This window comes from Gasterosteus aculeatus, chromosome 3 (assembly GCF_964276395.1).
Source record: "Gasterosteus aculeatus chromosome 3, fGasAcu3.hap1.1, whole genome shotgun sequence".
Taxonomy (NCBI): Eukaryota; Metazoa; Chordata; class Actinopteri; order Perciformes; family Gasterosteidae; genus Gasterosteus; species Gasterosteus aculeatus.
The window spans coordinates 6,070,118-6,355,422 of NC_135690.1; the positions used below are offsets into that span (position 1 = coordinate 6,070,118).

Sequence of the window (285,305 nt, forward strand, 5' to 3'; positions counted from 1 at the left end):
AGGTTCAGGTACATTTTCAATTTAATTTATAGTGATGTTTGTGCATTTAACTGTAGGAGGACTACCAGACTGATTATCGGCCTCTTGATGTTTAAGTAACAAAGACAAAAGCTAGATGTGTGTGGAATGTGTTACTATCCAGTAAAATATGAACTGTTTAATTGTTGTTACTGTATCTAACCTCCTCTTACTGCATAAGATCTATAATATTTCATAAATGTCATGTAATACAACAACCCTGAATTAAATATTCACCTCAGTAATGTTTTGTGTTTCTTCCATTCAATATGAATACAAATGAGATATACACCTGTCAGTATAATCCAGTAAAGTTCAGCAGCACCACAAACCACAGCTGCTCCTCTTCGACGGCTTTAAAAAGATGTCCGACTGTATAGCAACTCTGATCTGACACATTATGTCTGACTGTATATATATTATATTGTGTATATATACACACACACACACTACCGTTCAAATGTTTGGGGTCACATAGTAATGTCCTTTTTTTAAAGAAAAGCACTGTTTTTTCAATGAAGATAATATCAGAAATACACTCTATACATTGTTAATGTGGTAAATGATAATACTAGGTCAACGTCTGGTTTTTAATGAAATGTCTACATAGGTGAATTTAAGCCAGCAACTCTGCTCACTCACAAAGTAGTAGTACATTTTATTTATATAGTGCTTTACATGGTAGGCTACTCAAAAACACAGCAGTAAAACCAGCACATGTAACACATGAAACACCGATACAGCATTAAACCAACACATAGAACAATCATATTAAAAGCATTTAAAACAGTCTACAACTTTCCTAGTAAGATATTTTAAAATCTTTACGCATTCAGTCGGTCCGCGATTGTCTGCCAGGCTTTTTTTCTCTGTTTAATTACAGCTGCCATTTAAAAACATTTTTTTGCATATTATATGCATTACCTCCCCATTAGTTTTCATAATTAGTTTCTGCTCAGCGGGTGAAAAATATACCGCACACATCTTCTTCATTTCTGCATCAGTAAATCTGTGATTGATACCGTGGTCTATTTAAGAAAGCCGTGAACGTGCACTTATCCCAGCTGTGCACACCTGGATTGACTTGGCTCCTCCTTCTCATCCCGGCTCGGCAAACATGCAACCGATTACGCCGCGATGACCCGATCAAGTCAAGCTGCGCTTATTCAGTTATCCTGGGTTTTTTAATCTACTTTTGTGCAATAGCCCCCTGGTAGCAATGCAACAAGTTACACCGTCGTATTATGACCACATAGAGTTGTGCCGAATTTGTTTGGAAATTATCATTGAAAAAATATGAATGCAAATTAACAATAATGTTGCTTCATTTTGTATCAAACATTGACATTTTTAGGCAGTTTTAAGGCCACTACATCTCATTTTTTTTACATAGCAATATCTGTCATTTGACATTTGGATCCTGAAGTAACCCAGCCAGAATAGCCTGTTGCAATCTGCTGCTAACATTGTCCAGCTTGTTTTTAGCATGAAAGCTAGCTAATCAACTGTATTACCGTTGTTTTTACGCTATCTCTACCTATTTGCTTCTGCAATGACACTGCAATGCAATGCTACTTGTTTTTCCCATTAAATTATATTCAATTTAGGGAGATTAGAGAAAAAAGGGTAGGAACCTGAGTGAAAACGACAGAGGAGGATCCCTCTCCTGGGTTGGACAGACAGCAACTGATGTCATGTGTACAGAATGAACAACATAAAAGATGTACGGTATGTTCAATGCATGTGACAGAACTGATTTAAATATTGAGAGTAGTTAGCCAGGTGCAAGGTAGGACCACTGCAGGGACAACCACCAGCAGTGTAATTTTATTATGACGTAATAATAATTGCAGCAGGTTTCAGCAGAGCCATAGCAGGAGGCAGGACAAGGTTCCAGATAGAACCACGTTCTACGAAAACCTGTGAGCAGAGAATACCAGGCTAAACACATACATGATAGCCCAGTGTGTGCACAGTAAACATGTAAAGTTTCACATTGATGAGGTACTGAAAACTGCTCTAGAAGAGGCTTTTGTGCAGGCGTCACGGCAGAGAAAGACAGGAGTAGTTTGTCTGCCGTGAGGCCTGCAGGTGAATGCACTTTTGTGACAGATATTTTCAACTCATAGGAGATGGCAGTTGATGTTAGCTCATTAGCTATCGCCAGTAAAACCGAGAATAACATTAATAATACAAATCTTCATACAGTTTTTAATGTTTCGAGTGAGTTTTGTGAATAACTAACAGACTAACTTAATATAGACACCTGACAACATGTACATATTAATTATCAAGTTTTGAAAGTTTTGTATTTTTTATATTGCTTATAATTTATTTCCAACTTTGTAATCTCATATAGTGGTTACAATAAGTGGACGCGCACTAAAACATCATTTCAATAGACAAAGAATGAAATAAAACAAATACATCTTTATTTATCCTCATATTCACTGACTTATTCAAACAGTATTTTAAACACAGAAATTGGTTTTTATGTGAAAGGTTAATCAATAAGGTGGTCGAATTCAATATATCTGAGCAGAAAAGAGAACCAATATTGTCTCGACAATTTGTCAAAGAAAACTGAAAATAAATTGTGTTGTCCTAGCCGTAGCCATACACTATTTAAACATTAAAAGCCACTGGATTAAAATAGAGCCTGGTAAAGCCTGGTAACCCAATGCCCAATGCAAGTATTAGTGATACATTTATATTTTTCAGTTTTTAATTCAATTTATATAATTTTGTATGAATGAAATAAGATGTGTTACCATTTTGAGATAACACATTTTTTGTTATACAATCGTAATAGAAACATTTTTTTACAGAACAAGTTAAACCAGGTTTTTGCAAATGACAATGTGATTTTACACATCTCATAAATGTCTTCACCTGAAGAAAATAATGTGAATTTAATTTCTCAAAATTTGAGTTCACATCAATCCCCCAAATTACATGACCTATAACTTAAATTAATGACATTGGTTTATTTTTTAGTTTCTATCAATCCCATCTGAAATAGTCCAATGAGTGGTAGTTGTCATTTCAGTTTTAGCACGGTGACGGTCGCCCAAAGAGCGGAAACACCACAAATGATCGGTTTTAGGCGATGCAAGCTTTTGCAACCGGTTTTTCTGAAATGGTGTCTACAACTATTTTGTGCTGAAAGGCAGATATTTACTTACTATGTATAACATCGCTGGTAACCGTGTGATAAAAGCAATAAGGAACTTTAGGCAGTACTTTATCTTCAATAATGTAACAGTTCGAGGGCGTTAGCCCGACGCGCAGTATAGCCTCCCATACCTTATTGCTTCATAATTGCGGGGGCAGGTTCCGAAAGAACCTCTAAACAACCTCAAAACATATCATATCAATATCATATCAAGGGTGCTGAAGGTTGTTAAACGTCATGTACTGGTAGAAGCTTTTGAAAGAGAGTCTATAAATAGTGACGATAATAAAATAACATAAATACAACTCACTCAAAGGAATTCTTCTTAGGTTGACTGAGCAGATTGATCAGCTACACTGTGTGAGCAAATACATTAGTAGCAGAGCTAAAACATAATGTGCCACTTACAGAAGTTAGGAAACACATAAACTGTAGAGTACATATAACATTACTGACTGGATCTACTGTAACACTAGTCTTTGTTTGGTATTTCTTATTTTTTAACTCCATTCACCGTATCATACATACAACTCCCCACCTGTGCTACACCAGCCTGTTCTCCTAAAATGTGACAGCCCCATACAACACTACATGTCTTTTCATTCATTTCAGTCACACCTACATAAATTCTGAATTTATTTCTGCGTTTGTATGTATTTCTGTGTGGATTTTTCTATTTGCCTATAGTGTAACATTATTTGCCCCCCCCTCCAGCCTCCTACCCTTAATGTAAGCTGCTACACACATATATACAGTGGAGAACTGTGCAGAGGAATTCCTCCACATGTCAAACAGAAGGAGTAAGTGGCAAATGGACCACTGGATGCACTGCTGGGCTAAGCTAACTGCTAGGCTAAGCTAACTGCTAGGCTACTTCCAAAACATCTACCCTGCAGAGGATCACCACTGTGTCCCTAAAAGACCATGGTTCGGAAATCGTCCTGGCTAAATGTCGGGAGATGTTGGCATTTCAAACACAGCCATCAAATGATGGAGAGTTGAGAGCAAAGTGCACGAGGAAAGCAGGAAGAGTCGCTAGTTCAACATGTTCCACCAGGTGGAATTCTGCCTCCATGGTGATCACATGTGTGTAGTTTTGTGTTTAAATTACACAGCATCTAAAAAATACACTTTCTAAAGTGATTACTCGTTCATTCATAAGATTTAGTCTTTGAAGAAAAACAAACTTTTAATCTGAATTAATTCATTTGTTAATTTTCTTGATTGAAATGGGATTGGTTGAAAATGAGGGCATCTGATTGGCTACAGATAGATCCATATTAAAAAACACACACCTTTGCGAATCGAGCCACATCAGAGGAGTCTCAAAAAAACACACACACACAAATGTGGAGAAATCCACAAACAAATAGACAAATCCACACACAAATACAGAAAGATATTCATAATTTACTTATTGGTGCATTGGAGTGTATTTGCTAATCGTTCTGCAAGTATTTGAGTCAAATTTATTTGTAAATGTGCATTAGTAAATCAAACGTATTTGTGAAATGTTCTGTGCAACGTTTTGAATCTTTCTGTTTGCATTTGTGAGTTTTTGTGTGTATTTGCAGGCTGTGGTTATACGAGCTGTGAATGTGTGGGCAGAACCTTCCAGATACACACAGAAAAGCTCTTTATCAAACATTTCAGATTACAATAGGCCTACTCAAAAAAGGTCAGGGAGAGCATTCAGCTTTGAATAATAGTTTTAGCCAGAGAAAAATAGAAATATTTACAAAACAAACCTCAATAAGGAATCAAAAGAAATGTTCACCTGCAATGCTGAACAGTTTTATTAGCCGACCAAACAACAGCTAAAAAGAGGACACAATTAACAACTCCTGAACTCTACACACACAGGTCTAAACAAAGAGCACGTGGGTTTGAGGTTTGTAAACTACCACATTATTTATAGATAATCTTACATGTACACAAAGTTCAGCTGGCTCTCACCAAACCTCTTCATCACTAACCGTTGACCTGCTGGGTTTGAACTGTGGTGCTGAGTAAGCCACATGCTGTCCAGTGAACCCGGGACCGACATGCACCGCTGGCCATTCTGTATTGTGTTGAGCAGATGAAAGCCGTGGACCCTCCCCCTCATTGGTTGATTCCACTTTTGGGCAGAAGCTCTGACTGAAGGATGGGGGGAGGACAGGGTTTTTCCTCCGTCGGAAGTAGCGGTTGTCTGTCATCAGATGGGCGTCTGGAGGACTGGACCTCATATTCCGAGTTCAGATGCTGCTATGGACAGATATACAGTTGGTTACGGAGTTCTGTGACTTTGTTAGGAACTATGAACTTTTCTTTACAATAGACCAAGCTATACAAAACCAAGCTATACAAAGAAGAAACTGATGGGTGTCTATGTGGCATCTTTCTTTACATCATGATGATATACTAGTCACTAAAATCAGAAACAAATAATAAAATGATGGTAGCTTTGATGACAAATTAGACAGTGATTCCCTCATTAGTCCCTCACTATTTAGTGTGATCTGCCAGATAGTCTTCTATGTCACTGAAAAGCTCTCCAGCGTAGCCTGAGGCTGTTCCTGATCTGTTTGCCCGAATATTCGACCAAGGATTTTTGTGTGACGCCTTTTTGGATTTGTTGGCCTGTTGGACTGATATCCCGGTTTTGACCCTGACTGGGTCACACAAGTAAAGAACTTTGATTGCGTTTCTGTTTCCGAGTTGTGCTTTTGGGTTCTAGTACCTGTAATCCTTACAGAGAGCATGACACCTGATTAACGTGTTGGGTGGGTGTACAGTACAATGGGACCCATTGACGTCAGGGGTGTGTGGAAGCACATTCTATCGTTATCAGCCTCATAGATTTAGCCACTTTCACCAAGGAGACCACTGTTATTGTCCCATCTAAGTGTTTCTCATTCTCCTCTGTGAGTTAAGAGACTGTGCTCCTGAAAGATGAACTGTACCTGTGAGACTGAGTCTGAGCTCTGGGTCCGAACAGGAAGCAGTGGTTGATCGAGCCTCTCTGGCGACTGAGGGTTCGGGGGGCTCAGCGGTGAAGGCCGGGAGTATGAATGAAACACACATTGACTTCCAGTCTTAGGAAGCACAGAGGCGCAAGCCATGAGGGAAGTTTGAGGAAGGGATGAGGATGAAAAGGCATCCTGGGGGACGTTGGGGGAAGAAAACAGTGAGTGATATGAGGTGTGAATGACTGAGGTGTGCGTAAGCGGGGAGGGGGCAGCCACATGGGAGACCGAGGGACCAAAATCCAGAGCGGTAGATTCTGGTTCATGTGGTTGATCTGTGTTTTCATTCGACAGTCGCTGCCCAGAGTTGGTGGTTGGTGACTTGTATGTGGGTGAGGCGAGGCTCGGGGTGCCAGTTGGGGAGGCAGCATTGGTGGTGGGGGGGGCGTTTGATGTTGGTGTCAGGGTGCTGTAGGAAGGTGGGATCATTGGCATTTGCCTCTGCAGCAGCTGCATGATGGTCCCGATGTCTGCTGACACATGAGACTCCAACCTGGGAGACACACACATGTGCACGCAAACAGAAGAGCTACAGTACATGTGTTGATTAACCATTGAGACCGGACTGCAACTATGCCAGCTGCTACAGTCAGTTCTACAACCTGCTGCATGTTGTCAATTGAAAACGTTCATTTAATAAAAAAGAGTTCAATAATGAAAGTTATAAACACACCTACATACTCATAATGATATGAAATGATCATAACACACTATAAAGCATATTTATCAAAAGAACAATGCACTTTAAAAGTAATTTGTTATTTATCATTATAAAACCATTCTAAAATATTACAACTTTGATTCTGATTTCTTACAAACAAAATATCACCTGAAAACAATCAAGTATTGTGATCACTTGAGAATGTATTAGATATTTTTATCTAACTATTCTGAACAGTGTGAGTGCTTAAACCAGGGGACTCAGGGCAGGGGCCCGCCGGGGAGTACCGACTATGGGGGGGGATAACAAATTCTGGGGGGGATGGGTGGATTAAGAAATTCTGTTCTGCAGGTCATCAGGGACGACGGGGAGCATTTCAACGCCAATAGGCTATCGCGCTGCAGTGTCACATGATTTTGTCACCAAAGTATATATATTTTAACTTTCAACGCTGCTTGCAGCTTTAATTTATTCATTAAATTTGCAATCTGACGTATATGTAACATTGCCGCCAATACTGACCAAGCCGTGTTGTGACCCACCTGGTTATCTGTGTCTGCAGTGCTTCCAGCCTCTTCTCCAACTCCACTTTCTTTCTCCAAGGGATGGACAAAGGAGGAGCCGTGCTGGATGGACAGTGGGAGCAGAAGGGCATGTCTAAAAGCTCCAGGGAGGGGGGCTGAGGAGGAGGTGAGGGAAGGCTGTGGGAGCAGGGCACCTCCTGGTATCTCGGCTCCTCTCGACTTTCTGATCCCCAGAAGGAGAAGATGTTGGACACTCCTGACAAGGCGTCTGGTCCAAACACGCAAACACACACAGTGTGACACACAGAGACATTTGTTTGTATCTCATTGGCCTTTAATCCATCTCTGCACTGACCTGTTAAAGGGTTACAGGTCCTCTCCCTCATGTCCTTTGTGGCAGCAGCAGGATTGGAAGTCTGAGCGGGGATGCTATCCTCTGAATCCTCCCCTTCATTGTCACTGAAAACACAGGGTCGTGTCGACACAGGAAATCAGTTCACGTTCCTTTTTAATGAAGGATGGTGTGCTTCACAGGAGGGAAACAAGAAAGCAGGTCTTACCTTGTTGGTTGATGATCATCTCTGTTGCTGCCTGCCCGCTGCTGTCTGGAACATCCAACTCGCTCTCTCCCTGCTGGCATGGCGTCACCTGACGGACACACCAACACTCGCTGTGAGTTTCTGTGATTTCCACCAATGTGTTTGTATTGTAACCAGTGGTTTGGTTTTATTCTGCTGCATTTTCTTTATTGGTACCACTATTTGAAGTTAGAGCACTGGCAGTTTTACTTTTCCAACAGTAGGTTATTAGCAGGGCTGTAAAATTGAACGTATTAATCTATGAGAGAATTGTGGCCGTGATTAACGTGACTAAATATTTTAACAAAGTTAACAGAGCTTCGTTTTCTTCCGGTGTGCTTTGACCCCTGACAGGAAACCGCCGCGTGCTGCTGTCAGTTAGATTGGAGAGACTGAGCCGGTTGTTGAAGATGGAGAGAGCTTTTTACAATGGAAGTAAAACAAACAGAGGAACTCCGCACAGTTCAGTCCATTTAACTCTCAGTCCGTTTAACGTGTCAAACAGAAGGGGGGTGAGTGACAAACGGCTAAACACTCTTGTTTTACTCGTTTTGTTTTGTCTTCCTATACTAGATCGTATATGTGTGCATTTATGAAATTAAAATGCAAATATTGTCAACATGTAAAAGGAGCGTTAAATGTGAGATGCAGCTAAAAATTATGTTTGTTTATTATATTATAAATCTGTTTTACAAAATGTGTCTAAAAAGAGACAGAATGCTTAAATATTCCCTCTTGTTGACTCCTGGTGAACATGTGAAACTTGTTTATGTGCTGCATCCTGGACCTGGACACATTTACAACCTGGAGAAATGAACAAATTGAAATGATGGTGCAAGCAGCAGAAAACAGACTAAACTGCGTGTGGGTCCTCAACGAATATGCTGCTCCAAAACCCGATTGAATGTATGGTTAAATTTGAGCTGCAAAGACGTTCTCAGCCGATACCAATAATACTAACATCTATATGTAGTGGGGGTGGAACGTTTCACCTTTGTGAATGGAAGACATTTTGTGTTTCCTCAGAGACGTGCTGGAGCCCTCACAGTCCGAGTCTTCATCCTTCAGCTGCAGACAGAGCGAGATGAAGATACACGTCATTCAACATTTGGTTTAAAAAGAAGACTTTATGATGTACTGTGGTAAGAGTTCACTCATTAATCAAAATTTGACATAGTACACCCACACTATTCGTATATTTATGGATAAAATGTACACGTTATATGTGTAATTATATTTAACATAATGTTTTCATATAATACATCTTTAATTGCAATGTGTTAATAAGTTGAAGTCATCCTTTTAAGTAGTTTTGAGCCTTAAGTAAAAATATGACGTGAATTTCAGACATCTACATTTTCACTGAAATTCAACATGTCGCACCAGTTTAATCCAGTCATATTTTCTACCTGTGTTCCGCAAATACAGGAACTCTAATAAGAGTAACGTACATCTCTGAGATTGAAGGTGATCTCCAAATTGGACCAGAAATATTCACAAAATTCTGGATACATGCCCAGAACCTGCATACGCAAAAATAACAGTTAATCAGCAAAACACATTCAAAACGTTTAAAAAAAAATACAACATATAAATATACAGCACAAATAAAAAAAAGAAGCATACTGAATGTTTTCAATAATTTGGGTTCTACAGTATTTATCACATTGACCAACACCCCCTGACTTGTCTTCCATTCACTGATGTCCCGAGAACCTGGATGGTTATACATAAAAACACGAAGACATGTGGTACCTCCAGCATATCCTCCCTTTGTATTGTGTGCAGATCACAGTAAGTCAAAGCTCTGACATCTGCGCTGGATTTTCCAGGGAGAGCAAACAGATTAATGGGCTCTCCAAAGACATCATTCTTCCCTGCAGAATAAGAACACAAAGTCGGGACATGTATGAAGGTATCTTGGTGTGTCCATTTATTCATGTTAGAGACATTGCTGAGTTCACTTGATAGAGCCACTAACATGTACTGCACCTGAGGCTCATACATTCACCTACCCAGGATAGCTATCACCACGTCTCCTTTGAGGATCTCTATGGATCCTCTAGAGATGAAGTACAGAGCTGATATCAGGTCTCCAGTGTGGACCAGAGTGTCACCAGGAGGAGCATGGGTGGTCTTAAACCTCATGGCCAGGGCCCTTACACAGCCCTTAGTAGATCCTAGACAGAAAACCATGTGTTGGTGTCATTTAAGAACCACTTGATATTTTTTTAAACCAGGTTGCTAAGTTGACAGTTGAACTGCTACTTCAGCCGCCGGCATGAAGACCGTGAAGACTTCTTAGTCTTAGCACGGTCCCTTGACAGCTGGAACCAGGTACCAGTATTCTTATCTGTAACATAATAAATCCAAAGTGCTGTTCGCCATTGGTATAAAGGTGCCTGTAAAAACTATTGAGAAGAAGCTCGCACTGCTTCCCATGTGTAGCTGCTGCAAACTTTGATCCCTTTGCAAAGAAATCAATGGAAAAAATACAACTTTGACTTCTGGGACTTTATTGTCGATGTCTGATTACTTTGAGAACCGTGTTGTGTCAGAAACTGTGAAGGTAGGCTGTATTTTCCAGCTCAATGGAATTATTGGAAGCTGAAGATCAAATTCAAATATTTCCGTTTCTCCAAATAGTTCACTTCTAACTGGTTTACATGTTTAACTTTGAACGGTGTTTCAATTTACTATGCACCGTTATAAGAAGTGAGTAATACTAACAAATGAGTCACTGGGTTCCATTCTTAAACCACAAGGGAGTTTGATGAGTGAGGCATATCTGGTGGAGTTGACTTTACTTCAAGTCAATGAATTAAAAGTATAAGAATCTCAAGATGTACGTTTGTGTTGTACTTTTCATGTGTAATGTAAAGTAGTATTACCTTTAAAAGCCTTAAAGTTGATGAGCAGGGATCTGTTGAGGTGCAGACAAATGTCGGCCTGGAGACACTCAGGGAAACCTTTTAAAACCTGGACAAGGCAACAAAAAGTGTATTAACTTAGCTGCAAGTAGCATGCAGGCAGGAACCCTATTCCATTACCTCACCCCATACACATTCGTATATATACACTTTTGCAACTACAAAATAGTCTCTTCATCGGCTGCTTGTTAATAAACAATGTTTTGTGTTAAAGTCGATCCGATCCTTCAGGGCGATATAGAGTCGTTGATGCACATGTGTGGCACTCTTAATACCCAAACAGATGTTGTTTTGTTCCATCTGAAGAGTTTCTACTTCTGGTACTATTTTTTTCGGAAAAGGTTAAGTAGTGTTTTTGTAAATGTAAAATTATTACTTGAATTACAGCAATTGCTTCTTTTGAAAGCAAAAGCATGTTTGGCACGCTGGGCCTGTTGGGGACTTCAATTATTTGCATAATTATTGTTGTATTCATTTGTGATATTGTTGTTGAAATTCTCTTTGCCAAGTAGTGGGTTTTGGTGCGAGTGGCGCTGCAGTTTTTGTGCAGGAAAAGTAAATGATTTGTGCCATTACGGACGGCAAGAGAAGCATCCATTCACATGTAAACAGTGCTGTTACCGTTTTGTTCACTGAATGGAGAAATTTGGGATTGTGACAAAAAGTGATCTTTCAAATGTGTGTTCAAAAAGTAATCGGCATGCTGCATCTACAATACTTATAAAATGGAAATATTGTGTATTTTGCATTTTGTATGGATCCTTTGGACTATTTCCACAAAATTTAACATTATAATTTCAGTAGCTTTGGAAACTTTCATATTTTAAGCAGAATGTGTTTGAGAGCTGAGGACTTGTCCGTACTCACAGCATTCATGTCTATTCCATTAGTGTATGACCAAGCGTGTTGGAAGTACTCCTCCAGCCGCTGCCTCAAAGGGTTGGGGATCTGGTGGAAGCGGATGAACTCTCGAACTCTCATCATCTGAGCATGGTAGCGTGCCGTGCCAGAGTACAGCCGCTGGATAATGGCTGACACGTTACCGAATATACTGGCATACATCAGAGCTGGAGAGGAGACCGAACCAGAGCGCTGCATCATTGACCTCTTCATTTAGACACCAGGTTAATAGAATAATTAGTCTAGATCATAAGTGCCCTGAGAAAAGAGATCAACCAAAACAATGATGAAAATAATCAAATGAAAGGGAAAAGCTAGAACTACTTCTCTTATAGCTTGCCTGTTCACATTAAACATTCTAGAAAGAGCTATTTTTTTTAAACAAAACTGTAACTTTATCTTCACTAGTTTTGCAGGCGTCGACCTGACCTCCTATGAGCATGACGCAGATGGAGAAGATCTTCTCAGAGTTGGTGTTTGGGGAGACGTTCCCGAAGCCAACGCTGGTCAGACTGCTGAAGGTGAAGTACAGAGCCGTAACATATTTATCTCTGATGGAAGGACCTGACCCGATGATGGACTCGTTGTACGGCCTCCCGAGCTGCTCGCCCAGATTGTCCAACCAGCCAATCCCAGCCGAGGAAGACCGCTCCACATTCCCTATGGCGTACCTGGGGGAGGAAAACATGTCAAGTGCACCTCCCATACACGAGATACAGCATTTTACAGAGGCTCCTATGCCTGAATTGGAAGCTTCAAATGATTGTTTTCAACATCTTATCTCTTAAAATATTCAACATCTAACACATTCATTCAAAGGCGCTTACTTATGGTTTTGAGAGAAATGTTAGAATGTAGACGTGTCTTTTATACACAAAAGTAAAAACTAAGTTGGTCAAAGCTATGGCATTATTCATTACAGACTTGGTACAGTCTGTTAAAACTAACTATCATTGTTAGGAAATGTGTGCATCCACTTATTCTGCTTCAGCAATAAGTTACAGCATTGCTTTGTATATTATGCTATTTATGGGTTTAACTTCATTAAGCCCATAAATAGCACTTCTCTACTGTACTATCCTAATGATCGTGACATGTTTTGTTATAATGATTTATTCTTTGTCATTTAAATTCATTTTCTTTGTGTAAACAATATTTCCTAATTGAGGTCTATATGAGGAAATGGATGTCTGGTCTTTAAATGCTAGTCACACTATAAATCTGATTCATGCCAAGAGACTTCTTTAAAGGCCATCCATCCGTTTGTGCTACGATGCTTCTCTGCTCGAGTGTTTGGACGTCGGACGACATAAATACTGCAGCATAGAACAAAGTACCAGATGCAGGCCAGCCAGTGGGCGATGAGGGCAAAGGTGCACATGAGGAGGAAGAGGACAGCTGCACCATACTCTGAGTAACGGTCCAACTTCCTGGCTACACGAACCAACCGCAGTAAGCGAGCTGTCTTCAGCAGGCCGATCAGCGTGGTGGTCTGTTGGGAGGGCGAGACAGAGAGCACCAATGTGACTGTGTCACTGGAGCAAAGTCTTAGGTCAGTGAACATGTGGTGAATAACAACATCAAAGTGCTTGTGCTTGTTTTTCTTAAATCCTGAAAGTTGTTTCCACAACTCCGTTTAACCAAACCTCCATTTCTCCCCTTTATTTGATCAATATTCTTCTTTGCCTCCCTCCTCCCTACCTCTCCCTCTCCACCTCCCCTAACCACCTCCTCTCCTGAGCGGTAGATGAGGAGGTCAAAGGGAATGGCGGCCACCATGTCAATTAGGAACCAGCCTTTGAAGTAGTGGACAGCAATGCGAGAGGACTGGCTCACCACCTGAGGAGACAAAACCCAACGGATATGACAGCTCATGATGACAAATAACAAATGAAGATATGGATGTAGTAAAAGGTATTTGTCCTCACCACCAACCGCTGTAACTGGATGCATTATGTTATGTTACTGGTTAGAATTCAGCTTTCATGGGTCAAGGTCAATGTTGGCCCAATTCTTGTGGTATCTCAGGAATTTGTTCAAGCTAAGTTCTTCAAATTTGGAACCAACGTCCACTGGGCCTCGGCCAACAAGTGAATACATTTTGGTGGTCAGAGGTCTAGGTCACGTTGACCTTTTAATGAATGAATTATTGGATGCAAAGCCTTGAGTATCCGTACTTCAAAATTTGTCCCAAACGCCCCCCCTCAACTGATTTCACGTTTTAGTCCTGTAGCTCATGAATTGAAATGGCAATTAGGACATGTTGAGACAGCACACACCGAGCACTCATTTGTGTGACCCTGACACTACTAGTAGAGCAAGTGGGTCAAATAATTGATTTAATTTAGTTAGTTCACAAAAAAAGCAAAGTTACTAAATGAGTCAGTTTATCAGTAAACGGGTCTCCAGAATGAAGTGAGGTGTAGGGTTCTGCATACCACCCAACGTCTGAGTCCGAGGCCGCACAGATCACATGTCAGTTTGAAATGTTTCCAGTCGGGATGCTTAGTATTGCAACAATCAACTAGATGCAGAAGTTGGTAGCTCGAACTTTGCATCTTTGCACTTTTTTGTGCAGTTGGGCCCTCGTTAATGCTTCGTTTGGGTCCTTACCCATTCTTTCCTGGAGACAAAGGAAAGGTCAGAAACAGGCTGGAAGACCTTTGTGACCACGGGAGGCTGTAAACACATTACGCTGAGCAAAGTTCAGTCATAACTTTGCTGGACGAACAAAGACCAAAGACTTTATTCTTCTTTATTTTGCTCCTGTTTTATTTCTCTCTTACTTCATTTTGTTGGGATCCAGGATGAGGGAACTGGTCCTTCCGCTGCTCTTATTTTTAGCCATATTATTTTGTTAACCAATGACCTGTAACCATGCATATTGATTATAGACATTTTACACACTTCCCTATTTGAGATTACACTGGTGGCCGCTGCTGTTTACCAGCACTACGGACCCCCTTTCTCAGCTTTCACAGCTCGTACTGATAGCGTTGACGCAGCGTTAGCTGCGCCAATTACGTCTCCCCTGTGGTTGAATTAACAGTCGTACTACTGCCGCCCTTGCTCTCTCTCGTCACCGCTGGTAATACACACACACACGTTTTTGATTGATTGTTTAGCTGTCATGGCGATTGTTGTGTTATACTGTTATACTTTAATGAACGTCTTTCCTGTGTTTATTTGTATGGTGGACTATAAATAGTCCAGTGCTCAAACTTAAACATTCAAAACTGTTTACTCTTAAGAAGTGAACATGACTTGTTTATAGCATTGGTCATTAGTCCCTGTTTGCTCAGGGTGATCCCGGTTTAGTTTCACACTTCAACCAAACACAATCCTGCCGTTCCCAAAAGTATGAACTTCTTTTCTTTTCCCGTTCATTACTGGACGTATGCCATGAAAGAACAGAGAAGGAAGCACAGTGAACACATCACAGCCCACGGCATCTTTAGACACCGAAGCCACCGGAAGCAGAGTCAATTGCTCCAAGATGGAAGCTACGCTAACTTAGCTTGGCCCAAAGGCTATTGAGCTACCCAGCCTACTCGTGTCTTTTCCTGTGCATAGCAAATGGGCTACAGTTGAATTGTGTTATGCTATTTGATAATAAATAACGGAGCTGAACGTTTGACAGGCCTTCTGTGTCTAACAACAGTTGCTAACGATGAAATGGACAGTGGCCGTTCACTGGTCTCCTCGGTTGAAGTTCTGTGGTAGACTCCAACTCAACCTCCTCCATAGGTCACATAGACATGGGGGTCATACTGCCGACCCCTTTAATTGGACGGGAATTGGAATTGGAATAGACGGCCCCGCACGCCACGTAGCCATAGTCGGTAATAAGCCAATCAGATCAGCTCACCTCATCATTGGAATTAACATACGTGGTCCTGAAGTTGATGATGATGTCAACGAGGAACATGATGTCCACTATAAGATCCACCACGTTGAGGGGGGAACAGGAGTAACCACAGGTTTGTATCGCTGCCTCCTCCTGGTCACTAAGGAGAAATGTAACAATAAACAAATGAATGGGTTTTACTACAAGAGAGAATAACACGTCCAATGAAAACAACAGCAAAGGACAGTCTACTATCAATAATAACTGTCCTTGTGTGGCCTTCCTTAACTAACGTATTCAATGGTGCCTAGTACATGTAGTAATAAATAAAAAATATCTGAAAAAGAAACCAATTTAGATCATGAAAATTCCTTTAAAATATTAAAATATCTAAAGTACAGTGTCATAGTCATTCTTATTTCTGCTGAGAGAATGTCCTTCCTTTTCTTGGTTAAAAGCATCATCTTCCCCAGCAGAGTTAGAATTAGTAGTAGAGGACTGCACAGCAGGGGAAAATCTTTAATCTTAATAATCAAGTCATGCAGGTAAGGTGAACTGTGTGGTGTCAATTTTAACCAACCTTAGTAGAAATGTAGCAGAGTACGGAGTAAATATGGCCGTATAAATGACTAGGAGCAAAATGACCCAGTCCCACACAGCTTTGAAAGGACTGTAGTGAAGTATGGTCCACTTCTGGATCCTGGGAGTCTGCAGTTTGTACTCAGGTAACACATCATCACCCAGAGACAGCACCTAGAGGAAAGTGGGGCCGATCCGTTAGTTTCTAATCATTATGTTTTCCTGATCTGGAATCTTTTATCGTCACCGGTAAACCCTTTTACTTCCCCCGTGAGTTCGCTTTGTTCATCCTGGTCGATGTTTAAATGCCGCCGACCAGATACGGCGTGTGGAGCGGTGCTCGTGCTGCGCTGGGACACTCTGACCACATCATGGTCCACTTGAGTCCTGCATACAGGCAGAAACTAAAGCTCTGCAAACATGTGGTGTGGGAATTCTAGAAGTGGACCAGTGAGGCAATGGTCCACTTACGTAGAGATCTTCAGGCCTGCTTGGACTGCACAGACTGGGATTGTTTCAGCACTGCTACTAACAATCTGGATGAGTTCACAGAGGCTGCAACTTCCTACATCGGCTTTTGTGAGGACGGCTGCGTACCATCATGCACCAGGGTGAGTTACAACAATGACAAACCCTGGTTCACAGCAGAACTCAGAGAGCTTCGACTGCAGAAGGATCAGGCATTCAGGAGTGGGGACAAAGACAAAATACAGTCGGTGAGCGATGCAACGACTGTGCTCTCAGAAACTGCAACAACAGCTCTCAGCCAGTGATTTTACTTACTAAAAAAGGCCTTCAACACCTTAAAAACTACAAGCAAAAGAAACCCCGACTCCATGAGTGACCTCCGTCTAGCAGACAAGCTGAAAGAGTTCTACTGCAGATTTGATAGACAATTGGACAGTCTTGACTCCATCTCCCACAGCTCCACCAACCTTCCTCAGACCCTCATTCCTCCCTCCTCCAGCCAATCAGGGCATAGCTCTGTATCAACCTTCCCTTCTCTACCCCCCCGACCAGCAACAACCCTCTCTATTCTGGAGAGAGACATTAACAGGCTCTTTAGAACGCACCCTATACCACCCAGTACTTCAATTCTTTTTCTTTTGTCCCATGACATGACAACTTGGCAATAGCCAAGGTGACCTTTAACCATCACTATCGCCCGAAAACCTCACTGGGATGCTTCCTTTTTACACCTGCATCTCATTAGACAAGGAACCGTGTACCTATTCACAGCAGCTTGTCAACTCAGTTTGATGAAGAAGGACATTTCTAGAGATCCTATCCAGCCTAATAATATATAGGAATACAATGACAGTATCATGCATGCGTTCAAACATTTGTAACAATATTTAGCTTTAGGTTTCTGATATTTCTGTGAGAACAATGGTACAAAATAAATAATAAGATGGGGCCGGTAACTAGTGTAGTAACTGGTGTGAAGTGTCGACACAACAGAAATAGGCACAGATTCTTTGCACCTGTGCCAATGGACCAACATTAAATTAGGTCTTATTGAACACACACACACACACACACACACACACACACACACGTGCACTCCACGGAGGGACCTGTGAACAGGGTAATTAATCAGCAGCATCTGAACTCCTCTGGGAACTACAATGAGCCTGGGCTAGGTGAAGCAGTCAAGGACTGAGTGTCCTCCACAGACAAGGACTGAGAGGTGGATATGACTCTAAGTCTCTTGAGAGACCTGCTTCATGCTTAAGTCATTATTCTCATATTATCACAGTGCCAGCTTGTTTTCTCTCTTGACTGCTTCACTGATTTTGTAACACTTTTTTGTAGCTTTGCATGGTAAAGCATCCAGAGATGTACATTCCCTCCGTTTCTCTTTACTCTAGAAAGGTAAGTTTTCTTATTGGGTAAGTGAGTGACGGTAGTCTGGTCCCAACCCGTTGGTTCATGTTAACGAACACTCGCGGTCCTAGAAAGTGAGAAACTTCAGCCATCGTTATTGAGGCTGTTCAGAGAATTATTCTGCCTCCACCAATGCATCATCATCTTTGTGAGCAGAAAAGGGTCGTGTTCTAACATTAATATTGTATCTCAGTTTGAGGCTACTTGTAGTTGCCTACAGTGAAGGATTCAGTTGGATGTAACTTTGGTTTTGTCTTTATAGTGGTCATGCATACTCAAAGTAGATTTAATGGCAATGTATTCATCTTTAGTCAATTGCTTGAGGATGATCTAGAACGTAGCTACACAGAGATACAGTAAGTATAAAATATTTTTGTATTTTCCTCTTTTAATATCAGATGAATAAATGTGTAAAATAAGTATCTGATTAAAAACTTTTTCATAGGCCAAATGTGTACTCTGACAATCTTTATAAAACATTGAATTTAATTCTGATGCCTCTATGTGACGCAGTAGGCAGATTAGAGGCCAGTAACAAGAAGATTAGTTGTTTCTTTAAAATTGTTCTTTATTCGTGCTTCCAAATCCCCCTGAATGCCCCCTGTCCTCCGTCCACCACCAGAGACGCCTTTAATATCCATGACTATATCTGTCCCTGACTATGGCTATTTGGGAACCTAAGGAGATTATATTGTTCATAAAATACCAATCCTGAATAGCAGTAATTATGGTGATTCTCCTCCTATAACATACTAGGTACAATTCATAAAATGATATGCTGAACATGGAATCAACTAGACTGCACACGCACACACACACACACACACACACACACACTGTTGTACTTACCTCATGAGCTATTGAGGAGATGCGTACAGCTCGCTGCACTCTGCTGTTTCTGCGTTCACACTTCAAAACTGACAGGCCGTCCTGGGACCCACTACTCACTGAAGACATGGTCCACACCTAACGCGACTGCATTCAGTCTTCTATCCTCCGCCTGTCCCAATTCTATATTGCCTGCTTCTTCCTTCCTCCCGTATCAGATGTTTTACAGTTCACTTGCTCTGCTTCTTTCTTCGCCACCTCGCTTTTCCTGAGAGTTTGTTAGTCTATTCAACCAATTATTGTCTGCCTTCGGGGAAGTCATTGTCTCCTCCACATCATTCCATTCTTGGATGACAGTTAAGTTTAGTTCAAGTTCAGAAAGATCAGTGCTACTATTTGAGAAGAGATGTTTGAATTTACGTCATTATAAAAGGTTCTGTTTTCACAGAAAATCTTCTACTGTCAAGAAATTGGAAGACACTTTTGGTATAGTTACAGGTCTTGTAGAAATGCTTTCTCATTTCATGATGCAAAGATCACCAGAATAGTATTCTCATATAGTTCCCAGCGACACATTAAGAGAGATTTACCTTCAGCACGCCAGTACATCCGCAACACGTCACTCAACCATTTCAACAAACGCATGTGGTCTTCAAAGACGGGAGTCCTAAATGACACGAGGTAGACCGAGAAGGGCTCAACAAGTCCTGCAGTCTTCAGACGTTGGTTGAGTTAGTAAGGTAAGTAAAGTCTCCCAGCAGCAGTTCAAAGGCTTCTCTTGCTTATTGCACTAGTTTCTCTCGCTCTCTTTATCTCCGACAGACTTCTATCTCTTCTTTTCCTCCAGCTCTCGTTCCTTTATGGTCACACAGTTATCTGGGCTTTAGTCGCACTCCTCCTGCTCGTGATCCACGCTGCCCCCCTCCACCCTCCACTCTCTCGTTCCCTCCTTTGTCTCACTCGGAGTTCTTCTCTCCTCCTCTCTCCAGCCACGCAGCAGCAACATTACTACATTGTAGTAAAGAAAATGATAGATAGGCTTTCTGCAAGAAAAAAGGTTTCCCTTTTCAGGAGGGAAGGTGTCACCTCTGAAACAAGACGATACTTTACATCGTACACCATTTGTCATGCAAGTGGAGGCAGCTAAAAGCTGCTTGTCTGTGGTTGCTAGTTGAAAGAAATAGTTCATCAATCGGTCCAAACTTGGGTTACTGGGTTTGTTAAAGAACAAAAATGATTTCTATGACATTGGTGCGGGCAGCTTGTTCACGTGTAGCAGTGGTATTTTCATCATGACTGGGCAATATTACCTCTCTTCAGGAAGTAAGCAAGGACGAAGCAGCGTTACCGAGTCACGTTGAGTCCTGAAGGACCCCAAAGTGACCCTGCTGGAGCACTTTCAAAGGTATTTTTGGAGAAGTCAACTATAGACCCTCAAGCCTCCATTTGTGCCCTCCTAAGCTAACAATAACCTATGCAATCAGCCCTCCTCACCCTCCCATACTCACACACTCTCAACCCCCCCCCACACACGCACACACACACACAGTGTTATGGGCAGTCGGCTCCATTGTTCCACAATGATAGCAGCAGTATCTCTGACCTTCACTGTCCCTTCACTCTCTACTGGAGAAAGAAAGTGAGACACTTGGTACAAGGACAAACAATCATCACATTCCTAATTGTTCAGCAGTTATTCACGCCTTTAAAACTCATACAGTTCTACGTGCTTTCTGAAATCCTTGTTTTATTATTGGTTACAAATATACAAGACAAAGGTCATCAGTGGGACATATAAATGCTACAAATAGCCAGACTGCCTAATGCTGCCTTCAACACGATTATTAGAAGAAAAACAGAAGAACATGCCTCATAGCCAGAGGTCAATATATCCACTTAAACAAGCTGTGGTTAACACTTTAATGTAGGTACACATTGAAAATGATAAACCAGGTACAGTAAAAGTTCCTCTATTCACTAAAGTGTTTCTGTAAGACATTAAATGTGCCGGGACAGTGTGGAGGCTGGAGGCAGTGTGGAGTTCAAATGCATTCTGTTGGTTATAACATCACAACATTTGCACGAGTACATGAGTGACCTCACACAACATCAGGTCATATCACAAAAGCAATGTATCGATCCAACTCCAGGACTAAAGGACTACTTTAGGAATGTTTATACACCGAAAGTCGAGCGAAGCCCTATTGTTTCTTATTATTCTTTCACCGCTTCAATCACACTTTTGAGGCCTTTATCATATTCAAAAACGTTTGGCATTTGGCATGCGCATCAGGGTGAAGAATTTCGATATTCTAGGGGTCGCAAAAAATGTCTCAAACACATTTTTGCAAACTCCTCCCAGACGCTGGGTCCGATTCTCATTTTCAGAGCATCTCTATTGGCTCAATGCCATCTAAGCTATTAGAAGCTCGTTGATACCTCGTTGGGTGATGAAGTTGCGGACCAATGAATTTTTATGGCGTGTGGCCTAAAAGTTAAAAGTTAAATAACTATTTGGCCTGTCCTCACCAAATCTCTAGGATATATTGGCATTGAGTCCTTGAACATACTATATTTCTTTCAGAATATTTGAACATTAGGCGGCGCTGCAGTCAATTGCTGAATATTTGCTTGTTTTTCCATCGTATTTTGGATTTACAAACGAACAAACTCCTCCGAGAGAATAAACCTGATCAATTAAAAATTTGGGCAGAATGATCCTGACACCTGTGTGGCCAAAAGTTAGTTTTCGTGAAGCTACCTGGGCATGGCCTGGCACCCATTTTGGTCGATTTTGGTAAGTTTTCTTGAAAATGTAAAATGTGATAACTCCAGAGAACATTGTCATTTCCTCCCAAAAAGTGTCATTCAGGATGCAAGTGTAGGCCTTAGTATTCACATGCAGTGAGTTTCCAAAAATGATGCGTCCCTATTGGCATAGGGAAATGCAAAAGTTTCACACTTTCATGTGCTTCTCCTAGTCATTTAATCTGATCAACCTCAAATTTGTCAACTAAAGCCTGAAGACTTTGATGATAGTTCACCGTAAATATTGGGAGTTTTTGAAAAACTGTGTTGCCGTGATAACACGGTATTTCTCTTTCGGTGGGTGATGACGATACAGAGCTGATGTGGAGATTTGGCTCAAAAATAGTAAATTCATTCCATAGCGCCCCATTGCAGTTTTCAACAATGTAGCCCCAGTGCCCTGTTTGATCTACATGTATGAAAAATCCTTATGTATTTGTATAACAGGAAGACTGTTAAAAAAGCATCTTGGGACCATGCTCTAAAATGAACAGGAAATCAGTCATGATTTATTTTGTGTGATATTCCCTTTATTTTCACTTTCTAGAAGTCATACTTTGACGAATCCCTCGGACTTTGTCACAGGTGATTAAAAGTTATTAAAAACCTTTTGTCACGGTTTGGGTTTATTTCCTGTTTTGTTCAGTAGTTTCCTGCCTCCTGTGTCCCTGGTTTAGCTTCACTTCCTGCCTTGTCCTGTCATCCCCTGTGATTGTCTGCCGTGTCCCTGATTGTTTCACCTGTGTCCAATCACCTGCACCCTCCCAGTGTATTTAAGTGTGCGTCTCTTGTCGCGTCATTGAACGTCTTCCTGAATTTCTTTCCTGAAGAAACCGTTCCCGGTCCTTCTTTCCACAGTTGCCACCCAAAAAAAACTCTTCCTCCCAATCACTGTGGAAATAGGTTTTTTTTCTCGCTTTCCTGCCATGTTGTTGGTCCGCACAAGATTGAACTTCGAGTTTCGACGAGGTCAGAGTTCATCTAGATAAAACATTTTAGTTTTCAACATTTATATTAAATATTGTCATTTTAATAGACATTAATACAAGTTTACCCACAACATCAATTTCAGATGGCACTTCATGGTGACCAGGGATATTGTCCCACTTGTCCCACTGTGACTGACATGACATCCTCACTGGGGGTTTTTTTCCACAGCTGACGCTTTTATCCAAAGCGCCTTACATTACACTTTGAACCTAGGGTGTCTTGCTCAGGGACACTTCAACTTGAGACATGGGGCAGCCAGGACTCGAACCACCAACCTTGCAGTTCCCAGCACACCACTCTACCCTCTGCGCCACAACGCCCCCTGTCTTCATGAAGCCAACCAGTTGTGCTACATGTTCAAATGCTGGTGTCTTGCAGAGTCATATTCAGTGTGTTAAGGTTGCAGAATATATCTGCCAAACCTCTACTCAATCAGAATTATATGTACTTTACATGCTAGTTCCTGAAAGCCAGTTGAGAATTCTCCCTAGAAGAGCAGCGCACTTCTCTCTGCAGCACAATTTTACTCTGACCGCGTGTCCGTCCATCGGGCAGCCCCCCGAACATGGATAAGAGGACGCTCTACCCTCTGAGCTAATGTGGTAATGTTGAAAGTTTTGGTTCACAGTTCTCATCGACTGTGTTGAATGCACACAGTTGTTTTCAGTGAAAAGGCTCTGATGAACCTACTGTTGACCCTTTGTCTACCGGCCCAGAGCAGGTAGACAAAGGGTCTACTTGCCTCTGAATATGGTGGAGAATTTAGCAGATTGCTAGTGCATGAAATACAAGGGGGGCATCAAGGGTCCGACACTTCAAGACCAAACGTTTGATGAACATCCGAAAACCTTTTACCGTTACCTCAACCCTTACCATGCGCACACAACACACACACACACACACACACACACATACGCTCTAAGAGGGAGGGACGGAAAACGCGACGTTGGTTTATCGTCTCGCAGACAGAAAGACAGACAGACTCACAAAGCCTGAATTCAGACACCTACATCATAACGTATGTTTCAGCATCCTGCTTTTGCATTTAGCTAAGCTCCCTTGTACATCATGGACCTGCTAATGCACATTCAAGACAGAGATGTTTTGCGCTGCTTTACACTCTCAGCCTCTATTTACTGTTTTCACACCCTGAATGTCATTTCATACATTTAATCCATTTTTTAAAGCCCCCCCTCAATCTGGCACAGTTAACAGTCCATCGGCTCGCGGGATCAACTAATCAGAGGCCACCACAAAAAATCAGAACTGATCAATCACACACTGGTCCCATATGGTGAGTGTGAGACCTTCTTAATTAGTCAGCAGACTGTTTAGAAGAGAAAGTCAGAGAGCGGGATGATCTCCACTCACCTGGGTGACTTTCTCTGTGACGTGGTGTGTTCGGTCAATCAGTTTGCAGGGGGGTCTCATTTCCCCTGGAGGCAACGCCACGTAGGCCTCCGTCTTTGTGTCCTGCAGGCTCCGGGTCATCTGCTGCACGTGCAGAAATCACACACAAGCCACAGAGGTTAGCATGGCGCATGGAAGAAGCTATTACAGTGCCTGTACTAACATTTCCGTACAGCTGAATGTTGTGTGTTTCTGTGCGTTACCTGGCTGTTGGTCCGCCGGCGCGAGTAACTGTCTGACGTTCCAGTTGGCACGCTGCTCTTTCTGGTGGTTACCATCCCAGCTGAAGCAGAGGAGGAGGGGGATCAAAGGTCACCGTGAGTCAAAGCCACGTGAGATTACAACAAAAAACATTAACATTGTACATTTAACCATTTAGAAACAGTTCATACCTCAGCGGGTCATAAAAACTACTTCGGTCTCCTTCAAATTTGTTGAAAGTGTGGATTCAATGTCTTGAATATAAAATACTTTAGTGCTACAGTTTTGTGTAAATAAGCAAAAAATGTCACACTAAATGTATATTATACAGGCAAACTACAAGTGACAATAGACGAAAGGGACATGGATGAGACTTCCTAGTTCCATCTATAGTTTATTTTGGTGTAGAGTAAGTAGTACAAGCAGCCAGGGGCAAACTAGTACTGCTGGGATTAAGACAAATGTATGTGCATGAGTACAACTATTATTTAGATGTGCAGGTTTACAGCAACGTTGGTAAACTGGTGAAAATGGTAAGCACATTCCATTATTATGCACTTAAGGGGCGTCTTCTAGGACATCTACATGGTCAGCTGTGACCTAAGGAGCTGAAATCTTTCATCTCTGTGAATGATTAGTCCTTCCTCATTCACAATAGGTTACTCTGTGTCTCTGTGGTGTCTTTAGGTTTGGTCAATTAGTGAGAAATGAAAAACACCCCTTATCTTTACGGCATACCTAGTAACATTTTTTTAAAGTAAAACACACGTTTAGCATTACTTCTTCAGAGGAAGACTGCGATGGCTCAGATCAGACTGCAGCTTGTCTCTGTCGGGTCACTGGGTTGAGGAACGAGGTATTCTCACCAGTACAGCTGTGTCTCAGCTGCAGCCTCTTCTCCCAGTAACTCTGTCCGCTCTTGATGGCGTCCTCTGAGGAGGAATGTCTTAATGTCCTACAGCTGCCATCCAACATGCTGGAAGGATGGTTCCTGTGGAGAGGACAGTTCTCTTCATCTGCGCCTTCTCCTCTTTCCTCTCCCCTCGACAGGATGGACATCTACAAGCTTGCCTTTGGACCTCAGTCCTCAAACAACACAGAGCGCCGGATGTGACGGACATCTTGTGTGATTTTAGATGGAGTTTAGTTGGCTGCTGTTGGTGATAGATTAGCATTCATTGTCGCCCCTCTCTCACTCGCTTAAGGGTTGTGAGTGTGGTTCTATGTAATAAATCATGGTATCTATGTAATGTTGGGATGGTCCCATCAGACTCGAGAATCTTATTTCTCATAGTCTGGGAGTCATCCATGTGTTTTTTGGCTTTCATATGTCTTGCCCTGAGGAGAGGCTTCCGTCGGGCCACTCTGCCTTAAAGCCGACTGGTGGAGGACTTTGTGGAACTTTCTCCCGTCTCCCTACTGCATCTCTGGAGCTCAGCCACAGTGATCTTCTTTACCTCTCTCACCAAGGCTCAGTTTGACTGGACGGCCAGGTCTAGGAAGGGTTCTAGTCTTGTGCCTTTCCTGAAGTCCAATCAGTTTAAATAAGAAATGGACAGCATGTGAGTTGAATATGAGTGTCACAGCAAAGGGTCTGAATACTTATGACCATGTGATATTTCAGTTTTTCTTTTTTAATAAATTTGCTAAAATTCTTTCATTTCTGTTTTTTTCTGGTAAGATGGGGTGCTGAGTGTACATTAATGAGAAATAAAATGAACTTTTTAGATTTTAGCAAATGGCTGCAATGAAACAAAGAGTGAAACATTTAAAGGGGTCTGAATACTTCCCGTACCCACTGTACCATCAAAAGTTGGTATAACTGCATTAACAACAATAACAAATAAAAAGAAAATACAAAGATTGACATACCTCTGTGGCGCGGATGGATGGCCCAATGTTGGAGGTGCTGAAGCTGGAACTTGAGACGGACCTGTGAGGAGCTCCTTCCCTCTCATCCGCCCTACTCCTCCTCCACTTAAATCCAGCAGCAACCCACCAACATCAGCTCCATCCTTTTTCCTTCTGTCGCCCTCGCTCCTTCGCCTCCTCGCCACCAAAGAGCCCCTCTCTCCTCCTCTTTGGCCTCCTCTCACTCGCTCTTCTTCTTCCTCCTCCCGTTCTGGGTCCCACAGCAACACCTCCTCAAGCTGCTGTCTCTCAGGAAGGGGCAGCAGCTTGTCCAGGGCCACAGACTGGTGTCCCAGGGGAGGGAGGTCGGCTTGGGGAGCCCCCAGCTCTGAATCCTGGGAGAGGACATTGGTGCTGGAGCTGAGGGATTGCAGGAGGCCGCGCAGACGCTGCCGCCGGGCTGGATGTGCAATATGTATATATATATATATATATACCAGTTATACCAGTTATATATATATATATATATATATATATATATATATATATATATATATATATATATATATATATATATATATATATATATATATATAAGAACAATACAGTATTGCGTGTTGCTGCTAAATGCCCACTAAAATGTCCTTTTATTCCTTCATTTACAATAATTTCATAATTAATTATTTAAAAGCCCAAAAAAGAAATATGAACTGATGACAAACAGGTAGCTGCAGCTTGTTTTACATTGATGCACATTCTGAGCTAATACTTAGAATGCATTTATTTCCTTTACCTATCAGATAATGAGATAGGAACAGTGTTAGTGTGGTGAGGAACCAGTGTGTATGCTGAATGTGTTTCCTCCCTCCTCGTCAGTGCATGTGATGAACTGAGGGTCCATGAAACATACCCAGGGTCAGCCAGGGGATCTGCAGCACTCTGTTGAGCTCCTTGGCGGGTGAGCTGTTGGCGGGTCTGGGATCAGTGGGGAGCTCGAAGTTGAGAATGAACATGATGACTAGGCCATCCTCGTTCTTCACGGGAACCACGTCGATGGCGCAGTGGAAACACTCTCCTGCAGCCACAGGACACACTTTCATTCCCGTCTCTCATGACGGGACACGAAGTAAACCAGGAGAGTCTGAATTATTCCTCTAGGTGGAGCTACTACACCAGAAATACATCTAACCATTTAGAAACAGTTCATACCTCAGCGGGTCCTAAAAACTCTACTTCGGCCTCCTTCTAATTTATTGAATTTCCGGTGGGTCCAGTGACACTAAGAAGTTTACATGATTTCCAGGCAAAAATCTGCTTCAGCTACAACTGATTGAATTAAGTTCTTACTCTCTTTGTGGTGTTGGTAATGTAGTTTCACATATATTGTGTACTGAACCCTTTTTTAAGAGGTCCAAGAGAAAAAAGATGAAGTCATGTCCCTTGATTGTGGTCCTCCCCTTGAGGTAGAACAACGATTCCTCGGGGGCCTTCTTAGAGACCCCCTGGGGGCTTTCGCCCAATCCCGGTCCCACCTTCACCCACTCACAGACTTTGAGGCGCGCGCCGCTGAGTCCGTGAGGGTTCGCTTCTGTCTTGTGTCTCAAATGTTGAGTGTTTGTTGAGTGTGCCCTTTATGAACGCTTTCCGTAAGTCTGCATTGTATGCTGATTTAGCCTAAGGGAATTACCCACAAGTCATTGCAATGTGACCTCAAAAACAGGATGACCAGTGAACAAAAAAAAAACGTATACAAAGAGAGACTGATAATAAAATGTATACATTTAAAACATCAATAACTGAAGAAAAAAAAAACCTAAAATCCGACAATATTTATTAATCTATTTCTAATCTAGAATTTATCTATCTGAAATACAAAAGGTTGTCATCGAAACAATTTTGCCAAAAGATGTAAAACAGTAAATATATATTTTCTGTACAGGAGTAGTCAGAGAGGTCCTTAACACATGTACGTTAGTCATTGGTATTAAAACGCCAAATTGAAGATTTTCTCAGGAGGTGAAGAGCAAAGAGAACAAGCGTAGAGGATTAAAGAAATAGGGCACAAACAGTGTCCAAAGTAAGGGAGTGATTTGGGTGCTGACGGTTCAGTCACGATGGAGGAAATTAAAACAAACCTTAAAGGAAGAGATTTGAAAGGAGCTCGAAGGCTGCAGTTACTTACTGTAAGAGGGGATGAGAAGAGACAGCAATTATGTTGTTCTGGATTTTAAAGAGGAAAAGCTACCAAAGAAAGTCTCATCAGGTTCCCTGAGTTACACTGTGAGGGAGTTCATTCCAAAGCCTGTGAGGTGTTATAACTGTCAAGGGTTCGGACACACAGCTACAGCATGTAAAGGCAGAAGGCCGTGCCGGCATGGGCAGTGTTTTAACTGAGGGGCGACACACACACAGTGTCAAGTGAATGACAATTTTTCATCTTTGCATTTATTATTTTAAACATTCCTATTCTATTGCATCCTCATTATCTACTGTATTGCCTTAAATAAACATATTTAGGAGAAATGCTGTGAATAGGTCACTGGGAATAAATGATTGTCTGGCACTGAAACCATTTATATATATATATATATATATCGTTTAACATTTCAACACAGCAGAAAGCTTTGTTACTTCTTACTCCTGACAATGAAGGACTTCAAATGGGACATGTACTGTACGCAGTCTGTCCTTGGTAAATGGAGTGCTCTGAGCTTTGTTTGTGTGTGTGTGTGTGTGTGTGTGTGTGTGTGTGTGTGTGTGGTAAATGGAGTGCTCTGAGCTTTGTTTGTGTGTGTGTGTGTGTGTGTGTGTGTGTGTGTGTGTGTGTGTGTGTGTGTGTGTGTGTGTGTGTGTGTGTGTGTGTGAAGGACAGTGGAAGAAAAGGTTAAGAGGTAGTGTAAGGGCTAAATTAACAGCCAGGATGGATTAAAAAAGCTACATGCTGACGTATTGATGATATCACAGTGACCATCTGCTGCAGACCACGTGCACACAAACACACTTCATTGCAATGCTGATTCTAAAGATATAATCCATTGAGACTAAATCCTCAAACGCACCAACCTTTTTGAAGACACAAGTGACTTCTATCAGTAGAGACAATTGATAAAACAGACTTGGATTAAGCACATTAGCCAAAGGAAACCAGATGTGTGCTCAACTGGTGAGGGATGATTGGAGAACACACCAGCCATACAGAAGACCACCATTAGTGCAGCCCCCTTTTGGTCACCTTGAGCCTGAGAACGTTGTTGATCCTGACTGGTACCATGACATTGGTTATATATCGTTTACTCTGGGTTACAAATGCTCGGTAATACACAGGGAATATTGTAGGAAACCTGGCAAAAACTGTACATAAAATGACTGAGCAACGTGAGGCATAACTGCACTGACTGTAGTAGTTGTGGTATTGCCTGTCAACAATCCAGGTTAATACATTTCCATTTCAAACACATTGAGTTATTACTTCTATGCGTTCCTACAGCTGTGTGTGAAAAGGGCGACTGTGTGTGTATGTGTGTGTGGAGTGGATAATCTTATGGCTCTTTCCATTAATCTCTAATCCGTTGTTTATCATTTCTATTGGCTGATTTGGTATTTATGGTCTAATGAAAACTATAATCCCTTTTCTCTCATTGTCCCTAAAGACTAGCCCCGACTTTCGCTATGACCTCAACGCACACATTCATCCTTTCATTCTTTCCTCCCAGTTTTCTTTATTTCTAGAGAGCATATGTCAAGACAGCTTGTTATATGATACTAATTTTAAGATACTTATATATGTATGCAAAAACAACTTCTCTGTAACGTCGGATTATTTTCTACTTTTCCAGTACGCTACATAAAAAATAAATTCATATTTTAGAGTATCATACCGTATCATTAGTCAGCCCTTTGTGTGACAGTAATTTATATTTAATATCTGTCCAGTATGTGATCCAAAAGCTTAGAACAGCACCAAGGAGTGAACTGTAAATCTGTAGCGCGCTTTATATTTAATATGCAGAGCAGCCCTTTTCTCTTGGATCATGGAGTGACACACTGGGTCATAATAAAGGATTATTCTATTGATAACAAAGAATATTTATAGCTTAAGTATTTTCCTTTCATTCTGTTCTTTTCTTTTGAAAGGTGAAATTAATGCAAGGGCTCATTCATTGCTCAGATTTCCTTCCGTTTTGGATTAAAATATATATATATATATATATATATATATATATATATATATATATATATATATATATATATAACTGAATTCTTTCAAATGTAAGCATTTATTGCAATAGGAAATATTTAAAAAAAGAAACTAACGTCAGCATAAATCCTTATTTGCAGTTAAGCTGCTGTGTCATACTGTCTAAGTTATTTACAATCTTGGCCTGCTCGTCTCCAGGCAAAAGCAATACATCTGGCAATTGTTGAAATATAATAAAAACAGGTCAGGTGAATGTCAGGAGCTGCTAAAATGACCGATTAAATATTCATGAGGACCCAATATTGTGTGAGTCTGAGGTAACTGAATTATTCAAAGACTCTTCTCTCTGTAAATGTTATTGTTTGTTTAATGTTTAAGATATTCAGAGCTTTAAAACATTGTTTCTTTAAAGGTATAGTGTAGTTATATTTTTGTATACACTGAATGTCCACCTGAGTAGTGGATCAAATCTTGGTTAAATACATTACATTTGTGCAGCTGACACTTTAAACCCAGGCCCATACAGTAAGTACTTCCCTTCCCGGGTATTTCATAGTGTCAGTATTCTGTTCTGAATCTGGGATTCAGTACACACAAAATAGTTGTGCCTTATTGTGCTTTATACCTACTTATCAAATATCTCATGATGGGCATCTGACATACTGCGTCAGATACTGTCCCTACGTTGGACGTTGTGTCAGTTCCCAATCTCGGGCGTGTAGGAACCCTTTCAATCTGCCCAATGGGAAGAGTCATCCAAATGTTGTTGACGAAGTTAAGACCGATACCACATTAGCTTGTGGCGTGATCGCCGTGTTTATGATAGAGAAATGGTGCAATCCTGGCCACGTGTGCATGAAAGAACACCTTTGTAGCCCGAACACTCTTTGCCGTGGGAGGCGCCTGTGTTGTTTGCAGAGGGAGTTTTTGTGATTGTAGAACACAGCGCCCTACCAGCCAAGACTATTCCCTAACAACAAGCCATGGATCACCAGGGACCTGAAGGTTCTTCTTAACAAGATGAAAGCAGCCTGGGGAAGGCAAGTTTATTTGTATAGCACGTGTAGTATCGAGCCAAGAGGGGGTGTCAGCCCCAAAACACACACCAACCCTTTTCACCTCTCCAGAGAGCGGCGACCTTGACATGTCAAACAGATAGAACCCAATAAACGGGTGTCGGGCCACTTACATTTCTTTGTGACAACAGTGACAACAATAATAACACTTGGAAACGCTGGGGTGCAGCTCCTGGGTTTTTGAAGTACTATTGCATGTAATGTAAAGCATTCAGTGTCTCCACAGGAAGCTGTGAGAAGTCCATGCAAGTATTAAACAGGCGAGACTGTGAGAGTCAGAGTACACAGGACCTTACCTTCTTTAGTGTAGAGGGAAATCTCCACCTTCCTCTCCTCTGCTCCAAGCAGCGCTTTAGCCATCTGGGCCACGGCGGGTCTCTTGGTGTGAGGTCCGTAAAGGAAGCTGCAGGTGCAGGGTTTCTGCATGACCTCCGCACGCGTGTAACCACACATCTTACAGAAGGCGTCATTACAGAAGATGATTGCACAATTCTCCACCTGTGCGTTGGCAATGATAAACCTTCGATCTTTGGATGGAGGGAAAGAGAATACAGGAGGCATTAGGAGGACAACAAACTGACAGCATGCACACAAAGATGGTGATACCAGGACTAACATGGTGGTGGTTGGCACTATCGGCCTTCTGTGGGAAGGTTGCATGCGTGCGTTCGCTCCAGGTATTCCAGACATTGAGTTACCCCCCTTACACCTCCTCCAGTCGGCCAAACCATTCGCCCGACTATTACCCCCCTTGATTTATGCAGTAGATAGGCCATAATAAAACTCCTCAGTTGAACATACTACAAGTACCTACAAAGACAACCATGAAAGCATCTCCGTGCACTGAAACACATACACCAAATATTGAAGTTGTTTCCAGTTTCCACCCGTGATTCTGACTCGTGGAGACGGTGCTTTCAGGGTCCGATCGATACTGCGAGGTGCGTCCGCTCCCGCCGCCCCCCTCGCCATCTACGACTTAAATCTTCGGCTGCTCTCCAGCCACGCCGCCTACGAAGGGCTCCTTTTAGAATAACTTATTTCCCCGTTAAGATGGTTCAGCTACTGTAAAGAAAAGGGCACCGTCTCTCGCTCTTTAATCTCATGAAGTCCTCGGCAAGAACGACAGCTTTGTTTCTCCGACGCGCCCTGAAACAAGCTCCATATCTCACGCGCTTGAGCGCCGCTCAGCATCTCGCCGTCGTAGACCGAGCTTTGGCATGTTTGGCAGAGTGTACAACCAGTATGGATCAACCGATTAACCAATCTGTTCGTTTAAATTGTTTGTGCTTCATCAATTAATGTTTCACATAACTAATGTGCCGCATTATACATATTTTGATATTAATTTAAAACTTTTCAAAATTGAAAATTAAAAACTTTTAATTTATTTATTGTAAATGACCTCTCGCGGCCCACCTGCAATACCTTCGCGGCCCACCAGGGGGCCGCAGCCCACACTTTGGGAATCACTGACCTAAACCATTCGGGATGCACTGTTGTGATAAAAAGAGAGCTGAGGCGAAGCTCTCGATCTACCGGTCAATCTTCGTTCCTACCCTCACCTTGGGTCATGAACGATGGGTCATGACCGAAAGAACTCGGTCACGAGTACAAGTGGCCGAAATGGGTTTCCTCAGGAGAGTGGCTGGCGTCTCCCTTAGGGATAGGGTGAGAAGCTCAGCTATTTGTGAGGAGCTCGTAGTAGAGCCGCTGCTACTTTGCGTTGAAAGGAGCCAGTTGAGGTGATATGGGGTCTGGTGATGATGCCCCCTGGGGAAGAGGGAGGCCCCGGGGAAGACCCAGGACTAGGTGGAGAGATGATATCTCTGCACTGGCCTGGGAACGCCTTGGGATCCCCCATTCAGAGCTGGTAGATGTGTCGGGAGGGAAGTTTGGGGTCCCCTGCTGGAGCTTTTGCCCTCGCGACCCGACCCCGGATAAGCAGCTGAAGATGGATGGACTTTGTTTCCCCATCAAGCAACTGTAACGTTTTGACTTCTCATGCTCCAGTTGCAGCTGACAGAAGAAGCCAGAACCAAGCGATGAAGTACACAGAACATGGAATCAAAACAACAGGTTCGCTTTAGTGATTCCCATGACGAATGTGTTCGTAGGGCACACTGCTAAACTGCTCGTCCCTCCCTCACTGAGCGCAAAACACTTGACTAGATCACGACTCTTTCATATCCTTGCTCCTAAATGGTGGAACGAGCTCTCTGAAGACACCGGGACCACAGAGAGACTTCACATATTCAGACTAAACACACACCTCTTCAGACTCTACCTCGACTAAAGACTAACAAACTGTAGCACTTAAATTGTACTCATCATGGCTCTTATCTATAGCAAATTGTAATTGTCTTATTTAATGAAATTGCACTTTATTGTTTCTTGCTCTTCTGAGTTTGTATCCTTATGGTTGAATAAATGACATGTAATGTAATGTTAAAAACATTTCTTTTTGAATATTCAATAATAATAATAACATTTTGCTAGTAATTATTAATTGAATATATACCTATTTATGATTTATTTAAGCAACAAATTGACTACTCGATGAATGTTCTAACAGTTATATAAGAAAACAAACAAGGGTTTTAGTTTTAGTTTATCCCAGCAAATGTTTAACATAAAAGATTTAACATAAAAGATTCCATTCACATTGAGATTTGTAAACTGTCTACTTACTCTGTCCCTCAAATTTGCGGATGATGGTGTCCAGGAAAGTGTTCTGAGGCGCCACGTGGCCCCGTCTCACCGGCATGGTTCGGACCCAGTACCGGAGCCCCCTGCTGCTCTGATTGGCTGACGCCGAAGCTGTCCCGAGCTCTGGGCTCCCGTCCAGTCACACGTTCACCTTCCTCTCTTTCCCTCTTCCTCCCTCTCTTTGCTTCTCTGGCGTTTTCTCCATCCTCTCCCTGCCCATAATCCTTCTTCTTGCCTCTGATTGGTCCGGGCAGTAGCTAGGCTAATGAGGATGTACTATCTCTTAACTTAAATATGTGTGTTACCACTACTCTTCTTTAATACATTCAATATCTTCTTGCACAGATACATAGTTTCCTCCCACAAAGCAATCGGTGACTTTAGTTTAACATCTCCGTGCCAGAGGAGATGATTCACAGATAGGAAGTTGTCCACTGTACCACGGGATCAGATCAAACGTGTGTGGCAGTTTCACAGCAGGATTAGAACATTGTTGAAGTGGTGTGTTCCCATCACCACTGGGAGGAGAATATATCATCTCATCGCTGTGCTGTTGTTTTCCTTCTTACACCAGGGGACATCTACTGGATGGACGTGGTATCAACAGCATGTGTGCTGGAAGCGCTGCAACCGTCGCTTTAGTTTGGGTCCGTAATAAGTACAAAGGAAAGAAAACCCAAGGGAACAAAGTATTTAATATGAATGGAATGTTCCCACATTTAGAACTAAGAAGAGCATAATATGTGTGTTGTACCCAGCTGACTAACGCGTTAGTTGTTTTTGGTCGTGGTCGTTTCTTTACATCTAGTTCACTGTTTCTCTTCACGCAACACAGGACAACACACAACAGTTCAGACTTCTGAAGCACAAAATGTATTTGATATTAATTCTGACATCCAAAAACACATTAAAGGACAATTTTGGAGTTACATGTTTGCCTTCAGACCTTTCTGGTGTGGATTAGTAGGTGGTTCCCAATGATGTCGTGGTACCCACTTTGTTCCCTATTTAATATTTGTCATGGAAGGTAATGACAGCAAAAGTAGATATTTTCATGCTTTTATATTTGTTAAAACTACTCCTACCTGTCAGCGAAACAATGCATACTCCACTTACCAGGACAAAGGTAAGTGGACGTTTACCAGGAGAAGTCGGGTTTACTTTTGGGTGACAAATAGACTGTTGACATTATAATACATTATACAAGGCGTATTATACTGACAGGATTTGGCTGGTCCTCGCTACTCCGCATGTTGGGGGGACTGGCCGGACGGCTCAAAACGCAGCCAAGAACTCCTGTGGCCGAGTCAGTCGCCGTTAACCATAAGGAGTGACACCAGGAAGGCAGCGTTGCAAACTTCATCTTTAACTTTATTAAGGTCTTAGGCCACTCATCAGAGACCTTCTGGTCAATTTCAGATTATATTTAACAGGAAACAATCAATAGTTACACGGTAATTTGACTTCAGGCAGAGAGTAAACATCCCCACGGTGTCACGCACAGTTCTCTGGATTTCACATTTGTTGACCTGTCAGGAAGGACATCCTTCCTTATATTTTGATTGCTTGTGTTCATAATAGATGAGACATTTCTATTGCAGTAATATTAGAGGCAAAATGGCGTACTGTGCCTTGCTACCTGTGCAGAGTTCTAACTGGATGTGCACAGTAGAGACTGTGGACAATAAGCGCACCAGATCTGTGAAAACACTGATCTCTGCTCTAAAGACTTCTAAAGACAGTAGAAAGAGCAGGCAGGAGAGGACAGAGACAGAGACGACAATTAGAGAGGACAGGACTGACAGGCATGGAAGAAAGGCAAGAAACACATCCGTACATATACTACATATTTCATATGAAGTCATATCCCAGGAACAGAAATGTTATTGACTAAAAACTGGACTTTGAAGCAAACTTTGTACCCGTGTGTAAAAAGGGACACCAGCGTTTGTTATGTTTGAGGAAACGGTCCTTTCCACATTGACCTTATTTTATTGTGCTTTTATTGCATTGATCTTATCTGCTGGTCTGATATCATAGTTTGGTAACCTATCAAAAGAACAGAAACTACAGGGCTCACCAGAGGCTCTATATTTTGTCACAAATGCCAAATGTCACTGATATGATGGCTGATAAGACGCCTTGCCACCCAAGAAGCGCTTTAGTGGTTTGGGCCAATTGGTCACGAAACCATTAGACACATATTGTTACACTTTGGTTAACAGGTATCAGTTAATAAGCTGATACCTGACACCATTGCATAATCTGTATAAAGTAGAAATGTGGAATGTCGATGACCCAGCTAGAAGATGTTTGATAAAAGAGGTTTCAACAAATGGTTTTGTTAACTAGAACTACACATAACCAGACAGTTTTGCTATCTTCTCCTTTTCCTCACTACTTCTCTCTAAGCTGCAACTAGCTGATGACTTCTTTCACTTTTTCAGGTGGAGGATCTGCCCAGACACGTTCCCCAGCAGCCGAGATTACCGAGAATCAGCGTCATGCCATCGGCAGGGAGAGCGGGGCGCTCCCATTGTAACTTCTCCCTCAAATAAGTCCGACTGTAGTAAAAGTTTATGTACCGGCCCGTCGGGTTACCCTCTGTGCATGGAACACTTTGAGCGCCTCGTCCTGTTCCACCTCAAAATATTTACTTTACAACACACTGCAGCACACTTCTATCCAGGTTACGGTTCTAGGCTGTGCGTGGAGGAAAGCCCCACCAGATCTAACCTCCCGCACAAGCTCTACTAACCAACTACTAATCATTCACTTGCTTTCAGGATGTGAGAAGGGAACAGACACCAGTGCTGGACAGCTGATCGTAGCCACGATGTAGAAAATATCTATTATGATCCAATTTATTACCAACGTTTGATTCAATAATTAAATTCCTTTTGCATCGTGGCTATGATTGTTTCACTCATCATGCCATGTACTTTATTATTATATGGTTTTGTAGTTTGCATTTGAATTCTGAACGGAACGACAAAGAGTAAATATGGTTTTATATGGGAACATATGTTTATTTGTTCATATTTATAAAACGTCAAAATACAAATTTGTGCTAACTGCATTAAACAAAGTGTTTCCCGCCATGCATTTTAGCCCCTCTAGTCTCATCTTAGATGTAAATATCTCCGTATAAAAAACAACATTGTTAGTTTTTATGAAAATATCCCTTTTGTTGTGACATTAGTAGTGCCATGTGACACATTATTAGTGACATGTGACACATTATTAGTGCCATGTGACACATTATTAGTGACATGTGACACATTATTAGTGACATGTGACACATTAGTAGCGCCATGTGACACATTAGTAGTGCCATGTGACACATTAGTTGTGCCATGTGACCAGGGCTCTCACTCATTTCGGTTGATTGGTTACTCCGGCCGTATCGTCCGCACCCCCCCCCCCCCCCCCTTGTCGGCTGTAGTGTCCAAAAATGTCCCTCCCAGGTATCTTAAAAACTTGAGAGCCCTGATGTGACGGCTGTAAACCTGCCCGAGGGAACTGACTGACTAAAGATGGGTGCTGCGGACGGCCGCTGACAAACTGTCGGCTTCACCTTCACAGGTGGGACCGTCTGTGCTGGGAACCTGGTTTAGGCCCGTCGGCAGCTCAGAGGAGGACTGCAGTCGGTTCCTGGTCAGGTATCGGCTGCAGGAGCAGAACGTGTGGTAGAAAGAGGAAGAGAGGCCGGCGATATCTGTGGAGATGTAGGGAAGGACCTCTGGAGACGCCTGGTTATAGTAACTGATCTGAAAGTAATAATGGGGGAGTTTGTTTTGATTGTAGTAATACACACTTTGATCGGCTATAGTGACTATTGGTCTCACCAGTGACATGTTATTGCTGGTCTCCACGATGGTGAAGCCAGCACACAGAACCTCTCCTCTGTTGTAGCCTTCAGAGGGCGGGTACGTGGGCAGGGACACGGAGCGCAGCGCGATGACATACGGATCTCTGAGGAAGGAAAACATAACAATCCACAGGTGATCCTGGAGGAATAGCGGTGTATGACCTTTGACCTGTCATTCTACTGACCCGCTGCCACACGGCTTTCTCTTTGAAGCCAACAAGATGAAGTCCTGCAGAATCCCTTCTCCCTGATGGGCTGAGGTTGGGGCACCTCCTGCTCCCCGACTCACCGATGGGGTCACCACTCGATACAGGAAGTCATCATCGTCCACCCGGTGAATCAGCTCACATTTTCTGATTGCAGAAACACAGAGATACTGCTGACAGGGCTGCAGAGAGACGGGAGATGAAGGAAACTTCTAGCCAGGCTGCATCCAAAGCGAACACGGTCCTACCAGCTCTTCTAAAGCTCTAATTAACACGTTATGTCTAGTGGCTTAAATCTGGACAAAAGCTAAATGTCAAAACTACAGTTATGGTTTTACAGGGGCTTTTGTCACAAATGAGGACGTGGCCACTCAACCACTTTACCCCATTTAAAATGAATATAAGAAAACATAATGCGAGCTACCTGAGCTCTATGTAGAGAATACTTTCCCCCTGCTTGATGACCTTACACTTCAAAGGTTTTCTGACATGTCTCACTGGGCTATGAACACCCTGACCTGTATCTCCAGTTGGCAACACTGGAATACCCTGCCAGAAACCAAAGTCCAGACTAAATCAAACAAATTCAGCGATTTGGGCATTCAACATTCATCCCTTCTGCACAGATTATGAACCAAATCCAAAAAAACACTATCTGGATTCTCAGCATCTTTCGGGTATTTTTCTGCAACTGTGTGTGTGTGTGTGTAGAAGAATTACTGATAATGTGTGTCCCAGCTCGGCCTGTTGCTCAGCTCAGCCAGCAGACAAAAGGCTCTGTGAGCAGGAACATCCACCTCCGACTCCACCCTGAAGCTCAACGTGGACTTCTGCTCCATGGTGTAAAGACGGACCTGGGAACAAACAATCCCCATAAACATCCAACATTTGCATTTGCATCCATGCATTTGCCTTTTCTAGTCCTCTGACCACTCAAAGCTCTTTAACGCCACATGTCATCATTCCATACGCAGTAACGTTCAAGCCAGTGCAGGCTAACCAATAGAAGGAAATGGGGCGCCGCAACAAATATATTATTAAATTATAAAAATTGTCAATATTTATGTTTTTGAAAAATGGAATGTACTCAGTAATAGTTGTATATATATGATATCAGTGCAAAAGTCATTGTTTTCCTGCACATCCTGTCTTCATGGGGGTTCTAGCTGCGCCTCATGATTGCCGCGGGTCTGAGAAGCATTTTAACCAATTGGTGACTAAATGGAAGAATGTGTGACATATAATTTAGCCAATCAGCGTCCTTAAACAGACTCGGCCTGGGGCAACATTGGTCTTTCCCTGAGCTTGCGCGTTCTTGTCCAGGCTGGTATCAACACATCCTGGGCGAAGTAAAGAGACCATATTTTATCACCTTCAAGCAGACGAAACGACTGACATGTATAGAGTGCAGTTTATATCCTACTGATTACCATTAAATATATACTGTATATTATGTTGAATTGTCTGTGAGGGTGACAAAAATAAGAGCGTCAAAGTATTATTTACTGGGGTTTTTCATGTTGGCATGAATACTAAATATTTAACTGCAAAGTCGTAATGTGTTTTTGATACAATAAATCAACCTGGGATGTTTGCTGAAATGGATTTGATTTTCCACCAGCCCCACTGATTCAAACCCAATAATACACCACAAGCAGGGACCAGTTTAGTGTGTTACCCAAAGACACATCGACATGGACCAACGCAGCCGGGGATTGAACTGTCGCACCTGTGGTCACATGAAAAAATAGATCACAAAACCCCCGTTGGATACCTCGTCTTTCTCAGAGCTGAGTCGCCAGTGGGTTCTAGCAGCCAGCATCTTCACAGCAGAAACATTGTTGTAGCTCAGATACACCTGAAAACACACACACGCACAATGTATAAGCAAACAGACACAGCAGCATGCGCTATGCACGACTTTAACACTGGGCTCATGCTGCTCCTCTGCGCCGAGGACACACACAGTGACACAAGGACAAAACAATCAACAATGATAACAATCACAGCAAGAATAGCCCGGTTCTTCATGTAGCCCGGTAGTAGGAACTAAACAGTTGGTTGAATGTTGACATTCAAATACTTTAAAGTTGGTTTGTTTGGACAGTGGCAGAAAAATATCCAGTTACACAAATGTTATTATCGTACTATTAGTCTAATTAGTTTCCACTAATTGTTATGAGACCAAAGAATTATAAGAAAGCAGATGTCATAATAATAATAAACATGTTTTTGTCAATGAAAATACTAAAATTCATTTAAGAAATTAATAAAATAAAAAATTAGAGTAATTTTAAAAGGATTTCGGGAAATTCGGGAAGGTTAGGTTTTTAGACTTGACTTAAACTAACTTAAACAAAGTCAGACATGAATTAAAAACTATCGCATGCTTTGGAAAAACTAGCGTCAGAACTGGTGGTGATTAATGGTCTCATCACTCCTGCTCTCGGAAATGTTCCAATGACTTTGGACCGCGGAGGCATGATTACCTGCACCGTGTTATTAACCAGGTCTAATCTGAACGTTGATGAAGCTTTTAGTGGAACAGTTTCACCAAACTGTTTAAACTCAGATATCAAATCAAACGCCCCTCAGAAAGTTTGGCTCATGTAAAATCTAAAAATAAAAACCAACATCTTTATACAGAGTGAAGCTAATGAAACATCTTGGTTAGTGTGTGTCTTTATCTATCGCTGACCACTGTAACTGCTCATCTCATCAAAAAGAAAACTCAAATAAGATTAGTGTATGGACGCTGCAGTTATATGGAAGATCTGACATGTAATGTGGACATCGGACACACAGCACGCACTACTGGATTAATTCCATCCCTGATGTGTTATGATGCACAAATGTCAGGCACGGTGCCAGATGAATAAACAGCTGAGTGGGATTCTGCTCTCTTTGTTTGGAGGATAGAGGGAGACACAGCTGCTGCACATCGACACTTTTCTACTGTTCTCCACCGAGACGACACCACCATGGTGTCCACCACACCATCTGAACTGCGGTCTCCCCCCATACTGCATGTCCCTCCGTTGGCTCTAGTTTGGACGCACTCAGAGCTGAGACGCTCAAAGCGTTCAGTCTACAAGGTTTTATGAGCATGTCTTCATGGTTTATGATCACCCGTATTCCTGCAGACGTAGAAGGCATCCAGTTGTTAATAAACAACTCAAAGAAACGTTTCCCCCGTTGGTCCTGGTTTTAGTGATCCCTGTGTCTCCGTGGACCAGTTGAGGGGGGAGGGGGCTCTGTCTTTTGAATCCATCACCAGGAAAGTATTCCTAAACCTAACAAAGTCATGTTGTTACCTGGTTTCTGGGGTCCCAGGGGACAGACAGGGGGACCTCTCCCTGCGTACGTGAGATGATGTACTTTCTGAAACAACAAAGGGAAAGCTTAGTGTCAGAACTGGCTGATATCTACTCAGGTATCCCCTCATCGTGTGACCACTAGCTGCACAGTACATGTTTCCCTTCCTGCCTTTAGCGCGGCGGCCGGTGTGATGCATGTTCCCACTCTGTGCTGCATATTGACATTTCTGTGGATTTTGCGCTTTCCTGAAAAGTCAAGTTAAAAAGCTGAGAAAGTACTTCCTCTTCACAGTCACGGGCAGATAGTTTACCTGTCCAGTCGTATCTTCTTCCTGGCTGTGGCCTCTTGAAACCTCCTCCCCCCTTCCTGTGATGAAAGACATTGAGGGACAGACAGACTCAGACAGAGAAAAGTCCAGGTTCATTAAATACATCCCTCCTTAACGTGGAGTATAAACATGTCCACAAAATACATTCAGGTTCAGAAACAGCTATAGCTGCTTTATTTGACTGTGAAACAAAACAAATGCTTAAAGGAAACAATTGATGGACGTGTGTCACAATCTGGTAAAACTGATCTCTCGCTGTGTGCCTTTTAGTTTCTATCAGTGTCAGTGAGCGGGACTCACTGATTGGCTCACAGCTTCCTCTCTGCTCTAACCAGGCGGCTACAGCTGATATGCCGCCCCCCCTTCAGCGTGGTCACCATTCATTCACCCATTCATAGGCTGACGACCAGAGAACATACGCGAGATGCCACCTGCACATCAGCAACCATTGGACTAATTGTAAGTCGCTTTGGATGAAAGCGTCAGCTAAATGACATGTAATGTGACCAACATTCATTCATAAGTTGTCTTTAAATTGGGTTGTAACAAAGTACATGTTTCAACAGTTCTCTCGTTGTATTTTATGGTTTCATCTCCATGAAAAAAGGGTCAAATAGGATTTTGTGCTCCTGCGGTCATTTAAATGCAATTCCTGGTGCTGTCAGGTTGCTGCTGGACCTCCTGTTGGAACCAGTGGGATTGTGGTTTGGACGGGAATCCCTGCTTGAACAAATATGCTTAAAGAAGCACCGTCTTTCCAGAGGTGAAAGACCTGCTTGAGGCTTTAAGAGGTTAGACTCACCAAGGGTTCAGGTCGTATCCGCGGTAACGTGCATGGCCTCCCGTGGTCGTCCAGCACCTCAAAGGTCATGAAGGCCGAGTTAATGTGCCGGTTAGGCCCTTCCTCGTGGTAGGCCTCGGCTCGCACCCCCACCTCCATGCTGCAGCACACACACAGTCAGCCTTTTTGCATATCGTTTGCTTATTTTACTTTGTTGGGACACACGGTACCTGTTTTTGAATGCGTTATTGACTATAGCCCTGAGCAGCAGTCTGTCTCCAACGTGAGAAGGTCCCCTGAAGGTGAACATGTCGATGGTGCGCAGAGTCGGGTGAGCCTGACAGAGTCGACTGCAACGAGGAAGACGTATATACCATAAGTAGAGTAATGAAGGAGACCGTTATGTCTCTAGACCGGCTCCAAATAACGCATTCCAAACGCGCGTGGGACCGTACCTGGCAGCAATTGTAGCTACATTCACCATCCACGCCATGATCTGCCCCCCAAACGTGTTCACCTGGTATTCAGATAGAGGGAAGTGATGACACACCCTGAATACACACTGATTGCACGAGATGGATCATGTATCGTTGACAAATAGAATACATCAGTATCGACCTGGTGGTTAGCATGTGTGGGTAAGACCAGCTCCACACTCTCCACCTGGGTCTTCTCTGCTGCCACCGCATTGCCCGCTGCACAGTTGTCAGCTGAAACACACACACACACAGGTGATAGAGAGTCACTGGAGGGTCCACACCACTCACACTGTTGTCCCAGCTTGTCCAAGGCTGGATTGCAATGCATTTTTTCCAAAAGTTGATCTCAGCCAACAAAGTTCCCGTTCACTCCCGGATGTACAAACGTTGGAACAAAACTCTTCACCGCCGCGGAGTCACACAGTAGGGGGCGCTGCTCGAGAAAACTCCTTCAACAACTCCAAACTCAGTGCAGTAACGGCTTCATCAGGGGCAAACGGCTACGGCGGCGTGCCTCACACCCACCCTGCAGGACGGAGGCGTGGGAGAGGAGATCTTTGATGATGTCATCGTGCAGCATCCTGACCCTGCGTCGCTCAGCCGCCACGCTGTACTCCACCTGCTCTTTCTCAGTGTGAGGTACAATGACCTTCAAGATCACCTGTGATAGATGTTAGTACATATGTCAGAAACAATAGCACACACACACACACACAAACACACACACGGCCCAAATCGATCACACAGGCTGTTGCAACTCAGCAGGCGGGTTGAACATCCGTTCCAGAGCACACTGTACCTTTTTCCCGGTGTTTGTGCGCTGGGTAACAAAGGTGGCGTAGGCGTCACAAACCCTCCAGTGCCGATCCAAGAACAGGTCCTCGCAGCTCACCTGGACCCCCACCTGGGTTGGAACACACCGGGGAAGAGCTACAGTGAAGCATTCGTTAGCTTGTAGCTAGCACGTGCCAAGGTGTCTCTATGTCCCGGTCTAAGGACGGACTGCGTTCACAAGTGAGGAACAAAAGAGAAGCAAGTGTCATGGTGTCCAGGAATGCTAGAATATAGAGCAGGAACACAATGCAAGGTGATCTCACCTCCATGCTGGTGTTAAAGGCTCTGTTGACCTTTGCCTTGATGTTCACCACCTGACCCACACTGAACAGAGAGAGAGAGGAAGAGAGACAGTTACCTGTACTCACACACACACACACACACACACACACACACGTGTCTCTGTAGACGCACTCCCTGTTACCTGATTGTATGTTCGAAGTGGATGTCATCCATGGAGGCGGTGACACAGGGACATCCAGCATGCCGCTCGGCTGCGCATGTGAAAGAGACACGTCATCATGTCCCGCCTCCTGGTTATTCACGGGTTAATATTGATGGAGTCACACACACACACACACACACACACACACACACAGAGCCCTCACCGGAGAGGCAGGCGCAGGAGTCTATCCACTTGAGCAGCTGACCCACACTCAGCTCCTGTCTGTGGTTGCTGTGACACGGCATCACGATCTGACTCATTTTGACCTCTGTCGGGTTGACACTCTTTTCTTCTTCTTCTTCTTCTTCTTCAGCCTCCTCATCTGTGTTCTCCACATCACCGGACACTCTGGAACTCATCTTCAAAGCTGAGGGGAGAACGGTTTCTTAGCATGAGCTGGGTTTACATTTTGTTAGACGTTTATCTCGTTCAGCTTGAAGACGAATAATGAATGACTCTTTAACGTGCACGGTTTGAGGGCTTCGCCCTTGTGGGATAAGATTGATAACAATAGTTTGGGCTCATTTGATGATTCATGATTAACAAACAGTGTATACAAAGTGCTCAGCATGTGCAGGTTAGGTGGTATATGACAATGGTTGGTCCATTAGACACCCCTACTACATCATTAACATATTTAAGTCATGGCATGGAATCCAGGTGCTGATGGGTCAGTTGGGCTCCTGTAGTCCATCCCGGACGTCCTTTTGGTCAAAGCAGCACTTTGACTGTTACCAGCAGGGAGCGCTCCCTCCTACTGAACCGACTGATCTAAATCAGTTCTGCTTCTGCCTCCGGCGATGACACATCGGGTCAATGATGGCCACATACATGCACACACGCACACACATACATGCCTGCAACAGCTTCCTGTGCAATGACTCATCTTCTCCAGAACAAGTCTCACACGGCGCTTAGTTTTAACGTTCCACGTGTAAATGTGCACGCTGGGTGCTGATGTCCCAGAACGCAGCTGTGCATCCGTGTTAGCTGTGGAGGCTAAACATCTGGAGTGAGACGAGCGTAGAAGCTGGTTTCTAGTTCCGCCACATGAGCGTCACACACCTCGGGACCCACAGACGTCGCTTCGGACAACGTAACTTCTACTCCGTAAAACATTTTATTTTATATTCATTCGGAAGCTGCAAACGCCGCAGCTTATTTGAGTAAACGTGGACTTAAAGGAAAGTTTAACGCTTCAACTTGGACGTTTAATCTTCCTCCACAGCGCAGCTCACTTACCTGCCAGCGACCTGAAGAAGGATCGAGCCAGATGCCGGAAACAAGAGAGTTCCGGTAGAACCTTTCAAAATAAAAAAACTCCTTAATGAATACTAAACATTCACAAAGCATAACCGCGTTCTCTACTCGGATTTGTTTTAATATAAAAGTGAAATAATTACAGGTGGGATATATTTAGTCCACTATTTAAAATGTTACAGGGCATCACATGACGGGTAGATAGACACAAACCAGCAACACAAGCATTTTTTGAATTTTAATACAGTATTGGCTTATTGTTTTTGAGGGGTCAGGATGTGAGTTTTCTAAATAATAGCCATTAATCCCAAGTATAGGTGATTGGGGCGGACGGACCTGGATGGAGTCCTTTGGGGCCTGCTGGTCTTTGGGAGGTTATTCCATGAGAAGGAGCCGGCTTTGGAAAAGTTCCACTCAAAGGTTGCTGTGCTGATGGAAGCCGGATGGTTTATATACCTGCTCCCCAAACAAAAGACTTATTGCTTCAGTGTTGTTTTGTGACTTTGGAATCCCTAAGGATTTTCATTCTTTACTTGTCTCAAATGTCTCCATTTGAGTTCATCTTGGTTCACGCGATGTGCTGTTTGAATGGTCATTTCCAGTTGAAGTGGTCCTTTAATGTTACGGACAGAACACTTAAATGTCATAATCACACAGTGATCTATTATAGAAATAAGAAGTCTCTAGTGCACCGAGTGAAGTAAAAAAATGGAATTTAAACTTGAAAAAATAAGATTTTAATCAGAGAATCTAAAATCTGTGACTAACCTTAACCCAATTAAAAACAAAGAATGAAAATATATATTTTAATTGAAGATTCGAGAACTAAATTAGTTATGATTCAACCCCAAAATACTTTATTTGTATTTTAAATACATTGTTTTATATACATATTTTTTAATGGTAAAGAACAAAACTCAAACTTGTAGGTTCCATTTTCTTTTTCAAATGATCCAAACTTTCAGCGAAATAAAAGTTCAATATTTTGAACAGAACATTTTTTATTCCTCAAAGCGGCTGAACGTATTGACATTAAAATAGTTACTGCTGCATCTTCACATGATACACTACTAGTGTGTCATCGTCAGCTCTGAGGATGAACATCTCTCAGAACAGGGATGAAGGTGTTGTGTTAATAATATCATTTTATGTTAAAAATAAATGTTTTGTCTTAGTCACAGTAGTTCAAGAAATATTACTATATTATTACTATAATATAGTAATATTTACTATATTACTATATAATATTAACATTAATATATGTAATATTACCATATAATATTACAGACTATTGCCAGAGTCTGACGTGTAACTTAGATCTTCGACCTTGAAGCTTCTGAATTATATAATTTGGAGGCAGAGAAGCAGTTCTCTGAGCAGCAGCTTGACACTTGATGATTTTATTTTTCTAACAGAACAAAAGAACTGATGTTCAATGTGTACAGTCAGGCATGGAAACAAAAAAAGCGACTCATTCAGAATAAGAGTTAGTTTATTGAGTGAGTTTGCACAGTTGCAACCACAGATGGAGGGATGGAGTCAAGTGTGTAAAAAAGAGTTTTCTATTTTCAGTCTGACGAATTATCCTGTTTGGATTTGTGACCCAAACCAACACGCATACTTGACGGACGACTCACTGCCCAGACACACACGGTGCTGTGTGTAGTCCTACACAGCCCCATGCAGGTACAGTGCCAGGAACTTGCTGAAGACTTCAGGCTTGTATCCTGTCAGACCAGCTGGTACCTGCAGGGAGACACACAACCGCCAATCAGAACCCGTTTCCAGGAAAAAACAAACGGTAAATCCATATTTATTTTGACAAGTAAGAATGACAAGTGGATCATGTGTTCTAGACACCTAAAGACAGCGCATGCTGTATTAAGGTTACTTTCCCCCCTTAAGCGTTCTCACACACAACTTCATTTCAGCTCGATGACCAAACAACTATGAAGGAACGCAACGTATAGCGGAATATGTAGTAAACAAAGATATGCTCAATAAACCAGCATGTTCATTATTTCAGATTCTTCAAAGTAGCCACCTTGTGCTTCGATGCAGCTCTGCACACTCTGCATTCTTTCAGTGAGCTTCACAGTCACCTGGATGCTTCTCCATTAACAGCGGTGCTCATTTGAGTTTCTTTCCTTCTTGATGTGTTTGAGATCATCAGTTGTGTTGAGCAGAGTAGCTGCACAGTTCCATACAGGGATCAGGCCTGTTCCACTACAGTTCTACTCCACATTATGACAAGAAGCACTCAACTAAGTAAAGACAAACAAGAGTCTATCATTACGGAGACAGGGAGGTCAGTCCATCCGGGACATTTCAACAACTTTAAATGAGTCCTCACATGCAGTCAAACGCTCTGATGAAAGTAACTTTCACGATGAGAGAAGTTCATCAGTTACCACCCAAAGAAGGGACGTGGAACCAGTGGAGATCTGACGAGGAGGTGACGGAGGTGGTGTGAGGTCTGCAGCGACAGGCCTTTCCTCTGGTCTGCTCTTGGTGGACCAGCATTTGTATTTCAACAAGACGATGACCTCAAACACACCTGCAGGCTCTGTGAGGGTTATTTGACCAAGAAGGAGAGTGTTGGAGTGCTGCGTCACATGACACGGCCTCCACCGTCACCCACCTAACCCCATTGAGAGGGTCGGGGGGGAGTTGGACCGCACAGTGGAGGCCAAGCAGCCAAGTGCTCAGCACCTCTGGAACTCCTTCAAGACCGGTGGAGAACCTTTCCCCCCTCCCAAGAGAGTCTTCAGTTTGTTTTTTCACATTTACAGACCACGCCCCCACCAGCAGACAGAGGCCGCACGTCGGATGTTTATGTCCGTCGCCCCCCCCCCCCTCCCGATGAAACATCAATACTATCATTTCAATACATAGGAGACCGCCCTGGGAAGCCGCAGGATGACATACAGACCCAGAAAACTAAATAAAGGTTAAACTAGATAAAGGTTTTATATATAGTGATCTGTTTAGGAGGGTTCACTGTAGCAGTGACACAGTACCAACAGGCACACGGGGGTCTCGTCATACCTTCACCTGCTTCTTCTTGATGAGTGGTCGCACTTTTGCAAAGTCATAGAGCTCAACATCTTCCTCCAGCCACACCTGCATGAGGAAGACAGCGTTTCAACCACCCCGTCACATCGGGTAGCACACACTGTATACACACAGTGTTTGATTCATATGGAGAACAGTGGCTTCTATGAAAACTATTTCATCAAGTTTATTTATTTAAACACACGCATGGCACATTATCCAGTCCTAGTTAAGATTATTAATTAGACAAGTGAAGAAATAAAGAGCTAGTAGCCTAGTAGTTCTTAAATCAGGAGAGACAGCATTTGATGTTGAAGCTTTAGACCACTTAAAATCTGTGATTGGTCGGCCATGTGGACCAGAACCGGATACAGATACAGGATCAAATGTGGGGTGAGTACCATGCACCTGTGGTCAAACACTCTCCTGCACCCTGTAGTTCATTGACAGTGCTTCATTAAGTGTATTTTGTTGTTATTGGTCTCACCGGAGTGTGTGGAGGCCTTCGCTGGAACACCAAACCAAACATGAGCGTTCTGTGCCAATCTACGCTGTAGCGTTTACTGGGTGAACCCGCGCAGAAGAAATAGTCCTCTAGCTAACAGATGTTCTGCTGCAGCGCAACAAATATCACTACAAGGATTCCTCTCAAAACCCCTCATGCAGTTATTGATTTATAAAAGGAGGCGAAGGAAGCACCTGGTTCTTGATGCCGTCGTCTCCTGAGAGATCTGTGGTGTTGAGCTGAAGAACCATAAACTGGAAAATTCGGCCGTTGGTCCCCACTGCCTGTACCGTTATGGGCCGATCTAGTACGTGCCGGGGCTGGGTCTGACACACACACACACACACACACACACACACACACACACACACGCGCACAGTATAAGAGGTAGGAAGAGAGCGAGAGAGGAGGATCATTAACAGGTTGAACACTGTATGTACACAGACTATATAGGCGGATCCCCGGTGTTTAACGCTCACCCCATAGGCTTTGTGTGCACGGACCAGAGCGTTTCCAAAGGTGAACATGAGCATCTTGGCTCTGAACTGCTCAGGCCGGAGCTTACAGCGGGCATCGGCTCCCTCCAGGAAGTACAGCGTGTGGGCGTGGGGATAAGGGTAGTCACCCCTGAAACCTGATTGGATCAGACGTCATTAGCAAAAGGAGCACTGAGACGCAGCCTCAGGGTGACGGGCGCAGACAGACTGACCGGTGCAGTTCGGCTCATCTTTGTACACGTGGACTTTCTGCAGGTCAATGGTCGGGGAGACAGGGTACAAAGCTTCCAGGACATGATCTGCCGTGTCGGCAACTTCCTGTTTCCCAGAAACCTCTGGAAGAGGATCCATGCAGTTATGCAGCAAACCATTCTGACCCCTGATCTGGAACACGTCCTCACCTGGTGTTCAAACATGGAATGAAAATGGTCTGTTAGTGTTATGGAGGCCTCGAGAGAGAAACAATATTCTGACCCAAGTACTGTTCTCTCCCGTTTGCTTAATACTAAACAACGAATGAAATTCTTTCGAAGTGACAACCACTTGTTTGTTGTTGTAATTCTCATTGTGGCCACAAGAGGCCAAACTGCCCCACATTCTACATGGAAAAGATTTACGTTTTAATTCTCCATCCACCTCAAACAAAAGGTTCATATTTTGTGTGTAAGCAGGTCATGTCAGTAAAAACCCAGCTGGAAAAACCCGAGGTAGCAGCACACTTCAGCCACTTGAGGCCAAAAGATGTAGAACACAAACTCATCTTTGTGCTCCCCAGAGAATACGTCCCAACGACTTAACGACTAAAAAGTGATTGTGAAATGTGCACAGGGGATTTGACGTTGTGGGAATAAAGGTTAGCTGAGCTACATTCTGTTCAGTGAGTTACCAATGCGCTACCACGGCCCTAAACACAACATGTGTCCATCGTCATTGTAAACAATGTTTTTTGCAGAGATTAACATTAGTTAAAGTGTCGCCAAAATGACCATCGATCAACCCATTTGGCACCTTAGTTCTGCTCTTCACAATAAGATATCCTACTTTAATTCCTCCAAATAGTGCAAAGAAGCTCCTTCATCATCGCCCGGAGGTTCTTACTACTTTTCTCTCAGTAACTTTCCTGTAGTAATCAGACATACACAACATTTGACACCGAGACTCGTTGACATGTATGAATTAACTTTACTTAGGTTTCATGGCAATTGCCAAAAAAGAAACAGCGTCACGCCGCAACCGGGTCAGAGCAATGCGGGTCAGGTGATCTAGGACGCCGTATTACCTCTTTTCCATGTGGCTGCCAAAGAGTATTTCTCGGAAAAGATCCTCCTTCCGATCGCTGGGTGGCTGGACTGTAGAGTTGCACACAGGTGGAGTAGGTTGAGGAGAAGAGTGTTGCTGAGATGGGAACACACACACACACACACACACACACACACACACACACACACACACACACACACACACACACACACACACACACACACACACACGGCGGTGAGCCAAAGAAAGAAATGGAGCCACCACCCCCACCATGAGTCAGACCTGTGCTTTCCTCCAACAGAAGACAGCTCACACTGACCGTACGTAGTGTTGTACTGAAATGCATCCCTGATAAACAGTATTTGAGGCTAGTTGCTTTGTATTTCAAACATGCTACATGTGCCCCAGCTTGTAGGGGGCAAAAGTCATTCTGCAGATCATGTTCACAGAGCCAAACCATTACCTGCATTCATCAAGACTATCCCCAAAAATTCCCAGTGAGTGATCTACCTGAGCAGAGAATGGAGTATCTCCCCCTCTGACGTTATCAGAGCTTCTCCGTGCTTTGTTCACATTGCTGGCCGTGGATGTCTGCTTTTAAGACCATGTTAGTGTATGATAATGTGCCCCCCCCGTATCCCGGTTTTAAAAACGGGAACTGGTTCTATAGAAGCAAAACCCAGAGAATTGATGTGTTATTATTTTACAGAGAGACACATACAAGGGAGATGATATCAGATATCCACCGCAACACTGCAGCCGCCATCGCAGCGAGATAAAAATAACTTTTTATATTGCTGCTTAAGACTGTTTACATACAAGGTGTATCCAATAATAAAGGACATCTTTCTCTTAATTAAGCGTAAAAAGTAGCGTTATGAATATCGATATGGGAGCGAACCGCTAAGCAGAACCAAGTACTGTCACTAAGTATTAATCCAACTAGCCAGGTAAATGCTGCATCTGTTGGCACTGCTAGCGCTGTTGCCACTGTTATCTTCTAGTTGCCGTAAGGAAAGACTTGTGGAGGCAGTATTCATTCTGTGACTGTGAATGATTTCACTAATTCAGTATCCACGCAAACACAAATGTGAAGCACTAATTGTTAATCTCCACAACACAACCCTGTGAACGTGTGTGAGTGTGTGTGTGACTCTACCTGTACTTCTCTTTGCCCGGTCGCTCCTGCGTTGTGTCCCAGAAGCGGGCGTGTTTGATGGCGTTCTGCACGCGTTCATCCTGATCTGGTATTTGATTGGCAGGATTCTCTGTCAACGAGAGGAGCTGAGGCGGCAGATGGGGAATCAGTTTCGTCTTGGTCAACCACAGAGCCTGACGCACGCCTGACAAGGAGAGAGATAAAGATTTGAAAGACATGAGGCGTGACAAATAATAGCTCGGGTCCACATGGAGAGCTCTGTTGAGCATGGAGCCGTTCCAATCGAATGAACCGCACTGCCTCTGCCACGGAACTCACATTGTGAAGGTTATCATCTTACTCATTTATAACGTTCACTTCAGTCAAATTATCGACAGACGATCCGTTCAAGGTGACGCCTTTAATTCGGAACTCTAGGTGGTTAAAAGAATCATAATCATTATATATCTTGAAAGTAAACTCTGAATGTGAAACGTCTCTGACAGATTCAGAGTACAATGAGATGAAATAGTATTAATTCATAATGTTCACGTCATAACAGAATAACGACGGATGCTTTTAGCCGGGGGACGCAGGCAGCAGGCCCATTGCCTTACATTACAAAAGGGGTCACGGGGGTCGGGGACGTAATGTGGAGGAGTGCATTGCTGAGGCACAGGCCGAGCGGATTCAGAAACAAGCACAGTCAGGAGAGATTTTAATAATCAAACATATACATTAAGACAGTGGTTGCTATTCCTGAACATTCATTCACAGGCATCGATCAAGGCTCATCTGCCAAAGAGTAGAAGCGCTTCAAAATGAAACTAAACTTACTTACTTAAAATGAGTTTAATGGATTCTTGCTCGTCTGCATAGGTGCACCCCTCTGAGGTCAGTGGGATGTTCATGAATGTAACAGGAATACGCATAAAATATATCGATGCATATCGAATATCCTCCGTGCAGCGCTTTAACTACTTCAGACCCCCACTGATGCTCCTTTGAGATGTCGTGCCCGTGACGTCACATTGGCGTGCTACAGGTGGGGTGACGTTACCTTCCAGGGCGCTGGTCCTCTGGTTGAACACGTAGCACGGGGTCTCTTTGAAGAGCGGCATCTCGTGGGCCGGAGGAGACTCGTAGTACCGCGGGTCCTTGTAGTCCCTCTCCCAACGGGGGCCGACGGGCTTCGTCAGGCCCGGCACGAAGTGCATCCTGTCCGCGTAGGTGACCATCTCCAGCCCGGGGATGTCCACCCTCTCCCGGGGCTTGCGCGGTGGGGGGACCTTCGCCGCCAGCGGGCGGCTGATGCCGAAGTGTCTCCTGGCTCCTCCATGCGAGGACAACCGGCTCAACTCCTTCAACAAAACCGTCTGAGAGGAGAGCTGAGCCGCCGCTTTCAAACACCGAGTCTTTTCTAGCAGCATGTCCCCTCCTGCTGTTGTTCTTGATGAGTTGTTCTGGGTTTTAGGCGCTAATTGTGACCTCAGTCAGAGAGTGAAGCGGGCGCCGCCATGTTGGATCTTCTGCTTCTTCTTCTTGTTTTCTGACTGCGGTTTGAATCGAGCTCTACCGCCGCCCCGCGCTCCGGAGGCCGCATCGTCGCCTCTTGGGGGTCTTTGTCTCATACTTTTTACCCTCGGATTTGAACGTCTGCCACGCTTTGTCACGAGACAATGTCATTTTCAAATGCATTTACTGTTTTACGTCAAATAGCTCAAATGAGAAAATGTAGTATTTAATGTAATAAAACATACGTGTGCCGTCCTCCTTGTTTATGTTTTTTTTTTACATTTCCATGCTTTCACTGGTTATCCCGTTTTAAGGTCATATTGCAATGTCTTGTGCGTAATCCCCTTGGTCAGCATCCGTGGCTGACTTACGGAAAGGGTTCATGAAGGGCACAAAATGTCGGCCTAAGAGCCTGAAACACTTGGCGGGACAGAACCACATCTACGGAGTCGGGCGGAATGCGCCTCAAACTGCTTTGGTCCGTAAATATGGAGGTTGGGATTGGGCCATTAATTCCGCTTCTCTAAGCAAAACCAAAAGAAGATCAAGTCTGGTCTGCATGACAGCTGCATTCAAGTTTCCATGTTAAACGTATGAAAATACTTAAGCAGGTGGGCAAAACACAGCATTGAACCCCCTTAAAAGACCCCTCAGATCACCAGGTAGCATTAATATATGACTTGTTGGATTTATGAATCATTATTACCTAGTATAAAATGGGTAGATCAGTCACAGTTTAAACTAGGTGAGCTCTGTTGATGAGCGCTACCTACTAGTAAGTAATATTAGACTATAGGCTTGGATGTTTTTGTCTCGTTATTTGTACATACATCTTTGGAATGTTGACTGTCGGGTTTTTGTGACTGGTCTCTTTAAACTCCAAAACACTTTATTAAAAGAAAACACAAGTTGAGGCAAGTAGGCCCAAGCGCAGGGAAAACGTCTGTGCACCGGAGGGCAGTCTGACGCCAGCCGACTGGCAGAACATGATAGTTGGTTCCTGTGAATGTAGTTATGTCACTAAATATTGCAGCTGCAAGGAATTGTGGGACTGAATTATCTTCTTTCGTAAAGGATAGTCCAGTATTAATAAAGTAAAAAAGTACGTCCACAGCCCCATCGCCATGTGTGACTCCACTTACATGTGGAGTCCTTCCACTTCCAAGGCTCTAATCACCAACCAGAACCTGAAACCATGGAATAAAATGTGTCATTACGACAAGTACATGTTGGTGTGTCCTCGGGCAAGACACTAAACAACATTGCTTGTGTAGCTGTGACAATGGTGTGTGAATGTTGGTTGCTTATGACCTGGTGTCAACATGTATGGTAGTTCCTGTCATCAGTGTATGAACGGGTGTGAATGGGCGAATGTTGACATGTAGCGCTATAGAGCTTTTAGTTGTTAGAAGACTAAAAAAGACGTAGAAGTACGGTCCATTTACCATTATAAAAAGTGCTATGATGTCATTAGGAATATAACTTATTTTTAATAACAAAAAATGTTTCATATTAATGAGTTCCATATTTTTTTCAATCACAAATTGCTGCCTCATTTATATATTTTACAGAATGTATTCACCAAACATCATGTCCAGTTAGTCCTAGGTTTTTGTTACTGTCACGGGATGAGGGTGGAAGGCAGGACTCAGACGCAGACTTGCGGGAAACAAAAGACTTTAATAGGAACCGGGAGGAAAACCAGCAGGCAACATGTGAGACGAAAGACAATGACGCGACAAGTCACACAGGAGACACACTGCTTAAATACACAAGGGAGGTGCAGGTGATTGGACACAGGTGGAAACTATTAGAGGAACACAGGGGATGACGAGACAAGGCAGGAAGTGAAGTTACCCAGGGACACGAGTGGCAGAAAACTACAAAATAAGACAGGAAGTGAACCACACCGTGACAGTACCCCCCCCTCAAGGGCCGACTTCCAGGCGGCTCACACTAGAGCGAAACAAGGGGAGGGGGGGAGGGAACCCCGAGACGTTGGTCGGACCACCCGGGAAACTCTGGCGGGCGGCCCGGCGGGCGGCCAGACGAGCGGGGAGCCTCTGGGGGTCGGCCCGGCGGGCGGCCAGACGAGCAAGGAGCCTCTGGGGGTCGGCCCGGCGGGCGGTCCTTTCGCCGGTTCCGGAGCGGTGACCACAGGGCACGGAACGTCTCAGGAATGGCAGGCTCTGAGAAACGGGAAACGTCCGGGGTAGTTGTCGTCGTCGGCAGCTCGGGGACACGGGAAACCTCCGTAGCGAGGTCCAGCTCGGGGACACGGGAAACCTCTGTAGCGAGGTCCAGCTCGGGGACACGGGAAACCTCCGTAGCGAGGTCCAGCTCGGGGACACGGGAAACCTCCGTAGCGAGGTCCAGCTCGGGGACACGGGAAACCTCCGTAGCGAGGTCCAGCTCGGGGACACGGGAAACCTCCGTAGCGAGGTCCAGCTCGGGGACACGGAACACCTCCGTAGCGAGGTCCAGCTCGGGGACACGGAACACCTCCGTAGCGAGGTCCAGCTCGGGGACACGGAACACCTCCGTAGCGAGGTCCAGCTCGGGGACACGGAACACCTCCGCAGTCTGCTCCAGCTCGGGGACACGGAACACCTCCGCAGTCTGCTCCAGCTCGGGGACACGGAACACCTCCGCAGTCTGCTCCAGCTCGGGGACACGGAACACCTCCGCAGTCTGCTCCAGCTCGGGGACACGGAACACCTCCGCAGTCTGCTCCAGCTCGGGGACACGGAACACCTCCGCAGTCTGCTCCAGCTCGGGGACACGGAACACCTCCGCAGTCTGCTCCAGCTCGGGGACACGGAACAACTCCCCAGTCTGCTCCAGCTCGGGGACACGGAACAACTCCCCAGTCTGCTCCAGCTCGGGGACATGGAACAACTCCGTAGTCTGCGGCGGCTCAGCCCCCCCCATAACCCACCCCGTAGCCCCCCCCTCAAGGGCCGGATCCCAGACGGCCCTCAAATCACCAACGGGAGGGTGGGAGAGGACCATGGGATGGGAGGGAGGGAGCCTGAGTCTCGGAGCGGGGACTGGGGGCGTCGGGGGCATGGAGCGTGGGGCCGGTACTGGTCGGGTCGGGGGCATGGAGCGTGGGGCCGGTACTGGTCGGGTCGGGGGCATGGAGCGTGGGGCCGGTACTGGTCGGGTCGGGGGCATGGAGCGTGGGGCCGGTACTGGTCGGGGGCATGGAGCGTGGGGCCGGTACTGGTCGGGTCGGGGGCATGGAGCGTGGGCCCGGTACTGGTCGGGTCGGGGGCATGGAGCGTGGGGCCGGTACTGGTCGGGTCGGGGGCATGGAGCGTGGGGCCGGTACTGGTCGGGTCGGGGGCATGGAGCGTGGGGCCGGAACTGGTCGGGTCGGGGGCATGGAGCGTGGGGCCGGAACTGGTCGGGTCGGGGGCATGGAGCGTGGGGCCGGAACTGGTCGGGTCGGGGGCATGGGTGAGAGTCGGGGCGGCCCAGCGGGAACGGGAGATCGCTGCGGCGGCCCAGCGGGAACGGGAGATCGCTGCGGCGGCCCAGCGGGAACGGGAGATCGCTGCGGCGGCCCAGCGGGAACGGGAGATCGCTGCGGCGGCCCAGCGGGAACGGGAGATCGCTGCGGCCGCCCAGCGGGAACGGGAGATCGTTGCGGCGGCCCAGCGGGAACGGGAGATCGCTTCTTCCGCTTGCTCCTCCTAGGGTTAAGGAGGTCCCTGAGCTCGAGGCAGGCGAGCTGATAGCTCCTGGGACCAAAAACACAGTTTGTTTTCCGCTGCCAGAAGGGACTCCTTACGTCCAGGTAGTCCGGACCGTAGTCTGGCAGTGGGTCTGCTGAGCCCTTCTTTGGTCGCGTCATTCTGTCACGGGATGAGGGTGGAAGGCAGGACTCAGACGCAGACTTGCGGGAAACAAAAGACTTTAATAGGAACCGGGAGGAAAACCAGCAGGCAACATGTGAGACGAAAGACAATGACGCGACAAGTCACACAGGAGACACACTGCTTAAATACACAAGGGAGGTGCAGGTGATTGGACACAGGTGGAAACTATTAGAGGAACACAGGGGATGACGAGACAAGGCAGGAAGTGAAGTTACCCAGGGACACGAGTGGCAGAAAACTACAAAATAAGACAGGAAGTGAACCACACCGTGACAGTTACTATGTATAATCATTTATGAAATTATTTTAAATGCCATTCTTGCTGTGAATTATACAATTAAAATCATTGGTCAAGCTGTTACCGTTCAGGGGCATCTAACGTTCTACTGGCCCTGAGTCCAGAGCTCGGGTGGGTAGCATCAGCCACCTGGGTCATGCAGCTGCAGTGTCTGCCTTTGTGGCAGGGTCGGTATAGGATTAAGATCACATTGGGGAGGATGGAGGTGATTGACAGGCGACACTGTCTCAGGAGAAATCCATTCATTCAATACCATTTTTTACCATTTTTTCCTGTGCCACTGTGTAAGTTGCCAGGACAGAGTGTACGCGTTGTAAAGCCCTGTGAGGCAAATTTCAAAAGTTTTGATTTAGGCAATACAAAATGAATTGAATGGCTGAAGGCACTTGCTTTGGATATTACTGTATATTATAATTCATATGGCCATGTCATCATGTCGATTACTAAATCCAAAACAAATTGGAACCCCAAAAAATAAAGTCATACTACCATCGGTCAATACACTGCTGTGTTTTCACTTCCAATGAGTATAGCGCTTTCCTTTAGTCTGACTCCAGTACAGCAAGCTCAACAGTGGAAACACGATCTTATCCAGTGTGTGTCTGTCTGACTGGTCTCTGTGTCAGGTTTACCTCACATGGACATGGAAGTACTGACAGAAGCTGACACATATTGCAGGAAACGGTAAGAAACCCCCACATGTTTCCCAGAACTGAAGCAAAACATGCAACAACACTGTGACGACTCAAAGAGATGAAGAATAACTTCCTGTTTCATTCTTTTAACCACAACACTTTCTGGGCTGCATCTGGCCCGCACCTGATTCGAGTTTGAGACCCCTGTTTTAAAGGAAAGGGACAGATGTGGTAAGACTATTAGAGAGGAGGTCTTCTGGTAACAAGTACATAAGTACTTAATGGTCCTCTCTGATTATCTCTGATTTTAAAGCCAGAAAGGTTGTTCATTGCCTTTCACAGGTGTTCTCCAGGTGAGGAATACCGAAAAGAGGTTCTCACAGTCTGTGGGACAAATTGTCTTGGTTGCTACAACAGTAAAGGTAATAAAGGCCTGCCCTTATCACCCCCAAACGGACAGGCTGGTTGAAAGATGCAACCGGACACATGCTGCTGTGGGGGGGGCAACTGGGACAGATTGTCACTTTATCTACTTTTTAAATACCGAGAGGTGCCACAGGCTTCCACCGGCTTCACCCCATTTGACCTACTCTATGGACGGCAGGTGAGAGGACCATTGAAGCTCCTGAAGGACTACTTGTCCAAATCCAACATAAAGTTGACAGCCGGTCGTTGCATACTTGGTCCAGATGTGATCCCTCTTCTGGAGCTAAAGCTCTTTAGAGAGACGCTTGTCCAGCACACGATTCAGCTAAATAAGGATGCCCCCAGGAAGCAGAGGAGCTACAGCGTTCCTGAGCAGTTGGTAGTTGGTAGTGAGTGAAGATGAGTTGATGTTGGCGTCGGGTATGATTGAGGTGTCCAGCAGTGAGTGGTGCAGCCCTGTTGTTTTGGTATCCAAACAAGATGGCTCACTAAGATTTTGCGTTGACTTCCAGTACCTGAACTCTGTGTCACTTTGATCTCATGCCCAGAATTGATGACCTGGTGGAAGGAGTTGGAGAGCAAAGTACATATACCCCAGACCTAGTAAAGTAAAGGCTATTGGCAAGTTGCATAAGCACCAGAAGCTCGTAAGTTTAAAGCCTTTAGGACCCCATTTTTTATGTGTCACTTTAAGGGGATGGCAATTAGCCTCTTTTGGGCACCAGATACTTTTCAGAGACCAATATCTCATTTATTGAGAGATATGTCAGAGTTTTCAGCTGTATACTTGGACGAAGTCGTCATTTCAGGACTTCCCATTTCCTACAACAAAGAAGAAAGTGAAGAGTTTCATGGGCTTAGTGGGCTGGTACAGGAAGGCCATTCCCCACTTTGCGCAGCGTTTGTTAGTGTTTACAAACCTGACCAGAGCATCAGAACCTAATGAGGTTCTCTGGTTTAAAGAGCATGACAAAGTTTTCACAAAACTAAAAAGCTCAGTCTGCTCACATTCAGTATTTCATAGTGCAGACTTTGACAAACTATTCACCCTGCAGGCGGAAGCCTCAGGAGTGGGACTTGGTACGGTGCGTTTTCAGGAAGTAGGTCGAGATGTGAAGTTGTGTTCCTCAGTCCTAAGCTAAAGGACAGAGAGACAAGGTATTTGACAAAGAAAAGGAGCGTCTGGCAATGAAGTGGGGCATAGGACACTACCTTCTAGGACGACACTTCTATCAGAGCATCACGCTCTCCAGTGGTTTCATCCGATGAAAGACGCCAACATGTGCATTGCTGGATGGTATCTGGCTCTGCAACCATACAACTATACGGTCCACTACAGATTAGGAAAGACAAACACGGTGGCTCTGTACATTACATTACATGCCATTTAGCTGATGCTTTAGAGAGTCTGAAGAGTCTGAAGAGGTGTGTCTTTAGTGATGAATATGTGAAGGCTCTCTGGGGTCCTGGTGTCTTCAGAGAGCTCGTTCCACCATTTCGGAGCAGGACAGCAAAGAGTCGTGATCCAGTCGAGTGTTCTGCTCTCAGTGAGGGAGGGACCAGCAGTTTGACAGATGCAGAGCGGAGTGCGCGGGTCGGGATGTAGGGTGTCACCATGACCTGGATGTAGATTGGACCCGATTCATTCACATGTTTGTAGCGAGTACACAAAGCTTGAGGAGGAAATGTAATGAAGACCCCATCCATTACAAGACTGTGGACTGTTACAAAGAACACACGATCAGTGGATGTGATGTTTTATTGAATTGATGATCAGCATCATCATTAATGGTATTGATATTATATTATATGATGTCCTTTTGGTATTTCTAATGAATTGTTCAACAAAGAAACAATTACATTGCTATATACATTTAAAAGAAAACAACACACACAAAGTATGAAAAAAGCAAGAGCTTGAAATTAAAGCAACTTCTTTTTCACAAATCAAAGTGTGCGTGCCCCCTCTCACGCACACGCACACAGACGCACATCCGCTCACAGCTTTTCTGTGGGTATTCTTCAAAGCACTTTACGCTCGTCCTTTCCGTTTCCTGCGCGCAAACGTCTCCAGCTACGCTAATTGCGCTAAAGTCCCTGGCGAGGCTCTTCAGCTGGTTAGCCAAACATCCACAGAAAAAGAGATGAGCAGGAAAACGAGACGAAGAAAATAAGAACAGTTTATTCCCAGCGAGACCAATAGACGGACATATAATCTGTTTAGGTACGTAATCTCATGTTTCAACTTTGCGCCAGTGTGTTTGTTATAATAGTTTACGAGTTCTACGTGTATGAATGACTATATGTATGGGCAGAAATTCAGCGTTAGCCAATGTTAGCTGGCTGGCTAAAATGTTAGCCAGCGCGTGTGTCTATTATCGGACTACGTCTAGTTCCGAGCACAGAGGCTAGTGAACGCTAGCAGGTTAGCGTGTTGTTGCTGTGCTTCACTCTCCCGCGTACACCGCTGCTCGCTATGGTTTTCCTCGTCGTATTCCCTGACATCACCTGGATTAATTTGCCGTTGCGTCCTCTCCTCTCCGGGAGCTATTTCAGATTAGTTTCAATGGAGCTAAGGCTGTCAAGCTACACCGAGGCCGAACGCTCACCAACTACTGTGGCCTCGTCCTAACTTCCTGCGCTACCCGCCGCGGTCGATCATTTGTCGTGCAAGAACACAATTCTCCTAAATACGGCACCAGCCAACGTCGGGTAACGATTGCAGACGCGTAGTTCGCCGATCGAAGAGCCTCTGCAGCTCTGACGTTAAAATAAGCCTGCAGTCGTACCTGCTAACGTTAGCAACATTAGCAAACTCCAGCTCCTTTTCTCCAACTAACCGTCTCCGTCACGTCACTTTCTGTTGCAAATTGTGGGAAAGTGTCAGTTGGGGATGATCTCAAAATGAGCCGTGCTGCAGAGCCCCCCCCCCGGGTGGAAACTGCCCCCCCCCCCCCAGGTACCCAGGGCCATTCACAGAAACGAGTTGGAGTAGATGGTTGCGGTGTGGGTGGAGGGAGCAGGCCGGTCGGTGCAGCTAGATTGTGTTTCCTTTGGGAAGGCGATGAAGGAGTCCACTGTGAGACAGTTTGACACGTTGGGGCTGTTGGAATGAGCCTTTCCGACCCACAGGGGCCATCGGAAAACACGAATCAACGTGAATACACATTAAAAACATGTCAACAACCTCCAACACACCAGTTCGTGTGGGACAAGTCCACCAGAGACGGACGAAAGGACATCCAGTTCGTGGTAAATTGTCTTGCATTGATATTATAATTGAAAAGAACACCGTACCGTTTTGTTATTTGGGCGAGCAACGTTAAAGGCAATGTAGCCACGAGCCTTGATAATCTCTCGGGAATTATGCAAAGCCAGTTTTATCAATAAACTGATTTGAGTTCATGGATTCAATGAATTATTCATAAATCAAAACCGTAGAGCCTGAAAGTGTAAATAAGAAAACACATAAAAAACTTTCAAGAATGCATATCAGCCCCTTTACATCCATTCCCCTTGTGAGTATTTATTGCAGTTGCCTTGTCAGTGGATTCATGAATGAAACCTACTGTCAGTCTCATCTGAACGTCGCTCATCGAGTGTTGGGAGTTCACACAGAGGTTCTGCAGGGGTTTTCATTCCGAGTCTCTAAATTGGCATATTCAAGAAAGCGTGTGTGTGTGTGAGTGACATTGGTGTACTTGTGGATGATGTGTTGAATGTGTCCCGGTTGCTTGGTGATTGGGGTCAGGACAGTCGCCTGTGGACATGCTGCGTAGTGGATCCTATTGGGTGTGAGGCTGCGTGCAGGTTAGTGGCTGGAATGAACTACTTTGCTCTCACTGTTGTCACATACGAAACGTTGCAGACACCGGAAATTGGTGTCTTAATATCAGGGGCAAACAAATCGTATTGCCGTTTCCCATTTAGCTTTAATTCACTTTTGGAAATACATTAAGATTTGCCTGTAGATTCACCAGTGATTTGCTTTTTCATACAAAACCATTTCAGGAATCAGGAAACTTTGTTGCCACGGCACTTAGGACCTACAAGGAATTTGACATGATGGTTGGTGCATAACATCGGACAGTAGAACAATGAGACAATGGACAACAAGACAAATAACCCATATTTCCCAATTGAATGCCTGATTTAAACGGAAGCTATAGTAAGAGTTTGTTAAAATATCTAAATATCACAGGCAGCGTGTAGATGACCAGCTTTGGTACCGTAGGTGCGTTTTTCCAGATGTAACCGGCTCAGATTGTGTTCACGCAGTCGTTTTTGTAGCTGAGGCCCGTGTCCGCGTGTCGCCTCTATCAGGCCAAACCCTCATACATGTTCTATACGCTACAGCGGCATTGATTTAGTGACTGGCCTCTGGGAGGGACACACACAGCAGATGTAATTACAGACTTCAGTAAGGGCAAACGGCTGCTAACATCAGAGCTACCAATGCGTCTTTGTTCAACTAAGCTGATCAGCATTCCTGTTTGATCAACATATGAAAGTTCTCAGGTGACGCCGGTTGCACTGGAGGTTATTGGTTAAAACGTAACACGCATCCAGCAACTGTTACTTGCGACCCACATCTTGTGTAAATCAGTCACTATGTCGGTAGGACGCCAGCGGAGCATTACGTGAACAATGCTGTGGTGTGAAGTTGTATTTGGTTGGTCCACAGGGTTCTCTGGCGTGTTGGCCGTCCTCACAGGAGGTCCAGGGTCCCGTTGTCCCCGGTAATGACATATCAGAGGACAAGCTGTGACCCAGCCTGCGGTGTCCGCTGTCTCAGTCATTTCCTCCTCCTCTGTGTGTCCTCCATGTTGTTACAACGAACTGTTATTCTTTCAAAGTCTGAGTAAAGGAACTCCATGAAAACGAATCCAAACGCCCATTGATGTGTGTTTTGTAAAGCGAGGAGAGGCCGTTAACTTCCATCTCTTATTCGAGATGATATTTTGTAGTCCGATATTTGTCCAACAGATTATTTATCGCAATTATTTATAGATCTTGTCTGAAGCGTAATAGCACATCGTTATCGGGGCGTCACGCGGCCTCGTAAACCAATCGATGAAGTTGATTCTTCGTCTTCGGCCGTCAGAACTTCCAATAGGAAAATGAATATTCAATTGTGAATAAAATAAGCACCACAGCAGCTGTCGTCAGTGCCTGATGAAGATGGAAGGAGGAGGTATCACATATCAGTCACTACCTCTTCACTACACAAGTCGTACCCCCCCCTCCATTGGTTCGCCGGACCTTCCTGACCGGTCTGCGAAATATTGTCTGACATGAAAATGGTGCGTGGGGTAAAAAAGGTTGGGGACCACTGGTTTAATGGATAAGCTGCGTCGCTGGAGGTACCCACAATGCAATGCTTTGGTGCTTGAAGGGCCAGCGGATCAGTGCTGAGAATCAAACCAACAAAGGCAGTTTTAAGAGGAGCGAACCGATGAAGGAGCCTCCAGCTACCTGGACGGGCACACGGAACACACAGGGAAGTAAGACACGCTAACTGAGGACACGTTGGTCACGTCCAACGACAAAATATGATCTTGGTTGAACATCCCAATAACTAATGATATAAGGGGAATCAAATAGCAACCCGAGTTTCAGTTCAGGTACATTTATTCTTTACAAGTTGTATTGCAACAAAGTATTGGGAGGCTGAACACAAACAGCAGCACGGCCGGACTGTGGAATGAGCAAATGAGATGGAGCCGAGGTACCTTGTGTGTGTGTGTGTGTGTGTGTGTGTGTGTGTGTGTGTGTGTGTGTGTGTGTGTGTGTGTGTGTGTGTGTGTGTGTGTGTGTCAACACTACAAATATTGGCTGTATAAATGCACGTCCATAAAGCAGTGACCTTTAGTGGTTATCTCCTCTAAAGAACATTCTAGCTCACATTCTTGATTAATTTACTTTTGTTTTAAGTCTGATGTCATTTTTGTCCTTATCTGCAGCAATCAAGTGTCACACAGTTATGTATGATAGAAATATAAGATATACAGGTGTGTATATATATATCAGTATAAAGGGCCACACTTGAGAAACTTGCATGTATAAATGACGTAATAAATCTGACTCTAATACGTTATTAGAAAACAGAAATGATCTCTCAATGAGAGCGTACTTGCAGGGATGTACAGGGAGGATGAAGTGCTGAGGAGAGAAGGAAGGAATCAGTGTTATTATTAGAAGTCCTGGTGGAACATTTGGCCCAGTTTGACGAGGGCAAAATGCTGGTTTCACTTTCACGCAGCGCAGCGTCATCGTCACGTCAAAAGTAACACGACAAATAGCTTCTAAAGGGCATGTTAACAAGTTGTGACTTACGACCTAACTAAATATATTTCTAGCATTCGTTTAACATTTTCTATTTCAGTATATATGTGTTTTATTATTTTTTTTAAAGTAACCGCTGACAACCAGAGTCACATCACGATGCGTAAGCGATCCAAGAGGGCGTTGTGTGTCGAAGAACTTTCTTTTCTTTCATTCTAGGGGAGTGAACAGGATATCCTGAAGTCTCCAGTATTTGTATGAACTACTACATTTCTGATGTCACTTGTTGTCTTTTCAGGTGGTACAGAAGCTCGGCCTGGTGCAGCGGTCCGTCACTCACAGGATCACGTGCGCCGAAAGCCATGAACTGCTCTCATGACAATCGCTCCCACACCTGAAGCCCCTGGTGGACCTGAGCATCGGATGCGAGGAAGGGTGACCTCTGAAGTTCTCTTCTCCGCCTGACCGCTGTCTGCTGTCCGGGTGTTGTCTTGTCATGGTGGACATGGTTTGTCTGAGCCTGAAGCTAGCGAGGCTTCCCACTTCCATATAGCATGTTAGCATATGGCTAACCGCGTATGGTGACTGATCAGGCCATTTGACTCTTCCCCCTCCATCACCATCTCTGGCCCCCTTGAAGGGGGTACAAACTCGTTGGTAGTGGTGCCCCCTCACCCCGTCATCTTTTCATTCCTCTATCATTTAGTCATCTTCCACCCGTCTTCCACCATCCTTAGCTTTTGCTTTCCTCCAGTCCCAGCGCTCCTCACGTTGCCCTCTTTGGGCTTTGGGCTTTTCCTAACCCGGGCGCCCGTCCACTATGGTAGCCACTTGTTTTCTTTGAATTCATCCCACCTCAGCTTAGGTCTCCCAGCTCAATCCCCTCCCAGTTTAAGTCCCACTCAGTCCCAGCCTGGACACTGTGACGTCTGACAGCGAAGCTGCTAGCGGTTGTTCTGGTAGTCGTTTTGGTTGCATGGAATCGGCTTAACCGTGGAGCGACCAGGCTACCACAAACTGATGGACTTTGACAAGCGAGGGGTCGGTGGTGGAGGGGGAGGAGGTGGTGGTGGTGGTGGTGGTGGAGGGGGAGGAGGAGGAGGAGGTGGAGGAGGTGGGGGGAAGGCGGAGACAGAAGAAGGGAAAAGGATGCCTGCAAAGACGGGGAGCCGATCAGGGCACAGTGGCCGGGGGGCCAGCTCCAACTCCGGGGTCCTGATGGTTGGACCAAACTTCCGCGTTGGAAAGAAAATCGGCTGTGGGAACTTCGGGGAGCTGCGACTCGGAAAGAACCTGTATACAAACGAATACGTGGCGATCAAACTGGTAAGAACGCTCCCTTTGCACCACTGTGGGCGGCACACTTAGTTTGAGTGACAGGGAGACGATTAATACATTGAATACATGAATAAAATGATTGTGCATTCTATTCTTAGGACTTCTTGGGATGTATACTGCGAACTGTGCATTATGCATTTCACTGCATCTGTTTTAGACAAAGACTGATTCAAACATTTCCTTGTAGGAGCCTATCAAGTCGCGGGCACCGCAGCTCCACCTAGAATATCGCTTCTACAAGCAGCTGGGAAGTTCAGGTGAGCAGCACGGCTGAGTCCGCACTTTCAGCGCTCTTACCTAACTGGCAATTAAGACTCTAACGTTTTCAACTAAAAAAAAGCCACGTTAGTATCTTCACGTTGTGCTTACGACCCTGTTTTACCCATTTGGAGTCGTCCCTTTGCAATGCACACGTTGGGAGGATGTCGGCATCCATTTCCTACTTCACACTCTTTCCACTGTAGCAGGAGGGATCATGCCGCCCCCCCCCCCCCCCCCCCACTGTCCCGGCATGAGCCAGCAACGCTTTCCAGCCCCACCGTGTATTTCTTTGGAACACATGACCTGGCCAGAAGAATTGGCCAGAACCCTCGGTGTCTTGTGCAGCCCATGAAGTAGAACACACACAGGAAGCCCTGGTTCCAGCTGTGTGCACCACTATGAAGGGAAAGAGACTTGAAGCACATTAAATAGCTACCGGGCTGCTGTGGAAACTCGTTTGGTCAAAATAAGGGCGTAATATTCCGTGGGAGATTTGAACAAAACTATGAGAGAGAAAAACAATTGAGACGGCACCCGTGTAGACATTAGGATGGGCTGGAACCATCGCAGCAAAGTACTCAGGGCAATTGGGGTTATCACAATTAACAGCAGGAAAATGAAGAAGTTTCCATCACTACCATCGTGTGCACATAGACCTCGTGTGCACCACTGTGGTGACCGCCCAGGTTACTTTGAAGCATTAAATGAGTCCATCTTGGAGATGATCACTGCTATCTCACATAACACTTCTGCTGGGATCAGGAACATTTATATGTCAGACAGACTGGGAACTGGGCGGTTGGTGCATGACGTCAGACCGTAAGACAACGGACAACAGGACACATAAGACAACGTAGTGCAAGAAAATGGCACGGGATAAAATGCTGGATATTTTCAATGTCTCATCTTTATCTGCTTATCCGGGTTCGGGGGCAACAGCTTCAGCAGAGGACCCCAAACGAGATCACAGATCAATGCATGGCATCTCACTGTCCTCCATCTGTGCCTCCAGAGGGCGTACCACAGGTCTTCTACTTTGGACCGTGTGGTAAATACAATGCCATGGTTCTGGAGCTACTGGGACCCAGCTTAGAAGATCTGTTTGACCTCTGTGACCGGACCTTCTCTCTAAAGACTGTACTCATGATAGCCATTCAACTGGTAAGCACAAACAACGTTTTATTCGTTCTCAAAAACTCTTTAGTTTGCCGTTGAATTACGTAGCATCTCTGTGCCTTCAGATAACCCGGATGGAGTTTGTCCACACCAGAAGCCTGATCTATCGAGACGTGAAGCCTGAAAACTTCCTGGTGGGCCGACCTGGCTCCAAACGGCAGCACACCATCCACATCATCGACTTCGGCCTGGCGAAAGAATACATCGACCCGGAGACCAAGAAACACATCCCGTACAGGGAGCACAAGAGTCTTACTGGAACGGCGAGATATATGAGCATCAACACCCACCTGGGGAAAGGTGAGCTGCTCCTTCGTGCGCCACGAAGCGTTGATTGAAGTCAGTAAACATTGTAGACGTGGGTTTGTTGACTCAAGTCTTCTTAAAGAGACAGTGAATCTTCCACAATCCGACTACGTCCACCTCTGTATACCGTCCACGGGGACACGAGGCGCTCAGCTCCCGATGGCTCCGCGACGACTGAGTGCTGGAGGGAGATGAGAATTAAAGGAAACTTACCTCTCTACTCTGCCTTTTCAATATGGTCTCATGGAACTGGATGCATAAATGCTCCAAAAAGTCAAATGAATCTTTCTAATCTCTCCTTGTTCATTCTGACCTCAAAGTGATAGACCTTTTCACAGATTTACTAAATTAATAGCTGAAAACATTGTGTTATCAATCTCTTTTATTCAACAACCAGAGTGTCGGGCTGTCTTGAGTATGCAGGCCTGCTACTCTCCATTAACCATGTCGGGATGAGAGTAATTGAAGCCCTTTGTTGTGCTTCTGTGTTTCAGAGCAAAGCCGGCGGGACGACCTGGAAGCTCTGGGTCACATGTTCATGTACTTCCTGCGGGGCAGCCTTCCCTGGCAGGGACTCAAGGTGAGGAGGCAGGAGACGAACCGTCCGCCGTGTTCATCATCTTCTTCGTCCTTATTTATTCCTCCTTCACGTCTCTTCTCTCTACGTCAGGCCGACACGCTGAAAGAACGTTACCAGAAGATAGGCGACACGAAGAGAGACACGCCCATAGAGGTCCTCTGTGAAAGCTTCCCAGGTTCGCACACACACACACACACACCTCCACAAGTCAAAGTCTGCACCTTGCAAGTGTCATTGATGACCCGGTTGGCATATGTTGATCAAAGCGTGTGCGTGTGTGTGTGCGTGTGTGTGTGTGTGTGTGTGTGTGTTGGGGGGGGGGTTGTGCCTGTGCGTCTGTAACAGAAGAGATGGCCACCTACCTGCGGTACGTCCGTCGCCTGGACTTCTTCGAGAAGCCCGATTACGACTATCTGAGGAAACTCTTTACGGACCTCTTTGACAGAAACGGATACATCTTCGACTACCAGTACGACTGGACTGGAAAGCCCCTGGTGAGTAGATCGGTGCCGCGCGTTCATCGGGAGGATCTAGTGGGGCAGTAGTCCTGGGGTGCATCTCCAAATCTCTAGATGAGTACTTCCCTGCTGGAAGCAGAAGAGCGTGGTGTGTCCTCTTAAAGGCGGCACCCCCCCCTGTTTAATGGTTGGGGAAACACTGCACAGACACACATACGGTGCATCCGGGAAGTGTCCACAGCGCTTCACTTTTTCCACATATCGGTCATGTTCACGCCAGAATAATGAAGTGAAAAAGGTTTTGCAACTCTAATAAAAATAAGAAACAAAATGATGTGAAGTATTCAGTCTTTACCACGACAATCAAAATCGAGCTGAGGTGCATCCTGATTCCGCTGATCCTCCTTGAGATGTTTCTACGACATGAATGGAGTCCACTGGTCTTTGTTCAGTAGTTGAAAGGATTTAGAAAGACACACACCTGAGCACTGAGCACAGTGGAAGCAACAGGACGCTTCCTGGATTCGGCCGCCCAGCCAAACCGAGCCATCGGGGGAGAAGGGCCTTCGTCAGGGAGGTGACCAAGCACCTGACGGTCTCTGAGAAAGCTCCAGCGTTGCTCTATGAAGAGAGGAGAACCTTCCAGAAGGACAAACATCTCTCTCCTGGATGAAAACCTGCTCCCGAGCGCTCTGGACCTCAGACTGGGCTGATGGTTCATCTTCCAACAGGACAACGACCCGAAGCACAAAGGAGTCGGACAACTCGGTGAATGTCCTTGAGTGTCCCAGCCAGAGCAGTGACTTGAACCAGATTCAACATCTGGAGCGATGTGAGAATGTCTGTGCACCGACGCTCCAACCTGAGAGGTCCTGCAGAGAAGAACAGGTGTGCCAAGCGTGTAGCATCAGAGTCAAGAAGACTTGAGGTGTGATTGCTGCCAAAAGGTGCTTCAACAAAGCATTGAGGAAGGCTGTGAATACACTTTATTTATATTATAGCTTTATTTTTAATACATTTGAAAAAGCTTTAAGGAAGCTTTTGTCACTTTGTCGTATAATCCATTTTGGAACAAGGCTGTATATAACAATGTGTGGAAAACGGGAAGCGCAGTGAATACGTTCTGGATGTACTGTACAGGTGAGCACCCTCCCTCCCCCCTCACACCTCCCACCGCCACCTCAAGCCGTATACTTGAGGGAATCGGGGGACTCACTGAGGTTTTGCGCTGTGGGTGATGTGTGACCGGCTCCTAGTACACAACAGTATCCATCCGACTGATCAAATGAAGAAAGGTCTCGTACCACATGTGCATTTCCTCATTGTGGCCCGACTTCCTGTGTTTAGCCCACTCCTATTGGTCCGGTGGCCAGTGAGACGCCTCTTCAGACGAGCAACCGCGAGAAAGCGCCGCAGACCAAAAACCAGGTACGCACCCCCCACGGTGCACACATTCATTCATTCATTCACATACCCGACACTCCCCCCAAAGGCCTGGATCGGGGTTCAGGGACAACCCTAATATTATTCTTTACATTCAAACGTGTCAACTCTGTATGAGCACAGAGTGTCCCGTCCACGTCTCTGCATCTGTTCAAACGCCAAACCTGTCCACGTTTAAAAGGGTTGTTGTGTGGTTATTAACCTTCCCCCAGAATACTGGTGTGAGGCAGGTGAGGTCAAGGAAACACCGAAAGTAGACCACCTCCTTCCCCCTTGTCATGGGGCGCCGGCCTCCCGTGCACGTTACCGCAATGCACCGGCCGAGAGCTCGCCCGCCTGTTGCTCCTCCACTAGTACTGACTCTGAACTCACTATTTCTTTTCTCTTTCCTCATTCTTATGTCTCCTCATTGTACTGCTCCTCGCCCCACCACTCCTCTTTTCCATCCTCTCCACCCCCCTTATTGCTTATTCACCGTGTCTCCTCTACCCTTCCTCCGCCCCTTTCCATGTCGTGCCTCCTCTCCCATCTTATATGTCCTTTTTCAACGTTTCCCCTCCACCACCACTCCTCCCTTCCCGTTCCTCCTGCGATCGGCTTCCTGTCTCCTCTAGTCTCCAGAGGGGAAAGGCAGTGAGTCGCAGCCCACTCCAGTGACCAATCGAGAGCTGCTGGGCTCCCATCTCACTGCTGATAGGCTGGGCGGGTCCGTCCAGGTACTGAGGGGAAGGGTTAGCTCCGCTGGCTTCTTGTCTGTCTGCCTACCTGTCTTTCTGTCTGCCTGCATGACCTTCTCCGGGACGGGGGGGGGACCTGCAGCATCCACCTCAACACATATACATTCTTTTCAAACTGGCCCCAAACTTTGTCACACTTGAGCAATGGAGACTCTGCAGGCGGAAGGTAGTGTCCTGGACAAAGCCAATAGGTGGATCATTAATGCTGCCATGAGTATAAACTGTGCGAAGACGTCCAAGCACATTGTGAAGCGTAGTGACACGTTGCCCTGTGTCAGCTGATCTCTGCTGATGAAGCAGAACAGCGGTTGTCTTGTAGGATTACTTTTCCGTGTCACGTGATTTCAAATATTCCATTTGTTTTACCAACACACTCTTTTGCTGTTGACATGTCAGATGTAAAGGAGTCTCCCACGTTCCTTGCTGCACGCAGCCGAGCATCGCTGTGTCAAAGTCCCCCATTTTGCTTTTCCAACGCTTGCAGCCGTGGCGGCAGGTTGGACTGTGGGAACACGGCCTTCTGGAAAACAGCTGTGATGGGATAGTTGACATCCAACTCTTTCATATTGTAAAGCAAGTAGTTCCTTGAGGTTTGCTGGTTTGTGCAACAGTGTAGATTCGCTCATTTTCTGCAAAACAAAGTGTTCTGCACTAATATACAAAATACAAAATACCAGATTGCTGCCAACTAACCCCCCCCATATCCTACACGTGGCCCTGGTGAGCCTTTTGGGGAATGTCGAGCACACTGAAGGACGGGCGTATTTAAGAGCATGCACGTGATGTCACAATTGCTGCTGTTTGGAGTGAAATTTAAATATTTCAGGTCAGTAGAGTCGTAGTCTTATTGTTTTACATCGCTTCCATTGCATGGCAGCAAAATGAATGTTGCCGATGCTTTTGTCTGTTGGGGGGGTCTTATGGACTGTTGGACGCCTCCATTTGAAAACAGCCTTTTGCTTTGGTGAGGATGGCGAGCAGACGCAGGTGGACGTTAGACCAGCAGAGACTCTGTAACTGAAGAGAGGATCTATTGTTTCGTGTGCGCTTGTTGTTTCACTCACAAACAGCGTTTTCAAATGTATCCGTCTTCATTTGGACTTGATTCAAAGTTTTTTTTTTTAGTTTTGCCCCTCCAGGATAGGACGTTGGTCCGCCTGTGCTCATCCCCCTTTTCATTTGTTACCTCCAGGTGATGAGTTCCACCAATGGGGAGCTGAACACAGACGACCCTACTGCAGGACACTCCAACGCACCAATCACCGCCAACGCAGAGGTGGAGGTGGCTGATGATACCAAGTAAGGCGCCACACACACACACACACACACACACACACGTGGTTCGATGCCCGCGTGTCCTCGGGCGAGACTCTTGACCCCACATAGCTCGTCCAGTTACTGACTGGGTTTGGTAGCTGCTGTCGTCAGTGTATGAACGGATGAGTGACAAAGTGTTAAAGAGCTTATTCATTTACCATTCTCACACACACACACACACACACACACACACACACGCGTGCGTATGTCATCACAGGTCATGTGCATTCCGTAGTAGTACGGTTCGTGTAGCGGAACAACCCTGGGTGTTGGCCATGCGTGTTTGCTGGAAGTCGTCTCTTCCTGCTCAGGAAGCGGCTGACCAGCACTAACAGGATGCTGCCGCTGCAGTTTTTCCCCTCAATGTATTATTTTGTTCTCTGGAAATTGCGGCGCTTCCACCTTTTCCAGTTAAATCCTCCCGTCGTGGCGTGTGACAGAGGTCTGACTGTCCAACTGTGAATAAAGAAACCAATGCATTTCAGTCAAGTTGCTAAATAACATTGAGATGATTTTTTTCTAAGTAAGCCACTTTGTAGTGGAAAACCCCCCAAATGCAGAGCTGCTATGTGACATAACTAGAAAAGGGATGCTGAGGTCACCATCGATATAAATATGAAATAATGGTGGAGAATGTCCTTCCGAGTTGAGGAAGCAATGCAGCCTGGTAGCGGCGCCAGAACAGGAGACCATGTGTTTTCCTCATCGCTGTGGTTCATCGCAGTGACGGAGTCCCCATCTCGTCATCGCGGATTGCTTCTCCCACTCAGCTGGTGTGCGTGTGTTTAAAGGGACGACAGGCCCCACACTCTCCATGAGCTCTGCCCCTCGGGCCAAAGCTGGAGGCTACCAGTACAGCGGCCTGCCCGCCTCCTCGCTGCGCAAAGCGCCCTGATGGACGCACAACGTGTTCTATTATTACTCCCACATTCACACGCTGATGACTGCAGCCGTCAAACAAGGAGCCGCCGTCAGCAACTGACGTCCACAGCCACGGGAGCTACGTCGCCGTTAGCTGTCTTGCCCAAAGACGCATCGACCGCCTCTGATTGGAGGACGACCGTGGTCTCCACTCACGCAGTTCTTAATGGAAGATGCGATGCAAATCGTTTTATTGTCATTATCATCCTTTATCGCTGCATGAGAGCTTTAAATGTGACCTGAACAGTGTGAGAATATGCGAGCGTGTTAACAAGTGTTTGTCTGCTGCAGGTGCTGCTGTTTCTTCAAGAGGAGGAAGAGGAAAACTCTCCAGAGACACAAATGAAGGCCAGAGGAGGGCGGAGCCTTGGTCTCTCTTCCTCAAGCCCTCTACATGTGACCCTCTCTTTCTCCTCCCCCCCCCCCCCCCCCGAGCCTCCTTCCCTGCTGTTGGAATCCTATAGTTTACCTTAAGTCGGCTGGACTGGCTGGGACGTGTTTGCTGATCGACTGGCTTCTACTGGTCTGGGCTGAGCGAACTGGCAGAGCTCTCCCAGCAAACTGAGCAGATACCGGATCCACACACACACACACACACACACACACACACACACTGCAGGTGACCACAAACACGCAGCTGATGGACTGTGACAGACTGGATTCAGCCGCTCTACTGGCAGACTGCCTACTTCTCTATTTTTCTGTTTTTTGGTTTAATTCTTCCTTATTGGCTGGTTCACATGAGAGAGAGACGTGTATTTCTGAGGTAATACAGAAGAGAGGACAACAAAAGAGATGGGAAGCAGTGAGACTGCCGAACCACGCGTGCACACAAAACAGACACACGCACACACACGCACACACACACATGTACAAACACTGCACATGTTCTCGAGCTCATCATGAAGAGACGTCATGGACAAAGAGATGCAGCTCTCTCGCATATAGTCTATAAAGTTTTTATTCTGTGGGGTCGAAGAAAGCCACCGTGGGCGGCTCGGTCTATTTCCTGCAACAGACTGGGCTCACTGGACTTCTGACACATTCGCCCTCTGAGGAAAAACCTCCACAACCACAAGAATCCAATGTTAAGAAAAAAATGTTTGCGTAAACTATGCTTTGTCCTGTTTTTAATTTGTAACTAAAAACAGTCTACAATTTGGATCCTGTGTTTTTTTTCTGTCTTTATGCATTCAAAGGTTTTGTGTTGTTTAGCTTGGAGTGTGCTCCTCAATGTTTTTTCTTTCTTTTTTTAATAACTCGTAATTTGAATTTTCTGTTTTTTTTTCCTCTTTCTCTCTGGGTTGTAAGATGGAAAGTCGGATAACTCCATTAAAAACCACCAAACAATATGACATCTGACCTTTTATTTGTGGGTATTGTGGACTATTTATGAGTGTGTGTGTGTGTGTGTGTGTTGCAGAGTGGACCCAACAGTGAGATCACAGAGGTGGGTCTGGACATGAGTCATTCTCAGAGCGCCGGTCGCCCTTTTTGTGTTCAGATATCAGAAACCGCTGGTACAGGATAAAAGCAGGTACCTCCCTGCAGGAAGTCATGCTCCACGTGGGAACGAGTGAAGGAATATTGAACGTAGGCGGTTTATTCCAAACCACAACCAGTGAGCGTTATACACAAATCTCAGACTAGCTGCCATTACATTTCAACGCGATGCCTTATTGCTTGCATGTGACTGAATAACATTGGTATGTGAGAGTGAAGAAGAGTCAAAGAGAAGAAAATCATTCATTACATGTCATTTATCAGCAAACATTTATTGCCAAAATATGTCAAACATACAAGGAATTTGTCTTGGCGGTTGGTGCGTGACAGTAGACAGTGTAACAATAGACAAGACAGCCGTGCACAAGTAATAAAATGAAATGCTAATGTAATGGGTTAGTAGAATAAGGCTATGGGTTAGTATAAAACAAGAGAATAAAGTTAAAAAATTTTAAACAAAATGCACTATCGAAAAGTGACGAATGACAATGACAGTTAAAGTGACATGTGCAGTGTGAAGCAGAGTGACCGGTGGAGTGTTATAGTCAGGCAGTGGGGGACCGGCTCTGTTGATGAGCCCTACTGCCGACGGGAAGAAACTGTTGGTGTGGCGGGAGGTCTTAGTCCTGATGGACCTCAGCCTCCTCCCAGATGGAAGGGGCACAAACAGGTTTTGTCCGGGGTGAGAGGGGTCGGCTACCATCTTTTTAGCTCGCTTCAGAGACTTGGAAGTGAACAAGTCCTGCAGGGACGGCAGATTGCAGCCAATCACCCTCTCTGCAGAGCGGATGACACGCTGCAGCCTGCCCTTGTCCTTGGCTGTGGCTGCAGCGTACCAGACGGTGATGGAGGAGCAGAGGATGGACTTGATGATGGCCGTGTAGAAGTGGACCATCATCGTCTTTGGCAGGTTGAGTTTCTTCAGCTGCCTCAGGAAGAACAACCTCTGCTGAGCCTTCTTGGTGATGGAGCTGATGTTCAGCTCCCACTTGAGGTCCTGGGTGATGATGGAGCCCAGGAAACGGAAGGACTCCACAATAGTGACGGGGGAGTCACACAGGGTGATGGGGGAGGGTGGGGCTCTGTTCCTCCGGAAATCCACAACCATCTCCACTGACGCTTTTATCCAAAGCGACATGCAATAAGTGCATTTCAACCACAAGGATTCAAACTCAAAAGAACAAGAAACAAAGTGAAAGCTCATTAAATAAGCTGATTTACAACTTAGATAAAAGATAGACAATAGATAAAAGCCATTGCAAGTATTATTTACTGTAAGTGCTACGATGTATTAGTCTTTTTAGTCAAGGTAGAGTATGAAGAGGTGTGTCTTTATTTTGCAGCGGAAGATGAACAAGCAGTTTAGCAGATGCAGAGCGTATGTCAGCTATTTTTCCGGGAAGAAGGGTGGAGGAGGACTTGGGGGTTTGAGAAGGTTGGAGAAGATCAAAAAAAGTTTTTTTGTGGTTAGAAAATGAAGATTCAATTCAATTATTGGTAGAAAGAGCTTTTGGCGGCAGAGATAGAAGCAGAAAAAGAGGAGAGAAGAGATTGAAACTCAAGCAGGTCGTCAAGTTGTTTATATTTATCCATCTCCTTTCCGATGCTCGCGTGGTGGCTCTCACGGCACCGGTTCAGACAACCACGGAGCCGGAGGGGATTTGCCGTCCCGTTGTGTCGTAAGAGGACAGAGAGTCTAGAGAGGAGGACAGAGTTGAGAGGAGAGTCTCTGCGGCAGCGTTCGGATGTAAGAAAAAGCGGATAGAACAGAGCAGGGAGCGAATGTCCCGATGAACCGTTAGTTAGTTGATGGGCTCGTTAGAGAGTAGATGAAGAAGTGGTCAGAGACGTGGAGTTACAGAGAGGTCCGTGGTAGAACAGTTTCTAGTGAAGATGTAGTCAAGGGGATTGCCGGCTTTGTGAGTAGGAGGAGAGGGACTGAGTGACAGAGCGAAAGAAGAAAGGAGAAGTAAAAGGTCAGATGACTTCTCTGTCTGGATGTTGAAGTTGTCTAGGAGGGTGAGCGGAGGGAATTTTCAGGGAAGTTGGACAGGAGGATGTCCAATCAATTCAAGATCATGTTGCTGAATTGGATCTTCTACTCCCACTGCTAGAACGACATATTGATTCCCCAATCAGCACATCTCAGCACCGCTGCCAGCTGTGACCTCGTGAGGCAGGAAGCCAATGACCCCCTGTGTAAATGACCCCAGTGCCCCTGAGCAAGGCTACTTTTTGGAGAGACCAAATTTTGCTTGGTTGTTTTTGACTAACACAATATGGAGAATACACAACACAACTACTTTCACAATGCGGCCAAATCGAGTTATTTATAGCGCGACACTTCTATGTAACGTCTTTGCGTAACGCCGGAAGTGACCTGTGGAGTTTGCTCACACCTTGTTCGATTTTCAACATAAACAATGGTTGGCTGTCACGTGAGGAAGTTGACCCCACGTGGGTCTCCTATTGGCCGAGCGGTGCGAGGGGAGTTCCTGATTGGTCAATTCCTCCTGGTTTTCGTCTCCGCCCGCCTCGTTGTTGCCGTCTGTTTATACAATCAAGCGTGTTGCGCTGGTGTAGCTGGTTAGCAGCTACACGTTGATGGTGAAGCTGGAAAGGGATTTTTTTCACCATTTCCAGCTGCGGCTATTGAGCGAAATGAGAGCGGAGAAGCGGCGTCGGGAGCCGTGAGAGGACACGCGGCGCTCGGTCCTCCGGCGTGATTCCCTTTCGCTTTCCGAGCCTCCTGCCGAGATGCTCCTCCTGACTTTGACGCGGCTCTCTGTCACCTGATTGCAAGCGATGGGAGGGATGTCCTTCTGTCCTTTCCCGTCTATCGAGTTGGACCCGTGACATGTGGCGAGGACACCGAGACAATGTCTGTAGTCCTCCGGCTATGTCGTAGGTAGTGTCTCTATCCGCAGCTAACGCAGTTTGCCGGACTTCTTTCAGTCGATGTTTCCCCGTTAAGGCGCGTCTCAAGTGTTTTTTGCCCGTAAGTCACCATGTCGGACCCGGAGAGGTCTCTGTCCGTCCCGAGGACACTCAGCTACGCGGTGGGACATGTCCTGAACGACCTGTGTGCCTCGATGTGGTTCACATACCTACTGGTGTTCTACCACTCGGTACTGGGATTCCAAAACACCAATGCAGGTAACCAGTGTCTGTCTGTCCATGTAGTGTGTCTCTGTCCATATTAGTGTGTCTGTCTGTCCATGTAGTGTGTCTCTGTCCATATTAGTGTGTCTGTCTGTCCATGTAGTGTGTCTCTGTCCATATTAGTGTGTCTGTCTGTCCATGTAGTGTGTCTCTGTCCATATTAGTGTGTCTGTCTGTCCATGTAGTGTGTCTCTGTCCATATTAGTGTGTCCGTCTGTCCATGTAGTATGTCTCTGTCCATATTAGTGTGTCTGTCTGTCCATGTAGTGTGTCTCTGTCCATATTAGTGTGTCTGTCTGTCCATGTAGTGTGTCTCTGTCCATATTAGTGTGTCTGTCCATATGTATTATGTCTCTGTCCATATTAGTGTGTCTGTCTGTCCATGTAGTGTGTCTCTGTCCATATTAGTGTGTCTGTCTGTCCATGTAGTGTGTCTCTGTCCATATTAGTGTGTCTGTCTGTCCATGTAGTGTGTCTCTGTCCATATTAGTCTGTCCGTCTGTCCATGTATTATGTCTCTGTCCATATTAGTGTGTCTGTCTGTCCATATGTAGTGTCTCTGTCGTCTCTGTTTGTCATCCCATCCTCTGCACTTATTGACATGTGGACACGTCATCCTTTGCAATAACCCAGTAAACATCAGTGTGACGTCCATGATGTCGGCGTTCAGCTCACGCGGCCGTTTTGAGACGCGTCTCTTTGTGCACATTTGTCCTCACGGTCGTGAGCGTTGTCCTGTCCGGTGACGCGCGTGCTTCCCGCTTGCGCTGCAGGTGTGTTGCTGCTGGTCGGCCAGATAGCGGACGGCGTGTGTACCCCTCTCATCGGCTACGAGTCGGACCGGACGCCGGGCTGTGGCAACTACGGCAAGAGGAAGACGTGGCACCTCGTCGGTGAGACACCTGCAGACACACAAACGCCCCACGCGATGAGCGCAGCGGCCACACGGTCACGAGATGCCTCCCACTAGAAGTAAAGTCCATTCTCCCTGTGAGCTGCAGCTCTGACGCGCTCTGAGTTTCTGCTGATGGAGCGTATTTCCCGTCTCCATGCGAGGGTGCGTCATTCGACTTCTCGGAGCGCCGTGCTCGCTGCTTCTGCTTTAACTATTTGCTTTGGCTCACGCATGTCGCCGATGGCACAGATTCTCCCGTTGACCGACCGGTTCCTCCACTTCATCATGCGCTGAAACTGCGCGCGGCGGGCGCGTCGCTCTTGAAGCTGTTTTTTTTTTCTGCCGTGCGAGTCGATCAGAGACCGGATGTGTGTGTGTGTGTGTGTGTGTGTGTGTGTTCCTGCGTTCCAGGTACACTGAGCGTGCTGCTGTCCTTCGCCTTCATCTTCAACCAGTGTCTGGGCTGCGGCGCCGGCACCCCGCAGTGGGCCAGTCTGACCTACTTCATCCCGTTCATCCTGGTCTTTCAGTTCGGCTGGGCCGCCACGCAGATCTCCCACCTGTCCCTCATCCCGGAGCTGGTCACCTGCGAGCACGCCAAGGTGGAGCTCACGGCGTACAGGTGCGTGTGTCGAGTCGCGCCGACGCCACGCGGCGGTCCGCTGGTGCTGACCGGGCGCTTTCTGCGTGTGCAGGTACGCGTTCACCGTGATCGCCAACATCACCGTGTACGCCGTGGCCTACCTGCTGTTCCACTTCCAGGCCGGACACGGCGGCGACGACGACGACCCGCTGAGCGCGGCGCTCGGACCACAAGATGTCCACATCTTCAGGGTAAGAGGGAGATCCAGTCAGCAGAGACGTGACGGTGCAATAGGGGGCGGGGCTACAGGCGGGAGGACTATGCATCTTCTTCTTTGGTCGAACATTTAAGAACTATTGCACCTGGAGAGGGTTCTGCCGAGAGCCCAACATAAAGGGTCAAACATAAACCTCCTGTGAGAGGTTCTAAGCGGACTCCTCCCCCTTCAATGGCCCCTAAACCACCCAGACCACCCAGGGGTCCCGTACTGGACCAGTGGGTTTTACCGAGAACAATTTAATATCCGAATCAGAAGCCATTTATTTGACGCTTATGTCACACGGAGAGGAATTTGACTCGGTGCAATTTGAGAATAAAATAAGATTAAAAAGCGAGTGGCTGAGTGAAGGAACACCCCCCCCCCCCCCCCCCCCCCCCCTTGACGGTGTTGTGTGGTCTTTGATCCCAGAATCTGGCGCTGATCGTTCTGGCCATCGGTGCTCTCTTCTCCCTCCTCTTCCACCTGGGGATCACCGAGAGGAGGCCTGCAGCCGACGGGGATGCTGGAGGGCAGGAGGAGGAGGGCAGGAGGAGGAGGATGAATGAGGAGAAGGAGGAGAAGGGGGAAGGAGAGCAGCAGCATCAGCAGCATCAGCAGCAGCAGCAGCAGCAGCAGCAGCAGCAGCAGGAGGGGGAGGATAGGGAGCCGAGGCTCAGCCTCTCCAGGCCCTCCTCGTCTCTCCTGCAGTGGAGATGCTGGCTGCAGCAGCCCTCGTTCTACCAGGTAGGACCGGTGGAGGCAGAGCTCCGCCCCGCCTCCTCTGTGCATCGGTTGTGATCACTGTGTGTCTCCGTAGGTGGCTTTGCTCTACATGTGCACCAGGCTAATAGTGAATCTGTCCCAGACCTACATCTCCATGTACCTCCTCAACACTCTGGAGCTGCCCAAGGTAACGCACCCCCCCCCCCCCTCCCCCCCGCGGTGCTCCTGCGCTCAGCTGCTCCGTGGGACTCATGTCCTCAGTTTGTCTCCCTCTCGCTGTCTCCCGTCAACAGAGGTTCATCGCTACGATCCCCTTAGTGATGTACGTGAGTGGCTTCCTGTCCTCCTTCATCATGAAGCCCGTCAGTAAGCTCATCGGAAAGTGTGTAAGTGACACCCCAACACGTGGGGACGAGACCTACTGCCATCAGCCTCACTCAGTTTACATCAGATCTGTTGAATCAAAGTAGAAAGTCTACACTAGCAGTTGGTTGTGTAAAGCGGAAACATTTAGAAAGATGATGTCACATCCCATCACAGACAGGGGAATTATGTTTGATCAGATCACACAGTCCTGATCACCTGTACGTTTGAACATGTAGTTAGCAAGTGTAAAAGGGTTCGCATGTTGAGGTAAAGCACTTGGAGGGTAATGTACGACACGGCGAGCCCTGTGACCAGAGGAGGGTTGGCGGACTGGTTCTGTGCTGCTCCTCCTGCAGCACTTCCTCATCTTCCTGCAGCACTTCCTCATCGGACTCTTCAGTATCACAGCGTGGCGCCTGAGTGCTTAGTGAACGACCTCAGTGGGAGGTGTAAACCATGGTCTGCTTCTTGCTACCAGAAGTCATCTAAGGTTCCCCTTCCTATAGACGGACACACACACACACACACACACACACACACACAAGCGGACAGGGATCTGCGCCGCCCTCTCATCTCTGTCGTCTCTCTCCTGATTGGTGCAGCTCACCTACTTCGTGGGCCTCCTGCTGATTATGGCCTTCTCCTACTGGGTGCTTTTGGATGAGGACATGGGCAAGCGGGTGTTCGGGGCCGCTGTGCTGCTGGGGGCGGGGTCAGCCACCATCCTGGTCATATCACTCGCCATGACCGCCGAGCTCATCGGCGCCCAGACGGTAAGGTGCGCGCGTGTGTGTGTGTGTGTGTGTGTGTGTGTGCGGCCTTTCTCCATCACTATCTCAACCTCGTGCTTGTCTCCGCCCCCCTGCAGCAGAGCGGTGCGTTCGTGTACGGGGCGATGAGCTTCACCGACAAGGTGGCCAACGGCGGCGCCGTGATGATCATCCAGGCTCTGCATCCTTGCCAGTTAGTGCGCTCTCACACACGATGTATAAATGCTTCTTATAGGGTCCTCCAGAGGCCAAAGGGCCCCCGCGACAGCGAAGGGACACTCCACTGATTTTAAATGTCCTGAGTTTACTCGAGCTAATCAACTGCTAACTAAACGGCAGGACAAATAAATGGAATGCGGCCGCCTTACGTTCCTGCGACGAACCAGCGCAGCATCCCGTCGCTGCATAGAGCGCAGCTTTCCAGCTTCATCTCAGAGAATGTGCATCTGGGTCTGACGGCGTGTGTTCTCTCTCTCAGCACTGTGGTGTGCTGTCCAGACTGCGTGTGGTTCTACCATTACATCATGGTCATAGTAACGGGGGGCGTGGCAGCCGTCGCAGCGTTGGCGCTCTGCTCCATCCTCATCTGGCCAATCAGGATCCGACCCCGTGAGTCTCACAGCTCTACCGATACATGCTGTAGCCATGCCTTTATGGCTCGGTTCAGGTTCATCACACGTGTGTGTGTGTGTGTGTGTGTGTGTCTCCAGGTCATCTGCCACTCATCTCTGAGGATCATCCTACGCTCAACTAAGCCCCTCCCCCCTCCTTTGCTCTACAACTGGCGCCCCATAAGCACGCTCAGCTGGACAGGAAGAGCTCTGAAATTTGATTCTTCTTCAGTTTCCTCTCAGGGAGGGGGTCACCATCAGGCCGGATTTCCCATCATTTTACAACCAACCTCTTGCTCCGTGTGGTGACTTTTAAGGGCTGTGGTGGCTGTGAGGGTTCCTCGTCTCCTGTGAGCATCAGGGTTGGAGAACGATGAGCAAAGGGCTCGACCACTGCTGCTCCACCGACGCACACCGGAGCCTCAAAGGGAACCAGATGCATTCTGGGCATTCATCTCAAACTCGGGAGAAGTGCTGTTCCTCGGGGGGGGGGTGGAAGGACTCAGGCCTCGCCGCGCTGACAGGAAGTTAGCGCACGGCAGCAGAAACCCCCCCGTGGGGTCAGCCGACTGAGAAGAGGTTTCGTTCGTCGGGATCCAGCCGGCTGCAAGAACTTGTGCCTCATTGTTCGTTTGATTAGCAGTTACATTGGGGACCAATTAGGATGTGATATTGGTTTGAATCGTTTTTTCTTGGCATTTTGTTTTACATCATCGCGATCAGACCAAAGGGAATCATTTATTCTAATCTAAACTTGAGTAGCAGAATTGTGTTCAATATGAAATCACTTTAAAGGGATCCACTCTAAAATGTGTTGATACGTGTGGCTGATGAGGGAACTATGCTGTTCAGTAGAAGTGTGTTGTCACTGCAGTGCCGACCCGTGTGACAATCGTTGATTTTATTTCCTTTTTATGTCTTTGTTGCACCACTGAGTGTCATTTTGTTAACCATTAAACCAAAAATGTGTCTGCGTGACTTGAATTGTCAGTTTTATAGAAAAGTGAAGCTCATAATAAGCAAAAGGTCGTATGGGGAGGCGGAACAGGAAGTTCTACTTCCTAGAACGTTGTGGCCTCAGTTGATCTGTCAGGACTCTTTTAATAAATACACAACTTGGATGTCACGAGAACACAGACGCAGACCAACGTTCCAGATGTGTGACAAATAGTTTTTCTCAGTTGCTTTGGTACATTTCTTAGAAGTGAAATTCTCAAGTCCGTGTTCAATCTTGACATCATTGTGTCACTTGTGCACATCAAACAAACAATTGTGTTTTCCTACATTATCAAGTGCTTATGTCATGTTGATCAAAGTTAATTTTAATGGCTCTCAGTTGAAAAGTCTCACCGCCCACAACATTTAGGCATTAGTTCATCACATAAGTCTTTACATGCAAAATGGTTGAACAAGGTGACATATGTCAAACATATTTCTGTACATTTTCATTATACACCCATGTCATCCCTGAACAAGAGGGGGAGATTGGGGGGGATAATAATAATAAGATAATAAAGTACGTGATAGTTTGGGACAACGTCAGCTCCAACATCATCAGGCAATGGTTTGCGACCTGAAACAGGATGCCGTTTATTTTCTTTGGGCTGTGCAGAGCTCTCTTTTCCTTTGTGTATTGCAATGACACGTCTGTTGAGTTGGAGGGGGATGGGATCTGTTCCCAATGGGCCTCTTGCAGGAAGCAATGCAACTAAGACTAGTTGCGACTAAGTGTCCATCCAATTCAAGGAAACACAGAGAAATGCTTGAATATCATAAACATTTATTTATTTATTAGAATTGTGTAATTAAATTAGCACTGTCGCTCCGTTAATCCCACCACTTGTGTATTATGCATCTGTAGAAGCTGCATGATCTCACAGTGACGCCATAACGAACAGACTGGTAAACACCTTCCCCCAGCCTTTTCCTGGCGCGTAGCGGCCGTGTTCGGGGGGGGGGGGGATTACCTGTTAGAACGATGGAAGGCTGGAAGGCACCGTGTGACGAGCACCATCATCCTTTGACAAACACAAGTGAGCAGATTGTTGCGAGCAAAGTGTCTTTTCCCCGGGGCTTGTGGCTTGACGGGCTGAAGCCGAACGGAGAAACTCGTTGATCAGAGACTGCTTCCCAAAAACTAGTGTCTGTTATTCATAAAGTGAAAAGAAAGAACGAGCAGAATCCACTATTAACATTTGGTTTAATACTGTAAGCATCCGTGGGATAAATAAAGAATAAAGAGCTGCGCGTCAGGGAGCGCTGGCGTTCATCTTCTCCTGGCAGCTGTCCCACAGGTGGAGCAGGCGGTTGTCCTTGTTGGCGCAGAAGTCGGTGAAGTCCCTGAGCAGGCGGTCGGCGAGCCTCTCGTCGCCCAGCGCGCCCGTCCTCCAGACCTTGGTCAGCATGGTGTTGTAGGCCCAGTAGTAGCCGACGCGCTCCTCTCCGCCGTACGGGCCCTGGCTGTTGGAGGTGGTGGAGTTTCTGCGTCTGCGCTGCTGCCCGCTCGAGTACTTTCTCTTGGAGTACGGCAGCTGCAGGAACACGGTGCCTGGTGGAGGAGAGGCAGACGGAGGCTGGTGGGCCTCCGGGAAAAAGAGTGTGTGTCTGTGTGTGTGTGTGTGTCACTGACCTGTCACGTGGATGTACTGGGGCTTGTTCTCGGAGGGGAAATTAAAAGCTGAAGCTGAGAACTTGTCGTGAACAAAGCCGAATCTGGTAGAAACACATTTACACATGTTTGCAAATTGGAAATCCAGATTGAAGAATTCCGTTGAACATTCAATTCCTCAGCACAAATACAAGTAAATTAGATTTGACAGAGAATATATGATCACTCAAGTGTTTGAAGTGTTCAAAAGATAGAATGTTGTTGGTTAGAGGGCACTACATCTCATTGTGAAGCCCGCTATGAGACGGTTAATAGTATGACTACAGTATGTTGTTAATAGTATGACTACAGTATGTTGCTAATAGTATGACTACAGTATGTTGTTAATAGTATGACTACAGTATGTTGCTAATAGTATGACTACAGTATGTTGCTGATAGTATGACTACAGTATGTTGCTAATAGTATGACTACAGTATGTTGCTGATAGTATGACTACAGTATGTTGCTAATAGTATGACTACAGTATGTTGCTGATAGTATGACTACAGTATGTTGCTAATAGTATGACTACAGTATGTTGCTGATAGTATGACTACAGTATGTTGCTAGAGAGCAGGTCTTTGTGGATACAGACTGCAGGTGATGATTGACAGGGTTCATACCTTACGGCTTTATAGGGGAAAATACTGCATAGTGGGCCTTTAAACTGTTTGAACACAACTCGTTACAATGGGATTATAATGCCACGCCTGTGTAAGTGGCACCTCACTAAGCCCCGCCCCCGGCTGCTCCCGTCGGGCTGTCAGAAGACGCAGCACTTTATGAACATACACATGTCCTTGCAAACTATGTTTAACCACGACGCCCTCAGTAGGATTCTGAGACCCCTGACGAGTCACAGCCGCCGGACGATGCTGCGCTCTGATTGGCCACTCTGCTCTCGAGGGGTGGGGCTCAGGACCACTACGATTGGACAACTAAATGCTGAGCTGATGCTTCTCCACCAGGTTCCACCTACTGATGGTGTCATGAAGGTTCATTGAACATGTGATGTACAGCACCGTTATTAAGAATATTTAACGTTAGTCTCTGAAATGAAGTAAACCTTTATAAAATAATCCTGAGGTGATGACAACGTTGGCACAAAACACAATTGACGTGCTTACAAAATGTATTTCCTGATATTAAAATGGCATAAGGGGTAAGGCGGACCTGTAGAGTATGGCCTCCTGGAAGAGCTGCATCCTGTCCCAGTACGTCTCCGGTTCAAAGCCTGTCGGGTGGGTTCACATGGACACGTGTTGGCTGATGTGCACTTTACAGACACGATGGCGGTCACACGGCTGCGGTACCTTCGAACAGGTTGTCCCCGGCATTCTTCAGCAGACTGGCGACGTTGAGGGGGATGAAGAGCTGCGCTCTCAGCGGATCTCCGTACAGGTACGACGTCAGCGCGAAAGGAACCTCCAGCACGGGGACCAGCAGGAAGCCGCAGGACGCTGCCTTCCTGTGCCACCCTTGGACCTGACGGAGGAGGACCATCGTCTGTGCATCACACCCGTCCTCACGCTTTGTACATTCAGTATCTTTTGAAATGCCAAAATCCTCCTCTGTGTTCACACTCAAGGACAAGTTGTACTTCTCTGTACATCTGACGTTCTACCTTCGCCGCCTCCTTTGCTGCTTCCCAATGTCACTGTCCTTTGACAGACGTAATCTCACAGAAAGACACAGATCGCGGCTTCTAAGCAATAGCAAACTACAAACATACAGTAAGAACACTGCTCTCTCGGGTCGAAGATGATCCAGTGATTCTGAAGCACTGTTCTCCTGATCTGGGATCTGTCATATCGGTCTTTTACTCCTCCTTGAGTGCTTCACTCATTCTAGCCAAGGTTTACATTTCATTGTAGTGGCTTTTGACAGGACTCACACGGATGTCGTGCTTCTGGAAGCCAGTCGCCCTCCACGTGTAATAGTAAAAGAGCCGGTGCTCTAATGAGAGTCTGGAGGAGACAATCCCTCCATCACACGTATCCTCACATTTTAGGATTTCGCTACCCTAACTTTACCTCATCAGTCTAATCACATTGTGTGTCTCGAGACATGTGACGAACGACATGAATGAATGAACAAATCAATACCATCTCAAAGAGTACTGCAGCAGTGACGGCCATCCAGTGCAGCTTGATCTCAAAGGCTGAGTTGAGCGAGAAGTTCCCGTGGTAGTAACAGCTGCACCATTCAGTCCGGTCCCTGCGGTTGTTAACGTCCAGAGTGGCCGTCTTCTGCTCCGGCACCGTGGCAGCTGGGGGACACATGGCGGGAGGGAGGTAGAAGGAGAGGTGGAGAGGCGGGAGGCAAAGGAAGCACAAAAAGGAGAGATGATGCAGAATGAGCGGGAGCATGAGGATCAGGTCAAGTTAAAACAGCAGTTTAATCAAGAGCGATTAGAGCAACGAATAAGCCATGAATGCAGCCAGCGTCTGCAGCGTCACATCAGATAGCCAATCAGAGAGCATTCAGTGTTGCTCTAAAGACAGGCCTATCTAGGTGTGATTAGGTGGCATGAAGCAGGAGTGGAGCCGGAGAAGATTGAGAGAGCGACAGGTGGGGACATCGCGCACCACGGCACTACTGAGCCACAGCCACTAACACCACGGCATGCACTGAGGCACTGCTCCGGGATCAGACACACACCAACCCCGCGGCGTCCACTATTGGACCACATGGATCGGGGATGTGGATGGGTCACACCACAGCGTGAGGGAGCAGACCGGGTGATGCGCCCCGATGCAGATCTACGGCTCGGCCCGAGGCGAGCTGGGTCCAGCGTCATGGAGGCAGCGTGGCGCTGATCGACCACTCATACGCGGGTATGTATCGATCACCGCGACAACAAGCTGCGACGGTCATAGCACATTCTACATTTGTTTCATTGACTGGATTATAAATCACGTGTAAAAAGGCAGCCTATTTCAAATGTGAAAACTAAATGAAGGCCTCGAGGGCTCACTTGACGGTGCTCAGTCGGTCTTGGGTCGGCTGAAGAGTGGAAATGGGCCAAACTGCAGTGTGTACATTAATAATTAGCAGCAGCTCTGGAACAGCCACTTAAGATTTTGGTTTGTATGTAACTACCCGACCAAGAGCCCCGGGACAAATGCCCCCTCTGTGCCTGATGTGGCGTAGAAACTGGACCCAGACAGCCCTCTGTGGACTTGTGTATGATCTGCATCAGACCGCGCTAGGGAGGAGACTGGGGCTCCTCCTCGGGGTGGGCAGGGTGTACCTAGCAGTGCGGCGGCCTGGCTGCGTCCTCCAAAGCTGCGGCTGAAGGAGCTGTGCCTACTTGCGTAGGAGGCCGGCCGGCTGGGCAGCCAGGGCAGGAGGAAGGCCGGGAGGTCGCAGGGTCGCCGCTCCTCCAGCACAAAGGCCACCTCGAACCACTTCCGCTGGAACAGAGCAAAGTCCTCCAGGGCCGCAGCAGACCAGCCTCCAGCCGCGGTGGGGGGGAGCTGGGAGGTCGGGTCTGCAGAGCGGAGGACAGCTGAGGATGTGACAACAACATTGCATAGACAAGAACTCACTTGGCAAGAACTATAGACGTTGTGTTAAACCAGGGGAAACAGCAGAACCAGGCCAATCAAGGGGGGGGGGGGGCTCAGGTGAGGGCAGATAACAGAGCGGGGCACTGGCCACATGCCACTGGTCACACAGACAGCCCGTCGCAGCGCTGAAAATATGTTTTTGAGTAAATATTTTGCAGCCAAATCAATTTACAGGATATTCACAGATAATTACAATCCCTCCTCTGGATGGTGCAGTGATCAGTGAACTGGTCACCTTAGTGACCATCTCCCGTTTCGCTGGATGGTGGAGCCGCCCTGCCTGGCTGAGGACCCCCGATGGCAGGATTTCTAAATTAGATCCTGTTTCCCACTAATTCTTTAGTAAAGGTCTGCTAATTTGTGAATCTTGCCTCAAAGACCCCTGGGCAGCCACAATACATACAAGTACAAGCATGAGTACCATCCTTCTCTCCCACAATCCTGTAGAAGTAGAAGCCGTAGACAAAGGTGCGCATGGCATCTCCAGAAGCGTGGGCCACCACACCTTCATCCAGCATCTTCTACACAAAACAAACACATGGGACACACTGATCAGCAGATGCAACATGAGCACGGAGTCCGGATGCTTTACTGTGCAGCACCGACGCACGTGAATCAAACACGGGTAGAAAGGCGGAGGAGTCCATCCAGGGCAGTTTGGTTAATAATCTTACTGTTTGCTTTGGCTTACTAGAATGCTTAACTAACCCAGTGACTACAATGCTATTGCATACAGCATTTGTTGTAATAAACATCTTAATTCATCACTGAATCTCTCCAACAGCTGCCTTTGTTCATGTGACAGTAACCCTTTACATGTGCGTTGGAGTTACCTGCATGATATCCACCGCCATCCCATGTGTGGCCACGCCCTCCACATTGTTGACCAGCCATTGAACGACCTCTGCGCTAATGAAGCAGTTGAGTGGAAGTCCTTTCTGCTCTGGCAGCAGCTGCACACCGGTCCTGTAGTGGCAGAGGCCACAGAACAGATGAACAGATGCAGAGGACGCAGACGAGGGACGGCCTGCAGATCGCTTTGATCGCGGCCTGCAGTCGTTTGCTGACTGAAGATGTTGTGAACTACTTTGGAGGAGTGAGCAATGGCAGTACTAAACATTAAACAATAGATTTATTTAACAAATATAACCCTACTCCGATGGAGATTTATGTATGGTGAGAAATAATAACATACGAGTATGTATTAAACTGTTGAAAAGGGAACGTGTTACAGTAGCCACGTGAAAAGATCTTCACTTCTCGTGTAAAATGCAAAAGGTGTGTGTGAATTGTTTGTGACCAGAGCAGCACCCAAACGCGCCCACACACCCAGGAGAGGATCTTACGTGGGATGTTTGATGGCCTCCAGGATCTCCATGAGGGTGGAGGTGGAGGACAGACACAGGGCTCCTGCGGCTGAGTGCCCACTGCGGACAGATATCACAGGTCGCTTTATCCTTCACACCTCCATTGGCTAAAACAAGATGCTGTGCATGTTTAACACGGTACCTGGCGTCTGAGGAGCTGCCGGCTGCCGTCTCTCCTGCAGGCTGCGCTGCTCCCGCTGGGACTGCTGGCTGGACTCCTTTATCTGCCACCTCGCTGCCTTCAGCCGCCTGACGACAGTTCAAACCATCATTTATTTTACCTTCCATATAGAGGCACTCGGGCGTAGGACCAGCACAGTGGAGGTGAACTGAATTCTACTTGAAACAGAACTTTTTAGAATCAGTGCTGCCGTTACTCGGGTGATCCACAGGAAAAGGCCTCTATGTGTCTGAGGCAGGACGCTCAGACATCTCTCCAGCTGGGCGGATGAATGCAGCAGTGTGAGCGGAGACATGACGGGAGTATATGTGTGTCTCTGTTGCCCCGCGACATAAACAGAACACTACAGGATACGACAGCGTTGGTAAGAGACGGGGGAACTGAACGCCTCAACCTTTCCTTTGGCATCTCCTTCACCAAAAGGAAAGCAGATGATGCATTCCCACAATTCCTTGCAGCAGCAACATTGACAGAAAAGTCTACTGCTGCATGGTTGTCTTTTTCGGAAAGCGGAAAGAAAACAGCACCTCCTCTAAGAGCTAAAGCGTGTTCGAAGGTGGTTATTGGATCGTTAAAGAACTATACGAGCTGTGAGGAACTGCCAACACCTCAAATCATCACAACGGTAGAGATGACATGTGATGCTGGTCCCAGAGCAATGGGAACTCAATGCACACCATGCACATGCAGCAACGCAGGCTGAGTTCAAGGGGGGGTGGGGGGGAGAGGACACACACACACACACACACACACACACACACACACACAGGGGGTGCATTACTGACCTGAGAGTGAGGGATGTAGGAAGAGCGAGGGCTACGTATAAAATCCAAAATAAAGGCAGCGTCCTGTCAGCACACAGGAAGAACATAACCCAAGATCAAACACCCAAAGCCCAGCAACAGGAACAGAACCCAACAGAACAGAGATGGAAGGAGAAACAGGAGCAAACGCCCCCCCCCACCCCCCAGCAAAGCACCAGCAGAGACATTTTACCCCAGTATTTACTGCATACTATAACAGAAGCATCAGCAGAAGCAAAGTATTTAGATCCACACACAGCACAGATGTTCACCTTGCGGGGGCTGTCCACATATGGCGCCGCTGCGGTAACGCTTGGGGGCTCACTGACGGCCGTGGACGGCTTCGCCGGCTGCTGCTGCTCCTCCAGAGACCTGAGAGGAAGCATTTCAAGCTGACATTATGCTCCATCACTCTCAACCCGGCGGCCTGCAGCGCCAAAGCACTCACTTCTGGTTCTGCTCCATCTCCAGCAGGGCCGATAAAGCCGAGGTGCCTTTTTTGCCTTGTGGGGGCCCCGCAGGCTCAGTGGGGTACTGGGGAAGAGGACTAGTGACCTGCAGTGCTTTCATAGGTGTGCCCTTCTGCTGTGTAAAAGCCAGAGTAGAACTATTGTCATTATGGGCTTGTTATTAGTCATGCGTTTAAATCTAGTAGTAAACCCAGCTGTCACACACACAGTGTAAAGAGACAAAACACAACAAATATGCAAAATGATCACTGTGTCACGCGTGTCTGCTTCAATGACGTGGAAACAAAGCGGTGAGAAAGGTGTTTTGGTGCGATGGTCGTGTGCAGCACGCGGCCCAGTAAAGGAGCCTCACTCGGATGATCCGGTCGGAGCGATGGCGTCTCCGAATGCGGTTCAGACCCTCCAGGAAACGGATGAAGCCATCGAGGAGGACCCAGTCCCCACTGCCACACATCCCGGCACCTGCTCCCTCCCCATAAACATCCCAGTGCCCCTCCCCAACCGCCGCCCGCTTGGCCCCTCCGGCCGGCAGCAGGAGGAAGCGAGTCCTCCAGAACTTCAGCGACTCGATCAGACTGTGGAGGCAGAAGAAAGGATTCGGTATCTGCAAAGAAAGAGCTGCAGGGAGAGTGAACGTCGATGTGTCTGTGTACCTGAAGTCCTCCGAGCCAGCAGAACAGATGTACTGGTCCAGGTAGTTCCACTTGTACTCCTCCAGCCTCTCGTGGCCAAACTCCACCCAGCAGGACACAAAGTGCGCATCAGAGTGCGGCGGGCAGAGGCTGTAGCTGTACTGGATCTGTGCCGACTCGTACGGGTACCTGAAACACGCACGTCATTGTCACAGAGGACCCTTTTCTTTGGCCTTTCCCTCTGAATCAGATAGAGACAGTGGAGAGCGGAGCGCTGACGGGGGGGGCAAGGGGGGGTGCAGGTGGAGAACACGCCTCTAAGCTCGGGACATGTTTGTTTGTGTGTGTTCACAGGTTTCGGTTCCCTGGGTGGTGGCAGGCTGAGACAAACATGACGTCATAATGTACTCACTTGGGCAGGTAGCGAGTGACAGTGATGATCTTGTCTTTGAGGCAAACTTTATGGAAAGTGCGGCCCATACTGAGCCAGTAGACCGTCTCCTCCTCCTCCGCGCGACGCAGGGACACCAAACCTGGAGCCCAAGAAGGCCGAGGACACGTTCAGTCAGAAGCTGCTCAAAGCCACCGTGGGAAACAACTACCATATGAAGCTGGTAAAGAATCAGGTGCTCCAAATAACTGAGAAATAAGATACGATCACGAGAATACAGCGGACAAACAAAAGAAACGATATGGACCACGGACCTCGGGAGTAAAGCGGACTGCTGCCGAGCGGCGGGGCCACAGTGGGCGGCGCTTTCCTGTGGCTGGTTTGGACAATGATCTGGTAGCCCTGCATCAAGCGCTGACAGATGAACTCCTCAAACACCTGCGACGCACCCATCACGGGGGCTTCGTCCTCCCGCCTGAAGAGCAAGACATCGTTCTAGCGGTTCTCAAATCCCGATTCCAGGTCCCCCTCCTGGGCTCGGCAAGGTGCCCTTTAGCAAGGCACCACACCCAGAACTAATATAAATATCTCTCTCGCTCATGTGTGTGGCTTTCTGTACCGCCTCATTTACCCTGAAAACAGCCCCCCCCCACCCCCACCACCTTTCACTACGGAGACTCCAAGAAGCGACGTCGCTACTACCTTTCCAGGTCGCTGTGCGGCAGCAGGTCATAGCAGCCTTCGGTGTAGTCGTTCTGCAGCGCCTGGCGGTCGGGGAAGTAGTCGGTGGTGAGAGGCAGGCAGGCCGGCGTGGTCAGAGACTTCCAGTCCACCCCCACTGTGCAGCAGAAGCTGGGCACTGTGGGGGGTGCAGACAGCAGCAGGGCTTCAGGAGCACCCACACAGGCACAAACACACACACACACACACGGACAAAAACGATCCCCACAACAAAGACAAATGCACGTACCCAGAGTGGAGAGGTACGTGTGTGTGTGTGTGGGGGAGTGGAGGGAGGGAGGGAGGGAGGGTGTAGGGAGGGGAAGCACAGTGGGTGACAGGTGACGAGAGGAAGGGAGAAGACGAATGAGTGAAGGAGGAGGAGAAGGAGTGATGTAGATACAAACAAACAGAAAAGAAAGCAGGAAAGAGGGGAGGAAAAAAGAGAACGTGTTACTTTTACCGGCCGGCTGGTGATTCCGGAGGTTCTGAGGCAGTGATCACACATGCAGATTGTGGCGCTGTGATATTGTGCTATTACCATCACTCACAGGGAGAAGCAGAAAATGCTCAGTGAAGGTGTGAACTTTCAAGTGACTGACTGAATTCAAGCAGAGAAATCACATCATGCAAACATACATAGAGTGAGCAAACGCTTGAACGCTGTGTGCGAGAAAGGCTCGTTTGATAGAAGCAACAATTTCAATCAATCAACAGAAATACACTATGCATACATGCAGGAATAAGATATACAGTGAGGGAGGTTGGCCTAATCAATGCGAGTAATTTCATATTAAGGTCATCGGAAGGCCAGAGAGAGAAGGAGTGGGACACAGACAGTGAGGATACAGAGGGAGCAGAAGGGGAAACCTCGAGCCACAGGACCTGCAACAATCATTTCTACCTGCGACCCCGGAGACAGACGCCTGTCTGAGACACCTGCTCGCCAGCTGAATAAGCCCCCGCAGGGTGATGACACCCCTGAGGGTGTATTGGCGGTATCTGAGCTACGGCTGCATGACGACCTTTATAGTTTGCAGGGGAAAGATGGACTCACTTGGATCGGCACCACCGAGGGACAGGTCCTGAGATGTGGAGCCGCGGTTGTTGAGATTTCCTGTGCAGAGATTACAACATGTTAATGTCCTAGTATTAAAACTCAAATAGGTAATTTACACCTCTGCCAAACGAGAGCAGCAAATCATCATGTTTGAGAAAATCGAGCATTGGTCATTTATGCTTGAGAAATGACAGAAGCAATTGATCTCTTGTCAGAACTTTTCTTACAGTCAAAGGAATTCCAGAAGCCAAACCAGTTGCATTAAGTCCGTTTCTTGATGCCGGGCTTCCCTTCGGCATCTGTGGCTCTACATGAAGCCCATTGCTTCCTACGGGGACACACGCTCACCGGCCACTTTATTAAGTACACTTTGCTAGTCAAAGGTTGGACTCCTTACTGCCTTCATTCTTGTTGTTCTACTTTCAACAAGGGGTTGGAACATTCCTCAGAGGTTGGTCCATATTGACATGATGGCATCGCGCAGTTGCTGCAGATTTGCTGCACATCTATGATGAATCTTCCGTTCCACCGCGTCCCAGAGGGGCTCTGTTGGATTGAGGTGTGGGGACACTGGAGTACAGTGAGCTCATGTTCAAGTAACCAGTTGAGATGATATGAGCTTTGTGACGTGGTGCATCACCCTGCTGGAAGTGGCCATCAGAAGATGGTACACGGTGGTCAGAAAGGATGGACAGCAACACTGTGCCATTTAAACCATGTTCAACTAGTACTGAGGGGCCCAAAGGGGGCCCGTTCTCCTCTGACCTCTCACACCAACAAGGCACTTTGTCCACACACCTGCTGCTCACTGGATATCTCCTCTTTTTGGACCATTCTGTGTGAACCCTAGAGATGGTTGTGCATCAAAAAAATCCCAGTAGATCAGCAGTTTGTGACGTACTCAGACAAGACCGTCTGGAACCAACAACCATCCACGTTGAAGTCGATTCACGTCTACATGCCGGAACGCATTGAGTTGCAGCCACGTGATTGGCTGATTAGCAATTAGCAACAAGCAATGGAACAGGTGTACCTATCAAAGTGTCCAGTGAGTGTGCATCATTGAAAAATGTTCAGACATACATAGTTCTTCAAGAGTTGGCCATCTGTAGTTTTAACAAACGTCAATCCAACAGGACATGGGGCATTTTTTGGGGACTACTTTCAGTGGCCGATTAGTAGAGAAACATATGACTCAGTCCAACAGTGTGCGTCATAAAAAGAAGGATGTTTCCACTAACGTCTTTAATACGGATGGGTTCAAATACTCGCTACGTTACAGGAGTGTGTTTTGGAGTAGACTTATCACCACTGTTGTTGCTCCCTGGACTCTCAGTAAACTCCCCCGCTCCTCCACCAACGCACAGGCCATTCTCCCCTGCGTGCCGGGACGCTGTTCGCCTGAACCAAAACAATAAATAACAAGTGTTCATCTCAACGTCGGCGCTTCGGCCCAGTTTCTTCACAAGGGAAACTTCCGCTTCATGTAGCAGGTGTCTGACCTCCCAGTGGCCTCGTGATAGGCCAGTTCCAGCAGCTCCGCCGAGGTGTGGGCGGGATCCCTCTGCTGGCTGCCCTGCAGCTCCGCCATGTTCTGTCTGGTCTGGTGGTGGATCTGGATCGCTTCTCCAGAAGGACCTGAAGAGCCACAGTGCACATGCGGTTGGATGCTCGGGTAACCGGCAGCATTGCAGTGTTCATCATGCATGTGGACCCTTCATCCCCATGTGGGTTGTTTTCCAATCAAGTTTGGATGTTCAACGTCCAATTTGCTGAAACACTAAATGCTATGAAAACTAGAATATAAATTGTGGTACTTTACATGCAGCACAGCAGTTGATACCACAATAATACTTTATGTACTTTTCCTATAAAATAGAACAAATATAACGTCTCTGTGTCCTGCATGCAGCTCGGCACCGCAAACTATGTCAGTGATAATGAGTACTGGGACTAGGCCTGTCACGATATCACATTTCTGTTGTGATATTTATTGCGATATTGTTGAAATTTTCAGACCATTTTATGCCACTGATAACATAATGACAATATATTAGCATAGTAATAAAAGTACGCTATTTCAAAGTACAAAGAATGTTTTATTTGTCAGAATAGTTAGACATTAGAATCAGAATGTGAAAAAATATATTCTGATTAAAACAAAACAAGTTCAAGGGACACGGAGCGGGCGAAGCATTCGGGTTTGGTCCGATTCGAGAAAATGTGTCCGCGGCAGCCGGGGAGGTTTGACCCGCGGAGGTTTAACGCGGTGAAGTTTAACCCGGAGAGGTTTAACGCCGGGAGGTTTAACGCCGGGAGGTTTAACGCCGGGAGGTTTAACGGAGCGGCTCGGTGCTGCTAACAACCGGCCGGCCCAGGAGGAATGCAGGACGGCGTTCCTCCTGCCTTAAGAGGCGAACGAGCAGTCCGGAGGAACCAACAGTAGTTCAGGTTAAAGACGGGCGGATGGTTGTTGTTTTGGGTGAGATTTTATCTTAGTTCGCTTCGTTGGGTTCACTGCTTCTCTTCACGTGTCGGTGTCGCTCTGTGTCTGTGTGCGCTGCATAAGCCCCGCCCCCACTTTCCACAAGGAAAAGGGACAGAGGATCAACTTAAATGTTGGTGACGTTCATTTATATGTAAAATGAATATCGCAGCACCAGAAATGATTGCACAGTGTGTGCGATATGTCATTTTATCGCATATTGCAACAGGCCTAACTGGGACACAGCCAACTGAATCGCTGCGTTTCACAAAGTGTGTGCGTCTCCTCACCGACAGGGAAGGTGTGCATCCACCGCCGCCGGTTGGAGGTGAGCTTCATGGGCATTCGTGATGGGGTGAAGGGGTTTATGAGTGCTCTCTGAGGGGTGTAACCTCCAGGACGGATGTGTAAAGTGGACTCGGCGCTTCCCACTGTGAACCTGCCCGGGGCACTAGAGTCCCGCTGAGAGTCCATCATCTTGTCCAACAGCTCTGGACCACAGACGGACAAAACAAGACAAACGGAACGGGGAAAGGAAAGTGATGGATGGAGCACACTCAAAGAGATTTCCTTTGATTGCTGTTTGAGTTCTTTCACAGAATAAAACCAACAAACTGGGGCCGCCGCCCACCAGCAGCTCCTCAGTTCTGCAATAACCCCGACTACCCCATTAAGATGGAGGAGGTACCTCTGGTGCTGGTGTATCCCAGGGAGCTGCTGACTTCATACTGGACAGAAGGCATGCGGGGTATGAGGAGCATGTTGGACACAGGGCCCAGACTGTCATCAGAGGCCAGGCTGCACTGCTCCTCCGGACACCCGGGGCGAACGGGAGGGGACACGCCGATGCCCGCGGTGACATCCACCGAGCCCCAGCTCTTCCTCACACCCGTCTCTTTGTCTCGAACCATCCTGAGAGACACACGCAAGTGTCAAGTCGAGACATTAGCATGTTGGGGAGGTTATCTCATGGGGCACTTTGTATAAAGTGCAGGTCCGGACTCGGGGGGGACGAGCTTGGCTCTGGGAGGGCTCATGAATTTAGTGTGCTCATAAAAGAATGGTTTTAGAGGTGTATTTAGATCTGTAAATTACTATACTCAGAAAGTCTGAAACAACAAAGACAAACAGCCTTCTGACATTGTGTCAGTAACGTACAAGTATACCACGTTTACTGGCCTAAAGTTTAGAAGTGATGTGTACTCAAACGGAATGCAGTGAGTTTCAGGGTTAGTGAAGCCAAACGAGAGAAGACTGGAGACCCTGAATACTTGTTTAAGTTGTTGCATTAGTCAGCACCATTCCCGTGTCGCTGTGCGTGTTTCCGTGATTATATTGGAAACCCCTTTGTGTAACTTTTTGAACCCACCTACTTTTCCCTGCATGGCAGCACTCATTTCCGCCAGTAGGGGGCAGTAGCAGGTTGGGGGGCATGACTGGTGCTGGGATACTTCCAGTATAATTTATAACGGGGGACAGACAGTGTTTTGAGAAAATGTGTTTTTGACTGTCTTGTTATCCTCACAGAATCTGGAATGCTGAAAGGGGTCGTTGTGTAACGTGTATACTGTGTATACTGTGTACACTGTGTACACTATGTATACTGTGTTGTTAAGCTACCTGAAGTTGGTGCTCCTCTGAATCCGTGAGGGACCAGGTAGTCTGAACACCTGAGCGTCATAAGCGTCGTAGTCCACCTGAATGGGCAGGCTGTTTTCAGATTCCTTAGACGCACAGAGAGCTGAAAGAGGATTAAGATGATCAAGATTCATAAACATGTTTCATTCAAAATATTGTGATGACATTTCACTACAATCTAAGGATGTCACACAATGCCACAAGCAAACTAAGACAGAAGCAGCAGACCAGAACAGAACAATCAGATACTGTTTGCTTCTGTTGATGAGCGCTCGTTGATTACTATTGAAAACCGGTGGAAATGATTCTGATTCTCTGAACAGCACATCGGTTCAAAAACCCTGAATAACCACATGGAGAACCAGAGCTAATCATAAAGATAAAGGGCCACAACTCACTGTGTTCCTTGCTGCTCTTGGATTTCTCAGCATGAAGCTTGAAGAGAAGTCATTGGAATGAGATCAGGTTAAATCCCTGAACACTTTTGTACTGGAACAACACAATAAATAAACGTAATAGAAATGTTAATGCACCTTGCGGCCAGCCAGTTTGATTCGAGGGGTGAAGGAGCTGCAAGAGTTCTGACTCTTTGAGGTGTAGAAGCTGAAAAACAAAGCGATGTCAGTGCACCTCAGAGCCTGCAGCTGCTCTGCAGCCACTAGAGGAAAACCCTTTGCGGTGTGTTTGCCTATCAGCTGACGCAACTACCGTCCACACACTGCTGCTTTGACTGCGTGTGGCTAATAGCGAACAGCTAATGTACCAGTTCCCAGCAGCAATGCCGGCAGACTTGGTGAATTATTGTTTTTAGTTTTGTCGAATGCCGTGTGTTTTAAGCTGCCTCCGATGCTCCGTCTACACACAGTTACCCAACTGGGGTTCGTGTTCACCCGGCACACAACAGAGCTGCTGCAGAAGTCACCGGGTGGAGAACTGAGTGCAGCATTCTACTTCACCTGTGGTTGATCCAGTGAGGAAGGTTATAGTCGTCTCCTACACGGGAGTCTCCAGGTGCCGTCCTGTTGTGCAGCTACAGAGAGATCACAAGCCTGCAGGTAAATGCCCAATGCACCGAAGGAGACTTGCACTGAAGGACCTACCTTGAATAAGGGTACTGCATGCAACGGCTGCTCCCCCATGCACACCAAGTCGACCCCAATACCTAGAGAGAGGAAAGCATGTGTCAACGGCATCAACTCCTCAACTCTCTGTCGAATAGACGTGGTCCGTTTACCACACTGACCGTTGTCAATCATACGCTGTTTGGTGAGAATCATGAGCAGCCGGTCGACTTCAAACACTCCCACTCCAGGTGTGATGACCACTGACATCTGGCCGGTGCGGTCAAAGTTACGGTTGATGTAGTGCTTGTCGAACACTGTGGGAGACAAAGGGGTCGACAGCTGCTCTTCTAGTCTTTTCAGTTTGTGACCCGTGAAGGATTCACGTATATGGAAGGACGGGTTTACAATTCTAAATCCCGTCTGTTTGAGACCATCCCTCCAGATGTTATTTGTTTTAGGGGGAATGGGAGAATTTTGACAAGGACAAAATAAGGTTTGTCATTCTTTTTTTTTCTATGTCTTTTCAAAGACAACAAATCCTCCTTTAGGTAGCTAAATAAACTTTAATAGCAAATCTACTGTGGTATTCGTCTCCTTACCATTGAAGGAAAGGTTAATGGCCTCCAAGTAGTTTCCTTCAGCAGCAGTTGAGTTGTAACCAACAGGAAAACCATCTGGCATGAAGAAATAAAATAAATAAATAAACAAACACATACACGAGGCAAGATTACCAAAGCCAGCTGATCAAGAGATCCACTCAATCACTACCTGCTTCTTTGAGCCGCACCAGGACAGGGTACTGAATGAAGAGCTTCTTGATCGTGACCAGCAGGGACGTCCACTCGTCCCGTCTCTCATTCTGAGCCACCACTCTGATCACAGTGCAGAGGAGAGTTTGAGTGTTTAGCAGCAGTGTTGTACCTGCTGCAGGTGACCAGGAGCACAGTTTCAAAGAATAAAACGAGGAGTCTGGGGCTTTGAACCCGAGTACAGCCGGATGGACGGAACTGCAGCAAGGAAACGTGGGGAACACATTTGTCTTGAGCGTTCACTTAAACAGACTTGGTTTAGTCCTCCTGCTGGTCCCACTGCCTGTAGCAGCCTGCCATCGACTTTAGGAAAACAGATTGAAAGCAGCTCTGTCCTCGGGGACAGATTAACCTGAACTAAGATCTATGATTAAAATCAGTAACTACAATTACCTGTAAAAGTCTTCATAAAAACGTCCCTCGTGGTCCTGTCTGATGGACCCTCTCAGAATCTCAGGGAATTCATCTGAGGGAAATGATATTGACATCAATGAGACGTGTATCAATTTGCATCAGAACTCACTGCGACAGCGTGTACACAGACTCACCAATAGTTTTGGCGTTGTAGAATGTACGGGAGAAAAGTACAACTGTCACCTCATGACTGCAGTTCTTCTCCTGTTTTAACATTAAAAACTGTTTTTGTTTGACGTTTTTAAAACAAAAGCCAACATCCCCCCCAAAAAAAGAATCCCAAACCTTCCACTTGGCGAAAAGGTCCGACAGGAAACCATTTACAGCCTTCTCGAAGTAGAGATCACCTGAGAGCAAAACACTAGGTAAGACGTAAGACTCAGCAGAGCCGTTGTGGAACTGAAAAGCACTGAAGGTCCTTCTCACCATAGATGTCAAAGTCCCACATCTCACAACTCATCTGGATGAAGATGTACACCATTGCAGACGTGGATCTAAACACCACCTGTGTCACAAGTTCACAGGAAATAAATGTATTTTGGATGTACTTCTGATAAAAAGGAGATATGCAGTTCAAACGTGGGGCATAAGTTGAGAAGTGCTACACGATATGGACAAAACTATTTTATAATAAATAGCAATTTAGTGAATTAAGTAGTGTATTTGTTCTGTTCCGTTCATCAAAGTTTGGTAAGCGACATGTAAGTCAAGTCTATTCCTCCTTGATGCACAGTGAATAGAGTTTATTAATGACATCAATTCAGAAAGTAACTTAGGACCACGTATTAAAGTGGCCAACGTTTGAGGTCCGATCCGATTCTACGTGACATGGACGAAATGATCCGATTCTACGTGACATGCAGGAAATGATCCGATTCTATGTAACATGCAGGAAATGATCCGATTCTACGTGACATGGACGAAATGATCCGATTCTACGAGACATGCAGGAAATGATCCGATTCTACGTGACATGCAGGAAATGATCCGATTCTACGTGACATGCAGGAAATGATCCGATTCTACGAGACATGGACGAAATGATCCGATTCTACGTGACATGGACGAAATGATCCGATTCTACGAGACATGCAGGAAATGATCCGATTCTACGTGACATGCAGGAAATGATCCGATTCTACGTGACATGCAGGAAATGATCCGATTCTACGAGACATGCAGGAAATGATCCGATTCTACGTGACATGGACGAAATGATCCGATTCTACGTGACATGGACGAAATGATCCGATTCTATGTAACATGCAGGAAATGATCCGATTCTACGTGACATGCAGGAAATGATCCGATTCTACGTGACATGCAGGAAATGATCCGATTCTACGTGACATGGACGAAATGATCCGATTCTACGAGACATGCAGGAAATGATCAGATTCTACGAGACATGCAGGAAATGATCCGATTCTACGTGACATGCAGGAAATGATCCGATTCTACGTGACATGGACGAAATGATCCGATTCTACGTGACATGCAGGAAATGATCCGATTCTACGAGACATGGAGGAAATGATCCGATTCTACGTGACATGCAGGAAATGATCCGATTCTACGAGACATGCAGGAAATGATCCGATTCTACGAGACATGCAGGAAATGATCCGATTCTACGAGACATGCAGGAAATGATCCGATTCTGCGTGACATGGACGAAATGATCCGATTCTACGTGACATGGACGAAATGATCCGATTCTACGTGACATGCAGGAAATGATCCGATTCTACGTGACATGCAGGAAATGATCCGATTCTACGAGACATGACGGGAATGATCCGATTCTATGTGACATGCAGGAAATGATCCGATTCTACGTAAAGTGCACGAAATGATCCGATTCTACGTAAAGTGCACGAAATTATCCGATTCTACGTGAAATGCACAAAATGATCCGATTCAGGACACTTCGACTTTCACGGTGAATACAGCCTGGTGACGATATGCTTCTTTGGTACATTTCTGTATCCTTCCAGCACGGCTCTTACCCGGGAGTCTTCACTGATGTACCCACAGGTCACCTTCTCTCCCTTCACCCACAGCTCACTGGCCTGGGCTCTGGACAAATGACAAACGTCAAGAGATGTGAGAAAGCGGCAGCTGAGATGTCACCAACGTTCTCATGTGATCATTCTTATCCTTCCCACATAATGCATGTTGCTGCTTTCAGTGCTACAGAAAAGCATCTATACTGTTGAATTATTATGTCCAAATGTAGTGTGGAGAACAAAATGTAGTCTCAGTACCTTATTCCCACAAACTCCACTTTCTGCGTCACATAAGCACACGTGCTCACCTGGAATACAGATTGTAACAGTGGAATCCTCAATAACTGTTGTTACACATTATACCCAGACAGCAGAACTCCCACGTGTCCTACCAGACTCTTCTTCAGTCTCCACATGTCTCCTCTGCCGATGTACTGGTCCTTAAATGTCAGCTCCACCAGGTCCAGAGTCACATCCTACGCGGAAAAGAACACTAGGAGAGGTTCTGTTCAACCGGCAAACGCAAAAGGGTCATAGCGAACGTACCTTTGGCTCAACAATGTTGACAATGACATCCTGGTAGGCACGCAGCTTGAAGGCTTGTGCCACAGTCTGGTCCACACTGATTGTCTCTAGATGAGAACCAAATATCCATCATTAGCAAACAGGTCCGGCAACCATGACAAACCTCTGCATCAGGCAGTGAGTGGAATCATATAATAATAAAACACCTGCAATCAACTGATATCTGGCCATTATGAGGTCTATTGTAGGAGACGGTCTGCTACGTTATTGGAAAGACAACTAGGACCTTGAATGTAAACCAGACGCACCCGCTGCTGTTTATAGAGACAAAGTGTTGTGTGATAGCTTTAATGTTTAAGCTCTATACTCCATTGTTGATATACATCTACTCTGAATGTTTTACTGATGCGTAGCCGACGTTTACCTTTCTGGAGGTCCTCTTTGAGGCTCTTCACTTGCAGCAGCAGAGGACTGTGCACAGCAGGGAGAACAGTAGCAGGTCACATGGATGTAATATATATGTAACATGTATGTTAGTGGACAGAAAGCAGCCGTCCTCTCAGTACGCAAACTCACCTGTATTCATCTGAAGGGTGTGCGATCTCGATGATATCCCTCAGACTGACATGAGGGAAAACTTTTGGGTTGACAACCAACTCATCCTCTGCTCCAAAGACAAGTTGATTAGTGAGACGAGGTCAGTGAGGTCAACCCTTCCAACACGCATGGAGACGCTGCTTACCGCTTCCTCCAAAACCCTTCTTGTGCAGCACAAGCTTGTATGACTTGTTGTTCTTCATGATGGGCCAGCTGGGCTTCACACAGAGGTTAACGCCTCTCCAAACTACACGTTATAACTCCATTCATCTTCATTTTACTGTTAGTAGTCCTGTGTGTGTTTATGCAGGAAGAAGTGCGCTATGCTAACTAACTAACGTTAACTACCTAACTAACGTTAACTACCTAACCTAAAGTACCTACAGGCTCTTATAAGCTGGTACAGATAGTAGTCGACAGGACGGATGAACACAGAGAACAAATGAAGCAGTAAAGTTTCCTTAGTCTGTCCTCAAACACTCAAACTGACGTTAGCTCCCGCTGACATCTTGCTACCCTCGCGTGTCTAATTTAGGACCTTTAGCAGCCGCTGGACTAAATACCAACACAAACACTTTGCGACGCTACATAACGTCCAGCTATCTATTCAAATACGTCCACGGTGTTGAAATAAGCGGCGCCTGCTGTTTTCCCGAGGAAATGAAATACATTTAGCTAGCAGCGTTAACTGCGCCAACCTGACACCGACTTCCTCCCCAAACACGGCAGCGCGTGATGTGATTGGTCAGGACGGTCAGAGAGTGTTTGTGTGCCAAGAGGAATCACTCCGTTTGTTTATCTTCACTTCTTTGGGAAGACTAACTATTTAGTGCGTTTTCTGTTTTACCAAGAATACCTACGGACTCCCCTCGGATTTCTGGACATGCTTCAATTGAAATGAAGCTACTTGTATTTCATTCATCAAGCTTTTATACACGTTCAGTGTTTCGCAGGAGATGAGAAAGTCCATTTGCTTGGATCCTCACAGAAGATTTCAGACAGCTGATGAAGGTACAGAACAAAGTGGTTTAAGAAGGCTTTGTTCCAGCAGTGCATAGATGCCACACAAACGTTTGTGTACTTATTTATTGGTTAACTTGTGTGTAGACTTGTTTATTTATATATAATGTTTGTGTTGTTGTCTGTGTTGTGTGTAATGTATGTCGAGACGGATGTCTCTATTGTAAAGCAAGTCTACCTACGGCTACAAATAAAAGTAACATAAACCACTTTAATATGCTTTGACAACAATACTGGTTTCATAAAAGCACAGCTCAGGTTGGCTATTGCTTCAATGCATCAAGGTATTACTTTAATAATTTACATTATAATACATATTCCACAACAATCCTGCTTGAAAAAAACAACACTACGAAAGCAGCAAACCAAATAATAAAGCATCCACATGGATCCAAAAGAAGTCTGGTCCAGTACTTACTGGATGACCGATATAACATTGAAACTGAATGGATTTTAATGGCATGTGTCCGATTTGTTGTTGGCATGTTCTAATTTCCGAATTCAATACATTGACAGCTAACCAATGAAAACAATCAAACTCATAATATTCTTTATGTGCAGAGAGAGTTCATTTTTTAGCTTCAATCCTGCATGAGCTGCTTCTCGGGAGGTTGAACCCAGGTTGTCACGTAAAGCAAAGTGCCGTTGGCGGTGGGAGAGCTGGTGGAACACGGCCTCAGGCCCGTTGGAACCCGTTCAGTCACAAACAGAGCCTCTGCAGCTCTGTGTGCTTGGGCTCTCCTGAGCGCCTCTTCGCTCCCTCAGCAGCAACCTCTCTTCGTGTCGTGGCCGGAGGCCTTCTCTAAGTTCGCACAATCGGATTCTGTGGAGAAAATGATTGTTGGGAGTTTTATGTTCCCCCTCGAGGCTTATCTTTATGGAAATACCTGCCTGATGGGAGCCAAGTCATTACTTACTGATACTACCTCCATGTCCAATGCGGGCCGGGGGCCCACTCTCCATGTCCTTCAGAACACACTTCTCAAAGGCCAACGCTGCCACCCTGAAGAAAAAGCTCTGCACGTTCTCCCCTGGAAAGGAAGTTTCTCGTTGTGTTCATGTGGTCCATACTGATACATCTACATACAACATGGACAGCGTTGAGCTCTTGTGTTTTCTTTACCTGTTTTAGCAGAAACAGCCCAAAACTCTGCTTGCATTTCTGCTGCTATCCTGATGGCGTCCTTTTCTGTCCTCTGTCTTTCATCTAAAGGCTTAAGATCAAGACAAGTGGGCACCAGAAGATTGTTTGAGGAAATCTGCTGAATATAACTTTAATATAAAATGTATTTACCAGCAGGTCATTCTTAGTTCCAACCAAGAAGATGAAACAGGAGTCAGGTTCATTTTCTCTCATGGCCTCCTCCAACCATCGGCTATGAAAACAAAACAACGCTACGTGACTATGATACACATATAATGATAATAATAAAAATTAAATAATAAACCCCTTATAGCCATAAGCCTAAACAACTGGGCTACTGTTTGAGGTTTTCCAGGATGTCTGATTATAGATATGTGGTTATTATCTATTATGTTCGGCTGTATACATAAATTCTGTCAGTATATATAATATTTCATTTCAGTTGTTATTATTATTTTATAGTTTTGGTCATCTCCCACAGTACACTGTGCATGCGTGACGTGACTGCCTTCAGACGGGGCGAATTTATAAATGACAGTTAGAACGTTCTGTCACAACGATGTTGTGTTGTGTTGTTAGGTATCATCACGCTTTTGTTGGTGGGTGTACGGAAATCCTTGACCCTTTCCTAGTGGGTATACGGCGTACGACCTGCAAGCTGGCCGCGGCTGGAACACCTCCCTAGGGAGGCGCCCAGGGGGCATCCTCACCAGATGCCCAAACCACCTCAACTGGCTCCTTTCGACGCAAAGGAGCAGCGGCTCTGAGCTCCTCGCGAATGGCTGAGCTTCTCACCCTATCCCTAAGGTAGACGCCAGCCACTCTCCTGAGGAAACCCATTTCGGCCGCTTGTACCCGCGACTTAGTTCTTTTGGTCATGACCCATCCTTCATGACCATAGGTGAGGGTAGGAACGAAGATTGACCGGTAGATCGAGAGCTTTGCCTTCCGGCTCAGCTCTCTTTTCGTCAGTAAAGCGAGTGCAATACCGCCCCCGCTGCTCCGATTCCCCGGCCAAACTCCATCTTCCCCTCACTCGTGAGGCCCCGAGGTACTTGAACTCCTTTAATTCGGGTAAGGACAAGTTCCCTGGCCGGAGTAGGCAATCCATCGGTTTGAGAACCATGGCCTCAGATTTAGAGGTGCTAATCCTCATCCCGACCGCTTCGCACTCGACTGTGAAACGCTCCAGTGAGAGTTGGAGGTCACAGACAGAAGATTTCATCAGGACCACATCATCTGCAAAAAGCAGCGATGAAATCTGCAGCCCCTGGAACTGTAGTCCCTCCTCTCCCCAACTACGCCTCGATATCCTGTCCATGAAAACCACAAACAAGGCGCAGCCCTGGCGAAGGCCAACCCCCCACCGGATCACCTCCGACTTACTGCCGAGTAACACAGCTCTCGCTTTGGGCGTACAGGGATAGGATGGCCCCAAGCAAGGGCCCCCTCACCCTATGCCCCCACCAGCACCTCCCACAGTTTCTCTCGGGGAACCCGGTCATACGCCTTCTTGAGCCACACCACCACTCTTTTGGCACTGTCCCAGACTTCCACGCAATGTCGAAGAGGCGTGTCAACCCCCCCTACATTAATCAAATATTTTATTCCAAAACGGTGCTTTGATGTTTTTACAAGTGTAGAATAAGCCCAATGACGGTGTTAGGAACAGACGTACCGTGTATGATCCAGAGACTTAATGTCCGCCATGTCAAAGGCTGTGATAATAACTGGAGGAGAAACAGGAAGTTTAGCATTATTAGTTTACACCAGTTAACCGAGCATCAAACCCACAACCAGACGCGTCTCACCTTGAGCACCTCTGTAGTATGCAGAGGCGATGCACTTGAATTTCTCCTGCCCAGCAGTATCCCAGCTATTTAAAAGAAGAGGCTAAATGAATAGAAGTACTTGATAGATACATGTTTGTAGAAATAGGATTTAAAATCAAAAACTTACATCTGAAGGGAGAAAGGTATTCCAGAAACCTCAAACCTCTCAATTTCAAAGTCTACGCCTATGGTGGCCTTGTAGTCTCTTTCGAATACATCTTTACAAAACCTGCAAAAAAACAAAAGCTAATATTTTATCCCTCAGACACACTCACACAGATGTGTTTATCTTTGGTTCCTTAATATCTTATTGTCTTTTTCATGCAATCAGTGAGTTCCAACAAAGAACTGAAAAGAGCATAATTTAATAAAATCACTTGCGTACTCTGTGCAGACAGTGTAAGAGATCTGATCTGAAGTCTGCTGCTCTTTGGTTCAAGTACCTGTTAATCAGGCAGGTCTTCCCGACATTAAGGTCTCCAACTACCACCACTTTTGACATTCTCTGCCGGTCCCACCTTTAAAGAAGACAACAGACACTTAACCCGAGTGAGATTTGATTGTTTTTCATGGCATGTTGGAGCAAAGCTAAGAATGAGCACTCAAAGTGGGAAACTCACGGCTGATGCCGAGCGGCTCCGTCCTTGAAGCCCACTTTAGCCCGAATGTCCCAATCTGTCCTCAGCTGCAGAGCGGCCTCAGGTGTGTAGCACTGAATAGAACAGGACCATATATTAGTGACATTTATTCAGCACAAAGTTCAACACATGTTCAACACAAGATCAAGTCAACTGAGCTCTCCAGCTTGTCCTCATAGGAGAACCCTCTTTATCATCAGTGAAAGGTTCCACCCAGGACCCCCTACGGGAGGCTCCACCCAAAACTCTCTCCTGGTTTGATCCAGAAACGTTCCACCTTCTAACGTTGCAAACAAGAACCCACAAGGAGGCCCTGCAAGTACCCATTTATATTCCCTTTATGTCCCATGATTTCTACAAACAAAGAGGAATCTCAATGGTTTGTGCCGTGTCTGCTAACTAACCTCTGCAAAAATAGGGGCGAGCATATCATTTTACAGTAAAGTTGTGTTTCAAGATTAAGTATCATATTTTAGACTTTAGGATCTTTTAAATACCGATTAAGATGAATATACAATCAGGTTCATTATTACAAATTCCAAAAGTCAGCCATTCTTAGTTATTAGAATATGACATAAACAGCAACAAGCAGATGCTATAACATATATATATATATATATATATATATATATATATATATATATATATATATATATTAAACTGTCAACAAAACCCTTTGAGACTTTTTGAGACGATGTAGAGACAAAGCGCAGTTCGATAGCTGTCTGCCACAGCCTGTGATTGAGTGCTGTGATCTGACACATTTAAACTAAAGTAAAAACTCACAGGTTTCCAATAAAATGAACATCTGGTAGTCTGCCGTGTCTACCGATTTCACCAGTGATCTCACAGTGAAAGACGGGAGTCTTTCTTGGAACTGGATGAAAGTGGAACAGACATTATTGGACATAACAGGCCGTACCTTGGGGAACTCACTGATGAGCCTGTCTCTGCTGATGGGAATCATCCCATTCCTGTTCCCCTGCATGACGACCTGAGAGGGGAAAGAAGCAAGACGCTCTGATACCAAGCACTCTACATACGTATCAACATTTCTGCATCCTTCCTCAAGCCGATTGAAGCAGCAGGTCCCACATCGTGGGTGACATCTAGCTGCATTGCATTACACAACGCGCACAATGTGAAGACACACACAGTGTTCATGGGTGACAACATCAGTTTCATACCTCTCATTGTACGATGAGAGCAATACTAGTCACACTGTTCTAGAGACGCTAGTGGGGCTGCAGCATCATGAAGTTATCCAATGCATGACCGGAAGTAGGGGGACTTTGCCTTTAAAGTAAAAGCGTATTATCAAAATTCGAATTCATATTTTAAAGAAGAGGGTAGGGAAATACATACAGTATACGTGAATTAATCATTAACATGTATAGTGTGGTTTTAGGTGTTTTACATTTCCTCCACTGACCCCAAAAACGGCTAAGCGTTTTAGTGTGAAGGTCCTAAGCGGAAGTCACATTCTGTCCCGCTCTGACGGCGACAAGCCGAACACACAACCATCGTCTCCACAGCACGAACCTTATGTTTCGCAGGTGGCGTCGACTCTTTCTCCTCAACAACGCCCGCTGTTACTGTTGGTCCGAACTACGAACACCGGACATGACTTGTACTCACCGCGGATGGAATATCGGGAATCTGTCCTGCGGTTCTGTGAGGTCGCCGCGTGCTGCTGTTTGATGAGTGGCTTGTTTCCGTGACAACGGAACAGTGCCGGCGAGGTCACGTGGTGTTCCGACCTAAATGCAGGGGCCTTTACGAGGCCCTGAAGACCCCCATTAAAGCGAATGTATATTTACTACAACGCGTTAATTAAATAATAATATGTAATGCACAAAGTATGATGACTGAGATATAAAACAGGCAGTTTGGACGATTATGTAAGAAATACAAACAAAATGCATTAAATGCCACCTGTTATTGCTGCATCACACGTTAAAATGGTTTAATTAATATTGCTCACACAGCTAGTGTGTTAATGTAGCGTCTGGACAACTGTATGTGATACATCTTGTTTGTGTTAAAACATTTTAATTGTAAATACATGTTTTTGAAAGCAACCTGTTGCACTTTATGAACATTATGACTTTTATAATATTTCAAAGTGAAATGTATTGTTGTTGAAGAGTAAAGTAGGATTAATGGTTAAAGATTAATGCACCCCATAATTGTACTCATGTACAGGGTTTACGTGAATTCAGTTTCATTGTTACCCCATTTACCCTTCCAAAGTCCTTCCCTGTTTGAGTTCACCAGTTCATATCAAAGCAGTCTGTCAATTTGCACCACCTTGTGGTGTAACAGTCTACAATGTGTCAAATGAACACATCCAGCCTGTGACAGAGTGTGTTTTCCAAGTTTCTTGACTAATCTTTAGCGAAGCAAGCATCTAATAAGCTCAGTGAGGGTAAAATTGGGTACTGACGTCACCAGTGTGTCCCGGTGGAGCGCTGCTGTTTTTTGAAGGGTTCCTCTGGACTGAGAGTGGGACTTCTATGGGATTCTGAAAAAGGTCTCCGAGCGGCGACTAAATAGCTGACTATTTGTTGGAATGCATTAACGATGCATTCCAAGTATTGTTCTTCGAATCTTTATTCTTCAGCTTCTTCTTCTATTTCTTCCGCGGCACCTTTCAACTCCTTCACACTTTCAGCTATTTAAACCGTTCAAATATTAAAATGTTCAGCTCCTTTCTGGCTTGAGGGCTATGACTTTTCAGCTTTCTACCTCTTATGCTTGAATTTATATAAATCAATAATCATTAATATTTTAACATGGTTTTCAAATGTTTGCTTTCAAATCCTCCTAAACTTCTTCAACTTTCAGATTTTTCAGCTTCGCGAATCTTTCAGCTACAGACACCATTTCAACTCTCAAATGTTCACACAAGTCTCAACTATTTTATGAAAAAAACTGCTTCTTGATATCTATTGTACTTTTTTCATAATCACTGATTATGTTTCACTAGTTCTTCGCTCCGTTTCTGACTTTTACATGAGTGTGTATTGCGTCTGCTAGAGGGGGACCTCGCAGGCTAGAGTGTGGGGCATCGCAGGAATCTGGTTAAAAAAATATGGAACTTCTGTCCTTGCAGCCAAAGTATACACTCTAGAGGCTTCATTTCTTCAGATTAATGAGGGTATGGTTGTGCTGATTGGATTAATGTGTTCATGGAATCCCAGAGTTTTTTAGTTTTGGCGCAAGGAGTGTTTGAGTGACACAACCTCTGCCAAAAGCCCCATAGGCTCCAATACAAATCTGCCGACATATTTCTCACAAAAATCCACAAGGTACACGTTTTGTAAACGGCCATAGGAGCCGTATTTATTACCGGACAGACATAAAAAGCACATCCACGCGTTCGGTAGAGTCTTGGGTCTCATACAAACGCCGTATTTTTTAGATAGCTGTTATAGTTTTGCGCTGGTTCCCATTTGTTTGAGGTGTGGATTCTGTGTAACTCGCTGTCCTGTGTCTGCCCTCTTGCAGCCGCACAGGTGCGCCGTTGTCGTGGTTACGAGCACTCACACGCTGCAGGATCTGTCTGTGGCTCACAGCTGCTCCTTGTGACCTGATTAGTGGAGTCACATGACGCAGCTATGCTTTCTGTCAACAGACCAATATGATAAAGACACTCGCCCCCCCTCCCCCCTCCACCCTGACCTCTACTTACTGTTAATCACTCAGTCAGTCAGTCTGTCTATTTCTCCTCTCTCTCTCTCCCTCTATCTCTTCCTCACCACCCCTCCCTTCCTCACCCTCTCACCCTCCCTCCCTCTATCTACACCCCCCCACCCCACCCAATCCAATAATTTCAAAATAAAAGCCCCATGGAGGGAATTTTTACTGTAATGTTAGTGATGAGGCCTATTAATTAAAAACTTCTTAGTTTGAATAACAAACATTCTGTCTCCCAACCCCCCCTCACCCAATTCCATCATTACAAACTAAAAGCCTCAATGATTATCTGTACCTTAACCATGAAGCGGTTTCGTTGAAATACGCATTGCTCTTTCAAATACTACTATAACCACTACGAATATTACTAGTACCTCAGTAGAACTACAACTGATACTTCTACTACCATACTACTAGTATTTCTACTGCTATTAATACAACTACTACTAATGTTATTAAAAATACTACTATGGCTAATAGTATCAGTATTCCAGCTGTTTCTACTGCTATTGATACTAAACCGACTTCTACTGCTAGTACTAATACCCAAATTACAACTAACATTACTACAAACAATTTTAAACCTCTTTTTATTCATCTCAGCTTTTGTTATTTCTGTACTTTTTAAAATTCATTTAAGCTCCTGAGACTTCTGTTTTGCAATATTTCACATTTATTTCAGCTGTTTTCATTTCTGCTTTTTCAGCAAATCTATTGAAATTCCTTTCAGCTTCTCCCATTTCTGTATTTTCAGCTATTTCAAATTAATTTCAGCTTTTCTAATATCTTTTATTTCAGCAAATGTATTCAAATTCCCTTCAACTTTCTGTATTTTCAGCTATTTTTAAATATTCAGCAAATGTACTCAAATTCCCTTCAACTTTCTGTATTTTCAGCTATTTTTAAATATTCAGCAAATGTACTCAAATTCCCTTCAACTTTCTGTATTTTCAGCTATTTTTAAATATTCAGCAAATGTATTCAAATTCCCTTAAACTTTCTGTATTTTCAGCTATTTTTAAATATTCAGCAAATGTATTCAAATTCCCTTCAACTTTCTGTATTTTCAGCTATTTTCAAATATTCAGTGCAGCTTTCAGCTTTTTGCATTCCAACGCATTTTCAGCAGGAAATGCATTTTCTAGTACTATTCTAATTTTTAGTACCCACTCAAACGATATAATTTCATCTTTCAACATTTGTAGGTATGAGTCTCTGTGGCGCAATTGGTTAGCGCGTTCGGCTGTTAACCGAAAGGTTGGTGGTTCAAGCCCACCCAGGGACGAAGTTTATTTTGTGTACAGCTGTTCGTGTTTTGCACCGAGTAACAATCTCAGCTAATAAACATGACATTACATTACATGTCGTTTGGCTTACGCTTTTATCCAAAGCGACTAAGTGTATTTCAACTATAAGAATACAGACATAAAAAGAACAACAAACGAGAAAGGGCAATTTCATCAAATAAGCCGATCTACAAGTACAATTTTGTTGTCAAGGTAGAGTCTGAAGAGGTGTGTCTTTAAACCCAAAGGTCTCCTTTAACCCAAAGGTTACTCAACGGGAGTGTTTTCACACACTGAGCTGATAACGTGGACTTTGCATGACGTTGCAGTGGCAGAGGGGCACGCTCTCTGTTTGCCTGTGGGTGATCACATCATATAGTAAAGGAAAACACTGCATTGACACTGTTTACAATTCTTGAATTGAACTCAACTGAATCGTTGAAATGAATTATCCATTGTCTACGTAACAATGTCTACGTAAGTTTGTGGTTGAAACTTTATTAAGCTTCAGAGGAACATAATGCACGTCCAACGTCTCTGTGGCGCAATTGGTTAGCGCGTTCGGCTGTTAACCGAAAGGTTGGTGGTTCGAGCCCACCCAGGGACGTCACATATTTTGCTTTACAAACTAGTTATGCAACACGTATTTAACACACAGATAATGTTTGAATGAACCAATGTGAAGCCTCACGTGCAGGTTACTCTCCCTCTCAGACGCAATGCTCTATGCATGAACCGGCATTCTTGAATTTTTGGCTTCACTTCCGTGACGTCATCAGTCGCTCTGTACGAAATCTGCATAATCCCGCCCCCCGGCTAGGTTGGCTCACCCGCAAATAAAGCAAGACAGACAGGAGCTGCAGTTTGGTTTCATCAAGAAACTGTGTTCCTCACGGAAATAGGAAATGTTATTCGTATGGACCGTTAGAGGAAGATAACCTGAACAACAAGTGGCGAAATGTCATTTCTACTGCGATGCAACGGATCACAAAACTGCCAATTCATTTGTAATTTCACATCAAAAGGAAAATGGTTTATTAAACTACATTTGACTACATATTACTGTAACAGCAGACCACTTCAAGGGGTCTTTCAAATTTTATACATGAGCCAATTCATCTTAAATGCAATATTAGATTTAGAATTGATTGCAAATGGCAACAACTATCGAACACAATATAAGAAAGGCATTATATAATCGTCAACAACATGCTTATAAAGATGTATTCATTCACTCGTAAAGATAGTATAGAGTTACTTTATTAATCCCACCAGCGGAACATTCACATTTACAGGTCAAAAAATAAAAAATGAAAAGTAAGTAGAAAAATTCATAATTTATACAAAAGAAATAAACATTTTGACAAGATATGATAGGTAAAAACAATGAGAATACTTTACGACCAAAAAATATGGAAAATAAAGGTGTAACAGTGTAGATGTGTTGGAGTGTATGTGTGAGAATAAACAAGGCTTATGTTTGAACATCATACGTATGGTAAAAAAAAACCCTGAAACAATGACTACGTGGAAAATCAAAAACAGCCATTAAATGTCCTTTCAAACACATTTTCAACCTTTTCTGCAAGAACATCTTGGTGGGAAAAGTCGTTCCATAATTTGCATCTAAATCTCACCCAGAATTGCCCTTAGCGCTTCTAGGGGTGGAGGTGTGGAGATCTGAAGGCTGACCAGTTGGCGCACAGGTACAACTGTGCCAGGGCTCCGCCCCCTGATCCTACCACGGTCGGCGTCCAGGCTCCGGTCCCTTCGAGCAGCACATGTTCCGGGCGTGTTGGATCTTCTTGTCCCGACAAAGAAGCAAAGGCTCAACACATTCTGCCATTATAGATCGTACGTGGTAATCGATTTAAAGAAAGGCGTCGGGCTGCCTGCGTGCTGGGCCTCTCCCTTCCAACGCGAGCCATCATCCCGTGAGAAGCGGCCCCACTGCGCTCTGAAGGCCATGTCTCTAGACATTTGGTAGACGTCCCGACCTCCACACAGCTCTAGAGAAGTCAAGGGACTTGAGGGACGCAGAAGACACCAACTGCCACTGTAGAATTAAAAAAAACGAATTAAAAAAAAGGCAACCGGATGATTAAATCTCTTGCTTGTGTCTTCTTTGCTGTCATTGGTCCGCAACATTGAGCCTGATCACACGTAATCATATTAGACAACATCATTACAGTGACGATGGAGATGACAGTGAAGATAAAGCTTATTTCCTCATCCCCCCTTTAATAAACGTGTGTTCCCTGCTGTCCGTCCTCTCTGTGTGGACTCGCTTCTCAGTGAAAGCCTCCATTGACTCGGAAAACAAAGCAACGGTTGAAAGAGGAGCTGCAAGAAACTCACAGCGCCGCGGTAAGAACTTCTGTCTGTCTGAGACTTAACGTGCAAGTTTTAGAGATTTTTGCTTTACTCCACACACAAATTTACATTCAGATGTATTGTTATAACACCACATCCATTCATTATGTTTCTAAAGTCATGGCTTTAAATCATTTCTCATGCATATGAATATGAGAATCCATGAATTGCAGCATAATCGTGCTGACTAAAAGAACAGTCTGTATTATTTAAAAGTGGGCTTGTCTGAGGTACTAATCCAGTCTTACCTTCAGTGGATGGAGTCCCAGCAGGGCAGTGAAGCAATGAGCTAATAGAATAATCCTTTATTTGTCCCACAGTGGAGAAATGTGCAGGATCACAGCCGGAAAGAGACATCGGTAAAATGACAGAAAGTAAACAGTAAACGTAGAATAAATAAGAAAAAACGTTAAACACAACAAAAATGAAGACACGATAATGGGACTGAGGGGGGGTCACATTAGTTCACATGTAGAGCAGGAAATATCAAGTTTGGGCATCGCACAGTGGTACACATTGATGATGATGCTCCACATGAATGAATATTCGCAGCTTTTTTATATTTTGTAATCCTGCATAAAACGCTGACTGCGATTCTTTCCTTCATCAACTCAAGATTTGATAACTGTAACCCTTTAAACTGATACTCTATCATTTCTTTCTCACCAGAGATTAGTCTTAAAGGTACAAAAGGCTAATGTCACAAACACACACATACACACACACACAACATGGTGTCCTGGGCGCATGTGTGCCCGGTAATCTGATTTAACGGGATTAGTGAACGTGATCGCGGCTCACAGTAAGTGCTTGTTGCGACACCGTGTCCGGCTGCATGGACGCACATTCACACACTTGTTGGGCTTTGCTGTTGGCGCTTCCGTCTGCACCCGGTGGCCATGCTTACCCAGGTGTATTCTGGGTGTATTTTGAGGCCTGGCTGCTTTAGTTGTCTTTTGGCATCATGCATCAAATGTTGTGTAAAACCACTCTTTGTCAACTTTTTCTTCAATATGTGTGTGTGTATTATCTTCAACTACATTATTCAGAGCAAAGAGAGGAAAACCGTATGATGCTTAATTAGTGTGTGTTTCAATTCAGCCTTCTACTTGCAATAAGTAGTAATAAATGTTCTGCATATGATTTTAACCCGGTGTTGAGTACAATTTTCAGGTTCTCCAGCTTGTGTGTTCTTGTCTTGCAGACTGCGATCAGGATGTCTGGCCCCACCCAGGAAGTGGAGGAGTTGCCTGCCAATCACACAGGTCAGAGGCTGAGTAGATCACATGACTCCCTCTGTGTGATGTAGCTCCTGTCAATCATCAGGCATACATACAACTATACAATGTTTTACTGAGGCAACAACCCACGCGCCGACAACAGCACATCACATCCCAGCACGTCGTCACCAAGTTGCGTTTTTGTGTGCGTGTCTTTGTATCTGCAGGTCCAAAAGGCGTAATTAATGATTGGAGGAGGTTTAAGTTGGACAGCATGGACCAGACAGTCCCACAGAGCAAGAGAGAGCTGCTCAGACAAATGTCCAGTCCCCGGGAGGACGACAAGGAGAGAGTGAACAGGAAGGTGGACGGACAGACCCATCCCAACCTGCACACACACGACATACTAATTAATTAATTAATGCATACTCAAACACAAGTGCACAGATATTCACCAACAGAAACAAAAAGAGACGTTCAGAGACGTTCATGAGCTGACGGGAAGACAGACACCATCCATGAAACACGCACATACACACAGCAACTCTCTACTGCGTGCTGCTTTGGACGCAAATGCTGGTGCAGCAGTAACGTGTTTCTCCTCCACCTCCAGATGAGCGTTCAGGAGTACGACATGATCCAAGAAGAGGACGAACGCTCCCTGAAACACTACCGAAAACAGTGCATGCAGGAAATGCACGAGCGCCTGAGCTTCGGCCCCTCGTTTGAACAAGTGCACGAGCTGGAGAGCGGAGACGCCTTCCTGGAAGTCATCGAGAAGGAGCACCGGCTGACCCTAGTGGTGGTCCACATCTACCAGCACGGGGTCAAAGGTTAGCTCGCTGACTCAGTGATTTAAGTCGACACAAGCCAGAGTGGTCCCTCCGCTGCCGTCCGCTAACCGCTTGTCCTCCTTCAGGCTGTGAGCAGTTGAACTCCTGTCTGGACTGTCTGGCCTCCGAGTACTCCGGCATTAAATTCTGTCGTATTGATGCTGAGGCCACGGGCGCTCCGGAGCGCTTCTCCCCCGAGGTTAGTAAGCCAGAACCAGTTCGGAACCAAAAGCAGCACAGGAGAGGATGACCGTGATATTAGTAGTGACACTGGTTTAATAGTGATTTCATCATCAATTATACAGTTCACTGTGCTGTAGAAGTGTTTTGTTGTACTGCATCTAAAGACCTGTGAAGATCAGTCAAATTAGACTGATGACTGTGTGAAAAATTGACATTTTAAATGCAATTCTGACACGTGAGGAAACATCAATCCTTTGCGTTTCATGTGTTTACTGCTGCGTGACTCTGTAGCTCCCCTACAGATGACCCTGTTATCTGATATGTGATGATAAATCATATGATATAATACCCCGACATTTGACAGGACATGACCCGAATTGACATAATAACTGTATTCTGCAACAAAAACGAATTGTTTGACTGAAACCATAGCAGCATTGAATCGAACACCTCGCTATGGAACAGAATATTCGTGATGATTGTGACTAGATGAAAGCAGTATCCCTGTGACCACCGACTGGTCCCTCTCACCCACAGCCTGCAGATACATTTGTGTTCTTGTTCATCTCCCTCAAGGTTCTTCCTGCTCTGCTGGTCTACAAAGCTGGAGAATTACTGGGGAATTTCCTGGCTGTTACCAAACACTTCAATGAAAACTTCTTCGCAACGGACGTGGAGGGGTTCCTCAACGAATATGGCCTGCTACCCGAGAAGGAGTTCACAGGATGTCCTGATGATGAGGAGGGAGGGGACGTAGAGTAGTGAGAGAGGATCTGGAGATGGCTGGAGGAAGGGGTGAAAGGGTTTACTGTTGTGTAGGAGAGTGGATGAAGGGAGAGGACACAGGAAGAGGCGCTAGAAGAAAGCAGTTACATTGCATGGGCAGAAACACACAATAGTAAACACTCACCTGCACACACACACACACACACACACAACGCTGGTTGTATTTAGAAGCAGTTATGTGCAAACCACTGTGTCCCATCACAGCTCTCCAATAAAGGCTGGCATTACCAGAGAGCCGTGTGTGTCTGTCTGTGTGTGCTACATTGGACAGATCTCTGCAGCACTACGTCTGCTGCAATACATGGATTTATGTGTTTGTGGAGCGTTACCTGATCCTGAAGGAGAGTGAATCTACCAGGTCAACTTTTCCCCGAGGATCAGATCAACCACCAAGTTTCTCTGGTCTTGTTGCTGCTTTTTCACTAAATAATCTAAAAAGTAAACAAACCGTATGCCAGAAAATCAATCAAGGTAAGTAAACATTGAGTGTATTGTTATTTGGTAAATGCGCACTATATTTTTGGGGGCGTAATATGGACCCTTAAGACCCGTCTGCCATTCCAAAACCTTTAAAAGATAGGTAACCGGTGCAACTGGCCAATGGGGGTCGCCCCAACAGAGGGACCTCCCCTTGAGCTCCCCCCAAAAAGAAAACATAATATTAAATTACAAAAAAGTTAATATTTGTGTTTTTGAAATATGGAATGTAGCCAGTACTATTTTTCAATTATGATATCAGGACAGAATACATTATTTTCTAAATACAATCCATTTCATACATTTTGAAAGTAATTTAAACTCTAGCCGGGAGAATTTATAGCAGGGTAGTTATGGGCTTCCTATATGATGAGTTAGGGTGAAACCACTAGGAAGCCATAAAGTACAATTTGAAAGAAAATGATTGAACTAACGTTAAGTGGTCCTGGTTTGATTTGTTGTTCTGCGTATCCCCGAGTCTCGCCTGACAGGCACCCATCCGCCTGTACACAGCAAACGCGGTTGGTTTGTAGGTAAACAAGTGGTGTTACTGAACCGTTCTCACCGTTATGGATATGTCTTAATACCACTTGTTATACCGGGGGAAGTATTTGTACGCTGCACGGAAACAAGCGTTGCCTGATAGTCTCGGTCTAGGGAATATTTACCCATAATCCTCGTCCACTCCTGCTGTTTGGACAAGGCTAGCGACCAGCACGCGGATTTCTACTATAGTGATTTTAGACTCATTGAAATTAAACAATTTAGTGAGTTTAGGTTCATTGAAATTAAACAATTCAATTACATTTAAAATCTGAGAGACTAAATTTGGAGATGATGCAGGATGATGCGCGCTACCTCAAACGGTGAGTTTAACATTTTTTCAACGTTCACGATGATCTTATTATAATCTCGTCTTTACGTTATTATTATTATTATTAAGAAAGCAGAGTGTGTTCGATCTAGTTGTAGACCATTATTAATCTGAAATGAGACTATGGAGCGTGCGGTTAAATCCCAATGGCATTTCGGTTCTATCGGAGAGAAGCACAAACAAGTACTCACTCGGTGGGTAAAGCTAGTACCACTAGTAAGCTGTTTTATGGGCATTTATAGACCACTGCAACACACCAATCAATTCGGAATACAGTGTAATCCCCGTATAATATACAAACGTGAACAAATCTCGCATTTTACAGCCGACAGCCTTCATTCGACAATCCTGTCTCACCAAAACAAACCCTAGAAAATGGGGCCAACTCATTGTTGTTTATCGGTAAAAGCCACCAAACTGTTTTGTGTGGTGAATATCATTTACACCGAATCGACTAAAATACATTAAACATGATACGAAACGTATTAAATTTGTCTCCCGACATTTATTTTCGCCTGTATCCACAATAAGCATTAAACCGACGGATTGTTCAACGGGGTTCGGCGTTGGTTAGCGGGGCTGCGGCGTCTGGAGGGCAGCTAACACAGCTAGCAAGCTAACGTGACACGGTGAACCTCGCTAGCTGTCATCTGTTGAACTGGTCCAATGTGCGACATATATACTGACTATATATAGTGAGTGTTTCTAATCATCCAGCTCGTTAAGGAAACGCGTTAACATGCAGCTAACCTCCACGTTATATCCTTATAAACGCTAAATTCTCTATTTGCTTCATCAGCACATGCAGTTCGTTACTATGCAGGTTGCGTGAAAGATGCTTGATAGAGAGCTGCTCCACGGCCCGTGGAAGGCCGTGAATGACCCCCACTGATTTACTGTGACGACCCACAGCAAAGTGACTGCGGGCAGCTTGGATGTCCACCCCACGGAGAAGGCCCTCGTGGTCCACTACGAGGTGGAGGCGTCCATACTGGGCGAGGGTGGAGGACACATGCTGGGCGAGCGAAAGGAGGGACAGAAAATGTGAGTGCGCGCTTGATCTTCTCCAGAGAAGCGAGGACATTTGCTTTGTCTCTTCTCCATCCTCTCAGATTCCCATATCTCTGCCTCTTTTCATCGCTGTGTGCAGGCGCGTGCACAGACGTGCTCAAACCAAAGCGAAATGATTCTAATAATAAAATAATTAACTAAATTAAACACCGTAGGATATTTTCAACTTACCTATTTATTGTTGTTCACAAACCAAATTGAATAGATAAATGAATAACAGGCAAAACAGTCTAACTCAAAACACATTTAGGGGGAATTGATGACTGAGAAAGTAATTTTTTATTCTTAGATATTGATGAATGAAGAAAAAATTGGGCCCCAGCAGAAAGGGCACTTTGGTCATCTGGGGCAAAAGGGCGGGTGCTTGAGCACCACCAGGGGTCTATCTGTGCACGTCCCTGTCTGTGTGTATGTATACGTTTTAGAGACGCACATCCTTGAAGGCACTGTTGTGTTGCTCTTCGCTTGCCACACAATCTGTCTCTGGTTTGGACCAATGTATTTTACAATGGTCTTATATTCTTTTGCTACGGTCTTATGAAGCTCACTAAGTCATGAATTCCACAAACTCAAGCCCGCATTCATTCCGTCCCCCGTTTCTCCCCCCCAGTATCCGAGTGAAAAGTCTTTCCCCGAGCACAGACGTGGGAGCCTTGGCCAAGAAAGTGGTGGAGGAGTGTAAACTCATCCCTCCTTCCCGTTTGCCCCAGGTGGAGCAGCTCCTCTACTACTTGCAGAACAGGAAGTCATCACCGGTGGAGGGCAAAGGTCAGTGATGTCTTTATGTTTACACCCGTGTTCCAATTCCATGCTGTCTGGCAGTAGACCTCAATCAGTGATCACACAGGGGCCGTTAATAAAGGGCGGGGCCACTTCACAAAGAAGGAAGTGCGCAACCAATCACATGTGATAAACATACATGTGCTCTCTCTCTATTTCTCTGCCTTTAGCTTGATTTGTGTGGGTGTGATTGTCAACCTCTTACACATCACGCTTTACTTGAAGGATAAATAAATGAATACAAAACAATGTAATTGTTTAATTTGTCTGCAAAAAAAAAATGTTTTAAAAACCCCGTAAGGACAGAGGGATGGCCGGTTTGGGTTTAGGGTAACTCATTGATTCTCAGCACATGAATCAGCCATGTAAACGTATTTTATATATTTTATTTAGTTTAATCTATGATTGGAAGACTGTTGATACATTTTGCTGCTGGGTAATACGCCTGTGTCCACACTGTGACAAATATGTGTGTTAATGTTAATGTGGTCCTGATGGCATCTTGTGATGGTCTGTGACCTCTAACTCTCACGGGAGCAGTGCGAAGCAGATTCATAATATATATTTATACATTTACAAGCCTGATATAAGTCATGATTGTGGAGGGTAACTTGTTTTTTTTATGACAAACTAGATAAAAGGTTGGAGCCCTGGCAGCGGCACGCAGCTATAATGTTGTCTGTTTGTGTTTTCCGTCTCCAGCGGAGCAGAAAGAGAAAAGAACAGTGAGACCCAGAGAGCTGACCCCGTTTGAAGGAATGGAGGTACCGAATGAAAACACTGACAGACTTCATGGTCTTTTTTCCTCCTCCAGACATTTTTAGATTATTCGTACTCTGCCGTTTAAAAGTTTGGGATTTGCTTTTCCCTGGGAACATATGTAATAGATTTTCAATTGAAATTGAAATAATACTATATGATCATAGAATGGCGTCCTCGCAGACCTGTGGCATTCTAGCTGCCGCTTTGTTACGGACTTCTGAAGAGGCCTCTGTCTTATACAATCATCCATCACCCCCCCATTGACTCATGGAATCTAGTTTACAATATGGCTGAACTAGAGCGGAACCCTCGTTCATAAACACGACTCAGTACTGTTCTCTTATTTAATTCTTTCAATGCATTTCTGAATAAATGATTGATTGTGTAATTAGTTCGTAATGTTAGTTTTCTACTTCAAGTGATTGCTTCAGGCCTGAAAATGACAAAAGTGGTATTCTTTTGTTGAGATTATTTTGCTATATCACAAAGTTAGTTTTGCTCATTGGTCCACAGTTCCTTTGGCTTGCGGTGGAGGAACCGGTAAGATTCTGACTTGTGACCCGCTCAACGAGAGTCTGTGTGTGCGCTTCATGTTTATCTGTGCAGCTCGATGAGGAAGCCAGTATTACCAGAGTGGAGGAGTACATGGAGCTGCTGTATGAAGGAATCCCAGAGAAGATCAGAGGCTCTGCTCTCATCCTGCAGCTCGCCCGTAACCCTGACAACCTGGAGGAGCTGCTCCACAACGGTACCCCCCCCCCCTCTGCGTTTAGCATCGTATCTTACACAATAAGGTTCCACACAGCTGCGCTACGCTGCGTAACGTGACGTTACACCACCCGTCATGTAAAATATGAAAGTCAGGTGCAGCCTTGGCTGTCGGGGAAAGGCTCCACTATCCAGTGATTATTACACAGAGTGTAATGCTGTAACACATTTCTTCTATAATTGATATATTATCATTTATATGCTGTGTTATAGTGCCATAAGTAATAAAAACATCAGCAAAAAGGTCAACAAATGCAAAACCTCTGGTGAAGTAAATGATTTGCTGTAACAGTATGACATAAATTGTACCTCCTGCTTGTGTGTGTGTGTGTGTGTGTGTGTGTATAGAGGCAGTTCTGGGTGCTCTGGCCAGAGTATTGAGGGAGGACTGGAAACAGAGCGTAGAGCTGGCCACCATCATCATTTATATCTTCTTCTGTTTTTCCAGGTAAAACACACACACACACACACACACACACATTGGCACACGCTCCTCTGGTGTGTCATACGTTCTACTTCTTCCTCTTCTCCCGTCCTGCAGTTTTTCCCAGTTCCACGGCGTGGTGAGTCATTATAAAATAGGCGCGCTGTGCATGAGCGTGGTGGAACACGAGCTGAAGAGACACGACGTGTGGCGCGAGGAACTACGCAAGAAAAACAAGGCCTATATCCTTTATCTGCCCTCTTCTGTTCATTTGGATTCATTCATTTCCACATATATGTGTTTATAAGGACGTCACAAATGAGTTATGGAGAGTCCTCCCTGATTGCGTTACACATATGACATGTTCACATTAAACCAGCTTGTTATTAAGGTGTCATTGTTCCTTAACTCCGTTGTGTGTACGTGAGTCGGCACCGGAGAACGGCTCTCTGAGAAGAGACCAGGACAAAGCCGTGAGGAAGTACCACGGCCTTCTGTCCAAACAGGAGCAGCTGCTCAGAGGTGGACTTTGACTCTCTTATCGTGCGTTAGTGATAAAGCCACAGCGGGTGTTTGTTTCCGCTGACACGTGTTGATGCAGCGTGTTTAAATCAAAGCTCTGTTGCCTGCTATTTTTCCATCAGCATCTCCACAGTAACCATTCAGCAGCACATACGTAATTCGGCTGCTTTTTGCTCTTTCTCAAATTTGAAAATACTGCCATCATCCCGCAGCTGTGAGCACATGCTTATGGGCGCACTTCACACGGTTCATCTTTACAAACATCATCCCGAGCGTGGCTGTCATCTCTCTGCTGCTCGTTCAATCAGGAGACACTAGTCGGATAAAGAACGATAATGGTTTATTATTAAAAAAAAGCATGATGATAAAATCTTGGCGCTCAGACTCTGCAGGGAGATTTGACGGACAGCACGATGAATCCCCCCCCGTGGAGTCCAGCCAGGGCAGCCTGATCTCCAAAATCTTGAACATCCAGATTCGTAGTGATACATACGAAATAAATACGGACTGCAACTGATGACGTCACCCTATTCAAAGTGAATGGGGACCTGCGCCCCGTAAACACACTTCTAACCATGTAAAATAAACGTGTTATGATTGCATTTTTAATGAGAAATCAATGTTAACTTAAGAATAGAATACTAACCCTAACGCCCTCAAAAAATCCAACATGGCGGAGAGACGTTCACTCAAGAATCCGACATGGTCCGCCATGTTGTTCCCTCAAGGGGCGTGGTTAACCACCGCCAGCTCGTATGTATTGTTATGAATTTGTATGTTCAAGATCTTCGTATACATTTTTACGAACAGGTTTTGGAGGTCACGTTGGCCAGGGGGGTGTTGGCCCATGAGGCTGCTAGAATGAGGAGTTGAGGAAGCTGATAGGAACCTGATGAAGATTGGTAGGCGGAGGAATGCGAAACGGAAGCATGAACGTCCTGAAGGAAGAGAGACAACCGTCTTTAACAGAGAGCAGAGAGACGGTGCGATGCTTTCGTTGTGCTTATTGGATAGAAAAGGTCGGCTGATTGACAGCTCCAAACAGTGACTGTGAGGAAATGAGTTTATGGTGTTTGTCGAACGTCTTTGTTAAAGACGGAGCGATGTGGAGGTGCAGTGTAGTTTTCTCTCAGACCACTTGTATTAACATGAGATAAAGATAAATATAAATAAGATATATATAGAGATAAATCGTCACATTGTGGGTTTCACAGCTAGTAGCTTCATGAAATGTACAACACTCAGGCTTTTGAATGAAAACTAGTTGACTTATTTTTTCTAGTTTTCTTATTGTGATGTCGTTGCTTACATTATCTCCGATTTACTTCCTCTCGTCTTCCTCTTCTTCCATCCCGCTCACCCAGTGTCCCTTTACCTCCTGCTGAACCTCGCTGAGGACACAAGGACCGAGTTAAAGATGAGGAATAAAAACATCGTTGTCCTCCTCGTCAAAGTCCTTGAACGGGATGACGAGGAGCTGCTGGTCCTGGTGGTTTCTTTCCTCAAAAAGCTCTCCATCTTCTTAGAGAACAAGAACGACATGGTGAGCAACGGTGAAACTAACGTATTCATTCACACTGAGACCAAGTGATGTTTGTTCGGTCCAAAAGTGTGTGATGACTTGTGAACGAGTTGTAGAGGAGAGATCAGGGGACAGGACAGAGTCCTGTGATACTTCTACTGCTACTTCTACGACCACTATTGCTGCTGCTACACGGCAAATTTCAGAGGGTTAAATTGACTCTGTGAGATTCAATTTAACTCTTAAGCTGGTGTTTACATTGTCCCAATCTTGTCAGTGTTAAATCAACACTCAACGAAGTGTTAACAAGTTAACTCGGAATAAGTGTCAAACATAAATCTGCCCAATGTTAAATACATTACATGTCATTGAGCTGATGCTTTCATCCAAAGCGACTTACATTACATTTTTTACCCACGGTCTACTGCTACTGTCATTGCTGTGAACAGCACCCCCTGATCACCACTGTGTAGTTTCTCTTCTTAATGTGTGTGTGTGTGATCTCCAGGCTGAGGTGGACACTGTGGAGCGCCTGGCTCGCCTGCTTCCCTGTGACCACGAAGACCTGCTGAACCTCACTCTGCGTCTGCTGCTCAACCTCTCCTTCGACGCTGGCCTCCGAGCCAAGATGGTAGAAGTCGGGCTGCTACCTAAATTAACGGCCTTGTTGGGTAACACTGACTTATTGTCTGCATGTCCTGCACTGTGCATCCTGCTGTGCGAGTGTGCGGATTTTGTCCCTGATGTTTGGGTCTTGTTTGTTTGTCATGCAGGTGATGACAACAACCGTCAGGTTGCCATGCGTATCCTGTATCACATCAGCATGGACGACTGCTTTAAGGGCATGTTTGTTTACACTGACTGCGTCCCTCAGGTAGGAGATACTATCCTTTTAGAAACCGTATGTAGGCCTGGGTGGAAAAGCCAGACAAGCATGTGCTTGGGGAATGATACAAAATAACTACCGGTACCGGAATTAAACCGAAAGGAATTTAGTTTCATAAAGGTGCGTGAAGATTAATGTGATACGATTGTTGACTGGTTTCATTCGCTCTCACCTGGGGCAGAGGAGGGGCGAAAGATGAATGACGTTTATCCAGTACTCCAAGTAGGTATGCAATGTAGAACAGTAGAACAGAGTGCGGAGCAAATCTTACAATCTCTCCGGGCTCTAAGCCGTCTCCATTCTTCAGATGCGTCTTCCGTATTTCCCCTGGTCACCACGTCGCTGCTTGTCTGGCAGAATCCCACCTTGCCTCTGTTGCCTCTGTTGCCTCTTTGTGTTTGTGTAATCTGGCAACCCGGGCTGCTGCTGAACAGGGGCAAAACTGCGCACTGTGCACTTGAATGTCTATATGGACTTCTAGAGGTGATGTGTGTGTGTGTGTGTGTGTGTGTGTGTGTGTGTGTGTAGCTAATGCGGATGCTGTATGAGCTCAGCGAGGAGGAAACTGAAGCTGAGCTAATCTCCATCTGCATCAACCTGGCCGCCAACAAGAGGAACGCACAGCTCATGTGTGAAGGTAAGTCCGTCAGCCGCAATTTCTGTCTTTTACCCCCACTGAGTAGTTTTTGGGCCCGAGCGGTTTCCTCTTCCCAGACGGGGACAGAGAAAGTCCTATAGTGTACAGATTATAAAGCTCACACATCTTCCTCCAGTAGATCCCATATTTTATACTATTTGTAAGATTAGATTCCAGCGGTGGTGGATTGTTTGTGACACATTTATTCCAAACTCATTTCCAATCATTTTACAATAAGCATGATAAAGTCTAAACACACAGATCCAATCATTTCATCATTGTTTTAATGTACTGTAACTGAATAATCTGTTGTTCACAGCAATCCTGACTGTGTGTGTGTGTGTGAGAGAGAGTGTGTGTGTGTGTGTGTGTGTGTGAGGCCTAGTCTGATTGGTCTGTGATTTCTCTGTCTGTAGGAAATGGCTTGAAGATGCTTATGAAGAGAGCTCTAAAGATGAAGGACTACCTTCTGATGAAGATGATCAGAAACATCTCTCAGCATGACGGACCAATCAAACCCATGTTCATCGTGAGCTACACACAATAGAAACGATACTTTAGTGAAGCAGGAGCAGCGGTCTTTTATTTTACGTGGGTGCTTCTGTGTGCACGGGTCAGGACTACGTTGGGGACCTGGCTGCAGAGATCCGTGCAGAGGAAGAGGAGGAGTGGGTTCTGGAGTGTCTCGGGACGCTGGCCAACCTCACCATCCCTGACCTGGACTGGGAGTTGGTGCTGAAGGAGTACAACCTGGTACCCTACCTCAAAGACCGGCTTAAACCAGGTACTGATTCCATCTAGAGAATACACACGAGGATCATCCCTCAATTATACTGAGCAGGAGTGTCAGAGCCCATCAAGAAGGATCAGAGAGAAGGATATTAACTACTGTACATAATCCAAACAACACGTAGACAAATGGACAGCTACACAGAAGCAATTCACTTACTAAATGCTGTTCACTATTTACACACAACTCTGGCTGAATACTAACATCTGCTAGCTAGCGCTGACCGGCTGACCAATCCGAGCGCACGTGACTGCTGCACTGTGCGTTGATGCAGACGTACTAGACGAGGCTACCTCGGTACGACGCGCGCTTCAAAGAATACGTCCAACATGTCAAACTGAAGATCGGGTCCATGGGCCTCTTCCATAGGGACACAGGAGCCGAATCTGATTGGATAACAGTTCTCTTTAAAGCGAGCTGCGCTGGAAGCAACAGAGGAAGACAGAAGTGTGCAGCGAGAAGCTAACGGGGGAAATCAATTCAAAGAGTTGATGGCCGTAACATGGTGATTCTGTTCAGGCCAGCAGAGAAGGCTGAGCGGGACCTGACGGCCCACCGCTGCATCTACGTATTCATAATGTATGCAAACAATCATCTGCATCGATTGACCTTTCATTGGCCGGAGCATATGGATGTTAATGCCCTTTTCCTCAATTTAATTGCACTTACCATATGATCATTGTTACTACGACAAGTGGATTTTGTTCATCTTTTGTAACTCATCAATGTTCATTTCTTGGGGCGAGCAGTTTCTTACCGCAGTGACTGTTTTCAAAGGTGCGTCATTGTGCGGCTCAAATTGTCATTCGAGGTATTTTGTTGTCACACATGTCACACATACAGACACAGCTCTTCAAAAGGAGCCACCAGCATGCACAGCAGACACGGACAGAGAGGGATCTTCTTTTGCGTATTGTACCCTTTTTAAGTAACATTTTCTATAATTGTTTGTGTGCATTCCAGGCTCGGCGGAGGACGACCTCATCCTGGAGGTGGTGATTATGATTGGAACCGTTTCCATGGACGACGCCTGTGCTGCCATGCTGGCAAAGTCAGGCATTATTCCTGCTCTCATCGAGCTCCTAAACGGTAACTCGCACACATTCATTTTCAAGATGTGGTGTTTTGGATCATGAGGAAAGTGAAGGATAGATTTTCCGAAGTGGGCCTGATGTAAAGGTCTTCACGTTGATATAAACTCATCCTGTGACAGCACACATACGAGGAAAACACTGTGCCAAAATAACAGCAGAGCCCTAGAATTGACACGGTGAGGTGCGTGTTTGTACAGCCTGTGAAGCGCTGTGGAAACGACCTGGTCTCAATACTTCGTGGTCTAAGAGGACCGAGGGATTCAAACCTTTGAGAAACCCTCTCTGCTAAATGCAGCCTCTCTGGTGGAAAGAGTCCGTGCATTGAAGAGGACGATGTCACACATCATGTAAACCACTGTTTAATGAGCCAAGTGTTCTTCTGTGTGTTGAACGCAGCCCAACAGGAGGACGATGAGTTTGTGTGTCAGATCGTCTACGTCTTCTACCAGATGGTGTTTCACCAAGCTACACGGGACGTCATCATCAAGGACACCCGTATCCTTCCCACAGTGCACCCTGTCCCCCCACATTTAACCCAGTAGCTCACAGCGCCCACCTTTAAGAGTTGTCTTCTTTAAAGCTTTCTGCAGAGGCTCCAGCTTACCTCATAGATCTCATGCATGACAAGAATGCTGAGATCAGGAAGGTGTGTGACAACACCCTCGATATCATCGCAGTAAGTAAAGATCGGAACTAACTCAGGTTTATTTCATACACCACTCAGGTTTTTTCATACACCACACAAGGTTATTTTACTGCCATTGTACAGCAGGGTGTAGTCCCATGCTGCCACATTACACAATGCTGCCCCCCCCCCCCCCCCCCCTCCCTCTTCCGGTCTGCGGTCAGACTGCAGGGGGAATTAAGTCCCAGTCAGATGACAGAAGCTGTTCTGAAGTCTGTTTAACCAGCCACACTGCATCTCTCTCCAGATAGCAGCAGTGTGAACAGGTTGCATTAGCAGGTTACAAAGTAACGCATTACTGTAATTCCACTACTTTTAGCAGTAACGAGCATGTAACGAAGTTTTTTTTAAAATAAATTAACGCAGTTACAATTACTGAAATTGAAATGAGTTTGTTACTCGCGTTACTCTCTAAAGTAAATAGTTGCCTGTCAGCACAAAATAGTTGTGGCCACCAAACGTTGTGTGTCACAGAATAGTCGCCGTACGTGCATGTAAACAGCATCGCGTCGCTCACGGCGAAAGAGCGCAGGATGCTGCAGGCGCCGCTCCACGCAAACAACCAGGGCTCCACTTCACACGGACTGCAGTGCAGCCGATAAACCGGGCAGAGCTGAATAGATTGATCGCTCGCTATGTTGAAGATGAGATGCATCCTGTCAACTGTCGAGTCAGTTGCCTTCAGGCAAATGCCTGAAACTGTTAATTTGTATTAAGTTAAGTATTTAAAAGGACTTTTGTACTATTGCTTGATTTGAAGGCCTGTTGATTACAATAAATAGGTCTAAAAAATATGTTTATTGTGCTTGACTGTTCAGTACTATTTATATTCATTACATTTAAAAAGCAGACATAAAAGTAACTTAAAAGTTACTTTCCAGAGTAACTAATTACTTTTGATACACAGTAACTGGTAAGTATCACCTTTAAGAGAAGTAACTAGTAACTGTAACTAAATACTCATTTTCAGTAACTTGCCCAACACTGATCACCGCATACAGCATGTCAATCAATCAGTTTGATTGAAAAGAGGAGTTGATGGTGTTGACAATCATATTTTCTAAATGCCGTCATTTCTTTAGTGAGGAACAGACACACACCTTTCTGTCCACGCCAGTGGGTTGTTATCCATCTTTTCCTTTTGTCTTCCAGGAGTACGACGAGGAGTGGGGGAGAAAAATTCAGTCTGAGAAGTTCCGTTTCTATAACAACCAGTGGTTGGAGATGGTGGAGAGTCGGCAAGCTGACGAGTGTGAGCCGTACCTCTACGACAACGACGACAGGACGGATCTGTTCTACAGTGCAGGTGAAGGCCGTGCCTGTAGTGTCCCGGCGCTGCTGGTCATTGCTTTCATAACATGCGTATGTGTGACCAGCACCCAGTATGTGTGCACGTCCAGCAGCTGTGTTCTCAGTGGGCTTAAACTAGCCTGTCGCAGTCACCACGTGGAGGTACACGGGTTATTTTCATTTACCAACACCGAAGCCTTTTGAAATCCTCCCTCGGAGGGCTTTACCGTCTGTACACATGCAACATCCTCTGTGTCCAAACCCCCACATCAGCACAGGAAGAACTCAGGAAATATGAGAGAAGTGCTCGTTGTATTAACGCGCCTCATGGGGATTTAAAATGACGCCTGAGTTCGTCCTCGTGTGTTTGTCTCTTCAGATGGAATTACCCCAGGGGACGGTTCAGTGAGTCCGGACTTCTTCAACGACCTCCAGACTCAGAATGGAGACCTGCACCATCCTGGGTGAGTTATCTCAACTCCAGGAACACAACGCGTGTCCAGCCTGTTTTTCTCCTGTTTTATTGGTCTGCTTTGTGGAGGAATTCGACCGTAAATTGATTGGTAAACCAAAAGCTCATTTAATAGCATAACCATAATCAGATCATATGTTCACTGTAGTTTTCTTAACCTTAAGATTGGTTGAAGCCAGGAATCGGAAGCTATATGCAACCAGCAGATCAATGTGGCGTTATCCACCCTGAAATGTGTGGGGGGCATTTTGTACATTTCGGTGTGAAGTTTTGATGGGAGATGTTTTCACAGAAATATAAACGGAGATCAATCATGACCTGTTTGACTTCCTAACATAAGCATGTTTGAGCATTAAGGCATTTAATACATTATTAAATAATCACTAATGATGGAAATTTTTTTATCAAATAGGATCTTTTTTTTTCTCATCATATAATTGACTTTAACAAAGTAACAGGATATAGTTCATGATGCTTATAAATAAAATTTGAATCATTAGAGATATTTTGATGAACAGTTGTGTAAACAGCTGTATGGTTTAAGTGTGGTGTTTATTTCTGCTGTCCGTCGCTCCGTTGGCGAGCAGCATGTGGGCCGCGGTCCTCTCATATGTGGGACTGCGGGGGTCAGTAGGACGTTGCACGTTGTCCACACCGCGCTCGTCTCACTGCCTGTGTCCTCCAGAGATGGCAGCGATGTCTTCGACCAGACCAGCTCGTCCACTCGACCGGCTACGGCCTACGGCTTCAGACCCGATGAGCAGCCCTTCTACCAGTACTCATAGGCCCCCCCCATGGACGGTTTCAATCATCCACCCTTCTCTACGAGTAGGCGTCTTCCTTACACACCGGCTCCAGCCTTCTCATGATGATCAGTTTCATTTGGAGAACGTGAAGACACGTAACATCTCTGATATGTTGGTACCTTTTTGCACATCGTCCTGTTTAATGATGAATGTTTGCTGCCTCTTTAAATCGCTGTCTCTATTCTAACCTACAAGATCTCACTCACATGCACCGCCATCTTCTCTTTCCTCTCAGCTCTAAGCAGTTCTGTTGTCATTGTACAGCCACAGTGACACTAGGTCGGACGTATGTTGGCATGTTGTACCCGCGTAGAGCTTCTAGTCGTCCGGGCCCTTAAAGCGTGTTTACCGTATGATTCATACGTATCTGGATGTACACGTGTGAATCGGAGCAACTTACTGTTCACAGGACGCTCACTATTAACCACAAGCAGTGTTATTTGCACATAGCTACATGTTGATGCATGCATGTTTTCTTTTTGAATGTTTAATTTATTGTTATCTGAATTATGTTGTGTTTTTATAATAGTATTCATTTGTTGCTACAAAACAGTGTAAACATGTTACTGGACAATACATTATCGCCATTGTGTTTCCTCCTCAGGTTGTTTAATAAAAACATCAACGCCACTCTTAATATGACGTGATCTTTCTTCCCAATGACATCGTGGTACATCAGAATATCATAATGTATTATTACCATAATGTCAGTGCAGGCGTGCTGCCTTTTATAGAGCATTACAAACCCTCAACTGGAATCCATGTGTCACGCTCGGACTCGTTAGTTTTCTCTCTCTCTCTCTCTCTCTCTCTCTCATATATATATTATATATGAGAGAGATGTCTTAGTCTCTCATATATATATATATACGTTGATATTAACACCAGCTGTGTGTTTCATTCCAGTTCAGTCCTGTATTTTACAGGTAAAACAAGTTGTGTGGTTAATCCTTCACTGTAAGAAGTGTCCCTGATACGCTCCGTGGACTCGACCCAGACCCGCTGCTCCCAAAGGACCTTCATGTACCTGTGATGATCCAAGTTTTAAAATGACCTTATTATGTCATAATTGGCAAAACCAATCAGTGAAATCAGCTTTGGAATCGTAATGTAAGATTATAAAACATATTTTATTGGGTGCTTTTATATATTGCAATGCAAGCATTAAAAAAATAGCACATGTAAACATCAGAAGAGAAAATAACTTGTACCTTTTATAAAACTGCTCACTCGAGTATGTGAAACAACGTTTTAGTCTTCAAGTATCAGTATAAATGTGATGCGGTACCCTGATGATGTAATCACTGTGGTCGCCATGGTAACCCGTCTGTCAAGGCACATGGCTGCTGTTGGGACAGGGACAGACTATTGTCTCCACTTCAGTAATCTCAGTCACAAGTCCTCTGATGATCGCCACGCTGTCCAATGGTTGCTCGGCAACACTCTCTGGCTGGGATTCCATTGGCTGAGGGCGTTGGAGAGCCTCCTCCTCCTCCTCTTCTCTCTTTCCTTCCTTTTCTGCGTGACGTTCTTTCTCCTTTCCTTCCTCCTCGTCCTCCTTCCCTGTCTTGGTCTCCAGCTCACTATCTTTGTCTCCATCTACCGTGACTTCCAGCTCTCTCAGCTCCGTAGTTGAGCCGGTGGTGCTCTGGCAAACCTCTGATGGAGCTACACCTCCCGTCTGCCCGTCACCCATGTCCCCTTGTTGTTTCCTTTCTCCTGCCTGTGTCTCTTCTTCCTCGTCTTCAATCCTCTCAAGTGGCGTCCCGTCCCCGGCCTCAACCCTCTCCACCTCCCAGTTGTCCTTGACTCCTCCCGTCAGGTAGACGGCTCTGTCTGTGGGCTCGGGCCCCGCCTGCTGCACAGGAGCTGCTGCGCAGGTGCAACCGATGGCCTCGCTCAGCGACCCCAGGCTCATTTTCAGAGGTGGCTGTGACGCCGAGGGGCCGGGGTGCGGGACAGTTGTGTCCTCCGTTACTGCGTCTGGGGTTGAGAGGTCGGCCGTGGCACATTGAGCAGATTCCGCGTGGAGGTCCGTGGCCTGCAGCGAGGACGGAGTGGACGTTGGAAGGTCAGCAGAGGCCGGGGTTGGATCAGTGGGGTCCTGGTTCGCAGGGGCATCGAGTGTCCCAACGTGGTTCGCAACAGAGTCAGCGGCGTCTTGGTCGGAAGGCTCAGCCGTCGTCGACTTTGTCACCAACGGAGGTTCGGTTCCGAGCCGGACTTCTTCTTCTGGTTGCTCAGCGGAGGGAGCAGGTTCATCCTCCTCTGGTGTCACAACGATGACGGGACACAGAAGCTTTGCAGTTTGGCCTTCAGCGTTAAGATGAGGACAAACCTCAGCGGTGACCGCCTGACCTCCCTCCTCCCCCGCGGGAGGAGGCTGTTTACCGCCACCTGGTGGTGCTGAGGAGGAGGAGGAGGAGGAGGAAGAGTCTTGAGAAGCGTCGGCGGCGCTGGCTGGGGCCGAGCGGGGGGGCTCCTCCTCAAGCAGACTGCAGCGACTAAAGCTCAGATCCGAAGGGTCCAAGGAGAGACTGTTTCTCCTCTTATGGGCTGCGTCCTGGACCACTGAGGACAGGGGAAGACACGCGTGTTGCAGCACACGTCGATCACTCAGCAGGCGACACAATTACACACAAACCGCTTGTGGGGGGGGGGTTATGCCAGACTATGTCCCAGTTCAGAAATGCATGTATTTCAGGCAACAAGACGACTGAAATATTAAACGTGGGACATTTCTCTATGACAGTCCTGTCATTTGCATTGTTGGACTCAACTTCCCCCCCAAGTCTAAGCCGACCTCCACCTTCAGAAAACGTGCCAATCACTAAGCTCTGTGGTGAAATTGAATAAATGCAGGAACAAAGAATATGGCAATACAAAAAATACAATGCAATAAAGAGTCCTACTGTGTGTGTGTGTGTGTGTGCGCTCACCTGTCTCTATCTCCTTAATGAGGATCTTTCTCAGCACGTCATCATAGACATTATGAACCAGAATGAAACTGCTGTAGTCTGAGAAGATGTACTGCTCAAACTGCTGCAGCTCCTGGACAGAAAGCACACGCACCACTTGGTAGATGAGCGCAGTGTGTGCGGATCCTAATTCTGTGACGTGTACCAGCAGCTGTGTGCTCAACCTACACTCAGCCACTTGCCGTCCATCTTCCTGCTGAGAGCAGGCAGGGTGATCTCCAGGAGAGCGTCCTGGTAGAGCCTCCTCTGGACAACTCTGCTGTCATAGTCCAGCTGCTGCTCACACACACACACACACGTCAGGCTTTCCACTTGCTCAGTGCAGCAGGGATGGAACCTGCACCACGCTGGCTCCCTCGATTTTGGTCTTGATCAGTAGTGAACAAAGCAGTAAGCTTGAGAGGGTATCAAAGAGGAGTAGCATGCTAACGTAACGCTGGAGGGATCATTGGAGCACACTCCATACATTCGTATGTAGAAATACACACAAACCGCTGGCCTGTACACATTAATAGTATTTGGTTACGGGGTGACTTGGTGAGTAACATCATCCAAGGAGGAGTTGTGGCCCTGATTCATTTGGTTTTCTACCTCGCCATCTTTTTACCTTCAGGACTCGTTCTTTGGCTCTCTTGGTCTTGACCGGGATCTGGGACGGCTGCATTGTGGCCGATGACTGGAGGAAGAGCTCTAATGTGTACACAGCACTGTCCAGCAGCTGGGGACACAATGATGAGTGTCACGAATGTCCCACCACGCCAAACCCGGCCTCCGCCTCCGCCTCCGCCTCCGCCTCCGCCTCCTACCTTCTCCATCTCCAGGTGTGCAGATTGCACCAGTCTCTGGGTGCTGCTCAATCCAAACCGCTGCTTCAGGTCGACAAGCCTCTCCGTCAGGTTCTCCACCTGCTTGTGGCACGCGTCCAGGCTGATGCAGTGCAGAGGTGACAAGGCCTGCACAACGCGCAAACAACCACAGCCGTGAGCCCCAGTTCAATGCGCACACACATGCAGCCACGGAGGCCCCCCACCCACCTTGTTTGTGTCCTCTGTCCCTCCATTTGTGTGCATGGAGTCCATCTGTGTTTGCAGTGTGTGCTGCATCCTCTGAATCCCTGCGCTTATGTTTTCTGTCAGCACTTCAAGGATGGAGGGCATGTAGGGTGCCACAGACTCACTGCACACCCGCTCTGCTTCTTCAAGTACACACACTGAAACACACACAGTCACTGTTTAACCTTTGACTCTTTACAGTCACCACACGGTTGTTAGGCGATAGCATCTATTGGTTAGGAAGCACTGCGTTCTCTAACTAAGGGGGTGAACTTTGCTACCTTTGACTTTTTCCTCCAGGAAGCAGTGAGAAGATGTTATCTGGTCCAGGTTGGATCTGATCAGTGCCTGATGGGCCGACGCTGTCTGACGACACTCCTCCCTCAGAGCCTCCAGGCTGGCAGTGAGCTGTTCAAGCACCAAAATGTAGGCGGCCTGCATCGTCTATGCATGTAAAAAATATATATGTAAATACAATAAAACACTAGTAAGTGAATTGTAAGTAAGCTTATAATGAGAACTATGTCTATGTTTACTTGCGTGCAGCTCCACATACAGGTAATAATAATAATAATAATACCTTTAATTTGTAATGCACTTTATATTTAAGAAAATCCCAAAGTGCTACATGATAAAACTGTTTAGTGCTAACAATAAAAACACACGGAGAGTTTGATAATACTACTAATAATAGTAGTTTTATTGCTATTGATTTGAACCCGGGCTGTTTTTCGTCCTGCGTTCGTGTGAAGGAGAAGGAAGCTGCACCGACGCTGGAAGCACTTGTGGATTGATGCGGAGGAGCGCAAAAAGACCCAGATACAGAATCATTTACTCAGGAGGAAGCAATGGGACCTCCGGCGCTCTGTGCACTAATCTTTAGACGTTTGTTTGACTCACTGCCAGCCACTGCTGTATCCTTTCGGTCCTCTTGCCCTTCAGTCGGGATTTAACCTGACTCTGTAACCATGACAACACTTCCTCCACCACCTGGAAGGCCAGTACCTACACACAAAAACACAATTTGATAAGAAAGGGTACGGACAACCGTGGACAAACAGCGAGCTGAAGTGTATGTGTGAGTGTGTGCGTTTACTGACCTGCTCCTCGGTGCCCAGCAGCATCTCCCAGGATTGGTAGCATCCTTTGTCCTGGCCGTAGAGTCGGAGGGCTCTGACATATGCCTGGCTTTCGTAGGATGGATCACTCCAAGGGTCTGCAGGAAGGACGATGTCATAAGTGTATTGATATGTACTCATTGTTTCATTCCAACATTGTCCTGCTGCCCCAAATAATCCCCGTGGGAACAGATGTGGATTAATCCGCCAGTAAAAATAGTCCCTGACCAATCCGCTGTTTACTTCTGTTTGACGAACTTCTGATAAAAACTACTGTGACCAGCTGTTTTAGGAAATTGCTGAAATATTATTGCATCAGGGTGTCCTTGTGGTCTACGGATGGAGGCCACAAGCGGTTGCAGCGGTATCTTCTTCCTCTTTTGTAGCTTTTTTATTCTCCAGCCTGCAGAGGAGAGCATCAGCAGCAGCGAGCTGTGGTCCGCTGCTGTTAGTAGCACACCACCCACTTCTCCTCCGAGCCCTTCAGTTGTCTTTGTGCTTCTTCGTCTGTGATTGTGTGGAAAGCAAAATCATTTTGTGGGACATCTACAAATATACTAGGTTGAGCCGTGGAAGATGAGAGGGAGCAGCCTTACTGGGTTATAAGATATACTCCTTTTTAAAAAGGGCGTGACGCTGCCGCCCGAATCCTGCATCCACCCGTTGGTGGAGTACGTAGACATGAATTAACCAGGCTCGGGGTTAAAAAGGAGCATGTATTTGGTCTGTATTGGGTCTAGTTCGCCTTGTGTGTCACCGTCAGCTTCTCACACCTCATTTCCTGTCATCACTATCATATAGCGTGCAGAGTAAATGTGATGAGAAGTAAATCAGCCTTCAGTCTTTATAGTTATAGTTAGATTGTGACTGGTCGGGTTTTTTTTTTTTCTTTGCAGTATTTCATCATTCCCCATAAGGCTGTTGGTCATTTGTTTTTCACCAAATCGATGGAGGGTATTTGAGGAACAGAAAGCTCCAACGATGCTGAGTGTACTTCCTTTGTCGTTAACACCATGAATCATCGAGCGCAGCTAAAGACATGAAATGATTGTTCGGCTGATGTCATTGACATGTGAAGTTCTCCATTCTTAACGTGTACGCCAAACAATATGAAGTAGGAAACTGCACTTTAATTGACTTTAAGCCAATTTCTAAATGTTCTTGCCTTTGTTCAAATGAAAATGTAACTCTACGTACAGTGTTAAATACACAGTACGTAGAGTTGAACCCAACACCAAGCAGTGTGACACTGGTGTACAGCTACATTTCAAACCTATCAAAGTTAAATCAACTCTACCAAGTGTCGCAAATGAACCTGATCAGTGTTAAATACACTGAATGTAGAGTTAAAAACCAGAGTCATTGACACTGATAAGCTCTTTGTACAAATTACTCTGTAACAGTTGAATCAACTTTTCGCAGTGTGATTTCAACTCTGCACTTCAACACCGGAAAATTAACGCTGTGCACACATGCACACACACACACACACACACACACACACACACACACACACGCACATACACGCACACGCATGCATGCAGGCACACACACACGCATGCACAGACGCACGCACACATCCAAAATGTGTTCAGAACTAAATCGGTTTCAAACCAGATTCGGGATGGTTTGCAGTGCGTCTGGACAAACAAATCTCATCTGGACACTTAAAATGTCTTGCTTTAAGATCTGATTTGTGAAACCAATTCGATTTGCCTGCAGCGTAACAAAGACGCTCTTCAGAGGAGGGACACGGCCCATGTGCCTTTGTTCTTCATTGAAGAGGTTTTTTGTGGAAGTTCCCCACGTACTTTTAAATGAATTTGGTCACAACAGACAGGAAGGTCACCATTGGTTATAGGTATTCGGAATTCTAGTCTTCTGTCAAATCAAATAATTGTTGTTTTAAGAAAGTAATAAGTGAGTGCTTTGAGAAAAATAACTGTATTCTTTAAACCAACACGTTTTTGTATTTCTGCAAGCATCCTTAGTAACTAGTCATTGTTTCCTGTTACTACTAAGAATATCTTCCTGCTCTGTATCCTAGTCAACCACACAGGAAGTCCACACCATTAATATTTGTATCCGTCACCAGGGCAACCAACACCACACGAGTGACAAATTCAAAATAAGAACAGGCCTGAGCACCGGCTGCAGCAGGTTTAGAATCTAGTATCAGTTTGGGAAACAGACCAAAGTATCAGCACGGCAGCAAAGCCGTGAACCTGAAGGTGTTGTTTACGCTCTGTACTGACAAACAAAGTGACTATACAACACAGATCCTTCAGATTCTCCCCCAGTGTATCACACACACATTAGAGTAGAATGGGTAACCCGCTCGCATCAGTCCTCTGTATTAGGAAGGGTGAGCACTCGTTAAATGTATAATGTCTTTTCAAAATAAATTCCGACTTTGCATCCTAGGTTTAGACAACAAAAGCACTTATCTTTAGAAAAAGAAGGTGATCAACGTTAATGAGGAAGCAACGGTTCACTTCATAGTAACTAATAAACGAGTCAATCGACCAGCTGCTAATGTCAGTCATCTCGTCAGTGTGTTGTGACTCTTTGTAATTCTTATCGCTTTTACGTCTTGCTTTTATTTTGGCTCAACCTTCGTGGAACCATCCAGCAGCCCCCCCTCGGCCTGCTGTGGATGCTTTGCTGTGGGTCATTTGCTCTGAGCGTGTTTTAACTGGTTGCAACTCTTCCTTTAGAGCGGCAGAGATGCTTTGTTCTTAGTTTTTTTCAAGATGAGAGCAATTCCTCTTTTCCATCTGCATCTTACCTGATCTTACATTATGCTAAACGTATGCAGCGATACACCCCCACAATGTTGCATTATGGCCATTATGATTATAATTGTGCTTACCAGCTTATCATTATGAAATACATTCCTTTTGTGGCCAAGGAAGAATATCTACGTGAGTGTGTGTCCGTGTTTTACCCAGGTTGCAGTGTCTAATGCAGGACTTGAGTGCAGACAGGAAGTTATCTCGTTCCTCTTCCTGTTGGAACAGGAAGCAGGTGTAGCCCATATAAGGCAGGTGCAGGTACACAGCAGGCACATTTGGAGACGATACCACCAAAGAAGAATCCTCCTTCACTCCTAGACACGCACAAAGACACACACACACACACACACACACACACACACACAACACTGTTACTGATACGTCCTTTTCTCTGCTACGAATGAGCAGCAACAACCGTTTGAACCAGATTAGTATCATCAGTCAACGGGTCGAGATGAGACAACAGACTGTTTAGGGAACAGTTCAGCTCTGGTCTGAAATCTGACATTTTTTGCGTAAAGCAAAGTATGTTTGGTTTCAGTGATTTTAGAAGGCCGTCCTTTTCTCTCCGCCTGTTGCACAACAGGAACGTTGGAAAGTGTGCTGGGCAAGCTAATGCTAATCTGCAGGTCTGGGGGCAAAGATCGTAGTTTTAATCTCTTTGGGTTTTACAGTTTTTTCCGATTGCTAAATGTCAGTGGGCACAACTGGAGTCACATGTGCAAAACTCTAACTACAGTCTGCACTACTAACAGTCACCTGAGCTTAACAGTTCACATCACCTGCAAAACTCACTCCAAGCAACACAACTCTTAACACGTGACTCAAAACAGGCTCAGTGCAGCAAACACTGTGCACGAGCCTCAGTTAGAGAACACACACTGTCCCTCAGAACACACTGAGAGTAAAAACACCAGCATCAAACACCAATACACAAAATACTGACTGTTCATCTTTACACTTTGAACCATTTCAGTGACTTCATACAAAGTAAGATTTTCTTCAAAGAAAAGAGTGACATTCTTTCACATGATTTATAATTTTTTTTAGAACATAACAATTCTTTAAGGTAAATGAAAATTAGCAGTTTGCTTCAATAGTCTGTAGTAATTTATGGAATTACAGTAATGAGGGAAAAAAAGGTAGAAACTAAAAGTACAGACTGTAATTGGAACAAATAACTGAGGGGCTGATCCTGCCTCTCTAGCATCAGGCCACAGGTTTTCATCACCATCACATCTAATGTTCTCTCTTGCCATGAACCTGGGGAAGAACCTTCTGGAAGCCTCATCCATCCCTGGCAGTCCTCTGGACTCGTGTCCTCACATCCGGCTTCCAAAAGAGACATTTGGTCATGTGGGTGGTGACCAAACACTTTCCACCTCCAGGCAGAGAAAAACTCCTCTATACTGTTTGTATGATGGAAAATTGGCATTACAGGTGCCACTGTGGATGTTTGCAGATTGGGTTCCACCCTCAACTCTCTCAATGAGAGACCGCGGGTCACCACATGGTCTATAAGTGAAGCCCTTATTTCATCATTCTTCTTTGTCTCCCTCCACCAAGCCGTCTTCCTTGTTCCATTTCCAAAATAAGTCTTTCTGAGCTCTACCTATATATACGTGTATGTATGTTTGTACACATATGTATATATGTGTGTGTGCGTGTTCACTAACAAGTCTAAAACAAGACACCTGCTCAGCCTTTCAGCTGAAATTGCAATCAGCAGTGTTTGAAAGGCACGTTCCGTTTAGAATGTGTGGTTCACAGTTTTGACAGCCGTGTGTTAGCATTGATCATCACAGTGTTGTGCAGGTTGTGGATAAGTCATGGGATAAGTGTGTAGAGTTTAATAATAATAATAACAGTTTTGCACATGTGACTCCAGTTGTGCCCACTGTCATTTAGCAATCGAAAAAAACTGTAATATGTGTCAACTGTTTCATATTTTGCCTTGATGAAAGTAAACGGAATCTTTTGATACAAAATGTATCATGGTTGATCAGAAATGTGACACATCTTTGAATGTAAACTATGAATGAAAGATCAATGCATTGTTGTGGACAAAATCCATTATTACAAAAAAATATTTGGCACGGAGTGTTTTGATATTTTCATACACCCTGCAGAGCACAAAGAAATGTTCAACTAGCGTTAATATGTTGTAAGAAGGCATGTTAATACCATTGAGTATTCCAGCACAGGTGTGCTCCAGGTGAGCCCTGGACTCCTGCTCCGTGGTGAACACTCTTCCACCTGCTGGCTGGAGGACCAACTTGGCAGCACATCCAACGGTGAAAGTCTGCTGGTGGAAACACGCTGTCAACAATGTCCAGCAGTAGAATCTTTAAAGTTTTTATGTGAAAAGTGTCACCTCCATGTTTTCATGAATCTCCACTCTGTAATCTCTCCTCAGGACGGTGTATCGCTCTCTGCATTTCTTTCCCTGCTCATCCCAGCAGGAGAACTTCACGCTCCCTTGGTACAGCACTTCCTCCAGGTCAGGTTGAGGCTACACGCACACACACACACACACACACACACACACACACACACACACACACACACACACACACACACACACACACACACACACACACAGTGAGTCAAACAGTGCAGCTTGACTATTGTTGAGCAATTTCTGACGGACAGATTGACATGTGGCTCCTACCTTTTGTGTAAGCAATAAGCCCCTCCCTTCTTTCTTAGACTCCACCTCCTGGTGTAAGTGGCTGACGTAGGCTGCTGAATACTGCTGACGGTAAAACACGCTGAAGCTCTGGAACGAACTGTCGACAAGTCCTGGATGCACAAACAACACATTTCAATATATAGTACATATATGTTTATAATAGATCGATAATGTAATAGATATGTTGAAAACAAACAAAGAATTAGAGTGAATATTCATCAGGTGGAAACGACCACGTCTCCAAATGAACTATGACTATTTATCCATGTAAGCTGGAGGAGCAAATAACCAACTGTTTGCAAACATTTTAGCCATAACCGCTGCATATGATGATAACAAGGCTTGATAGGTTACAGGACTAGATATGGAGTTTTGAAAACATTGCCACATAACTTTATCTTGCGACAACTTCCTCCCACACGGACGTGGTTTCTTGTGCAGCGTCTCCATTCAGCCCGCTGATGTGTCACGTTTACTGGAGCAAGTGTCATCAGAGCCTCTAGCAGATATCACCAAGGTATAAATCACCACTGGCAAAGCCTAAAGCCTAATGGGGGATCTACAGTGCATCCGCTCAGGTTGGGATGTTGCACAGGACAGAAGGTAATCTATTACCCATGAAGGCATGGCCTCTGCTGTGCAGGACAAAAACTGAAGACTTTTTATTTCAACGGCACCAAAGACAATCGGATATCCACTAATGTAATAAATAGTCAGTCAGACATTTTCAACCGCTTATCTGCAACAAATAGTGACGAACTTATTCTGGTTTATTGAAAAAAAAGGCCAACATCACACTTTTAAGTAGGAAGGACAGCAGGTGTGAAAAAGAGAGCAGTTACCTCTTACTCACTAACACACACACACACACACACACACACACACACACACACACACACACACACACACACACACACACACACACTCTCACACGCACGCACACACACACACAACAAAGAACAACTTCTCTCTAAATTGCATCACAAGTAATTTGAATGTGGATCAGTCATCAGTTGTTTATCATTTGTTTACAGTGTATGGCCACTATCACCGGTTGTTTGGGTTCGTCTGTAGCCTGATCTGACACACACACACACACACACACACACACGCACAGATCAGACAAGCCATAATGATGTAATGGTTGTAAATGGCAGTAATTACATTGTGGGAGATAAGTGACAGGATGTGACTTTACTGATAGCATGTTAAGGAATGTGCACGTAGAAATGACTCAAGCAAAGTCGAAATCTCATCGCACAACATTTTTTACAATTCAAAGTCAGAGGTTAGTTTGAAGTCAAATTTTTTATTTTATTTTGAGTCTAAATTCCAGCTGTCCTGGTGGTTGATGTGAGCAGCATGTAACGTTCTTACTTCTTAACCAACATCTAACAACAAGGGTCCGTCCTACAGAACAAACTTTAGAAATGTTTAGAAAAGCGAAGGCATCGCTCCGTTTTACCTTTGATGCTGCTGGTTTTAGCCTCGTCCAACAAACCAGAAGAAGATGCTCCCATGATGTACGTGTCTCCCTTCCCGCTGGTATCAAGAGCTTAGGTCAGCTATCCGAACGTGCTCACACGTTTACACAGGAAACCTGTCAGCTGAATGAGCTGCTCTAATGTGTCAAGAGGGTTTTGCTCCACTCATTTCCTCTGTGTGTGTGTGTGAGTCAGTGTGTGGTGAGCTGGGCGTTGCTGTTCTGGTATAATGCAAAATGTAGCAGCATCTTCGTTACCCACACCAGCCTCTTGCAGGGCCATCTGCTGGTTAGCACAAAAAGTCCTAACGGAACACCAGTGTTAGTCGAGCATTAGGAGGCGACAGCAGTTTGGGGCTCCCGAGCTGCAGAGTGAGCAACTCTCTAATCACGCTGTTAGTAATTCAACTTTCACGAAAAGCTTTTTATGCTGTTTTTACTTGTAAGACTTGCTCACCACTTCCTTTTTTGACACAGTGGCTTTTCTGCATCTATTGCCACTACAAGACTTGTTAGTCTATAAAACCTGTAGATTTCTTTTGGAGAATCCCAGTCAAGAAAAAAAAAAAAAGACTTTCAGTGATGCCATTTGACCGCCATTTATTTCAGTTCTCGGCCCCGGCATGCTCCACGACGCTCACAAGCCCCTGCTGCGCCCCTCCCTCCTCCTCTCCCTCCCCCTTCCTCCTCCTCCTCTCCCTCCCACCTCCCCTTCCTCCTCCTCCTCCTCCTCCCCATTTCAGTCTGGTGAGGCGTATTGTAGTATATTATTAGCGTAATGCTGCTTATGCTTCAACTCTGTCAGAATCCAGTAGAAAAAAACATGTGTGTGTGTTGTCGGCTTTTTGGAGATTATGTAAGTCACTTTTGTTTTTATGCACAACATTGATTTATCTTATTTACATAATTTGCAGCATAATGCCAAGAAAAGACAAAAGCAGTGGAGGGACCTGGATACCTTTTAGGTAAAGAGGACAATTCAGGTGGGCGTCTCTATTTTATCTAGACTACGGAAATAAATATGATGCACAACGTATTGTGGCTACAACTATTTTCTGCTGAAAGGCAGCTTTTAAATTACCTACTTACTAACCTATTTATAGTAACAACACCCTCAAACTGTAACATTATGGTAGAGCCTCTCGCACCGAATTGCTTAAGTAATATGGCCTTGTTTTGTCTGTTTTTGCCTGTTATTAATTTATTTATTAAATTTGAGTTTGTTTGATTTGTTTGTTGACAAAAATAAATATGTAAGTTAAAAATATTCTATTGTGTTTTTTATTTAAGTATTATTTTTAATTTCATGAATCATTTTGTTGACCTTTTGTTTTAGTTTGAGCACCTGCCGCCCAAAATGTCTGTGCACATGCCTGCAACTGATACTACGACCAAAGTAGCTATTGCTAAGACTACCACTGTTACTACTTCTGTCACGGTGTGGTTCACTTCCTGTCTTATTTTGTAGTTTTCTGCCACTCGTGTCCCCGGGTAACTTCACTTCCTGCCTTGTCTCGTCATCCCCTGTGTTCGTCTAATAGTTTCCACCTGTGTCCAATCACCTGCACCTCCCTTGTGTATTTAAGCCATGTGTCTCTTGTGTCACTGGTCGCGTCATTGTCTTTCGTCTCACATGTTGCCTGCTGGTTTTCCTCCCGGTTCCTGTGTTTTTGACCCTTTTGACTATTAAAGTCTTTTGTTTCCCGCAAGTCTGCGTCTGAGTCCTGCCTTCCACCCCCAACCCTGACAACTTCTACCAATACCTCAGTTCTTTTAACTAATACAACAACCACTACTTGTAACATAGTCGAAAAGGTTTGCATCAAATCGCGCTAAATGTAAAAATGATGCCACCGAGGGATGCAAAGGATTATGGGAAATCCAAGGATTTGTATTGTGTTTATGAATGTTTAGGGACAACATTAATTTAATTTACTTTAAAGTAATTCAAGGCGTGGCTAGCTTTAATATTTAGAATGTTTTTTGTGTCTTTGATTAAACTTGTAAACCATGTTTTCATTAATTTCGTGATAGGTTTTGTACATGTTTTATTATCTGTAACAATGTCGGCCATGGCTAACGTTAGCTAACGCTATCCCGGCCTCGTAGACAGCTTACATTACTGCTACTACCATTAAAAGTTCTACTAGTACCATCCTTACTGCTACTACCACCACTATTTTTGTGCTTTAACTTTTGATGAGAAAATGTCTTCGCTTCCATCTTTTATTGTATTCAGCTCTTAACTTCTTTGGATGATGCAGTTCAGTTTTCTTCTCTACCAGTTATATTGATGTGATATTGTTTTATGTGCAGTGGTCATTTATAATTTCCCTCGTGAAATCTGGACAATCCTGCTTTTATGTAGAGCTTTACACTGACCCGAAGGTGTAGTACAGCCTCACTTTGTTAATTTGGTTGGATTTTAAAATAAAGTACTTATATTCAGTGTCTCTTATTCCAGTGCATTCTCGGTTTGTGCATAGAATACCACTGGGGACCACCGAGGTGTCTATAAAGGAACAATAATGTGCAGTGACAACAAGGAACTGGAGGACACCCAGTGGAACATGTAGTTATTTCTGTATTGAAAAAGTAAAAGGGATCACAGAGTTTACCAGCGAATGTCGTCTTTGTGGACCGGCCTCGATGAGCACCTTGGGTCTGGACCAAACTTGGCAAACAATCTAAGAGTTGTGTCCTTGGATGCGCTCGGCAGCAATTTTGACATATAAAAAATGTTCCTTCTTTTTGAAAATAAAGAAAAAAAGCATGGCTTCTAATTGTGGAGGAAGAAGACTTAATATTTTTTTTCAAATATTAGAAGAATCCTTTCTCCATGGATTTTAAATGGCTCAACACACCCTCTACTGTGAATTCGCTCTAAACCTGCAGGCCAATACTTACATTGAGTCAACCAGTCGGGACTTTTCCACGTCATGCATCTAAAAATAGAATTTGAACCCCCACCGAGCAACTCCTGCCTCTTACTTCCATGCACTCACAAGAAGGATGGACATATCAAGCAAAAGTACCATTTGGTAGTAAATGGGAATTTGATTCATTTTCAAATGTTGATTATCGTATAATGGTGATTTTAGCCATAGAAACTATCAATATATATTCCCAAGTCGTTAAGTCAGTAAACTTGAGTAAACAGATATGCAGTTAGACGTTGTAAAATGGAGTGTTTCTACTTATAAGAGCAAACGTTACAGTACTGAAGGAGAGTCAAACACAGAAATCCAGGCATCATTTGCACCGCAGCAACTGACTGAACAAGTGTGTTAATGGAATATGTGGCCTGCAAGATTAGAAAGGAATCGGTCTAATGCAAGTCCCTTTACAGATACATCATATTTTTATTGTCATTGAGATAGTATTGAGAACATTGAGCATCCGTATATAAACACATTGCAAAACATCAACATTACGCTGCAGGGGATCAAGCGCTGACAATCAGCAACACTCAGAAGCCATTTCAATGCCCTTTATGTCATTTTTGGTAGCTGATCCAGCTTCAAAATCATGAGCTGATGTGAAATGTACAATATTGATCAGCTGTTGACATCATCCAACCATTTCAGCCGTGTGCGTCAATGTTTCTGTGACACACTTTGCAGACTTATTGGACTCACGCTTGATTTATGTTTCAGCGCCAGAGGTTCTGCCACAATCACAAGCTCGTATTCAAGTCATACATCCTACAAATGTCAAAAATCCTGCTATTCTCGCAGTCATCCTTCCATCCAGTAGTGTTAATTAATATACAAGGTCGCTCATGTGGACTCAGCCCGTCCTGATGAGTGTGACACACTGAGGACATTTGTTCATGCACAAAGCACAACACAGTTATGTGTGCAGCTGAAAACTAAGAATGTTGAATCATTTTTCCTGCTTGGAAAATTGAGTGTGAGCTAATCTTATGTTATCTTTATAGGATTAGTATTGGATTATTGAGCTTGGTTAATACCACAACACAACACACAAACAAGCTTTTGAAACGTTTGAAACGTTGCAGTTTTGATCTTTTTTTCACATTGTTTTTGCAAAGCAACTAAAAGGACACTGTCTACAAAGAGACACACAACTACAAAAACCTTATTTCAAGAGGGACAAAACACAACTAACAGACTGAACATGACTACAAGGACACTCACAGCAGCCACACAGCAAAAAAAAACTTAAAATTGATACAAAGACACACAAATTGTGCCCACAGAGAAACAAAACAGCTACAAAAAGACACACAATGAGCACAAAACGAGGCTCAACAATGTGTGTCTTGCTCCTCTGGACCCTTTTGGATGTCTGTACTGAGGGGGTACTGAGGGGGGGGGGGGGGGGGGGGGCAACCCAGCAGCCTGTAATAATGCTGATTCCAACACCAGCACACGCGTCCAGCTCATACGTGTAATTAAAAAATTGATCGCGCTCAATGGGAACTGCTAAAGCTGGAGTCTGTGCAGAATTAGTAGCTGTCCGTGGTGCTGAAGAGCTGAGCCGAGAGGCGGGTTTGGACTTTGTGATGTCACCGAGAGACGGGGACTGGCAGTAGGGGGATGATGTCATAGTTTATAGACTGAGCCATAGAAGAAGCAGATGGGGGCTGACTTCCTCTTTCCACCGCTCGTGTCTCCGTCTCCCTCTCCCCCCTCAGCATCAGGACTCATCGAGGACAAAGAGGGACAAGCCGCAGAAGCCGCATTTGTTCGGGCGGGCTGTCTGTCTGCAGGCGGAGGACACAAAGCGGAACGAGGCGGAATGTAAGCGAATCACAAACCAGAGACGTCCAATAAAGACGCAACATGGTCCGGAATATTGGAGCAGGCTCCGGGTCAGTCCTCTTTTTTGTCTCGATTGTGGATTATGAGCAGGCGGCAGCGTGAAGGAGCTGGTCCTGCCCAGAAAGGAGGAGGAGGCACACAGAAGGGTGTCGGAGAGGCAGAGGGGAGCCTGAGGGAGAAGAGGAGGGCAGGACCGCTGGAAAAAATAAGAGAGTAACATTACAAGCTTCCGATAATGGCGGCTAAGTCGGACGGGGTCCTGAAGATGAAGAAGAGCGACGTGGCCTTCACCCCGCTGCAGAACTCGGAGCACTCCGGCTCGGTGCAGGGGCTCCACCCGGGCACCCAGCCGGACTCTGCGGGCACCGGGGACGGGGACTTCGCCAACGGGGAGTCGCGGTGCTGCGGCGGCGGCGGCGGCGGCGGCGGCTCGAACTCGACGTGCCTCCGGCCGGGCAGGGAGCAGCAGAAGTACACGGTGTGGGACTGCCTGTGGGTCGTAGCCGCCGTGGCCGTGTATGTGGCCGACGTGGGCACCGACGTGTGGCTGTCGGCCGACTACTACCTCCGCCGCGACTACTGGTGGTTCGGCCTGACGCTGTTCTTCGTGGTGCTGGGCTCCTTCTCCGTCCAGCTCTTCAGCTTTAGATGGTTCGTCCACGACTTCGGCAGCGAGGACGGGGCCGAGTCCCCCGCCGACGGCGCCCACATGGACGGGAACAAACTGCTGAGCGGCTCGGCCTCGCACGGCGACGTAACCGCTCAACACCACCCGGCCACGCCGCAGAGACAGGCGTCGACCGCCAGCAGGAACACCACCACCAACAGCACCGCCAGCACGGCGGGGGGCGGCCGGCGGAGGAAGCGGTCGGCCTACTACTCCTTCTGCGTGTGGTTCGGCCAGTCCGTCATCCACATCCTCCAGATGGGGCAGATATGGAGGTAGGGTGGAGGCCTTGGGGCCAGCGTGATGTGTGTGATGTGTGTGTGTGTGTGCAGATTTGTTTTTTGATGTGTGTGGTTTAATGAATGAGCAGAGATGTTGTGACAGATCAGCAGCATGGTGGCCTCTAAATGAGCTGCCATCTTTGACACGCTCCCATCTGCAAGGCCAATCGTGGTACTATATGGAAGGCTGTCAGGTCCATAATAATTCACTGTATTCATCATCAGATCCGTATGGATCATTATCACACAAGAATGAAACTTGCCATAGAAACACAGGGAGTTTGTTTGGTGTCAATGGTGTCAGTGGATGCTACTCATGCTGTGGATACTTCTGTGTTTAAAATAATCCTCCAAAAATAAAGATATGAGATTGAATGACCTTTAACCCAAGATGAGCTATAGCCCACAGTCATTCAATACATGTCTGTATCCGTTATGCTGTGGTGCACGTGCGCCTAGAGTAATGGCTGAATATGTTCATTTGATGCCTTATAATCTTATCTATTATCTTTTGATGCTCCAATTTTCATATTGGAATTGTGGCAGCACATCCTGCCAATAGCCTTCTGTCTGATTATTTCACAACACGCCAAGATCAAAAGTCTCTACACGTCTAATTGTCCAGTTTCCACAGAGAGTGAAACACAGCAGAGATCTGCTGCTACTGTGCCGTCTAACAGCAGCACACGTGCTTTCCTGCTTAAATTCCTAACACTACCGAGCCCCTCCCGACCCCCCTGCCCTCCCCGCCCACACCATCCACACACCATCCACACACCATCCACACACCATCCACACACCATCCACACACCGTCCACACATCGTCCACACACCATCCACACACCATCCACACACCATCCACACACCATCCACACACCGTCCACACACCGTCCACACACCGTCCACACACCATCCACACACCATCCACACACCATCCACACACCATCCACACACCGTCCACACACCGTCCACACACCGTCCACACACCGTCCACACACCGTCCACACACCATCCACACACCATCCACACACCATCCACACACCATCCACAATTCGACCGGAGGGCCCTTGGTCATGGCCTGGCTGCAGCAAGTGTTTGACCTGTCCTGGACTACACGTACAGTCCACTGTAATACTGTACATAATACCATAAGAGTTCTCTTCCCTTTCTTTCTCCTGATTCCACCACTATTTGCTCTCCTTCTTTCTGCATACATCTAAACCTGATCTTGTGCATCAGTGGTAATGTGGGATGGAAACCTACAAACATGAGCATGCTAGTATTTTCAGTGTTTTATAAAAACCTCAAACTTTCATTATTACATGAAGAGAAAGATGAGTAACAACTGCTTAATGGAGAAAAGTACTGAAGCAATAAGTCAATTAGTTGACGGAATATTATCAGCAATGTGTGAAAGCTAATCTTTTGTTACAGGTCGCCCCTCCCAGTTGTCTTTGTTGCTTTACTCAGTTTTCTGTTACTTTCTGAAACTGAAGGTTTTTTCAGTTTTAGACAAACTACAACATTTGTAGACGTTACCTTGGTTGGAGAAATTGGAGTATTGATTTATCAATATTTTCTGACAGCTTCAGAACAAAATATTTCTATAAAAAGGATCGATAGATTCCTCAATATTGCAAAGTGAATCACAATTTGACAAATATCTCTCTTTCTCAGTTACACTACCAGAGAAATCTGCTGTTTAAATGGTCTCCCATTATGATGTGATAGCGGGGCCCTATTTATTCTATTCAATTATAAGTTGATGTATTCTATTAATTCAATTCTGGAATTTGAATTCCCGTTTTAACTTTTTAGCAATTGTTTCTGCATTAAAATGTCTACACTTCAGAACAGTACATTGGGTGAATGGGTTATTAACTCTAAGCCCCCCCAAAACAGGTGAGAAAACTCCCACCGGCGGGAAGACAGCGCAAAGATGGCGTCCGTGCGATCCTCCTCTTTCATTAGATGTTGTGCAGCTAAATTCTATTTCATTCCACTGTTGTTTTTCACCAAGCTTTTACTCATACACACCAGTAGATTGTCCCCTGCATGCCGCAGGGGTGTTTTCACATTTCTTATCGGGCGACTAAACAGTTTAGTTTATTATTTATGTGAGATCGCAGTAAAAGAAATGTAATAAATACCTTGGGATTCACATTTCTAAATCAAGAACAACAAGAAAGTAAAGCATGGTGATATTTCGAGATCTGATTATTTATTTGCAATGTGTTCTTAAACAATAATGTCATCATCAGTGCATTATTAAAGAGAGGTGACTGCTATTTGCAGTTCTATTGAGGTTAAAATTCATCAAAGGGTATTTGAAAGCCTCACAATCCTTTTGCTATTTTGTTCAACAGAGGACGGAGTTTTATTAAAATACCTGATATTATTGAAAGTTAGTGTCTCTATTTCAAATGATTGAATTCAATTCAAATCATTGTAAATTGCAAATTACAAATCAGATGTAATCGCCATCCGGTGTAAAACACAGAAACCTGTGTGGAGGGAAAGCACAAACACTTCAGGAAAGAAGCAGAGTCGGTAATGTTGGTTTATGATGACAGTAATAGTAAAGTGATTCATATTTAAATAATAGTGATGGCAGCAGCAGGTGTCAGCAGGTCTAACGCAGGACGCAGGAACAGGGTCCAGACAGAACCATGAACCAACCTGCGATGCGAGAAAGCACAAAACCTCAGGGGGAAGAAGCTGAATTGGTGATGTGCATTAATGAGTTGTCCATTCTTCTAGAAGGAGAGAGAGGAGCTTGGTGTGTCTGCCCCATAGCAGCTTAACTAAGGGCTGGTCCGGTGCTGCTCGATACCAGGACGACTCCATCCAGAGAAACGCTCTCACACAGCTGACTTTGAAGGCTCTCTGGCTCGATCAAGATAACCTCTGTTTTGTCTTGAGTTTAACATCAGAAACTTGCTCTTCATCCAAATTTAGATGCTTCAGAGACATTCTTGAAGTCTAACAAGCTGGTCGTTCTCGTCTGAATTGATCAGGAATATACAACCGAGTATCGTCAGCATAACATAAATGATGTATTTGAAATAATGGACTATTGATCAGTCTCGCCAGCAGGCACCGATAACTACATTACAGTCAACATATGGAAGGACTCATCATACTTTTCATTAGCAGACGTTCAGCATTTTAATGAGCTATTAATGGACATTCAGATCCTTATTCTGGATCCATTCAGTCGGCCCCCAGTGGGTTCATTCTGTCGGCCATATGCTATTGGTTTCTATGATCACAAAGTAAATGCAGTCAAAATCATTATATAGTTTTTGATTGTTGTACAGTGAATATTATAAAATACATTGTAAACATACAAATATTCGTTGTGGCTGGAGACGCTCTCTAACATCTGCTTTTAGGCGTCTTGGTTGATGAACCCAATTAAAACAGTTCTTACTGATCTGTATCCTTTCATTGTAAACCATGTATTAGCAATGAAAGAAAAGCGCAGTGTAAATAGATATTATACATTTTACCGAGATCACAATGTGCAGATACAGTAGTTCCTTATTTCATAAAAAGCATGAATTCATGTGTTTGAGTCAAATTAATGGTTGCAATATGAAAATGTGGGACCTGTGGTAATAAAAGTGAGTCGAGTCAAGTGAAACTCAACCATGCAGGGGAGATGAGGCTTTAGAGACCAGCTGGGGGTCAGAGGGGAGCATTTAGCAGTTAAAGAGACTGACATTAATCCGAGGAGCTGGTGGAGACCAAACCAGAGTTAGGAAGTGAGTGAATATATCAATTACACAAACATCAACGCAAATAAATGATCATCTTGTTCCATCTCTGCTGAGTTATTTAAATTAAATGTATGGTCTGAAATATGCCAACGCTGTGTTTTCAGCACAATAAATGTAATACTGCAGCTTTAACAACTTTCTTGTTGGGTTGAGATTAGTTCAAAGTGCTGGGATGTCAGACTGTTAACACTCACGGCCCCAAGCTTTTGGCCTCTGCTACAAAAATGGCATACCTACAAAAAAAGTATAATTACTCCAGAAATACATTGTCTATCTGGAGAATGTTTTACTGTGGGGAGAAAGGTGAACCCTTGTGATTGTTCTGATCTGTAAAAATCAGTTCATATGTTAATAAATCAATATAACACAAAAAAGTGAAATCAAATCACTATCAGTCCTATAAAACATGAATAAACAGGCTGTGTAATCATGGAAGGTTTCACGTTGATAGAGTGAAGACAAACTACTCTAAGACAGGCTTTTGTGCAGGCCTCACGGCTGAGGAAAGAGTGAGATTTGGCTGAAGACCCCCAAAGATGAGGAAGGTTGCCACATTTGTCTCAGAGAAATGTTACGGATATCAGCGTATTCAGTCTCGTCTCTGATAGCGATCCGGTGTCTCCTTTTCTTTGTTAGCTCCTTGCTTCGCTGAGAAAAAAAATATTTATATATAAGCACCGCCGTGTGCAAATTTTCTGGACTATTTTGCAACATATTTTCTAACTTGGAGTTGTGTTTGGAGTATTTTAAAACAGATTTTCAAGTCGATATTGTTGCCAAGACTCCAATGTTTCAAATAGTGTGAAGCATTCATACATTTGTTGTGACGAGTACACAATATACCTCTTGGAAGGGGTTCTGCCTCAGTTTGGGACCAAAATTGGTGATTTCAACACCACTTCAAGACCTAGACTGGTTTACATTTCCAACCAAACCCGGTGAGCTGTGGCTTTGTGGATAGCTACACGTCACAGTGCTCCATGAATTCTCCATCCAAATACACTGCAGGGAAAACACAAAAACACTGATGATGTAAACACAGAGTCCACCTCCTCTCGTCTCACCTGTCATGCTCTCTGTCCTGGGATTGGCCAATCAACTGCAGCTTCATCCAGGAGGATTATTTTCTCAATGCTTCAAAAGGGAAATTACATTTGCTTTTGACGTAAAATTTTTAAAAGATTATTTCACAGTGTTGTTATTTTTGCTCTATTCCATCATTTCTTGGCTTGCCAGGACAAACTCCTCAGTAAACAGTTATTCATCAAAGTCGTAATATAGAAGTTAAGGTGAATTCGGACAGGAAATAGAGCATTAATATAGCAGCAAACAACTATTTGCTAATATATAGTCAAGCACTGTGTGTGTAATCCCAAATCACTAGTCCTCTGTTGGCATACTAAGTATATAGTAGTGCATGTAGTAGCTCATGGCCGTCCCGCTCCCCCCCCACACACTTCCCCCCTCCGGTTCTCCCTCAGGAAGATATCTGCGTCAGCTCTGCTGCTGCCGTGCATTGCACTGTTAGCGCTGTTAGCTCCTAGCAGCTCAGATGTCCCAATGTGAAAAGTTGCATACAGAGGCAATCGATCTGCGCTGAATTTTGAATCAATGATATATTGAGAAGATTAATTAAAGTTGTGTTACAAAAATGAAAAAGAAAAGGCACAACAAAGTGTGAGGGGAGGTGTGAGACGGACTGATGCTGCCCTGAGCTTCCTGCGAGGGGAACCACCGGCACAGGTGTGGTCCAAGCCACGGGTCAGCAGGAAAGGAAGAGCAAGTCAAATGATTCCTTAATGCATTTGCTGCACTTTTTTAAGAGTGGACAGCTGCCCAAACCTTTCAGCCACTGTGGTACCCCAAGCCATTTAAAAAGACTTGTGTCTCAGTACGTCCCAATCGCTATGCTCAGTAGGGATTGGGACGTACTGGGACTGAACCTCAGTTTGGGACTTTGGGACTCGGACACAGAGAGGTCTTTTATGCGGGCACCAAGAGTTTTTGTGAATCGGTTGGTGACGAAGAGCTTCGAGACACTTTATAGATATCTGGCTGATGCCTGCCTCCTCAGTTTGTACAAGCAGGCCACCTCCACACTGAGTCCAAACAAGCCCAGGAGAGTCAGCGCTGGAGCACTGGTACCTCCAGCCGGTTCCCCGCTAAGTGCAGACAAATGGTCCAGGGCCACAAATATCCTATGACGAAGAGCAGCATTGCCATGGTAATGCTGCCTGTACTGAAGGCGGTGACGGTGGCCTTGGTCGAAGGCTGAATGAGCTTTTTTCTTTTCTGGATGTGAGTGAAGCCATCAGAACACCTTCGGTTACAGTATAAAGTATAAACTATATATTGTTATTGTTGGGGGTGTAGTTGGTGGACCCAAATGCACACGCACAGCAGTTTGATTTGTAGCCAAATGATTTTATTTCCAATACAACCTGGGAAGTGAACAAAAAACAAACAAACGAGGCAAATAGTCAAAAGGGGAACAGAAAACGCTCCCTCGGGCTCAACTGGAGTCAGGAGGGAAACTCCACCGACCATCACCACCATCAGATAGAACCCCCATCAGATGTAACCACCATCAGATAGAACCCCCATCAGATGTAACCACCATCAGATGTAGCCACCATCAGATGTAACCACCATCAGATAGAACCCCCATCAGATAGAACCACCATCAGATAGAACCCCCATCAGATGTAACCACCATCAGATAGAACCCCCATCAGATGTAACCACCATCAGATATAACCCCCATCAGATGTAACCACCATCAGATAGAACCCCCATCAGATGTAACCACCATCAGATAGAACCCCCATCAGATGTAACCACCATCAGATGTAGCCACCATCAGATGTAACCACCATCAGATAGAACCCCCATCAGATAGAACCACCATCAGATAGAACCCCCATCAGATGTAACCACCATCAGATAGAACCCCCATCAGATGTAACCACCATCAGATAGAGCCCCCATCAGATGTAACCACCATCAGATGTAACCACCATCAGATAGAACCCCCATCAGATGTAACCACCATCAGATAGAACCCCCATCAGATGTAACCACCATCAGATGTAACCACCATCAGATAGAACCCCCATCAGATGTAACCACCAACAGATAGAACCCCCATCAGATGTAACCACCAACAGATAGAACCCCCATCAGATGTAACCACCATCAGATGTAACCACCATCAGATAGAACCCCCATCAGATGTAACCACCATCCGATGTAACCGCCATCAGATAGAACCCCCATCAGATGTAACCACCATCAGATAGAACCCCCATCAGATGTAACCACCATCAGATATAACCCCTATCAGATGTAACCACCATCAGATAGAACCACCATCAGATAGAACCACCATCAGATGTAACCACCATCAGATAGAACCCCCATCAGATGTAACCACCATCAGATAGAACCCCCATCAGATAGAACCCCATCAGATGTAACCACCATCAGATAGAACCCCCATCAGATGTAACCACCATCAGATAGAACCACCATCAGATAGAACCCCCATCAGATGTAACCACCATCAGATAGAACCCCTATCAGATGTAACCACCATCAGATAGAACCACCATCAGATAGAACCACCATCAGATGTAACCACCATCAGATGTAACCACCATCAGATAGAGCCCCCATCAGATGTAACCACCATCAGATGTAACCACCATCAGATAGAACCCCCATCAGATGTAACCACCATCAGATAGAACCCCCATCAGATGTAACCACCATCAGATGTAACCACCATCAGATAGAACCCCCATCAGATGTAACCACCAACAGATAGAACCCCCATCAGATGTAACCACCAACAGATAGAACCCCCATCAGATGTAACCACCATCAGATGTAACCACCATCAGATAGAACCCCCATCAGATGTAACCACCATCCGATGTAACCGCCATCAGATAGAACCCCCATCAGATGTAACCACCATCAGATAGAACCCCCATCAGATGTAACCACCATCAGATAGAACCCCTATCAGATGTAACCACCATCAGATAGAACCACCATCAGATGTAACCACCATCAGATAGAACCCCCATCAGATGTAACCACCATCAGATAGAACCCCCATCAGATAGAACCCCATCAGATGTAACCACCATCAGATAGAACCCCCATCAGATGTAACCACCATCAGATAGAACCCCCATCAGATAGAACCCCATCAGATGTAACCACCATCAGATAGAACCCCCATCAGATGTAACCACCATCAGATAGAACCCCCATCAGATGTAACCACCATCAGATGTAACCACCATCAGATAGAACCACCATCAGATGTAACCACCATCAGATAGAACCACCACATTGCCCGTGAGGCGAGAAAGTACTCAATGGAAGAAACAAAGTTAGTGATGTGCATTAATGGTGACAGTAATAGTAATTGGATTAATAATGGTTTCAGAAGCGGTAGTTGTCAGCAGGGCCATGCAGGAGGCAGGACCAGGGTCCTGATAGAACCACGATCATGGAAACCTGCGAGGAGGGAAAGCACAAAAACCCAGAGAAAGAAGCTGATGAGTGATCTGCATTACTAAGACGTGAATTATTGCAGAAATTATATATATATAGATAGATAGATAGATAGATAGATAGATACTAGATAGACAATTCCTCAACTCCTCATTCTAGCAGCCTCGTGGGGGAATGTTTCCTTGAAAGATACTTTGGCCCCTTTGACATTTTAGAAAGAAAGTAAATACAAGCGACGGTCCGTCTGCAAATCAGGAACAATGAATGAAGAAAGCTCCCTTACATGTCACTGAAATGATATGAGAAGAAAAATGAAGCAACAAAATATGAGATGGATGAAGCTGAAAATGATCATGGGTATTTTACACAAGGCACCTCAAGCGGATGATTGAGTTGCAATCCCATCCATTAAAGTGTCTATACTTCCAACGTGAAAAATATTCCATCAATTACCTGCTTTAAAGACTTTTGGGGTTCAAATCTCCTCGAAGAGACGCTCTCCTCAGGTGTTTAGGAGGCAGGATCCGTCTGACCAGCAGGGACCAGCTGGTAGACTTGTTTGTGCAGGTCCTATGACAAGTCCATCAACTTGGACTACAGCCAACAACTCAATATAGTTTTATAAACGGATGGATTAAACGAGCAGTTATTGATTGTTTGAATTATAATTGGGTCGTGAGGAGCTGCAGACAAACTCCTGGCAAAGCACACCGCGCTTCTCACCACCACTGCTGCTCTGTTTCTGCTTCACAATCAATTGTGCATATTTTGGCAGATTATTGTTGGAATGCATTAACGATGCATTCCAAGTATTGTTCTTCGAATCTTTATTCTTCATCTTCTATTTCTTCCGCGGCACCTTTCAACTCCTTCACACTTTCAGCTATTAAAACCGTTCAAATATTAAAATGTTCAGCTCCTTTCTGGCTTGAGGGCTATGACTTTTCAGCTTTCTACCTCTTATGCTTGAATTTATATAAATCAATAATCATTAATATTTTAACATGGTTTTCAAATGGAGTTTGCTTTCAAATCCTCCTAAACTTCTTCAACTTTCAGATTTTTCAGCTTCGCAAATCTTTCAGCTACAGACACCATTTAAACTTTCAAATGTTGACACAGGTCTAAACTATTTTATGAAAAAAACTGCTTGTGGATATCTATTGTACTTTTTTCATAATCACTGATTATGTTTCACTAGTTTTTCGCTCCGTTTCTGACTTTTACATGAGTGTGTATTGCGTCTGCTAGAGTGGAGAGCTCGAGGCTAGAGTGTGGGGCATCGCAGGAATCTGGTTAAAAAAATATGGAACTTCTGTCCTTGCAGCCAAAGTATACACTCTAGAGGCTTAATTTCTTCAGATTAATGAGGGTATGGTTGTGCTGATTGGATTAATGTGTTCATGGAATCCCAGAGTTCTTTAGTTTTGGCGCAAGGTGTGTTTGAGTGACACAACCTCTGCCAAAAGCCCCATAGGCTCCAATACAAATCTGCCGACATATTTCTCACAAAAATCCACAAGGTACACGTTCTGTCAACGGCCATAGGAGCCGTATTCATTACCGGACAGACATAAAAGCACATCCACGCGTTCGGTAGAGTCTTGGGTCTCATACAAACGCCGTATTTTTTAGATAGCTGTTATAGTTTTGCGCTGGTTCTCATTTGTTTGAGGTGTGGATTCTGTGTAACTCGCTGTCCTGTGTCTGCACTTTTGCAGCCGCACAGGTGCGCCGTTGTCGTGGTTACGAGCACTCACATGCTGCAGGATCTGTCTGTGGCTCACAGCTGCTCCTTGTGACGTGATTAGTGGAGTCACATGACGCAGCTATGCTTTCTGTCAACAGACCAATATGATAAAGACACTCGCCCCCCCTCCCCCCTCCACCCTGACCTCTTCTCACTGTTAATCACTCAGTCAGTCAGTATGTCTGTCTATTTCTCCTCCTCTCTCTCTCCCTCTATCTCTTCCTCACCACCCCTCCCTTCCTCACCCTCTCACCCTCCCTCCCTCTATCTACACCCCCCCAACCCACCCAATCCAATAATTTCAAAATAAAAGCCACATGGAGGGAATTTTTACTGTAATGTTTGTGATGAGGCCTATTAATTAAAAACTTCTTAGTTTGAATAACAAACATTCTGTCTCCCACTACGAATATTACTCGTACTTCTAGTACTACAACTGATACTTCTACTACCATACTACTAGTATTTCTACTGCTATTAATACTACAACTACTACTAATGTTATTACAAATACGACTATGGCTAATAGTATTACAGCTGTTTCTACTGCTATTGATACTAAACCTACTATTACTGCTAGTACTACTAATACCACAATTATAACTAATACTACTACTAATATTACTACAAACAATTTTAAACAAATTTAAGCTCCTGCAACTTCTGTTTTTAGAAAATCTATTGAAATTCAGCTTCCCCACTTCCTGTATTTTCAGCAGTTCTTTAAAATAATTTCAGCTATTCTTATGCCTCTATCAACAGCAATTTTTCACTATTCATTTCTGTATTTTTTTGCAATATTTCAAATTTATTTCAGCTGTTTTCATTTCTGCTTTTTCAGCAAATCTATTGAAATTCCTTTCAGCTTCTCCCATTTCTGTATTTTCAGCAATTTCAAATTCATTTCAGCTTTTCTAATATCTATAATTTCAGCAAATGTATTCAAATTCCCTTCAACTTTCTGTATTTTCAGCTATTTTAAAAAGTTCATTTCAGCTTTCAGCTTTTTGCATTCCAACGCATTTTCAGCAGGAAATGCATTTTCTAGTTTTGACTGACATGCCTTAGCAACAAAATAAAAAAACAAATAAAATAATATCTGAACAATACATACAGATAGACAATGAAATATGAGGTTATATTTAAGCTTATTTCATAACCCTGCTAATGGATAACCAACTCCAGTAACTAAATATCCCCTGCAACAGCTTCTTGCAGCACCTTTCTGTATTGTTTTGACAGGTTCTTTGCAGCACATTTGTTGTCAAAGTGGTCAAGAGGTTTTTGTTGGAATGCATTAACGATGCATTCCAAGTATTGTTCTTCGAATCTTTATTTCTTCATCTTCATCTTCTTCTTCTATTTCTTCCGCGCCACCTTTCAACTCCTTCACACTTTCAGCTATTAAAACAGTTCAAATATTAAAATGTTCAGCTCCTTTCTGGCTTGAGGGCTATGACTTTTCAGCTTTCTACCTCTTAAGCTTGAATTTATATAAATCAATAATCATTAATATTTTAACATGGTTTTCAAATGGAGTTTGCTTTCAAATCCTCCTAAACTTCTTCAACTTTCAGATTTTTCAGCTTCGCAAATCTTTCAGCTACAGACACCATTTAAACTTTTAAATGTTGACACAAGTCTTAACTATTTTATGAAAAAAACTGCTTCTTGATATCTATTGTACTTTTTTCATAATCACTGATTATGTTTCACTAGTTCTTCGCTCCGTTTCTGACTTTTACATGAGTGTGTATTGCGTCTGCTAGAGTGGAGAGCTCGAGGCTAGAGGCTGAAGCAGCGCAGAAATCTGGTTAAAAAAGTATGGAACTTCTGTCCTTGCAGCCAAAGTATACACTCTAGAGGCTTCATTTCTTCAGATTAATGAGGGTATGGTTGTGCTGATTGGATTAATGTGTTCATGGAATCCCAGAGTTTTTTAGTTTTGGCGCAAGGAGTGTTTGAGTGACACAACCTCTGCCAAAAGCCCCATAGGCTCCAATACAAATCTGCCGACATATTTCTCACAAAAATCCACAAGGTACACGTTCTGTCAACGGCCATAGGAGCCGTATTTATTACCGGACAGACATAAAAACACATCCACGCGTTCGGTAGAGTCTTGGGTCTCATACAAACGCCGTATTTTTTAGATAGCTGTTATAGTTTTGCGCTGGTTCTCATTTGTTTGAGGTGTGGATTCTGTGTAACTCGCTGTCCTGTGTCTGCACTTTTGCAGCCGCACAGGTGCGTCGTTGTCGTGGTTACGAGCACTCACATGCTGCAGGATCTGTCTGTGGCTCACAGCTGCTCCTTGTGACCTGATTAGTGGAGTCACATGACGCAGCTATGCTTTCTGTCAACAGACCAATATGATAAAGACACTCGCCCCCCTCCCCCCTCCACCCTGACCTCTACTTACTGTTAATCACTCTCAGTCAGTCAGTCAGTCTAATTCTCCTCCCCTCTCCCTCTCTTCCTCACCACCATTCCCTTCCTCACCCTCTCACCCTCCCTCCCTCTATCTACACCCCCCCACCCCACCCAATCCAATAGGTGCGCCGTTGCCGTGGTTACTCGTAAACACGCTGCAGTATCTCTGTGTGTGACTCACAGCTGCTCCAATGACGTGATTAGTGGAGTCACATGACGCAGCTATGCTTTCTGTCAACAGACCAATATGATAAAGACACTAGCCCCCCCTCCCCCCTCCCCCCTGACCTCTACTTACTGTTAATCACTCTCAGTCAGTCTAATTCTCCTCCCCTCTCCCTCTCTTCCTCACCACCATTCCCTTCCTCACCCTCTCACCCTCCCTCCCTCTATCTACACCCCCCCACCCCACCCAATCCAATAGGTGCGCCGTTGCCGTGGTTACTCGTAAACACGCTGCAGTATCTCTGTGTGTGACTCACAGCTGCTCCAATGACCTGATTAGTGGAGTCACATGACGCAGCTATGCTTTCTGTCAACAGACCAATATGATAAAGACACTCGCCCCCCCTCCCCCCTCCACCCTGACCTCTTCTTACTGTTAATCACTCAGTCAGTCAGTATGTCTGTCTATTTCTCCTCCTCTCTCTCTCCCTCTATCTCTTCCTCACCACCCCTCCCTTCCTCACCCTCTCACCCTCCCTCCCTCTATCTACACCCCCCCAACCCACCCAATCCAATAATTTCAAAATAAAAGCCACATGGAGGGAATTTTTACTGTAATGTTTGTGATGAGGCCTATTAATTAAAAACTTCTTAGTTTGAATAACAAACATTCTGTCTCCCACTACGAATATTACTCGTACTTCTAGTACTACAACTGATACTTCTACTACCATACTACTAGTATTTCTACTGCTATTAATACTACAACTACTACTAATGTTATTACAAATACGACTATGGCTAATAGTATTACAGCTGTTTCTACTGCTATTGATACTAAACCTACTATTACTGCTAGTACTACTAATACCACAATTATAACTAATACTACTACTAATATTACTACAAACAATTTTAAACAAATTTAAGCTCCTGCAACTTCTGTTTTTAGAAAATCTATTGAAATTCAGCTTCCCCACTTCCTGTATTTTCAGCAGTTCTTTAAAATAATTTCAGCTATTCTTATGCCTCTATCAACAGCAATTTTTCAATATTCATTTCTGTATTTTTTTGCAATATTTCAAATTTATTTCAGCTGTTTTCATTTCTGCTTTTTCAGCAAATCTATTGAAATTCCTTTCAGCTTCTCCCATTTCTGTATTTTCAGTAATTTCAAATTCATTTCAGCTTTTCTAATATCTATAATTTCAGCAAATGTATTCAAATTCCCTTCAACTTTCTGTATTTTCAGCTATTTTAAAAAGTTCATTTCAGCTTTCAGCTTTTTGCATTCCAACGCATTTTCAGCAGGAAATGCATTTTCTAGTTTTAATTGGAGCTCTCAGGGCCAGCGGGCTTTATCCACATCACATCCTGGGAACACATCCAGTTCACTGAGTGTGTGTGTGTGTGTGTGTCACATAGCCGTGTGAGTAGAAGGCTGTTAAAGAGGCAGATCAATTTGACAAAGTGAGAGAATGCCTGATGATTGTTACTCTGGTATTTCTAAAAAGGAACTAGATGGATGTGCCTTTCTCCACCTGGTGCACTGTTACTTGATGTCTAATATCTCTCCTCCTCCTCCTCCAGGTATTTCCACACCATCTACCTGGGCGTTCGAAGCCATCAGAGTGCTGAGACAGAGCGCTGGCGTTATTACTGGAGGATGGTCTATGAGTTTGCGGATGTGAGCATGCTGCATCTCTTGGCCACCTTTCTGGAGAGCGCGCCGCAGCTGGTGCTGCAGCTGTGCATCATTATACAGACACACAAGCTCCAGGCAGTGCAAGGTAACCCACTCACAGGAAAGCCTCCTCAAACCGACGTCCATCCAGGGGGGGGGGCGATTGTCGGGAGGATTCACTCCTAAAACACCTCACCATGCTGGACAAAGGGCTACGGGGGGCTTGCACCCCGGCCTCGACACAAAGGGTCGGAGCTAGCTCCGTTTCAGAGCCTCCAGTCTGCAACGCGATGCTGAGGAGACGCAGTGAGCTGCGCTGTTCCTCTCTCGGTGTGCTGGGTTGGACTTCAGTCAGAGTCTTCCCCGCTCTCTTCGTCCTAACGAGAAGTATGAAGCCGCTAAACAGGCGAAAAGTACACAAGCGCACATTAGTTTGCACCAAGGCGCCAATACTATGTCGTGATTTAGAATATTCGTTTCACTTTCCAAAAGCAAAGAAGCTAGTAAGTCTAAAGAAATCATCACTAAATGTTGATAGACTTGCATACGTGTGCCATCTTCCCTTATTCCATCACTTCTATGTTGCACATGTTCTCAAATTCTTTCTACTTATAACAAACATGTACGTGTTTAGAAACCTACTCAAAGCTATGAGAGTGAATTATATTCACTGCCACTCAGAGGGACTGAAAAGGCCGGATGGGTGAAGATAATAATTTCCCTCCAGTTGAACAAAGCCAACGTTTCACAAAACTAGGAAAAATAAAAAGCACTGTACACATAGTAGGTGAACATTGCGTCATCTACGCGCCGCACTGAGTGACTGCTTCAAAGGTCATCACGCATGAGCAAGGCAGCGAGCCCCTAACTGCTGAGCCCTCTCCATACAATGCTGCACATGTTTCCTAATAACAACCAATTGAATTTCCCCTCAAGAGGTGATTACAGTGTTAACACCTCTTTTAAACTGATAACGATCCCTGTTGCCATTCACACACCTGCATGCACCTGCTTACGTTCTCACTTGTTTCACATTGATGCTAACCGTGTTTGATATTTATTTCACAAGGTAGTTTGTTTGTGTATTTCTTCTGGAAATTGGTTCCCAAAAAGATGTACATTTTCTGAAAACTAAGGTAACGGTAAAGTCTTCTCAGTACCTTTAGGCTACACTTGTGTGTGAATGGTTGTGAATGCTGTCCATGCAATATCACTCACGTCCAATGTCGGAATCACCAATAGGTTCATTAGCACGTCGATGTACCACACTAGTAAATTTTCATTCTTTTTTTGTCTATGTAATTAGATTAGAAAACTTAATTAACCTCCAAAAATCCATACGGACGGCTGACATCCGAAAGACTACCTAACATCCCTTCATAAAAAACATGAAGCTTTCTGCTGATATCAAAGATCTGAGCTTCAAGACGACAAGTCTCGACTGAGCCTTTTAAAAAACAATAATGTGGGTTATCAACTTAACGAATGCCACATATGTACTCTGTACAATAACAATGCACCCCAAAAATCTTAAACTCTATTCTCAGCTAACGCTTTCCCTGCTTGCAGCATTTGTGCTAAACTGTGAACACTCACCGGGTCTACAAAAGGTGCACATAGATGTTGTCTGTACTCTGATTTGTGTTTGCGTTTCCGGGGTGTTCCCATCATGTGTTGTCTCTGTGCCTGAATGTTGCAGGAATGACCGCCGCGGCCTCCCTTGTCTCTCTGGCCTGGGCCCTGGCCTCCTACCAGAAGGCCTTGAGAGAGTCTCGTGATGACAAGAAGCCCATCAGCTACCTGGCTGTCGTCATCCAGTTCTGTTGGCACTTCTTCACTATCGCTGCGCGGGTCATCACCTTCGCCCTGTTTGCCTCTGTATTCCAACTCTACTTTGGCATCTTCATTGTCCTGCACTGGTGCATCATGACCTTCTGGATTGTGCACTGCGAGACAGACTTCTGCATCAGCAAGTGGGAGGAGATTGTGTTTGACATGGTGGTGGGCATAATCTACATCTTCACCTGGTTCAACGTCAAGGAGGGACGGACAAGGTGAGCCGCTCCACTCCGTTCAATGGGATGGAGACCTGAAGAAATACATCTGTTTTTTAATTTGTTCATTAAATTGGAGGACACATTAGTCTGTAATAGTTTGTTTGGAGGATTAGTTGCATGAAGTTTGATCAGCTGCCAATTGTAGGGGTCTCAAAGCAAACAGATCTACGATGAGCTGGGAAGGAATTTTGCGATTGAAATGATTTACAGTCCACAAGTAACTTTTTTGAGGTGCACCTTTTGTATATTCAAATTATAATTTGTATTGCCCAAAATCACACATTTGCCTGATTGATCTGTACAAATGCAACATCCTCATTGGACATTGGTTCAGAAGATAAACAATTATTTGACAGAGAGAGTAAATCAATAAAAAATGTGGCTACCAGAGAATGAAAATCTCGCTTAAACACCGCATGTCATCATTCACCCATAACGCCAACCCTCTGGTTGGGGGACGACCGTGCTCCCCACTCACCCACAGGCGCCCCGAGAGGCTCTAACAGAACAATCTTGGGAAGTCAACCTCCGGCAATATACATTTGGAGAGCAGTTGGAGAGTTATCTGCTGGAAAGATGGGGGGACTTATCAGTACAGCCGTCCTCAAGCCCATTGTTAAAATAGAACATACAGATTTCCCACCGTGCTCTAAAAATTCATTGCAAATAGCTGCTTCTTGTTCGCTGCTTTTGGTTCTTCATTTCTTTTCCTCGTGTCTTTGTGCAGGTGCCGGCTCTTCATCTATTACCTGGTGATTCTGGTGGAGAACGCTGCTCTTAGTGCGTTGTGGTATCTCTACCGGTCGCCTCACACCACCGACGCCTTCGCAGTGCCAGCACTCTGCGTCATCTTCAGCAGTTTCCTCACCGGTGTGGTTTTCGTGCTCATGTACTATGCCTTTTTCCACCCCAACGGGCCGCGCTTTGGGCGCTCGCCGAGCGGCCAGGGTCTTGACCTCGACCCCTCTGCTCAGTTCTCCACACTACCATACGAAGGTACTACCAACTCACTACGTTCCAACCGAGGTGCCACAGCGACCCTGGAGCGGGACGGGGGAAAGTACTCTGAGCGGGACGGCTGTATGCCGGTTTTTCAGGTCCGATCCACAGTGCCATCCACGCCATCATCTCGTGCCCCACGCCTCGAAGAGACCGTCATCAAGATCGACCTTTGCAGGAACCGATACCCAGCTTGGGAGCGCCACGTCCTCGACCGCAGTATACGAAAGGCCATCCTGGCCGTAGACAGCTCGCTGACGCCTCCGCGGCTGCAGTACAAAGACGACGCTCTGGTGCAGGAGAGGCTGGAGTACGAGACCACGTTATAGTTTCACCCTGCTACCCATAGAGGGGCCCGGCCATCGGAGGATTATCCTGCTATCACATAAACAGCAAAAAGGACTGGCAATAACAAACTAGCAATTCCACTCGTCATCCCTCATCATTCTTGTTCTGTTTTTAACCCCCGGTGTCTGTGCCCACCCAGGAGACTTCAACCACGTTGGTGGTGATTGGAGGATTTGGTGCAGTTGATGTCACCAGATGTGTTTGGGATCATTGCAGGATTGTTGCTGTTATCTTTACTTCCGCTCATCAGGGAAATCCAGTCTGGAATGAACTGAGTCCAAATGCTTTGACACTGCTCAGGCGGCACTGTTTGGTTATGGTTGGAAAAATAAGCATATGTCAGTTCAACGGATGCTCCACCTTAACCTAAATGACACATAAACTCCTCTAACGTGATGAAGGGAAAGGATCCCTCACCCAGCATCAGTGGCTCTTCAAACTGTCATGGCTGTCCTACTGTTCTGATGAGGTTCTGATGATGTGGTCCATGACCAGCCAAAACTGGGTGGGTGCTTCCATCACTATCCACATCGTCAATCTCAGTTTATTTTCTCTTAGTGCCAAAAAGGTTCTTTGGAGACTTCGACTTGATGCGGCGGTGGAACCCCCCACGCAGGGTTCAGACCACATGATCAGCCCAACCACAGCCCGACTCGTCAGGTCAGATCAGGAGCACCTTTGGGCGTTGGGCGCAACAATTGGTTCTTTTATGTCATGTTGTTCGTCATGGTGGACAACTTGAAGATGTCACAACATCCCAAAAGAAGGACTAGCATGTGTCTGCATGATGTCAGTGATGTCAGTGCGAGAGCAAAAAGAGCCCTTTCGTGTTTAAACACAACGAAGTGATAAGAACGATGCTGCTGCTGCTGCCGTGGAATCCTGAAACGGAGGAATGGTGACAGTGTTTTCTTTCTCTTTTCCCAAACTTTAGACAGCCAGCACCACGCTGTTGTTTGTTTGCATTTGTCTACCTAGCAACTCCAAGAATTTTTGTGCATTATTGTTTTCGTTTGAACAGGTTGGCTAGGAAGTCCAAACAGTAGTTCTACTAGACTAGATGTTGCATTCTTCTTGGATAACTAGGTCTACAGAGGAAGAAGCTCAGACAGAAAGAGAAATAGATGCAGATAGCGGTGTAAACTCGGCCATTGTGTTGCAGATAAAATCAGCTGGTGAAAGCTGGACAGACATAAACTCTTTCTCCAATAAGGAAACAAGTCAAACTCACACAATGCCAAGAAATAATCTTCCTGGCAGCTCAACTTTTACAGTCAAGCCTCATAAAGCTGGATGTGCAGTGGTGCTGATCTCCGGTGGAGGAGAATGTGAGTGTGTGCGAGTGTGTGTGTATGTGTGCGGCAGCATGATGAGAAAAAGGAAATGACTCGAGGATGGAGAACAAAAAGGCAAAAACAGCCATCTCAGCCAAACCGAGCCAAGCACCAGGATGTACAGTACTCGTCTACAACATGCAGCATTTTATTACCTAGGAGATAGCTTAGAAGGTTCTGAAGTCATTGTGCGTGTGTTTTTTTGTGGTGTAAGTGTGTATGTGTCGGCATTAGACAACATCATCATCAACGTCAAGTCTGATGTTGTTGGATGAACACATGTGGGGAACATGTTCCTGTGTAACACCAAGCCATCAACACAAGTCAGCGCCGTGCTGCTGGTGTCCACGTCCTTTAATCGGAAAGGACAACATCTTCGGTTCAATGAAGTGGCACAAAAAAGCTTGACCACCGTTATACACTTTCAGCGAGGAAGTTTATCAACTCCAAAAAGATATCAATATGATATGACTGTCGTGGTATCATCATGTTTTTTGCCACTTCTCATCTGTGAGGAAACGATGCGGTAACCCTGCATCCTGAACCAGATGAACGATTACTAACAAGTCTCTAGTAAAGAAACCAGGGGGAAGGGCTTCATTTGGATACAATTATAGCACATATATGAACTGTAAGGAGGGAGGGGAGGAAGGGAGGTGGATTTGGTGGACTTAACCGTTACTCTGGCTCAGACTGAGATGTTGAGGTTCCATGAGAGCAGAACAGATCAGCCGCGTGGAACAGATGTCCTGCGTCAGGGAAGGACAGTACCAGATGATGATACATGACTAAAACCCCGAAGGTCCAGACAGGGTCACGTTATGGTGATAGCATTGGTGGAAACATCAGGGCTACGGGTTCGCTCTCGATCAACCATGATTTGCAAAACCTTCTACAAGTCTCACAACTTTGCCAAATTTGGGGTTAGATGACAAGTTCTAATGTCAACCGTTTGAGGGCAAACCCTTTGTTAGTCAAATACCTTCTTCTCTAAATGGCGTCCAAATATCAAGGGTGAGAAGGTTGCTTAAGTCATTTTCTGGTGACCATGACTATTCACGCCTGTGGTGGTGTTCACATGTTGGCCATAATGAGAGCACGTACCAGTGAAAATGGTTCCTTTTTAAAACTTGCTGTGTGTATGAAGACCAACCCTGGGACGTCCCAGTGATTCATAAAGACAACTAGACTACAAACAATACACAGCTGCACCATTTACACACTCCCAACCCAAGCAGCGTCATTTCAAGGGATCGGGGGAAGAAGGTAGAAGAACAGTGGGTCTTTAGATTTAGAAGTGTCTGCACGAAACCTGGAAAAAGGTTTTCAGGTTGCAATCCTTTCTCTGGAGAAGGCAAGAGGAGAGAAAAGCACAACGCGAGTCAATGGGATGATCATGGAATGTTAAACATTCCTTTAAAATGCTTCTCTTAGTTTGTACGATAATAGTATTTGGTTAGTCGGGCAAAAGTGCGACAAATAATAACTTGTACTAACTTGAACTTTGACAGATTTACTGTATATGAACTGAGCGTACCCGTTGTTTTGAAGGTTTAGCTATTTACTTTATATCAAAGCCATTCATTTAAAAACCAAGCAAAATTTGAATTTATTTCCCCGCAATTGCAATTTGGTATTATAACCGGCAAAAGTGAATCAAGTGAACGGCATCCATAGAACTTAGTGTCAGTTATTGTTGTGAGGTAAAGCGGTGCAGAGGTTTTAAATCTATCTGTATTTGTTCATGTTGTGAAGAAATTAATAGAAATTGTAGGCAAATTACATTTATAAATCTATCAATGCACAGCCACACAGGCTGAAGTGAACTGAGGGCTTCAAAGAAAGCATGTTGGGTTCATGGCGGCTTCTCTTTTCAATTATCTTTGTTTTTTACTCTTACTTTACTTTGCACTTTGGGTTTGAGTCAAAGTCCACACGGTTCGGGGAGAAGTCCACCGATTGATATGATATATAGATAAAGCCTTATTTGGTGCCGGGGAATCCTGTAGAATTGGATTATTGGCCTCATGTTGTGTGTTTGCTGGGGTCGTAGACGACATGATATAGAAAGAAGTCACTTCATCAGAAGCTTCAGGATACTTAGCATTACTAGGGATTCATGCCGTAACTCGATATCTCCAAGGTATCGACCCAGTGACAAGTAGTATCTAACCTCTCCAATCGGGCTATACCTGCTATTGGTTCTTTTTGTGCATGGATATAGACCTCTACATTTATTTGTATGGACTTGCTCACGATCAAACACCGCAAGCATTGTTGGATTTAATGTAACGCGGCGCGATGCTGTAGTAGCTTCAACTCTGAGGGCCTGAACCACGAGCAGGGCCCTGGTGGGGGCCATTGGGACCACCGCTTCCATCCACAGAAAGGGTTTCCAATCCAGCACTCTATGGCAGAGGTCTCCAACAGGGGGTCAGCAACCCCCAGGGGGTCCGCGGAGGTAGCGAGCGGATAAATTGATGGAGGAGACGTTATCTTTCAGTCCCACAGCAGCTCTCTGCTGGACACCGGTTCCCTCACAGCTCCTTTCACGCTGATACGACATCACAGGCACCAGCCAATCAGATCCATTCATGCTCACGTCTAAAGAGCGCCGAGCTCAAACATAAAAGATGGCGGACCAAACTCGTAGAATAGAGGGTCCCTGCTCCATCTCGCCATCAGTTTGGGGGTCTGAAAAAACGTTGAAGACCCCTGTTCTATGGTATCGGCATCACTTTCAAGGCACAGGTTTTGTCTTAAACAACACCCAGTCCCAGGAATAATGTATCTGAATTAGTGCAGATAATGTGTTTTATTTAAATGTCTGATTGGAAAAAACACTGATTTCAGGATGACTTTTCCCCAGTAGAACTACGACAGCAGGAAAAGAATCTGAACTAATTCACCAGCAGACATGCTCACGGCTTTCTCTGCCAGCATTCGGGTTGTGAAAAACGTTCAAAGGTTGATGCAATAAATGTACAGTTTGTTCCTGAAACAATGGAATCACAGACTCAAGAGAGAGTGTGATTAAAAGTTAAGAAGGCCACTTCTTCTCTGTAGCCTACTCTGTGTAAATTCAGCCTTATTTGATTTGGGGATGGGGAAGTTTATCAGCAGCCTTTGTTTACTCATCACCATCTCATGAACTAACACATACTGATACAGTATACGTACCATGTGTACTGGTATCTACTCAACATAAAGCTACCTCAGTTTGTTTCATGGACCGAATACCCTCCACGTTTCATCAGCAAAACATGTCTGTAACGCAGGCAATATACGGCTCCCTGTTGTAAAAACAAGTCAATAAGACTGAAAATTAAAGTTCCCAAAATGGAACAAATCCTAGCGAGAGAAAATACTTCTGGGGATCCTTTTTCCAAGTCTATACTGATTTGTTTTACTTAAGAACTTAAGGGGAATTTTTTTTTTGGCAGGTAAATGTTCAAAAGAGCATTCATGATGATTGGACAAATTATGTAAACTAAAGGAAAACCTTTTTTCACTGGTTCTTAAGTCACGCAGGCAGGAAAAGTATCAGATCAGAAAATGGATCGACTCACCAAAGATCAACACAAATATAATGCAGACAAGCCAATCGGGGATTGCAAAGAATTAGATTGAAAAAAGTACTCAATTTCCATCTAATTAAAGTAGTTTTCCGCGTTTATTTTTATTTAATATTGTTCAATCTGCCAATAGGAATTCTCTTTCTCTTTCTGGAATTTGATTGGATTTAAATCAAGAATACTGATTATGGCTCATTAAATCTCAGTTTGTCAGGAATCTGGCCATCAAATTAATATTCATATTAAAGCAAAGTACTGACATTTGTTTAATCTCACTGTTAAAACAACACAAAAGAGGCTGTGTCACATAAAGGGGGATCTGAGCCTTCTGATTGGTGGGTGTCCTGCTCCCTGGAGGACGTGACCCATCAACAGATGCCCCCCCTCACTGCTCATAACTCGTATAAGCTGCTTTCTATGTTTTGTTTGCCTTAACATGTTTCTACTTGTGTCTTTATTTGAAACTCATAACCCTGGTTTGAGTGAACTGAAAGCACAGCTGGGTTTAGTGGTGTCTGAGTGTGTATTTGTGTGTGTGTGTGGGGGGGGCTCCGTGGGGCTGTTTTCTTTGTCAATCTCAGTTACTGTGCTTTTACTAGGCCCGAGCCACTGTCCAATAGGGAGGCAGCATAGACTCCAGTCCTCAAGCGTCTCAGAAGAAAAGCTTTGTGTCCCAACGCTCGGAAGACATTTGCCATTACGTTCCCTTTGTGCCGCGGATCCTGATGGAAAACGCTTCCATCTCTCGGCCTGTTTTTGGCTGCACTGCTTCATCCTGAGCCGTTAAACACGAGAGTCGGTGAAAAGGTTATTCACTAATTTCTCCGTCCCAGCAGGGTGAGCGGGTACATTCAGAACATGAAACTAAAACCATCATCGCAGTGTGGGTTATGGTACATCTTTACAACACAATCGCTGTACTAATCGTGTTCTAATGCTGGGCCAGAGGTATGTGTGGTATCATGACAGACAAGTAACACCTGGTAGTGGGCGGGGCTTACTGTAATAAGCTACGGATTGGGTTAAAAGCAGGTCTGTTATGTTAGGAAAGCTACGTGAAGTGAAGGCCCTTTGTTTGACCCCCCGCCCCCTTTCTTTCTCTTCAAAGTCTTATACTGAGGCGGATGGGTTTACATTGGGTTAGTTTGCAGTTCTGTCCGAGTGTTGGTATTTGATGCCCTCAAGGTGAGAGCACGCAGGCAGGAAGGACGTGTCGCACCCCAAGCACAACACTCCCACGACGGGCCACGTGTCATACAGAGCCAAATAGTTATAGTTTCCTAAAAACACTAAATCCTGTTAATCCTTTTTGTAACTTGTGTCTTTGTAAAAGGCCCAGGCTCCTTTGTCACTGGAGGAGGAGGACTCGCCTGAGGTCAAGTGGGAAATGACCACGGCCGTCTGTGAGATGTGAACGGCGACCCGTTGTGGGTCATTCAGCTTTAGTAGAAGCACAGTAACCAGCAGCCGAAAACTGCTCGCGTTCCAGGCTCCCTGCTTTAATCGTTCTGTACAGATATCTGTTTAAGGAGTTGGCTGAACACGGATACCGCAGGTAGTGAACTGATCAACTTCAAAGCTTATCTGTAAATAAATGTATGCAGTGTACACGCTAAAAAAGAACATTCCTCTCTTTTTGAGTTGCGACTGTGAAGGGCGTCTCTGAGCTGTGACGCCACCATGATGCTGTAACTATGACAATATACTACAGAGAAAAAAATGATAAATGTGGTGTATGTGGTGTATTTAAAAAAGATACTAATGTTTAAGACTAAAAAATGGGTCCGTAAGTTGAATTGTGTGATGAAAGTCTGAAGTGCTAAACATTCTTTCAATGGGGAAAAAGTACATTTTATTGTAAAAATAAATCAATAGTGATAAACACGATCAAAATTGCATTTTTGTATATATGGGATTTTTGTAAATTTTTATTTGAATCTGATGCAACACAAACTACCAGAATTCATTTAATAAAGCACACTGTGGTCATTTTTCTGGCCTCAATCATTTTGTTGTTTATTCTGTGAGGTTGAAATGAGAAGATTCTGTGGAATTATTCATCTTTGTTCTTGTTTTTGAGGATTGAAATTGAAACCCACAGAGCAGCAAATGAAGGTCAGTCATATTTCTACCCAAACTGTGGAGATAACATTTTATTCAACAAAACCCCTCCAGATGTGAATCCCAGAGTTTGTGTACACAGGACAATCGTAAAGACGGGATATCTTTAAAAATGTTGGTATATCAAAGGAAATTAATCCTAAATACACATCCATATTATCATATCAACATGCATTTTGACGAGTTTGAGACAAATGTGCGTGTAGGAACACGTTCACAGCAGTGAGGGAATATATTGTACTGCACTTGTGTATTTTGCAGTAGGCCACTTACACTTTAATTGACACGTAACGAGAAACAACTATTCACACGAGTCACACGGACATGGTGAGGACATGCAAACTCCACCCAGCAGGGTCGTGCAGCCAATCACCCAATGTTATAGTTTAAACTACCCAGCAGCAGATGGTTATTAGCTCCATCTTTATGCACCACTCATTTTAAACCAACCAAGAGGCCATTGAAGTGTGTTCTTTTGAGGCGGGTCATTCCGCGTGGAGAGTACTAGTAACTATCTGCCAATGTAAATACTGTTGTACTTCTACTGGATGCAGGACTTCTGCTAACACTACAGTTTGCTACTTACGGTTACTAGAAGGAACTCTCATCCTCATAAATGTGGTGTGCTTGTCAGCACCAGGCAGTCCGCCCGCTTAGTGCTGGTTCCGCTGGGCGCCCCTTCCCTCCAGCAGGGCGGGAAGAGGTTTCTGCTTGGGCCTGCGTGATGTCATCAGAATCTGAGCCGCTGGCCTCGTGACGGCACTGTCAGATTAGCAACATAGAAACAAACAGTTTCTCTTTGATAGATTTGTACTCATGTAGATCAGAACGATTCATTACCAGTACCAGATTGGTAAAAGATCAGAGTACTAGTTCAGCCTCTGGTTAGTACAGGTGTGGTCTGAAGACTCCCCAGGACATGGAGACACTACGAGCTGCCGGCAGTCCACCCAGATTGGCTTTGTTCAAAGGGACTTGTCTTCGTGTTCAACCCCTCCTAAGCACCACCATGTCCTAGAGAAATTATATATACGCACGCTGGTCCTTGACATGAAGCGCCTGGCATACTACTACTACTAGTACTACTACTACTAGTACTACTACTACTAGTCCTCATTTAAGCCACCTGACCAGGAGCACAGAGGGAAGGAATTACATGAAACATCTTAATAAAATAAGTTTATTAACAGGTTGAAGAGTAATATTTAAAAGTGCAACATTTCTATATTGACATCATATATCACAAGTTAGATCATGTCAATCAACACAAATAAGAGGCAACCAGTTCCCAGAAGGAGACTTCCATCAGAAGCCCACCTGGTCTCAGGCTTCTAGAAGATGACACCCAGAATCAGCTGGCAGACGCTTTGACAACCAGCTCATTGTGTTTACACACCATGCATGCACACAATAAAGGGATCAAGTCATTGGTTCTACAGAAATGAACAATATTACAGTGAGACAGTACTTGCTGGACGAGGGAACGCAGATACAGAAGAGTTTTCCCCCCGTCACCATTCAGTGTTAATCTCTTTTGCGGATCATCATCTCTATTCTGAATGGTTTCAGTGTTCACAAACAGCTTCATGACTCAGAGCTTTAGAACAGCTCAGTGTGTTATTGTTATTATGGAAGGAACCCCACAGAGAAACCGACGTAATAATAAATCTACCGGAGGCCTCGAGGAAGGGGAGGCCAACTCCCGTTTTGTGATCAATTAACTGACTGACTCTTTGTGTCTTCATGTTGGAAGTGAACTGGAGGTTAAAGAGACGGCACACATCACTTCACATTCTTCACATCGGTTAACGCTCATCTCTGAGCTGCTGGAGCGGCCTCACAGAAGATTTTAATATTTCAGTTATTATGTCGTTTCTCATTGTATTTTATTTTAATACATTTAAATCTTACATCTGAGCATTTTCAGTGACCTCTGAAGTTCCACTGATCAGGTACGGCACCAGAGGCCACTGCTATTTGTGTCGTGTACAACTGGTGATTCAAGTGTAAATGATGCACAGTGCATATGCATATACTGTCTTCACACGTCGAACATCACTTGAAGATGAAACAGAGAAAAGTAACAAGTCCTCAGTCACAGCAAACGCCATCAAATCACTCACGGTTTCAGAGATATGCCGACTCAATCTCTCATCCAAAACAAGTATTACAATAAAGTGTTGCAGGAATGAGTCGGAAAACCCATAAAAGAGTCTGCATATAAAAATATAGAAATACGGTCATAGTCAACACTCACCTCAGGATATTTTAATGCTTTTACTATGACAAAGTACCTAAACGTAAATATCCCTCTCTTGGTTGTTTTTATTTTGTGCAATAATTCAAAATCCAAGATATCAGAAAAAGAGTCCTGAGAGACCGGAGTCTGGAACCACATCAGGACCTCAGGGATCATTGACAATGGAATAAGAAATAATCTACTACAAGCTTTCTATATTTGTATGTTTGGTTCATTCCAGCCAAATTCTAAATAGCCAAAAATTAACAAATATTTGTGCAACAAAAGAACAACATCTCAAACCCCTGAGATGCCAGTGAGAAGCATCAGAGTCTGATTGAAATCATTTTCTATGTTCAAGACGGTTGAAATAAATAATTATTTTACGTTACTTATTTATCATCATTTTTTGGGGGAATATTCGAGAGACTAAAGGTCACCACTCCCCCTGTTCTCATTTGAACTAACCGTTTTCACGTTGTCTTCTTTGTGCACTCTTAACACAAAGAACACATTTTGCGTGGAAGGAAAAAAATGGAAGGTATGGAAGGTTGTTATAGTTTATTATAACATTTTGGGGGCCTGAATGTTGAATAACACATTGCCATTACCTGCATGCCTACAATAATGGTCAATACAATTAATACTGAGTAATGACAGTTTTTCTGGTGTATCTTTGGGTCTATATACCTGCATGCCATTATACTGCTGAGACCTTTGGTCACTATCTGGTTTCTACTTTAGCCTTTCGTAGTGGACCAGCCAGAACCACTGGCTGTGCTGTCTACTCGGCATGTGGAGCTCAGTTTTTTTGGGTTGGACCGGGGGGGGGGAGCAGGTACAGGTTTATCCTGCATGTTGATACGTTTCTTTCCTTCACTGAAACCACCACTGGTAGCGTGTAGAGGCCGTTTGGATCATTTAGCGCTATGCTAACATTGTAGCTGGTCCATCTAAACTCAAAATAATGTCTTCTAGTCACAAAGCATCAGCAAAATGACTGTTCACACACGTACATTTAAACACACGATACTTGATCCTTGTAATTGTCCATTTCTGATCCAACGTTAGTGACGAACAATCAAAGTTCCCTTTGCGCTTGGTGGGAGCACTCCGTGATACCGTCACCGACGTTGGCTCCAAGTCGAGTAAAGCTGAAGATGTGCGAACATGCGTCTGCACACGACGTCACACAACATGTATCAGCTGATTCAGATTAGGAACCTTTGCTGACATTAACAAACTGATATCACAGTTTTCAAATAAGAAACAGCCTGAATCACATTTATTTACAAAGATCTAAAACAACCAGAACCAGAAGCAATCAGCTCACAGACCAGCCCTAAGGTCCATCTTCCTTCTGACCATACAGTGATTTTTATTGTGTGTTAAAACAATCTCTGAGGTGTAATAAATGTTGAGTCTTATTTAGTCATTTCAGGAAGTCTAGCTTCTAACCCGATTCATCCATCTAAAGTGACTTAATGAAAGAAACATATCAGAAGCTAAATGAATGTGTTGTGAGCACGCATGAAAGTTGTGCAAATGTTCCAACATGTTGGGCCATCAAACCTGTTCACACGGGCGCCGCCTGAGCCCCCGTGACGTGGCGCCCTGGTCACACACACCGGACAGAAGGTCTCTTCTCTGCACTGCTGACGTTAACGCTCTTTGTGTTTGCTGTGAAATCTCTCCAACAAGGCTCTCAGGATGTTCCCCGGGATCTGCTGGTGCTGGTCTATCAGAGACTGAACAGCCCGCTGCACCTGCACAGCAGGATTTAATAAAGAATGGAGTCACATTACTGAGGCTCCAGAATTTAAAAAAAAAACACTTGGCTGTCATTGTACTGACCTTCACAAATCCAATAACAGTCAACTTCTAATTCTAACTGCTGGAAGGTGATAAGTGATCAGATTCACTCTCTACGTTGTGACCGAGTTTTTGATCTCTTTCGATGTTTAATGCTCACATGGTATGAGGGGAAGAGAAAAAGAAGGAATACTGACTTTCTCTGCAAGCTCTGCAGCGTTTATGTTGGAGTCGTATGGGATGGGGTCACCCAGGAAAGTCCGAAACTTCACCGGAAATCCACCATAAACAGGAGCAATGGGGAGGCGAAACCTCTCATACAACCATCGGAAAAATCCTGAGCGGGAGAGAGAGAGATAATGAGAGGAAGAGAGAGAGAGGTACGTGTGGACGGATAGTGGGTGCATAGATTGTCCCGTGTCTTCCTGCCTTAGTTCGTGGAGCTTGTGATCTTGTGATTGTTGCTTCTACACTTACTGAGTGTTCCCAGCGATCTGAAGCCTTCCCGCACATTCTGAGTAAACATTGGAATTACCGGCTGGAAGACAGTAAGAGAAAGATTAGAGACACTGCACACTTCTAACATGAAAGTCAAGATGCTGCCATTATAGAGGGAATTATGACCCTACCCTCGCATCGCTCCCTAAATGCTTCTTCTTAATAACGTCTTCTTTTAAATCGCTCCTCGAGCACGAACACATCGGATCAATGGGCATTAAACTGCATAAGAAGCCTATTTATGACTTTGGAAGCATGAACAGGGAAATTGTGCCACTGACATTCAAATAGAACAGACCGTTACATTAACTAATGTTTTTCTTTCTAAAAAGTTTGAAAATTGTACGAACTATTCAAAATCAGAATTGGTGTAAATATATCACATTATGTTTGGACATTTCATGCTGAAAATCTAGATGCTATACTTTTAAAATTTAAGATATATAAATGTAATGTTATTTAAAATGTAAGTTTCAGAGACAGCAGATTGCAGGACGCTCAACGCACCACTTGGGAGTCGATGGCGACCTGGGCGAAGCCGGTGCGTTTGCCCCAGACGAGAGGGTAGGTCTCATCGCTGAACAGAGCCTCCCGCACTCCACCTGGAGAAATCCCCAACAGGTGGCCGCTCCTCAGAGCCCGCACACACTCCTCCTGAGGCCCGTGGATCACGCTGAACACCTCCAGCAGCAACTTGAAACCTGGAGGGACGGGGCGAGAAGAAAGTCATCCTCAAAGCTGCTTACCCTTTATACAGGGTCGTGGGAGGGGGGGGGGGGGGCAGTGCTAGGGTGATGGTGAAGCTAAAACTTGAGATTCATGGGGAAAACTACAAAAATCGAAGTATTTTCTCATAGACTTCCATACAACCAGCGGAGTCCCCCCCTTAAGACATGAAGCATTGGCTTCACTCGCCAGAAGCAGAGGCTGCAGCCTGGTTTCTGTTTGTGTTTGAGGTCAGTTTGAATTATTTTCATTAAAACAACAAACTAACAGGTAAACCAAAACATCTGCACCGAACACGAGGAGATGAGCGGTACTGGTGGAGATCGGCATGCATTGATGAGGGAAGCAGCGCAGGTACCTGGGATCTTGAAGAGTAAGTGGTCAGCTACAGAGTGGCAGGGCCGTCCCTTCTGGATGATAACGTTGGCTAGAAAGTAATAGTAGTCGATGGGAATGGCTCCGTGATAGTAAACTATCAGTGCTGCTCCTTGGTCAGGGATCTTCTCCATGCCATGGATCTCGTAGCCTGGAACACAGAGTGCACGAGGCATATGTGTTATTCCAATAAAAACTGGTCATTTGAATAAATCCAAGCATGTCACTTATGGAATTATTCCATGGATGTATCCGTGTATCTGGTTTTTATGGCTTTTGTTTTGTTTTTCAACCTAGAGTTTCCGCCCTTGTGTCCTGCCTTCGGCCTCGCCCCTCCCCCAGTGGCTGCAGCTCATTTCGGAAATCACAGTGACTGGCATGAAGGCTTGAGAGTTGCCAGGCTCGTGCCTTTGTCTGTCCACAACGTAACATGTATTCATTTATTCTTGACTCTTTGCAAATAACTATATATATATATACATATATATATATATCTATGTTTTATATCACTACCCGTTTGGAGTCAAAAAGGAAATTCAAAATAACGGGAGGATAATGTCCTCAAAGACAGAAACCACACATAAAGACATGTTCAAGAAACAAGATCAAATACACTGACAAACACAACATTGCATCGCTAGAGCAAGGCGGCAGCTGAAGGAAATGCTTTGTGTAGGGAGAGAACCAGGACCCGACTGAGTGTCTCACCATGCCATATGGCTCCATGTCCATCCCACAGGGTAGCCAGGGTCTTCCTGGCTCCGTCCCACAGGTTGTTGCAGTAAGCTTCCCTCAGCTGATTCTTCCTCTGTTAGAAGAAAACATTGGAAAAGATATGGAGGCGAGGACGAGACACGGCAGGAAACATCTGGATGTGTTCAACCACATGGGCCCTGTTTCAGATGGCAGGTGGAGTGAACTCTGAGGAGACTGACCAAAAAGCCCCCGTGGGTGGAGCTCTAGTTCCACCATGGCAACAAGTACTAGGCTCCACTTTAATCCAGCGAGATATGAATGCATATAAGGTGTAAAAAGGCTCATTAATCTCTAAAGGAGACATTTGCTCAATTTAAGACTGATTCTTGTATTTAGTTGAAAAGGATTTGTGCAAACCCACAGCCTTTTCCCAATCGCTACGTGGTCTTCACTTATGAACTGAATCCATTTGGTTCTTGAGCCTTCTAAGCCCGGGACGCCATGAGGAGAACTGCCAGCTAGTTTATCCGAGGTTTGCAAGAACGGAAATGCTGTTAAAAACAGTTCACTACGCGTAAGCTATTTAAATAACTCCCTTTCAAACTACATTGTGCAGCTGCACCATGACCCTGCTCACTTAGAAACATGACACATAGTCTCCGATAGGATCTTGGACAGCTGACATCAACTGTGTGCACAGTCACAGTGTTACGTGTTGATGTGAAAAACAACACGCAGCGGTGTTACTCGGAGCCGAGGGCGACTCGACTCCTGAATGCGTGACCACGTAAACGGGAACTAGTGAACGAGTGACGGGATGAAACGTCCCTGTAGGAGAGAGGAGACATCGAGAAACCCAACGGTTCACATAGTCAATCACCGCGGTAACAGAGCTACTGTTTGAGGAACCCGTCTTTCTGGAGGTGAACAGGCAGAGCTTCCCTCGTCTCCGGCTTAATGGGATCCCTTTTCAATGGTTTGGTCCATAATGCTTCTTCCTCATGTTCACCTTTGTTTAAGCTTCATTTCAACTAATGGTACCAGTCATCAAGGGCAATTAACACATCTGGTCAGCCGTTTTAGTCCCTTCATATATGCCCTTCTCATCATTACATGTCAAATACATTTATTAAATATAAAACCAGACACAGGACTATAACTGATAATATTCAATTACAAAAGCGTATTTACAGATCTACATGTCCTTGTTGCCTCTTCTGGTCTGAACATTTGAACGATGACATGAACTGACTGCAGAGAGTGTTTGCACACCTTGTAGACATGAAGGAAGAGTATGGAGAGGTAAATCAGGATGACGATGACGAAGGGCAGGATGAAGACGACGGCCAGAGGGGTGAAGACCCACAGCAGGTACTCCAAAACACTCAGGTAGTCCTCCCATGCATGGAACACACACACCTGGGGGCCAAAACAGACGGTTCAATCCTCCGGACCGACGCGTCTCAACAACAGGGACAATCATTACTGGTGATGCTTCACCGAGTGACGCTGGCCTCTACTGGTGCTTCGCGGCCCCCTCACAGATATTACAGGTAATATTTCAACGGTACACATTATTTTGGGGTTCACTAAGCGCTCTAGGAATAAAACAGACAAACATCTCCCACGGCGACGCCCCAGCACCTTAACAGCTGTTGTCACATCTGGAAAACAGGCGCATCTTTGGGATTTGGGGGGATTGATCTTTGGCTGTATTTTATCTAGGCGGGTTTTGCCAAGGCTGTGTGAGTCTACACACAAAAAAAAACACATCTGCATACATCTACAACTTCAGTGAGCTGTAGTCACAACCCTGATAATACCAAACAAGTTATTAACAAGTTAATAAGGATGAGATTTCAGGGACCATGGAACCGTGTGGGTCAAACATTTCTGCCTCATAAAACAAAAGCTATGAAGAACAGTGAGAATATGATGTGAATAGACTCTCATGTACTCACGCCATGTTTCAAGTTGGATGTGTTTCTTTTCTGTTCTTGTTGTGTTTGGTACTGCTCTTTGTTTGTGTTTTCTTCTAATGGCGTAAGTCAGGAGTTTCATTTCTAACTGAACTGAAAGCCATCCAGAGAAGCTGGAGGTGAGTAGGTGGGCTTACAAGTCCAGAAAGCCAGCTCACCTCCTGGGCTCTGCCGGACTTCCCTTGAGCAAGAGATCGAATCCCAAACAGCTTGGATTGCAGATTATTTTGCGGCCACGTCACTCTGACAGCTGTGTGTGTGTGTGCGTGCGCGCGTGTGTGTGTGTGTGTGTGTCCATACCAGGAAGGAGAACGTGTCCTCTGCTCCCAGCAGACAGGACTGGTTCCCACTGTCCGACATCGTGGTGGGCGGTCAGCCGGCCTGCATGGGGAGCATCTACACGGGGGGACCTGGAGGAGAGGAACACACCGAGAGCTCGCTCACACGCTCCGTACAGACGAGGCTGTGTTGCTGGAATTCAGATACATCGGAGGCCTTTGGGTTGCTTGTTCTTGAACAACGTACTTTTAGTCACAATAATCATTTGTAAAAGAGAAAAGTAAAGTGTCTGTTTGCGTGGCACGGTAGTCCCGAATCACGACAGCGAGCCCTATTTGTGGCACCGCGTCGAGTGACAGTTGTGTTGCATATGACGTCACCGATGCTTTCTTTGTGTAACGTTACCCTGTGAGCGGCGTACAGGTGCTGTTTTCAAGTCGTCAGCTAACCGGCGTCCCGGTAAGTCGAACAGGAAACCAGTGAGGGAACCAGTGAGGAAACCAGTGAGAGAAACCCTGGGAGGCTACAGCGCGCCTTCAGTGTTTACGTCAGCGAACCGAATTGGACACAGAAGGACGACAGGAGACTTTAGCGTTAGCTTAGATAGCTGCTGGACGCGACCATTACCAAGCAAACCGCTGTTTATTTAAGGTTAGCCAAACTAACATAACATACATTATAACTATTATATTATATATTTGTTAGATAGCAAAGTTGCTGTCTTTAGTTGCGGAACCCTTTAGCTGTGACACCACAGGGTGTTGTGTCCCGGGTAAACAGCAAACCGACAGATGAGTTCCACTCAGCAGCCACAATGATGTAGCTTCCGGTTTGACATATGGACTTCAAGATAAAGGCACAGAAATACAAAGAAATCCTGTTAATAATGTCATATGTTTTATCTTGAAGATAAATAATAATCAATAATAAGATTGCGGGTTCAATACGTATTTAATAAGTCAAAAATATTTTCAAATATAATGTTATTTTCTAACACACGACATACACGCGTTGTATCTTTACATGAGACAGTATATATATATATATATATATATATATATATATATATATATATATATATATATATATATAAATATGTCTACTACATTAATTATGGTATGTTAAAAATATTTACTCGAAGTTTGATACGCTGCACTGCAACTCAGTAAGACTGATCATCGTGATTTCAATTGAATCCAATTACATTTTGTAGGATTTTGTCAAAGGAGACTATCTAAACCAAGTTTTTATTGCTTCTAAATATTTTATTTTCATTTGTCTAATAACAAAACCTCTTTAACGCCTGTATACTGCGCTACCACACTTTTATTCTGAAAAGACGTGCTCGGAAGTATCCTTGGTGTTGCTTCCTGAACGTGTGCTGTGGACATGAAGCTGGCCACGCTGGTCCTGACTCAGAGGTGAACCGTGGACGTGTGTCGTCATGATGCTGGAGAGGAGCAGGGTCACGGTGGTGGCGGACATATTCTTTAGCAGGAGACTGGAGGAGGAGGAGGAAGAGGAGGGAATCCACTGTCGCTGCTCCAGAGCCTTCGTGCAGTGAGTCTCTCACATGGGATTGTGTCCTTCCGCAGGAGTGACGCCGAGTGCGAAAAGTGGTCGGTGGCAGGTTCCTTTGCCTTAACGGCAGGTTGCGGGGGTCGGTGGTAGTTTGCAGGGGTCGGTGGTTGGTTGCGGGGGTCGGTTGCGGTGGTCCGCATTTCGAAATGAAATGTGCCTCTATTTAATGTGTTACGGTAAAATGGCGTACAGCAAAGTGTCATATCCCAATCTTTGAACTGTCTTTAAACCAGATCCAAAAATGATAACACTCTGCTTTATCTTGATCTTATTTCATGTTGACCTCATATGTGCTCACGTACATTTCCATGAAATATTACTGTATAGGTTTTGAGAAAAGTAAAGATGAAATCAATAATAATGACATGATATTTGTCTTTTTTCAATCTTTGAACTGTCTTTAAACCAGATCCAAAATTTGTAAGTCTGCTTTCACTTGATCCTAGTTCATGTTGACATTGATATGTGTTATAGTCAATATTTTTCTTTATGTTGTACAGTAAAAATGTAATCCCTGATCTATAAAACATTTATTAAGGTTTAATCATACATTCATTATTGAGATTTGGCTATTTAGATATTCTAACTCAATCGGTAGTTTACAATATGGTATAGACATTCATGGTCACACATACTGTGAAGGTATTTATTATGAACAGTATGGACTAAGGGTTAAAAGCTTATATTGTAATTTCACATACGCATAAACAGAAGGCCCACATGGAGGATGACACGGCGAAGGTACTCATGATCTTCAATTTCAATTAATTTGAAAGAAAATGTATTTAGCCCTGGTGGCACGATGGTGTGGTTGCCCTGCGATTGGCTGGTGACCCGTCCAGGGTGAACCCCGTCTATCAAAGTTGGCTGGGACAGACTCCAGCCCCCCTGCGCAGGATAAGCCGTTTGACGATGGATGGATGGATGTTTAACCCTGATGTCAATTTGACCCCATTCAATGTTTAATGTCTCTAAATAGATCATTAACGTCACATTTTACTGTAAAGGCTGGCGCATGCTTCTGCGTCTTTACGCCGTCGTGTCGACCCCCCCGTGCATCGCCACTGCTGCTTTTCATCTTGGACACATTTGTCCCGTATTTTCTTCCACATCTTTGTGCACCTCTCGACCGGCAAACCGACGTTTGCGGTGATCTCCCTCCGTGAATCAGAGGCCATCCTCAACATGAACTACGATCAAGTGAAAGCAGAGTGTTACTAATGTTGGATCTGGTTTAAAGACAGTTCAAAGATTGGGATCTGACACCTTAAATAGAGGCACATTTCATTTTGAAATGCGGTCCACATGACCGTGGTCGGTGGTAGTTTGCGGGGGTCGGAGGTCGGTGGTAGTTTGCGGGGGTCGGATCCTTTGTCAGATCGGCATAAGCCGATCTCAGTTGGGTATTTAGTGACATGCAAATACTATGTGACGTTAAATGAGTATCTTTGTGACCGTGGGTTTGCTGTACATGTTTTTTTCTAACTTTATTGACAATCTAGCAGATCACAGTGACCTGCAAGTAGCGCAGCGTCTTAAATAAAGTGATGTACGTCTTAATGCGCGGCCTCAGTAATGAACACAAAGGGATTCTGTATTTATTGAGTCCGAAACGGGTCATTTGACCAATGTTTTGATAACCGACCGACCCCCCGCAAACTACCACCGACCACCGCAACCTGCCGTTAAGGCAAAGGAACCTTCCACCGACCACTTTTCGCACTCGGCCTTACTGTCCCGCAGTCTTTGACATGAGTGTGTGTGATGAGTGTGTGTGTGTGATGCCCCACCCTCTGCGTTCTTTGCTGCAGGGATCGCGAGCTCTATCGCTCTGATAACCGATTGCTCTCCTTCGATCCGGCAGACACTAAAGTCCGAGGTATGCTAAACAATGTCACGTGTAACATTCAGAAAAGATGGAGGTATGAGTCCATTTGAGCCCCGTTTCCCCTCCACTTCCAGAAGCTGATGATGATGATGATGAAGAGGAGGAGGAGGAGGTAGTAGTAGACGAAGAGCAGGAGGAGGTGTTGGATGAAGAGGCCCAGCTGATGGCCAGCATGGGTCTGCCTGTGGCCTTTGTGTGCTCCTCTGACAAGCGGAGAGGGGTAAGTGGTCCCTTCTGTGTCCTCTGCTGTCTCAGTCCCCTCCTGAGAGGCAGAACCAAGCGTAAAGGAGGAGCACTTCCTGCCGCTGAGGCGCTGTGTTTGCTCATGTGACAGGGGAGGAGGTCGAGCAGGAAGGCTGCATCATGCCGGGCAGAGTCCGCTGAAGAGGAGGAAGATGATCCACAGGTTGACCCCAAAGTTAAGACCGTTAACTTCTCGCCATCAAAGACGTGGAGTAGATCCACAGAGGGCGATTCCTTCAAACGGGGAATGAACCGTGAAGCAAGCAGCTCGACCGGGCTCCTCACAAGTACGCAGTGGGCGAAATGCTTAGCATACATGTGTGTACGTCACTCTTTGAGACGCAAAAAAAGAAATTCAGCATTTTCACGTGTCACGTGGTTTCTAGGCAACAGGAGGCTCACTTCTGTCATTATTTATTCTTCAAGGTGGGTTGGAACTTCTTCAGTGACGATATTTTTGATTGTTTTTTTTAACCGCCTCCCAAAAAAAAAAGATGAATGAAGTGAAATATTGTTCCCTTCACGCAGTGCGTTTTGTGCTTCTGGGTTATTGCTTTCAGATTCATTTAAAGGTCCCATATTGTAGTAAGTGAGATGTCCATCTCTTTCATTGTCATAAAACACGTCTAGGTGCTTCATGAATACTGTGAAGTATGAAAAAGCTGAATCCACAGAGAAAGTCACTCCGCCTCCGTGAGGTTGTGACTTCACAACTATACAGTCGGACCGTGTAGGGAAACACTGTGTTCAGGTTGTTGATATGTACATATTATTACCATGTGTTCAGTGTGCGCCCTTTGGTTTTTCCACCTAGTTGATGTGAGGGAGGTGTGTGATCCACCAGAAGAAGGTGCAGGAGGGGCCCAAGCTGCTTGCTGGGAGACCTACTGGGGTAACAAGGACATGAGACCCTCATGGGTCTACATTCAATGTACAGATATGTTTCACACATTGTGTATATATACATATGATACAGATTTATTCTTCTTCTTCTATTTCTCTGTGCAGCTCAGCAGGGAGAAGCTCTGCTGTGGAGCAGCTGGCTGGAGAAACATCCAGAGACCGATCCAGGAGCACTGGCTGCAGAGTGGGACAAACACGCCGCTGAGACCTACTACTCTTACTGGGAGCAGTACTCCTACTGGTCGGCACTGGGCTGGACCACTGACCAGTCTGTCTGTAGAGGGAACCCTGAGGGAGAAGCAGCAGCAGTGAGTGATAAAGACACAAGCTCCGATACCCAAAGGTATGGACGGACTGTGGCTGAGAGCCGGCAGACAAATAAAGGAGAAGCCGAGGCTCTTGGCGCCGACGAGGATTTGAACCATCTGCTTGGACTGAAGTGCACCTTGGAAGCAGGCGGGAGATCTGTGGGTGACTCACAGACGCTCTGTGACTCCGATCCTCCTTCTGACGGGGGCAACGATCGCAAGAGAGCTGCAGCCTCCTCCCAGCAGAGCCCGGCCCAACGCACAGGTAAACGATCTGTGAGCCCTTTGCAACCATTGAAACCCCAAATGGCATCTGAAACTCTTCATGCACTGGGAAACGGTCGTGCTGTGTTTATTGACTCCACCAGACGTCAAATGATGTCCTGGCATGTCTATTGGTTGACCTGGGTTGACAGTCAATGAATCAAATGATCCATCAAACGTTGCAGGACTTTATTAAGCCCATCCAATCATTTCCTTCCGCGTGGATTTATGGATTCCTAGTTCTGCTAGCTGTTGGCTCTGCTAGCTGTTGTCTAGCTGTTGGCTCTGCTAGCTGTTGTCTCTGCAAGCTGTTGTCTCTGCTAGCTGTTGGCTCTGCTAGCTGTTGGATCTGCTAGCTGTTGTCTGTGCTAGCTGTTGGCTCTGCTAGCTGTTGGCTCTGCTAGCTGTTGTCTAGCTGTTGGCTCTGCTAGCTGTTGTCTCTGCTAGATGTTGGCTCTGCTAGATGTTGTCTGTGCTAGCTGTTGTCTCTGCTAGATGTTGGCTCTGCAAGCTGTTGTCTCTGCTAGCTGTTGTCTCTGCTAGCTGTTGGCTCTGCTAGCTGTTGGATCTGCTAGCTGTTGTCTGTGCTAGCTGTTGGCTCTGCTAGCTGTTGGCTCTGCTAGCTGTTGTCTAGCTGTTGGCTCTGCTAGCTGTTGTCTCTGCTAGATGTTGGCTCTGCTAGATGTTGTCTGTGCTAGCTGTTGTCTGTGCTAGCTGTTGTCTCTGCTAGATGTTGTCTGTGCTAGCTGTTGTCTCTGCTAGCTGTTGTCTCTGCTAGCTGTTGTCTCTGCTAGCTGTTGGCTCTGCTAGCTGTTGGCTCTGCTAGCTGTTGGCTCTGCTAGCGCTATTAGCTGTATTAGTTGTAGTGAGGTGTCTGAATATCTCGCTATGTTTGGACTCAGATTCCCAGCAGGCCGCTGGCCGCCCTCACCGAGGGAACGGCTCACAGGATAAGACGCCGGGTAGAGAAACGGATGAGGACGAGGACAAACCCCCTGCAGGGGGACACGTCAAAGTCAAACGCAGGCAAGTCTGTGTTTATGTCCAGTGGATCTTTTGATTTTCCTTTTTTTTTTAAAGGAACAGGGTTTTTTTTTTATACCCTTGTTGCTTTGTGTGTGTTTGGGGCCTGTTTCAGTGTTGTCAAATCAACTTATTTTGAATATTCCAAATTCATAAAAAATGGGTTAAAAAAAACAACCTATTTCTGCTACACATAATCAGGTAAATGGCAATAAGCCGTAAAATCCCACAAACAGCCTGTCCCTTTTGGGATTTCTCACCTTAAAGGTGGGGACAATCACGGCTCTGCAGGGACAGCAAATGTGGAACAGAAATAAACTCTTTCTAGTAGATTTCCATGAGATCGTTGATGAAGCAAATAAGCATCAATGAGAAAATGTAACATGCTACGAGATCCTGCTAAAATGATGTAGATTTGAAAAGTCTGTTTCATCAGCAGTAGTGTGTGTTTACAGTCATGAGCTGGACGTGGAGGAGACTCCACATCTGAGCCCCGAGGAAGCTTGGAGCAAACTGGGACTCAAACACAACCCGGAGCCGCTGTAAGTCCAACTGTTTTTCTTCTGGTGGTTCTGGTGAGAAACTGTCTGCTGCAGGGCGTCCGAGGCAACAGATGGTGCAATTAAAACCAACTCAATATTTAATCTATAACGAAACCTAAAACAAAACCCAGTGCACTCCGACACAGATCCAATTTAATAGAGCATCAATGGGCGTCGTCCAGCTCAGCTGCCCGACACAATCCCAAAGACCAAAAATCATTTTGGTGTATTTGCCCTGAATCCCATCGTACTTTCTGCACTATTGCGCAACATGTGTAATGTCTGAAAAGAGAAGCAGTTTAAAGCTATTTGAATGCTTTTACAATTCTGTTTGTTCACGCAAAAAAAGCACAGACTAGAGAGACTTCCACATCAAAGGTCAGCGTAGTCTCCTCCTCCTCCTCCTCTTCCTCCTTCTCCTCACAAATTAATGACCTTTTTTGGGGCTTTGTCATTTTCAAAACCGGAGAGATTTAATATTTCAGGGGTCTCTCATTTCTGTGTCAAATAGCTCTAATAACTATAACTTTAACACCATTTGCCTCCAGTACTCGTGCTCGTCCCTGCCTGCAGCTTTAGTTGTCTCCAAAGGGAGGAAGGAGTGAAGGTCCAATCTGCAACCTCCCCATAGATGCCACTGATCTCTACACACACTCGTTTTTAGTCTCATGTTTCATGCTAACCGGTATCCCGGACGTCTGTGTGTGTGTGTGTGACGTGATGTGTACACATGTTGGATGCAGTGGGTGTCTTTGTGGTTAAGCTTGTGTTTCTGTTCATGTCTCAGGTTCCACAGTGTGTTGAGCTTCAGAGGCAATGTTGCCGATCAGAAGCAGCGCTGGGCTAAAAGAGCCGTCCACAGCGTTCCCAAACACACCAGGTTCTCTGAGAGCAGCAGCGCCCTCTGCAAGGTACCGTCTGTAGGACCGGGCTCCGCTCTGTCTATGACATTTGGTGTACATAGAGATTTACAAATGACTCCCTTGGAGATTTTTTTTTTATTTTGCTTTCATAGCATTAAACGCCACTCAAAGCAGTCTTCTGTACTGTTGTGATGAAATGTTTACATTTTGACTGTGGTCTGTCCGAGGTGAAGCAAAAACAGGAACTTGTTGTCTAATCATCAGTTGTTGTCTGAACTTAAGACCGGAGGACATGGATAAGCCAATATTGACACAAAACCCCGACACTGAAGCCTTTCCATAAAGCGCGGGTTGATCTTCTCCTCTTTCCTCTTCGTAAAGAAGAACTGTGTAGTTCTATTGCAGCCTACTATATATACGCTAATGGCGCTGTTGTTGATGACGGCTGGGCCTTCATGTGGTGTTGTCTCATACCATCAGGAAAGGAAAGCAGCGGAATGTTTCTTTATTTGTTGGTTTGAATCATATATTTGTCTCACAGGTCAAAAACTTCCTTAAACAGAACCAGGGAGAGACACAGATTAGTGAGCAGGGAGGAGAGAGCACGCAGCAATCGGAGGACATCACGAGTGAGGAAGAGCAGAGGAGGAAGACGAGAAGTGAAGAGGAAGGAGGGGAAGAGCCTGTGGAAAGAGACACTTCTGGTAGGCCGTCAAGTAAGGAAGCAGGAAGGACCCTCCCCTCGGCAACTGTGGACAGCGAGAAAGCGGAAGACGAGGAGGACGAGGAGGAGCAGCCCGGGAGACCGTTACCGTGTCTACTCATGCCGGACTTTCTCATGTGTGACGCACGTGAAGGCAGCAGTGGTAAGCGTGACATCTGCCACGTGGCTCTGATTGGTCTCCTAAGAAACAAAGACAACCCTGGTGAGGATCGGGCCAGTTTTTTAATGTGTGTGTGTGTGTGTGTGTGTGTGTGTGTGTGTGTGTGTGTGTGTGTGTGTGTGTGTGCGCGTGCGCGCAGACTTGGGTGATAAAAATATAAAGAAACCAAAGAAAAAGAAGGGCAAGCGAGGGAGGAGGCAGCCGGTCCCGGCCGAGATGGCAGCAGAACCCGAGCTGGCTAAATACTGGGCCCAGCGCTACAGACTCTTCTCCCGCTACGATGAAGGGATTCGACTGGACCGAGGTCGGTCCGTCACTCTAGTGGTCCGCCTGTGGGAGGGAGTGACCTGCGGTGACCCGTCTCCCCTGGTTACTGACGTTCAGCCTCTTTGTGTCTTCAGAGGGCTGGTTCTCTGTGACGCCGGAGAGGATCGCCGAGCACATCGCCCTGCGGGTGGAGCACAGCTTCCCCGACTGCCAGCTGGTAATAGACGCCTTCTGCGGCGTGGGAGGAAACGCCATCCAGTTCGCCCTCGCTGGAAAGCGAGGTGAGGCCAGTGTGTGCCTGCGTTCACTTCTTTCAGGGCGTGTGATCGCCGGGGACATCGTTCTCAGTAGCTGTGGTTGACTGACACATAGACAATATTATTATAGTACCATCTCATCGTCTGCTGGGCTACCTACTCTGCTCTTGTGATGGCTTCTACAATCTGAGTTAACTCTAATTCTATAATGGCTTTATCAAGTAATCTAGTAAAAATAGATCCTTCAGATATTGTGACTAAGCTACATGGGCTCTGTTTTGAACACATTCACTGGGACCAACCTGTTTTATAGTATTAGTATTGCTGAGGTTGGGCCACCTTTTGTGCTGAAGAACATAGTTGGTTCATTTAAGATTCATGACCAAATTACTAAATGCACACATACACGGTTGACCTGCCATCTCCCTTGAAGACCTCCTTTTCCTCCAAAGAACACACAAAATGTCTCTTTGCGGAAACACAAACATTTTAAATGAAGATTTAGTAAGAAACAAAAAAATGCAATCACTCAGTTGTATGAGCATATCAGAAGTTGTCTTTCATCTGCAATCTGGTGGTATTTAACATTGTGATGAGTAATAATAAATCCTCAAAATGCATGTGTAAAAAAAATGAAACCGGTCCTGCTAGGAAATGGAGAAGTGCCCAGAATCAGACTTCCTTGATAAACTCGTTAAGATTCATTATTCAATACTCTGATCGCCGATTATTTTCATTCTACCTCGTGTCTTCGAGTCTTCCACACCTGTTCTTGCTTTATCATTTTCTATCCCCTTGTTCCGTTGGTAGAAGATTACAAATATTCATCTCGGAAACATGCTGTGATTTTCCATCCAGGGATCTCTAATGGAAGATTGGCAATGGTACAATCATTATAAGGTGGCGAGGTAGAACACGGTGTGCTCACTGTCCCTTTCTACTGCAGTCCTGGCCGTTGATATCGACCCGGTGCGGTTGGACTTGGCTCGGCACAACGCAACGGTTTACAACGTGGCCGACCGGATCGACTTCCTGCAAGGGGACTTCCTTCAACTGGCTCCCCGTCTCCATGGCGATGTGGTCTTCCTATCACCACCATGGGGAGGGCCGGACTACCTGACCGCTGAGGTGTTTGACATCAAGACCATGATGCAGCCTGATGGATATCCTTTGACGTAGACACTAGTTAGACCACGATGCAGCCTGATGGATTTCCTTTGATTTAGACACTAGTTAGACCACGATGCAGCCTGATGGATTTCCTTTGATTTAGACACTAGTTAGACCACGATGCAGCCTGATGGATTTCCTTTGATTTAGACACTAGTTAGACCACGATGCAGCCTGATGGATTTCCTTTGATTTAGATACTAGTTAGACCACGATGCAGCCTGATGGATTTCCTTTGATTTAGACACTAGTTAGACCACGATGCAGCCTGATGGATTTCCTTTGATTTAGACACTAGTTAGACCACGATGCAGCCTGATGGATTTCCTTTGATTTAGACACTAGTTAGACCACGATGCAGCCTGATGGATTTCCTTTGATTTAGACACTAGTTAGACCACGATGCAGCCTGATGGATTTCCTTTGATTTAGACACTAGTTAGACCATGATGCAGCCTGATGGATTTCCTTTGATGTAGACACTAGTTAGACCACGATGCAGCCTGATGGATTTCCTTTGATTTAGACACTAGTTAGACCACGATGCAGCCTGATGGATTTGCAGCTACAATTTGAGATTCAATTAAAAAGCAAATGTTATGTTTACATGCAATAATCTTTTCCCCCTTAACGGTAGACACATTTGAGATATTCCGCCTGGCCAAACTGATTTCAGACAACATAGTGTACTTTCTGCCTCGCAATGCCGACATGGATCAGGTCTGTATGTTCAGTACTCATTCACAGGATGGCCGTTTTGGTTTTGCATACCAACACTGACTTAATCATCTCTGTGGTCGAGACCCTGGGAGGAGATTTGGAGAGAGTGTTTGTTAATTGGCTGCTTCTTATTGGTCAGAGCTAGAACACCTCCTTCAGATTAGGACACCCAGGTGTCCCTCAAACGTCTGCTCCTGCTCCACCACAAGCAGCCGTTTGCCAAGCCTTGTGGTGTTCTTTCTCTTTTGCAAATTTTACAGTTGAACAGTTTCAGATTAATATTTTGATGTATTTATTCTATCTAAATAATATTTTTGGGAAATTATGAAAATAACATTGGAATACATTGTATGGTTGAATAGCACACTGGATCATTCAGGTGTAGGCCTCATGTGGATGATGCATCCTCTCCACGTCCGTCTGTCCACAGATCGCCTCTCTGGCTGGTCCAGGAGGGAAGGTGGAAGTGGAGCAGAACATCCTCAACAACAAGCTGAAGACTGTGACCGCTTACTTTGGCAGCTTGATAAGCCCGTAACGCACGGACCAATCAGATCTGATGATCAAGTTATACTAGGACCAACCTGCCTGTTTGAGATGAAGGAATACTATGTGTCACCAAGTATTACCTTAAGTTCTGTTTCAGTCTAGATGACATCACAACTTTCAAATGTCTGTTTAACGTGTCGTTCCACGTTAGCAGGCCTGCACCAGCAAGAGATTTTTTTACATAAGTGTTTTAAATGGCAAGCTTTTAGCCAGGCTGCAAACCTAGATAATATTGCATTATATTTTCTGTTTCTTGTTGTATAAAGCCAGTAATTGGTTTGTCCCCTCTGGGCCACATTGAAAACCTCCATATATTCACAAAAGAAACAATTAATTCACAAAATAAACCATTCTTATTAACATTAGTTATGCCATTTTGCCGTTACATTACCTCATAAATGCTCCACACTGGCCCTACTAAGTTGTCACTTCAAAAATCCTTTTAAAAATCACAATTTTAAGACATGTTTTTTTATTGTGCATTACAGCTAATAAATATTTTTTCACAATGTTGTTTCTTGTCATCTTCATTTTGATATGAAAACGTGTCACTGCAGCGTTTGAGTTAGCTTAAACGTAAGAGCAGAAACATTTAGAATTTTTGTTTAAGTAACTTTGGTTTTGAATATATATATATATATATCGCTAAGAATAATCATTTTCTTTTAAAGACATATTCTCATCCTCATTGTTTTGGGCCAGATTCTTATCAGTGTGATATCTGAACTGTGCCAACATACATCTGTCAGATAATACCTTCAGTAGAAGTCACTTTTTACAGGTGTTTCTGGTGATGACAACTTTGTTTTAATATGCCTCTAGTTTAATAACATACACGTCATTTGACATTGATATTTCTTTTTCTCTAATAGTGCACATGTGTAGAAGCCATAATTCAAACTTCATTAGCAGCTGGGGGAGTTTTCTGTGTGCGACTTATATTCCTTTTTAGTTGTTTATTTTGTATGACTTTTTCTGTACTAATTCCTCCCAAATTTCAGCCTTTTGCAGAAAATGTCTAGTATCTAATATCTGATATCTATACGAGTTCACCCATCTGTCCACACGCACGCTGAGTGATTTCGCTTCTAGTGCAGTCTCTACACTACATTTGGAATAAAAGATCTTGAATATATTCATTTCATATAACGCTGTGTATGTTGTCATAACCTGAGAATAGAACAGGAGAACCAGGTTGGTTTATGTTGTTCAGATGTATTTGCACTGTAAATTCTACATTTTAACGAGTAATTAAACAGAACATAAAACTATTCAAGGCCTTCCCCTGTATGTTTGGACTGTCACCCTGTGCATGCTGGGAACTTTCTCATATTTAAAAGTTTATATGTAATATTTAAACTGGTTTACAGGTTGTGTTGCTTGTTGTATCCACAACTGATTGAGCGTATTTCTACATTAGTTCGAGGCCAGTGAGGAGAAACAAATCCAGCTCATGTAGTTTTCTTCGTCTTCTCTTGATGGTTTTCCCTCCTGTTCATAGGTGAAGAACAGGTGAGAAACAACTTGCTGGGTGAAATGTTGTGTTCCTTCCTGCGACTGGTTGTGTTACCTGTTTGGGCCACAAGAGGCTGTCGTGCACCACAACGTCTTTAAAACATCTTCTCTATTGATAGAAATGTATTATGTGTATTTTATGTCAAAGAAGACCCACCCCGAAAGGAACATAATACTTTTCGTCCCATTTACAAAACATCCCGCCGACCCAATGTCTGAAAAAATGAATGAAAGTTTGGTGGGTATTTTCTGTTTCTGTCAAAAACACGGAAAAAAACATTCACAAGCCGCCCTCCTCCCTCCTATGAGTGATCTAAGTTCAGTACCTTTCTGTGATCCCTCCTCCACCTGTCTGTCTTCCGGCTTGTCTCACCTTCACACTGAGTTATCCACATGCAGAGCACACGGACCAAAACAACAAAAAACACACGTGCTTCCGTAGTTACCATGGTGACGTGACTGGATGGAGGGGTGGGCGACGGGACGGAGGAAGAAAGGATGTACAAGACGGCTCTATTTTTGCAGCGCACTTTATAAATAAAGTTATTACCGGGTGACAGAGGTACACGATCAGCTGCTCAGGGCTGTCAATCATTAACTCCAGATATGATTACTCTCCTGGGGATCAACAAGACACAAAGGTATGTGTGTGTGTGTGTGTGTGTGTGTGTGTGTGTGTGTGTGTGTGTGTGTGTGCGCGTGCGTGCGTGCGTGCGTGTGTGTGTGTGTGTGTGTGTGTGGAATCAAGTTTAGCTCGCAGCAAATGCATATTCAATATGGTTCAATAATAAGTAAATGAATACAACAGCAGGGAAACACAAGGCCATTTGTTGATTTGGTCTCAATCTCTGCTAATTAACTAGAGGACAACATCTCGGTATCCTGTCATCTTGTTGCTGATGTTTATATAATATATATATATATATATATATATATAACCCTAACCCTAACCCTAACCCTATATATATAACCCATATATATATATATATTGTTTATATAATATAATGCATATATATAAACATAAATAAAATATAATCAAAACGAAAAAGAATCCAACAAGAAACCAACCACAATGAATCAACATCAGGGATCAGGAAACATTTATTGCCATAATATGTCAGACATACAAGGAATTTGACTTGGCGGTTGGTGCGTGACAGCAGACAGTACGACAATGGACGGCAAGACAACAGTGCACAAGGAATAAAATAAAAATAATGCTATGGGTTAGTTTAAAAATAAAGGAATAAAAGTTAAAGTTAAAAATGAATATAAATATAAAAATAAAAAATAAAGTGCACCAGCGAACAGAAAGTGACAAGTTTAACATTAATAAACTATTGGCTTATGGCAATAACAACAACAATACATATCCATAGCTGTACTACTCAAAATCAACTATTCTTTACTTTCTGTATCCAGTCAAACTTTTGATAACCAATCCCTTTCCTCCATAAAAATAAAGAATTAATCATGTTTACTACTAATTAGGGAATCAGACCTGTATTGTTTCTTTATAAAATGAGATGTTGCACGTAAATGAGATACACATTTAGTTTGTGGATTAAACTTTTGGACCCATGTAATAAATATCAATATGTGTACAGATATAAAGCGTAGTGCTCCAGGGCGAGGTGGGACTCTTCATGTGTCCCGGGTCCGACCAGGCGTGTGTCCCCTGCAGAGAAGTGATGACCTGGCAAATAGAGGGCGTGCGCGTCTGGAGATGGTCGAGGGTGAACGCTGTCTCTCGTTTACATGCAGCATGAAACTTGGCGTTTGTCACACTTAAATACTGAAGCTCCCAAAGTGTAGAACATGGTCTCAGCCCCCCCGGCCCCCCTACAGATTCATCTGTGTTACTGTTCTACTAATTAGACAAGCTCACTAGTTTTGTTTAATATACAATTGTTGAAATGAAAGGCTTAAGTTGTGCTACATGGCAGTCTGGTGAGGTATATTGTGGAATATTATTGGTGTAATGCTGCACCAAGGAGGGTGCTTCTGTAAAGCCCCTTTAATTTTTTGATTATTTAACATATTATTTGTTTATACAATATGGCCTTGTTTTGTCTATTTTGCCTGATATTCATTTATTTATTAATTTGATCATGTGAGTTGGTATGTTAACAAAAATAAATATATGCACAAAAAATGTTCAACTCTGTTTTTATTTAATTATTTATGCATTATTATTATTTTCATTTTCAAAAATCATTTTGTCGATGGGTGCCCTTTTGTTTTGGTTTGAGCACCTGCCCCCCAAAATGTCTGTGCACGACTGCACGTGCCCCAGCGCCACCATATTATCTGTGGGGGGGTTCTTCCTCTCCAAAACCTTCGTTGATGTGCGTCAGTCTCCAGGCAGGTCAGCAGCTGACAGCCATCACAACTATTTTGGTCGTAGCGGAGCCTGGCCAACTTTCACACCTCGGTTTCTTTCACAGTTACTTTTTTAGTTTGGGCTTCTCTGATGGAATATGACTCCGCAAGCTGAGGGGGGGCGGGGGGGGCAGATTGACTTAAGCAACAGGGGAAGCCCCTCTCGTTGTCGAACTACACTGGACGAGACTGCGATCACAAAGATGACCTATTTGGTACATGTTACCGGCGGGACCAGAACGTGATGCAAGTTATAAAGTCCATGTTGCTCGTCGAGGGAGGCTTGAAACTGGAAAGCAAAGGACGGAGGACAAAGAAGACACCAACACAGCATGGCAAATCTAAACCCGCTTTTTTAATTGATCTCCATAGAAATAACTGCCCAAAAACAAACACATGTTGTCATGTAACATCACTGATAACAATATGCATCACCAGTAACAGCCGAGGATGTTCATTGCATTCAGCAACCAAGGCAAATATTCAAAATACAGTCAAGAACAGTTTTTTAGAAAAAAAGGCTTTTGAAATGCCCCAAAACCAAAACACATTATACAGCGATGTAGAAATTCTATACAGAGATGAACATAAAAGGTTGATATTTTTATTTCAGCCCGGAGGAGGTTCACGGCTCAGATAGAAGGTGGAGCTTATCCCTACACATACGGGAATTAAAGGTTACTCCGATTTGTCACAGGCAAGCTGAGGGGAACATCCAGACAAACTGCTCTCCTCAAATGAGTGATCAAATTATACTTTACAGCACAAAAACATTCCAGATTCATCCAAGATTCTCCCACCATCACTTCCCTGTTCTCCTCAATAAAAATAATTTCATCATACCAGTGCTGTGGCAATCGTCTCTTTCCATGGTTCTATAACAGCAGCCTCCTATGTCGTGTGTTTGCCCTCCTTGAATCTGAACATACTCCAATGAAAGCAATCAAAGGTTCATAGCCAAATCACCTTCGCCTTATTTGGTGAGCTACGTGTGTTTGCGCCCACAACGGGTCTCCTTCAGAGATTAGCAGATGATCATCCCCGGCGATGAAAGCCCAAGCAGGAGCAAGCTGAATATAGCACTGCATTAAAAAAGTGGTCTGTTTGATGTGCGCATGCTGCTACAGTGACAAGATGAAACACTGGCTGGTCATGAGAAGGCCTTAACACCGCATATCATTGGTTGTTTGTAGTGGCAACCATGAGTTTAGCATGAGGTTAAACACCATGCTGGATGTTTCCTACTTTTAAATGCCTTTGCTGGAAGGTGTGTCTAATGCAGTTCTTAGATCAGACTTTCCTGGTTGTTCTCAGTCAAGTAAAGCAGCAGAGACCCAGTGGTCAGACTTCTATGCCGTGAATTGTGAGGGGATTGCCGGGGAATAATATGCATGCCTTCACATATATAAGTACACCTACTGTACATAGTTATGAATATAAAATATATATATATAACATTTTATTCTTCCTTTAGGGCTTTACTACCACTGCTACCTGCAGCCACAGCTCCGGAAAAAAGAGGTGAGCTCTGCACCCGGCCATGCAGAGCTCCAGCTCGACCCACCGCCCGGGCGCCAACGGCAAGACCCCGGTGCTCCAGACCATGGCCATAATGCCAGTGGAAGGAAAGGGAGGCTAGAGGCCAGAAACCAGGGCAGACTAGAGCAGATCCTACTACAGTGAAATGAGACGCTTTCTAAATGGAATCTGGTGCTCTGAAACATTACCTGTTTTATTCACAGGGACCGCCCAAAAGTTTCTCGTAGTACCTTTAACTATGTAGCAAATAGACTTATTAAACCCAAACTACAATCTTTCAAAAGATAACAAAGTAGTTCTTGTTGCTCGAACCGGACCAAGCATTTCCCAGTGGACGCATGCAAACCTGATCATAGAGGGAAGCGAGCCACAGCATTTTACACGTTTGGAGATAGAAGTTGTTGGACTTTCCTAACACTGCACTGTTGGCTTCAATACTTAACTCATTTCACCTACTATAGCACAATATCTGCAAGCAACCCCATCTTCTTAGTCACTCTTCTAATAGCCCAGCATCATTCTTAAGGGCCTCACAGTGAGTCAGGGACTACAGTAGGACAGCACCATTGTTCTCCATTGCAATCTGCAACATATCTCAAATAAATGTACCTTCCATGCGATGTAACCCTCTTCAACAACCCAAAACAATTTCTTCTTCCATGATAAATTTCATTAGATTCTCAGAAAGTCATTTAATAATATTGATGCTCCTTCACACTTCATGGCTTTCACAGTCACCTTCCAGTGAAATAGTGTAGTAAGTCACAGTTTTTGTGAAAATCACATGATATTTAATACCTAATTTAAAAATGGGTCCAGCCTGCCGAAGAACGATTTTACGGCATGTTTTAACTTGGACACACACCGGTTTAAATATTCAAAAAATGTTCCATATTACTAATATCACCATATTACAAATCCACAAATTCCGGAATGACTGCCAGAGAAACATTATGCTATTATGATACCAATGGGGTCGTCGTGGCGTAGGGGGTAGAGCGGGTGCGCTGGGATGCGCAAGGTTGGAGGTTGGAGTCCCGGGTGCCCCATGTCTCAAGTCGTAGTGTTCCTGAGCAAGACACCTAACCCCTAATTGCTCCCTGGGCCAAATGTAAAAGCCATGGGTTTAAAGTGTGACGTAAGTCGCTTTGGATAAAAGCGTCAGCTAAATGACCGGTAATGTAATGCACAGAAGCACTAGTTAGCATCTGTATGAGACACAGCAGGCTTTCTGTTGACAGATCTTTGTCATTCTCCAGATAAACACTCCCAAAAGAAACCATGTCAATCCTAATCTTGTTTTGTCAGTTTTACCTACTCACTTAGCAAATGTTCCATCAGCCATAACCTTTTCTTAACCCATACCTACTTTTGTTGGCAATCCTAACCACTCTGTTTTGTTTCAGAGACTGTAAGCGTGTGATAATTATTAAGTTATTACTATGAAATGCATTTTGGGACTGAGTTTGCAAACCAGTTTCAAACACCAACTTTAGCTTCTGCCATCCCAACACTTTTTTTAAACTAAACAATTCAAAATAAATATCCATGTTGAAATATCCAAATAATTTCTTCCACGATCTTTCAAAATATCTGTATAGTAAGCCATGCATCACATCGTGAGAAAATAAGTTACATTAAATTGACCAATAAGGGTGGAAACAGATTTAAGACAATGTTTTTTTTTTCTCCCAACGTAAACTTAATCAAGATTTAAAATATTCTAGCTAAACCTTTCATCCGAATACTGCGATATTTGATCAAGGAATCATGCTCTCTGTAGTTGCTGCAAACATAAAAATGAATCTTGCTGCTTCTATGTATCATAAACATAAAATGTCTAAGTGGAAAACTTTTAGTATACCATGGCAACAAAAATCAATCAGAAGAACTGTTCATCATATTTTAGGTCATATAACATTTACATCTTTTTATCCAGGGCAAACGGTCAATGCACTATTCCAGCAGACTACTGCCTGTATTCCGGTTGGGATTTTAAAATGCTGACCATAAGACAATATTAAAGTTGCACTGTTACTTTAAAATAATGCAAGTGATCAACATCATCCAACCCATGCATGCAGATGTGAGCAATAAACCACTTAATTAATCACGGTAAACAATCTACAGGGTATAAAGGTAATAACCAGTAAATCAATTGCAATCCGCAACACCAGAAATAAATTTAGTTAAAGGTAAACCGAATGTACACTGTATGTATTAAAACCCATCTCATCACGGTCACGTCAGTAATCACTCAATTATGTCCTGAAAAGTACCCTGTAAAGAATTACAACATTACAAAACCATAACATTAAGCATATCAACCGTGAACATTTTGGCATACAGATAGATAACAGTGCCTCAAGAAACTAAACACAGGCGATTAATCAATACAAATCAATAATATTCATCTTAATAAGCAAACAAATTGCATTGGTTAATGCTGATTAATATGTTGTTGTGAAAAAAAGCACTAAAGTGATAATATATATTCAGCTTTGTGTTTCGTGATAATTACGCTGTAATACGCAAGCAATTTAAGTATTCCAAGGACTGACTGTGACTTTAACAACTTTATTACCTTCCATTCAATGAGAAAGTGTATATAAATTTATATATATGTATATTCATACATGTATAAATGATTGAATGGTCTGTGATACTAAAATCACAAACGTTTATCACTGCATGATAACAACTGTGTGACAAAGGCACCAACATACATCATCTGTTCAAACTGTGAAGACAAAAATCCTAAGAGAAATCTTTATTATCAACTCAGCATCGATAAATACTATTTACCTGAAACGTAGAGCCATTTACTGCTAGTTTAGCATTAATAACAATACAAAAATATAATTACTAAAATGGTACTTCAAAACAAACAAACAGCTTTGCCTTTCCCAGAATAGTCGAAAAGTCCAAAAAACTTAAAACAGCCTAAAGTGAATCAATACAGCAATAGTTACAGGTTGCATTTTCCAATATGTAATCAAATATGGATTGGAAGAAGAAAAAGCATCAGCGAGCAGTATGTTCTTATGTTGATCCAGGGTGTTTGTGTCTACTGCTACACTGTACCAACACCAGGTGAAGTGTCCCTGTCGCTGAACGGTGTAGGACACATTCAGCAATACACTTTAAGTCACTGTCTTTGAGTATTATTTCACGAGGTACATTCTTTACTGTATATATCCTGTCATCAGGATAGAAAAGTATAGTGTAGTATGTACATGACTTCAAATGAGCCACACAACCTCCCCCAGTTACACAAAGGTAAATTATTAACTATAATATTTCATTACAACTATATCTTCAAAATGTAAATAAATTTGACCAGATTGTATCGCTAGCTAGCTGTGCTTATGTTGTTAGCAAACTAGCATTAATGTGCTGCTGAAATGATTACGTTGGGCTTTTTGCATTCTATTCCTCTGTTGTTGTGCTTTCGTTGGCATAGCCAGCTAGCATTTGCAGACTTGTAAGGTTAAGTTTACTTAACCAACCAAGCTAACTGTATGTTGAAATATCAAGTTTGTATTGTTGATTAAATATATTAAATAACACTTTATTTGCTGGTAAGTAAGTGCAATCATTTTTCCACCATAGCTCTTAGTTCCCAAAGTGCCCAGGCCTGGAGCTCTGAAACTGTTGGATATTGAGAACAAATATCCTTGTGATTAAAATTCACACCATGTTTTGGCTTGAAGACGGCCTGTTTAAGCCCTGTTCTTAAATGTACCGTACAGCTGCCCACACCCACAGCATAACGACTTGTGCTTTGCTCACAAGCAACTACAGACCATGACGGTCTCAGACTTCTCATCCCTCTCTCTTCATATAACAAACGAACCAGAGTTAACTCTGTAATTTACTTATACCTGCATTATCCAGACTTTCTACTTCCAAAGCTAACTACACATTTGTTTATTCGACCAGAGATAATCATACTGGTGAATCAGGACATTAGATACTGCAAGCTATTTGTCTATGCTACTGCTAGCTACCCACAGGTTACTGCTAGCTACCCACAGGTTACTGCTAGCTACTCACAAGTTACTGCTAGCTACCCACAGGTTACTGCTAGCTACCCACAGGTTACTGCTAGCTACCCACAGGTTGCGCACGCGCCAGCGGAACGACCTGCATCTGTCAACAGGGAGTTTATAAGTTTATAAGTGGCAGTAACTTTATGATAGCTGAATCGTGGAATATATTGCTCAAATATCAAACGGTTTGAAGGTATTTTTTATGGTTCTAATAATGTGTATTCTTAAACGATTAATTGATAAACTACTAAATTCTGAAAATAATCAGCTAACATTACGGTTTCCAGACCCGGACACTTTTTAGCTAACTATCCGGTAAAACTATTCATGAAAATTATTGTGTAATGTTTTCAGGTAATTTAACGGTGTTAAAGTAGTACCTTTCGAGCCAAATACAGTTTTAATTATGAAAGTTACAATTCTCTTAACCAGAGTTGGTAAAAGGATGCCAACGCTGGTGAATTAGCCGTCCACTGGTACAGCCACGACCCGGCCAGACGTCCACCGTCATTGTAAACATTTGTTTTTCGCAAAGATTAAATATTGGTTAAATGGTCGGCAAAATCACCATCAACGCTGTAAACATATCCGGGAACCCAACTCTGGCCTTAACAATAAGATATCCCGCTTCAACGCCTCCAAATAGCGCAATAAAGGCCCTTTCATCATTGCCCCAGCGTTGCCCGGACGTCGCCCGAGTCTCACTACTTTCTCTCATCAAATTAACATTCCTGTAGTAGTTCGACATGTGAATCGTTTTATATATTCATGAGATTTGACACGTAGATTCGTTGACATGGATGATTTAACATTACTAAACTCTTTTAAAGCAATCGATGAAAAAAAATACCGCAAACGGCGTCATAGTAATATTAGCTTTCCCTGGCCTGGTTTAGAAACCGTTACGTTAGCTTAGCTGGAAATGTAACAAGTTGAGCTTCTAGACATGTTCAAATAGGTCAAACGAGTGTATCTAAATGTATTAAACTGGGCTTCGTTTAGGTAAATACTGTTATATACAGATATCATACAGTTGTACCTCGCATAGCGTTTTTTTATTATGGGGGGTAGTTTTTCCTGTGCCGATGTGAAAGTTTTAAGACGAAGGATGTCGCATATGAACAGACTGTAAAGCCCTCTGAGGATAATTTGTAATTTGTTTAGTTTTTTGTTTGTTAGGCTATATAAAATACAATGAATTGAATTGAATCAATACTCCATACGGCATTGTTAAACGGTAATGAGGACTTTGGTAAACACGACTTTGGAAAAAAAAAAAACATAGATTCATAGTTCAGCACAAACTCTAAGTGAAAGCCATGTCAATTAAAAGACTTTCGGTCACTAGACTACGAGCTTTTACAAATATCATGAACAAATGAACACTTCTGATGTCTACCGTGCACCTGATGTAGCATAAAACACTGAAGGCCCTCAGACCCACAGAAACAGATAAAAACAGATACGAACGGATCGATAGACAGACTGATAGAAATAGAGCCACTCTCCCAGGACGTGGCAGAGAATCAGCCAAGCGCCTCACATTCCTGCTTGGGCCCTTCTCACCCACCGCCACGTCACTCCGTGAAATTGTAAGGCAGCTGTTGGCTTCCATCAGCTCAAAGTGCATCTTTGAACATATCCAGTACACCGCCCACCCACACACACACACACACACAGAAGCAGACATGTGTGTCAGTTATGCACAAGCATATGCACAAGCTTGGTTTCCATCCAAATAGTTTTGTGTGGATTTTTATGCAAGAGAGTTCACTATTAATAGATTCAACAAAAGGTCATCTTCCATTCCGAAACCATCTTCATGATCACTTGAAGCAAACGTTAATTAATCAAAACGTTATGCAGCAGATGGCAGCAGAAAGGAGTTGATTGACTAAATAACACAAGCCCCTTTTCAAGTGTCGTACGGTTCAAGATGGGATCACTTATTACTCGCAGCCTGCCAATGTGTGGTAAATATTGTCCATTCAAAGGGGATGCATCTGACTGGTAGCTCATGGCATGTGACCAACAAAGGCAGTGATTACTTTTCAACACGGTGAAGGCTCCTCTGCTGGATCATTTAGCAAACAAATTATCTTCGACTCAGCTGGACAACACACAAACTTTTTATTGCAGCATTTCAAAACTTTCCGAACAGTTGTATGAAAACGGAGCTACAGACGGACAAGCCCAGGCAGCGGAGGTGCCAGGCCTCACACTCGGTCACTCCACTCTCCAGGCCTCCTGTTGCTTCTAAGCCTGGTCGAGCATCCGCAGTTGGGACTCCAGGGGAGGGGGCCCTTTCCACACTGCTTATTTCAGCTTTCACTGCACTCTTAAGTGGAGTCACAAATCATCACGAGTCCAATCAAGTTGGACTCGGGCGTCTTTCAGTCCATCCAGAGGGAGAGGGGGGGAGAGGGAGCTGGAGGGGTTTCATCTTTCTCTCTCTCTGCTTTTTCCTCTCTCAGTCCTCCTTGTTCCCCCCCTCCCCTCTTCTCTACCTTCACTCTGCTATTTTCAGTCCTTCATTTTGCCCGTGTCCGCCATTCTGAAGGGGGCCATTTTCTTAAAAGGCCCCTTTGGCTGATGGAGAGTTAGTGACTTGGGCGACTAGTTTGGATGAGTCCACTGTGGAGGATAGATGTTGGAGGACAAATTACAGTTATGTACACAGAACAATAATAATTTATATTAAAACCCCTGCATTAGAATATAGATAGTCTCCATCTAACCAGGCAAGTCACTTATGACAAATTCTTATCTGCAACGGTAGCCTGGCAGAAGGCAAACGTGTTGAGGGAAAGCAGGACGTTTTTTATTCTTTGGCTGGTAAAATGCATCAGTTAGCCTTTATCCTAAAAGCCTTTTCTGTTATGAAATTAGAAGTCAAATACTACTTAACAATATGAAGTAATGTAAGCTAAGCAGTTATGTCCTTACTTCTAACACTCCAACTAGCTTAGAGTTAGTGAGCAGTCAAACAATGTTGAAATAATAATACAATTTTAATGGTAATTTAAAGCTACAAGTCAATACAGTTCATTCAGATGTGAGGTGAGGGCAAACACCCACACAATATTACATATACCCAGCTACGGATTCTGATCCTCTTTTGATCCTATTGGCCTCTTAGGTGGTTTAATTTCTGATGTGTCTCTTTAGTGGTGCTCAACGCAGCCTTTGATGCTCACCATAGATTCTGAACACATACTGTCCCTGGAGGCGTCTGTCCATTCCTAAAAAGTAAAACCTGGAAAAGGTTTCTACGTTTCCCTTCTTGGAGAAAGCTGTGAAATAACTCGTCTGACTCACGTAACTCTCCAACTAGTCTTTAGTGCTGTCTCTCCTATGTCTCTGATCTCTCCAAAGTCTCCATGCTTATCAAGATACACATATTTGATTGGCTGAATAGCATCACATGATTTTTATTGCATGTTGGCAAGGCTGGAAAAGCTGCACTGGTTAAACAAACCCTGCAAAGTCCAAATGTTATGATTTCCATTTATCTATTGGTGTTTCCCCTACCAATACATCAGGGGGCGCCTGGAAGCTTTTAGAAAGAAAAAAGATTCCTTTTTTTTTCGCACACAGCACTTCCTGCTATACACAGACATCTGCGCACACTTAAAGCGACGAGAGTGTCCACATGAAACAACTACCCCACCAGTGATTATATACATACACTCACCTAAAGGATTATTAGGAACACCATACCAATACTGTGTTTGACCCCCTTTCGCCTTCAGAACTGCCTTAATTCTACGTGGCATTGATTCAACAAGGTGCTGAAAGCATTCTTTAGAAATGTTGGCCCATATTGATAGGATAGCATCTTGCAGTTGATGGAGATTTGTGGGATGCACATCCAGGGCACGAAGCCCCCGTTCCACCACATCCCAAAGACGCTCTATTGGGTTGAGATCTGGTGACTCATTGTCATGTTCAAGAAACCAATTTGAAATGATTTGAGCTTTGTGACATGGTGCATCATCCTGCTGGAAGGAGCCATCAGAGGATGGGTACATGGAGGCCATAAAGGGGTGGACATGGTCAGAAACAATGCTCAGGTAGGCCGTGGCATTTAAACGATGTCCAATTGGCACTAAGGGGCCTAAAGTGTGTCAAGAAAACATCCCCCACACCGGTACACCACCAGCAGCCTGCACAGTGGTAACAAGGCATGATGGATCCATGTTCTCATTCTGTTTACGCCAACGGCAAAAATGTTCCAGTCTTCAACTGTCAAATTTTGGTGAGCTCTTGCAAATTGTAGCCTCTTTTTCCTATTTGCAGTGGAGATGAGTGGTACCCGGTGGGGGCTTCTGCTGTTGTACCCCATCCGCCTCAAGGTTGTGCGTGTTGTGGCTTCACAAATGCTTTGCTACATACCTCGGTTGTAGCGAGTGGTTATTTCACTCAAAGTTGCTCTTCTATCAGCTTGAATCAGTCGGCCCATTCTCCTCTGACCTCTAACATCAACAAGGCATTTTCGGCCACAGGGCTGCCGCATACTGGATGTTTTTCCCTTTTCACACCATCCTTTCTAAACGCTAGAAATGGTTGTGCGTGAAAATCCCAGTAACTGGGCAGATTGTGAAATACTCAGACCGGCCCGTCTGGCACCAACAACCATGCCACGCTCAAAATTGCTTAAATCACCTTTCTTTCCCATTCTGACAGTCAGTTTGGAGTTCAGGAGATTGTCTTGACCAGGACCACACCTCTAAATGCATTGAAGCAACTGCCATGTGATTGGTGGATTAGACAATTGCATTAATGAGAAATTGAACAGGTGTTCCTAATAATCCTTTAGATGATTGTATATATGTGTGTGTGTACACACTGCTCAGAAAATGAAAGGAACACTTTGAAGAAACATCAGATCTCAATGTGAAGAAAATTATGTTGGATATCTGTGCTGATATGGACAGTTTAATGTCTTAGGAACAAAAGGATACCACATTTCTGTGATGGAAATTAATGTTTCAGCCTACTGAGGGCGCAATTTTTTTTAACAGTTACTGCCGCCTACTCTTGCCACATGAAGGCCGGCCATTGTCGTGCATCACGAGGAACCCAGGACCTACAGCACCAGCGTAGGGTCTGACCATCCCGATACCTAATGGCAGACCGACCACCAATCGAGCTGCACGGTGCTGGCAGTGAGCCCACACTACACGACGCCCCGAGGCCACCCTCATGAAGTCTGTTTCTAATAGACATTCACACCAGTGGCCTGGTGGATGTCATTCTGTAGACTCGGGCAGTGCTCAACGTATTCCTCCTTGCACGAAGCAGCAGATATTGGTCCTGTTGGTGGGTTGAGGACCTTCTACGGTCCTGTCCAGCTCTCCTAGGCCCTTTCTCTAAATGCGTTCTTGTGTGGACTTTGTTCTCGTGGACTCGTGAAACGTCATCAGTCGCAGCCTGAGTACTGTTCCAATTCTAGAGTCCGCATCTGACCAATAAGGGTCATAATACCCGGATGTGACTCGCCCCGCCCATTTTACCGGGCATGTATCTGAGAAGGCTAACAACCCCCTGTGTTACGGACCTGACCAGATTATTTTCAGAGAAGTGCAACTGAATTCATGCCATAACCTGATAATAGATCGTTCCTCTCATTTTTTGAGCAGTGTATGTGTATATATATAACGTTTGAAATATTTTGGAAGACTAGAAAAGAGCTATAGAACTCTGTTTACCAGTTACCATTTAACTACAAAAACAAGATAGTTTCATGTGGTTCTTATCAAACAGATGTATTGATGTAAATTCTTACCTGAGTTCAGATTTGGTCAGGTGAGGAAATGGACAAAAATGATTGCTAGACCTACGTTTAACAGCATCACTAGGGCCACCAAGATCGAGTTCGGGCCCTGTGAAAGCACAAGAAAGCAGTTACAACAATTCAAATGTCAGTATATTTTAAAATGATAAAGTAATGTGTGAGTGACCCAGTTTTGGAACATCTCACTTAATGTTAACTTAATCTGTCATTCTTTGATTAGGAGGTTAGTTTAAAAATCCTGAAAGGATACACAAGCAACATTACATCATGTTGAAATTATTTCAATGCTAAAAAGTTGGCTACCTTTGTTTCTAAAGTGTCTTTCTAAATCTATAAGCAAAAACAAAACTTTTATAAAAAATCAGGATGACTTTCATTTCAGTATTGTTTTGTAATGTTTTTTATGTTGCTACTCTGGTTTCTCTTTCTTGGAGGGTATTGCATGCCTGTTTTGCGATGGGAATATTAAATATGCATTAAAGCTTAACACAATATATCATCAAATTAATTATATTTGCAAAATGTCCAAATGGCCCATGCCTTGAGAGAACTGCCAAAGTTTGTGTTTTTAATCCATATACAGGTACTCATGCAGTAGTAGGTGTCCGGTGACTTGATCTAACTCACCGACTCCTCCTCCACTATTTCATCAGCTGTTTCCATACTAGCTTTCTTGGTATCTGAGAGGCTCTTGGGTTTGCTTGATTCCTGTCTTTTTGGCTTGGGAGGCTCTGGTGCTTTGGTGGCCTCTTTTAGTGGGACTGGGGAAGGGCAGGGGGGCGGCAGGGATTTTGCTGCGGGTGCCCAAATCTGTTTGGCAGGTGGCGGCAAACGCGCCAGGCTTGATGGGTGAAGCTCATCCTCCACACCAATCGGATCCTCAGGTGGCGGAATCTTGACATCTGCTTTGACATAATAACCGTGGTACTGGGAGTGAATCTGTCCATTGCTGGGGTAACTGCTGATTGTCGCAGGCACGGCTGGTTTGACCGGAGGCGGAGCCTCCTGTAGCCTCACTTCCTGTCTGAGAGAAAGTTTGGATGCTGCTTTTGTTATACCTGCCGAGTTAAAAGAAGGAGAAGAGAAGATAAATACATGTGTACAGACTGTAAAGCCCTCTGAAGCTAATTTGTAATTTGCGATATTGGGCTATACAAAATAAAATGAATTCAATTCAATGACCAAAGGACACACAACTATTTTATTTTGTGTATTTGAAATACACGGCATAATGATATTTCACTACAATATCAAACTCAGCTGGTTGGTTAGTTAGGCATTGATATTTGTGCTTGCCAAGAAAAGCAGTGTGATTCATAATGAAGTCCCACCAAACGCCTGCACACAAGGTACTGATTATATAATCCTCTGTGCGGAGATTGACAGATAATGATGGCACTATTCTACACTTTTATGGGCTACCCAAGATGCCTGCTTCCTCAGTCAGTTTCTCTACGTTTGCTGATAGAATTACTGCTGCTGCTCACCATGGTTCATTGCAGCTCTGGACTATTATTACTATTAAAATTAACTAAATCATTGCTGCCGCTATGTGTCGTAACATGACAGAAAAATGGACTGTGTAACCCCTAAGTTAATTACTAATGAAAGACATGGTGGTAAAATCTAACACAAACAAAGTGGTTTACCTGCTGTCAAAGACTCAGCTGCTGGGGCTTTGTTCTCTTTCCCAGCAGGCTTTGCTGGTGCGACGACGGCTTCAGTTTTTCTGCTATTTTTAACAACAGTGGGTGAAGCAGTGGGGCTGGGAGATGGAGATTGGTTGGGTGTTGTGCCTTTCCGGTAGAAATGAGGGCTCCCTGTTGGAGATTTCTCTTTTTTCTCCTCCACAGTAACCTCCTTCACCTCCAATGGCTCATTATACTTCTGCCGTATGTAATCAGGGCCTGTAAAAAGTGAAGAATGTTATATTTCACAAAAAGATCAGCTGGGCCTGAAGTTCTGATCATCTGAACGCTTATATTTCTTCACCTGCTGGACTGGCGTTAAAAAAAAGACAATAATTTACAATAGAATATAAAACAATAAAAAATAAAATAAAAATAAAGCGCAAAGACCAACAATACTATACACAAGAGCATTGAAAATGTCCAAAGTGTTTAAATAGAGTCGGTCAGTGGGGGCTCGACGGGAGGAAACGGTTTGTGTTGCGTGAGGTCTTGGTCCTGATGGACATCAGCCTCCTGCCAGATGAAAGGGACACAAACTGTTTTTTTCCGGGGTCAGAGGGATCGGCTACAATCTTTCTCCCTCGCTTCAGGGTCCTTGAAGCCCTGGAGGGACGGCAGATTGCAGCCAATCACCCTGTACCCACCCGGATGACACGTCCTTGGCTGTGGCTGCAGCGTACCAGGGCTGTCACGATAACACATTTTTGTTGTGCGATTATTGCACCAAAATGTTCAGACCATTTCAGACCATAATGACAATATAATAGCATAAGAATGCAAGTATGCTCAAATAACATACGTACAATACAATATTTAGAAATTTGAATCGGAATGTGAGAAAATATATCCTAAATAAATAAATACATAATGAATACACCTTTGTTAACAAAAAAGGGACACAGAGCGGGGCGAAGCAATGCAGTAGGGTTCAAGATAATGTGCTCCCTGCGTGGCGAGGTGCGCTATTGGGCTGCTGGTCGGTCCTGCTACTCATCGGCTGGTCCGGGGACCTCGTCCTGCACATGGCCCTCGTGGCCAAAGAGACGGCCGCGCAGTCCGGAGGAACCGACAGTAGTTCAGGTTATAAGACTGGTTGGATGGTTGTGTCTTAAGTGAGATTTATTAGTTGTGTTGCCTCTTTTCAAAGTGGACGTACCGGCTCCTTCACCTTATTGGCTCTCCTCGCTCCTTCGGTTTAAAGCCAAAATGTTCGCACACAGGAGCTGAAGATTGCAGCTTAGAAACCAAGTCCATTTGGACTTGTTAATCCTAACTCGCTGTAGATGTTACAAAAAACCCACACTTCATAACACTGTGTGTTCACGCCTTCTCTTCACGATGCCTGCTCTGTGTGTGTGTGTGTGTGTGTGTGTGTGTGTGTGTGTGTCTATGCACGCCGCCTGAGCCCCGCCTGCGCTTTTGACAAAGGAAGCAGACAAGAGAACAGAGGCAGCGTAATCTACTAAAATGTTGGTGACATTCTTTTAAATATAGAAATAAATATATATTTTATTGCAGCACCAAAAATGATTGCGCTCATTTCCATATAAATGATTGCGCTCATTTCCATGTACCGTGCTGTTCACGTTGAATAGGGGACTCTTTCCTCTAGTTTCAAAGAACAAACAGCTCCCAACACAGAACACTTTACATGTCTGGATTTAGTTTAGTCTATGAGTATTTAGTATGAGCGAGTGTCACGTCCAAGAGAAAAAAACGTGTCTTTGAAATCAGCATTAAACTGGGGGACCGCCTGACTTACAGAATGAAAGTCAGCCCTGTGTAAGCTTTAAAAAATAAGTTCATAGGACAGTTTCTTTATCGGCCAAGTCGCTTCCCCACTATGCTGATGCTCCAGTACCTGGCTGGTGGAAGCCCGGGGCGAGTTCTCTGGCCACAGCTCTGGCGATATCAGAGTCCTGACTGGCTGACTGGGCCGCCTGGTCTGCAGCATCTGCTTTGGCCCGGGCATGGGACGTCCTGCAAAAAGACACAAACACAATACGTAGACCAAGTGGCTTTAGCAGAATACTCACAGCGTAGTCGCGCCCGTTTTGCCATGCTACATGCGACACGAATATACACACATTTGGCTTCTTTAAGCCAAGTTAACTGGGTTCGCACTGCCACGGTCCTCCAACATCTAACACACAGACATCTAACCCCAAGCTGGTTGAGGTACAGAGGGAATAGTAGATGGTTCATATCAACCCTGGCTAAGAAGTTATTCCAGCTTAAACACTTTAAAGAGCCCACATTTTTTAAAAAGGGCTTCAAATACTGGTTATTTTTTATCATTATGAACACGGATGCTTCCAAGTACTTCTATAAAGACCAAAAAAACATAATGTTTCAGCATATTACTTTTAGCAATAGTGCCTAATTGGGACAACTGTATATATATATAGTGTGTGTAATTGTATTATTCTTTATTATTTTCAACTGCCGGTTGTTAGTTTGGCTTCTATCTGTATTTGTGTTTATTTTTTCTCTTTGACTGGCTGTCAGTAGCCCCGCCCCTCACCTCCACCGACAGGTCACCAACTGGTGAGGAGCAGGAGGATAGGAGTGCATGCGATGTACTGTGTAAAGCACTAGACGTAAGTGGAATGATCGAATAACGACTAAAATGAAACGACCGTTTACACACATCTGACATCTTTTCTCAATGTGGTCCAGAAATATACAATGTAAAAATAAATAAACCCACATTAGAATTACCGCCTCCAGCTTGTGTGCCTCTGCCAACCAGTCAAGTTACATAATACATCCAACGCCGTGCAAAATATCATCACCATCATTTATCCCTTAAGATATTTACGAAAAATGATCACAATAATTTATAAATCTCAATTCTCGAGTTACTGCCAAAAACAATTTCACCTCAATCATTCGTGGCTCTTTGGGTCCATCAAAGAACGCAAGTAGGACGACTTGTCATAAATAAGTAATTGCTGCAAATGAAAGGCTGAGCAATAAAACAAACCTTAAAACTATATGTTAAAGGTGTGTGGGATACAGCACATGATGTTTCTTCAAAAAGGGTGTAGCTATCTATTGTACACTCCCAAGTTTTCATTTTCTCTCAACCAGGCGTTGACGCGGACGTGAAAAACTAAAACGGAGCCTTGAGAAGCTGAATTCATTTTAGTGGACTTTTTTTGAGGGTAGGTAAATACACTATTTTATTCAATGTGCACGTTCAATGAAAGAATAAAGTTCTACTCCCAAATGGATTAAGTCAAAAGCGTCATTTTAAAAATTTGCATTTGCAAATTTTCATTATGTTTGCATGCATGTTGTTTTGTCATATATGACAAGTTAATAAAGTTCAATATTCCCTTTAATTCACGTTATTTCCCTTGGAAAGTTTCCTACTTATAATACACTGGCGCACAAAAACATTGTGAATCAGGTCAGCAGTCTCAAATTCACCTTTCAGTCAAACAATAATTTGATGACAGGCCAATCTTGAACTTGTCTGTTATGTGGTCAAAGAGTGTTTGTACCCAGCCAGTAACTTAGCAAAGGGTTACGCTGGCTAAATCAATTCTAATGGCCTGGGCATCAATGTTACATCCATGTTAGCCTCTTGCTATCAGAACCCAGCGGCTAACACAGCACGACAGCTCCTGGTGGCGCGATGGTGAACGTCCCTAAACCCGTCTGCAGTGAAGTGAAGCTTTAAACGAGAGGATCTGAATCCAGGAGCTGCTTCTGCTTTGACTCAAAGCCCTCTGTTATTGGTCAAGGTGCTGTTTCTACGTTGAGCCAAGACGGAAAACCCACCAGAGAAGCTCCACTCCAAAGGTCAGCCATGTCATCACCAGAGTTCTTCCACACTGATCATGGAATACCAGATGCAGCACGCTAGGGTGACCCAGTGTGTGCAAGGGGGGTGGGGGGAGCTGTCAGCTGTTGATAAGAGTCGCACTCCTTGGCCTTATTTAGACAAACACTACTTCTGACGCACACATACACACACACACATACAGAATGACAATCTGGGCAAGAATGTGCCTACTTGCTTCTTTCTCTTTCCCTCCAGCCCACACACCTACTCTCTTGACCTCGCTCTCACGGCTCCTGCTGGCTCTGTCTTTCCATTTAATTCAACTTGCATAGAGAAAGAAGAGTTTGGTGCTACGGGGCAGAATATAACTGATATTAACTGGTCTTTATCAATTACAGTACAGTAATCAAAAGTTTGGACACACTTTCTCAGTGAACTGAATGAGAAAGTCCTTTTGAGTGCGACTGTATGTCCGGCGTATAAATGTTTCCTTACCACACTGCATCTATAGAGCCTTTGTGTGGCTGATTACTTAACACTGTGTTGTCACTGTTGCTCTTTTCCAGGGTCACGGGGGGCTGTAATCAATCCCAGCTAACATCAGCTGAGAGACGGGGTTGTCAGTCAATCACCCGGCTGACAGACACAAATAACCATTCACACTCACATCCACGGGCAATTTAGAGTCACCAATCAAGCAGAGTAGGTCTTTGGATTGTGGGAGGAAGCCGGAGAAGCCATGCAGATACGGGGAGAACCTTCATTCTAAGGGATAAATGATACATCAATGATACAACAGGATGAGATGACGAAAAAGCCCACGGCAAGCTCAGAGAGGAACGTGCACGGACCCGTACACGGTGTGCATGGGTGCACATGTTGAACAGATTTCAACCCATTAATGAGAGAAAATATTGTCTGTGCTGACAAGTTATTATCTCGGCATTGCACAGACCAATTATAAGATCACTTCCAGTCTTCACAATCAGCGAAGGGATTTCTGGGTAGTTTTCGACTTATTGACGCTAGTATCACATATTTGGAAGTATAACCAGTTTAGTTAGTCGGCTTTTACACTACAAACTAATCACACCAGAGTCCCCTGGGAAACCCACTTTTGGGCTGTCTCGGTCTGGTTGTTTGGTTTGAGCCAGGGTCTAATTGAAAAACAGACTAAGCGATCAAAAGGACCAACATACTAGTTTGTTTTTACCAAACAGCTGAGGAGTGAGAGCACACTAATACTGATCAGTGGCACAGAACTACACAGGTCTTCATCTTGTCTCATATTCTCCGCTTAAAACAGTCAAACCGACAAATGTCCGAGTGGAGAGGGTGAATCCTGCTTTTTCCCATCGCTCTCTAATAGTTGACGGCTGACAGCAAATAGTCCAACGGGGCAGGAAACATTAGCAGTGACGAGATCCGACAGGTAGAGAAAACCTTTTATGATACACAGGCAGAGCAGGAATCCTTCTAATCTGACTATTGGGAGTTAGGGTTGGCGGTTCCAGTATATTTCTGTAACGTGTACTGGGCAAGAAACTAAATCCAAATGTAGATGCCTAAGCGTCAAGTGTTCGGAACGTTTGGGAAAGTGATTTGAGTCAAAAGTCCATGTAACTGTGTTAACTGTGAGCGTTCTACACAACCCCATTATTTCCTATTTCAAATAAGTCTGGACATTACAACATCTTAAGTCCAAGATGTCCCTCAGTGCTGCAGTCAGCTCTCCACGGCTGACCCTATCAAACATGAGGGGCCCAGAAACGCCCTTTCCGGCGCACTTTACCTGGAGATGGCGATCTCTACTTTGGTTCTGGCAATGGCTGCTGCTCTCACCGCTCCCTCGATGGCTCGGTCCACCTTCTGTTTGGTTTTGGTGTTCCTCAGCGGAATCAGCTGCTTCTTGATGCCCCGGGACAGAGCATTGTTCTTGTACTTCCCTTCTTCCTTGGTACCATCGGGGAAGATGGTGCAGCCATAGCCCTGCCGCTTATTGTTCAGCCACTCGCCTTCGTACTTCATGCCGTTGGAGCGTTCGGAGACGCCGAAGCCGCTGCGCTTGTCGTTCTTCCACTCGCCCATGTAGGACTCGGTGGTGGTGGCGTCCACGTTGTCCTCCAGTGGCAGGTAGTCATCGCCGGGGTCACCGTCTCCAAAGCTGATGGTGGAGTTGGCGTCGCTTGAACTGATGCGGCTCATGTTGGTGTCGCTGTGAGCTGAGCTGCGCTTGCTGGAGATGGATGAGCGCGAGTCGGACTTGCGCAGTCGCTGGAGGCTCCCGAAGAGGGACCCCCGTCGGAAAAGACCTTTCTTCTTCTCGGAACCGTCCCCGTCTGAGTGGAAGTTGAGTACAAAGCCACCACGCGTACCAGCAGGGCTATCGGACAGGCTGTCACGCAGCACCGTACCGTTACTCTGCTCACTGCGGAGGGAAGACAGCGAGGTGCGTAGAGGTGAACGGATGACTGAGGCCATACCGTATGGGACACTTTGACGCACACCGTAGCCATGACGCATTCCCCCGGTCCACTGACCTTGGTACGTACCTACAGCAAGAACAGGGGGAGAGAGACCACAGACACTGAGAGAACTATACATTACATTACAGGTCATTTAGCAGATGCTTTTATCCAAAGCGACTTACATTACACTTTAAACCCATGGCTTTTTCACATTTTTGCCTGGGGAGCAATTAGGGGTTAGGTATCTTGCTCAGGGACACTTCCATCTTCCACTTCCATTTGCTCCTCAACATTGCTTGAGGCTGCTTTCCAGTCCGCCATGTTGGAAAGGTCATAAACCGCTTACAAACAAATATAATGTGGATCAAGAAAATTGGGTTTTAATGACACTTGGTTTGTTACTAAAAAATTAGACATGTTTTTATTTTATTTTGCATAGCCCTAAGTTGCAAATGAACAATTTGCCTCCAAGGGCTTTACAGTGTGTACAAACCCTAAACCGTCACACTGTCACTGGAAAAACTTCTCAACACATACAGAATATAAAGATTACTTGAATATAAGTGACATATTAATGTCATTGGAAATTAATGAAAAAATTATTAACTAACCATGATTATATAACTGGAATACTAATGACATTACTAGAGCTGCAACAATTAGTCACTCAACAAAAAAAAAATCAGCTTTAATTATTTAATTTAAAAAAACAATACTTCTTGAACTATAAAATGCTGTTTATTTAAAAATGTATATGTCGTAATATTACCATTTTATTATATCTTATATAATTATAGAGGACCAGACAAAGAGAGAAATACATCTGAACGCGGCAGGAGAGCCAATACTATTATAAAAGCATTATTTTTATTGTTGATTATGCAAGCCAACTGAAATTTGATTTAATCTCTCATCAATATTTCATCAGCCCAGTCTCCCTTCTGCTTGCTCCTTATTGGCTCTACAAAGGTTATGGCCTTGTTGGTGGAAGCAGCAGCTGGATGTTGATCCTTTCATCAATGGGATATCCATGCCAGTGAGGCTGCATTAACAAATCACTGCATGTAGCTCCATTACACTACCTGTACACTGTCATTAAAAGGGTCATAGGAAATGAAAATTTACCGCATTAGTGCTGGGTAAAGATTCAAATACTTAATCCTGATTAATTGCATTATAATGCACAGAATTCAATAATGAATTCAAAAATAGTATTTAGATAGCACTTAGATTTGTGCAAACAATTGATACAAATAAGGTGCTTTTTAACAGCACTATTCCCTTTGCACAGTAGCAGTGATTGCTTGCCAGAAATTGAAATGCGCAGTATGAAAATATAGGAGTCTGTTCATTGTTCAAAGGCTCTGGTTAAGCTGTCCACACGTCCAGTGAAATAACCTATTCTCCAATCGGCTCGGGTACACTGTTCATTCCCTTCAAGGGATGGGAAGAGGTTCCAAATGTGTAAAAAGATGAGTATGGAAAAGGTCTGAAAATAGTCGTTCTGCTATCATTGAGACCAAGGTTTACAACTGGGGGGGGGGGGGTAGTCGGCCAAAGCCCACGGGTTCAGCCGACCGGGGGGGTAGTAGTCTCTCTGCTGCGGCGAGCTCACAAAAAAAAAAAAAACTTAATTGCACCCCCCTGTTATAACGGTAGGGGAAACACTGGAGAGCATGAATATATGGTCAAAATATCTACAGCATGATGTCTATTGAGTAAATAATGGTTGATAAAGAGTCACCATAGAGCAGAGTATGATTCAGGGATGGTGTACTGCAAGGGCTATACTACCTGCTCAGGTACACCATTACATTACAGGTCATTTAGCTGACGCTTTTATCCAAAGCGACCGACATCGCATTTTTAACCCATGGCTTTTTACACTTTTGCCCGGGGAGCAATTAGGGGTTAGGGGTCTTGCTCAGGGACACTTCGACATGGGACATGGAGCAGCCGGGGCTCGAACCACCAACCTTGCTCAGGTACACCTTACAGAACATGCTCAGGTACACCTTACACTACCTGCTTAACGGCATACAGTGACAGTGACAAACTAGCTGTTTGCAGTGTATAATTTAGCGATTAAAAAGAGGCAGAATTTTTTCTAAAACAGTTCATTAGAGCATTGATTTGGCAAAAGAATGTGAGATGGTCACATTTTTCACCACGGTGAACACATTTTTAAAAGACTGAATATTTTGTATTATATTTTAACAAAAATATATTGGAAATGATTAAATCTAGCTTTCTTCTGTAAAATGTACTTCTGTAGGATTTAGGACTATGTACTATTCGGTACAGCCTCAGCTGATGTGTATCAGAAATCTAATCAAAATGTGCTGCTACTTAAGCATTTACAGAAATATAGTTAGTCTCAAACTGACAATCAGACAGACGGTTTAGTATGGTGCACGTGTAACAGGCTAACTGATCATAATCATGACTAAGTGGTCAGGAAACAGTTTTCTTTTCTTTCTGTTGGTAGGGCATCCCACCATATTACAGCTAATAGTTATTGCTCTGTTTATTGGTGGCAGACTAAAGTGACAAGGAGCCAGATCCTTACAAAAGTCATAACCATGACTAAACAACCATCTAATTAGTGGCAAAGACAAAACAGAAGAAAACAAAAAAGTTGTGAAACAATGTACGACTAGAATATGCTTAGCGCTTCCCCTAACATTATATCAGGGGGGCGCCCTCCCTCCTGAAATGACCTCACCTCCTAAAAAAGTGGGATAATCGTCCGTTTGCCCGACTACCCCCATGAAGTTGTATGGTAGAAGGTACACAAAGAGAGGAACCCATAAACAAGGCCCCAAACCCTGAGTGCCACCCAATGTGACAGCCAACTCGCTCTGGTTAATGAAACCAAGTTAAGAATTTCTTTCTTCATAAATGGTTGAATTTCATACTAATCCCCACCCTTTCTGGGATAAACTTATGGTTGATTCCACCCCCTCAATTTGCAAAACAAATCTGCCCCTTAGAGGTAACAGACAAAATATAGAATATATTCAACAGCTTATGAATAAAACGGAATAATAGTATCACTGCAAATTCACAAGTAATCCAATGTTGCACCTGTGTATGTTTGCGTCTGTGTATGTGTGCACGTATGTGTGTGTGTACACGGGTTAGTTAATGAGGACTTCAAGGTAGATGTGTAGCAGTGGCGGCTGGCTAATAGAGGGCAATGGGGTGTCGCCACCCTTCTTGAGCCCACCTTCCAAAAAAAGCAAAGATTAATTAAATGATAAAAAGTAAATATTTGTGTTTTTGAAATATGGAATGCACCCTAAAATATTTGTAAAATATGATACATCTGTAATATTTGTAAAAAATGTTATCTGGGCAAAATATATTGTTTTCTCGCACGTCCTGTCTTCACGCGTGGGTGCAACCTCGAGATTGCCCACAGAAGGCGGGTTTAAAAAGTCTAGCCAATTGCTGACTAAATTAAAAAATGTAGCCAATCAGCGACCTCAGCCTGCGGAAACATCGTTTTTGCCCCAAGCTTGTGCGAATCAACAGGCGGATGACATTCTGGAAGAAGTATATATATATATATATATATATATATATATATATATATATATATATATATATATATATATATATATATATATATATATATATATATATATATATATATATATATATATATTACTCTTAAAAAAAGAGCGTCAAATTGTTACTTACGGCTTTTTCATGGAATACATACATTAAATCTGTAATTGCAAAGTAGTAGTAGTTTTTGATACATTTGATTGTTTTGCATTTAATCAACCTGGGATGTTTAAATTGATGCTATTGCCCTACATAGAACATTTTCCACGTGCCGCCACTGACTGTATACTCAATGTGTACTCAATGTTTTCATACAGTGTTTGTAAAAATAGATGAAATAGGATCCAACGTTGAAGAACTCGCATCTACGTCCCTCTCACCTCCATCCCCGTACGTCTCGACGCCGTATCCGTCTTGCAGTCCGTTACTCCAGGTCCCCTCGTACCTGGCCGGTGTGTTCAGGCTCTGCCGGACTCCGTACCGGCCCTTGAACCCGTGGGTCCACTCTCCCCGGTATATCCACCTTCCCTTGGTTTCCACGCCCAGTCCGTGGCGCTTCCCTTGCGCCCAGTAGCCCTGGTAAATGTTCCCGCTGGGCCAGGTGTAGACCCCGACCACCTCGAAACCGTTGGACCAGGAGCCCGAGTACTCGCCCTGGCCCTTGGGTCCGGTGCACACCCCCTGGCCGTGGGCTTTGCCTTCCTCCCAGCCTCCGCAGTAGGTGCCACCATCATCAAAGTCAAACCGACCGCCCGTCATTCAGGAAGGTAAAAAGTGCCGCTGCGCGGCTTGCGTGAGCGTGCGGCGTTTCTCGGGTGCGCGGTTGTGACGACGGGGAGGTCCCGGTGAGAAGAGGAGCTCCGGCGGAGGTGGACGGGGAGCGATGGCGGCTCGGTGCATCAGCGGCGCGGTGACGGTGACTGGGAGCGGGACGTGGGAGGGTGAGAGGCGGCCGCCACGGCTGCCGGAGTCGTTCCGTTGCTGAGAGCTGGACGACTCTACCGCCCCGACGCGAAGGCTGCTAGATTGCACGAGACGGAACAAGAAGAGCTTCCTGCTGAGGTTTTCACAATAAAAGCTGGACATTCAACCGCTGTTTGCGAGGGTCGCGTTGATCAGATCTGACAGCAGGCCGCTATTTAACCACAGGAAATATTTGGGGATTCATTTTTCGATTCGAGCATGTCACCACTATAGGGGCATTAGGATACTAACACATAACTTCTGGGAGTAGGTAGGCCTAGACTCAAAGTGACTTTGTTTGATGAACCAGCCTTGTTTCTCCCTCATCTCTATCCATTTTTATTCTTTTCAATCTCAATCTCTTTTTCAAGACGGAAATGGGGTTATTTCTGCCTACAAGCAATCGTGTGCGGTATGCATAAAATGTACTGTGGCTTACCCTGTTCAAAGATGTCAACATGGCTAGTTTCTAAATTTAGAAACGACACCAGCTGTTCTCACTAATGCCCAAAATACACATGTAATAGGCACCACAGAATTAAGGTGGAAATAAAGACCGTATTCACAAATGTTACAGTTAACTACAGTTCAACTGTGTATTTGTTCAAATTGTATTACTTGCAAAAGCCATGGTGACATTACTTGATCAAAAAGGCCTTTTATTTTGAAAGCAAAAACAGCGCTCAGCGCGCGCTTTTCTCACTAACTATGACGAGCTTCACGTGAGTCCTTAGGCATGACACACAATCACAGGAGAGGGAGATCAACAGTTGAAAGTCTAAGATGTGTTTCACCAATTATTATACAGCAACATACACATATCAGGGAGTTTATTGCTTGGATACACATGTATATGATATTTATACAACAGTATAAATATCATATATATATATATATATATCATATATAAGTGTTATTCTACCGGGACAATTATATACACATATAAAACCAATGTAGTGCTTTCAAATGTTATCACAGTTAACCTACTGTTATTGTTGGAATGCATTAGATGCATTCCAAGTATTGTTCTTCGAATCTTTATTGTTGGAATGCATTAGATGCATTCCAAGTATTGTTCTTCGAATCTTTATTTCTTCAACTTCTTCTATTTCTTCCGCGCCCCCTTTCAACTCCTTCACATTTTCAGCTATTAAAATCCTTCAAATATTAAAATGTTCAGCTCCTTTCTGGCTTGAGGGCTATGACTTTTCAGCTTTCTACCTCTTATGCTTGAATTTATATAAATCAATAATCATTAATATTTTAACATGGTTTTCAAATGGAGTTTGCTTTCAAATCCTCCTAAACTTCTTCAACTTTCAGATTTTTCAGCTTTGCAAATCTTTCAGCTACAGACACCATTTAAACTTTTAAATGTTGACACAAGTCTTAACTATTTTATGAAAAAAACTGCTTCTTGATATCTATTGTACTTTTTTCATAATCACTGATTATGTTTCACTAGTTCTTCGCTCCGTTTCTGACTTTTACATGAGTGTGTATTGCGTCTGCTAGAGGCGGGACCTCGCAGGCTAGAGTGTGGGGCATCGCAGGAATCTGGTTAAAAAAGTATGGAACTTCTGTCCTTGCAGCCAAAGTATACACTCTAGAGGCTTAATTTCTTCAGATTAATGAGGGTATGGTTGTGCTGATTGGATTAATGTGTTCATGGAATCCCAGAGTTTTTTAGTTTTGGCGCAAGGAGTGTTTGAGTGACACAACCTCTGCCAAAAGCCCCATAGGCTCCAATACAAATCTGCCGACATATTTCTCACAAAAATCCACAAGGTACACGTTCTGTCAACGGCCATAGGAGCCGTATTTATTACCGGACAGACATAAAAAGCACATCCACGCGTTCGGTAGAGTCTTGGGTCTCATACAAACGCCGTATTTTTTAGATAGCTGTTATAGTTTTGCGCTGGTTCTCATTTGTTTGAGGTGTGGATTCTGTGTAACTCGCTGTCCTGTGTCTGCACTTTTGCAGCCGCACAGGTGCGTCGTTGTCGTGGTTACGAGCACTCACACGCTGCAGGATCTGTCTGTGGCTCACAGCTGCTCCTTGTGACCTGATTAGTGGAGTCACATGACGCAGCTATGCTTTCTGTCAACAGACCAATATGATAAAGACACTAGCCCCCCTCCCCCCTCCACCCTGACCTCTACTTACTGTTAATCACTCTCAGTCAGTCAGTCAGTCTAATTCTCCTCCCCTCTCCCTCTCTTCCTCACCACCATTCCCTTCCTCACCCTCTCACCCTCCCTCCCTCTATCTACACCCCCCCACCCCACCCAATCCAATAGGTGCGCCGTTGCCGTGGTTACTCGTAAACACGCTGCAGTATCTCTGTGTGTGACTCACAGCTGCTCCAATGACGTGATTAGTGGAGTCACATGACGCAGCTATGCTTTCTGTCAACAGACCAATATGATAAAGACACTAGCCCCCCCTCCCCCCTCCCCCCTGACCTCTACTTACTGTTAATCACTCTCAGTCAGTCTAATTCTCCTCCCCTCTCCCTCTCTTCCTCACCACCATTCCCTTCCTCACCCTCTCACCCTCCCTCCCTCTATCTACACCCCCCCACCCCACCCAATGCAATAGGTGCGCCGTTGCCGTGGTTACTCGTAAACACGCTGCAGTATCTCTGTGTGTGACTCACAGCTGCTCCAATGACCTGATTAGTGGAGTCACATGACGCAGCTATGCTTTCTGTCAACAGACCAATATGATAAAGACACTCGCCCCCCCTCCCCCCTCCACCCTGACCTCTTCTTACTGTTAATCACTCAGTCAGTCAGTATGTCTGTCTATTTCTCCTCCTCTCTCTCTCCCTCTATCTCTTCCTCACCACCCCTCCCTTCCTCACCCTCTCACCCCCCCAACCCACCCAATCCAATAATTTCAAAATAAAAGCCACATGGAGGGAATTTTTACTGTAATGTTTGTGATGAGGCCTATTAATTAAAAACTTCTTAGTTTGAATAACAAACATTCTGTCTCCCACTACGAATATTACTCGTACTTCTAGTACTACAACTGATACTTCTACTACCATACTACTAGTATTTCTACTGCTATTAATACTACAACTACTACTAATGTTATTACAAATACGACTATGGCTAATAGTATTACAGCTGTTTCTACTGCTATTGATACTAAACCTACTATTACTGCTAGTACTACTAATACCACAATTATAACTAATACTACTACTAATATTACTACAAACAATTTTAAACAAATTTAAGCTCCTGCAACTTCTGTTTTTAGAAAATCTATTGAAATTCAGCTTCCCCACTTCCTGTATTTTCAGCAGTTCTTTAAAATAATTTCAGCTATTCTTATGCCTCTATCAACAGCAATGTTTCACTATTCATTTCTGTATTTTTTTGCAATATTTCAAATTTATTTCAGCTGTTTTCATTTCTGCTTTTTCAGCAAATCTATTGAAATTCCTTTCAGCTTCTCCCATTTCTGTATTTTCAGCAATTTCAAATTCATTTCAGCTTTTCTAATATCTATAATTTCAGCAAATGTATTCAAATTCCCTTCAACTTTCTGTATTTTCAGCTATTTTAAAAAGTTCATTTCAGCTTTCAGCTTTTTGCATTCCAACGCATTTTCAGCAGGAAATGCATTTTCTAGTTTCTTCAACTTCTTCTATTTCTTCCGCGCCCCCTTTCAACTCCTTCACATTTTCAGCTATTAAAATCCTTCAAATATTAAAATGTTCAGCTCCTTTCTGGCTTGAGGGCTATGACTTTTCAGCTTTCTACATCTTATGCTTGAATTTATATAAATCAATAATCATTAATATTTTAACATGGTTTTCAAATGGAGTTTGCCTTCAAATCCTCCTAAACTTCTTCAACTTTCAGATTTTTCAGCTTCGCAAATCTTTCAGCTACAGACACCATTTCAACTTTCAAATGTTGACACAAGTCTCAACTATTTTATGAAAAAAACTGCTTCTTGATATCTATTGTACTTTTTTCATAATCACTGATTATGTTTCACTAGTTCTTCGCTCCGTTTCTGACTTTTACATGAGTGTGTATTGCGTCTGCTAGAGTGGAGAGCTCGAGGCTAGAGTGTGGGGCATCGCAGGAATCTGGTAAAAAAAGTATGGAACTTCTGTCCTTGCAGCCAAAGTATACACTCTAGAGGCTTCATTTCTTCAGATTAATGAGGGTATGGTTGTGCTGATTGGATTAATGTGTTCATGGAATCCCAGAGTTCTTTAGTTTTGGCGCAAGGAGTGTTTGAGTGACACAACCTCTGCCAAAAGCCCCATAGGCTCCAATACAAATCTGCCGACATATTTCTCACAAAAATCCACAAGGTACACGTTTTGTCAACGGCCATAGGAGCCGTATTTATTACCGGACAGACATAAAAACACATCCACGCGTTCGGTAGAGTCTTGGGTCTCATACAAACGCCGTATTTTTTTAGATAGCTGTTATAGTTTTGCGCTGGTTCTCATTTGTTTGAGGTGTGGATTCTGTGTAACTTGCTGCCCTGTGTCTGCACTTTTGCAGCCGCACAGGTGCGTCGTTGTCGTGGTTACGAGCACTCACACGCTGCAGGATCTGTCTGTGGCTCACAGCTGCTCGCTCCTATGACCTGATTAGTGGAGTCACATGACGCAGCTATGCTTTCTGTCAACAGACCAATATGATAAAGACACTAGCCCCCCTCCCCCCTCCACCCTGACCTCTACTTACTGTTAATCACTCTCAGTCAGTCAGTCAGTCTAATTCTCCTCCCCTCTCCCTCTCTTCCTCACCACCATTCCCTTCCTCACCCTCTCACCCTCCCTCCCTCTATCTACACCCCCCCACCCCACCCAATCCAATAGGTGCGCCGTTGCCGTGGTTACTCGTAAACACGCTGCAGTATCTCTGTGTGTGACTCACAGCTGCTCCAATGACCTGATTAGTGGAGTCACATGACGCAGCTATGCTTTCTGTCAACAGACCAATATGATAAAGACACTAGCCCCCCCTCCCCCCTCCCCCCTGACCTCTACTTACTGTTAATCACTCTCAGTCAGTCTAATTCTCCTCCCCTCTCCCTCTCTTCCTCACCACCATTCCCTTCCTCACCCTCTCACCCTCCCTCCCTCTATCTACACCCCCCCACCCCACCCAATGCAATAGGTGCGCCGTTGCCGTGGTTACTCGTAAACACGCTGCAGTATCTCTGTGTGTGACTCACAGCTGCTCCAATGACCTGATTAGTGGAGTCACATGACGCAGCTATGCTTTCTGTTAACAGACCAATATGATAAAGACACTCGCCCCCCCTCCCCCCTCCACCCTGACCTCTTCTTACTGTTAATCACTCAGTCAGTCAGTATGTCTGTCTATTTCTCCTCCTCTATCTCTTCCTCACCACCCCTCCCTTCCTCACCCTCTCACCCTCCCTCCCTCTATCTACACCCCCCCAACCCACCCAATCCAATAATTTCAAAATAAAAGCCACATGGAGGGAATTTTTACTGTAATGTTTGTGATGAGGCCTATTAATTAAAAACTTCTTAGTTTGAATAACAAACATTCTGTCTCCCACTACGAATATTACTCGTACTTCTAGTACTACAACTGATACTTCTACTACCATACTACTAGTATTTCTACTGCTATTAATACTACAACTACTACTAATGTTATTACAAATACGACTATGGCTAATAGTATTACAGCTGTTTCTACTGCTATTGATACTAAACCTACTATTACTGCTAGTACTACTAATACCACAATTATAACTAATACTACTACTAATATTACTACAAACAATTTTAAACAAATTTAAGCTCCTGCAACTTCTGTTTTTAGAAAATCTATTGAAATTCAGCTTCCCCACTTCCTGTATTTTCAGCAGTTCTTTAAAATAATTTCAGCTATTCTTATGCCTCTATCAACAGCAATTTTTCACTATTCATTTCTGTATTTTTTTGCAATATTTCAAATTTATTTCAGCTGTTTTCATTTCTGCTTTTTCAGCAAATCTATTGAAATTCCTTTCAGCTTCTCCCATTTCTGTATTTTCAGCAATTTCAAATTCATTTCAGCTTTTCTAATATCTATAATTTCAGCAAATGTATTCAAATTCCCTTCAACTTTCTGTATTTTCAGCTATTTTAAAAAGTTCATTTCAGCTTTCAGCTTTTTGCATTCCAACGCATTTTCAGCAGGAAATGCATTTTCTAGTTATAAGTTGTAATTTCATATGCAATTCAAATATTGTAAATTACACCTATCACTCTTCATTCCATCCCGATAGAGGCATCCTCCTCTGTTACTCCCTTTACGGTTTCTTACTTCTTTCTCCCTGTTAAAGTAGTTTTCCCTTGCTGTGAGGGTTTATTGACAGGGTTGTGTTTGTTGAACAGCCTGAAAGATACATAATCATGACTTTTAAACTCAAACCTGCAATAGAATGAAGTCAGCAACAGCAACAGGAGCTCTGGATACTGGGACTACTCAAAGAAGTCCTATCGATGCATTGTCAAACACTGCCATCTTCTGGAAAACGTCCTTTTCACAGATCAGATTTCCGAAATGTTTAGCAGTGACGTAGCAGTTACATTTCAATAAGCATGTTTGTTGTTTGTATTTTAACATGTCATTTACTTGTCAACGCACGTTGGTTTGGTTTTCCCAAACTTAGTCCTTTATTCAATCTTTTTTTTGACCTGACCAAACAGTCTCAGTCTTGAAAGACTTCCTGCAGACTACATACAGAACATTTGTGGGACTAGATGCAATACATTTATGCTTCACAGTGTACAGTTTAAATGATCTTTTGTCTCCCCCACAGTTCGTGTGAGAGTCTGTTTGACACTATCTTTACAAGAAACACAACACCACAGGGAACATCATTTGTTTCCCATTTTTATTCTCACTTTTTTCTGCTGACTATAGACAGAAACAGGTTTCTCGTCAGCTACAAAAGTGCTCCGTTGACTGCCATACTTGGTCACTAACCCAAGGGAATGATTGAATCTTTTGTCTGCTGGTGAAATCTAAACAGGATCAATAGGAGGATCAAGACGGCGGGCTCATTAATAGGCCCATAACCCAGACTTGCATTCCGTAACGTAGTAAAGTGAACCAGGGCCAAGTTAAAAACCATAGTTTAATTTGAAGGCCATCTACAACTGTGTTTCTGATGGACTCAGAAGATCATTCAGTTAGCGGATGAGGAGGACATTGAGGGTGTTCTATTGAACCACTCAGAAGGTCCTTTGGTCCAGCAGCAGTCTGCTTTTTTAATGAACTCCTTTCAAAATGTTTTTGGGATTTAAAGTTAAAGTAAAAGTTTCCTGTAGATTAAGGTGCGGGAGACTTGACAGAAACATGGCGCAGTGGAGCAATCACCCGGACGGACAGTGAGGAGGTAGCGTCTTTACTGGATGTCTCGCCACGCCTCCACTTGTCACAGACTGTTTTTTATTGTATTGCTGAATTGATGATCATCAGGTTGTTGTGGGATAAACCCGGGAACGTTTGGACTGGTGGTATTGGGGATTTGGGCGTTCCGGTACTGTTGCGCTGGCCTATGGCAGGCGCCTCCGGGGTATTTGATCTCAACTGATTTTCAACAATGTGGGGCATCGCTAACTAACTGTGTGGTCTCTTCCATGTCTGCTTTAATCTGTTGTGTTGCTGTGTTCAATGGAGATCAGATAGGTGGATTTCACCGCCCACACGACAGCAAGGCATTCCTTCTCCAAGGCCGAATGCCTCAAGCACAGTGGAGCTAATCATTGCTAATGCTAATCATTAATCATGGACAGACCCCCTGTCTCGATACACACTGGCAAGTAAACATGTGGCACTAGATGGCAGCAACAAGCCATTTGGATTTAAACAAGAAAAGTAGGGATGATATGGAGGAGTCACGAAATTAATGTTGGAGGTCTAGAAATTGGCTTGAAAGAATTGAAAGTGGACACATTCAATATGGGTTTTCAGTGACTTGGTACTATAACACACCCCATAATTTATTGATTAATTCAAATGTTCCTCAAACTACATTTTAAACTAATGTTCTGGTAACGAAAATGATAAAATGCATTGTTTGTCTTTTTATTTGTATAATGGCAGATGTTTTCTCTGACACATGAATACAGGCAGCAAGGAAAACGCTGTTGTGTAAACAAACGCAGGAGCATCATTTGGTCAGGGTTAGCGCAAAGCACTTGACATTGAATTCTGACAAGAAAACCACCTTGAAACTGAATATTGTAATTGAAGCTATTGATGACTAATTGTTTTTTAACTGTAGATCCCAACAATAACAATAAAGAAGATGGCGTGTTTGTAGATCGCATCAGCTAGTGACCACAATCAAGTAGAGGTTCCAAGGGAAATTAGGACCAATGAGGTAATATAATATTCCCTCAATTGTCATGCACACATTGCTAGACACATGAAAGCCGTTTTCTCGCCTGAAATGAACAGTAGTTAACAGAACTAATGACGCCAGAAAATCTCAACAGTGCGACATTGTCCTCGGCCTCCAGCTGTTGTGGCCATGGCTTGAAAAAACCAAAAGAGGTAACTTAGAGGTAATTGTCATGAGCTGATGTACACTCTAAAAGGTTTCACCACAAACACATTTGCTGGGAAACACAAATAAGAAACGGTGGAGATCTGTCGTCTGTCCATCCACAGTGGCAGTCTGAGAGAGATGGGTAACAATGTTTAACACTAGAAAGAGACTAGACTGAAATATATCAACGATTTGTTACATTCTGTGCTATTCATAAACTACATCAATACAGGAACTTTCCAACTCACAACATCATTTGTGTGTTTGTTTATACCAACCATCCATCCATCTTCAAAGCGGGGGGGGCTGGATCAATTGCAAGAGACAGGGTACACCCTGGATTGGTCACCAGTCAATCACCGGGCTGACAGAGACAAACAACCATTAACACTCACACACACATACACATACACACACCGACCTACAGGCATTTTAGAGTCACAAATGAACCCAACCCCACAGCATGTATTTGGACGGTGGGAGGATTACCCAGAGAGACACGGGGAGAACATGCACAGAAAGGCTGCTGGGTGGGATTTAACTCAGAACCTTCTGGCTGTGAGGCGACAGTGCAAACCACCACACCTCCGTGCCGCCTGTTTGCTGATATGTTACGTATAAAAGATGCATTTTAACGTCACGTTCTGGGTCTCTAGAGGTTGGTACAAATGTAAAAACACCAACAAATTCAAGGATTAAATGAGACTGCACTAGAGCTTGTTTGTTAATCTAGTTATCCTTCATCGCCTCTGAACACCGTAGATAACTTTCTTGCTCCTAGCCGACAAACTATAACACCGAATATTACGCCTGAAAGATGAATGTGCAGCAGAGCGTGGCTACTTAAAATTGAACTGTCCAAAAAGCGATGGCCAACATCGCTTTCCCTCCCTGTGTGGTATAAAATGATCTTCAATTGCCTTGAAGCGAGAAGAAAGGACCATCACCCCGACTGTTCTATTTACAGCTGCGTTTACGTTCCTGGATTAAGATCCAGGGGATGAGGGGAATAACCACATAAATAAACCACGCTACCAGCACACGCAGCTCCAGCAGAGAAGATCACCACATCTCATGCAGCAGTTCCAGGGTTCAGGCAGTCTAGATTAAAGTTCAACAGGGGTGTTTGAACCATAGAAATAGATAGAAAAGAAAACTGAAGAAAGGGAAATTCCCATTTCTATCGAGGTAACTCGATGGTCAGAGTGAGAGAAACTCTGCCACTGTGACCGTTGCAGCGGGCTAACCTACTGAGATACGGCTTTTACAGAAACTACTGAATTGAGCGGTTTAGTGGATTTTTACAAAGAGGATTTATACAATATTTATTTATACAAAGCCTTTTCCACACACTTACCACCCTAGGTACAGTAAAAAAAAGCACATTGCTATTGACGGGATGCCGCGTAACTAACGGACAATGCATTCAAATCATCATGTAATTAACTCAATGACAAGTGCAAACGCACAAAAAACACATTTATTTCCAAAAAAGCATGACAAAACAATCAAACAAAAAACAACACACACAAGAGCACGGGCCATTCTAATATTATTTATGTATTATGCACCAACCATGTCAAATTTTATGTCTAACATTATAATGAATAAATGTTCTTGATTCACATCAGAGGGAACGATATCAACTACACTCACCGGCCACTTTATTACGTATGTGTGTTCAATTGCTTGTTAACACAAATTGGTAATCAGTTGCCGACCGACTCCCGGGAAACCTAAAAGTCGTGGCCTGCTGTTCTGAAAGTTTGCGAATAAAATCCAAAGATCCTTAGAATCTTGTGCGTTTCATTTTGGTCGATGTACAACCGGTTATATTGTCGCATAGTGCAACAACAATCACCCAAAGAGCCGGTGGTGGACTATGTGGGAATGAGAGGCCCTCTGTCTGTCTCCGTAGATCGTGGTTCCTTCGGGACCCTGGTCCTGACACCTACCGTGGCCATGCTGACGCCTGCTGCTGCCATCATCATCATCATCATCATCATTATTTTAGATATTAATCATATTACTTTACTCATAAACCGACATTACCCTCTCCTAAAGTCTCTGTGCTCTCCCTCCCCACAGGATTCTGTGGATGGTGGTTCTATCTGATGGTGGTTGCCCCTGCAGTGGTCCTGCTGTGCGCCTGGCTTACTACTCAACATTAACTTGAATCATTTCTGTCATAGGAATTGCATGTATTATACATTGTTCATTCTGTACACATGGCATCCATTGTAGTCTGTCCATCCCGGGAGTGGGATCCCTCCTCTGACGTTCTCCCTAAGGTTTCTTCCCTTTTTTCCCTCTCGTAAGGGTTTTTTTCATTTTTTGGGGAGTTTTCCCTGTGCCGATGGTGGGTTTCGGGGCAGAGGATGTTGTATGTGTACAGACTGTAAAGCCCTCTGAGGCAAATTTGTAATTTGCGATTTTGGGCTATACAAAATAAAATGACTTGACTTGACTTGACTGTCCCGGTTATCATCCAAGGGAAGCAAGTAAGACGTGTGCACTAAAATTGCGATTGGAGGCACAGAGCACACTGTCTGCAAGCATTGACTGAGAGGAGAATTATATATTTATATTCCATAACGCATTCCATATTGAATTGTTGCCAAGCGCTTGAATTTTGGCTTTTCCTCTTCAAGGCATTTTCACCACCAATGTCAAGTGTCTCTGTGGAAAGGTCTGATTTGATGGTTCGTTCTGAGAAGAGAAATGACACCTAACATAATTTTAACATTTAGATTTGAAACCCTTACCGTATTATAGTGATACTCTACGTCGTCTCTCCATCAGGAATGTTTTTCTTTTCCAGATTGGTTCTGAAGTGTTCCATTACAGCCCAGCTGGAGGAGAGGTTTCCACAGATGAGATTTAATAGTCTTCGAACTAGGCAACACCATGGGATGTGAGGAAATAAAACTGATTGAAAGAGCTACTTCTTACTCTGCTCTTATCTTGAGTACCATGTTCCCACATTTTTACTTCTAAAATGTCTATTTAGCCGGTGTGACCATGCCTGCAGCAAGAGAGATCAAATGTGGCGTGTAGCAGACCCCTGGTGCCGTCCAGTTAGCTAAGTACGTTTCTATCGTGGGCGCTAAATGTCGCACAGGGATGGAAATGTCTCCAGCACATTTTTCTGCACGTCTAAAACAAAGCTAGTGGCACCTAATGAATAGATGGACCAATTTGATGGATCAAATCACTTGATTTAAAATCTGAAAAAAGTGATATTTTGATATATTTGATATAAATGATTAAAAACCATCTAAATTTTAGATGGTTTAATATCATTGTAGTGATATGCATGGTAGAGATCAGTAATCTCTATAATGGTAAAAGACAATCTCAGAGCCAGAGATCACATATTGCCCACATCAAATTACAACAGGGTCTTTTATCATAATTAGATACTGTTTACATTATTTTGCGCATGTCTGAATGAGAAATATCCTTTCGATGATGTCATGACAGTGCTAATGTGTTTAGTCCCTTCAGACGATTGGAAAAGGACCGATAGGCTGTATTAATAGCTAATACACCTCTATCATGTCTTCATCATCAATTTTCATCTTAAACTGTACACCTACGACATCCTCTGTTCTCAAACCGGAGCCTGAATGGAGAAAAAAAACCTCCGTTGGGGAGAAAATATGGAATAAGTCCATTGAGGAAGGTTTAGGCTTCCTTCCCCCAGGCTGAACATTACATTATGGATGTCATGTGGACAGTGTTAAATGACCTACAAAGAAGGAATATATTATATTATTACCGGAATGGTTATATCTGATGATATAACCATCAGTCATGAGCACACATATTATAATTCCTACCGCTCAGAGTGCTTTTCTGCTTAAATTCCTACAGTAGCCTTTTTTAAATGAAGGTGACAAGCATATATTAGGAAAAGCAAATGTGTCAGCCCCAGTTCAGTAGGAAGAAGAAATCCTTCAATAAGGCAGTTGTGAGGAACAGTAACAACGAATATAGTGATTAGCTTGCTAAGAGATTAATTAAATCTGTCATATTGACAAATGTCTGTGGGATTTCTTTTTGGTAACTTTACTTCTTATTAGGAACATTGAGGATGTTTAAACCATTAGGGTCTAAAAGTTACAAAATGCACTACTAGCTGACACCCAGAATCAACGAGGTTGGACCGGTGGTCCGGCCCGAAAATATTAGTGCTCATTAACAGAAGGTAAAAGTATTTGGTGTAGAAACTAAATGGTGGGAAACGTATCCAGCTGTTTGGAGGAGCAAGGAAACATAAAAAAGATACTAGAGAAGGATTTCTGACAACGCGTTGCTACGCTTTCTTTAACCAGCCTGTAATTCATAATTAGGATTCCTTATACCAAGTAAAAACAAAAAAACAAGTATTTAAATGATTAATAACGTATTTCTTAAGCACGTATGGAGATATCTGTGCCCTATTTGAATCCCACACAGAAACACACACTAGTTTGCCTCTGGTGTGGAAAAGCAAATTCTGACCCGTGGTTTGCTAATATCTCTCTATACGACATCTACAGAGGAACAAACATGTTCTCTGCGGGAAGGTAATTACTTTGTTACAGTCAGGGTCTAATAAAAAGACGGGCCGATATGCTGTGACACCTGAAGCCATTATCCCCCATCCCCGCACACCCACACACATTAGCAGCTACGCACACACACACACACACACACACACGCGCGCTGCATGAGCGGGTAATTGAAAACGCTGTGTGTTTAGTCACTGTCCAGGAGGTCTCTGTCACCTCTGCAATGACACTATCCCAGGGGTGTCAACTGACTTAATTAGAAAAATACACTCATGCGCATATGCACACATGTGAACACACACTCCATCCCGGCACATTTGATTAGGTTCACCTGCGTCACAGAACACACATTGGGGGAGGACAAGCGTAGCGTTCCGTAGAGCTTTTGGCTGTGAACTTCCCCGAAGTGTAATCCCGTAAAACCGACGATTACTGTCCTCTCCAGAGGACGTCATTTCCGTTAAACTCTAGATTAAATGTAGTAAACTATAAAGTCTTTGTGAAGATAGACGATAGTGCCTCCATGTGTCTTCTTTGACCTGTCTTTCGTGCTAATTTAACACATACAATCTGAGTTATGGTGGTCATCGCAGCAACAGAACAGATGTGGTCTTCTTAGTTACGTAAAATACAAGTCGTATCAACATCAAATGTATTTCTAAAATTTAGAATTAAAACCATTCTAATTGGATGTCCTTTTAAAATGTCCTATCCAAATGCATATTGTAATAATTTATATTCTAATAATATGAATTATACAGCCAAAGGTTTTCTCATGTACTGTCATGTGGGAAAATGCTTAAACACACACTTCACATGGACTATAGAATAAATACGAGCTGCTTACCATGTTTTTACAATAACAACAATGTTGCAAAACTAAGTCGATAAAACCCACGTAGTACTTTAAAACACATTCTCAATACCTCAAACTCGGATTTACCCGTTGTAAGCACGTATGTGCACGCAGGCGTCGCAGGTCACACGTTTGGTTTGGACTCCTGCTTGAAGCTTTGGGTTTGTGTGATTTTGGTCGTCTTCATCTTGACTCTTTCAACCAGGGAAGGAAGTTACTCTATTTGGAATGTAGAGGAGTGACGTAGAGACACCACAGGCTCTGGTGAGGTCCATAAACTACTAAATGAACATCAGGATGTATTAAAAAAGTCTTCCAACTAGAGATTGAACTCATGTTTAAAATGTTCACTGAGGGAATAAATGAAGAGGTGGGAGTCATTTCCTCATCAACTTCTATACAAACAGAGGACAAAATTCAGATTTCTTTGGAGCTTTTAGTTTCTGTACCTTCCTAAAACAAACATTGATTTGACTTTTTTATTTATTTTCAAACTCAGTTGGTTTAGGAAAAATAGTTATGGGGTTACTAAGTGTGTTTATTACATTTAATACTGGGGGCGACTGTGGGTGAGTGGGGAGCACAGTCGTCCTCCAATCAGAGGGTTGGTGCTTCCATCCCAGGCCGGATAACCCAGGTGTCCATGTGTCCTTGGGCAAAACACTTCACCCAACACTGTGACTGCAGTGTGTGGTTGTTAGTTACCGATGGGCAGGTAGTCAGTGTGTGAATGGATCAATGATTTCATGTGACGTTAAAGCGCTTTGAGTCGACTAGACTAGAAAAGTGCTAATACAGTCAAGCTACGGTAAAATAAGTGAACATTGACTTGTGTTTGTTACAACCAACACCCCCCCCTCCACCCCCCCGCCTGCCCTGCTTTACACTTTGAGTGCCTGAGGATTTTACATCGGAGTCAGTTGAATGCAGAATGCAGCTTTGTCTGAAATAAGACGCTGGAAGTGTCAAAACGCTCCGCACACTTAAATCCATGCAGAGAACACTTCATTTTTAGCTTTTGCTCTCGAGGAACTTCATCATGGAGATGAGAGTGAATAAAGCCGTCTCACATAGTGAGAAAAGCACCTGATACGGACACACTGAGGGGGACTGTATGAAATGTTAGCAGATAAATCACGTAATAACGTACCTATATAGTTGCTGAATTACTCTGATTTAGGAGTGTGAAATCAATTGTACTTTAGAACGGACTGTTAATTGCTGTTATTGGAAAACATACTAAATTACTCTGGTTAAGTCTGAATAAGTGTCTAACCCAAGTGTCTGACCCAGAACGAATAACTGCTCATCACTTCCTTTTAAGGGAACACATTAGTCGCTCTTAGTACCCTCTCACATGAAGTGGTGAATCATCAGAGCTTCTCACGATGCAACAGGAGTCTGTAATTTCTCACCGTTTCGTACCAGCAGCACAGCGTGAGCATCCAAAAAGAGATGAAGAGAGTAAGCTGAAGCTGGATGAGGAGCATCAGATGACAATGACGGCACCAATCAAGTTGCCTGAATCTGCAAAAAAACAGCACCACTGTTTGTTGCCTGGCAACCTGAATCCCATCACTGTGTGTGTGGGGCGTGTGTGTCTCTGTGCGTAATGCAGGGGTGTATCATGTTTTACTCACCATCAACACGGTCAATCCACTTTAGTGCTATCATGTGCCATCATGTCTTATGTCTCTGAAGGCTCTTATGTGTGTTTGTTCTCATAATTTCCACTATTCTGTCAACAAAGTGTGTTTTTTACACCATCTGAGTGTGTTTGTAGGGGAGCGCAGCTGTTCTCACTCGTAATGTTTTAGACATTTTTGCCCTCTTGTTCTTCAAAGGATGAGGGGCCCAGGAATGCATTGCGCCAATGAAAGTCCTACCAAGTATAGAAGTGCTGGATGTGTGTGTGTGTGTGTGTGTGTGTGTGTGTGTGTGTGTGTGTGTGTGCAACGTTTCATATGTTACCAAAATGTTGCTTTTTACGAACCCACAAATGTTTGGTTCTTGCATATAAAATGTATGAAGTCTTTCGAAATGAAGCTCCAGAAACAACTCAGTTTTATCCCAAAAAGCTGGTTTGTCAGGTTCATGAAAAGATCATGAAGTACTAAGTTAGGTTAAGACAGTTCTGGGACATTACGCAGTTATGAGACACAGGAGCAGTGGTCTCCACGCTCCATGGCTGAATGTTTGACTGATTTTAAGTGACAAATTTTAAGACATAAAATCAAACAGAGACCAAAAAGACAAAGGAAAGTGGGTCAGTCTCTAATCAGGAGAGCGACTGTTGAAGTGTCTTTGGGTGAGACGCTGGAGCCCGTAAGGTTTTTCCAGCCTGCGGGCTGACAGAACTTCTCTCTTTCTGGTTTATTCAAAACGTTCGAAAATGTTTAATGATGATAAGTTGCTCCTGTGGAGGACTTTTGTGTTATGCTCACATAACATTTAAGGGGCAAATGAATGGTGGAAAAGCAGTGCTTCAACATTTCTGTGCAAGTATTTTGTTCATGCTGACTTCAACAGAAACGTTTTTTTAGCTCTCCATCGATCAATTCCTGCTCTGCTCCCCGTCTGATATTTGTGTTAACAAAGCGTCCCTCTCGTCTCTCCAGTGGTCTGACCGCATGGCCGAGTAAAAAGCTTTGTGAGTGGACAGGGTGTGTGGATTGAGCTGGGCAGCGGCCACTACACAAAACACTGTGTTTAATTGTGTGTGTGTGTGTGTGTGTGTGTGTGTGTGTGTGTGTGTGTGTGTGTGTGTGTGTGTGTGTGTGTGCTGCAGGCCTGTCCTCCAGTAATTAGTCTTGCCATCTGTGTGTCAGAGGGTGGCAGCCATACGCCCTCTGCCTTATCCATGCCCCCAGCTATGAAAGTACACATGCTGTAGACTGACTCAATGTCAGCACAGAAGAGTTGTGAACTTGAAAAACACATATAATTCTTATATATTTCTATTTCCATGCAGCTTTGGTTTTATTTTTGCAGGCTTGGAAACGTGTTGGAGCCCATTTTACTTCTTCAGCCAAATCTCCCTCCAGAATAACTGAAACCTTTTCCACCTGTTTACTCATAAAGAATTCCACTAACATTTCTGTTTACACAAAGACATTCATATCCTGTAAAACGACCACATGCTGCATCCTCAGCGCCCCACGTCGACGCCCCTCTCAGCTGTTTGGAAAACGTGGAGGAAGCTTCGACCGTGTGACCTCATTCTTCGTCAGTCATCATTCAATGTATAATATGTACAAATATTTGTGCATATCTAAAACCGATATCTAATGGGTTCATTAGATGGTCGTAAACAGACAAGATGATGTGATGTTGTTGAGACGCACATTCTGAATACACAATATGTCTAAAGAATGGTTACAAAGCAAGAATAATATCAACATACCCCACAGGCCACATCCAGTAGGAATAAGGCCTATTTCAGAATATCCAAATGGAATATGTTTTTGTGAGCCATAACAAAATTTTAAATATTGTCATATTTAGCATAATAGTGGAATATTGATGTGTGTATATGAACTTAGTCCCCCTCACTCTGGATAAAACAAACTGCATCGTTCATATAGGAAAATCGCTCAGCTAGAGACATTCAGTCAGTCCAAGTGTTGCTTCTTTTTAATGTAAAGACGTTCAGTCAAAGAAAGAAGAAGAAGCAGCAGCAGCAGCAGATCAGCAGCCAAGTCTGATTTTATTAGCCCAGCATGGGACAATTGCATGCAGGCAGGTATAGAAACACATTGTGTTTTTTATTGTGTTCTATTTTTTATGATCAATCTACTGTAGGCAAATCTGAGGGACAACCAGTCCAAGACTGGTTTGATCAGCTGACATTGACACGTGTTGGATGAGAGGGCTCGTAGGAGTCCAGTTGTCCATGTAGCCTAATGGAGTCTCTATACGACTGTGCATCAAAGAAAAGGGTGAGATGAAATCCACAAGAAATGCCTTAATAACATCAGTAAGGAAAATCTATTTGTGATCTATTTGTGATCATTTAACATGTGGGCATTGTAGGGACATGGACGGAGGCATTTATATAAAATATGATGGATCGATATGATCGAGTGCAAAAACTCCTTTAAAAAGGTAAGAATGTTTGAACCTTCTTTCAAAAAGATGGAAACTGTGTTGGACCAGTGAGGCTTCACCATCTGCTGGATGCCAGGAGTCCAAGTGGACTGGTCACTATGTGATGGATCTGGGGGAGCAAGAGTGAGAAAAAGGGGAGAGGGGTCAGGAAGTGCTGAGCAAAAGTATTGCCCTACCCTCAGTCAATATGTGCCGTGTCAATTATAATCTAAAGTTATCGAATGGAAAGAATTAACAAAACAAAACACTGCCAAACACAGACAGCTCAACGTAAAAAAGTGTTAATCCACATAAACATTCTTGAATGCTTGTCAGTTGGCTCGATGTTTTGGTGAGTATCTATGAAATATATAAATGAAGATAATTTGTGACATCGTTTATAATACTGACCAGAAGTTGATGGGTCATAACTTTGATCATATCCAATAAAACGTGTTAACAAGGATCATTCTAATGTTAGCAGCTTTGTTTTAAGAAGGAAAGTCAATGCAGAAGTGCCTTATTCTTGCATTCTTTCAGGCTGCAAAAATAAATCCGGTTGTGGTCAATGAGAAAACAACTACTTCTCTCTGGATTCATTCCCTCAGTAAACATTGTAAAAATGTCTCAATCTCTAGTTTCAAGTCTTCTTCAATACAGCATGATTTTCATTTAGTAAATGATGGTCCATTTAGAGTCAAACATGCGTCAAGGATGCGTAAGGGCGGGGCTGCACGCTGATGGACAGGTCTCTAACAGACCATAAACAGGGGATGCGTAAGGGCGGGACTACCTTGTGGTGACAGCTCGCCACCACTGTGTCCCGACCATGACGTCACTCCTCTACAGTCCAAATACGATCACAAAAGTCTTTCATTTGATGTGAATAAGACTGGAATTATTTCAGCTACGGATGATCTATCTTGGGTGGGTTACAGTAGAGAACATTTTATTACCTAGTCTAGTAAATCAAGAGAGGAACCACTTGCAATCCGTTCTGGAAGCTGAAGAAGTTGGTGATCACATGCAGCTTCGGACAATTAAGAGTTGTGAGATGTCTGCAGTCAATTATAAGTCAATAGATATTTTGTCAATAAAATTAATTCTAATTCCCACACACACACACACACACACACACACACACACACACAAATGGGACAGAACATGCCTACGCCTGTTGATATAATGATTGTATAGAATATAATGAACCACCCACACAGCCTATAATTCTGCTGATGCCCTTAATAGGGTTCATCTTTTTACAGTCCAAGAAAAACGTTGATGATGTTTTTCACTGAAGTAGCACAATGACAAGACAAACCGTCATGGTCAGAAAATAAAAAATAAAAAAAGGACTTATTTGTGTAGAAAGATTAACTTTTTTAGAAATAAATGATGAAAACGAACCAGAATTTGCTGAGGTTCTTTTTTCACTCAGCTCACAAAAAACATGTGTCAATAGTTAGTTATACAGTACGTATAAGTTCATAGGATGGCAAATGTTTAGTAGTACTGTAATCACAAAGACTCCCACATATTATTTAAAAGATTTGAACATTTATTTATAAAGCTTTACAGAAAGAAACGAGGGAGATCTGGACACAAGGACAGTGAGTATACGCTTCATCTCTGGTATACCTGTAGCAAAGTTTGCTACAAACAAAATGAGAATGTTTACCAAAAGGATCTGAAAGTCACTAAAAGCACTTTGAAGAGGGAAGTCAATAAAGTAGATTATAGTACTTGAGGCTGTTCTGGTCCGATAGGATCCATGTGGTCTGTTCTCTACCAGCCTTTACTTGAAAAGGTGTTGCAACAGTCCTCATTTTACCACTTGCTGTTCATTTGAGCCAAACAGCGGCAGTTGTGACAGCCCTCTCAAATACGCAACATGGTCACTGCTTACCCAGGGTTCACGTATTGAAGAGCTTTTATTTTCCATACCGCCCACTGGTTTGCAATAAGCCTTTGCTCTCACCCTCGCGCTCTCCGTGCTCACCAGTCAATTGAACAGTTTTCAGAAACAGTTCGACACGGTAAATGTCAGTTATGGAAAATAACAACCATAGAAACTAACATCACTGTGCATTGATATCATATTTAGAAACATCAGTAATACTAATAAGCTCAATACAACTGACCATGTGTTCCCCTCCTTTCTCTTCAACCCTTTGCCCTGTTGACCAAGCAGTCTTCAGTTCAGAGTGATTGGATTTGTTCAAAAGTGAGTGAGTGATGCGCCACACAAAGACTGAGGATGAAATTAGTGAGAGGGCAAGATTGGATTGGAAAACGTGGCAGGGAGAGGACGGAAGGAAAGGAAGGAGGAGGAGAGTGGGAGCAGTTTGCATTGAGTAGTGACTGCTTATTACCCGTCATTTGTTAATGTGCTATAACTCCCATCCATACCCACCCATGAGATGTTCCCCCACCACTCGCGTACACTCTACATCCTCTAAAAGATGAAAGAAGAAAACAGTTGTCATATTATAGAATGATACTTACAAATGGTCATTTCACACCAATGTGGACGGCCTCTACTTGTACTAAAGAGATTACGTTTCTTTGACATCTGGCCAATCACTGCATGAAAAGAGTGCATATGGGATTACTTTACGTTTAAACAAATCTCTTTCTTTAGTCCATGCCAAAACTTTCAGATTTGGGAGTGTTGTTTTTTTTCCTGCAGCTGTTTGAATTGTGGGATGAAAAACAAGGCAGCCATTATACTAAAGACTTCTGCTCTCAAGATCAATGGATTTTCTTGGCCCTCAATGACATTAGGTTATACAATGCAATATGGATGTTTGATCTTAATATTGTCCACTTTGATTAAAAAATAAAATATTGATGAAATAGGAGACTGGAAGAGAACTATAATAAGTATTACATGGGCCGCTACAGTTGTTTTTGGCCAAGACAAAATAAATATGGATTTAAGCACTTTGGTTAGATTAAAACATGACCATCTATCTTCAGTACAGGGAAGAGGGACAACTGCACACTGTCACAGAGTGGCTTTGTGTCCTGTTTTATTTAGTAGTTTCCTGTCTCTTGTGTCCCTGGTTTAGCTTCACTTCCTGCCTTGTCCTGTCGTCCCAACAATTTAATAAATTATTATTAATTCTATTAATTCTTATAGCAAAACCACTCAGTTTGCAAAACTAAAAGCACAAACACTTTGCACTCGAGAACCACAATACATTAGAACACAGTAAAATACTGACATTGTTCTACCTGGACGGTGGTGGGGCTGCTGACTGGGCCTCTCGCTCACTCCTCACATTTTACGTTGTGTGTTTTGACAGTATTTTCTCTTTTACACATTTTCTTAGTTGCATGCTTTTGGTTTTGATTCATCTTAAACGTCTATCGCTCTTATAACGATCTGGCATGAGTGGGTGAAGAACCGGGGAAGATAAACTGCAGGGTGATTTCTTGATTGGCGGCAGCTTGGTTCCCGGATGCAGGTGAGGTGACTTCAAATCAAGTCGTCTGAATAAGCTTCAGACCAGTGCCATGCCCCCACCACCATACAGGCAGGAGGCACGGCCTCCTGGTGACAAGTTCTATGGTAATGCTGCACATTTTGAGAGGTGGAGGGGAGTTATGTGGGGATGTTGCACTTAGATTAGAATATTGCACCTTTTTATCAGAAGGTATACAAGCCATGATCCTATTTTGCAGATAATAATATATTGCACATGATAAGTGAGGTGATGTTTGGTTATTGTCTGTCAGGGAAAATCTATTGAAAAAGTGTTCTATGGGTGACGATGCTGTGTCTCAGGTTGTACGTGCAGTGTATGTGAACAGAGTGAGGTAGATGATTCCCTCTGCTCTCCTCCGACAGCGCTGAGACATGCATAGAAGTTAGTTTTGTCCCTGTGATCCTCTGCGGTCTTTATGACCCCTCTGCCTGGTCTCTTGCCAGCCTGTGATGTCTGCAGTCACGATGCTCTCCATCAGTCCTCTGTTGACCTGGGCGAGCGGGCGATGGGTCAGACCAGCCTGAGTAGCCTGATGAAGTAAAGCCTTAGCTGGGCTTAAACCACTGTGGCTGTAATGTCACCCCCTGTGAGGCGGGGACTTCAACTAGTAATTAAAATCAAATACAAATTTATATAAAATAGGAATTAAAACCAGCAACTCCACCTAGTAGTCTAGGTCTCCATTAAAAAATTAAAATGCTCATGCTGCGCTTCGTGCTCTTTGACAGCAGCTGTGATGATGATTGGAGGTCCTGTCATTCTGCAACACTGTTGGCCTGTTCCTTCAGTGGCAGCGCTCCCTGTAACCAATGAAATCCCTCCAGGTGCATGTGCTTATTGACTGCAAACAAAATGTGGGTTAAAATGTAAAACAACCCACGCTAAAATCAGTAAAGGTAATTTGCAGCAACAACCCAAAGTCCTCCTGCTGACATCCAGCTCAGAATCTGTAGCTGTAACGCTTTCCACCTTGTTGTAAAGTGGTGCTTCTAAGGAGGACCAGAACACTTAGAACACTATCTTTTTACGGTCTCAGTGTGCAGAATGCGCTCTCGTGCTACTAAAGGACCACATATCAATTTTTCTACATCGAGCGAAAACGTACTATGCTACTTCCTTTCTGTACAAAATGAAAACACTTCCTGTTAAGCAAGCTGAATATAAACCGTGTTAAAGAAGCAGCATGAACTATATTAATTATGGGATCAAACAATTTACAACCCACCCCACTCCCTTTGTAGAGAGGGAGGATTCTTTCTGAAGTTCAGTATTATTTCTTTAGTCTTGTTGATGAGGTTGTTCTCCTCTCTGTATGTTGCTTAGCAGGATTCTGTACCCTGAAAGGTGCGTCGCGAGACTCGCCCTGACGAGAGCGCAGCGAAGGGCGAGCCCAGATCTGAATGTATTTAAGGACGCTGAAATGATCATTTACCTTTATCAGTGATTGGCTAACTGCTTCTTAGACCCGCCTGTTTTGGACCTGGCCCGAGCCCAGCTGAGACATACAGACATGCGGAGAGGACGTGTAGGAAAAGCAAATATTTTGCGCAGATATCTTAATTTACAAACACTGGGTATATTCCGTGTTTCAAAAAGACACATTTTTTTTTTTGTGGCTCAAGGTGGGGCAGTATTCTTGTGTCTAAACAATGGGTAAAGGTAGTGAGCTCCTCTCTTGCTTTCCTTAACAAGCATGTGTTCTTTTGTAAAAAGCTCTAAAATACATGAGGGAGGCCCCTTTATTGCAGGTTCTTGGTTGGTTTTCATGTAATCCTATAGCTCCCCAGTGCAATTCTTTCCGTATTCCAATCCGTACATATTGCTCTCTTTAAAGCCACAAGTCGACATCCAACCACACTCCAAAGATCTCAAAACGAACCCTGTCAGTCATTTTTAACTTCACAGCTAAAGTTGCTGTTAGACATAATTCATAGAATTCTTATATTCTTAAGGGACTTTTGGTCTGACCTGTTTGGTGTGGCAGAGAAGTATTTTCTCTTGTAGACAGCCAAAGTGCTGTTACATCCTATTCCTCAAAAGGCCTGCTTTGTTTGCTCTGTCCTTTTTCATGTTTCTTCGACAGTTCAGCAGAGTTAAACAGTGACAGGTCTTTGTCCTCACAAAGGCTTGACTTGGCACAAATAGTCATCAGTTCACACAGAGCTTCTTCGAAGAGATCTATTCAATCTGTTCTCTGGTTGTTCCCATCATTATATTATTATTATTATAATAATAACATGGCAATTTGTATCAGAATTACTGGCCTGTCAGATGCATCTCATCTATTTAGTTATTGCTGAAAAGAATTTCGAATTTCTCTACTAAAATATTCCTTTATTGTATTTCCTTTTTAAAGAGACTGAGACAAAGTAGAAGAAAGTAAACATGATTGAAAGTAAAAAAAATAGCTCTTTGTGCACCGCAGTGAGTCCTGCGGCCAGCTGGACGACTGGGGGACTTTGTGGGATGAGCTGAGACGGACATTCTTGTGAAATTACCGTGGGCAACTTTTAACAGGTTTTGAGGGTTAAATTTAATACTGATGCCTCTAAATGACCCACATAAGTGAAGGCAATACGACGTAATGCTGCTGGAGGCCATATCACTGGGCCCTTCGAACTAAAGGAGGCATCGCACAACCGGGAAACAATGATTCAATGGTGGATTAATTGAGGGGTTTAGTCTGACATTTGCAGCAAACGAATAGCTTGATTTTTTTTTAGCACTACAGCAGACAAAGGATGGACTCTCAAATCTCATTGACTTCTTTCCGAGAGGTTTGTCGCTCCCTGCGTCACCCCCCGGTGGTGGCTCCAATCCCATGTAAGACGCTGGTACCAACCTGCTGTGCTGTCAACTGCTGAGGCCCATCCTACTTTAAGCCCGGGACATGGTCCAACCAGCCAGTCAACTCTGTTCTGCTCCTGCCAATCAGCACCCTACTCCTCACGATGAAGGGCCCGGCTACCACTCAAGCTCTGACTGTCTTCTCTCCTCACTCCATAGTGATGGGACACCTTGTTGACCTCAGGACAGCTGGTTCTCCATCTCTTCATGTTTCTTTGTGTAGCACTTGAGGTAGATCAGCTTACTGGATAAAGAGGATGTTTCTGTCTGATTCGGCCAGTTGAGGTTGTGCCTGAAAGGTTGAATGCGCTAATAGTAAATAGATTTGGATGTAAAGAAATCAGCTGGAACGTAATATTATTAGCTAAATAAATGTGCTACAAGAGGGTAGGTAAAACCTCACCAGTATAAGACAGACAAGGTAACATTTCAGGAAAATCTAAGAGCAATGCAAACCTGAGCGAGAACACATAACATGCTGTTTCTATTGACCTGTGATGAACAAGAGAGAGAGAGAGAGAGAGAGAGTGAATTAGTGTATTTCATTATAACCTTTCCTTGATCTTTTATTATAAAATGTGTTCTTGCTCATTAACCTTATTAATCTCAAATGAATATAATTTAAATACATCAGACTACAGGCACATTAACATCTCAATAACAGGATTTCAAACAACATTAGGCCAGAATGGGCAAATAAATTGTCCCACTTACGAATTAAAAGTGAAACATGAGCGGACAGAGAAACACTGGTACTAAAACCCAATCAGTCTAAGATAAAGTAATGCATTATTTGGCAGGTAATGAATCAAACCACATCGCATTTATCATGTTGAGAGTGGACTGGTGTTAAAACGCGTCGTGTCAGAGTCAGCAGGGCCTTTAAGACAATGATACCTGTGTGGCTGATAGACGATGTCTGCGCTTAGAACGTCTAGATGACCTCCTGGTGACTTGTGGGGCAGAACTCTATGTCCTGGGGTAAAAGAAGGGTGATGGTCCCTATCCAAGAGCGGTTCCTTTCCCTCGGACGTGCACCACCCCCCCTCTCTGTTTCATTGTTGATCTTCCAACTATGTATTGCCTTTGAGTAGCCCTGATCCATGACTTTGTACGTGTGTCAATGTCTCTCCTGCTTGCAAGTATTATTTTACAAATTTCCTGTTTAATGACTTTTCTAAACAGCACTGCACAGCATCCGGTTTAATTAAAAAACAACACCGACTTCACACATTTCTTTAAAGGCCTTTCAGCAATGTTTTAGTTTGAAGTAAGAACTTTTTGTTGTCAGTGCTCCATTGAAATGTCTCTCCCACCCACAAGGATACATTTCATGAACCAGCATTGCAGGGAGCAAAATAAATACTGGCGTATCTCAAACAGCACTGAAACCTCGAGGGTTACGTTTGTGTTTCAGAACGGCTGAATTGGTCACAAAGGGACAGTTTGTATTGTGTGTACAGAATAAGCTTGCCTTCTTCTGAGCGTCACAAAACACATATCCCACCTCAGGTAAAGCAGTGTGCGTATACGGTAATATACACACACACAATTTAGTGCAACTCTTACCTGAGCAAGTCTCTGTTTGTGTGTGTGGCCGCCCTCACTTTGCCGTAGGGCTGCATCCCACCTGAATGACAAAGAAACAGATCCACAAAGAAAGACATCAAGCATCGCCACAGGTTTTGTTCTTCTGGTCGTCTACTATTAATAAACAAGCCTCGTCTTGGTCCCCTTGAGCCCAAGGAAGCCTGAACTTTTCCACAGCGACTGACACTGCAGATTAAAGTATACATGCCTGCTTTTACTCTGTCCCTTTCTGTTAGACAATCGGAAGTGTATTTGACCGTGACTTGTTGCTTTGTATTTAGAGATGTAAACCTGTTGTGGTCTCAACAAATGCCAACCTGGTTCCAATTTGTGCTTCACATTAATATAACAAGTATCTCCACACCAAAGCCCATGCATCCTTGAATTAACCCTGATGACAATAACGCGGCTTGATTCACTTATATGACATGGACATGAAGTCACAGACTGCATTAAATGTACAATTTATATTATGAATGAGGGTGCTTTGGGCATGACATGAAAAATTGGCACAAATTACACTAAAATCCACAACACAACACTTTCTTTTGCTGCGTCCCTGCTCCGAGACACTTCTAACTACAACTTTGAGGGTTAAGCGTTTCCAAGGAACCCTCTTGACCTGCCGTCTGTCAGCTCGTTTCGTCTCGTGCCGTCGTGGTTAGCATCCCGCCGAGCAGCCGGCATAGGAGCTCCTATCTTACGAGGAGCGGCAGCTCCGCAGCATCCAAAAGACATTCTGGCTAAAAGTTGTAAGGTGTATTAGGTGAAAACCTCGAGGACACCTCGGCCAGCTAGAGCTTTTCACTCCAGCCACTTAAAGAACATTATGGCTCGAGGTTAAATGCTATGAATAGTGTACTATGCTTCTTCTCTAGTCTCATATGAGTATTGATAGTGCACTCTCTAAAACAGCTGCCGGGTTAAGGAGCATTTTCCAATATGACTCGTGATGCTGTTTTTTATGTTGTGAAATAAATAGAGGACCATTAGTCCAGAATCAGCAGCTTATGTCTGTTGTCACGGTTAACTAAACAGATGGTGGGAAAAACCTCCCCAGAACAAAGGCGCTTCCCAAAAGGATGAAAATCCAAAAGGATTTAATAACTAACAGAATCAAAGACAGAGACAAAGTGAAATACGCTATTGATAGTGTAATATTCCACGGAATAGAGAATCTTCCTCCCTCAGTCTATTCAGACCATGTATGGAGTTTTAGAAGCCGTTGACAATAAAGGAAAAGGTCCCACTAATACCTTTGTGTTATATGTGAACATTGGAAATGGAGTAGGACATAAAAAAACCCAAATTGTTTTCATGTTATATATAGATATATTTATTGTTTGTTTTTATTGAAGTAAAGACCACAATCTCCACACATTTAAGTTACATGTCCCAAAGACCTTCCCATTCAAATAGGTTATTTGTACCTTATTTGGGACCCTGTTGGTTTAAATGTGTGAAGAAGATGCAAACCTTCAAAAAAACAAGGAAACAAATAAAATAGGTTATAATACAACACAACAAGTATACATTATTTTACAATATTTTTACACGATTTGATTGACTTTGACTGAATGAATTGAAAAAATGTTGGATCATAAACGTCTTGTAGTACAGGTGTACAGTGAGGTCCTCTGTATTTGCATCTGCTTTTTACAGCCTATTGGTGTTTTTCTATTGAAAGATGCCACTTAGCCTTTTGTTTGTTATTCCTATTTTTATAATTTACCTACTTTCTATTGCAGTGACAACTACATACTGTAATTAGGCAGCTGCAAAAGGCATATATGTGTATATATATATATATATATATATATATATATATATATGAAGTGATTTTTATAATTTACCTACTTTCTATTGCAGTGACAACTACATACTGTAATTAGGCAGCTGCAAAAGGCATATATATATATATATATATATATATATATATATATATATATATATATATATATATATATATATAAATATGTGAGTATTTAACACTCTATTCACCAACCAGGTTAACAGACAGGATCTCAATGTGATAATTATTCTGGGTGAGTGAACCTTTGAGAATGTGTATTTGGAAAAGTCTTGCCTTTTTTTCTTTTCTTATTTAATAATTGAAAGGATGGGTAATGAGATGCTTCTTACATTACTGTCATTTCGTAATTGCAGGTTTGGGAAGCCATTGTTGTTGAGTGCCATATGTGAAGAAAACGGAACGTTAAAAGCATTTTTCAAGGCTATTGACCCGCAATGACGGTTGGGGGTCATCTCAGCTAAATTGTCCTACAAACAGCATCTATAAGCGTATTGTGAAAGAGTCCTTATAGATTCAAATCGTTTAGGATAACATCTTTATTAATCATCCCAACCAGCAGAAGGATACACAATAAAAAAAACACACATACACACACACACACACACACACACACACGCGGAGACAGGGAGAGAAAGAGATGGAGTATGTTTACTGTTAAAGGTATAATATACCTTTTAGTTTTTAACTGTACACAGGCCCTCATGTACGTACATTTAGGTAGCGTTATCAGCGCCCCGGATATGTAAACATATCTTTATATTACATAAATACATATAGTGCTCGCTGTGATACTTCAGTCTACGCCGTATTTACTAAACCTGCATTTCATTGGGTAATCGCTGCCTTTCCCGCACACAATACCAAAAATTGCAAGCATTTGAAAGTGCAAGTGAACAGATCTCTTTTTCTCTTTCTATCTTGGCAAACGGCAAAAACAAAAAATCTTTGAGAATGATGTTTATGTGTTATTTTGGTATTAGTGGTGGGGTTGTATTGACTAGTACGCTGTAGCAAAGCATTAAGTACTGTGATGCGGCAGAGTGAAGACTGCGGTTTTCCCACTGCTGATGTTATGACTGTTTGAAATGATCCTGATGCCAATAACTGTAACGTAGCTTAACGCAGCGAGTTTAATAACTGCTGGAATGGAATCTTTGATTTCTTCCAGTAACGGTAATATTGCATGGCTGCTTCATCTGCAACGCGTAATGATTTCCTGTTCACTCAACTGAAAAAATGTGATCCCTGTGGCAAAAATCCTTTCAGCTCGTCTCCTTGGCCGTCTGGCTCAGACTACTGCTGTGATTTCACCAGGACAAATATGTGAGAAAACCTGCATTCTGGTTACCACCTGCACCCGTAAAACGGAGGCGCGCTTTCACTTCAGTTCCACAGAAGAACTCTGTTAGACCAATAGGATAGTTAGCACACCTTGGACCCTGCCGCGGCCCAATTTGAAATCTGAAAAAAATTTTGCGGCCCACCCAAACCTTTAATCACAACTCTGATCAAAACATAAACTAGGGATGATTACCTTAAGAATTTAACCGATTAAAAATGTATTAACCGACAATTTATATTTTGTAATATTGGTGGTGAAGAAGTTGGCATTTCGACAGCAAACATGAAGCTAAATATGCTAAATATACCCTCGAAGACCAATATAAACAGTGATGCAGCAACTGTTAGGGTTTCGGAAAGCTCTCGAGGGAGGCCTCACTCCTTTGTTCTCGTCCCGGCCGGAAACGAGGACACGAATGAGTCAATTCGTTTAAATTCAAAAATCAAAAAGTATTTAATGACTAAACAACGTAATAGGGATTACAATTACAAAGTGAAATACTAAGCGAACAGTGGAATATTTCGCAAAATAGAGAATCCTCTGAGCAAGTCTAAAGTGACTTTTTAAGATCAGATTCTTCAAGGTCAGATTCTACCAGTCCTTTCCCCCGCCATGGTCCTTTGAAAACTCTTGAGGTGTGTCTTTCTTGGTGCATTTGAATGTCATTGGCCTCTTCTCCAAAGGGTCACCTCCTCCATTGTCCCTTCCACGTCGAGGTGTGAAGCTGCAGCTGTAACCTGAAACCTCACTGTACTATCTGTCCCTCACATTCCAATGCACTCAATGTAGATACAGTTGGCTTTATGCCCCAATGAGTGAATTTACCAAAGCATACATCGTTTAAGTCTTCATCTTATAACTAGTACACTTTCATTACAACAACCCATCATTAATGATCACCGTTCATCACACTTCATCATAAGATCTAAAACAGTTCATGTGGTTCAATTCTCAAGACATTTGCCTCAGTCGGCTGCCTCGCATTAAGTTGTTCATGTATTACCTGACAGGAGAAAAAACTCCCAAAAAACCCTCTTTGGGGATAAAATTGGAAGAAATCCATAAAGGACGGCAATTGGCATCCGTCCCCAGGTTTTAACATCACATTGTGACAGAATGTTAATGTGTACAGTGTTTATATGATTTAAATGACTATGAATTGTGTTTGATTGAAATTGCATTCACTTCATCTAACATGTTAATGTAATAACTAATATCTAACATCACACAAACTATAATTCTAACACTAAACATCATTACACGTACTACAAATTCTATGACTAGACATTCACTTCTACTTAAAACCCCAACACAACCCCAACACAACTCGAAACAACTTGAAATTAGCGGACCGTTATAATGTTGAACTTCCGAAAAAATTACATAAAGATGAATTGTTGTTTTGGTTTGGAGGGTATTTAGTTTTGGAAAATCCAAAGTAAGTTAGATCAGAAAACGATTTATTGGAAAGTTTTTTGAGCCACTGGTATTGCCTCTGGTGGCAACACTAGCAGACACAACAAGCTAACACGCTAACAAGCTAACTCGTCAGCCAGTGAGCGGTAAACAGCTGTTCGGGTAGCTGGCGGTCCTTTTCGGTTCCGATTTTGGCTTTTAAGTGGCAAAAGAAGCTGTCGAACATTTAATAGGCATATTATGGAATGGAGCGAATCAGCCTGCGGGAGCCCGAGATTTTGACTCTCCCGTATATCAGCTGTGAGGCAAAAATCTGGATTTTGACTATATATCGGTTGTGAGGCCTCCACAACAGCTTCCTATAGAGAAGTTAATCCTCACTCAACGGGAGAGTTCTATATGTGTGCTATCTTGTTGATGTGGTTTTAGCCTGGTATCTCAATGACTGGTATGTCCATGTTTACAGGATTTGTAGGGCTGTTTGTGACATTTTTTTAGGCGTTTTTTGTGTGAAACATTGCTATATTTATTCACATCATAGCACTCACGGGGGGTTCCCCTTTACCCTACATAAAATAAATTGTCGAAATAGAGAACGTAGTTACATAGTTATTAGTTACTTTTTATCATGGGTATACGATTTTCAGAGCGAAGGACAAAAAACATTACCATTCATTGATTAATGTAGATAATGTAGTTTCTCTGCGTAATTTGCTGCTATTTTAGAAACATACATACATACGTTTTGTTTTCATTAGTTACCAATGGGCTTGATTGGTTCATTTGGATGAGTTCTTGCTGATATGGAAATGGTCCTCGGTATGATCCCTTTGACTGGTGTTCTCTTGCACACTCTGCAGCTGCGGCAAAATTTATTATAAACCTCAACAGAAAACCTTGTCAGTATCCTCATACTTATTCATCCAATGCAATTAATATTTAATTGTTTCTTTCTTAAAGTATATTCAAGTTGTTCATGTGATTTTAGCAACTGTGAATTATCTTAACTGATTTGCTAGTATTAAAAGCAACTGTTGCACCACTTGCTCGCAAAATTATCCCAGGAACAAGCACTTAAAAGCACCACTTCACTATGGAATATATTTCCATTTTCCATTACACTTAGCAAGGTCGATTTTATAATTTAACAAACTGCACTGCCTGGATTATGTAATGCACAATAGAGTTAGAGTTTGTATGTAGAATGAAAGAGGAGCGAGAATATCTCTGACAGAGATTACTTTTTGTTTTTATATCTTTGTGTGTGTGATAGGGGGTTACAGCAAGGGCGTAGGTTTGCATATGGTCCCCAGTGTCTAGTCACGACCAAAGTTGGGGAAAGACCCATTTGTCCCCACCAATATTTTTTTATTTTAATTGTCTAAAAATGCGAACAATGTATTTGCAAACTCATTAGTATTAGTATCTGTATAATGTCCAGACAAGTAAACAATACATTTCTCGTTGATTTCTTGTCCCTGACAAGATTCTGTCATTTGATTGGCTGAAGTGGCGGAGTCAGAAACTCTGTGAATCGACCCTCATAGAACGCACTGGTAGTAGTCTGACACGGTAAATGACTAAATATGCCAGGAAATAGTTTGGTCTCAGCATTGATATGGTTGACCCTTTTGTGCTTTGTAGATATGAAAATGCCATAAAAGATTTCCACCACCCAGTGACGTAACGTTTTCTATCAGAGCACAGGCCGTTGTTAGCTAACGTTGGTGCAAACTTATTTACACGTACTAATGAAACTGAAACACTCTTACATTCGCTATTGAAATGCTCTCTACTGAGACACTCACTCACTAGTGAATGCCAAGAGAGCATCTCACTAGTGTGTGTCAACAGTGCTGTAGTGGTAAAATTAGAGGTGGGTAAACTCTGAATTTTGTAAACATACAGACCTCGACGCGGTGCGAAGCAACGCAACACAAAGCGTCGCGACTCTGTAAGGCTGTCCTGGCTATATTGCATTATGTTATCAGTAAAAGTCATATACAATCAATGACAATGAATACATGTGTTAGTAGTTTGTAGTTTTTAAGAAAACAGTAAAGAAAAGTATGTCAACACAACACAACAAGACAATTGCAGATTAAGAACTATCTACATATGGAGTCTCCTTTTTACAGTAGTGCCCAGAGGGCCTCCTTGTCCTTCACGTCAGGTCCTGCCTTGCACAGAGGAGCCATGAACCTCATGGCTCCTCTGTGCTTCTCCTCTCTCTATTCGACCTGGTGTTTCTCCTCTCCCTGTGCTCTCTGCATCACTGCCTTCACTGCCTGAAAAAATATGTTGAATTAAAGAGTTAACCAGTTAAGCAGCCTGTCAATTACACTGACAACATAAGTTAAAGGAACACTCATGTACTACCTACGTCATCATAAATAGCCTATACAGCATGTTTTTTTTCACATTGAGAACTGACTTGTTTTCTAATCTACGCGTCACCAGGTGTTTTTCTTGTCCTTTTACCGCGCACGACCAGCGAACAGCGAACACAGAGCGCGCGAATACTACCCCCCCCGTCGGTCGTTGTTGTGGTTGGGGACCACTGGGCTGATCTTTACACACCTCCTGGATCCTGATTGGTGTCGCTGCTGCAGCCGCAAGGCACTGATTGGATGGTCACAGACCGTAATACAGCGCAGATGAAAATGATTACGGCGTTTATACGTTCAACAATAGGAAACGTAGTCTTAGCTGTTTTAAAATTACACCAAGTTTATTTCGGATTATTCCAACGGAAGAATACAAGGCGCAGGGAACTTTTGATGTGCGTAAACGCCACTTAGAGGTGGGTAAACGCTATTTAGATGTACGTAAGCGTTATTTCCAAAATTCTAGAGGTTTTTTAATTTTAATATAAGTAGTTATTAATTTGTGGTTTTACCACTGTTATTATGTTTAAATCAGTGCCAAGTTACACAAATGTTAATCAAGTTTGCCTGTTCAATACAATTAATTACATAATTAACTTAGCTGTTTAGCTAGAGCTGTACGTTGGTACATTGTTTATAAGAAGCAGTACTTGCTATGGGGGATTCAAGTGAGGGGATCAACCTGGGGGGAGAACGGCATGGCTAGGTTACCTGAATAAAGAGTTACAATAGAGAGCAGCAAAAACCCAACAGAAGTGATCACACATACAGTGGGGAGAGTATTTAATACACCTGATTTTGCTGGTTTTCCCACTTACAAAGCATGTAGGAATCTGTAATATTTTATCATAGGTACTCTTAAACTGTGAGTGGAATCTAAAAGAAAAATGCAGAAAATCCGAAATCTGAAGATTGCCAATGACCATCTGGATGATCCAGAGGAGGCATGGGAGAAGGTCATGTGGTCTGATGAGACAAAACATTCTTTTTGTGGATACTTTTCTGCAAAGGGAACAGGCCGACTGCACCGTATTGAGGGGAGGATGGATAGGGCCATGTATCGCCAGATCTTGGCCAAAAACCTCCTTCCCTCGGTAAGAACATTGGAGATGGGTCGTGACTGGGTCTTCCAGCATGACAATGACCCGAACAGCTAGGGCAACTAAGGAGTGGCTCCGTATGAAGCCTCTCAAGGTCATAGAGTGGCCTAGCCGTCTCCAGACCTGAAGCCAAAAGAACATTTTAGGAGGGAGCTCAAAGTCTGTATTGCCCAGTGACAGCCCCGAAACCTGTACTATAGGAAACATATGATGTAATTGCAAACAAGGGTTTCTGTACCAAATATTAAGTTTGGCTTTTCTGATGTATCAAATCCTTATGTCATGCAATAAAAAAATGCAAACATTTTTTTTTAAACATACAATGTGATTTTCTGGCTTTGTTTTAGATTCCGTCACTCACAGTAATAGTTGAGACAGCTGAGACGGAACGGGACGGAAGTTAGTTTGTGTTTAACCGAGAGACACACAACAGGTCATCAGACCGGCTGCTGGTCCGCCTGAAGCAGCGCTGGAAGCCGCAGTCCTCCAGACGCACCTCCTGGAGGAGTCGGTGAAATTCAAGCTGTGTGCGGCGATGGATGATGTCATGAACCGGAACACAACACCGTTTGCGGTTCCGACGTTTGTGTAATTCACACAAAAAATAAAGAGCAGAAATAGTGGTTATTTATTTCCATGGCGGAAATGATGTCTTTACCGAGACTCGTAACAGAGATATGCCCCCTTTCAGACGCAAATGAAGCGAAATAACTACAACTGGTGTGAACGCAGCATTACGCCACCCCAGCCATGCCCTCCTTAATGCTCTCATTGGTTAAGACACGTGATGATGCCGCTCCCAAGCCAATACTGATCAATAGATCTTTTCCCAGACAGTGTTTAACTGGATATGGGGTCTTTTCTCTTGAATTTAATTGGTCAAAATGCTCATTCTGATGTACTAAATAAATATATATATTTTTAATTTATTTTTTTTATATTTGGAAAAGTTCTGTATTATATAAAAAATATATAATGAAAGATTAAATTAAATTATGTGTACTTTATGTACACAGCTAACTATAGCCACCTTGTGTGTGTATGTGAAGAAAATATACTTGGATTAGTCTCACACACACACACATTGAAATAAAGCCTTTGAAAAGTGGAGGTGTGGGGAGGACAAAGAAACAGGTGGGACAAAAAGAATAAAGAGATAAGAAAGAAGCGTGCACAAGAATAAAGGAGGGGAAAATGTATTTTACCGGAGAAAAAGGTGTGTGAGAGAGAGAGAGAGAGAGAGATGATGAGGATTTTAGTGTGCAGAAATTGAAGGGTCTCATTATTTTGAAGGAGAGGAACTTCAAAGGAGACATTTTACACAATACATTAGCCTGAGCTCAACTGGAGGTGCGTGCACACACACGCACACACCTTACAAAAACGATCAAATCCCATTTAAATGACTGATTGAACATTTCAGAACCAAAGAAGTTTTCATGTTGTATATGGAGACTATTACTCTCCCCGTTTGGTGTATTAGCTGTACATTTCACTTGCATGGCTCACACAGATTAGTTTGCATAGTAATATACACATTTTTCTTACCCAGTTTTCAGCAGTATAGAAGTTACAGATTAACTGACTTTCGGAAATAAACCCAAACCGTGACACAAACTGTATGGCTGTATCATTGGTGCAGTTAATGTGATGTTATCAGAGGCTTCATCAGTCGGCTGACGTCCTCTTCTTTGATCTTGTTGAGTCTGCTGCAGTTCCAGTGGAGGGGGGTGGTCATTGAGGGATGCAGATTTTCCACCTTTGTGGGCCGACTGTTCAGGGAAGGGGAGGTGTCATCAGGATCCACTCTGGTCAACTGTTTTAACAGAAAAGCATAATGGATGTGTGAGTGCATTTGCGTGTGTGTGTGTGATCTGTTACAGAAATCTTCTGCCATACCTTTAAATGTCTTGCGTGTTTCCTTTTATCAAATCATTAGTTTTTCCTTTCCTTTCCTCATTTTAGCTGTTTTTTTACACTATGCACTATCCTCCATTGAATTGTTTCTCACCAGTAACCAATCTCTAGGCCCTCACATGTAAACTTGCCTGCTTCCCTTGTTCCTCTTTCAGATTGTAGTTGTACTTACCCGTGAGTACTCTGTCAGCATCCCTGTCTGACCAAGTGTGTGTTTTGGCCCCAAGTCACCTTCCCTCATGTGTTTTGCCATGTGCCCGTTGTGTGTGTGTGTGTGTGTGTGTTCTTGGTCTTACCTCTAGACGCCGCCCATGGCCACATTCCCAAGCGGTGCACAGCTGCGGCCAATTGAGCACATCGCTGGCTGTATTTCAACCACGGTCCTGCAGGCCTGGGTTGTCAGTCCATTCCGTCTTCTGCCCCGGTAACCACCACTGCGGCGCTGTGAAGTTCTCTGCCTGATCTTTTGAGTCACTGACTCTCACTGCAGTGTGCGTGTGCGTGTGTGTGTGTGTCTGGTTCCTGTTATTCCGCTTATCTCTGGTGTCGAGCCACAGGACTCACAAAGTGATTGGCGTTTATCATCATCAACCTCTGAGGAGGGGCACGTGATTGGGCTCCTGCAGAGTGGGACAACAATCAGCCATTTGCTATCCGAGTTGGACTTTTCCTCTGCGTTTAGAAGGGTGTTTGACCATAGGCTTCCGGGTAAAGGCGGTCTCCTCACTCTTCTTTCTCCAGCACGGGGGAGGGTGGCCGATAATGCCATCCGCTTCGGCACCCTAGCAGCAAGTCAATGGAACATTACTGAGACAAGAGATAACCTAACACCTTTTGACATCCCCACATACCTAGAGGCATTGATTGTTTGCAAAACCAAGATCAATAATTTACTTTTTCAAAGAAGGATGGAAAGACGCCTTACCAAGAGTGGACCTCCTGGCCTCTGGAGACAGCCTTTATGAATGCTAAGGTCCCCAAACATGATCTTGGCGTAGGTTGCTGGGGAGGATGAAGTGGAGGGCCATGTTCACAACATTATCTACAAACCTGTTGGTTCTCTAGGCAAACTGCATGGGTCGGTGAGGGCTTTTAGCGAGACAGGACTAGCCATTTAAAAGACTGCTGGACTACAGAGGTAAGTTTCCCTGCATCTATCCATTTTCAACCGCTTATCCAAAGTCGGGCCGCGGGGGGGGTCAGCTCCAGCAGGGGACCCCAAACTTCCCTTTATTGGGCCACAACTACCAGCTCTGACTGGGGGATCCCAAGGCGTTCCCAGGCCCGTGTAGAGATATAATCTCTCCACCTAGTCCTGGGGCTTCCCCAGGGCCTCTTCCCAGCTGGTCATGCCTGGAACACCTCCCTAGGGAGGCGCCCAGCACCTCCCACATTACCTCTCGGGGGACCCGGTCATACGCCTTCTCCAGGTCCACAAAACACAGGTAGAGTGGATGAGCATACTTCCAGGCCCCCTCCATGATCCTTGAAAGAGTAATGAGCTGGTCCGTCGTTCCACGCCCAGGACGAAAACCACATTGTTCCTCGCAACGTTGAACAGGCGTGTCAGCCATGACTGTCCCTCCAACACCCATTGCTTTCAGCATCTCCGGACGGATCTCATCAATCCCTGGGGCTTTGATACTGCAGAGTTGTTTGACTACCTCAGTGACCTCCTCCAGGCAAATTGACGATGATTCCTCCTCCATCTCTGCTTCTACCATAGTGGGCATAGAGGGCGTAGTAATTGGATTCAGGAGTTTCTCCAAGTGTTCCTTCCACATCACCACTTGGAGCAGCTGGAAACCAGCTGGAATGGGGAGTCCGGTATCAATTCACAAAGTCATGTCATGTGAGTGAGCGCATGTACGCAGTGCCGGTAGATCCCTTACATTGCATATTCAAGTGAATTTTGTTACTTAACGTTGCATTTAAAAGTGAACCGTTCACCCGCCTCTGTCCTGAATAAATAAAATCTTCGTTGGCCCGCACTGCATGCTGGGATATGCTGGGCCGCAAAGGATAAATCAGATGTGTCCTCCGAATCGGCTCCTGGAGGGACGCACCCCGCTTTTCCCCGCTTCGGAGTCACAACCGAAGTGACCAATGCGGTCGACGAATGCGTACTCAAGGATGCAGCCTAGTGACTTTGAGACACACCCTGTGTCCTCCTGTCGACCGTCTGCACGCCCCCCACCCCCGTTTGCTGGACCATCCGTGTGGCACTCCCTCTATGATTTTTAATGGTCTGGCCACCTTTACATCAAAGTGGGCAGTATCCGGCCCAAACCTAAAATGAGTTTGACACCCCTGGATTAGGGTATCGATTCGTTTTGCGCTCACGGTATGCAACATTGTTGTTCTGTTTGGTTACCGCTACTGCGCGTTACTATTATTATTTAACTGCTCGAGCGAAAGAGGAGCAGGGTGGTTGTGGGATGGGCCAGAACCGGCCGACAGGGGGAGTGGGTGGATCGCCTTGACTTGGATTGAAAAGTTGAATGAAAAGTAAGTTGCGAGCGGAAAAAGTGTGGGCACCTTTGCGTTAGACCTTTCTGACCACAGCGTTCCTCCAGCCAGCAGTGCCCGCTTGAAAATGACGGCCTCCCCCACCAGCGGCCGGACCATCCGCGCACCAATCCCCTCCCCCGGCCGACTGGACCATCGCCTATGATTTTACTGGTCTGGCCCACTTGAGATGAAAGTGGGCAGTATCTGGCCCAAACCTAAAATGAGGTTGACACCCCTGGCTCGTCTGTTCCGGGGAAATTGCAGCAAGAAAACAAATTTAGAACAAAAGTGGCGATCTGGCAGAGAGAAGAAAGTCAGTCAAAGCGTCCCAATGCCAAGATTGCAATCACTGCTGCCAGTTTCGCAAATAAAGATTACTTATTACATCTCTTTGAAACCCCAACAGAACCCCCTGGTAACCAAGTACAGACGCAATCACAATGGCTTTTTTTGTATGAATTTTAATAGACATCTGCATTATTTGTACTGAAATCACATGAGGGAATGATACAGGCATAATAACCAAGGATTAGGGGATATTTGCTGATTCTCCAAAACATTGTTTTCAAGGTGGATTTGGGATATACTACATATAAGTTCTAAAGTGGAAATTGTTTGATGGGTTATATTTAAGTGCCAATATGTCTTACCATCCCTTGGATTTTTCTTTCATGTATCCACCTATATCCATTTTCTGACCCATTTTCCCTTCAGGGATCATCTTACTTTCATCTTGGAAAAAGGATTTGCAGAAACAGCAGACTACACTGTTACTCCTAAAGTGGTCACAGCTTCTCTGTTATGGCTCGGCCCATCAGAATGTGGAGGTCGGTATAGCACAGATTTAAGACATGTAGCCAGATTATTGTTGTACGCAAGTATATGTTTTAAAATGCTGGACAATGAATTCTAAATAGATCATTATTCCCTTTGTTTTCTTTGAATGAAACATTACCCAAGAGCTCACTTCCAGGTGTCATAAAATGCATGAAAAAGAAGAAGCAATATTGTAATGACAATGCATTAGTATCTCATGCGATGAATGAAAAGTTAATTCAAACCTAAAGCAAGTCCTGCTGACCCTTTAATCTAATTTACTTGTTCTATGTGTTTGTAGACACGGAGAGGGGATTTGTGAGGTTTACATACGAAGTAATGACTCACAGAAGTTGAAATAGATATTTTTTATACGGATGCTACATTTGTATTACAAAATGTTTTAACCATAAAACATAATTCCTGAATGAGCGATTACCAACAATTGAGAAGGTTTTGTAACTATCTATGGTTTAAGAGCTCACAAGACCCATTCACAATACAATGCATTTAACGTATTTTTCATTCAAATAGAAGCTATATACAGAATTGAAGTAGGAATACTCTGAGGGCTGTCAAGTAGATGTGATATTGAGCAGAAGGACTTGTAGGAATGTAGATCTGTAAGAAGGATGGACCCGTCTGACTCCTTCCTTCATGAATATTCAATCAACTGAGAGTGTCAGGGTTTGGGAAGGGACCAAAAAGCAGACCGAAACTCAGAATGTGACAAAAACAGGTATTTATTCAGAAATAAGGTGAGTAGTGAGGAGGCCAGCTGGTCGGGACCGGGGGTAATCAAATGTGACTTAAGGATCCGGCGGGGACTGGATGTTAGGTCCTCCTCTATCTGTTCGTTGATTGTGATCAGGAGCAGGTGTGTTGGCCCGAGCCACTGTGACTCCTCCCACCTGCAGGACGAAGAGGGGTTTGTGACAGTATCTCCCCCCCGACGACAGCCCCCTGGCGGACCACCCGGAGCGATTTTTGAACTCTTATCATACAACTTCATCATCCGCACTTCTTTCTACAGTAGCCCCAGCTAATGTTCCAAGGCTCATTTATTGTCGTTGTACAATAAAGGTTGGTGCAACAAAATGATAAGTCAAAGTTAACACACAAGAGTGGAGAATGGATTCAGTAGTTTTCCAACTAGACAAAATAAGCCTCTAAAGTCTGGTGGTTTATTAGCTGATAACTTCTTTGTCTCTTGGCAGGCAGCAGCAGGGTGAACAGGCTGTGGCTGTGGTTAGTTTTGTCTTTTAATAACCCTTGGGCTCATTGCAGGCTGTGGCTCAGATATTTGATTTCCTTTTGATCTTAAAACTGTTATCTTGCGCCACCTCAGCTCCATTGACATAGGCAGGTGTGGAGGAAGGTGTCACCTCCTTTTTTTTTTTAATCAATGAGATGCTTCTGTTTTTATCTGTTCAATGGTGGGTTGTTCTTAAAGCAGATTGTTGACTACTCTCTTAGTTACATGAATAACTAAACAGACGTAATACAGTTACAGGTAAAATAGAATTCTCAGTCCAAGTCTAAAGCGACTTAGAAGATTCAAACTGTTCTGTTCTCTGTCCTTCGAAAACTCCCGGGATGTGTCCTTTGTGTGCAACTGAGTTTAATTGGCTGCATATTCCAACATTCTAATACATTCAATGAATAAACCTTTAGTTTAAAGCTTCATTCTGTAAACATAACATAGCATGCATATTCTTGATATCACCTAATAGCTAATAAATTTTAGTATTTACACATCTTAAATCATAACCATTGTGTTTAACAATTGTGTTGCCTCGCAGGGCAGTACATCCTTCGTTCATACAGCCCAACAGAAGGGAAAACTTCCAAAAAAGCCTCTTTGCGGAAAATATTTGGGAAAAATCCATCAAGGAAGGTATAAGACCCTTCCCATAGGCTTTAACTTTACATTGTGGCAGGATGTAATGTGTACAATAATGAAATTACTTAAATGACTATAAATTGTGTTGGATTAATAACTGCAATATGAATCAAACATACTAAGGTAATAACTAAGATCTTATAAACTACTACTACTACTCACACAAACTACAAAACAAAATTCATGATTGGTGAAATATTACATCTCTTTATTGGTTGTTAGCATCCAATGCTGACAGGTAATTACCTGGCCAATCACAGTGCAGATCACCAAATAAGGTCAGAATGACAGTTAACCTCTGAAATGTCAGCCTCGGATGTATGTTTGTATTTGCATGTATATGTATAGGTAACACTGTGTGTTTGTGTGTGTGTGAGAGAGGCTGGTATGTTTGAAAAAGTTCTTTTCCCCTCTCATTTAGAAAAGGTCATTCTCGGCGTGATTGTTTCAAAGTTCAGTTACCTTCAGTCTGCTGGCCGACATTACTAAGGAAAGCGTGGTCTATTAGGTCTGCAAGGAAATAGAAAATAAACTAGTAGTTCAGTTTTCAGACATGACTCAGGTACAAAGAGAGAACAAAGCAGGTATTTTAGCAATGAGGATGTGCACCTGTGTTGTCAATTGTCTCACTGTTGTCAGGCAGGAAGGAGGAGGACTCGGACGCAGAGGGTTCAGCTGATATTGCTTTTTATTAATAACAAGAAAAAACTGAAAATCTCTCTTAACGAGGAAACAAAGGTCGCGATCAAAGTTCAAAAGGAAAAAACTCAAAATCTCTCTTAATGAGGAAAAAAGGTTGAGATCAAAATTCAAAAGGCAAAAACTCAAAATCTCTCTTAAACGAGGAAATGTAACAGGGATCAAAAGGACGTGACAAACGTTATCGGACTTGACTTGACTCGTGACGTGAGGGCTGGTGTGCAGGGCAAAACAACAAGACACACTGGCACAGGACAAGGGGCGACGCAGACTATAAGTACCCATGAGGGAGTTGTGGGAACAGGTGGACACAATCAGGAATCAGGGGAGACAATCAGACTGGTGACACATGAGGAAGGGCAAGGGACCTGAAACGAGAGGGAGTTAGTTTCCAAAATAAAACAGGAAGTCAAAAAACAACTGGAGACAGGACAAAAACGCAACTTGACATACAGGTGTGACATTACCCCCCCCTCAAGGCCGAATACCAGGCGGCCTTGGAATGTCCGGGTGTGCTCTATAAAAATCTCGAATGAGATCCGGGTCCACTATGAAGCTAGACGAGACCCATTGTCGTTCCTCTGGGCCGTAGCCCTCCCAGTCCACGAGGAACTGCCTGCCCCGTCCCCGCTTACGTACCGCCAGCAGTTTCCTCACCGTGTAGACCGGCCCCCCCTCGACCATTCGAGGGGGTGGGGGTGGCTTGGGGTTTGGCACCATTGCGCTCTCCTTCGCTGGTTTGATTTTGCTGACATGAAAAGTTGGGTGTACCCTCAGGGACCGGGGCAGACGGAGGCGCACAGCTGCTGGATTGATAATCCTCGAGATGGGGAAGGGGCCAGCTTTCGTGATTCGACCTGCAAGGGGTAGGTCCTTGGCTGAGAGCCATACTCGCTGGCCGGGCTGGTACACTGGGGCCGGTCTCCTCCTGCGGTCCGCTGCTTTCTTCACTCTGTCCCCTTGTCTGATCAGTGTCTGGCGTGCCGCTGCCCAGATGCGGCGGCAGCGGCGGACCAAGGCCTGGGCGGAGGGCACAGACACCTCTGGTTCGGACTCGGAAAACACAGGGGGTTGGTAACCAAAAACGCAATGGAAGGGAGACATGCCAGTGGCGGAGGTGGGAAGGGAGTTATGGGCGTACTCTACCCACGTCAGGTGTTCGCTCCATGACGCAGGGCTCTGGGCCACCAGGCACCGGAGGCTGGTTTCCAGTTGTTGATTGAGGCGCTCCGTCTGTCCGTTGGCCTCGGGATGGTACCCCGATGTGAGGCTAGCTGTGGCTCCGATGAGCTTACAGAACTCCTGCCAGAACCGCGAGACAAACTGGGGCCCCCTATCGGACACAATGTCTCTGGGGAACCCGTGGATCCTAAACACGTTGTTCATCATGCAGATAGCGGTCTCTTTAGCGGTGGGCAGCTTGGGTAGGGCTAGGAAGTGTGCCATCTTTGAAAATCTATCCACCACGGTCAACACCGTGGTGTTCCCCTTGGAGGTCGGTAGCCCCGTGACAAAATCCATCGAGATCTCTGCCCACGGCCGGGACGGGATGGGCAGCGGCTGTAGCAAGCCTGCGCGGGCTCTGGAGGAGTTCTTGTTCCTGGCGCAGACGGAGCATGCCTCAACGTACTCCCTGACCTCCGGCTCCATGGACGGCCACCAGAACCTCTGCGTGATGGCGAACATGGTCCGACGTACGCCCGGATGGCAGGTGAGCAAAGACGAGTGAGCCCAGTGGATCACCTGTGGGCGCAGATTAATAGGGACAAACAGACGATTATCTGGGCACCCACGAGGTGGGGGGGTCTCACCGTTGGCCTGCTTCACCTTGGTCTCTATAGGCCAGGTAACCGCTCCAACCACACAGTGTAGTGGGAGGATGGGCTCAGGTTCCCTGGCCACGGGCTCCGGGCTGAAAAGACGGGATAAGGCGTCAGGCTTGGTATTTCTTGATCCCGGTCTGTAGGAAAGGGAAAAATCAAAACGGTTAAAAAACAAGGACCAGCGGGCTTGACGGGAATTCAAACGCTTGGCCTTCTTGATGTACTGCAGGTTCTTGTGGTCTGTCCAAACCAAAAAAGGGTGCTGTGCCCCCTCGAGCCAGTGCCGCCACTCCTCCAGCGCCGCCTTCACTGCCAGCAGCTCACGATCTCCCACGTCGTAGTTCCGCTCCGCTGCAGTCAGTCGTCGCGACAGGAAGGCACAAGGATGAAGCTTGTTGTCAGACTCTGCTCGCTGGGAGAGAATGGCCCCGATCCCATTATTGGAGGCGTCCACCTCCACCACAAACTGGCGAGCCGGATCAGGGAGCGTGAGGATGGGTGCTGTAGTGAAGCGCCGCTTAAGCTCCTGGAAGGCTGCGTCTGCCTCGGCGGACCAGTGAAACGCCACCTGCGGGGAGGTAAGAGCATGGAGCGGGGCTGCTGTCGCGCTGAAGCCTCTGATAAACCGCCTGTAAAAGTTAGCAAAACCGAGAAATTGCTGTACCTTCTTGCGGCTATCAGGAGTTGGCCACTCTACTACCGCGCTTACTTTAGCCGGATCCATCTGAACCCTCCCAGGGGCTACGATAAAGCCCAGGAAGGCGACAGTATCGGCATGAAATTCACTCTTTTCCGCCTTCACATATAACCCGTTGTCTAAGAGACGTTGCAGGACGAGTTCAACATGGTTCCTATGGGTGTTTAGGTCGGGGGAATAAATCAGAATGTCATCTAAATACACATACACAAACTGGTCTAAAAAGTCTCTTAACACATTGTTTATCATCGCTTGAAAAACTGCTGGGGCGTTTGTGAGACCAAAGGGCATGACCAGGTATTCATAATGTCCAGACGGCGTGTTGAATGCCGTTTTCCACTCATCCCCTTCCCTAATGCGAACCAGGTGATAGGCGTTGCGTAAGTCCAGTTTGGTAAAAATCTGCGCCTGTTGAAGCTGGTCGAATACTGAGGTCATGAGAGGTAGAGGGTATCTGTTCTTAACGGTTATGTCGTTAAGCGGGCTGTAGTCAATGCAGGGGCGAAGGGTTCCATCCTTCTTTCCCACAAAGAAAAAACCTGCCCCTGCTGGGGACGAGGAAGGTCGGATCAACCCCGCCCTCAGGGAGGATTCGATGTAGTCCTTCATGGCCTGCCTCTCGGGCCCGGAAACAAAGTAAAGACGGCCCTTCGGGATGGTGGAGCCGGGCAGAAGGTCAATGGCGCAGTCGAACGGGCGATGAGGTGGTAGAGCTGTGGCCTTGCTCTTACTAAAAACCTCAGCGAGGTGGTGGTAGCAGCTTGGAACTTGAGTCAGATTGGTGATCTCCGAGTCTGTGACAGGGTGAGTGACGACACGGTTTAGCGTGGGGTTCTTCCCTTGGGGGCATGATTCCCGACATTGGGTCCTACAACCCTCCCCCCATACCATAATGTCCCCGGTGCGCCAGTTTATGTGTGGGTTGTGATGAATTAACCATGGGAACCCGAGGATGAGATGGTGCAGAGGTGAGTGTATTAAATACAGCTGTATGCGCTCCCAGTGATTGGTGATGCGAAGCTCCACCGGTTCTGTAACATGGGTTATAGTGAACAATGCACTTCCATTAAGTGCGCTCGCTTTAACCGGTTTACTCAATGGGTCAACCCGAAGCCCCAGTCTTTGTGCTAACCCCCAGTCGATTAGGCTCTCATCTGCCCCTGAGTCAATCAATACCCCCAGCTCTAGGTTCTTATCCCGGTGCTTAATCCTCACTGTGGTCAATCGGCGTGGAGTAGGAGTTACTTCGGCGACTTGACTCACCGACTGGTTGGCCTTTACTGGACAGGCGGTGATGAGGTGGCCACGCTCGCCGCAGTAAAAGCATCTGCCCTCCTGGTAGCGTCGCTGTCGTTCCTCTTGAGAGAGCCGGGCCCTCCCCATCTGCATGGGCTCCTCCTCGCCTCCGGCACGGGTTCTTGAGAGTCGCTCAGGGGAGGTTTGACGCGATGCGGCGCCCCAGAGCGTCGGGGAAGAGCCAGGTGCAGCGGGTGTCCCTCTGGGCCCACGCTGCCGCCTCCGTTCCTGTAGGCGGTTGTCGGTGCGGATGGCGAGGGCGATGAGGGAATCGAGGTCCAGAGGCAGGTCCAATGGGACCAAGAGGTCCTGGATCTGGTCGGAGAGCCCTCTCAGAAAAACATCGTAGAGGGACGTGGTGTTCCACCCACTCTCCATCGCCAGGGTGCGAAAACGTATGGCGTATTCACAAACGGACTGTCCACCTTGCTTTATCTGACTGAGCTCACGAGCCCTTTCTCGGTCTGTTGCCACAGGGTCAAAAACAAGTCTGAGAGCGTCGGCAAACTTCTTTGGTGATGAGCAAACTGCCGAACTCCTAGCCCACTCAGCGGTGGCCCATGCCTTGGCCCTTCCCGTGAGATGGGACATCATGAAGGCAACCTTGGACCGTTCTGTGGGAAAGTGCATCGGAGAGTGCTCGAAGTGCATTTCACATTCAATGATGAAGGACCTACTTTGTCCGATGGTTCCGGAGTATCGTTCCGGAGGTGCCAGCCTCGTGCACGCATCTGCTGGTGTGGCTACGGGAGGGGGCTCAGACGGCGTGGGGGGTTGTTCGGGAGAAGCCGCGGGGTTCCTGGAGAGCAAGGTGAGAATTTGTTCTACCTGACTGTTTAGGAGTCCCACCTGCGTGGTCATGGCAGTCTTAAACCGCTCCTGGCTTTGAGCAAGTCCCCGAACCCCTCGATCGAGGTCAGCAACAAGGTCTTCATGCTGCGCCAGTCTTGATGCTTGAGCGCGCAGCGCCTCCGTCAGCTGGTCCTTCTCTGCCGAGTCCATTCTGGCCAGTGTGTACTGTCAGGCAGGAAGGAGGAGGACTCGGACGCAGAGGGTTCAGCTGATATTGCTTTTTATTAATAACAAGAAAAAACTGAAAATCTCTCTTAACGAGGAAACAAAGGTCGCGATCAAAGTTCAAAAGGAAAAAACTCAAAATCTCTCTTAATGAGGAAAAAAGGTTGAGATCAAAATTCAAAAGGCAAAAACTCAAAATCTCTCTTAAACGAGGAAATGTAACAGGGATCAAAAGGACGTGACAAACGTTATCGGACTTGACTTGACTCGTGACGTGAGGGCTGGTGTGCAGGGCAAAACAACAAGACACACTGGCACAGGACAAGGGGCGACGCAGACTATAAGTACCCATGAGGGAGTTGTGGGAACAGGTGGACACAATCAGGAATCAGGGGAGACAATCAGACTGGTGACACATGAGGAAGGGCAAGGGACCTGAAACGAGAGGGAGTTAGTTTCCAAAATAAAACAGGAAGTCAAAAAACAACTGGAGACAGGACAAAAACGCAACTTGACATACAGGTGTGACAACTGTCCAATGTGATGCACCAATTGCCATGGCAAATTTCTTTTATACCTAACATATTTTGGCAATAATTGTTCCTGATTCCTGATCTGTTTGGATGTGTTGTATTTAAACTGGTCTATACTATTGTGCTCCCACCATGGCGTGTAATAAATAGGCTGAGTTTCGGCTTCCAGTGCTGCTATAGACAAATTCCACCTCAGAAGTTGGTCCTCACAACTACGTCGGATTTCTCTATTTTTGTGAAACTCAGCCCTGATATTCGATTAGTCCAGCCATACACATCACAGGGGTCCCTGTGCTGAGATGGTGATTTCTCCTCCAAATTCTTTCTCTACGGTTTCGGTCCGTCAAACAATACGATTACGGATTAAAGCTCTCCAGCTTTCAGTTGTTAGGCCTCTGTAACCCAACAGTTCATGGACCGACTCTCATCAGTGAAAGGAAAGACTACAGTATCTCATAATGCACGCAAATTGACCACAAATGGTCCCTTGAGAGTCCTGCGGCGAGCTGCGTTTGGCGTGAATGCCCCATTACTGCTAGAAAAACTGTATTCTACACCAGTGTGAAATTATTCAACAAGACATTTATTAAATGCTTGCAAGCATGGATCAGAGTTGAAACACATACATGTCATAATTCAACCCTACTCAGATAATTCCTCCTTTGGCTTTGAATTGTATAGTCTTGGGTGTCACAATCTGCGCCCCCCCTTCCCCACCCCTCCCTCCTCCTGGGACGGGATGCCAAATTAGCTCCCACAGGTCACTTCCACATCACAGAAAGAAAGAGATAGCCTTGTCATTTGTGATTGGAGGAGATGGGAGAGAACACTTTGTAACACCCAATACGCTTTACAACATGAGTTCCTGGAATTCTGTCCTGATCCGGAATTAATTGAATTATCAAAACTGATCTGTTTTACACAGGAAACCATTTCCCAGTAAACGAGGTCACAGACCTTCTGCCGACTCACTCTGAATATTGTTTGAATTTTCCCAACAGTAATAACGATGCACAGCTATGATTGTATTAAATGTAATGTAATCAATAAAAATGCATGCATGTAATGCTTAATACCTCATTGCATCACCATAGTCTTTGGAAAAACTCTAATCACATTGAACGCACCAGAACTCCCATCATTAAGAAGAGCCTGTTACACCAATAGGATAAAGTGTTAGTCTATACATACCTGTATGTCCCCTCGGATTAAGATTTGCGCTGCGTTGTCAGAGGACAACGACAGGGCTCTCAACCTTTCAAGAAACCTTGGAGTAACATTTCGTCGGGGGTGGACGCTGCGGCCGACAGGGGGGGGGTTTCGACGCTACGGCTGACTTGGTGCGTGGCGCGGACGAATACTCCTTTTTAGCGTGACAAATTGGATGTGTGGCGGGAGTGCGTGACTACGCTGCGATCTGTGGATTGGTGAAGCCGGCGGATCCTTGTATTCGAGTATTAGCTTATTCTTTATTATTTTTTGATAACTTTTTGATCTAAGATATCCTTTGTCTGTCCGGAGTTTCTTCATTTTTGAACACAACAATGTTAATATATTGTTTAATGCACGATTGTGTATGTTTACAAGCTGCCAAGTTCCTCTCAATACTGCATGAACATTTCTGTATTGTAATGTGCTGTCACGAATATTTCTGTCTAAAACTTCTAAAAAGTATCAGGTGGACCTGATGAAGGGCTGAAAAGAACTGTTAACTTTCATCAATCAAGTCTTCTTCCAGAAAATTGTTTGAGGGTTCTCAAAGGGTTTTTGAGAAGCAAAAGATTCTGGGTAAGATCTACAGTGCATCCAGAAAGTATTCACAGCGCTTCACTTATTCCACATTTTGTTACGTTACAGCCTTATTCCAAAATGGATTAAATTCATTATTTTCCTCAACATTCTACACACAACAACTCATAATGACAAAGCGAAAACTGTTTTTTGCAAATTTTTGCATTGAGGGAAGAAGATGAATGCAGCAATGCACAGAGACATCTTCGATGAAAACATGCTCCAAAGCGCTCTGGACCTCAGACCTCGACGGTTCATCTTCCAACAGGACAACAACCCGAAGCACACAGCCAAGATAACAAAGGAGTGGCTTCTGACTTGAACCCGATCGTGGAATCATACCCAAGAAGACTCGAGGCTGTAATTGCTGCCAAAGGTGCTTCAACAAAGTATTGAGCAAAGGCTGTGAATACTTATGTACATGTTATGTTTTCGTTCTTTATTTTTAACAGATGTGCAAAAATGTGCAAAAAACTGTTTTCACTTTGTCATTATGGGTTGTTGTGTGTAGAATGTTGAGGAAAATAATGAATTTAATCCATTTTGGAATAAGGCTGTAACAAAACAAAATGTGGAAAAAGTAAAGCGCTGTGAATACTTTCTGGATGCACTGTAAGTTCTTCAGGAAAAACCCTTTTAGGTCCAGAGCACTGTGACCTACAAAGGAAAGACTCACCCACTCACAGCATACGTCGTTTGGGGTCGTACTGTAAACAACCTTCTCAGCAGGCCGTTGTCTGTGGAAATCAATCTGGTGAAGAGGATCAATGAAACGGTGTGTGACAGAGGACATCCACAGGCATATGGCGAGCATGGGACATTAAAAACAGAACCTGTGAGAATACTGCTGAAGGACAATGCCCAGCCGTATGCTGTGCACACAGCACGACGCGTACCCCTCCCTATGCTGCAAAAGGTGAAGGAGGAGCTCCAGAGGATGGAAAAGAATGGCATCATCGAGCGGGTGACAGAGCCTAGAGACTGGTGTGCGAATATCACAAATGAAATGAAATCAGTATATGAAATCAGGATGGTGACGATGGCCGACGCGGAACTGCAGTCAGTTGTTAGGCTCATAAAGGATGGATGGCCTGAACACATTAGCAACGTCCCCATGGTCGCGAGAGAGCACGTCCAGGTAAAATCAGAGCTGTCGGAACACAAAGGCCTTGTCCTCAGAGGTAACAGGATTGTGGTGCCTAGGGCGCTGAGAGGTGAGATCCTCCAGAACAGCGGTTCCCAAACTCAATGTACGTTTTGCATACCATTTTCTCCGGAGCTCATGTGCCGTGTTTTGCGGACAATAAGGCGCATAAGATACTGCAGTCTATCAGCGCAAATCACTGTCAAAATTCAAGAGCGCAAATCAGGTTGATGCGCGCGCGTAAATCAAACATCCGCCAGCAAAAGTCCGTCTCGCGCGAGCAAAAGTCCGTCTCGAGCGAGCAAAAATTTGTCTTGAGCGAGCAAAAGTTCGTCTCTGCGAGGTATTTGCTCGCTTGCGAGACGTGAACTTCGTTGGTCGCGAGGAGAATCTCTGCTCGCGCTCGAAGGAGTTTTCTACGCGCTCGCTGTTGTTCTTTCAGACAGTAAGGGGGCGGAGCCAGTCACATGGTCTCTACACCTGATTGGTTACAAACCCCGTCTTTGAAATGGCTGGAGTGATGTATTCACACAACTATATAAGCCCATTTCCGCACTGAAGAAAGGAGATAGAAAGTCCAAATTATGAGATGAAACGTTGTCAAAACACAAATGACACCTTTTATGTAACCGTAGTGGACCGTAGATGACAACCAGCTACAACCATCATTTACCATCATTACCGGCACATTAAGACCAATGCGTCCAGCTCGCAGACCGGCTGGTGATTTTCCGCCGTAGCAGTCAAACGTTTGGCGTCGGGGCGGGTGGATGGGGGGGTGTGGGGAGGTGGAGACGGTGCTTTCAGGGTCCGATCGATGCTGCAAGGTGCGTCCGCTCCCGCCGCCATCCACGACCGGCTGCTCTCCAGCCATGCCGCCTGCCAAGGGCTTCTTTTAGAATAACTTATTTTCCCCGTTAAAATGGTTCAGCTACTGTAAAGAAAAGGGCGCCGTCTCTTTAATCTCATTAAGTGCTCGGCAAGAACGACAGCTTTGTTTCTCCAACGCGCCCTGAAACAAGCTCCATATCTCACGCGCTTGAGCGCCGCTCAGCATCTCGCCGCCGTAGACCGAGCTTTGGCATGTTTGGCAGAGCGCCTTGAGCGCCGTGTACAACCAGTATAGATCAACCGATTAACCAATCTGTTCGTTTAAATTGTTTGTGCTTCATCAATTAATGTTTCACATAACTAATTTGCCGCATCATACATATTTTTATATTAATTTCAAACTTTTCAAAATTGAAAATTAAAAACTTTTTATTTATTTATTGTAAATGACCTCTCGCGGCCCACCTGCAGTACCTTCGCGGCCCACACTTCCACATTGTGGAGGTCAGGGAATCGCTGCTCCAGAGGATCCACGAAGGTGACCAGGGTCTAGTCAAGTGTAGAGAGAGAGCGTGCTCTTCTGTGTGGTGGCCCGGACTCTCCACGGAGATAAATTAACTTGTCACGTCCTGTCAGGTGTGCTGTGAACTAAAAAGGACACAAATCCTGGACACATGGAAGAGGATAGCAATGGACTTCTGTGAGTACAATTACCATAACTACCTAATAATCTCAGATAACTACTCCAGGTTTCTAGAGATACTACAGCTTCCCTCGACAACAAGTGCACAAGTTATTTTGAGACTGAAAGGAGTATTTGCCAGGTTCAAGGAGTGTGCAAGACAACTCGATTTCAAGTACTGCACATCCAGCCCACACCACCTACAGGGAAATGGGCACGCAGAGAGAAAGAAAATTCTCAAGCAAGCGGACCCTGCTTGTCCCTCTCGGACAGCTTCCGGCTGATTCACAACACAGGGCGGTCCACCACCCTGTCCCACGAGTCTGTCTGTAAAGTAAAAGGAAGAGAAAAGTTAGGGGTGTGGAGCAGTGGTTCCCCACAGAGAGTCTGTTTTACCGTCTCAAACACCACCCGGCACTGCTTCGACCACTGCACGGGATCTGACGCACCTTTCCTGGTTAGGTCGGTCAAGGCTGCTGGTGAGGTCCACAAAGCTGGGGATGAACCGCCTGTAATACCCTGACAGACCCTAAAACCACCTCACCTCTTTTTTCGTCTTAGGCCACAATACCCGCCATCCTGTTCACCTGACGGCACACCTGCCCGCCCCCAAGTGGTATCCCAGGTAACGTACGGCAGCATATGCAGCATGCGGACGAGGTGCGTCAGGCGGGAGCTAACCGCAACCTTTACATTATGCTTTTTCCCCAGATGCCCCTCCCCAAGTTGCTCCAGCACCACCTTTGACAGCACTCCTTGCACCCCTTTGGCACTGTCCGGCAGTAGCCATTTGGTCGCGGCGTCATTGAGCCGCTGTGTGTATGCGAACGGTCTGTCCTCTGGACCTAATCTGGCCTCCTGAAATCTCCGGCGGGGGTCGTCCGGCAACAACCCCAGCCTGTCCACAACGGCCTTCCCCACATTGGTGCCGGTGGCAGCCCCACGGCTGCAGTCTGCGCCTCCCAGGTCAGGAGAGACAAAAGCCGGACCGGCCACTCCGCCACCGGCAAGCCGCACGCCTTCGCTATTGCCTCGAAGGCATCAGAAAACGACTGGATGTCGTCCTCTGACTTTTGCTCGCTCTAGACAGCCTTTTGCTTGTGAATGTTTGATTTCTGCGTGCATCGACGCTCTCGGATATTGACATTGATTTGCCTTCATACCACTGCTTCTGACAACTCAATGCACTCAGGATCATCAAAATGAGTTGCACTGTTCAAGGCAGTGTCTTAACTACCTGTATTTAATATTAGGGGATCAATAAGGTACTTTATTTTCTGCGTCCAAGTAAACAATCTGTGATAGTACAATAATAAATTATTGTTTGCTGCATATAAATGCCCCCATTATTGTTGAGTTTTTATTTAATTGCAACTGTTGTCCATAGAGAATGGAGTTAGAGAGTACTGCATGCTGGTGTGCACCGCTGACCTACATCATACTCCAATCTGTGTAAGCAAACTGACTACTCCATGAAAAGGGAGGGGCAAATAAAAATACTGCTGGATCTGCAATAGGTCTTTCAGAATCACAGCCATCACCATTAATCATGCAATCACAAAAACACACTAGACAACATAATGGACTTATTCGTGGGAAAATGGGAACTCTTTTCAGCCAGTACAAAATGATAGAAAAATTGCCCCTTCTTGTTAATACAAAGCAGCAAGTTCATGATTATTTTCCAAACTCTCTTGTCACTTAAGTGGGCCCTTTATTTTTCTGTTATTGCTGTATGGTACTTTAGGGAAATGTGCACTCACATAGAAGCTTTTCAAACACCGTTTACCGTGTGGTATGGTCACTTTCATTTCAGCCCAATGCTCTGAACCAAAAAGAACATAGACAGAAAGGTAGTCCGTCAGCAAGTCTGCTCAAAAAGATTAAAGGAACAATATTTCATCTGCGTATAGCATGAATTCAATTGCACTGCTCTTATAATGATCTGGTCAGGTAAGTATGATAGAAGGTTGCTAATCAGTTTCAGCTGCATTGGTGTTGATGAACAGGGGCAACAATGAGACACCCCCCAAAACAGGACTGGTTGTTAATGTGGAGGTCAGTTCAAGTTTCTCCTTCTTAATCTCTGACTGGTTTTCCGCTATTGGCTTTAGCTAGTTATTATCACTTGCGGCGATTTCTTTTATCCAAAGCAACTTACAATAAGTGCATTTAACCATAGGGATACAAACTCAGAAGAACAAGAAACAAGAAAGTGCAATTTCCTGAAATAAGCCAATTTACAATTTGCGTGGCGTTACAAGTACAATTTAAGTGCTGCAATTTGTTCGTCTTTTAGTCGAGGTAGAGTCTGAAGAGGTGTGTCTGAAGGTGTGAAGGCTCTCTGCGGTCTTGATGTCTTCAGAGAGCTCGTTCCACCATTTCAGAGCAAGGACAGCAAAGAGTTGTGATCTAGTCGAGTGTTTTGCTCTCAGTGAGGGAGGAACAAGCACTTTTGCAGATGCAGAGCGGAGAGTGCGGGTCGGGATGTCAATGATCCCGAAGCATCAGAAACAGACTTTATGAGGGCCCGAGGATCTGTTGTGTCCCCTGTGCTCACTGCCCAGCACCCTGGAGCTTGATGGCCATTCTCTAATAGAACAACAGCCACAGAATTTACATGTAATATTCACACTTTTCCCAGATGAGAGCAGGTTCACCCTGAGCACCTATGATAGATATGAAAGGGTCTGGAGAGTGGAGAAAGGAGAACGCTATGCTTCCTGCAACATGGTTCAGCATGACCAGTTTGGTGGTGGGTCAGTAATGGTCTGGGGAGGCGTATCCATGAAGGGACGCACAGACCTCTACAGGCGAGAGAACGGCTGCCTGACTGCCATTAGGTATCGGGAGGAAATCTTTCAACCCTTGGTCAGTTCTGGGAAGACATCTCACAGGGCACCATCCACCCTCTCATAAGCAGCATGCCATAACGTTGTTGAGCATACTTCAAGCACGTAGCACACTAGTTATTGAGAAGCATTTTGAGTTGGAGAAATTTAATTTTGGCAAAGTGGACTTGCCTGCCACATTACTTTGATTTCCGTGGTATCTATTAAATGAAGCCTGCTGTAGGCTGAAACTTTTATTTCTATCAAAAAATGTGACAGTTCCAGTTTAGATATCCAACATAATTTTTAGTCACAATAGTCACATTGAGAAGTGTTCAAATCATTTAAACAGAGAATGCTTTTGTTTCTGCCTACCCCTTTTGTACCTTTTGTCTTCTACCATTTTGTGTACCAAACCTTGCCTGTCTTCGACCACGTGTGAGGAAATAAACCCATTTGTGAGTTTGACATCCGTTCCCAAGGTGTACACTTTAGTCCTCCGGTTGCTATTCTTGACAAGCACACTCGAGAAATACAGAATAAAAATAATGTCTGGTGCTACTCTTCATAACCTACTGAATATTGATTAATAACACAAGTAAAACCTACTTACATAAGTGTAAAACCTCGAGGGGCATCAGTATAGATCATGGGAATGACCATCTCCCACGTAGTACAGCCTGCAAAAACAGTGATTTATTAAGTACTTAATGCACAGGCACTGTTGAACTATTCCTTTAATGTTCCTGCAGTGGCCCATAGTCTATCCCTGTTTGATTTTGTTGTGGTAAGTTAGTATTTTGTAGACATTTTTAAGCATTCGTCAGGTGGCGGTTTCTTTTTTGTGACAACAGAGCAGCCTGTGGCTCAAATATAATTTTACTTTACTCTAGTCCCCACGAAAGAGCACAACATCGTTTGTTTCTCAATGGGTTTTATCTGTGTCTCCTGCCAATGCAGATAACACTACATGAACAATTTTATAAACCAATGGGACATGGCCTAGTAGCAACATATGGGGAAAGTTATTTGACTGTGAAATTGTGTTCTAATGGCATTAGTAATTAATAAAGAAACCTTCAAAGGCCGAAGTACTTCCACTCCAATTACGGCTGAAATGGAATAATGTTTGAAAATCACCTGGATCCTGCTTAGCATGCCCAAGCTATTTTAGTCTAACTCATCATGAGGCCTCTGGGACTGGATTGCCCATTGATGCACATTCAGGAAATCCTGGAGGTTCAGGAGGTACTTGATGCATTCAGGTAGGAATCTCCATAGATCTCTGCTCCGATACATTGTTTTTTATGCACAATTTGTATGGTTGGTATTACAACTGGTGATTGTGTGGCAATTGTAGCGCTTTTTACATATATCGAATTCAGACTACGATAAAATATAAGATAAAAGTTTATCAGGTCTTGCAACGCCACCTCGGGGATTTCACCTGAGGATTCAACCTAGCTCACGGTGTAACACGTTTGAAACAAGTGTAGGGCTGTGGCTTACCGATGGTGAGGGGGGCCCAGCACAGGTAAGGATCCCAAACAGAAGAGAGGAGGCACCCCGTTCGCACGTGTATGACACCCACACCCACACACGCACTCACACGTGAGTAGCGGTCCCCTGCGGTCGAATATAACGTAAAATCAATGGGGTAAACACGTCAATGACAGAGACTCGTGAAAGGAACGTACCCACCGATCAGGCAGTAGTCATCTGCTCCAGAAGGCTGTAGGAAGCCAACAAAGCTGCTACCGGTGGCTAAGTAACAAATCACAGTTGTTAATGGGACTCCATATTACAATAAACCTGAGTTACACGCAACTCACTGACAAGCCCGCGGGTACGACGCCCTTGCAGAACAAGGGAACCCGTCAGATGGCCTGCACCTGACGTGGACGTCCGACCAGAAACGCAACTCTTTGTATGACGTTAGATTGAAGCCCCAGGAATCCCCACCGTATTTATGGGAGACCCCCTCTCCTGTCATTGGCTGGCAGGTGCTTGATAGTTACGGGCAGGAGGCTTCAGTAATAAGCTCCCTTCTGCTACATTCGACAGATGTAATGTGAGGAATACCAACGCACATCTTTGTGTAGCAAATAAACCATCTAACGAGAGAATATAACATTGGTACTAAAGGACTACATTTTTCATGATTTGGTCACACCACCACCATATGCTTGGAATGCCTCTAGCTAACCCCTTTTATGTAGGAAATCTATAGTCATACTAAAAAAAATGCATGTTTTGGAGTGATGGATCTTTTTTTTCTACCCTTGTATTGATGGGGAGTTCAACATAACTTCTATCAAGGTCGTGCGTAAGTTCAATCAGGATGGCTATCTTTCCAGTCCATTTCATTGATATTTTCTCAGGTGTTCACTTTAAATGAACCAACCAGATTCTGCACAGTTTTCTTAAGCCAATTGTATTGTCTCGACGAATCCTCCGGAACTCCGCAGGCAAAAAGGAAGAACGCTGTGTCCCGTACTCTTTCTGCACCAGCAACTCTGGGACGTCTTAGGCAGACTACACTGCCATCTCCACCCTGCAGTCATATGGCAGCTCCGTCCACTCCACGCTGCTGGCCTTCAATCTTGGGTATTTTTGTAGATTGTTAGTCAACAGTAACAGTAGGACTCACAGTACCAACCAGCCATTATGTTAACTCAGCTGCTCATGATAGTTCAGGCTCCTCGCTGCTCAAACCAAAATTTTGTCTCTGCTCCTCTTTATTCCATTGACAGATGAGGTAACATGGACTGGACTGGACGTCTGGAGTTCCGTGGCCTGCTCCACTCACTCTCACTCAATCAATAGGAAAGCGTCCTCTACAGTTGTAAAATTGGAGCACATCCAAGTGATTTCAAATCATTATTCACGGAATTAAATACAACTAAGAAGCAGGTAAACTTACTTCAAACTTAGCAGGAGGGAGCCTCTCTTCATGGCGGCATGAAGATAGGGGGAAACACAGAGCGACACGGAACGAGTAAGAGAAAAAGATAAGAAATGAGTAACGTTGCGTTGTGCCAAGAATGGACGGATTTGTGACTAGTGTAAAGCGGATAAAAGTCTGTTACAGCTTTAACAGGCCTCCACTGCTGTAGCAGACCACCACAACAACAGCACAAAACATTACAAGCATCACAAGCAGTATGGACAGCCAAGAGACACTCCAAGTTGCTTGCACTTATTGTTTTTACACAGAAATGAAGTTATTATGATTGGTATTTTATTTTTAGTAAAAAAATTAATAAAGTGGAAAGTGGAAAAGGGGGTAATGTATACTTACTTTAGAATTTTTTTTTTAATAATATATATATTAAAATGCAATTAATTCAAAACAGAGAAGCTATGACCCATTAACGGAGAGACTCTTATATTCACTATTAAAACGCTCTCTCAATCAATACTGAAACACACATACATACATACTCTAAACCTATGCACACGCATATATAAAACATTATACTGTACATACTGAAACACTTACACATACATATGAGAAAACACACACGCATATATACTTTATACATATTTTATATATATATTTATACATGTTTTATACGTATCTATCTGAAACACTTATGCATGCACATATGAAAAGGTTGTACAATCAAAATTATTCAACCCCCCATTGCACAAGTTTATTGGCAAAATATACAATTTCTCATCTGTTTGCAATAAACTAATTACACAATAATTGTTTAAGTAGTTTAATGAAACTAATATTACAAAGGTTTTATCCAAATTCAACACAAAATGCTACTTTTAATGACTTAATAAATTTATTGCAGTCTCAAAATGATTCAACCCCTTCATGACAAGCATCTTCAGTACTTTGAAATGATTCAACTCCCTGTATCAAGCACACCTGGTGCAACTAATTCATTACTTCAGGTGTGCTTGAGATAGAACACATAAATACCTGGTCTGGCTTAAGGTTTGTTGAGAGTGACCTTTGATTGCATGTTAGAAATATGTCAAAAGAAGTCAAAAGAATTGTCCAATAAGAGAAGCGGATCATTGCCTTGCACAAACAAGGAAAGGGATACAAAAAGATAGCAAAAGCACTGAATGTCCCTAGAAATACAGTTGGAAGCATAGTTCGCAAGTTCAAAGTTGAAGGAACAGTGGCTACACTACCAGGACGTGGCAGAAAGAGGAAGCTATCAGCGGCTCCCCCCAGATTCCTGAGGAGGCAAGTGGTCAAAAAACCCTCGAGTGACTAAAAAAACCTGCAGCAAGACTTGGTGGCAGCAGGCACTGAGGTTTCAGTTTGCACAGTAAGGCGCATACTAAACACTGAAGGGTTCCATGCCCGGACTCCAAGACGCACACCACTACTGACCCAAAAGCGCAAGAAAAGTCGGCTCCAATATGCTGAAAACCACATAAATAAGCCACCGGACAAAACTGGAACTATTCGGGCCTATGGATCAGCGCTATGTCTGGAGGAAGAAGAATGAAGCATATGCTGAAAAGAACACCCTGCCTACAGTGAAGCATGGCGGTGGCTCAGTGATGCTCTGGGGCTGCTTTGCTGCCTCTGGCACTGGAAACCTGCAGCGTGTGGAGGGCACGATGGATTCAGTCAAATATCAGGAAATCTTCGGAAAAAAAACGGCATGCCGTCTGTGATGAAGCTGAAACTTGGGCGTCATTGGACCTTCCAACAGGACAATGACCCCAAGCATAACTCAAAGTCCACCAAAGCTTGGTTTCAGAAGAAGAAATGGAAGATTCTAGAGTGGCCGTCACAGTCGCCTGACTTGAACCCCATCGAAAATCTCTGGTGGGATTTGAAGAAGGCGGTTGCAAAACGCACACCAAAGAATATTACTGAACTGGAGGCCATTGCCCATGAGGAATGGGCTACGATAGCTCAGGAACGCTCTCAGAAGCTGGTGTCTAGCTATGCATCACGTTTGCAGCAGGTCATAACAGCAAAAGGGTGCTCTACAAAGTACTGAAGATGCTTGTCATGAAGGGGTTGAATCATTTTGAGACTGCAGTAAATTCATTAAAGTCATTAAAAGTAGCATTTTGTATTGAATTTGGACAAAACCTTCGTACTATTAGTTTTGATTAAACTACTTAAACAATTCTTGTGTAATTTGTTTATTGCAAACAGCTGAGAAATTGTATATTTTGCCAATAAACCTATTGTGCAATGGGGGGTTGAATAATTTTGATTGAAACTGTATACATTGTATAACACTTAACAATAACTGAATCTCTTCCATATGATTACAAAGATATAAAAAGTTTAGATACATGTGTTTTCCCCTAAAGGAAAAAGTTGAAGGAAGAAAAAAAAGGTCTTATTATCTCCTGCCAGTTCCAGCAGCCTCAATAAAATTAGAAATTTACTCTGGTCTTTGTTTTTCTTTTTCAAATTTCTCACACGCAAGGAGATGCTCACATGAATACACCCACCCACAGACACACACAGCTCATGACTGGGGAGGCAGGTTAATCTTTATTGAGGCTACAAACAGTTATGGTGACAAACAGTCACCGTACGTGGCGATGTTAGCAGAACACCTTTGTTAATTAAAAAGCTGGTCTTTGTTATACCTTCACCAATAATAACAGCTTTCTGAGTCAGGGAGATAAGCTGTAAGGTGGGGCTTCTATAAGAGGAAAACAAGGCTGTGTGTGTGTGTGTGTGTGGTCTCTGCCCATGTGATAATGCCTGCATGAAGACCCATTCCAGTGGATACGGTCAAGACTTGCATGCTTAATAGCTCAGTATTGTCATCTTTTGACTACGGCCTTCCTGTTATTGTGTCCAACAGTAATTTAAAAAGAAGTTCAGAAGAGTGAAACGGGCAAGTCAAAACAATGCCGTCCATCCCCACCGAGTTTGTCACCAAAGGAAATAGGATAAGACAATTTACAGAAAGCCTGTTACAACAATTCTCCTACTCCCTTCCAACTACCGATACTCTTTGCAAATAAAGCGTCCCCTTCTACAGCATTCTACATGAATGTGAGACAGCTATCATTACCGGCCCCACTAAAAGATAAAACAAATCAAATTCAACAATTTAGCACCCCACTACATGTAAACTCCATATGATCATACAGAATGATCTATAGGGCATTTATGTAGTGTTGGTGTAATTGTACAAATGTCTCGCCTCGGTTTTCTACCCTTTTCTTCAGTCTTCACAAAAAACAGGAAAGAGCCTAGAAAGCGATATTTTTCTAGCGTACATGTTATTTCCACATCACAACTTAAAGCTCATAACAACAAAAAAGTCGGAACAATAACTTCCCCGCTCCTCAAGTGGGACCAACATGTGAGCACTTGAATGCGCCATCTACCTACGATGATTTCTGTCTTGACTCGAGGCCACTTCGTTCCATCCTGTCTCATCCAGTGAGTGCAACTGCCGCACTACTTTACACTATCAGCTTGACGTTTAAATGCTCTGAGCAGTGAAACCCAGTTCATTCTCGTACACTGGGGCCAGCGCCTGCTGCCGCCTTCTTTCAGCAACCACAGCCGGCTTCCCTACCACTGGCACCATCATGCTGGGCTCCCATATCTCATGTCAGCTGGGGCCACTTTCTTCCCTCTCAATATATTTGATCTGTGATGGGCACCGTCTCTGCACCTGAAAGAAATAGACACGATCAGCTTCCCCTGTGTGAGATCCTGATTGTGAACTCACCCAGTCACTCATGAATCCCAGTGTTGTATTGGTTTTGGGCCGTGTCCATAGGCGTCGGGGTGACGGTACAGGGGGAGCAGCTGCAGCCCTACTTTTATACTTGTGGGGACCGGGCTCCCGACGCCACTGTCCTTGTTGGTGATAAGCAGTGATAACAGCAACTTGTCTTGGAACGATCTACCGTCTTCTTTTCGCTCGCAAAGTGCCCCTGATTGATGCAGTTAACTTTACAGTCTACAACCTTTGCGGCCATGGGACCGTGCCCTAGGCCCTCTCCGGTGATCCACCCACAACAGTTTTATAAAATCCTGTTGGAAACACTGTCATATAATAGTGCAATATAAACTATACTATAATGTGAAAAGTGCAGGTTGTGTTTGAAGGCTCTGCATTCCAGGAAATTACGCTTTCAGGTGTTAATTAAATATTAAATTTCCTGTGATACTTCCCCTTGTCCCGTCATTCGGCCTATCCTCTTTGTACAACCAGTCATGTATATTAGATGGAGGCGGATCAGGAGGAACCTAGTGTTGACTTACTATTTATTATCTTCAACATTCAGTTTTTCCTCATTTAGTTTTTACTCCTTATGGAACATCTTTGTTTTTATTTGGCTAATTAACACTCTTGGAAATTGGAAATCTTTCCTACTTTTTTGTTTGGCAAATTCCCACAGGATCAATAAAGCTCTCTTATCTTAAAGGGGTCATATTATGAAAATCCCACTTTTTC

The 285,305-nt window shown here is 44.4% G+C and overlaps 15 protein-coding genes, 1 long non-coding RNA gene and 2 other non-coding genes across 73 annotated transcripts; 9 read left to right on the forward strand and 9 right to left on the reverse strand.

Annotated features, from left to right (window-relative positions):
- Positions 1 to 2,428: 2,428 nt before the first annotated feature.
- LOC120815745 (voltage-gated inwardly rectifying potassium channel KCNH2) lies at positions 2,429 to 26,648 on the reverse strand. 2 transcript variants are annotated; one of them, XM_040170677.2, is made up of 20 exons: positions 26,217 to 26,648; positions 25,211 to 25,335; positions 24,347 to 24,426; positions 24,105 to 24,227; positions 16,222 to 16,394; positions 15,663 to 15,801; positions 13,496 to 13,633; positions 13,132 to 13,286; positions 12,224 to 12,465; positions 11,762 to 11,961; positions 10,856 to 10,943; positions 9,980 to 10,144; positions 9,720 to 9,841; positions 9,416 to 9,487; positions 8,957 to 9,032; positions 7,947 to 8,034; positions 7,742 to 7,845; positions 7,405 to 7,654; positions 6,139 to 6,694; positions 2,429 to 5,437 (listed from the first exon to the last, which is right to left on the reverse strand). In XM_040170677.2, exons 1-20 carry the CDS (start codon positions 26,300 to 26,302, stop codon positions 5,297 to 5,299), a joined length of 3,123 nt encoding a protein of 1,040 aa, XP_040026611.2. In that variant the 5' UTR covers positions 26,303 to 26,648; the 3' UTR covers positions 2,429 to 5,296. The 2 variants fall into 2 exon arrangements, with proteins under 2 accessions (XP_040026611.2, XP_077954888.1); XM_078098762.1 differs by lacking the exons at positions 24,105 to 24,227; positions 24,347 to 24,426; positions 25,211 to 25,335; positions 26,217 to 26,648 and adding an exon at positions 18,957 to 19,907.
- On the reverse strand, positions 26,437 to 34,330 carry LOC144405484 (voltage-gated inwardly rectifying potassium channel KCNH2-like). Its single transcript, XM_078098909.1, has 4 exons — positions 34,161 to 34,330; positions 31,766 to 31,996; positions 27,106 to 27,270; positions 26,437 to 26,615 (listed from the first exon to the last, which is right to left on the reverse strand). Exons 1-4 carry the CDS (start codon positions 34,234 to 34,236, stop codon positions 26,437 to 26,439), a joined length of 651 nt encoding a protein of 216 aa, XP_077955035.1. The 5' UTR covers positions 34,237 to 34,330.
- Positions 34,331 to 37,186: 2,856 nt separating this feature from the next.
- LOC120816452 (acyl-coenzyme A thioesterase 11) lies at positions 37,187 to 45,731 on the reverse strand. Of its 2 annotated transcripts, none has more exons than XM_040172060.2 (17): positions 45,683 to 45,731; positions 44,604 to 44,807; positions 44,420 to 44,489; positions 44,259 to 44,319; positions 43,961 to 44,065; positions 43,687 to 43,822; positions 43,301 to 43,392; positions 43,138 to 43,199; positions 42,913 to 43,032; positions 42,704 to 42,842; positions 41,884 to 41,939; positions 41,570 to 41,636; positions 40,030 to 40,113; positions 38,976 to 39,109; positions 38,235 to 38,402; positions 38,027 to 38,153; positions 37,187 to 37,948 (listed from the first exon to the last, which is right to left on the reverse strand). In XM_040172060.2, exons 2-17 carry the CDS (start codon positions 44,797 to 44,799, stop codon positions 37,709 to 37,711), a joined length of 1,857 nt encoding a protein of 618 aa, XP_040027994.2. In that variant the 5' UTR covers positions 44,800 to 44,807; positions 45,683 to 45,731; the 3' UTR covers positions 37,187 to 37,708. The 2 variants fall into 2 exon arrangements, with proteins under 2 accessions (XP_040027994.2, XP_077954889.1); XM_078098763.1 differs by having other exon boundaries at positions 45,298 to 45,706.
- Positions 45,732 to 47,174: 1,443 nt separating this feature from the next.
- mrpl37 (mitochondrial ribosomal protein L37) lies at positions 47,175 to 53,865 on the reverse strand. Its single transcript, XM_040171968.2, has 8 exons — positions 53,215 to 53,865; positions 52,176 to 52,359; positions 51,036 to 51,151; positions 49,969 to 50,157; positions 49,739 to 49,893; positions 49,454 to 49,585; positions 48,749 to 48,823; positions 47,175 to 47,446 (listed from the first exon to the last, which is right to left on the reverse strand). The coding sequence occupies exons 1-8, from the start codon at positions 53,582 to 53,584 to the stop codon at positions 47,369 to 47,371; spliced, it is 1,299 nt and encodes a 432-aa protein (XP_040027902.1). The 5' UTR covers positions 53,585 to 53,865; the 3' UTR covers positions 47,175 to 47,368.
- Positions 53,866 to 60,728: 6,863 nt separating this feature from the next.
- Positions 60,729 to 75,089, forward strand: LOC120816077 (casein kinase I). Of its 4 annotated transcripts, none has more exons than XM_078098813.1 (12): positions 60,729 to 61,136; positions 65,496 to 66,523; positions 66,723 to 66,792; positions 67,809 to 67,957; positions 68,038 to 68,272; positions 68,773 to 68,858; positions 68,949 to 69,033; positions 69,204 to 69,352; positions 70,664 to 70,744; positions 71,374 to 71,475; positions 72,689 to 72,795; positions 74,026 to 75,089. In XM_078098813.1, the coding sequence occupies exons 2-12, from the start codon at positions 66,218 to 66,220 to the stop codon at positions 74,078 to 74,080; spliced, it is 1,425 nt and encodes a 474-aa protein (XP_077954939.1). In that variant the 5' UTR covers positions 60,729 to 61,136; positions 65,496 to 66,217; the 3' UTR covers positions 74,081 to 75,089. The 4 variants fall into 4 exon arrangements, with proteins under 4 accessions (XP_077954939.1, XP_040027323.2, XP_077954940.1 ...); XM_040171389.2 differs by having other exon boundaries at positions 69,207 to 69,352; XM_078098814.1 differs by lacking the exon at positions 71,374 to 71,475.
- Positions 75,090 to 77,341: 2,252 nt separating this feature from the next.
- Positions 77,342 to 83,584, forward strand: LOC120816076 (major facilitator superfamily domain-containing protein 12). The gene is made up of 11 exons (XM_040171388.2): positions 77,342 to 78,393; positions 79,173 to 79,292; positions 79,706 to 79,916; positions 79,990 to 80,128; positions 80,566 to 80,880; positions 80,954 to 81,046; positions 81,153 to 81,245; positions 81,828 to 81,998; positions 82,094 to 82,188; positions 82,474 to 82,604; positions 82,706 to 83,584. Exons 1-11 carry the CDS (start codon positions 78,246 to 78,248, stop codon positions 82,747 to 82,749), a joined length of 1,560 nt encoding a protein of 519 aa, XP_040027322.2. The 5' UTR covers positions 77,342 to 78,245; the 3' UTR covers positions 82,750 to 83,584.
- A 784-nt stretch (positions 83,585 to 84,368) lies between these two features.
- depdc5 (DEP domain containing 5, GATOR1 subcomplex subunit) lies at positions 84,369 to 104,744 on the reverse strand. 46 transcript variants are annotated; one of them, XM_078098797.1, is made up of 42 exons: positions 104,139 to 104,744; positions 103,973 to 104,060; positions 103,821 to 103,867; positions 103,418 to 103,503; positions 103,264 to 103,347; positions 103,130 to 103,179; positions 102,872 to 102,941; positions 101,289 to 101,367; positions 101,148 to 101,209; positions 100,997 to 101,066; positions 100,842 to 100,914; positions 100,408 to 100,511; positions 100,239 to 100,313; positions 99,819 to 99,953; positions 99,676 to 99,737; positions 99,532 to 99,605; positions 99,109 to 99,178; positions 98,974 to 99,010; positions 98,558 to 98,678; positions 97,626 to 97,849; positions 97,228 to 97,428; positions 95,955 to 96,090; positions 95,762 to 95,853; positions 94,450 to 94,509; positions 93,375 to 93,531; positions 92,987 to 93,147; positions 92,694 to 92,814; positions 92,303 to 92,470; positions 92,002 to 92,224; positions 91,628 to 91,761; positions 91,452 to 91,551; positions 91,162 to 91,224; positions 90,338 to 90,444; positions 90,175 to 90,255; positions 89,662 to 89,794; positions 89,250 to 89,349; positions 88,570 to 88,767; positions 87,362 to 87,525; positions 86,570 to 86,741; positions 86,430 to 86,490; positions 85,236 to 85,318; positions 84,369 to 85,154 (listed from the first exon to the last, which is right to left on the reverse strand). In XM_078098797.1, exons 1-42 carry the CDS (start codon positions 104,194 to 104,196, stop codon positions 84,856 to 84,858), a joined length of 4,683 nt encoding a protein of 1,560 aa, XP_077954923.1. In that variant the 5' UTR covers positions 104,197 to 104,744; the 3' UTR covers positions 84,369 to 84,855. The 46 variants fall into 46 exon arrangements, with proteins under 46 accessions (XP_077954923.1, XP_077954924.1, XP_077954907.1 ...); XM_078098798.1 differs by having other exon boundaries at positions 88,570 to 88,749; positions 91,628 to 91,764; XM_078098781.1 differs by having other exon boundaries at positions 88,510 to 88,749; positions 91,628 to 91,764.
- Positions 104,745 to 105,283: 539 nt separating this feature from the next.
- On the reverse strand, positions 105,284 to 110,413 carry rab36 (RAB36, member RAS oncogene family). Of its 2 annotated transcripts, none has more exons than XM_040171390.2 (11): positions 110,266 to 110,413; positions 109,550 to 109,621; positions 108,610 to 108,701; positions 108,433 to 108,507; positions 108,117 to 108,218; positions 107,969 to 108,033; positions 107,836 to 107,887; positions 106,308 to 106,389; positions 106,137 to 106,227; positions 105,931 to 106,044; positions 105,284 to 105,836 (listed from the first exon to the last, which is right to left on the reverse strand). In XM_040171390.2, exons 2-11 carry the CDS (start codon positions 109,613 to 109,615, stop codon positions 105,775 to 105,777), a joined length of 801 nt encoding a protein of 266 aa, XP_040027324.2. In that variant the 5' UTR covers positions 109,616 to 109,621; positions 110,266 to 110,413; the 3' UTR covers positions 105,284 to 105,774. The 2 variants fall into 2 exon arrangements, with proteins under 2 accessions (XP_040027324.2, XP_040027325.2); XM_040171391.2 differs by lacking the exon at positions 110,266 to 110,413 and adding an exon at positions 109,815 to 109,923.
- Positions 110,414 to 113,537: 3,124 nt separating this feature from the next.
- Positions 113,538 to 113,611, forward strand: trnan-guu (transfer RNA asparagine (anticodon GUU)). The gene has a single exon. It is a non-coding gene; the product is annotated as a tRNA-Asn (tRNA).
- Positions 113,612 to 114,145: 534 nt separating this feature from the next.
- On the forward strand, positions 114,146 to 114,219 carry trnan-guu (transfer RNA asparagine (anticodon GUU)). The gene has a single exon. It is a non-coding gene; the product is annotated as a tRNA-Asn (tRNA).
- A 1,156-nt stretch (positions 114,220 to 115,375) lies between these two features.
- Positions 115,376 to 119,239, forward strand: LOC120816079 (phosducin). Its single transcript, XM_040171394.2, has 6 exons — positions 115,376 to 115,979; positions 117,190 to 117,250; positions 117,433 to 117,569; positions 117,819 to 118,038; positions 118,125 to 118,237; positions 118,798 to 119,239. Exons 2-6 carry the CDS (start codon positions 117,202 to 117,204, stop codon positions 118,981 to 118,983), a joined length of 705 nt encoding a protein of 234 aa, XP_040027328.2. The 5' UTR covers positions 115,376 to 115,979; positions 117,190 to 117,201; the 3' UTR covers positions 118,984 to 119,239.
- A 650-nt stretch (positions 119,240 to 119,889) lies between these two features.
- LOC120816075 (kinesin-associated protein 3) lies at positions 119,890 to 133,497 on the forward strand. Of its 2 annotated transcripts, XM_078098816.1 has the most exons (21): positions 120,185 to 120,230; positions 120,264 to 120,350; positions 121,271 to 121,402; positions 122,040 to 122,197; positions 122,912 to 122,973; positions 123,578 to 123,719; positions 124,088 to 124,187; positions 124,281 to 124,405; positions 124,587 to 124,685; positions 126,050 to 126,228; positions 126,716 to 126,878; positions 126,981 to 127,081; positions 127,622 to 127,730; positions 128,147 to 128,259; positions 128,349 to 128,514; positions 129,484 to 129,609; positions 130,011 to 130,109; positions 130,205 to 130,290; positions 131,452 to 131,605; positions 131,969 to 132,053; positions 132,747 to 133,497. In XM_078098816.1, the coding sequence occupies exons 2-21, from the start codon at positions 120,319 to 120,321 to the stop codon at positions 132,844 to 132,846; spliced, it is 2,331 nt and encodes a 776-aa protein (XP_077954942.1). In that variant the 5' UTR covers positions 120,185 to 120,230; positions 120,264 to 120,318; the 3' UTR covers positions 132,847 to 133,497. The 2 variants fall into 2 exon arrangements, with proteins under 2 accessions (XP_040027321.2, XP_077954942.1); XM_040171387.2 differs by having other exon boundaries at positions 119,890 to 120,350.
- A 481-nt stretch (positions 133,498 to 133,978) lies between these two features.
- On the reverse strand, positions 133,979 to 145,165 carry LOC120816074 (protein Niban 1). The gene is given in 15 exon segments (XM_040171386.2): positions 133,979 to 134,224; positions 134,227 to 135,438; positions 135,807 to 135,918; positions 136,014 to 136,121; positions 136,453 to 136,563; positions 136,652 to 136,798; positions 136,880 to 137,055; positions 137,179 to 137,341; positions 137,798 to 137,902; positions 137,998 to 138,113; positions 140,963 to 141,124; positions 142,995 to 143,112; positions 143,185 to 143,322; positions 143,482 to 143,612; positions 144,968 to 145,165. Coding segments are annotated over 15 exon segments (2,910 nt in total). The 5' UTR covers positions 145,023 to 145,165; the 3' UTR covers positions 133,979 to 134,168.
- A 3,167-nt stretch (positions 145,166 to 148,332) lies between these two features.
- xkr4 (XK related 4) lies at positions 148,333 to 175,367 on the forward strand. The gene is made up of 4 exons (XM_040170307.2): positions 148,333 to 150,714; positions 164,968 to 165,167; positions 166,761 to 167,115; positions 167,846 to 175,367. The coding sequence occupies exons 1-4, from the start codon at positions 150,008 to 150,010 to the stop codon at positions 168,444 to 168,446; spliced, it is 1,863 nt and encodes a 620-aa protein (XP_040026241.2). The 5' UTR covers positions 148,333 to 150,007; the 3' UTR covers positions 168,447 to 175,367.
- A 1,294-nt stretch (positions 175,368 to 176,661) lies between these two features.
- tmem68 (transmembrane protein 68) lies at positions 176,662 to 184,910 on the reverse strand. Of its 2 annotated transcripts, none has more exons than XR_013467074.1 (9): positions 184,505 to 184,910; positions 184,121 to 184,230; positions 183,114 to 183,260; positions 181,854 to 181,953; positions 181,129 to 181,296; positions 180,552 to 180,745; positions 179,976 to 180,084; positions 179,744 to 179,883; positions 176,662 to 179,500 (listed from the first exon to the last, which is right to left on the reverse strand). XR_013467074.1 is itself a non-coding variant. In XM_040170322.2 (9 exons), the coding sequence occupies exons 2-9, from the start codon at positions 184,178 to 184,180 to the stop codon at positions 179,396 to 179,398; spliced, it is 975 nt and encodes a 324-aa protein (XP_040026256.1). In that variant the 5' UTR covers positions 184,181 to 184,230; positions 184,505 to 184,910; the 3' UTR covers positions 176,662 to 179,395. The 2 variants fall into 2 exon arrangements, 1 of the variants encoding a protein (XP_040026256.1); XM_040170322.2 differs by having other exon boundaries at positions 180,024 to 180,084.
- tgs1 (trimethylguanosine synthase 1) lies at positions 184,418 to 196,070 on the forward strand. 3 transcript variants are annotated; one of them, XM_040170299.2, is made up of 16 exons: positions 184,418 to 184,558; positions 185,439 to 185,659; positions 187,492 to 187,559; positions 187,643 to 187,788; positions 187,903 to 188,098; positions 188,626 to 188,703; positions 188,820 to 189,287; positions 190,189 to 190,312; positions 190,765 to 190,851; positions 191,639 to 191,762; positions 192,256 to 192,580; positions 192,738 to 192,902; positions 193,000 to 193,146; positions 194,069 to 194,285; positions 194,934 to 195,012; positions 195,443 to 196,070. In XM_040170299.2, the coding sequence occupies exons 2-16, from the start codon at positions 185,544 to 185,546 to the stop codon at positions 195,548 to 195,550; spliced, it is 2,448 nt and encodes an 815-aa protein (XP_040026233.2). In that variant the 5' UTR covers positions 184,418 to 184,558; positions 185,439 to 185,543; the 3' UTR covers positions 195,551 to 196,070. The 3 variants fall into 3 exon arrangements, with proteins under 3 accessions (XP_040026233.2, XP_077954943.1, XP_040026229.2); XM_078098817.1 differs by having other exon boundaries at positions 187,903 to 187,985; positions 188,624 to 188,703; XM_040170295.2 differs by lacking the exon at positions 184,418 to 184,558 and adding an exon at positions 184,612 to 184,750.
- Positions 196,071 to 199,793: 3,723 nt separating this feature from the next.
- On the reverse strand, positions 199,794 to 223,627 carry LOC120815806 (junctophilin-1). Its single transcript, XM_040170785.2, has 7 exons — positions 222,752 to 223,627; positions 218,123 to 218,882; positions 214,399 to 214,517; positions 212,496 to 212,753; positions 211,474 to 211,904; positions 210,838 to 210,934; positions 199,794 to 207,683 (listed from the first exon to the last, which is right to left on the reverse strand). Exons 1-6 carry the CDS (start codon positions 223,128 to 223,130, stop codon positions 210,854 to 210,856), a joined length of 2,028 nt encoding a protein of 675 aa, XP_040026719.1. The 5' UTR covers positions 223,131 to 223,627; the 3' UTR covers positions 199,794 to 207,683; positions 210,838 to 210,853.
- Positions 223,628 to 265,172: 41,545 nt separating this feature from the next.
- Positions 265,173 to 270,600, forward strand: LOC144405584 (uncharacterized). Its single transcript, XR_013467248.1, has 2 exons — positions 265,173 to 265,332; positions 270,176 to 270,600. It is a non-coding gene; the product is annotated as an uncharacterized LOC144405584 (long non-coding RNA).
- Positions 270,601 to 285,305: the final 14,705 nt, after the last annotated feature.

Coding starts and splice junctions, on each gene's coding strand:
- LOC120815745 (XM_040170677.2), bottom strand. CDS start 26,302: ATGAGAGGGAAGGAGCTCCTCACAGGTCCGTCTCAAGTTCCAGCTTCA. Junction 24,427..25,210: donor GCTGAGACACAGCTGTACTG/GTGAGAATACCT, acceptor CCTCTGCTTCAG/CTGGGATGGTAACCACCAGA. Junction 9,842..9,979: donor CGTGGTGATAGCTATCCTGG/GTAGGTGAATGT, acceptor CTTATTCTGCAG/GGAAGAATGATGTCTTTGGA.
- LOC144405484 (XM_078098909.1), bottom strand. CDS start 34,236: ATGCCGGTGAGACGGGGCCACGTGGCGCCTCAGAACACTTTCCTGGAC. Junction 31,997..34,160: donor CCGCAAATTTGAGGGACAGA/GTAAGTAGACAG, acceptor CTCCATCCAAAG/ATCGAAGGTTTATCATTGCC. Junction 27,271..31,765: donor TTCCCTCTACACTAAAGAAG/GTAAGGTCCTGT, acceptor CTGTGGCTGCAG/GAGAGTGTTTCCACTGCGCC.
- LOC120816452 (XM_040172060.2), bottom strand. CDS start 44,799: ATGAGTTCCAGAGTGTCCGGTGATGTGGAGAACACAGATGAGGAGGCT. Junction 41,637..41,883: donor AAGAAGATACGACTGGACAG/GTAAACTATCTG, acceptor TTGTTGTTTCAG/AAAGTACATCATCTCACGTA. Junction 37,949..38,026: donor CCAGCAATAACATGTCACTG/GTGAGACCAATA, acceptor TATTACTTTCAG/ATCAGTTACTATAACCAGGC.
- mrpl37 (XM_040171968.2), bottom strand. CDS start 53,584: ATGCTGCTAGAAAAGACTCGGTGTTTGAAAGCGGCGGCTCAGCTCTCC. Junction 52,360..53,214: donor GAGGACCAGCGCCCTGGAAG/GTAACGTCACCC, acceptor TCTCCTTGTCAG/GCGTGCGTCAGGCTCTGTGG. Junction 47,447..48,748: donor TCAAGAAGAAGCAGGTGAAG/GTATGACGAGAC, acceptor GTCTCCCTGCAG/GTACCAGCTGGTCTGACAGG.
- LOC120816077 (XM_078098813.1), top strand. CDS start 66,218: ATGGACTTTGACAAGCGAGGGGTCGGTGGTGGAGGGGGAGGAGGTGGT. Junction 69,034..69,203: donor CCTCTGTGAAAGCTTCCCAG/GTTCGCACACAC, acceptor CGTCTGTAACAG/AAGAGATGGCCACCTACCTG. Junction 72,796..74,025: donor GAGGTGGCTGATGATACCAA/GTAAGGCGCCAC, acceptor TGTCTGCTGCAG/GTGCTGCTGTTTCTTCAAGA.
- LOC120816076 (XM_040171388.2), top strand. CDS start 78,246: ATGTCGGACCCGGAGAGGTCTCTGTCCGTCCCGAGGACACTCAGCTAC. Junction 80,129..80,565: donor AAGATGTCCACATCTTCAGG/GTAAGAGGGAGA, acceptor CTTTGATCCCAG/AATCTGGCGCTGATCGTTCT. Junction 81,999..82,093: donor AGCTCATCGGCGCCCAGACG/GTAAGGTGCGCG, acceptor GCCCCCCTGCAG/CAGAGCGGTGCGTTCGTGTA.
- depdc5 (XM_078098765.1), bottom strand. CDS start 104,196: ATGAAGAACAACAAGTCATACAAGCTTGTGCTGCACAAGAAGGGTTTT. Junction 98,679..98,973: donor CAAGAGCAGCAAGGAACACA/GTGAGTTGTGGC, acceptor ATCCTCTTTCAG/CTCTCTGTGCGTCTAAGGAA. Junction 93,568..94,446: donor CGGTGGTGCCGATCCAAGTG/AGTCCATCTTTC, acceptor CCTGTGTGGGTG/CTCCTGAAGCCCTGCTGCTG.
- rab36 (XM_040171390.2), bottom strand. CDS start 109,615: ATGCAGGGGAACAGGAATGGGATGATTCCCATCAGCAGAGACAGGCTC. Junction 108,219..108,432: donor AAGACCTGCCTGATTAACAG/GTACTTGAACCA, acceptor GTTTTTTTGCAG/GTTTTGTAAAGATGTATTCG. Junction 106,228..106,307: donor GAACTAAGAATGACCTGCTG/GTAAATACATTT, acceptor CTTGATCTTAAG/CCTTTAGATGAAAGACAGAG.
- LOC120816079 (XM_040171394.2), top strand. CDS start 117,202: ATGTCTGGCCCCACCCAGGAAGTGGAGGAGTTGCCTGCCAATCACACA. Junction 117,570..117,818: donor AGGAGAGAGTGAACAGGAAG/GTGGACGGACAG, acceptor CTCCACCTCCAG/ATGAGCGTTCAGGAGTACGA. Junction 118,039..118,124: donor CTACCAGCACGGGGTCAAAG/GTTAGCTCGCTG, acceptor GTCCTCCTTCAG/GCTGTGAGCAGTTGAACTCC.
- LOC120816075 (XM_040171387.2), top strand. CDS start 120,319: ATGATGCAGGATGATGCGCGCTACCTCAAACG. Junction 120,351..121,270: donor GATGCGCGCTACCTCAAACG/GTGAGTTTAACA, acceptor GACGACCCACAG/CAAAGTGACTGCGGGCAGCT. Junction 128,515..129,483: donor CAAAGACCGGCTTAAACCAG/GTACTGATTCCA, acceptor TGTGCATTCCAG/GCTCGGCGGAGGACGACCTC.
- xkr4 (XM_040170307.2), top strand. CDS start 150,008: ATGGCGGCTAAGTCGGACGGGGTCCTGAAGATGAAGAAGAGCGACGTG. Junction 150,715..164,967: donor CAGATGGGGCAGATATGGAG/GTAGGGTGGAGG, acceptor CTCCTCCTCCAG/GTATTTCCACACCATCTACC. Junction 165,168..166,760: donor CAAGCTCCAGGCAGTGCAAG/GTAACCCACTCA, acceptor TGAATGTTGCAG/GAATGACCGCCGCGGCCTCC.
- tmem68 (XM_040170322.2), bottom strand. CDS start 184,180: ATGTCGGACAGTGGGAACCAGTCCTGTCTGCTGGGAGCAGAGGACACG. Junction 179,884..180,023: donor CAGATCGCTGGGAACACTCA/GTAAGTGTAGAA, acceptor TCTCCCGCTCAG/GATTTTTCCGATGGTTGTAT. Junction 179,501..179,743: donor CTGCAGAGCTTGCAGAGAAA/GTCAGTATTCCT, acceptor CCTGCTGTGCAG/GTGCAGCGGGCTGTTCAGTC.
- tgs1 (XM_040170299.2), top strand. CDS start 185,544: ATGATGCTGGAGAGGAGCAGGGTCACGGTGGTGGCGGACATATTCTTT. Junction 188,704..188,819: donor TTGCTGGGAGACCTACTGGG/GTAACAAGGACA, acceptor TTCTCTGTGCAG/CTCAGCAGGGAGAAGCTCTG. Junction 190,313..190,764: donor CACGTCAAAGTCAAACGCAG/GCAAGTCTGTGT, acceptor GTGTGTTTACAG/TCATGAGCTGGACGTGGAGG.
- LOC120815806 (XM_040170785.2), bottom strand. CDS start 223,130: ATGACGGGCGGTCGGTTTGACTTTGATGATGGTGGCACCTACTGCGGA. Junction 214,518..218,122: donor GTAGAGATCGCCATCTCCAG/GTAAAGTGCGCC, acceptor GTCTTTTTGCAG/GACGTCCCATGCCCGGGCCA. Junction 211,905..212,495: donor AGCTGAGTCTTTGACAGCAG/GTAAACCACTTT, acceptor TTAACTCGGCAG/GTATAACAAAAGCAGCATCC.